General features: G+C 44.3%; 2 protein-coding genes and 1 long non-coding RNA gene across 4 annotated transcripts; 2 read left to right on the top strand and 1 right to left on the bottom strand.

Moving 5' to 3' along the window:
- Window positions 1–2,559: 2,559 nt before the first annotated feature.
- LOC127045203 (coiled-coil domain-containing protein 18-like) lies at window positions 2,560–64,339 on the top strand. Its single transcript, XM_050941045.1, has 11 exons — window positions 2,560–2,701; window positions 4,104–4,167; window positions 18,831–18,921; window positions 28,014–28,091; window positions 38,835–38,949; window positions 40,187–40,371; window positions 44,166–44,320; window positions 45,496–45,658; window positions 54,631–54,789; window positions 57,027–57,194; window positions 58,533–64,339. Exons 1-11 carry the CDS (start codon window positions 2,683–2,685, stop codon window positions 58,698–58,700), a joined length of 1,365 nt encoding a protein of 454 aa, XP_050797002.1. The 5' UTR covers window positions 2,560–2,682; the 3' UTR covers window positions 58,701–64,339.
- A 15,900-nt stretch (window positions 64,340–80,239) lies between these two features.
- ZBTB10 (zinc finger and BTB domain containing 10) lies at window positions 80,240–112,298 on the bottom strand. 2 transcript variants are annotated; one of them, XM_050940798.1, is made up of 5 exons: window positions 111,296–112,298; window positions 99,934–100,831; window positions 88,792–88,929; window positions 85,272–85,447; window positions 80,240–82,979 (listed from the first exon to the last, which is right to left on the bottom strand). In XM_050940798.1, the coding sequence occupies exons 1-5, from the start codon at window positions 112,280–112,282 to the stop codon at window positions 82,674–82,676; spliced, it is 2,505 nt and encodes an 834-aa protein (XP_050796755.1). In that variant the 5' UTR covers window positions 112,283–112,298; the 3' UTR covers window positions 80,240–82,673. The 2 variants fall into 2 exon arrangements, with proteins under 2 accessions (XP_050796755.1, XP_050796756.1); XM_050940799.1 differs by lacking the exon at window positions 80,240–82,979 and adding an exon at window positions 82,986–84,969.
- Window positions 112,299–112,603: 305 nt separating this feature from the next.
- Window positions 112,604–136,777, top strand: LOC127045471 (uncharacterized). Its single transcript, XR_007772745.1, has 2 exons — window positions 112,604–112,633; window positions 136,358–136,777. It is a non-coding gene; the product is annotated as an uncharacterized LOC127045471 (long non-coding RNA).
- Window positions 136,778–243,793: the final 107,016 nt, after the last annotated feature.

The following is a 243,793-nucleotide window of genomic DNA, read 5'->3' as shown; positions in this document are numbered from 1 at the left end:
TGGAATGAAGTGCATAGGAATATTGGCTCAGAAGGGCTGTTGCATATTCCTCTCCACATTGAAGGGGAGGCAAACTAGATAATAAATTCATACTGGCTGGGATTTGGACCAGGACAGGATGGTACGGCTCTGGGGTCCTAGGCTGGGAAGCTGGTGGTGACCTTGGCTTTAGTCTTTCTACTATTGGTTCACATGCAGTGGCTGGTCAGAAAGCCTACATGTAACTGCAGCTTGGTGAGTGGGAGCTGGTTCACATCAGTTCGCACAAACCAGTTGTTAAATTTTGAAGCAGTTTTAGAACGGTTGTTAACCCGCTTCCCAGTGAGGGGGAGCTGCGGCTTTGATGGGCTCCAGCCGGGAAGTGATGTAATTCCTCCTCCAGCCGCTGGGGCATTGCGCTGCAGGAGCCATGGGGGCTGCCACCTGGCCCTGGGCACAGGCCATGTTGCTGCTGCTGCTCTTCTGACCTCTGGCCCTTGGGCTCCTGCTGCTGCCTGATGGGTCCCCAGCTGCTCTGCTGCCCATGGGCTGCGTCCTGCTGCACAGGCTGCTCCAAGCCACTCTCCTCGTGAGTACCCTGCCTGCAGCCAGCCCCTGTCTCCAGCCAGCCCTGCACCCCCTGCCCACAGCCAGCCCCTGCCGCACCCCCTGCCCTGCCCTAGGGTGACCAGATTACATGAACAAAATATTGGGACACATGGGGGGGGGCAGGTCCAGAGCGCCACCAAAGCAAAAAAAAACAACAGCCGAGCCGGAGTGCCATCTATGGAAAAAAAAAACAGAGCTGGAGCGCCGCACCCCACTGCCCTGCCTGCACCAGCCCTGCACCCCCTGCCCGCAGCCAGCCCCTGCCACACCCACTGCCTTATCTCCAGCCACCCCTGCCGCAGCCCCCTGCCTGAAACCAGCCAGCCCTGCACTCCTCTGTCTTCAGCCAACCCCTGCCGCACCCCCCTGTGGCCCTGCCCGAAGCCAGCAAGCCCCGCACCTCCCTGCCCTGCCTGCAGCCAGCCCCTACCTCCACTCAGCCCCTGCCCTGCCTCCAGCCAGCCCATTCTGCACACCCCCCTACGGCCCTGCCTGAAGCCAGCCAGCCCCACACCCACTGCCCTCAGTCAATCTCTGCCGCACCCCCTGCCCTGGCTCCAGCCAACCCCTGTCGCACCCCCCTGTGGCCCTGCCCAAAGCCAGCCAGCCCCACATCCCTCCTGTCTCCAGCCAGCTCCGCACCCCCTGCCCTGCCCACAGCCAGCCCTGTACTCACTGCTTCCAGCTAGCCCTGCCCAAGCCCCTGTCTGCAGCCGGCCCCATGTCCACTGGTGCCCTGCAGTTCCCAGGGCAGTAACCCTGCACACCTGCTTCAATGAGGGAGGCAGAGACCAGCTGGGACCCACACATGTGCACACCCTAGGGTGACCAGACAGCAGGTGTGAAAAATTGGGACGGGGATGGGAGGTAATAGGAGCCTATAGAAGAAAAAGACCTAAAATCGGGACTGTCCCTATAAAATTGGGACATCTCGTCACCCTAGCACACCCCCAGGGAGTGGCGGGGACCCACACATGTGAAACGGAGCTCATTTCTAGTTCAGGCCCATCTTTTTAAAAAAGAACTTTAGGTAGGGTTAACATACAGCCATATTTTCCTGGACATGTCGGACTTTTTGGTTGTTAAATTGCCGTCCGGGAGGATTTTTTAAAATTTAAATTTTCCTCCCAGGAAAATATGGACATATGGTAACCCTGTTGGCACAAAAAATACATACTGTGGCACACCCCTTAAATCAGAACTTTTTATAGGGAACCAGTTGTTAAGATATTGGCAGCTCGTCACTGGGTGTGTCCCTATCTGTATGTATGTTGGTTGAAATGTAAGGCCGGGAGCACGTCTGCAGCTTTTCATAGCAGCACGGTATGAGAGGGAGCCCAGGCTGGTGGGTCAGAGGGCTCAGTGGTACCCCAGTTCCAGGTGGCACCCCAGCAGGGGGAAACCATCACACTGTAATTCCAGGAGAATTTCAGCTTTCATTTACAACATTTCTAGCCCTCATGGTTGCAGACAACCCTAGAGACTCAAAAACCAGGAGGCAAATGAAAAGCCCCCCAACATGTTTTTAAAATGTCATGAGTTTAAAGCCAAATCTGTGATTTTGGGTGTCTGATTATTTTTGAATACTTGGTACTGGCAATAGTGCAGTAGCCTCATTGGGCTGCCAAGCTTTAGTCAGTTTACCACACAGCTTCCCCACTCAAAGACAAGCACAGATGGAAAGGAGCATAAAACTCTGTGATGTAGGAGTTTGGATACTCCTTTGGTGGTTGATTTTCTCCACAATTTTGCTATTTGTAATTTTCTTATTAATTCTATTTTACTATCCCAGCTGATCAATTGCACCCACTGTTAAAGGGGAACAATAATATTTTTTTCTGCCCCAATCCATCACAGCAGCCACCTATACCCTTCAAAAATCTTAGGGCCCTTTAAATCGAGTAAACTGAGCCCCCAGTGGCCAGTGTAGTGCAGCATCAGCCCTCTCTGCACAAAGGCTTCTGCACTGGTAAATGGTTTCTATAGCAGCAGCAAGGTTGGCAAACAGGGCTGGGCAGAGACAGCAAGAGTTTCCAATCTCCCAAGGCATTTAAGCTGTTACGCTTCTGCACTGCTCCTTCCTCTGAACGATACATGCAGGAGATGCAGCCTGGTAAGTCTTGAAGCCCAGCAATGCTGGCTGCTTGTGTGTGAATGACCAGTGTGCTGTCAGTGCTGGGGGGAACTGGGAGAGGATTGCCCTTCGGACTAGTTTATAACAAAGATCCTGGAGGCAAGTTGCGAAGGAGACCAGAGGGTCCTTTTACTTTATTTTGAGACAAAAAAAGCTGTGGTATAAAATAAAAATGCCTCCAACTGAATCAGACCTGAAGCCCGAGATGCCTAGAATCTATGTTATTAGTAAAGAAGCAGGAAGGACAGTGTGGGAGAGGGGAGGAAGGAGGAATGGCAATAATCACCTATATTTATATTGTACCTTTCATCTGGAAGGATCCCAAAGCACTTTCTTGACTGATGGCCAATTCAGCAGTAACATTCATCCTGCCCAACCCAACTGAATTCATCGGGGTCTCACAATGTGTAAGTTAGGACCAAATTCAGCCCTGAGGATCAAATCCTGAAATCCTTCCCCCCACAGGGAGATTTGTCCCAGTAAGGACTAAGGACAGCCATAACTTACCCTTAAATTAATTAACTTCAACACAGGGATCACTCAGCCTAAGGCTGCCATCTGTCCTGTTCTTTCAACATTAAATTGATTTCCTCAGGGAGACTCCATGCGTCACCCGCAGTATTTGTGAGACCAGCTCTGGAATCAGCTCTAAAGCCTGAAAAACATAATCATGTGGGAAAATTGGGTTGTGATGTGCTAAAACGAAATCCACATCACCCCACTGAGTGGCAGGATTTTACTGCATTGCACAAACTTCCAAAAGTGGAAACTCAAGCATGACTACTTAACGTTTCACTTTACTATGTATGTGAATTGGAGCAAGCATTAGCAATATTTAGGCTGCTTGATTTTTAGAATATTTTTATCTCTAAATGCAAATTGGTACTCAAAGCCACCTCAAACTCTGTCTCTTTTTTAAATAAAATATGTGAATTTCATGTAAAACATTTAGTGCTTTGTATTAATCACAATTAAAGATCTTATTTCTAAACATCTGTGACAGAGAGACAATAGAGTGCGTCGAAACTGTCATCGAGGTAAAAAAAGAGTTTAGGAACCTAAAGATGTATATTATTTTAATATAACACAACATAGCCCATAGTCAAATATAAGACCAAAAAAACCCACAGGGTGAGGAGGGAGAATGTTAGCCCAATTCTGCTCACTTTGTTCATGTGCATAATCCTATCACACTATTGAAATCAGTAGGATAAAACAAGATGAGTAGAATTTAACACTTTAAGATGTATCTAAACATTACGAAAGTTGAAAATGTGCATCAAACCTTTGAATTTTAAAGATCATGTCAATTAAATATCTGCATCAATGATATTTCCTAGTGTGTGCATAACAGAGTGTACTGTGTCATTTCTAATTCCAGAAAAGTCAAAGAAATTCTCTGCTTCAAAAATGACTCATACACGCAACCTGGCACCTAGTTTCAAGTGAGTAGAACAGCAGTATAACACCCCTTAAGGATTTTCTGTGATTTTGTTTCAAAAAGATATTTAGGCAATATTGGGATGGACAGTACTGTATTATAATCTGACTATATATGCACATTACCTACCGCTGGAGCCCAATTGGCTCTTTACTTGTATAGATTTGTCAGACCGTTTGCTTACTATAAAGCTACTAGCAACTCTTCCTCCAAATTAAACTACCTTTTAAAATTGCTTTCCTGGCATAAGTGAAGATTAGAATCCCTTTGGTGTTCCTTGTTTAACAGAAAAGTTATTATTTATATAGTCTCAAAAGTGTGCTAAGTGCCTTGGAGTGTAGACAAATGTCACAGAGTCCTTGTCTCAAAGAACTTACAGTCTAAGACAATGTGGAGGAGGAGGAGGAGGTGGTATACCGATTAGGAAACAAACTACAGATTAACAGTTTGATTTTAGCAACATGCTGATCACTCTGGTCCTGATCTAACAAGGCATTTAAGCGTATGCTTAATTTTAATTATTATTAATTCCAGTTGATTCAGTAGGATTATTCACTTGCTTAAGTATCTGACATGCATCTGACGAAGTGGGTATCACCCACGAAAGCTCATGCTCCAAAACGTCTGTTAGTCTATAAGGTGCCACAGGACTCTTTGCTGCTTTCACTTGCTTAAGTGCTTTGGTGGATCGGGGCCAGAGTAAGGAAGTTAAGCTTTCTTTTTCTCCCTCTTTTTCTAAGACCAGGTCTACACTATAAACTTACATTGGTATAACTATGTCGCTCAGGGTGTGAAAAATCCACCCCCCCCCACCCAAGCAATGCAGTTATACTGACCTAACCCCCAGTGTAGACAGCACTATGTTGGCAGGAGAGCTTCTCCCATCCAATAGCTACTGCCTCTCACGGAGGTGGATTAACTACCCCGACAGGAAAAGCTGCTCCCATTGGCACAATAGCATCTTCACTGAAGTGCTACAGCAGTGCAGCTGTAGGACTTTTAAATGTGCCAAAGGGAAAGTTAATGGAAGTTTGGTGCTTAAGGGTATGTCTACTCTTGCAGAGTTTTTGAGCTGTAAGTTTCACCAGTGATACGGAACTGGTAAAAGTAAAGCACTGGTTTGTGTAGTCATTTAATTCCTTGGATGGCAGAGTGTGTTTACATTAGCAGCACTTCCCTCTCCGATGAGAGCAGTGCTCTAGGGCAGCTATCCCATAGTGCAGCTCTCTCCAGTTTGATGATGGGTCTTGTGGGAAGGGAGGGAGGTGATCACGGGGCATCTTGGGTTCCTGCACAGCCTCCTCTCCCCAGATACTGATCAGCTCCAGTAGCTCAACGTTGCTCCAAGCAGGGGATTGAGAGCAGGAATTGTCACCCGGTCAGATAAGTGAGCACTTGCCAAGAAAACAGAAAGGAGAGTTTCAAAGTTCCCAGAGCTTTACAGGGGGAGGGATGGATGTCTGTTTACCTGGCAACAGAGCAGCAGAGCTGCTGGCTAGAGTGGTCACCTTGGCACTGTGGGGATATCCTCAGGAGGCTAAAAGCTGTGTAAACAGGAAGAATGTGTCTTCACTTGCAGATCACCACAAAAGCATCACCTGTAAGAGCTGTACACCTCTCATGGAGGGAGTTTTCTTTTTGCAGTGAAACTTCTGAGTTTCACTACAAATAGTCATTGGCAAGTGTAGACGCTCCCATGGTTTTTGCACCAAAAAAGGGACTTTTTCTGCTTTAAAGGGCAAGTGTAGACATGCCCTAACTCTCTTAGGCTTTGTCTACACTGGCACTTTACAGCCCTGAAACTCTCTCACGCAGGGGTGTGAAGAAACACCCCTCCTGAGCGCTGCAAGTTTCAGCACTGTAAAGTGGCAGTGTAGACAGTGGACCAGCGCTGGGAGCTACTCCTCTCGTGGGGGTGGTTCTTTTACAGGGAGAGAGCTCTCCCAGCGCTGGTGCTGCAACTACACACCCAAGTTAAAGTGCTGCCGTGGCAGCACTTTAATGTTGGTAATGAAGACGCTTTTGAAAAACTCCACCTTTGCTCAGAATGAGATTTCCAGCATTTTTCCCTTTCCTCCCTATGACTGGAAAGGTCTTAATGGGCTATTTCACCTTGAATGGTCCCTTAAAATGTGTTAACTCCTTATGCTAAACAATCGGTTCCACCTTGTATTTAGCTGTGACGTTCTGAGGCCTGGTCTACACTGGGGGAGGGGAAGAGAAATTGATCTAAGTTACGCAACTTCAGCTACTTGAATAATGTAGCTGAAGTCGATGTACTTAGATCGACTTACCGTGGTGTCTTCACCGTGGTGAGTCGCCTGCTGCAGCTTCCCCATCAACTCCGCCTGGGCCTCTCGTGGCAGCGGAGTACAGGAGTTGACAGGAGAGCACTTGGGGATCAATTTATCGCGTCTAAACACAATAAATCAACCCCCACTGGATCAATCACTGCCTGCTGATCCAGTGGGTAGTGTAGACATACCCTGAGTACATTTCCCAGACCTGAACAAAAGCTCTTTGTAAGCTAGAAAGCTCGTCTCTCTCACCAACAGAAGTTGGTCCAATAAAACTGATTTTCAAACTTTTTAGGCTTCTTGCCCCTTTCCAAATAATGTAGTCTACCACATATCCCCAGCTGAGATAGGGGCATAGTATACCTATGATTAGATTGCCAAGTCTTACTAAATAAAGTGCATTGTCCATCATTACAGGATTTTTCTCACGTACCCCTTGATGAGAGCTTGTGTAGCCCTAGGGCTACACATACCCCAGTTTGAAAACCACTGAAATAAAAGATATTACCTCACCCACCTGGTCTCTCTAATTTCCAGCCATAGGGAAGCCAGCATAAGAAAGCGTAGGAGGGGAAGGCATATCTCATGCAGCAGAGTCATTAGGAAAATGATATTGCGTTGTGAGCATTGATGATGTGTTTGTCTGCAAATGTGAGAGACTCCGCAGGGGTACCCAGGCTTGTGAGGTGTGTATGTTTTTTAAATGAATCACTTCTCCCCATAGCCTAATAGCACAAAACTAGAATTTTTCTTTTTAAGGAAGCTTGAAATTCACTATTTCTGGGTAACTTGAATTATTATAGTTAACATTGCTAACACCTTTTCCCTCATTAAAAGGGGGATAAAAGAGAAGAGCTTCATTTAAAGGCCTCAAATTTCACTTTTGTGTGACAAGTATTTGTTTTGAGCAGGGGGTTGGACTAGATGATCTCTTGAGGTCCCTTCCAACCCTAATAATCTATGATACAATACTTCAGAGCAGTAGAAATGTTTCCATGATTTAAAATCCAAGGGAAATAGTGTTTCTTTAAGCTAATCCATTCCCTGCAGTGTTTGCAGCCCATCCCAGCCATCAGAACATTGCGATAGTGTATAAATATGAAAACTGGCTAGAAACAATACCGAGATGGATTCATTCCTTTTCAGTGTCCAACATAAGCATAATGCTGAATGATTTTTAATATTCTTTCATTTTTAATAATACAGTGTAGTTAACAAAATGAGTCAGGAATATTTTTAATGCTCTATTGGACTACTTCACTCCCTCCACTGGAGAACCATGCAAGAGGGAGCCTGAGAAGCTCTGGCAGAACCTCCTGTTGAATATCTTCTCACAAGGAAGGAGTTGAGCCTCTCTGAAGTTTGGGGGAGCCATGTACACAAAGCCTTCCCACTACTCTGCAGCACTCCAGTCTCTCCCACCCCTTGCTTGCCTGGCTCTTCTAGAAACTTTTACACCCTGCCACACCTGCAGCTGCATGTTTATATCCCCTTCACTCACAGGACTGGAGCCTAGGGCCCTCAGCTATTTAGCAAATAAAGTTTTAGGGCCAGATTATGGAAGCTTCAGGGCCATAAAGGAACCACAACTGTCCTGGGGAGAATTTCCCTATGTCGGCAGCTATGCAGGGCTGTCATAAATGGCCCCCCTGTTGCAGTGTAGGGAAGATGCAGGGGTGTGTCTGCGTAGTGCTGAATGTTACAGGGATTTCTGGGCTGCTTTGCAGCCCTGCTGTAAATAAGAGCAGCTGCTAAAACACATGCTTGTGCCTATACCAGCCACCACAGCAGCCCAGAATCCAAGGGGAAGGAGGGTACAAAAGATACATGAAGTGTCCTTCCCCCAGTCCCACCCCAAGGCTGTGCGTGTAGTGCTATGGTGCAGCTGTAAAGTGGTGTCTCGTTCAAGCTGCAGATGTGGTGGCTGGATAGACACAGGGGCCATCAATAGTGTGAAATAGTAGGTGGAGAAGTCCCAAGAGGTTGAGAGACAGCTGCAGAACAACCCTTGTGGGCGGGGAAGGGGGAGGGTAAGGAGATGAGACCAGACTGGAGTGATTCAGAAGAATGAACACAGCTGAGAGAACACCCTGTCCTGGAGATCACAACTTGCAAATAGCATTGACTGCTTAGCACAGCATTCGAACTGTTAACGCCCGACATGGCACATGACTCTGTCATAGCTTTTGAAAGGCATGAAATAAGAGACCTACAAAAACCCAGCAGAGGAAGCAGCTTGGCATATATCATGAATTTTATTTTCTTCAAACCAACCCCACCCCCCTCCCATCTATGTCATTGATTGATTGAGCTCCTGCTGTCTGCACACTGCCATCTGAGAAGTGTGAGAACTCCAGGTTGCTGAAGGATGGTGTAGGAGAAAAACTCAGTTCTCACTTTTTGTTTGGGTGCAGCAGAGTCAGATACTTTATTCTGTTTAGCAGCTACAGCAGGGAGAGCGTGCACTAGGACATAGGGTCTCCACTTCCTAGATAGGTCTCTCAACAGGTAAACAATTACAGCAGCATTTATACTTTTGTTACAGACAATAATAAGCAACAGCTGCATTTTGTTTATACATAGGTCATCCTGATATCTTGCTTTTCTCACTTAAGCGACTCCAGTCTACGTTTCGTATTATCTACACAAGGTCGAAAAACAACTTCTCACACAGTTCTTTTCCACTCACCTCACACAATCCTCGCTTCTACAAATCTCGCGTTATTAGGGTTACAGTTAACCTAACTCTTGCTAACAAAGACGGTCATGTATTAACATCCCCTACAAATCCCTGTCAGTTCTTTCTGTACTTCCACACTCCCCACTTTTATACTTCTAGTACAACAAATATTTTCAAACCTCTATTTGCATTAAGCCATGGATTTCAGATTCTACATCAGATGTTTCAACCTTAGAAGTTTTGATTGGATGTAATGACAATGTGTGATTAGCATGGACGTGAAAGGTATTACTATCATTACGTCTTTTACAACAACAACATAATCCTAAGATAACTAACAGCAATACAAGCAATAACATTCCCATAATGATAATATGATGGGGTTGTTGTACAGTTTTGGTCACAAAGCACAAAACAGCATACTTAGTACACAAAGTAGACATTCTACAAGCTGTATGAAAGGCATACTTTTCAACTTGATATATATTTTGAAGCATGTGAATTTGCCCTTGTGTTTCAAAGATTCTTTGAACCTCTGGTAACAATGAAAGCAAATTTTGAAATCGATCAGGTACTAAGCTGGTCCAATTAAAGGGTATCTGGAAACTAAGGGCTACTTGCAAAATTCTATCTGCAGGCCAGTAAACAATATGATTGCCTGCAGTGGTAATGAGATTTAAATGTATATCTTGCAATGTGGTAGTTTTAACATACACACAGCTATCATTAGCTTGAAAAAGTAGGTGTCCTGTCAGGATAGTTCCTTGTCCTATACCTCCCAGATAACGCAGTCATGAACAGTGACAATTTCTCCTGGCTTCAGGTACGGATACACTGAAGCTGTGGGGGTTCTAACAGTCAAAATGTCCATTAACTCCCTATTCCTATCCAAAATGTCAGATGTTATTCTAGGGGCACTGACTATAAATTAGTTAGGTATACCAGGTGGTCTAATCTCCCAGATGTCACGGTGAATAATCCAGTCCCACATGCATCCTCCCCATGGACCCGGCAGGATTCGGTATGTGGGAGCCCACACCCCCCTAACCGGTCCATACACTTGGAAGGAGCACTGTGAATGTCCACACTTCCACCCAGAAAGTCTCCAGTATGTCTCCATGACCACAGATCAGATGGTACTCCCGATGTGTCTGTAAGGGCAGTGGGCCAAGCCTGGTGCTCAACATCATTCTGAATGGCCATCAGCTGGTCATTCAGGAAACCCTGAATTTCTAAACATACTAGATCCCACTGCAATGCCTTCCCAGCCTCAGTGATATTCAACACCATCTCTGTCAGCAACTTCTGGGTCATTGAACTAAGGGTGGAAATAACATGTAACTCACCAACTCCAGCCTGTACTTGGGTTAGCTGAGCTCCAGAAATAAGGCTAGTGGCCTTTTCTAGTTGGCCCAATTTCTCATCATGTTCTTGGTTTTTAAGAATATTCCAAATGGCTGCTGCACTATTGGCCCCATCCCATAATGATCCGGTCAAGTCCCTCTTCTTCCAGAGGAAATAACCCAGGCCCTCTGTTGCGCTGATCTAATGGCAGCCCCTTGTGAGCAATTTGGGTATGTAGAGGTGATCTGGAAACTGAATAAGGGCAATGTAAATTTGACAGTCCCTAGTGTTGTATTAATCACAGTCCATTGATATCCTAATACATCACTCTTTGGTGTAGTACTACATCACATCTGTTATTTAACTATTCTCAGGTACTTTCAAAAGGCATTAACATTAATTGCATAGGAGGGGGTGTATTGCAATAAGGTACAGGTTACATTATTAGTCACTGGAATGGTTTCAATACAAGTAAAATTTCCAGTGGCAGAACAAACTCTTTGGGTATTCGTTTGATTAATCACTAATTGGGTGACCAAATAACAATAAGGGCCTCTTTCATGTAACACAGTAGAAATTCCAGGAATAGCCAGCATATCTACTTCACTATAGAACCCATCAATTTCAATTACAGATTCTTGGGGTTCATTTGTAATGATATCATAGATTTCTATTTCCACTGATCCATTTATTCTCCACTCAATTGTTTGCTTATATGGGATATTCTGAACTTTAAACATTTTTTTTCCAAACAATCTTTAAATAGATCACTAAAGTGTGAGGGCCATGACCATTGGTTTTATGAAATAGATGGCATTGTCTGTATTTGGATGTATTACAGGAGTAATAGTATAATGGAGGAGATGGCAGGGGCAGTGGCAACTGTCATAGTATAATCCCCAAATCTGGACCTTAGCGTCCAAAATATGGGTACTAGCATGAATTCCCCTAAGCTTAATTACCAGCTTAGATCTGATAGGCTGCCACCAATCAGGATTCTGAGTACCTGATAACTCTGGTCTCCCCAAACCTTCCCTGGGGACCCCAAGACCCAAATTCCTTGAGTCTCACAACAAAGGGAAATAAACCATTCCCTCCCCCCTCTTTACCTCTTCCCAGATCTTTCCCGCCCTGGGTACACTAGGAGATCATCGTGATTCAATTCCTTGAATCATCACATAGAGAGGAATGATACGTTCCCCCAGAGGCAATCCAGATTCAAGCTCCATGAATCTAAAACAAAGGGATTCCATCCTCCCCCCCACTTCTCCTTCCCTGTTAAGTACAGACTCAATTCCCTTGAGCCTCAACAAGGGGGAAAAATCAGGCAGGTCTTAAAAGCAAAACTTTTAATAAAAAGAAAGAAAAAATAAAAAAAAAGTCTATCTCTGCAATTTAGATGGTAAAAAGTTACAGGGTCTTTCAGTTTAGAGATAATAGAAAGAAAGCTTTCTCCAGCAAAAATACAATTTAAAATACTTTCACCCAAATACACATTAAACTCTACCAGCCAGATACACAGTTGCAAATACAGAAAACAATTAAAAAGATTAAACTGTCTTTCTACTTTTGTACTTACAAAATTGGAACAGAAGATTAGAGAGCCTGTAGGTATGTGTAGTCACTCTCAGAGCCTAGAGAGAACAAAGCAAAACCCAAAAACTACCAAAGGCTTCCCTCCACCGGGATTTGAAAGTATCTTGTCTCCTGATTGGTCCTCTGGTTAGGTGTTTGGGTCCCTGTTTGTTAAGCCTTTACAGGTAAAAGAGACATTAACCCTTAACTATCTGTTTATGACAGCAACAAAGTGCCTTTGGTACTTGTCATTTAAAATCCAATTAGAGAGAGCAATACATGCTGAAGGATTTATCCAAAACACAGGGCGCAGCCTGAAGAATAAATGCCAAAATCCAATCAATATCACATTCCCAAGCTTGGGTCCCACAAATTCCTTCCTGCCAGTGTATAATTCTTTATTTCTTCACCAGGATCAGTTTTTAATGTCCTTTCTAGTCAGGAATTCCTGAACTTTGGCAATTTCCGTGGAGTGAGTGTTCCTTCTTTCCCGAAACAGTCGTGGTTCAGCATCCTATAGGGGAGAGGTTACCAGCACATCACCCTGTAATGGTTTTGCTTCTTCTAGAAAAATTCAAAGGTATAGTAGGTCTGTTAGTGGACGAGGGAGAGGTTACTAGCGCTTCACCTTGTCCTTTTTCCCTGCTGTCCAGAAGACACAGCAGAGCTAGAAGGAGAAATAGGCTAATCATCAGTAGGAGAATCCTCCCAAGGTGGAGGGATCTTTTTTGCAGTGAGAATCATGAGTCCAGGCAGTCAGTCTTTGGCACTTCACAGCAGTGTTGGTAGTCAGCAGGACTTGATAAGGACCTTTCCAGCACGGAGCCAAAGCAGTCTTTCGTTGGTGGACCTTTACATAGATCCAGTCTCCTGGTTCCAAGGAGTGGCAGGGCTGCTAGGGTCTTTGGGTAGCGCTTCTTCACCTGTGAGAAAAGAAACCTAACACGCTTCATTAGTGCCTGGCAGTGTTTTGCAGATCTCATAGCTGCTTGGGCACATTCAAGCCCCCCCGCTTTTCGTGGTTGTCTGCCAAGTCTTAGCTGTGAGCAGTGTCCTTGAATGGGGCCAGTGTCTTATCTTTAGCATGAGCTTGCTAGCTATTTTTTCCAGTTAATTCATTCTGTTCTTTTTCCTTCTTCCATTCTCGGCTTCTTTTAACCTACAAAGGAAACTTCCACTCTTCACTCATACACTTTTTCCCAACAACGAACACATAAACATTGCCATTATACAGTACATTAGTCTTATTATTCAATGTATGCCACATATACGCTTCCACTAAAATAACCTTATTACAGAGCTTTGGAGCAACAAGCCAGGACAAGAACACCCACTTTGAGGAGTTCACTCAATACAACCTCTCGTGTCCAATAGCTTCCCACCATCCCCAGCCCTCTGGCTAGAAATATGAGGTAGCCAGAAGGATCCCATGTACAATATGGGGAGAGGGTTAACTTTTCATGTCCTTGCTTCCAAAGACTGTTGGTATGCAAATTTTAATAACAATTTTCAATTAAAAGATTTGGCCAATGAAGTTTCTTTTTCTTACTTAAGGAAATGTATTAGACTTTAGTATATCACATTTTCCTGATTTATCCAAACACTTTGTAATCCAAGTTGAATAAAACAAGTATCTGCATTTTAATTTAGCCCTTCTGTTTGATTTTAAACTAGACTATCCTATAAAAATATTAAACACAACAATTCTGGCCACAAGACAAACACCACAAGAGAAGACATAGAACACAAAACATAATTCATATTGTGCCAGTAAATGCATGGTATGTTAAATGCTGTTCAGCTGGCATCAGTTTTCTCTGATTATCTGAAAGACAAAAAACAGAGGTCTACCCTTCTGGGCAGTCAATCATCGCTTAAATATACAAATACCCTTGTTGATTTCAGGCAAAACAGAGGGATTACCCCATGTTTTCTTGTATTTGTTTCATAGGCAGCCCAGGTTTCAGTGGCTCCTACCTTATCAGTTAGATAATTTGCATTAATACAGATGCTCTCTGGCTTGCTTCTGGATCCAAAGCTATTCACAGCTTAAAGATTCTTACCTTAAAAGGGACATAATTAACTTTACCAGAATTTTGATGGCCTTTTTACTTCTAACTCCTGCTTTCAAACACACAGTGATCTGAAAGAAAAAAAACACTTCTTATAGTGCCCCTTAGAGACACAATAGGATTTCAATTACATAGCACTGTATACATTCTTTAGCTAATTCGACTAAATTGTTCATAGCCAAATGATTGCAATCTAATAATCTTTTCCTGAATTTATTTACAAACATTTAGAGACACCAAAAACTTTCCTCTTTAGCATTTTTACAAAGTTCAACTGCTGTTCCCTCCAGCAACTACAGAGTTAACTTCTCACTTCTTCCTTAAATCGCTTGCTTGTCTCCCAACAGCCACTTTTATCAACTCAAATCACCATTTCAAGTACTGTCCTGGGTATTTGAAATCCCCATGCTTATACTTACTTACTCCTTCCTTCCACTACACCTCAAAATTTTCCAACTTGTTTTCCAATCTCTCTGTCTGTTGCCTGCCTGCCTGGGCCCGATCCTGCTTTTCTTGCTGAACCGTCCCTTCCATGGGCACCGGCTTGTCTCACTACCAGTTTAGCTAGGAGGGTGGGCTTCTCAACTAGCCCCCATCCTTCCTGGTCTCTTCCCTTAAACATTCTTACTCACAGGACTACCCGAGTCCTCCCTCGTGAGGCTTGCCACTTGGGCAAAAATGCACAGCCCATTGGGCTGTGCATTCAATTTCTTCTTGTGGCAAACACACTGCTGTTACAGCATATGCTGAGCACAAATGGTTAAATTTTGATAAGTCCATGAAGGACCGGTACTTGCTTAGCCAGTGCTTCCTTTTCGAACTGGAAGTCCTGTCTCAAGGCCTGCAACTTGCCTTGGGCATAGGTTTGAGTTGCTGCCTGGTTCATGATCTATGCTCTTAATTGCTCAATTCTAGTTATCAAGTACACATCTCTTCCCTTTTCTCCAACTACTCTATTGCCCAGTCCTGCTATGACTGGGGTAGATCACCTGCCACCCTTCCTGGTCAACCAGGGTGGAGAGAGGAATGCTAAACCCCTCTCCAGTTCTCAGACTTACTGCGGCTGAGAGTGGGCACATCTTTAATCATGCAGTCCTCAACACATAACACCAACAGTACCAAGCAAAGCAAACAAAGCAACAAGGGTAAAACAAATAGATGATGTAAATTCTGCAGGGCTCCCCCCTTCCCAATTGCTCACCAAACTGTGACAAATTTCTGTTATCAATCTATCCCTTGTGTCAGGTGATCAGGCTGACACTACAGGAGCGTTGGGGGAAGATAAAGAAAACACACCATATAACTGAATTTTAAAGCTTCATTAATAAAATAATAAAACAAACAACAGAGAGTGTTGGGAATGCTCCCACATCACTCAGAAAAAACATTAATGCCACAGGCCCTAAGCCATTTTCATACTCACACATGTACATCCAGACTGGCCATGTCTGTGTATAATGTTCAGAGAAGGGGAAGAGGTGGATGGGAGATTATCCTGTATGCAGCTTGTCCAGAATTTACAACATGTTTCTGCTCTTGGGAGGGCTGTTCTTTTATACCCTGGAATCTCCTTCAGTGTCTCTTTCAGAGATTTCAGTCCAGGTCAGCTGCCTGTGGCTTCTCCAGTGTCACCAAGCCACACTGGCTCTGGGGTCACAAAGGCACACTGTTGGATCTCACTGGACAGTTAAGCTTTGCAAATGTAATTTCAGTTCTGTAACTTGTATTGCCTTTGGTTTGCCTCTGTCTATATTTTTTTTTCCACAGCCAGCTGGGGCCGAAAGCAGTTTTTCTTTGTGCTTAGCATAGTCTGCAATGATTCTTGACCTTGAACGCAGAGCAACTCTCTCTTTATCCCTGGGCCAAGCTGAATTTCAAATTCACCCGTTCCTTTCCACAATAGACAAATTACTCACACTGTGTCAGAGGCTTTTTTTGGTGATTAAGAGCTCCTCTGAGATGTATGATCTTATCTAGATTGAAGGTACCTTCTAGTGGGCATTGTTTAGATGGATTTTCACGCGTGTAAAGAGTCCAATTCCCTAAATACCTGCAGGTTGTTGGACCATAATGTACGTACATGAAATAAGATGGGGTACCCTTAGGGAGTGAGGTGGAATGTTTAGACTGTCCTCCACCCATTTTCCACTCACACACACATGGGGGGGATGACCTGTCCATGCTAGCGGCACATAAACTAAGGGTCTCTCCCTACAGGGTACTCACACAGGAGAGGCTAACGAGGATGGCCACGACCCTCCTACACCTCCCTTCAGCGAAGGGCGTCGGCTAGTCTCAGGGAGACGGCGCCGCTTACTCTGATTGCGTCCAGTGAGATGATCAGACTGTCAGTAGCCCACACGGAAAGGAATGGGGGAGGAAAGATGGGTACACACGCTCCTAGACCCAGGTAGCTTCCTCGCCGGACGATGCCAGGCCGAGTCAGCCCACCGTGGGTCGGATCTTCTAAGATCCTCTAGTTACTGGGCTTGCGTTAGAGTAGTCCTGGTCATGAGCTTTCGCTTCACAGAGTACTCTGGACGTCTTCTGGTAACAGTCACTCACACTGGTGTACATCCCCCCCCCCCCCCCCAAGGCCTTTATTTCCAAATACCATGGTGCATCTGTACCTTACGTCTGGACCCAATACCATGAGGCGGTATAACAACCCCTCAGGGCGGTAAAAAACCCCTCAGTACCGGTGCATTCCTAATGCATTTCCTTATGCATTACCTTTGCCAACCAAGCAGTTCCCCAATAGTGCTTCAACCTAACCCTGTTGGGGGTGGCAAAACCGTTCCCCAATACCACTCTGCATCTGATCTTGCTGCACAGTCAATAAATTCAGATGGCGTAAGCTCAACAGGGACAGAAGGCCTCACGGACAGTCCTCCTCTGATACCCCAATAGAGATTTCAAAAGGTCTCATACCTCTCTTGTGGCTCCATGGGGTTCAAAGGGGAACGATCTGTAGCAGCTGCCTGTGTCTCAGTAGGCATTGCCATCCCGGACGAGCCCCCAGATTGTCAGAGAAAAACTCAGTTCTCACTTTTTGTTTGGGTGCAGCAGAGTCAGATACTTTATTCTGTTTAGCAGCTACAGCAGGGAAAGCGTGCACTAGGACATAGGGTCTCCCCTTCCTAGACAGGTCTCTCAACAGGTAAACAATTACAGCAGCATTTATACTTTTGTTACAGACAATAATAAGCAACAGCTGCATTTTGTTTATACATAGGTCATCCCGATATCTTGTTTTTCTCACTTATGAGACTCCAGTCTATGTTTCGTATTATCTACGCAAGGTCGAAAAACCAACTTCTCACCCAGTTCTTTTCCACTCGCCTCACACAATCCTCACTTCTACAAATCTCACGTTATTAGGTTTACAGTTAGCCTAACTCTTGCTAACAAAGACTGTCATGCATTAACATCCCCTGCAAATCCCTGTCAGTTCTTTCTGTACTTCCACAATGGAGATAAACTTGAATCAGACTTTATTTCTACATTGCAATTAGACACCCTTGACTGGCCCTTGCCTGCTGACTCAGGTTCACAGGGCTCAGGCTCTCAGAGCTATTAATTGTGCTGAAGATGCCCCAGACTCTAGTCTCTGTGAGGTAGGAGCCCAATCTGTTGGCAAAGGCCAACCATGAGTTTTTAATTAGAGTGTAGACATATCCTAAGAGGAAACATCATTCTCAGCCTGAGACAGAGGTGAATGGCCTGCATGCTGGTTCCAATCAGCTCTTGAATTTGGGTAGTGGAGAAGGTGGAGGGTTTAATTTGTTTGTTTTTTAATCCAAGGTGGGAAAATGCTTATTTGAAAATAAATCAGTAAAGATGGATCTCAGAAGTACATGTTCAATTTATGCTATAAATATTGAAGTGTCATAAAAAAGTTTACTAAGACTGGAAGTTGCAGTCAGTATAGAACCTGAAGCTCTAATTACATCTATATCTATAGATATATATCTATATCTATTTTGAAGTGAGAACTAAAAGGCAGAAAATATAGACTTTCATACAGATCCCATCACAAGTTTTTTTGTCCTGACCACTGCAACCTTGTGTATTAAGGTTAAGATAAAATAGACTATTGCTTTGCTGAAACCAAAAGGTAAGATCTGTTCCATCTAGTGGCTCAAGAATTATTAAAGAACTAAATCAAAACAAGACATAGGCATGTAGGAGTCTTTGGCGTTGATTGTATTGCCATCTGAGGGCCCATTACTCAGTAATAGGAACCAGTAGCACAAAAGCAGATTAGACACTTCTCCTTCTTCCTGTTTTTTGTAACAGATTTATTTGCCAGCTTCCATACATGAGACAGTTACTTTCATAGGGGTGAAGGCTGATTTTCAAAAGGAGCAACGACAAACAGATGCCACTGTGGGTATAGCCTCTAGACCACTGATGGGCAACCTGCAGCTTGCCAACAGTGGCCGCTTCCTGCAGCTCCCATTGGCCAGGAATGCCAAACTGCGGCCACTGGGAGCTGCGGGGGTCTATGCCTGCAGACGGCCAATGTAAACAAACGATCTTGCAGCCCGCCAGTGGATTACCCTGACCAACTGCATGCAGGCCACAGGTTGCCCACCACTGCTCTAGAGCATATTGGAATATACTTTGTAACAAAAAACAACAAAACAAACAAACAAAAAAAACCACCTCAACTTTGCTTTTCTTTCTCTCTCTGCAGACAAATGGACACACTGAGTTCAATTGAGGCAGAGTACATAAAGAATCTACAGAAAGAAGTCTACCTACTGGAACTTGAGACATCATTTCTATATCCTTTAACAAAACCAGAACTTTATTATTTAAAAAGCTATTTATTTTCTCTGACAGAATACCATATTGCACCTGATAAAGAATTACAGAATGTTACAGCATTCATTTGGGGAACTGCACTTAATTCTCCTGCTAGAAAAAAACCCAGAGTTGAATCATTTCATTTACTGTAGGACACGAAGAGGATTCCTTTTGTGTGGTGCTCCAGGGATGATTCTTCCTTGTTTGGAATGTGTGTGAGAGTCCCCTTATTTGGGAGGATATCCAGGAGACCTGCAGGGATCAAATGTATGTTCTAATTCTCAAACTAAGATAGACTGAATTCTATAGGGAAAGGACTTTCTCATCACTGGGGACGGAGTATAGCAGAGACTTTAACAACCTCTGTGTCAGATTGAACTTTTGCCTTGGATGCAAAGTTCAGTTGCCTGTTTGGAGACTATGGCTTGGTCTACACTACAAAGTTAGGCTGAGGCAAGACAGCTTACATCGACCTAGCTGTGCATGTCTCTACATTTAAATTGGTCTCTTACCACTGTAAGCTCCCTGTTACGCCAACATAGTAACACCACCACCCCAAGCAGCATAGAGCCATAGTTGATGTATTTAGGTGAATACCGTGCCTGTGTAGACACTGCATTACTTATGTCAACCCTAACTGTCCTCCAGCAGCTGTCCCACAATGCCCCTGTTCTGGTCACCATAGTGAATTGCACTGTCAGGGGGCCACAGAGACCAGAAGCCGCCCCCCCTCCGCTTTAAAACCCTGCAAACTTTTTAAATTCTTTTTCCCGGTTGCCTGGCATGGTGAGCACATCTAGCAGCTTTCCATTGTTGAGTGCAACTGGCCAACTGATCATGTCAGCACATGCTCCAGCCGCACTCCTGCATGAAATAGTCAGGAGATATTGGATGGATCTCCTGCACATATGGGGAGAAGAAGCTGTGCCCGCACAGCCATGAACCAGCTGTAGAAATGTCGACAAGACATCTAGGAGAAGATTGCTCAGGGGCTGCAGGAGAAGGAGTATGACAGGGATCAGCAGCAGTGCCACATGAAAGCTGAGGACCTGCATCAGGCATACTCAAAGGCCAGGGAGACCAACAATCGATCCACTGCTGAGCCACAGATGTGCCACTTTTACAAAAAGCTGCAAGTCAGGGAGTCTGCAGTCCTCTGCCAAAAGTTTCTGCCTTATTTCTTCCTCCACAGTAGGACACTTTCCCATGTCACTTAGCAGTTACTTCAGCAGGCACAATTGCAGTACACAGATGATCAGCATATGGGCATGGGCAGCAGATGAACCCTTGCCTTGAGGAGGTTCTGCCCAAGGCCCCGCCCCCCTCACACTGGATCCCTGAACCCCTCCCCAAAAAGGAAAAGCCCTGAGGGCCCCCACCTGACTGTAGGAGCCTGGGCCTGCTGGCCCCAATGCTGAGCCACCGCCCCACCCCCTGATGGCCAGCCCCAGTGGTGCCAGAGTCAGGCCAGCCTCAGCACCGGGCCGAGCTGGCAGCCTCCCTGAGCGCCAGCTCCTCCCACCGCCAAACCGCCAGCCCCAGCGTCTGGCTGAGCATCCTCAGTTAGCTGGCCGCTGGCTCTCTGCATCGCTCCTCACTCCCCCGTCCCAAGGAAGAGGGATGAGGTGAGCAGTGGGGAGCTTCATGGGAGGTGGAGTGGAGGAGGCTGTGGGGGGCTTGGGGTACGGGCGGGGCCACCTCAGCCCAGTTGTCTGGCAGCGGGTCAGCGGCAGCACCTTGGCCTATTATACCTGCTACCCACGCATATGGGTCTGGGTGGCTCAGGATGCCAACAGCAACTGTGCTCTCTCAGCCTCTGTTACCCTCAGGAGTGAGATGTCAGCTAAAATCCCCACTTCCTGAGGAAAAGGGTGCCAGAATTCAGTCCCATTGCCCTGTACTATTAGAATCATTCAACTGAGAAATTCCCTCTTCATTTCCCCAAGCCCTGAAAGGTCACACTCACCATGGCAGGTGCTGTGGCACCAAGCACAAGCAATCCCAAGCAGAAGTAAGACTGTAGTGCTGTTGAGCTGGTTGGCATACAGCTTCATGAGTCAGGGGAGCAAGGGATAGGCTGGGTCCCCCAGGATTACTATTAGCATTTCCCACGGGAGAAAGTAATAAACACTTACCAGTACGGGGGCCTGGCTCCAGGTCCCCAGAAGGGGCTGGACCTTGGGCCTCCGTGCTGTCTGGCTCATGCCACCTGGGGCTCCAACAGCAATTTAAAGGCCCGGCTCTCCGGCCACTGCTGCTACTGTGGCAGTGGTGGCCAGGACCCCTGGGCACTTTTAAATTGCTAGCCCAGGGGCAGCTGCCCCTTTTGCCCCCCCTCCACCTTCCGTCGGTGACCCGGGGGGGGGGGGACAGGCAACAATGATAAAATGCTGCTACAGTGCTTTAAGTCATTGCCCCTTCTGCACCCTCTCTGCCCCATCAGCGGCCCTGCTGGTAGGGTCCCTACCGGCAGGGCAGCAGACGGGGAGCAAAAGGAACAGCGACGGTCAAGTGTTGTTGTGGCAGCACTAACTTCGGCTGCATAAGGGCCAGTACCAGCTTCTTAGCGGTACGCCGTACCAACCTACTTTCACCTCTGGCATTTCCACATCCCCAATGGTAATGTGCCAATTGGGAAAGAAAGTCCTTGCTTGTACCCATCATGCATTGCCAAAACTTCCCAAAAGACAGTGCACTGGGGACAGTTGCAAGTTGCACAGTGGGATGCCTACATATGTTGCACCATACTCTGCACCAATCCAAGTACTCCTGGTGACAACACACACCATCGACACAAGGAGCCAAGTACACATGCACACTAGCAACATGCTAACTGCGGTGGCTGCATGCCGATGTAACTTGAGTTGACAGAAGTTCGTAGTGCAGACAGCCTACGAAATGAATGACTGCATCACTTCTTCCTACTCCCTAATAGGATTCTGAAATCAAATCAATCAGGGATCTAAGAAAACTTTATCTATTCATCTTACACAACATGAGGGGCCGGTCTACACTGAAAAGTTACATCAGCATAAAAATCCACACCCTTTAGAGACAGAGCTAAGCCAACATAATACTGATGTAGACAGTGCTAGGTTAACAGAAGAATTCTTCTGTTGATCTACCTACCACCTCTTCAGGGTGGTAAATTACCTAGAGATGAGAGAACCCCACCCGTCAGTGTAGATAGTGTCCGAATGAAGCACTACATCAGTGCAGTTATAGCATTTTAAGTAAAAGCAGCAAAGGGTCCTGTGGCACCTTATAGACTAACAGACGTTTTGGAGCATGAGCTTTCGTGGGTGAATACCCACTTTGTCAGATGCATGCAGGACATGCATCTGACAAAGTGGGTATTCACCCACGAAAGCTCATGCTCCAAAACATCTGTTAGTCTATAAGGTGCCACAGGACCCTTTGCTGCTTTTACAGATCCAGACTAACACGGCTACCTCTCTGATACTTGACAGCGTTTTAAGTGTAGACATAGCCAAGGTTTGATTGGGCAAAATTACACACACCCACAAGTGAAGAATAATTAAGCTGGTTTAAATCAAGAGTGTGGACCTGATCTTGCATTCCATGCTCATCCAATTGATTTAAATGGGTGTTTTAGATGCATGAAGTTACAAGAGTCAGTCCCTACCTAAGAATCTAGACTAAGGAATCAGGTTTTTACATATGATAACTAAAGAAAAGTTATCAAAAACTGGCTGAAAAATAAAATTATTTCTTGGGGTTTGTGTTTTGGCCGAACATTTAATTAGACTTGCAGAAGAAATAGCAGTCAGCTTAGACACAAGGTCCTTATTGTAAGAAGGGATAGTGTTACTGTACACTTGTTAAGGTCTTTGTTTTTAAAGTAGAAATGCACTCTTGGCTGGAATTTATTGTAACTGGAGTCTTGCAGGAAAAATAATTTCTGGAGGCTCATTTGCTCCCTTCTGCTGCATATTGAGAGGGGAGGGGAAAAAAAATCAGAGCGCATGTAGAAAATGGGTAGGAGCACTATACAGAGGGTAAAAGCCTGAAGTGTTTGTCCCTCACCACAGGGGCTGACTTTCAGCTTTCTCTGGGGGTGCTCCAACCCCCTCTCCACCACAAGGCCTCACCTCACTCCACCCCTTCCCCCTTGCTCTGCCTCTTCCTGTCCCTACTCCACCATCTCCCCCAAGGCTCTATCCCTACCCTGCCTCTTCTCACCCCCCACACCGCCCCCTCCCCTGAGCACCCTGCCTTCGCTCCACCTCTTCCCACCCCCGCTCCTCCCTCTACATCCCAGTGCTTCCTGCCCACTGCTGAACAGCTGATCTGTAGTGGACAGGAGGCACAAGGAGGGAGGGGGAGAGCTAATTGGCAGAGCCCACCAAACAGCTGTTTGGCCGGTGGCTGCTGAGCACTCACTATTATTTTTCTGTAGGTGCTCCAGAACTGGAGCACCCACAAAGCTGGCACCTGTGGTCCCCACTACCACATAGATACTTTCAACCTCTCAGCACCGACTCCAGCTTTATTGCTGCCCCAAGCAATGAAGTGGGGAAAAAAGATAAATCCACAATCAGCGGCACTTTGGTGGCAGCTTTGCCACGCCGCTTCATTCTTCTGCGGCAATTTGGCGGCTGGTCCTTCCCTCCGAGAGGGTCTGAGGGATCCACCGCCAAATTGCCACCGAAGACCTCAATGTGCCGCCCCCTTCCATGGGCTGCCCCGAGCACTTGCTTCCTTCACTGGTGCCTGGAGCTGGCCCTGCAACCTCTGTTCCACCACAACACAAGAGCTCATCTGCACCTGACTGCTCACCAGAGAGGGAGGAGAAGTCAGGAAACAGCTGTTCTACTTGGCACATTTCCCTTGAAAACAGGCATATTATTTGCTCTGGGCATCAGAAAGTTCCCTTTTTTGGCTTTGCTACACCCTCAAGGGGATCTGCACGCCCAGGCGGCCAGCTAGTGGGAGGAGGGCAGATGTGGGGGTGGGGATAGGTGCAGATTGCTGCAGGGTTTTCCCCTGCTAAGGCAATGATCCCCAACCACACCCGCTCCCTGATCTGCAGAGTCGATGTGGCAAAACAAAAGCCACACAGCTGTTTTAGCAGGTCCTCCTTCCTGCACCTTTACCTGCACAAGGGAGGCTGTACACATTCTGAATAAAGTCAGCATAGCGAGTATTTGTTAAAGTTAGAGGGGGGACTATACCATAGGGAGTGCTGATGCACCTACAAGGCTCTTTTTAAAAACACACTATTTAAGATCACATGAAGGGGTAAAATACACCCCTATATGCCAAAGGCCTAATGCACCTCCTCAATGCCACTTAAGGTCTCAAAACAGCCTCTGAAGGACTCATGAGGTGCATAGATCTTGTGCTGGCCCTTCTCCATAGGGGTGAACTTCCTCCTTGCAAAATAAAGTGCATGTCTGAAACAGTTTAAAACAAGGCACTGCACTCTGTGCTCCACTGTGGAGCTTTAGCTTCTAACAATGACTTAAGGGAAACTAGGAATCTCAAATGAGGTGTGCGGGGCAGATCAGGGAAAGCAAAACATTTTCCGCAAGTGTGAAAGACACCAAGCTGCAAAGGGTCTGTCCAGGCCTCCCACACTCTCATTTCCCTTTGTGGGACATGGGGGAACAGGTGGTGCCTCTGTACTCCTTACGTGCGTGCCACAAAAGCAGGCACCGGTGCTGAATAGGTGGCTCAGCGTCAACCATTTCGGGTAAGCATGCCATTAACAGCTGAAACTGGATGTGACAGACCTAAGCCAGTGTGGTGCAGGAGTCTGGTAGAGGGCAAATATACTAGTCACTGGCTGAGAAGTTTTCTGTTCCCTGAGTGACTAGAGCAGGGGCTGCACTGGAGTAATCAGGAACCTGCTAGAACCAATTAAGGCAGACAGGCTGATTAGAACACCTGAAGCCAATCAAGGCAGGCTAATCAGGGCACCTGGGTTTAAAAAGGAGCTCACTCCAGTCAGGGAGGGAGGAGCCAGAGGAGAGGAAGTGCATGTGAGGAGCTAGGAGCAAGAGGCACAAGGAGCTGAGAGTGAGAGGGCGTGCTGCTGGAGGACTACGGAGTACAAGTGTTATCAGACACCAGGAGGAAGGTCCTGTGGTGAGGATAAAGGAGGTGTTTGGAGGAGGCCATGGGGAAGTAGCCCAGGGAGTTGTAACTGTTGTACAGCTGTTACAAGAGGTACTATAGACAGCTGCAATCCACAGGGCCCTGGGCTGGAACCCAGAGTAGAGCGTGGGCCCGGGTTCCCCCCAAACCTCCCAACTCCTGATCAGACACAGGAGGAGTTGATCCAGACTGCGGGGAAGATCATTGAGATGAGCAAATCTGCCAATAAGCGTAGGACCCACCAAGGTAGAGGAGGAACTTTGTCACATGGAGTAATGCCACAGTGTAGCTAAGACCTCCAAGCTTAGTTCCACTTTGATCCAGCCCCTCCAAGAAAAATAAGAAGACCAAGTTTAGCTCTGGAGATAAGAACTCCTCAGCTGGAACAGCTTTATTTGACAATGTTGCCATCTCTCACAATACTTGATGTTTTATTGGAAGCTTCCGTTCCAGGGAAGAAGTGATTACATCAGAATCTCAGCTTTCCTAAACAAAGGCAACTTTCTAGCCTCATGGTTGTGGAAATGAGATTGAAAATCTGACCTGAGTGCACTATAAAGGCTCAAAACCCAGAAGTCAAATAAACTCTTCTTCCACACCCCCCGCAACCCCTGATTTAAAAAAAAAAACCCACTCATGATGAAGCCATTCTCTGAATTTTTAAACACTTGGGTTTGGCAGTAGTGGTGACTTCTTAGCAGAGATCAAATAGTTTTCTAGTCCTTGATATAAAACCTGCTTGGATTCTAAATTCAGATTTGCTATGCACACTATTTAGAACACAACGTCTCTTTGTCAAGATTGCCCAGCCATCAAATAAACCTACTTTGTCTCAAACAGCAGCTCTTACCTTAAATTCCAGCAACTTAAAAAAAAATCTTCACTGCAACTGCACATTTAAAAGAACAAACCCATCCTGTTGTGAACAAATCAGTGCGTGCACAGTCTGCATCTCTCACTGAATGGGGAGTGGAGGATTTGCTTTTTAAGTTTAGCACTTCACCAAAAATCAGTTTTTAAAAATTGATTATTGTAAATCCTTGAGGTAAGAGACTTGGGATAACTATTAAGGTGGATGAATTATGAAGATCATCATCCTGTCATTGTCCCCTTAAACACTCAAGTTCTGAGGCCAACTGTACACTACATACCTACAATCAGTATAATGAAGTCAGTCTGGGGTGTGAAAAATCCACACCCTGGGTTACAAAGTTGTATCAACCTAAATCCCACGTAGACAGCACTATGTCGATGGGAGACCTTATCTCATCAACATAGCTACCGCTTCTCGGGGAGGTGGATTAACTATGCAGATGGAAGCGTTGTCACTTAAGCACTACAGCTGCGCAGATGTAGCATTTTAAGTGTAGACCTGCCTTCAGTGTCATTTCAGATACATCCCCATATTAGTGTCATCTTTTAGGCCCCAGTCCTGCCAAACCTAATCAATTGACTTAAGTGTATGTACAGTTATGATGTCCTTAATGGTTAATAGAAGCAGGTCAGTAAATTAGATATCTGTTTAATACTTTCCTCAGTTGTGTGATATTGTCTGGCCTAACTTACCATTGTGAATTTATTTGAAATGGTACATATAATGCTAAAATAAGAAATACACATAAGGTAATACTGTGAAATTTCATGACTAGCTTTGCTAAAGTCTGCTTTCAAAGTTGCTTAAGATGGTTAAAAAAAACTTAGGGTCAGAGAATTTACTAGTGTTAGTAACTCACAGTTTTATCACAAGTCTGTTGCAATATTTGGTCTTTTTTATATTTTTCGTTAAAGCCCCAGTTCCTGGAATCATTATCTGAGAGTCTCAGATGGGGTTTGTTTGCTTGTTTGTTTTAAAAAAGGTTTCTAGCACTCATGGTTGTGGAGGAAAGCTGAAAATATGTCTCTTAAATGCTCAGTAAAAAGTTTGGCTTAAAAAAAATCACAAGATTTAAAAAATACTTTCTCAATTTTGGGGAGCCTGCCTCATTTTGAATGCTTCAGGTTGGCAATACTGTAGATGGCACAGGAGTGGACCCAAACACTAAAAATGGCAGATGATGTTACACACAAAAAAGGAAGAGTACAGCTTTAAAACACAATCTGCAGTTTTTATATTTTTATGTTCAAGAATTTATCAGAGTAGCTAATGCCGAATCTTGGATGTATAAAATGTTCGGATAAATATTCTCAAATAGGAGTTCCAGTAACCATGCAAAATGATGCTTTCAAGTCGCTATAATGCGGCACTACACAAACAAGCAACCACCTGCAACCAAGATCACTATGACTACTAATTTATATTAACAACCTGTCTCTGCATTAGCTTGTCCTCCATGACTCCCTCCCTCCACCCTCATTTGTTTATTCACTTGTTGCAGTATTTCCAACTCCAAACAGAGTTTAAAAAAAAAAAAGAAGAAAAAAAGTCTTTTTGGCCATAGATTTGCTATGCACACTATTTAGGTTCTTTTTATTTGCCTTCTGCTCTAAGCCTTCAGGGTGATCCCGGGTCATATTTTCAAGATTCGTCCGCAATTGAGAGAGCTAGAATTTTTTTTTTTTTTAAAAGGAAAGGTGAGAGTCATGAGATCGGTTGATTCTAGCAGCTGCAGCTTCAAGAAAAAACACACCATCTGTAACGAAACCTGCAATAAAACTCCTGGGAGTTGGCCATACTCTCGTTGCATATTATCTAAAAATCTGAGCTCCCAGGGGGCAGGCAGAGTGTGTGTGTGTGTGTGTGTGTGTGTGTGTGTGTGTAGTGGTAGGCCAGTGGGCTGGCACACTAGAATTACAATACATATTCTGAATGTAGTAATTTTAGCAACAAATGAGAAGGTCACTCCTAATATGCTCCCAGTTACCACATGAATGTTGGAAACATTAAAACTGTACTACTGTCTAGTTTTCTGCCCATCTAAGCAAATTGTTCCTTAACCATACATTGTAAACAAGAGAGCAGGCTAAAAAGGCTACCAGTATTCAGCCAAAAATCAGCACTCAAGCGGAAAAAGTGTTGCAGAAGATAAAGGTAGTTTTCTAATGTTGTCTAGACTTAACTCCCAGAGTAAATCCCCTTTTTAAATACAACCCGAATGCAGCTCACTAATCTGCTTCTTCATTCCTGCTGGCATCTTGCTGTCTCAAGCTCTCCTTCTCCTTTTCTTTCAAATGTACTTTCCCTAGCTAGATCTCGCCTCACCCCTCCACCCAGACTCCCTCACACACAACCAGTTTGACCAGGCAGTACAGTCACCTCAAGTCACACATCTTACATCTCTCCAGCTTAACAGGCCTTCCTTACTCTGGAACTGTTAGCAGTTATTGCTCCTACAGGTCTGGTTACAAAGGTTCTAATCTATAAAGAATTTGAAAATAAAGATACTGACCAGTGTGCACATGCTGAATATCCTCTCCCTTAGACCAAACACTAGGAAAATTCACTCCCTCCTCGCCTCTGAAGTGCAAAGGGGAAAAATTATGTACCACATTTTTGGGTAATTTTTCCAAGACCAATCCACCCCTGGAATACTTTGTAACACTGAAACAAACATGCAGAATTAAGGACTCACCTTCCTCCTAACACGTTATATAATTCATAGATGGCCCCTTACAGCAACTCACTCCATTCAGGAACGTTGTTACAGCATGATTCCATTTTAGAGTGCAAATGGGCCCCTAACTATGTTTTGACAATGGCTCTGACTTGTGCAATGCTTTGGCATGATTCAGGAATGGAATGGAGAGGTCTTGTTTATATTACAAAATGGAAGCGTGTTACCACCAGCCAGGGGACAATCTTGTATATTGGCTCTGCTTCAGAAGTCTGTAGTATTCAAGATTCAGTATAGGACATCCACAGAGAACAGAAAAGGGGGTGGAATCAGGAGCCAAGTAATGATGAGTGTGGCTCATGCAAGAGCTGTATCAACTACAGCTAAAAACCTAGCATCACCTAGCACCTAAACAGCTGTAACTTGGGTACATTGGTCCCCATACCTTCATCTGTGGCTTTTAAATAGGGGCAGACATTTCTGGAGCACCTAAGGAGCAGCTTTTGTCCTTGTCTTCATATGCAGACATATAAAGTACCAGTGCAGGATTCAGGAACTTGCTGAAAAATACCTAGGCCCAGATTCTCTGTTACTGTGGTACCTGAGCTAGGGTTGCCAGGCATCTGGTTTTCCACCAGAACACCCGGGGGGCGGGGGGGGAATAAAGCAGGCTCCCTGCCTCTGCATGGCTCCCAGAAGCAGCTGCCAGGTCCTTGCAGTTCCTAGGTGCAAGGTGACTTGAAGACCTCTAACTTGGCTAAGTAATTTTTAACTTCTTTCCCTATTTTAGCATCTGATTCTACCTCATTTTCACTGGCATTTGCTCTATTAGATGCCCAATCACTGTTGACCTTTTTGGTGAAAAACAAACAAAAAAGTAATTTCCACATTTTCTGTTAATGTTTTTCTCCTCTCATTGAATAATGGGCCTATCCTGTCCTTCGTCTTCCTCTTGTTTCTAATATATTTGTAGAATGTTTCCTTGTTACCTTTTATGTCTCTTGCTAGTTTGATCTCATTTTGTCCCGGCACACTTGAAGCATTTCTTTATATTCATCTTTTGTACTTTGATCAGGTTTCCACTTTTTGTAGGACTCAGTTTCAGATCATTGAAGATCTCTTGGTTAAGCCAGAGCGATTTTACAATAAAGATAGATTTTAAGTTAGTACAAGTAATGAACCATTAAACTCAGAAATGGTTACAGGAAAAATAAAGATTAAATATTTTCTTAACTAGACTTAGTTCAAGGTGGAGTCCCTCACCACATGTTTTCAGTACATTGCTGACCAAACCCTCCGGCCAGGATCTATTCCCAAAGTCCATATGCTTTTTTTTTTTTTTGGGGGGGGGGAGAAGGGGCACGCGAGGGAGGCTTGTTTTCTTAGCTGGAAAAAAAGTGATGGATAGAGAGAAAGAACTGCTGGTGGTTTTGCCCCTCACTTTTATAGTTCAGTCACCCTTTGAAATGCATTTTCCTGAGAGTTACCCCTAGATAAAGTGCTTTCCAGGTGAGAGCAAGGAGACACGGAGGTTGGTGAGGGAGAGGTTTTATGCTGTTTGCCAAGATGCTGATCTGTTTGTTCCTTCTCCCTTTCCTTACCAAAGGATGGCCACTTGATAGGTGATAGACCATCAGTGTTGATGACACCTGGCTAGAGGCATCAACTTGGCTTTTGTCTTTGAGAAATAGGTTTACCCAATCTCCAGCTGTGTCTGGTAAACAAACTGAAATCATGACTGAAGTATATGTTCATAACTTTGCACATAATGCCGCTACGTTCATTTCACCATGTTACTGACCAGCAAATTATTAGTTTTCAAACAATACCTTAAGGCATATTTTGTCCAGTGATTATCACAATAGTGTATAAGGTGCAAGTGCAGGGATGCATTCCGTCACACAATCATTTTGTGCTCTTTCTGCCTGCTTCATATATATTTGCTTAGACATCTGCTCGTACTAGACATTTCTGCAAAAGGGTAGCAGGTGCCCCTTTGGGCCTATCCCAGTTAAAGTTATAGTCTGTGTTGCAAGACTGATTCCCAGCAGTCAGTCAGTTTGCTTTTTAGTCTGAAGCATCAACTTTATACTTGCATGCAGCTCATCTTCCCTGCAAATTAGATGGAGAGCATGAAGATAAACGGGGAAGTGTACAGTAAACGGCTGATGCTGACACTGACAAGAACTGTCCATAACTTTCAGTGGCAGAATCTCTTTCCAGCCTCTTATCAAAATAATTAGATTACATGAAGATATTAAATATGGATTTTCCTAAGGAACTCCCATAAACATGTCACTGATGGCTATTTCAATGTTCGGTCAAGCCTATTTAGAAAAAAGATCCTGAGAGATTAGACTAGCTTCCAATACAGTACTGATGTAGTTATAATTACCTATAGAAACAACTAGTTGCAATGGTATCAGATTTTTCTCAGACTGAAAAGTAATATAAAAAAATATTGAGTCTGAAAAAACTGAAAAGGCAATTTAGAGGTCTTAGGAAAAGAATGGGGAGAAAGTGGAGAGAAGTAGAACATGGAACCATCACTAAAGTAAACAAATAAAGAACTTAATGCCAAAGCGTTAGAGAATTTTGAGGGGTTGTTTTTAAAAGCAGAAGGGTTTTTTGTTTTGTTTCTGTTTTTAAAATGCGTGAATGAATATCATGAAAGTGAAAAAAGAAAAGCCACTGATTTGAGCCAGGCATAGTCTAGGTAGGCACTGTGCAAACTTCCCCATGCAGGACTATCTGCTCCTTACTTGCTGGTGCTAGAACACACCTTCACAGAGAGCTAGCAGATGCTAGTTACTCTTCACAACAACAGACCTGTGAGGTAGATGATTGTAAGTATTACTAGCCCCACTTTACAGAAGGAGAGAGTTTAAGTGACTTTCTGAAGGCCACACAGTGAGCCCATGCCAGAGACAAGGTTAGAACTCAGGGGCTCCTGACTTCTAGCCTTGTCTTACTTGCAACAATCCTGATATTCCAGACCTGCATCTTGCGCCATCATTTCTGCCAGTTGTGCCGAACTGTGTGGTGAACATGAATTTATGATATAAATGAGGACCTAGCAGGAGACTACTACTGTTTCTCTTGTAACCCATCCGAGGATTTGGATTACCTCAGGCACCACCACACTGCATCATTTAATCTCTTTACATTAGCAGTTTTTATTATAATACTTGATCCATGTACAGAGCCTTCCATTGCAGGGTCTCAAAGCACTTTACAATCATCAATTAAGCCTCAATACACCTGTCAAAGTATGTATTATGCCTGTTCTACATTTGAGAAAACTGCAGTAGAGAGATCAAAGGTGCAGATTGGCCAAATTTATGGATTCCCTACTGTGGGCCCTTGGGCTTGGATCCACCAAGGTATTTAGGCACCTGAGTCTCAGGCTTAAATACCTATGACCTAGTTTTGGCTCTGCTGCCATCCACAAAACTCCGACCAAACTGTAGGTGCCTCAACTCACACAGTGCCTAAGTTTTCAGTCTAAGGGCATGTCTACACTATAAAATTAAGTTGACCTAACTTACATCAGCATACAGCCGTCACACTAATTACATTGCTTGGCTGTGTCTACACTTTGCTCTTTGTCAGTGGTGAGTGTCCTCATCAGGAGCACTTGTACTGATTGTACTATCAGTGAGGGACTGCTTCTGAAAGCCAGAAACAGTCAATGTAAGCAACAGTGTCTCTACACCAGGGGTTGGCAACCTCTCAGAAGTGGCGTGTCAAGTCTTCATTTATTCACTCTAATTTTAAGGTTTCAAGTGCCAGTAATTCATTTTAACGTTTTTAGATCTTTCCATAAGTCTATAATGTAACTAAACTATTGTTGTATGTAAAGTAAAAAGTTTTTAAAATGTTTAAGAAGCTTCAATTAAATTAAAATGCAGAGCCCCTCAGAGCAGTGGCCAGGACCTCGGCAGCGTGAGCGCCACTGAAAATTAGCTCACGTGCCATAGGTTGCCTACCCTGGTCTACACTGACACTACGTTGACCTAACTAACATTGACTCTATGCCTGATCCCAGGTGAGTACGCTAATCACTGGGCTAAGAGTGATAAAATGGGTGGCAGTACCAACTGGCGCCACCACCACTGCTATTTTCTGTGGTGTCAGGCAGATGCTGAACTAATTCCCACAAAAAAAGTGCTTAGGTATCTAAGGGATCTAACTCCAGACAGTGGGTTTCCATTCATGGGTCACTAGCAGAGAAAGGCACCTCCCTGAAGCCTGAACTTATGGTCACCTGGGGAGGGCAGGGAAGAAGGCATGCGAAAAAGCAGTTTGCCCTAAGCCCCATGTTTGAGAGGGGTCCCAAACTGAGTAGCATTGCAACCTGATGTACAGGGTTGTAGTGCCACTCAAGTCTGGCCCAGCCACTCCCTCCACAGCACATATCCTAGCACAGCATCTCCCTTCAATACCAGATTTACAATGGCATCTCTTCCCTCCAAGACCCTGACTGTTGCTTGGCCCCTGCTTGCTCTTCACCTCCTCCCTCTTGTGTGAGTAGTAGGCTGTGCCGGGGGGGTGGGGGTGGGAAGGGGCTGAGAAAGAGGCCGAGATGGGACCTGGCCTCAGGGAAAGGGCCTTGGGGCAAAGCACAGGTGGAACAGGGGCAGGGTCATAGTCCAGGTGCTGGGGCCCACAAAAGATTAATCCAGCCCTATCTTCCTCTGGCTAGCTTGAGCCGTTTACCACTAGGTGTGCTAGCTGTCGTTGATCTCATTCTAAGGTGCCTTTCTCTCCCGGTTCACTGCATAGGGAGCCTAGGTGCCTAACCAGGCTTTGTGGATTACAGTATACTCCTGCGATTTTCTAGGCATCTAAAAGTTAGGCTCCACCACTCAGCATTGCAATGCCGAAGTCCTTTAGTGGCGCTGAGCCTTAAGGGACAAAGACCCACACTCTTGTTATTTCTTGATTTTGTTAAAGTGATACATCTTGAGTTTTATGATTAAGTAGTACAGTACTTCAAAAATTCTTTAAATCTCCTATTTTGAAATGCATCTGTTTCATTTCATGAACATTGACATTTTTGTTTGAGGTTGGGGCAGGATACTTAGCAGGAAATACTAGCTGACACAAGTACTCTAAACATCTCTGCAATAGATTTAACTTACCCTACTAAATTTAACTACAACAAAAACTGGAATTGAAACTTGAACTGTCATTATCATGAGCTCTTAGAACACGGTAGCACTGACATCATCAGTCCTTTCCCCTAAGAAAAGTACACTTTAAACCATGCATAAAATTAAGCACGTGAGGCAAATCAATAGGACTGCACCTGCGTAAGTGGAGGCCTTAGTCTGAATTTAATCACATTGTTGACCTTTGTCTTTATTGATAAAGATGTTTCTTTATAACCTGAACAGGAAAAAGGGAAGATAGTGATATTTAAGTATCAGAGGGGTAGCCGTGTTAGTCTGGATCTGTAAAAGCAGCAAAGAATCCGGTGGCACCTTATAGACTAACAGACGTTTTGGAGCATGAGCTTTCGTGGGTGAATACTTACGTCCTCAGATGCATGTAGTGGAAATTTCCAGGGGCAGGTATATATATGCTAGCAAGCAAGCTAGAGATAACAAGGTCAGTTCAATCAGGGAGGATGAGGCCTTGTTCTAGCAGTTGAGGTGTGAAAACCAAGAGAGGAGAAACTGGTTCTGTAGTTGGCAAGCCATTCACAGTCTTGGTTCAATCCTGAGCTGATGGTGTCAAATTTGCAGATGAACTGAAACTCAGCAGTTTCTCTTTGAAGTCTGGTCCTGAAGTTTTTTTGCTGCAGGATGGCCACCTTAAGGTCTGCTATAGTGTGGCCAGGGAGGTTGAAGTGCTCTCCTACAGGTTTTTGTATATTGCCATTCCTAATGTCTGATTTGTGTCCATTTATCCTTTTCCGTAGAGACTGTCCAGTTTGGCCGATGTACATAGCAGCGGGGCATTGCTGGCATATGATGGCGTATATTACATTGGTGGATGTGCCGGTGAATGAACCAGTGATGGTGTGGCTGATCTGGTTAGGTCCTGTGATGGTGTCGCTGGTGTAGATATGTGGGCAGAGTTGGCATCGAGGTTTGTTGCATGGATTGGTTCCTGAGCTAGAGTTACTATGGTGCGGTGTGCAGTTACTGGTGAGAATATGTTTCTGGTTGGCAGGTTGTCTGTGGGCAAGGACTGGCCTGCCACCCAAGGCCTGTGAAAGTGTGGGATCATTGTCCAGGATGGGTTGTAGTTCCTTGATGATGTGTTGGAGGGGTTTTAGCTGGGGGCTGTATGTGATGGCCAGTGGACTGTGAATGGCTTGCCAACTACAGAACCAGTTTCTCCTCTCTTGGTTTTCACACCTCAACTGCTAGAACAGGGCCTCATCCTCCCTGATTGAACTGACCTCGTTATCTCTAGCTTGCTTGCTAGCATATATATACCTGCCGCTGGAAATTTCCACTACATGCATCTGAGGAAGTGGGTATTCACCCACGAAAGCTCATGCTCCAAAACATCTGTTAGTCTATAAGGTGCCACAGGATTCTTTGCTGCTTTTACAGATCCAGACTAACACGGCTACCCCTCTGATACTTGACACCATGCAAGGCACTGCATTTAGCCGTATGGAGTGGAAATCCATCAACCTCATGAAGAAACTTGCACAAATACAGACAGATATCATCTTCCTTTCCAAATGCAAACGGATGGACATCGTACCATATGGACTAAAGGTAAAAAATCCACTGCTATCTACATACTACACAGACCACAGTGAGAGATTATGCCATACTCTATCAAAAAAACTGAGGAACCACCTGATCACCAGCGACACCATCACAGGACCTAACCAGATCAGCCACACCATCACTGGTTCATTCACCTGCACATCCACCAATGTAATATACGCCATCATATGCCAGCAATGCCCCTCTGCTATGTACATCGGCCAAACTGGACAGTCTCTACGGAAAAGGATAAATGGACACAAATCAGACATTAGGAATGGCAATATATACAAAAACCTGTAGGAGAGCACTTCAACCTCCCTGGCCACACTAGAGCAGACCTTAAGGTGGCCATCCTGCAGCAAAAAAACTTCAGGACCAGACTTCAAAGAGAAACTGCTGAGCTTCAGTTCATCTGCAAATTTGACACCATCAGCTCAGGATTGAACAAAGACTGTGAATGGCTTGCCAACTACAAAACCTCTCCTCTCTTGGTTTTCACACCTCAGCTGCTAGAACAGGGCCTCATCCTCCCTGATTGAACTGACCTTGTTATCTCTAGCTTGCTTGCTAGCATATATATACCTGCCCCTGGAAATTTCCACTACATGCATCTGAGGAAGTGGGTATTCACCCACGAAAGCTCATGCTCCAAAACATCTGTTAGTCTATAAGGTGCCACAGGATTCTTTGCTGCTTTTAGTGATATTTAAGTTTACACTGCATTTTTTAGTACCACTCAGAAGTTGCTGAGTACCCCAATTAGCGTAATCAAGCTGATTTTCTCCAATAACGAATACAGTATTAATAAGAGAAAGTCACTGTTTTTCCCTGGTAAGAGCTTGGCAGCTCATAAATAAAGCATGAGAAAAACAAAGGGAGTAAAACTGTGCCAGTCCCCAAGGTACCTTAAGGTTCATTTACTTGTCAGAAGGATTTTCTCAGTGAAGGAATCTGCTTGCTCATGTGAAACAAGAAGTGAGGCAATTTACATGTGCATCATTCATTCTTTCCCATGTAATTTTTCCATTGGGCTATATTTTACTATGTCACAAGGCTTGAAGGTCAACAGCCGCATACTAAGTAGGTTCTGATTACATCAGTAACTGAACAAGTCTTTAACAATTCTTTGTTCTTCACTGCTAGAAAGTAAAAAGACATGGTAGATAAACTGTTGAAATCAAAGGTTTGTCACTTAACAGAGGGGAAGGCCTGGGTGCTGTATGATTCTAAGACCAGGTCTACACTACAATCTTATATCAGTATAACTACGTCACTCAGGAGTGTGAAAAGCCCACACCCTAGAGCAACCAGTTATACCAACCTAAGCCCTGGTGTAGACAATGTTATATTGAGGGGAGGGCTTTTCCTGTCTACATAGCTACTGCTTCTTGAGGAAGTGGATTTCTACTCTGACAGAAGCTCTCCCATTGGCAGAGTAGCATCTTCACTGAAGCACTACAGTGGCACAGCTGCACCGGTGCAACTGCATTGCTGCAGCTTTTTAAGAGTAGACCTGCCCTAAGCAACTTGCTACTGCTACGTGAAGAACAGTTCAACTTAAAGGTAACATTAAAGGAAAGTTTCATGCTTCCAGCTATGTATACAAAAATATCATTCAGGTATTTCTGCTTAACCAGTTATACCACCTTTCTGGTTCCATCCAGAAGAGAAAAAAAATATTACAAATGCCACATGGATTTTTCCCATTTAGTTTGTTGGTTATTAGTGAGAAATACAATTTTCAATAGAGGCTAACGTTTGCAGAAGCCTGCCACTGCCATCCCTCCCCTCCCCCCCTTCTTCTATATTCCACTTACAACTTGATCCTACAAGGTGCTGGCAACCTATGAGGACTTCAACTCCAACTGAAGCTAATGAGAGAGAAAAGGATCAGGATTCAGGGCATTGGGCCCTTAAGAGTGCAAAAAGATTTTAGTAGTTTAGGACGAGTATTTATAGACAACTTGTTTTGACCCCAATTTCCTTACAGTGACAAGTGGGAATTTATCTAGGAAAACAAGCTCTGGCCTCCATTACCCCCATGCAATTCCACTGCTTTTCAAGTGCAACTGAGGACAGAACTAAAATGCTTAGGTTAAAGTCTGTGTTGTATGCCCTGCTGTTCCACACAGTTCAAGCTGTAAACCATTTAAAATATGCACTGGCTCATCAATAGCTTCTCCTTTTGACTTGTCATTAGGCATTCATCTGTCAAGTACAATATCTGTTTATCACCAAAACAAAAAGACAAATTACACTTAGATTTACTGTATGAAAACCAAGGAGCAATAACCACTGTCTTCCGTTTTTCCTACCAATCACAAAGCAGTTTTATCTGACCATGCAAGATCAAGTTCCTGGAGACATTTGAACAAAGCATCCCAGTGACCATCAGTTTCAATCTCCACTCCAGCAAAGAGCCACACAAACAGCCGCTAATGCCCCAGAATTGTCCCAGTGAAGTCACTGGGACTCCAGGTAGACAAGTGTGTCTGGCTACATAGGTCCTTTGTGGGACTGAGGCCCTGTGACTGCAACTTCAGTTTGCAGAGGTTGTGTACTATGAAAGGCACTGGATACTCTTTTCAAAAATTTTAATGTAATGGACTGGTGCAACAAAATCATCATCACTGGACAATCTCACTGTTACGGTCTATCCCAGCTTCTGGAAGAAACTTACGGAAGGACTTTATGTGTATAGGTGGAGTTTTCTTTATGAAGCATTTTACAGGCAGAAGTGACATCAGTGATTTGACAGGAGATTAAAAGGTATATGGACTCATACAGCTACATATATAGCGTAGATATTTCTATAGTTTCCTGGAAGAAAGCTGGCATTTGTACAGACTTGTTTTCATTACAAAACAGGAAGGCTGATTGGTATTGTGGCCAGCTGCTGACTGTGTGTGGTTAAGTGATTTAAGTGTCTTGTTAGCTTCAGTTTTGTTGAGTTTGTGGGCACTTAAATGGGACCTTGTTTTTATACTATACAGTATAAACCCAACAGCAGTGAATACACAAGCTTTCCTCAAACTTAACAGGTACCATGATGGACATACACAGAAGAAGAACTCAATTATAAGGGAAGTACCCACATAAGTCTGAAGGAATCCTGCTTGAAGGCAAGCATTAAGTGAACATTTCCTGGGAAGCACAAATATTGCCAAACCTGTAGTGGCCCTGCCAGCTAACAGGTGGCTGGTACACTTTGTATTTGGGAATCCTGCTACGAAGTTGTTTGTGGGTGTGGGAGTAAAGAATGGATCCAATGAGAGTGGAGTCTTTAACTGTAATTATTTATTTAAACACTTACCTATTTTTCCTGCCTATGGTCTTTTTCCTTGCTTGGCTTCTCAAGTTTTTAACCCTTGCCTATTTTTCTCAGTGTAAATACAGAACCCTTTCAGCACCCTTAAGATTAGTAAATTTATGTTATCTTCAAACATGAGCACAATTCTTATTCTTAGTTATTCCTGTTTGTAGGAACTACAGTCAGAAATACATACTGCTCAGCTGGAACTTGGAAAGAAAGAGAACAGCACCAAGTTTTTCAAGGCAGAAAATCAAGCCATGCATAAACGTCTGCAAACTCTATCAGGTAGTAAAAGAGGATTCCCATGTGTGCTACTTCTCCAATAGCTCATCCTAGAGAAAAATACATACCTATCCTGAACAAATCATGTATATGAGTGAATGTTAAATAAATTAAAATAGTAAAGTAAGATGAAGTGGAAATACCTAGGGGTTATTTTGGAATATTTAAAAATAATCTGTCATAGAAAAAGCTTACACAGAAACCAAAATTATGCTAGATGCTGTACAGAAGGAAAAAGGCAAGGCATCTAATCAAAACACATGACAGCTAGTGAGCGTAACAAACCATATTGCCTTGGCAATATCAGGAGAACTATCTATCTGTTGCTGATAGCAGGTGCAGTTGAACTGGTGTGGAACATGTAACCACAGATATAGACAATTAACCCATGATTAGCACCATTTTCAAACACCACAGTTAAAAGCAGCAGCTATTTCCATTTCATCATGCTGATTACTTTTATTTAGTAACTGGAAGTTTTAACTACAGTTAACTGTGTTGAGCACAAGCTGAGATCGACCCTTTGCTGACAATGGGTAAGTGTTCTTAGTGCTGACAAGCCCTTTGAGGAAGGGAGTGAAGGATAAGGAACAGAATCTCGTGGTTACTTGGTTTTGGCACATGCATCGCTTGCTGCTTCCATATAAATTATTTACAGTCTTATTAAGTTAGCTCTCTTCTTTTAGGCAATAGGGAAGAGGATTTTTAGAAGGGACTTGAATAAGAAGAGTGGTAGTTTGAGAGTTAATTCCATGTCGAAGAGAAATAATTCATTACAGTTGATTAGTCTTAAGAGTGACTTTAAAAAATAAATAATAATTTAACTACCAACACCATTAACAGTCTACAACGGTGGTTCTCAAACTTTTGTACACATATCAAGTCTAAGCACAACCCCCCCTTATAAATTAAAAACTTTAAAATATATTTAACGCCATTATAAATGCTGGAGGCAAGGCAGGATTTAGGGTAGGGGCTGACAGCTCATGACCCCCCTCATATAATAACCTTGTGACTCTCCCTAAGGGGTCCTGATCCCCAGTTTGAGAACCCCTCGTCTATAGTATGTCAAAGTAAAACAGGCCGATTCTAGATCAAAACGTTAGGGAATCTTTTAGTTTTTAAACCACTAGTCACTTGAGCATCCTACTAAGCAGTTTCAGAAGTCAGTGTGAAGACTAAAAGTCTACTGATTTTAGTTTATGGAACTAGCATCTGAAAGACTGGTGATTTCATCCAGATGCAAATACTAGAGAAAAGCTACTATTAGTGGAGGATGTTACAAAGCTGAAGAAACTTGCTGAGATTGTCGTTCAGGACATTTCACACAAAGAAGCAGAGCTACTAGAAGTCCAGCAAGAGCTACAGAGGGCCACGAATTCCATGAAAGAAAAAGAGCATAATCGCCATCATTTGGAAAATGAAGTAAGTAATCCTAGCCAAATACCCCTTTTCATGATTAAATTTATACATCACACTCAGATGTTTAGACGTTAAAAATGGGGAATATCTGTTAATTCATACAATCCACTCCTGCAGGATGGTCCCCCCTACCCCCAACTGGCCTAGTTTGAAAGTACTTGTAGGAGGGCAGCACGCTTTCACCATTCCCTTTAGAAGGCATCCACACAGTATAAATTGATTTCATTTCTCACTATGATATTTGGGGGAAATACTCAAAGTCTTAGTTGACACCTGAAAGTGTCAAGGAACACCCAAAATTCTGACAATCAGGAGTTGAAATCATCATGAGCATCATCTCAGCAGGACTTGAAAGCCTGCTGGACAGTTCTCCAGAAGAGAGAGAGAGAGAGAGAGAGACACACACACACACACACACACACACACACTCAGAACTTCAATATCCAAGTCTCGGTACACTAAATCCTGCTGAGCTGGTCAACAGTTTTGCATAATCAAGGATATGCTGCTGCTAGTCTTTATGGCCATGATTCAGCAAAGCCCTTCAACCACATGCTTAATTTTAAGCATGCATATAAGGGATTTGAATCGGGGTCCATATGCTTAAGTCAAACTTCACAGGACAGGTCTGCTTTTGGTTAATTAGGACTCAGGTCAGAGAGACTGGATTTTATTGAAGAGTTCTAAAAATTAGGGTGAAGAATCTGGAATGAAATAAGGTCTCGTTTATCTAGCAGTTATTTAGGAATCTTTGGATGCAAAGAGCAACCTATGAGAGCAGTGACTGTGTACTAATACACAAACAAAAGAAAGGAAAGTTTGGCCATGGAGACATGATAGCTAGATAAAGAGCCACATTAGAAACAGATTAGTCACTTAAATAATCAAAGGTAATTTAGACTAAATTAGGGTTAATTCATATGGGAGTTTTAAATAGTCGTTGTTAGGTTTAAGTGTCAAATCACATTAATACAAGCAGACAGCTCACAACTTTTATGCTGTCTTTGCAGACTGCTGAAGTAGTTCATGCTGTGGAAGATTTGTAAAAAAAATTTTAATGTTTACATTTTGAAGCATACGTCTGCATCAGATTCCACAGCTGTAGAAAATGAGTCGCTACCTATACTCCCACACTATACAGATCTGCCAATATAAAAAAGTCACAACATGGACTAACAATCCAGAATATTTATTGACAATTCCCAGAGAGACATCTCTCTCAACCCTTTGAAATTGGTTCAGTTTATTTAAAAAAAAGTAATACTATTCATCCTTCAAGTGAAGTCCTGGGACACTAATAACCACGTACACTACACCAACACTCAAATGCATAGATTTTCAAGTGAGATTCTAGTCTGACTCTTGCATAATACAGGCTATAGAATTTCACCAAGGGTTTTCTATATAACTTCTGGTTCAACTAGAACATACCTTTTAGAAAGATATCCAACCTTGATTTATATCTTCATGTGATGGAGAATCCACCACATCCCTCGGTAAGTTGTTCCAATGGCTAATTACCCTCACTGTAAAAGATTGTGCCTTGTTTCTAGCCTGAATTTGAGCTTCAGCTTCCAGCCATTGGATCTTGTTATGCCTTTGTCTGCCAAATTGAACAGGCCTCTATTCTCTTCCTGCTGAACTGCAGGTCTGTCACTGACAGTCCAGAACACAAAAATCCAATGACTTGCTGTCACTTAGCTAGACTTCAGTGAATTGCTAAATGGGGAAAGTGGTCTGTTAGCTGCTGCCAACCACCAACCCTGGGGGCAGGAGAAGAACAGGAAAAACAATTAAGTCTTTGCAAAAGGATTATTCCAATTCTTATTGAAAAGATCTTTTGAATGCAAACATTAGTATCCTGACACACTTTTTTCAAACATTGCTTATCAGCTAATTGAAAGCACTTTAGAACACCTCATTTGTGGCTGTCTCATGCAGCTGGCTGTTGGCTTCACTTTGCCACAGTTCACTTATGGATTGCTACCTGCAGTTTGGAATATCACAATAATGCATTTCATTTCATAGGACGACATAAAATGCTGTTGCTAAGGAATTACATGAATATATGTGCCATTACATTGTTAGGTAATTTTGGGAAAAATTCATTGTGGCACAATTCCCCATATTACTTGGTTTTCTACTGCAAAAAAAAGTGTTTCATATAGTTAGACAAGAGCTGAGAGAAATGTTTTTGAATTTTTTTACCTATTCTATCAAAGTTCAACAAGTTCAGATCAACATCCACTTGAACTCAGGATAATATTTAATCTATATTCAAGTGTGGGAGGAAACTAAACTATTATTTCTGACTTCTCACTACCAGAGACAACACACCCCACACATACAGATGGCTCTAGTTTTTGCTTGAATAGTATTCTTATACAGGGGAAGCGTGGGTCTGGGAGCATACAATCCTTTCTCAACCACAATCTCAGTAACCAGATACAAAACAGGAAAGGAGATTAAAAATGAGATATTTCACCAAATTCAGTTTTGCTGTAAATACCTGCAGCCTTACTGAAGTCCATAGATATCTACCTATATAAAGCTTATGCCAGAGTGTTAAAATTGATCCCGTCTGTCTAGAGAGCACAGAAATCTCTCAGTGCTTCTTCTCAATTTCACCCTTAGGAGATACAAAGAAGTTGGTGGTTGTAAAACAGCACTCAATTTAAATATATGTTTGAGGAAACTCTGGATAATATGTTGCTTCTGAACACCATGTGCAATACAGAGAGACTTCTTTAGGTAAACAGATTTATCAAAATTGTTGAATGAGCTTGCCCCAGCAGAGGGGGCATAGCTGAGGCTATTTCAAATACCATCTTGATGCAGGATGTTACATATTTGGAGATTGTCTGTGAAGAGACCGCTTGACCCTTCATATGGTCCACATATGACACAAACCAGATAAAGCACAAAATGGTTTAGTCCTATCCAGATAAAAGGCTAGCCATTGTCTGACATTTAAGGTATGGAGATGCTGCTTCTCTGGAGACGAATGTAGCTTAGGAAAAAACACAGGTAAATATACCGCCTGGTTCAAATGAAACAGAGACAATGAGATTTGGGTACCCAACACCCTTAGGCCTCTGAAAATCTCCACTGGAGGCTTCTGTAGAACAGGAGGAAGAGGAAAAATGGGAAATCTAAACTGATAAGGAGGTGATACCATGGTTCTCCAAGATGCTCAGACTTTACAACTACAACAGAGAGTTCACGGTCAGCACGCAGCAGTGGAGAATAAACATTTACAGTAGCATCAAAACCAGTCTCTGCTAGGTCAAGCCCTTTCTGATTAGAGGCCCCACTTCTGTCAGGCATTCAGCACCCTATCTAGAACACTTCGAGTAGGGAATACTGTTTTTGCACTTAGTGTGATTTCCATAAGGGAATCTCAAAGTACTTTGATGAATACGAGCCTCACAATACCCTGCGAAGTAGAATAGTTAAGTATTATCCCCATTGGAGAAATGAAAATTGTCTAGCAAACCCTAGAGCAGTGATTCTCAGCCTTTACCATACCATGACCCCCATGTTAGTATAGAAAAGTGTTGGGTGACCCTCTTGCATCTAATGATTAAAAGAAAAGGATAGCTCACCATAAGACCTGTCCATGATCCGCAGAACCTGTGGCCTACAGAATGCTCACAGTTGGAGCTAATAGAACTATTCAGAGGGCCCCTTTTGCTTCCCAGAAATAGTGCCTGTGCTTCCAACATTACATTAAAACAAAATTGGAAAAGGCAGTTTTACATGCTCACGGTGTCTAATCTCTACATTGTTGTGTTCAGCTCCACCAGCAGATTCAACACCACCAGGATATGGAAGCAAAGCTTGTGGAAAATAGATCAGAATGTGTAAGAGTGCAGGCGTTGCTCCACCAGCTAGAGGAGAAATACCTTACTAGCTCCCAGTCCATGCAGCAGCATATTGCTAAAGAACTTCGGTAGGGACATCTGCAATTCTACATCAGAGCTTGTGATTTACTTATTTCAGTAGCTAATTGTTTGGAGGTGCTGAGCATCTGCAACTTCTAGTGGCAACAGGACCCTTGGTGCCAGTAAAATTGACATAATGGCACATGTGGCGAGCATGTTATATTTGGAGAAAATTTTTAATAAAAAGTGAATTTGGCATTCAAGAAAATTTTATAGTACTGTCAATAAAAAACTTCTATTTATCCAGGCATAGCATCAGCCAGAACAGTTTAAGCTTCCCCACACTGACTTCATAGGAGTGTGAGGAAAGTTCATTGTCTTGCCTATTCTTTACAGTGAGACTCTCATGAAATTGTAAATTATTGGGGTTTTTGGGCAATATGGACAAAAGCTATATCTCTGAGGCATGAGATGGAGACTATCCATGTGTCTGCCTGACCTACTCTCAGAAGAGCTAGGCTTTCATCATGTAGAGAGTAACTGCCCGATTTATGTTTATGGAGCTGATGTTATGACCATCTCTATAGTGGGACGACTGAGGTTCGTATACAAGGGAGAGATAGGAAGCTCACTCTTCTCTATTGTGTCTTCACATGTTGGATTTGTTTGGAGTGAATCAGATTAAGAATCTTGGTATCACTTGTTCTTATTCTGTTGTTCAACTCCAAAATGCTTTGGCTAGAGGATTCATGAGGGTGGTGTGCTGATATTTCACATGGTAAATTATCTTATTTTATGGCCAGAGACATTATGTTAATTCTTGACCACCACCAGGCTGGTTCAAATTGAGAAAGTAAAAAAGGTTCTTCTTTTTAATCTAATTTTGTAATCAAGTTCAGAATTGGACCCAGTATGTCTGAGAACAGCAGCACAGAGGCAGGACAGCCCAGGAATCAGTATAAATGGATTAGAGAAACAAGCTGGTCTTTCTACAAGCATTACCAAAGCATCAAACCAACCCATGACACACAAGTTAGTCTTACAAAATTGTAGTCGTACACACACACACACACAAGAAAAGTCTATGAACTGCAAACTGCCTATCCTTTCCCACAGAAAATGGGATCACTGCAATTTAGATCAAACTTGAAAGTCAGTAAAAATACTACAGTAAAATTGCTTCTTATAAAATGTCATCAGCAATATTGGATTTGGGGCTAAAGTTGGAACTATTTTTATTTAGTGAAGAAGCTGAAAAACTAAGACAGCAGCTCAAAGAAAAAGAACTTTCCGCTGATGAGGATAAATATTTACGCAACAAAATGGCAGAAGATTGTGGATATCTGACAAAAGAAAATGGCTTTTTACAGTCTCAGGTTCTGGAAGCCACCAGGCAACTAGATAGAGTAAGTTTTGTTTCTTTTTTTTTTTTTTAAAAAATAAGGCCATGGGGGGCATGGATCAGCATTCACATTGCACTCCCTATCAGTACCTGGGCCAAACCGGGGAAGGTAAAGAGCCAACCAGTGCACCAAATTCATGATGCATCCTTGTCACATGCCACCTGAGGCACATTACACATACACTAGAAGGAGGAGGGCATTCAACAGCAAGTAGAAGAAAATGATTAACCTTACAGTGGGTAAGAACTGTTTTTAAAAAGTCTGGTTTTTTAAAAATCTCTTTGTACATCTTGTGGCTTTTAAGTCAGCTGGACCCAGTAAGTCTACCACTCCTTCCTGGAATTGCACAATGTGTATTTGTAGTGAGAAAGTACACCTGCAGTGTAGCTACGCTGTACTATGCTCACTAGTACTAAAGTTGTGCATAAAGGCCTCATTTGGGACTGGGGTGTTGGGATTCTCTGCAAGTCCTCTTTCCACAAGGCTTCCCAAAAACTGAGTTCGACTCCAGCTTTCCTTACTTAGGTATCTTTTAGGTGGTATACAGCAAAACTACAAAGTTGATCAGACTAAACTGTAGGGAGTAGATATAGTGTGTACCACACATCCAAAGTTACAAAGGAAAAGGTTTTGTGTGTATACATTTACACATTACATTGCATCACACATTTTGGGATTGGCTTGGTTACTTTGTAGGAACCAATCCCTGTAGAGCAGTGGTTCTCAACCTGCAGCCCAATCAGCACAGAGCTGCAGCCTATGTGAAATCCTCAGGGCTATAAGGGTAGTATTGGATGCGGCCCACATAACACATTATGGGCCACATAACACACATGCAGCCCACAACAGTAAATAGGTTAAGAAGGGAAAGTTACTCACCTCATGCAATAACTGAGGTTCTATCCACATGGGGAATAATTAGTTAAATTGGAAAAGAGGGGGATCAATATGAAAATTGAAAGGTCGATAAGGAACTGGTTAAAGGGGAGACTACAACGGGTCATACTGAAAGGTGAACTGTCAGGTTGGAAGGAGGTTACTAGTGGAGTTCCTCAGGGATCAGTTTTGGGACCAATCTTTTTATTACTGACCTTGGCACAAAAAGTGGGAATGTTTACTTTATTAATGTGTAATAAAGTTTGCAGCTGACACAAAGTTGGGAGGTATTGCTAACACAGAGAAGGACCGGGATATCCTACAGGAAGATCCGGATGACCTTGTAAACTGGAGTAATAGTAATAGGATGAAATTTAATAGTGAAAAGTGCAAGGTCATGCACTTAGGGATTAATAACAAGAATTTGTTATAAATTGGGGACACATCAGCTGGAAGTAAAGGAGGAGGAGAAGGACCTAGGAGTATTGGTTGATCACAGAATGACTATGAGCCGCCAATGTGATATGGCTGTTAAAAAAGCTAATGGAGTTTTAGGATGCATTGGGCGAGGTATTTCCAGCAAAGATAAGAGGTGTTAGTACCGTTATACAAGGCACTGGTGAGACCTCATCTGGAATACTGTGTGCAGTTCTAGTCTCCCATGTTCAAGAAGGATGAATTCAAATTGGAACAGGTTCAGAGACAGGATACTACGATGATCCAAGGAATGGAAAACCTGTCTTATGAAAGGAAACTCAAAGAGCTTGGCTTGTTTAGCCTAACCAAAAGAAGGTTGAGGGGGGATATGCTTGCTCTTTATAAATATATCAGATGGATAAATATTAGGGAGGGAGAGGAATTAATTAAGCTTAGTACCAATGTGGACACAAGAACAAATGGATATAAACTGGACACTAGGACATTTAGACTTGAAATTAGATGAAGGTTTCTAACCATTAGAGGAGTGAAGTTCTGGAACAGCCTTCCAAGGGGAGTAGTGGGGGCAAAAGACCTATCTGGCTTTAAGACTAAGCTTGATAAGTTTATGGAGGGGATGGTATGATGGGATAGCCTAATTTTGGTAATTAATATTTGATTATCAGCAGGTAAGTATGTCCAGTGGTCTGTGATGAGATGGGATCTGAGTTACTACAGAGAATTCTTTCCTGGGTGCTGGCTGGTGAGTCTTGCTCACATGCTCAGGGTTTAACTGATTGCCATATTTGGGGTCAGGAAGGAATTTTCCTCCAGGGCAGATTGGCAGAGGCCTTGGAGGTTTTTCGCCTTCCTCTGCAGCATGGGGCATGGGTCACTTGCTGGAGGATTCTCTGCAGCTTGAGGTCTTCAAACCACAATTTGAGGACTTCAATAACTCAGACATAGGTTAGGGATTTGTTATTCAAGTGGATGGGTGAGATTGTGTGGCCTGCATTGTGCAGGAGGTCAGACTAGATGATCATAATGGTCCCTTCTGACCTTAAAGTCTATGAGATGTGTCCTCCTGTGGGTGCTTCACTCCAGGTGATGGTGCATCCCTGTGCCTTCGCTCAGAGAGTTTTGCAGCCGTTGGTGCTTGAAGTATAGCACCTGCGACTCAGAGCCCTCAGTTCCTTCTCGACCATCCCCAGGCTGAGACAGAGCTCAGCAGTCCTGCTGAAAACCTTCTGTTTGTTAGGTAAGTCTTTGATAGAAAGTTTAGTGTCATTAGATAATTTAGGCCTCAGTTTAGCTTTCCTCTTTAGAATTCCCCCCCCCACCTTTGCTTTCCCCATAGCAAATTTACTTGGGAATGCCTGGTTTTAAAAGATTTTCAACATGCAGAGAGGTGATCCTCGTCTCTGAGGGACACATTCAATGTGTACAAGAGAATCTCATATTCCCCTGAAATGTGCCAATTGCTCTAAATTAAAAGCTAGGGCATGAAGAAATAGGGACCAGAGGCAGAAACTTATATTAATGGAAAAATTGTTGAGACCAGCCTCTGACCCAGGACCAGAAGGATGTCCTAACAAAGGTTTCCAAAGAAACAGCCAAAATAAATAAATAAATAAAAAGCCAACTTCATCACCTTGATGAAAGCAGACCAAAAAAAGCAAAACGAAAGAACAAAGAAGGTCACCTGCTAGATTGCTCTCAGCAGCACCAACCGCACAGACACTGAGCGCTTACGATGCTCTGGGCAGCTCTGGTAAAGAGTAAATAGATTGAAAACAACTGCTGTACAGCATGCTCTATCCATGCATTCTTCATGTATAACCTGATCTTCACAATTGGGTTCATCTCATCCATTGTCCAAAGCACCAGGGTGGGTCCTCCTTCCCTTAGCTAGCACAGACATCCTGACTCCAGCACAAGCCTTGTTAAGCCCCTATTTACTACATAACCTTCCATTCATCTTCCCAATCATGACCACTAAGAAATGAGGCCAGTTACTTATGGCAAGCCAGGCCTACATTTCCACTCCTATTTTCTTGGTTTTTATGTTAGTATTTGTTTCATTCATATCTTATTCCAGTCTTTCTGTGCTCTTTTTCAAGTTTACCAACTAGCAACACATCTGCAAGACCACAGTAGTTGTGATCATTTGTCCCACCACACAATACTGGTCATCACCAGCATAGGCAGTTTTTACTTTACCAACATCCTTGTGTGTCTACCATACTGTGCAGTTCGGAGGCTGTTTCCTCTGAAGTGAACCCACGTGCGGCAACTCTAAGATGTTGCACCTGCACATATAAGTGTCCCCCATGTGCAAACAGGGGTACAAGTCTGGGGCTATCCAGACCTTGCATTGTCTTGCAGCAGTACTTGAGAAGAGAAGAACTTCTTCTACACCATAGGAGTTGTAGTGCTTTCCAATACTTTCATTGGAAATGCTCTGACCAAGGTTCCATCCACCCCCAAACTTCACGGTATTGGACCTTTGTTAGTTTTCTTAACCTGTACCAATTAGTATTGCCTCCCTTGTACTAAATTTTTAACTTTTCTGTGGTGATATAGAACAAAGAAGCTTGTCTCTTGTCACTTAAAGTCTTTACTACTTTACATAGCGTACATTTCTCGATATACTGCATGTCATTGGTTTTGATTTTTACCTTTCATAAGTTAATTTCCTCTCGTATATTAAAAAACATTTTAACTATTTAATATGTATGATGTTGTAAAACTTAATAAATTCTTTGCTTTGTTGATTTTCAAAACACAATACTTTAAATGCTAATTCTGGCTGAAACACTTGCTCATGTAATGGCTGCAGTACATCTGTGGCTGACTTCTGCGGAAATGTTTGGTTCCCACAGCATCTCTGCCAGCTTGGTTTCAGAGCGACATACCAGTCCCAAACAGACCAGCTTCCATGTCAAGCTTCCTCTAGTTTCACTGTTGCCCCACCTTGGCAGGCTTATGCATTTGAAAAGTTTACATTTTTTGTCCATAAAGTCCTTTCAGTAGTTTTTAAATCATTTTGACCAAACCCCAGTGACTGCAGATTGGTGAAATTCAGTAACACTTTGTACATTAATAAACTGATCATTGAACAATATCTCTAATAGATTTTATGCTAAGCTGTTAGTTGACTGTTTCAAATCTAGGGCATTTCAATCTTTTATATAATTGATTAGTTTTAATACAATTCTTTTTCCATTTACAACACATCACATAGATTTTTACTTCCTAATAACATTTACATTATACAGCAGTTAACCATTAACACAGTATGAAAAAGTTCTGTTTAAGCTTCATTTCTTATATGCACTGATCTTGGTGCTGGGTTTGATTCTGCTTCCAAAGCGCACAGCCATCTGAAAAAGAAAAAACACAACCTTTTGTGGCTCCTCTTTGGAGCCTCCATAGGATTTTAATCAAATAGAATGTTTTTACATTTGTTTTACCCCTTTTATGATATACACTACATGTTCCAAGGGAATGCACCTTCCTTCCATAGTGCAACCCTTTGCCTTTATTTGCCATGATATCATAGAATCATAGGACTGGAAGGGACCTTGGGAGGTCATCTAGTCCAGTTGCCTGCACTCATAGTAGGACTAAGTATTATGTAGACCACGATGGAGATTTCACAACCTCCTTAAGCAATTTATTCCAGTGATTAACCACCCTGAGAGTTAGGAAGTTTTTCCTAATGTCCAACCTAAACCTCCCTTGCTGCAATGTAAGCCCATTGCTTCTTGGGCTATCCTCAGAGATTAAAAAGAATTCTTCTCCCTCCTCCTTGTAACAACCTTTTATGTACTTGAAATCTTATGTCCTGTTCTCTCCCCCGCCCAATCTTCTTTTCCAGAAGAAACAAACCCAATTTTTGCCAATCTTCTCTCCTAGGTCATGTTTTCTAGACCTTTCATCATTTCTATTGCTCTTCTCTGGACTTTTTCCAAATTTGTCTCATGTTAGCCATATTAATTTTCACATGAAGTATAACTGTTTTGGGGCTTAAAGAGTTTCCATTATCTAATTACTCAGAGCCACCTTAAGGCTCAGTGCCCCTAACATTGCTACTCTTATGACCACCACCTCATCTTACTATTACTCCAGAGGTGCACACTAATTTTTCATTCTTGTCCTGCAGCTCTTTCAGCTGCTATTTCATTACTACAAAAGGATCTAGAGTCTGGTTCTAGTCATCCCTACCATAGCCACAAGCATGTCCTCTAGTGACTAGTCCTTATTTAAAAAGATGTTGATTTTCATAAAAACATTGAGGTAACAAAGCCAGATAACATCAGTTACTTGTGTTTGGCTTGAGGGGGAAAAATGAATTTAGCAAAGCCTGCCAGGAAACCTTGGCAGCTGCTCAAAGGGTCAGTTTTGCAACTCTGAACACAAGATTCAAATGGACTTTTAGTGGAATCTTTTAAAATGCCAATTATTTTTTGACACACAAAATGGGGATTTACAAGCCAAGAGTGTGTGTTTAAAACCTTGGCTAATTACACAAATATCTTTAATTTCTAATAAATATTTTGCTCAACACTCCTTGTGTTGCTCTAATTTTTATTTATTTATTTATTTTTATAAACTACAAATGTACCCAGATTACATTCCCAAATTGTACATTTGGAGGCAGCCAAGTTCAAATGGGAACTCATTTCTTTTTAATCATTTTGACTAAATTGTCCATAGGCCAATGATTCAAATCAGATTGTGTCTCTGCCTACAGCAGTAATTTACAACTGATTTACTAGGGTGACCAGATGTCCCCATTTTATAGGAATAGTCCCAATTTTGGGGTCTTTTTCTTATATAGATTCCTATTACCTCCCACCCCCGTCCCAATTTTTCATACTTGCTGTCTGGTCACCCTATTATTTACAAACTATTCCTTTGTGAAAAAGGCCCATTTTCCTTCAGAATGGCTGTAAGGGATTCTGGGGACAAAAGCATATTGACGGTAGTTGTTACCACCTTAGCTCCTGTTGCACAATATGTTTGACCACCAGCAAGACTGCATTGAGTTGTACTGCCATAACCAGGTTGTATCAAACAAGCATTTTTAACTTCTTATTTAATATTACATCCAATATAGGATTTACTGGAGTTCCTTTTCCATCTGGTTCTAGTCTCCCCCTATCATAGAATATCAGGGTTGGAAGGGACCTCAGGAGGTCATCTAGTCCAACACCCTGCTCAAAGCAGGACCAATTCCCAACTAAATCATCCCAGCCAAGGCTTTGTCAAGCCTGACTTTAAAAACCTCCAGGGAAGGAGATTCCACCACCTCCCTAGGTAACCCATTCCAGTGCTTCACCACCTTCCTAGTGAAAAAGTTTTTCCTAATATCCAACCTAAACCTCCCCCACTGCAACTTGAGACCATTACTCCTTGTTCTGTCATCTGCTACCACTGAGAACAGTATAGATCCATCCTCTTTGGAACCCCCTTTCAGGTAGTTGAAAGCAAGAATCAAATCCCCCCTCATTCTTCTCTTCTGCAGACTAAACAACCCAGTTCCCTCAGCCTCTCCTCATAAGTCATGTGCTCCAGCCCCCTAATCATTTTTGTTGCCCTCCACTGGACTCTTTCCAATTTTTCCACATCCTTCTTGTAGTGTGGGGCCCAAAACTGGACACAGTACTCCAGATGAGGCCTCACCCATGTTGAATAGAGGGGAATGATCACATCCCTCAATCTGCTGGCCATGCCCCTACTTATACAGCCCAAAATGCCATTAGCCTTCTTGGCAACAAGGGCACACTGACGACTCATATCCAGCTTCTTGTCCACTGTAACCCCTAGGTCGTTTTCTGCAGAACTGCTTCCTAGCCATTCGATACCTAGTCTGTAACAGTGCATGGGATTCTTCCTTCCTCAGTGCAGGACTCTGCACTTGTCCTTGTTGAACGTCATCAGGTTTATTTTGGCCCAATCCTCTAATTTGTCTAGGTTCCTCTGTATCCTATCCCTACCCTCCAGCGTATCTACCACTCCTCCCAGTTTAGTGTCATCTGTAAACTTGCTGAGAGTGCAGTCCACGCCATCCTCCAGATCATTAATGAAGATATTGAACAAAACCGGCCCCAGAACTGACCCTTGGGGCACTCCACTTGAAACCGGCTGCCAACTAGACATGGAGCCGTTGATCACTACCCGTTGAGCCCAACGATCTAGCCAGCTTTCTATCCACCTTATAGTCCATTCATCCAGCCCATACTACTTTAACTTGCTGGCAAGAATACTGTGGGAGACCGTGTCAAAAGCTTTGCTAAAGTCAAGGAATAACACATCCACTGCTTTCCCCTCGTCCACAGAGGGAGTTATCTCCTCATAGAAGGCAACTAGGTTAGTCAGGCATGACTTGCCCTTGGTGAATCCATGCTGACTGTTCCTGATCACTTTCCTCTCCTCTAAGTGTTTCAGAATTGATTCCTTGAGGACCTGCTCCATGATTTTTCCAGGGACTGAGGTGAGGCTGACTGGCCTGTAGTTCCCCGGATCCTCCTCCTTCCCTTTTTTAAAGATGGGCACTACATTAGCCTTTTTCCAGTCATCCGGGACCTCCCCCGTTTGCCATGAGTTTTCAAAGATAATCACCAATGGCTCTGCAATCACTTCCGCCAACTCCTTTAGCACCGTCAGATGCAGCGAATCCGGCCCCATGGACTTGTGCTCATCCAGTTTTTCTAAGTAGTCTCTCCCTATGGAGATCATAGAAAGATCCTTTAGATCTAACCCATTCCTCCAGTGCCCTGGAAACCTCCTCAAATTTAAACCCTTCCAACACCATTGCTAAACTGTTGGGGTGCAATCCTTGATAATAAAGCTATGCATATCAGCTATGTATTACCTGCTCCAGATGAATTAATCTGAGTCACAGTACCACTATGTTGAGATTCCCTCCGAGACCTCTTTCCACTTGGCTTCCCAAAAAACTCAGTTCAACTCCAAATTTCCCCACTCAGTTATCTTAATTTGGCATACAGCAAAGCTATGCTGAGTTGATCAGACTCAAGTGTACAGAGTAGATATAGGTGTACCACACATCCAAATTTACACGGAAAACCTTTTTATATACATTTACAATAAATGCAATGCAATGTGTAAATTGCATCACGCATTTTGGGATTGGCTTGGTTACTTTGTGACATCCCTGTACAGCATGCTCCCTTCATATATAACCTGATCTTTACATTGCAGGTTTCTCTTGTCCATTGTTCCAAGCACTGGGTGTTCCTGCCTATCTTGGCTAGCACAGCATCCTGACTCCAGCATACTGCTTGTTAAATTGCTATTTACAACTCAATCTTCTATGCACCTTCCCCATCACGCCCACCAAGAAATGAGGCCAGTTACTTATGTTAGGGTAGGCCTACATTTGGCCCCTTTCAAGATTCATCTCTGCTTCAAAGCAAAGTGTCCTCAACATTGACAAATATCAATAAGATGTTACTCTTACCATCTTGACTGTAAAAAGGCCAAACTCCCCAGAAGTGTCCTCCATTTGCGTACATGCAAAATGTTTTCATGAAGTTTTCAAGCATTATCTACAAGCACATCTGTAAAAATGGGTTTTGTGAGTAAGTTCTAACTTCTGCACAAGTCATCCAAGATAGACTAGGTATAAAAGTCTTATGCACGATTTGCTACAGGAGAGGCAGCTGAGAGAGGAGGAAAGCACCTGCCGTACAAGGAGGATTTCTGAGCTAGCCTGTGAAAAGGAGAAAGAACGACAACTTGAGATGGAGCTCACTTACCTGAAGAGACTATTGCAGGATGAAAGACAGAAGGCTCTTACTGCACAAGAGCAGGTATTACATATTTGTTTTGAGTTTTTCAAATTAATTGCACTAAATATAATACTCATCCAATTGCATCTGAACACCTTTAAAGAGCTGAAGTTCAAGTAAAAGATTAAACTTCCTCCCTTACTAGATTTCTAATTAATATTTCCAAATAAAATTCTAAGCTCAAAAAGGAACTTCAAAAAAAATCAAAACCTAACTTATGCAATTGATAACAGGTTGCCAGTTTAGGGTTACATTGCATTAAAATAGCTCTTGTATGTTAGAACGGGTGGTGGAGTTGTACAGCGCTCACGTTTGAAATATCTAAACTCAAGCACAAAAGTTCAAATTCCAACAAGACTGACTCAGTCCCTTAGCCTTCCAAAGTAGATAATCTATGTGCACATTCTGCAAATACTTTGGGATCCTTTGATATGAAAGAAAGTTGCAAATGAAATTTTGTATTTCTTGTACAATTATAGCATATGAAATTAGTGCAACTGTACTACAAAAATATATGAATGTATGGAAAAATACTATAGACCCACTGTTTGAGAGAGCTGTTCCAAAACAGAATTCAAACCAAAAATTCTATCAAGGTAGGTATTTTTTGGGTTGCCATTCTGAGCTCTGTGAATTAATTTGGCACTCAAAACTATTCACTGAATAATTTGCAAAACAACCTGCAACTTGTTCCCTGAAAGTTTAGTCCAAAAACTGTCTCAAGCTATTCACTAGTATTTGCTATGAGTGATTGTAACAGTCTGAATACAAATGAGAAACCAGGACAAATATTTTCATGAATATCAGCAGTGTCTTCAAGTTAAGAGCAAGTCAAATAAGAGCAATATATACTCAAAAATATTTACAAGTCTGTCTTCAGTTATTTGACTAACTCTAGATTAGTCTAATCATATTTGTATGCTCATTAGTATAAGTTTCGCCACTATCAGCTCAGTTTGAATATTATGGAGCTAATTTTCATAACTGCACCTGCACAAATGTGTATGCAGTTGTCTTCAGTTACTGCAATTGGATACAAATCAGAACTCACTGTGCATGCAAACATCTTTATTTGGACATGTAATCATACTAATGTATGAATTAGACATCTACAATTATGAGAATGTCATTTTGAAAATCATTTGAATTGCAGGTAAAGTCAAAGGTATAAGTCTTCCCCCCTCTCCATGTGTGGGAGAAAAGACATTCAGAAACAGCACAGAAACACTAATACATCATACAAAACTGAATTTTTGTGGGGAAGTTATTTAATAAGGATTGCACTATGTCTAGCTTCTGACAATTCTGCTGTCTATCAAGCACCTTTAAATAGCTTATTTTATACATCTAAATTTAAAAAAACCCAAGGTAATGCAAAGGTGACTGGACAGTACAAGATAGCACTCCAATCTCCCTAAAAAAGAAAGCTTATTTGTTGAGCACAGACCAGTGGTTCTCAACCAGGGGTCAGGAGGACCCTGGGGGGGGCCACCAAGAAGTGCCGGTGTTAATCTCGCTGGGGCCCAGGGCAAAAAGCTGAAGTCCCACCATATGGGGCTGGGCCCTGGGCCCTTCCACCTGAGACTGAAGCCAAAGCCTGAGAAACTTAGCTTCCTGGGGGCCCCTGTAGCATGGGGCCCCAGACAATTGCCCTGCTTGCTACCCTCTAATGCCGGCCCTGGCTTTTATATGCAGAAAACTAGTTGATGTGGCACAGGTGGGCTGTGGAGTTTTTAATAGCATGTTGGATGGGGGAGGGCCTCAGAAAGAAGAGATTCTTTCAGGGAATTTCTTTGGTATATAGCAATAATGCTTTTTCCCCCCACTGGCTGTTGACTTTCTACCCTATACGTTTTAAATTCTTGCATTGATTGTAGATGTTATTACATTATTCCAAATGCAAAATATTAAGATTGCTTCTACCCTCCTACAGAAAGAAGGTGATGGCCACCATTAAGTTAAATTGCTGAGCAATCTGAAGCCACAGGAAATGAAATATCAGTTTGTTAGTGCTTCTATAGCTCATCTTAATTACTCTAATTACAGTTGGTGTGGCAACACCCATTTTTTCATGTTCTCTGTGGATATATCTCTTCCTACTGTATTTTCCACTGCATGCATCTGATGAAATGGGTTTTAGCCCACGAAAGCTTATGCTCAAATAAATTTGTTAGTCTAAGGTGCCACAAGTACTCCTGTTCTTCTTACAATGCTTTGGAAATTTAAATGCAAAGTAAGTCCATTCATTGCATTAATAGGTACTACGTCTCCAGCAAGAAAGGAAATCTGTAAATCTAAATGGACAGTCACTTCAGAGCCAGCTAAAAGATTTAGAAAGGAGATGGTCAAGAGCTCAACTGGAAAATTCAAAACTGCAAACAGAAAAAACGCATTTAGTAGAACATATTTCTCAGTTACATAAACAGGTAAATAAATTCACTGCTTCTTAAAAAAAGAAGCGGTAGGAATATTACCCTCCTTATTGTGATGAAATTATAGAAAAATATGAAGTGGCAATTTAAACCACACTTAGTTACAGACAGCCAAAATTCTTTTTCCCAGGCTTTTGTCAAAGTAAAGTAAAGTAACTTCCAGCATTTCTTATTTACACTGGTGTAAATCTGGAGTATTGAGTCCATGGTCTCTTATTGTAAGCAATGCAGGTAGCAACACCTGTAGTTACAAGACAGGGTATTATGGAAAACTCCAGGTTGTTTTCAGTTGCTTATAATTTCACCAAACTAACATTTTGAGGTTTCTGATGGCATCTACTCAAGCTGAATTTTTTGGGGAAATTTTCAGCAAAACCAGCCCAAATGCTTTTCTGAATGAGGTTGGGAAACACCGCTGTAAAAATTTAACGTGGGAAAAACAATTGTTTAGTTGAGAAGCTTTAGTGCCTCCATGCTTTGCAGTAGGGACATGCAACCTGGCAAGGGCCGTGTGTCACACTTAACCAGGGATGTACCTGAGATGGTTTTGAAGACTGTCTATAAAGTTTAAATAAGGTTAGTTGTTCCTTGTGATAATAGGACACCTGCTTTCATTTGAACCAAGCCACTAACCAAAGCCAAAAAATCTGATTTATAAATGCAACTTATCCCTTATGGTTGCTGGGTTATCAGTCTGTCACAACATGTACACTATGCAGCATACCAACAGTAATTGCCATTACCAAATCAGACCAGTGATTAGTCTAGTCCAGTATTTTTTCTCTAGCTTTGAGATACTTAGAAAAGTACAAGAAATCCAAGGAAGAAAGTCTGCTTCTAACAGGATTTATGGTTCACAGACTTACTGATAAGGAAGGCTCTAGTTTTCATATCCCATATACATTCCATGCCCTTTTATCTCATTCAAAATAAAGATCAAATTCAAGGAAGAAGCTGGGCAAAGTGATACCTTTTATTGTGTAGTTCTGTACATAACTCCTTTACTTGTCATTGGAGTGTTGTCTTACTCTATATCCTCTTTGCATAAGCATGTGAACCAAAAGGCCAATATACAAAATAAGGGATCCATTATAGATAAGTCCCTTTCAGCAACTTGAAAGGAAAAATTACTCAAAGTTTGACACAAGTAGGATTAAGTGTTATGGCTTAGTTGATGTAATTTTAGGAACCAGTAACATTTACAAGAATACATAAACTCAACTAGTGTAAATCAAATTTCACCCTAGAATAAAGTTTTAGGGCAAGATGTCTTCCTAGGCCTTAAATTGTATTATATAGAATTAAACCCTAACGTCTTTTTCCTTTACCTAGATTTCTGAGAAAGAAGATGAAATCAATCGCATGCTTGGACATGTTAATACTATGTCCTATGACCTGACTACTCAGAAATCTCAAGTGGAAACAGAACATAGCTTGCAGAGAGAAAGATGGAAAGAGTTCTCCAATATTCTAACAGCATACAAGTCACCTGCTAAATGAGCTCTATTTAGGGAGGTAGTTACTGAAAGTGAGCTAACCTAATCATTTTAAAAATGAAACTGATACTAACAATTAGTTCCTTAAATTCCCATTGTATAAAAAAAAAAAGTAAAGTGTCCTGATGCACCTATATAAGGCATACTGCTCTTCAAGAATAGCATTCTGCATTTCTACATAGCAAATGAAACTAGATCCTATCAGAATCACTTGGAACCTGGGGAGATTGGCTAAGAACATTGAATGGAGGCAGCATGCTCAGCCCTTGTGAAGCCGGCTTCAAATTAATTAAAAAGCAATCCATTTTGCCACTTCAAAGAGTGGTATTTTTGTAATTGCACAAGTAGTCCCATGCAGTCATCATTCTTGTCCTAACCAGGGTGACAGGCTCTGTCATGAGCAGTCAAGGCTGATTACCCACTCCGGCACTTCGAGTGCAAAAGGTGGGGACCCGCAAGGAACCTAAAAATTAATATTGGCCACTCCAGGCTTGTATTAAACTCCCAAGGTTACAGCTTTTCCCTGACCTTGGATGGGTAGATGCTGCCACCATCCAAATGCAAAACCCCTTGGAACCCAGGAAGGCACACTTTGGAATTCCTTCCTGTGGGGCACCCTCAATCCCTTTCCCCCTGCTCCAGGGAAAAGCTGAGAAAGAAAAAGGAAATTAGCTGTTACCCCCAGCTAAACAAACAACATATGCACAAACCTCTTAGGATTCCAAAAACCCAATCTTGTTCTTTAAAATGGTAAAAGTTATTAAAAACAACAAAGAATGAAAATACACCTGGAACATAGGCTTTTGCTAGATTAAAAAAAAAAAAAACAAAAATTCAACATCAAGAATAACCTTCTGAGGTCCATCTTAAAGGTTACAAGCAAAACAAAAAGTATTTGGGGTTAGCACAGAGGAGTCCCACAAGCCAGTAGGAAATAAACAGAAATAAACCTAATCACGTCTTTCTAAACACTGTTGATCTATTTGCATGTTAAGTAAGTAGTTGTAGATACGATCTGATGATTTTCACATCTGGCCTTCAGTTTCTCCTATCCTAACTGTACCCTATTCTCCTTTTTCCGGGAAAATAGAAGCAGGACACAAAGGGAAAGCTTTCCCCTCCCCCCCAGTTTAAAAAAGTTCTAGTCTTCCCATTGGCTCTTTTGGTCAGGTGCCCACTTCCTTCCTTTTACCTGGACTTTAACCCTTTACAGGTAAAGCAAGTAGAGAACAGCTACCAAGAGGGACTTTATAGCTAACTGGCTGGCGGCTGTCCATAAAAGGGAGCTACTCTCCTCCCCCTTTTATCACATGAACCCTTGAAGGGACAAACATGCTTCCTGAATTTAACATCAACAGTAATGGAGTTTCCATTTAATTTTTAATTATATGAAGAGAGCTTTAGAAAGTAATTGTTTAAATGAATGTTCTTGGCACACAAACACTAACATCCTCTACCAAAAGCAAATGCATCAATACTTATAAAACTCTACTAAATTTCTGAAGTTCATTGTAGCAACCTTCTTGAAAGCCTGAGAATTACAAGTTAGTGAGCTTTTGGCATTCAAGATCAACAGGAAAAATTTTGATATAATACTAGATTAGTTCAACACCTATATTAACTCAGAAATTAAGAAATGTCAAGTCCATTCTTAACTTTCTTAAAAAAATTCTTTTTGGCTCAAAGCAAATTAAACTGTCTCAAAATGAAGGTGACCATTTTGGAAGTTTTGAACAAAATCCATTTAGCCCTTTTCAGATGAGTAGAAAAGTTTCCGTAAGAAAAACAAAACATGTTTGCACTTAATTTGAAAACTGCTTCAGTTTAAAGCATCAGACTCTCAGCTCTACTCAGTTATAGATCTGTCCTTTTGAAAAGGCAGCGAAATTCAAAAAAGTTAACGGTTTCTACAGCAGTATTGGTTCAGCCAAACTGCAGTTAAGAATGTACAACTCTGGCCTCAGATACAATGCTGCTCTGCATAGATCCATTCAGAATGCTGCTGCAAATATTTTCCTAGCCCTTCACTTTGACCCTCCCACGCATCACCTCTCTGCATGGCTCCTCTGCCCCGCTTCTCTAACGCATCAATCACCACCTATTTATCTTAATTTTCAAGGCCCTTCAGAGCCTATCCCCACTCTACCCATCATCTCTCATTCACTAGCAAGATGCCAGCTCCTGCTTCTGATGAGTCCATGCTGCCAGCCTCCATTAGCTACTTGTTAAAATTCTCAAACTCAAATTATGTGTTCTCTCCCATACTGCCCCACATGTTTGGAAGGAGCTCCAAGTAAACGCCTGCAAAACTCACTCACTACCCTTCTTCAAATCCCTCACTAAACAACTCCTTCTCCATACACTCTACCCAGATATAACACGACCTGATATAACACAAATTTGAATATAATGCGGTAAAGCAGTGCTCCGGGGAGCGAGGCTGCGCAGTCCAGTGGATCAAAGCAAGTTCAATTTAATGCAGTTTCACCTATAACATGGTAAGATTTTTTGGCTCCCCAAGGACAGTGTTATATCGGGGTATAGGTGTACTTACAAAAAAAACTTGACAGCAATTAGGCAGCTGGTGTGCTGAGACCACTGTGCATCATGCCAACCTCTGATGTCTCACTGTTTCCTCGTAATCCTCATCTGCAGGTATTTGTTGGCTCTTATCTTCTATATTCAGCCACTATTTGCTTGGCATTAGCTGGTAATCTTAAGACTGTAAGCTCTTTGGGGCAGGATCAGTCTGTTCTGTGTTTGTACAGCACCGAGCACAATGGGGTCCTGGTCCATGACTGGTGCTCCTAGGTGTTAGAGCGATACAAATAATTAGCAGCAACAACATTTAACAGCATGAATACTATGTGGCACTTAACTCACATATTTAAAGCACAGTGCAAACCTTAAAACTCTCTCAAAATCAACTGTAAGATTACCTGTGCAGCTAAATTTCTAACTCAATGCTACATTAATGTAGAGGTCTGCATTTAGAATTTTTACTTACTAATGTTACGAACCTTAAAGTTTTACATTTTTATACTACAAGTGTGCTAGTGATTGTTTGCTGCTTGAATTTCGAGAGATATAAAACAAATTCATAACAGGAAAAATGTTTCACATAGCTGGAAATCTTAGTGAAAGCAAATGCCAAGCAAATATTGGGTTCAAATTGCTATAAAACACAATGTACCTAAAATCAAGTAAATTTATTTATTCACTACTGTACATTTTATTCTCCAACCTGCATGACAGTAAAAAGTATATTGGAAGATTTTGTTCTGCTACTACTTTCCCACATATAAAAATTATTTTAATATTCTCTGCTGGGCCCTATCAAAGGGTACATCTACACTACCTGCCAGATCGGGGGGTAGTGATCGGTCTATTGGAGATGGATTTATCACATCTAGTGTGGACGCGGATAAATCAATCCCCAATCGCTCTGTTGTCGACTCCAGAACTCCACCATGGTGAGAGGCGGAAGTGGAGTTGACGGGGGAGCAGTGGCTGTCAATCCGGCGCCGCAAAGATGCAAAGTAAGTGATTCTAAGTCGATCTAAGATATGTCGACTTCATCTACGCTATTCTCCCAGCTGAAGTTGTGCATCTTCAATCAATTCCCCCCCCCCCCCCAGTGTAGACCAGGCCAAAGAGTGCTACTGTGGTCTTCAAAAGTACTCCTCTCTTCATATGAGTGCCAAGTTTTTTTCTACCTTGAACTTATCAGGACCCCAGACTTCTGTCAAACTCCTATTGCCTTTATTACAAAGACAGGTTTGGAAACAAAATTCTGTATGCTAGAGCCAAACGCCTTAACTATTTTTATTTAGTACATTGATATCTAATCTTGATCAAGTTTTCTGTAGCACCAAACGTACAGAAGACCATCTCAGTCTCAAACAGCATATAATCTTGTTAAAAAGGAGGCAATAGAAAGAAATTATAATGTAGTAAAGGAAAAAGTGCTGGTTTTTTTAAATGAGCTAATAGGATACCATGAGAGACTACAATACATAGTAACTAACAAAACACAATTGACACTGCACTTCAACAAAGTTTGAGCCCACCTCCCAGGGATTGAAAAAATGTAGTAGATTTTTTGGGTTTTCCAGAGTGGTAGCACCAAGTTGTTAGTCTTAAACCCAGTAAACCGGCCAATATATTCAAGAGGAGAGCATCCAACACAAAAAGGTCTTCATCACAAGAGGTATTCAACTATTCCACAAATCCAGCTGCTTTTTCACCATACCATTACTGCCTCCATTGGTTGATTTATCAGGTTCTCTTCTCTTCATTTCTTCATAGGACAAGAAAGCTCTCAAAGAAGATAACCAGTTTATCCCATATTTATTTCTCATCAGATTTCCAATGTCAAACTTCCCAAGCCTTTTAAAAATAATAAAATGATTAACCAAAAACCGACTATTCTTACAAAATGAGAAATGCTACTTGTTCGCAAAGTGCTCAATACCATGAGGCCTTAACTCCCTCTCTGAGGTCCCTAGGCACCACACTAGAACATATTTAGGTAAGATGGGAGACTGGTTTTGCTAACCAACGTACCCCTTACACTAACAAGGTAGGACAAACCCATAAGTTTAACTACTTCAGAAGTTTTAAGATTTTGGTTAAAAGGTTTCTTAAAACCTCAACTATGGGATGTCTTTACTATTAGTCACTGTCAGGGGTAATACAGAGGCCATATCTACTCTACAAACCATGGTCAATGCAAATTCCATTAGCATACAGAGGTCAAAGTTTGTAGATCACTTGGGCATGTACAGACCTGGCTGCTTGCATTGGTGCTGAAGACACTCAACAGGAGCAGTTGTGTCTACATAGAAGTGCTGTGCACTGGGGTAGATGCACCAGACAATGGTATGTGGCAATTCTTTTTGGGAAGTTCTTGAATGTGTTGGATAAAAAAAAAAAAAAAATAGTTGCCCAGTGATCTCTGGGAGCTAGGCATCAAGTTCCTAGCATGCAACTTTCTCCATCCCATAAATCCATCCATATCCCATAAATTTTCATGCCTTTAAAAAAAAAATTCCACAAACCCATGCAGCACTTTTCCATCTCCACTATCTCTGACAGAAGCATGGAACTTGCAGAGCTCTGCACTATTCTTATGAACGTTGCAAATACAGGACACGTGATCCTTCTGCATTTGCAGACCTGCAGGAAATACTACAACCATGGAGAACATGACAATTTCTTCAAGGACAGTCTGCCAAGGAATATAGCCAAAAAAAAATTAAGGCTATTGGGGGCATTGCCAGGGCAGCTGCAAATGGTGCATTGCTGCTTCTGAGACCAAGAAAGTAGCATGGATTGGTGGACTTGCATTGTAATGCAGGATTAGGACAAGTAGTGGCTGCAGAACTTTTGGATGCAAAAAGCCACATTCCTCCATCTGTGCGCCGAGGTTTCCCTAGAGCTCCAGCATAGGGTCAGCAGAATGAGAGCTGTGTTGACAGTGGAGAAATGAGTGGGCAATCACACTGTGGAAGCTTGCAACACCAAATTGCTACTGGCCAGCAGGAAATAATTTTGGAGCTCAAAAATCTGCAGTGGGGGCAGTTGTCATGCAAGTGTATAGGGCTATGCAGGACTGACTCAGGAACGTGCAAGAATACCGGATGGATTTGCAATAATGGGGTTCCTGAACTGCAGTGGGGCAATAGATAAGCATGCACATCCGTCTTTTGGAACCAACTCATCTTGCCACAGAGTACATCAACAGAAAGGGATACTTTTCCATGCTTATGCAAAGCATTGGATCATGCAACCTTTTTCCCATCCTCTTTTCCTTAGGCATGCATTCTGTAATATTTGTTCTGAATAAAGATAAATTTGGATTCTCCAAAAATAGAATTTTGACTAGCAAAAACAGTGCAGAAAAACAATATGCAAAATAACCTTAGGCAATATTATTCCAGTTTTAAAGTGTACCCCCTTTCTGGTTTAATAAATTAACAGGGTGAAATATTTATGTTGATTTGAGTGCACAAAAGTAGTCTGTTGTGGCTACACATGCATCAACTGTGGTACACACAGGTCAGTATGTGAAACTGGTTTTTCTTCTGTCATAAAAGATAGTTAAGGGTTAATGTCTCTTTTACTTGTAAAGGGCTAAGAAGCTCAGTAAACCTGGCTGACACCTGACCAGAGGACAAACAGGCAGGGCCGGCACTTCCATTTAGGTGGCCTAGGCAATCACCTAGGGCGCCAGGATTATTGTGGGGCGGCAGGCGGCTCCGGTGGACCTGCCGCAGGCATGCCTGCAGAGGGTCTCCTGGTCCCGTGACTCCAGTGGACCTCCTGCAGGTCCACCGGAGCCGTGGGACCAGCACGTGGGGCGGCGAAATGGCCGTGCGCCTAGGGTGCTAAAAACACTAGTGCCGGTCCTGCCAATGGGGGGGACAAGATACTTTCAAATCTTGGTGGAGGGAAGTCTTTGTTTGTGCTCTTTGTTTTGGGTGTTGTTCACTCTTGGGACTAAGAGGGACCAGACGTCAAATCCAGGCTCTCCAAATCTTTCTGAATCAGTCTCTCATGTTTCAAAATTTTAAGTAACAGCCAGGCAAGGCGGATTAGTTCTATTTTTGTTTTCTCAACTTGTAGACGTTCCTTTTTTGCTGAGAGGATTTTACCTCTGCTTGCTGTAAGTTTGAGTCTAAGGCAAGAGGGGGTTCCTCTGGGCTATATGAATCTGAGTACCCTGTAAAGTATTTTTCTATCCTGATTTTACAGAGATGATTTTTTTACTTTTTTTTCTTTAATTAAAAGCTTTCAGAACCTGATTGATTTTTCCTTGTTATACGATCCAAGGGGATTGGAGCTGGACTCACCAGGGATTGGTGGGGGAAAAAGGAAGGGTGATGGTTAATTTCTCCGTGTTTTAAGATCCAAGGGGTTTGAATCTGTGTTCACCAGGGAATTGGTGAAGCCTCTCAAGGCTGCCCAGGGAGGGGAAGGTTTTTGGTGGGGACAAGAAGTGATCCAGACACTGAAATTTCTGGATGGCGGCAGAGTTACCAGATCTAAGTTAGTAATTAACTTAGAAGTGTCCATGCAGTTCTCCACATTTGTACCCTAAAGTTCTGAGTAGGGGAGGAACCTTGACATGGTGAGCAGCGGTGTGTGATTTTTCTCTCTTTCTAGCTGCTTGGAAAGCAGCCTGAAGGCAGCGGTGTTAAGTTTTTTACCAAGGGTCTTTGTCAAGAGGAGGCTTCAAGCTGTGAGCAAGCAGCCAGCAAAAGGAATTTACAAGCTGAATAGTTTTCTTTCTACCTCTCGGGTATCGCTAGTTAGAAAGTCTCCATTAACCAAGCAGCCCTGAGCTGAGTATATCCCAGCTTCAGTGAACTGCAGAGGGGTGTGGCCAGCACCAGAAAGCAGGAAAATGAGTACCAGTGGAGCAGCTAACAAACTAGAACTGGCTAAGCTGGAAGCAGAGAAAGACAACAAACATAAGACAGATGGAAGTAAAACAATTAGAAATAGCCAGAGAAAAGGCTGCCCACAAAAGAGCTATAGAGGAGAAAGAAAAAGAAAGAGAAAGAGAAAGAAGAGAAAGCCAAAGAGGCTGACAACCAGAGAGCTATAGAGATGAAAGAAAAAGAGATGGAGATCCAGAGGGAGGCCCACCAGCAGGCCCTGGAATTAGCAAGGGCAAAGCCAGATGCACCAGCCAACCCTAACAACCTTCTCCAGGTACTATTTCCCATCCCAGAAAATTCCCCATCTACAAGGCAGGTGATGATACTGAGGCCTTCTTAGAAAATTTGGAAAGGGCCTGCCTTGGGTACAGCATCTCTGCAGACCAGTACATGATTGAGCTGTGGCCACAGCTCAGTGGACCCTTAGCAGAGGTGGCAGCTGAAATGCCTAAGGAACACATGAATGATTATAAACTTTTCCAAACCAAGGCCAGAATCAGAATGGGGCTAACACCTGAGCATGCCTGTCGGCGGTTCAGAGCCCTAAGGTGGAAATCAGATGTGTCATTTACCCGACACGCCTACCACATTGGAAAGAATTGGGAGGCCTGGATATCAGGAGTAAGTGCTAACTCTCTGGAAGAGCTGTCCTTCCTAATGCAAATCGAACAGTTCTTAGAGGGTGCTCCTGAGGAAATAGAAAGGTACATCCTAGATGGGAAGCCCAAAACTGTAACTGAGGCGGGGGAGATTGGAGCCAGATGGGTGGAAGTGGCAGAAAAGAAAAAAACTACTAGCAAGGGGAGCAAATATCAGAGGGGGCAAGCTGAAAATAAACCCCATCACCGGGGGCAACCCAAGACCCCACTACAACCCAAGGAAAGCCCCAGACATCCTATTGTCCCACCTCACCAGTCTCCAGCAACCTACCTCGACCCAGTGACCAGTCAGCTGGGCGATGTTTTAAATATAATGAACTGGGACATATAAAGGCCAACTGCCCCAAGAACCCCAACCAAGTACAGTTCATTACACCACAATCACACCAAAGATCCCCAGGCACAGATGCCTCTCAAATACCCTCGGAGCGAAGGGAAACCTTGAGAGTGGGCGGAAAGAAGGTTATTGCATGGAGAGACATGGGGGCACAAGTGTCAGCTATCCACCAATCCTTGGTGGACCCCAAATTCATCAACCCAGAGGCCCAAGTGACAATTCACCCATTCATGTCAAAATCTTTAAACTTGCCTACAGGTGAATTGCCTGTCCAGTACAAAGGCTGGTCAGGAATGTGGACTTTTGCAGTCTATGACAATTATCCCATCCCCATGCTACTGGGGGAAGACTTGGCCAACCATGTGAAGCTGGCCAAGAGGGTGGGAATGGTCACATGCAGCCAGGCCAAGCAAGCTTCCACACCCATCCCTGTTCCTGAGCCGTCCACAAGGGCCCAGTCTGCGTTACCAGAGACCCAGACAGAGGTGGAGCAACCAGATTCCCTGCCAACGAGTGCAACAGCCATAGCACCTCCAGTCCCAGAACCGGAACTGGAAAAGCAACCAGCACTCGAACCGTTGCCAACACTGACTCCAGGGCTTGCAAACCCATCTACCACTCCAACACCAGAGGGCACCAACGGGCCTGAACTGGCAGAAGCAGCAGACAACCCTACCCAAGAGGCTCAGCCAGAGCCTGAAATATCACATAGTGCACCAGCGGAAAGCGGTTCACAATCAACGAAAACAACCCCATCACCTACATTGCTTCCAGAGGGACCAAGCCCAAGTCGACAATGTAAGGAGGAACTGGTGTCTCCAGCCTCAAGGGAACAGTTCCAGGCTGAGCAGGAGGCAGATGACAGCCTTCAGAAAGCTTGAGTGGTGGTCCGGAGCACCCCACCGCCTCTCAGCTCTTCTAACCGATCCCGGTTTGTTGTAGAACAAGGACTTTTATAAAAGGAGATTCTTTCTGGTGGACACCAGGAAGACTGGCATCCTCAAAAACAGTTGGTAGTTCCAACTAAGTACCGGGGAAAGCTCTTGAGTTTAGCTCATGATCATCCCAGTGACCATTCTGGGGTGAATAGAACCAAAGACCGATTGGGGAAGTCTTTCCACTGGGAGGGGATGGGCAAGGACGTTGCTAATTATGTCCGGTCTTGTGAGGCGTGCCAATGAGTGGGAAAGCCCCAAGACCAGGTCAAAGCCCCTCTCCAGTCACTCCCCATAATTGAGGTCCCATTTCAGCGAGTAGCTGTGGATATTCTGGGTCCTTTCCCAAAAAAGACCCCCAGAGGAAAGCAGTACATACTGACTTTCATGGACTTTGCTACCCCATGGCCAGAAGCAGTAGCTCTAAACAACACCAGGGCTAAAACTGTGGGCCAGGCCTTAGCAGACATTTTTGCCAGGGTAGGTTGGCCCTCCGACATCCTTACAGATTCAGGAACTAATTTCCTGGTAGGGACCATGAAAAATCTGTGGTAAGCTCATGGGGTGAATCACTGGGTTGCCACCCCTTACCACCATCAAACCAATGGCCTGGTGGAGAGGTTTAATGGAACTTTGATGGACATATGTAAATTCGTAAATGAACACTCCAATGATTGTGACCTAGTGTTGCAGCAGTTGCTTTTTGCCTACAAAGCTGTACCACATCCCAGTTTAGGTTTTCACCATTCGAAAATGTGTATGGCCACGAGGTTAAGGGGCCATTGCAGTTGGTAAAGCAGCAATGGGAGGGGTTTATGCCTTCTCCAGGAACTAACATTCTAGACTTTGTAAGCAACCTACAAAGCACCCTCTAACGCTCTTTAGCCCTTGCTAAAGAAAACCTAAAGGATGCTCAGGAAGAGCAAAAGGCCTAGTATGATAAACATACCAGAGATCGTTCCGTCAAAGTAAGGGACCAGGTTATGGTCTTGAAGGTGCAACAGGCCCATAAGATGGAAGCATCATGGGAAGGGCCCTTCATGGTACAAGAGCACCTAGAAGCTGTTAACTATCTCATAGCATTCCCCATCTCAACCCTAAAGCGTACCATGTTAATTCTCTCAAGCCTTTTTATTCCAGAGAATTAAATGTTTGTCAGTTTACAACCCAGGGAGGAGATGACGCTGAGTGGCCTGAAGGTGTCTACTACAAAGGAAAAAGTGACGGTGGCGTGGAAGAGGTGAACCTCTCCACAACCCTGGAACGTCTGCAGCGGCAACAGATCAACGAGCTGTGCACTAGCTTCGCCCCAATGTTCTCAGCCACCCCAGGATGGATTGAACGGGCATACCACTCCATGGACACAGGTAATGCTCACCCAATTAGAACCCCACCCTACCAGGTGTCTCCTCATGCCCAAGCTGCTATAGAATGGGAGATCCAAAGCATGCTACAGATGGGTATAATCTGCCACTCTAACAGTGCATGGGCATCTCCAGTGGTTCTAGTTCCCAAACCAGATGGGGAAATACGCTTGTGTGGACTACCGTAAGCTAAATGCTGTCACTCATCCCAACAACTATCCAATGCCACGCACCGATGACCTATTGAAGAAATTGGGATGTGCCTAGTTCATCTCTACCTTAGATGTAACCAAGAGGTACTGGAAAGTACCGTTAGATGAACCCGCCAAAGAAAGGTCCACCTTCATCGCCCATGCAGGGGTGTATGAATTTAATGTGCTTCCTTTCAGGCTGCGAAATGCAGCTGCCACCTTCCAAAGACTTGAAGATGGTCTCCTATCAGGATTGGGAGAATATGCAGTTGCCTACCTCGATGTGGATACTTTTTCTGATTCATGGGCAGAACACCTGGAGCACCTGGAAAAAGTCTTCAAGCGCATCAGGCAGGCAGGACTAACTTAAGGCTAAAAAGTGTCAAATAGGCCAAAACAGAGTGACTTACCTTGGACACCAGGCGGGTCAAGGAACAATAACTCCCCTACAGGCCAAGGTGGATGCTATCCAAAAGTGGCCTGTCCCAAAGTCAAAAAAACAGGTCCAATCCTTCTTAGGCTTGGCCAGATATTACAGGCGATTTGTACCACACTACAGCCAAATCACTGCTCCACTAAACAGACCTGACCAGAAAGACCCAGCCAAATGCAGGTAAGTGGACTGACGAGTGTCAGAAGGCCTTTAACCAGCTTAAGGCAACACTCATGTCTGACCCTGTGCTAAGGGCCCCAGACTTTGACAAACCATTCCTTTTAACTACAGATGCATCTGAATGTGGTGTAGGAGCAGTTTTAATGCAGGAAGGACTGGATCAAGAATTTCATCCTGTCGTGTTTCTCAGCAAGAAACTGTCCGAGAGGGAAAGCCACTGGTCAATCAGTGAAAAAGAATGCTACGCCATTGTGTATGCCCTGGAAAAGCTATGCCCATAAGTTTGGGTATGGCGTTTCCAGCTACATACTGACCATGCTGTGCTGAAGTGGCTTCATACTGCCAAGGGAAACAACAAAAAACTGCTTTGATGGAGTTCAGCTCTCCAAGATTTTGATTTCAAAATTCAGCACATTTCAGGAGCTTCTAACAAAGTAGCTGATGCACTCTCATGTGAAAGTTTCCCAGAATCAACTGGTTAAAAATTGTCCTTGAAATGTAGAAAATCTTGTAGTTTTACATAATTAGTAGTATATGTAAAGGTGCATGTGTTTTATTTGTCTGTTCATTCTAAAGTTCTAGGAAGAAATCACAGCCAGTGTGGTTCCACACTGTCTGAGATTTGGGGGGCGTGTCATAAACAGTTAAGGGTTAATGTCTCTTACCTGTAAAGGGTTAAGAAGCTCAGTAAACCTGGCTGACACCTGATCAGAGGACCAATGGGGGGACAAGATACTTTCAGATCTTGGTGGAGGGAAGTCTTTGTTTGTGCTCTTTGTTTTAGGTGTTGTTCGCTCTTGGGACTAAGAGGGACCAGACGTCAATCTAGGCTCTCCAAATCTTTCTGAATCAGTCTCTCATGTTTCAAAATTTTAAGTAACAGCCAGGCAAGGTGGATTAGTTCTTTTTGTTTTCTCAACTTGTAAATGTCCTTTTTTTGCTGAGAGGATTTTACCTCTGCTTGCTGTAAGTTTGAACCTAAGGCAAGAGGGGGTTCCTCTGGGCTATATGAATCTGAGTACCCTGTAAAGTATTTTTCCATCCTGATTTTACAGAGATGATTTTTTTTTACTTTTCTTTCTTTAATTAAAAGCTTTCTTTTTAAGAACCTGATTGATTTTTCCTTGTTTTAAGATCCAAGGGGATTGGAGCTGGACTCACCAGGGATTGGTGGGGGGAAAGGAAGGGGGATGGTTAATTTCTCCGTGTTTTAAGATCCAAGGGGTTTGAATCTGTGTTCACCAGGGAATTGGTGAAGCCTCTCAAGGCTGCCCAGGGAGGGGAAGGTTTTTGGTGGGGACAAGTGATCCAGACACTGAAAATTTCTGGATGGCGGCAGAGTTACCAGATCTAAGCTAGTAATTAAACTTAGACGTGTCCATGCAGGTCCCCACCTTTGTACCCTCAAGTTCAGAGTGGGGAAGGAACCTTGACACCTTCCCTTCTCCCACCATGGAGTGCTCAAGGTAAGAATGCAGCCCACAATGCCACTAGGAATGTTGCAGGGAGTGTAGTAAGCAGCAACCATAGAGCTCTCCAAGGACTGCAAAGGGTCAAGGGTTTGGACCCAATCAAGGTTTGCAGCATTTGGGTATGCTGTCTGATAAGGTGTTGCATTTACCTCTCCTGGGATTTTTGGGCCTTTTTCCTGTCCTCTTTCCTTATCCATGCTGTTGGGCATATTAGCTCTTCAAGCCTTTTGTTCATGGTCCAATGCAGCACTGGCATGCAGGATCTCACAGAACGTGTCCTGCCTAGTCCTCTTTCTCATCCTCATCAGGGTCAGATGTTCTGTGGATATCAAGGGGGCAGAAGACAGCCACCCCAAGGGCTGCTGATAAAAACAGACGTGCCATTGGATTTATAGTCACAATGGAAAAGGTAAGATACATTTCAAGACTCCACTCCCTTATTCCCATAGGCAATTTTAATAAAAAAAGCTTGACACTTCAGCTTTGATGTGCCTTGGCTCAGCACTGCCCTCCAGCTCCAACCATGGAGAGTGTGGCCCAACAGTGGCAAGGGCAGGATTTTCGGTTGCACAAAGCTATACGATTTCAGTTGCTGTTCCATGGGAAAGAACATAGGGCAATGATGCTGAATACTGCCACTATTTTCACAGAGTGGTGACTTTATGATCCTCCTGGAAGAGAGATCAGCTAAAGGCACAAAGAATACAGCTGCTACCAGCAACCTAAAGCTGCCTGGGCCTGTATATCACTAATCTGTTTACAGGAATGGTGCAAGCCGAACTCACCATAGAATGGTATGGGAAAGTGTCCTATTGTGGAGGAAGAAATAAGGCAGTCATCCCCAGAAACCCTTGTGAGAGGATTTATGCCTGGGGGAATTGTGCGTTACTGAGCACATGCTGAATTCACGTGTCCTGCAGTGACAGATGGGGGGTGGGCTGCAGCTGAATTGGGGTGCAAGGACACATGGGGACAGTAGATGTGCCTGACTAATTGGGAGTCTAGGGGTCAGCATGGGGGAGGCTCCCTAACAATCCCTCCCCTCCACCTGTCTTCCCCCCTCCTCCCCGCAAACCCGTTCATACTTTTCCCACCCACACCCAACCTTCCAGGTTCACTCCCATGCTTCTTCCCAGCAATTACTTCCCTCTCACTCAGCTCCTCCTTTACTCCAACTCCCCCCAAGCCTTCGAACTGCTTCTGAGGGGTGTGGGAAATACAGTTCCGTACTGTAGGTTGAGTAATCATTCATTTAAAGTTCTGTATTAATATGCCTAGTAAGGAATCTGTCAAAAACACATTTCCTGAATCTCTTTTGTTGTCTGAATTGTTAGAGACATACTGACTTGTTGTCTGAATTGTTAGAGACATACTGACATGTATTTTGAAATAAGTTACCAAAATAATTGAAACTGGCTTGATTATACTGTGTTATTTTAACAAATAAAATATGCAAAATTTTAAAATATTGTGCACAGATTTAATTATTGGCGCAAAATTCCCCCAGGAGTAAGGATTGCAGAGTATCTCTCAGGATAAGAGGGACATCCCAATGTACATTAAAGTGCTCCACATGCCTCCATCCCCACAACTCAACAAGGGAATGAAAAGCAAATGCCAATCTACCTCTACCTCTTCTCATATGAGTAAAATCATGAAGTTTACACCTGTGTCTTGTTAATTTGGGGACGGGATGGGTATCATATTTAAATATTGTAAGAAAAAAATGCATGCACACACTTACCCAAGTTCCCTTCCCCTTCACTGGGCTTCTCTGCGCTTGTCGGGGGCAAGGGGGGGTAAAGAGGGAGAGAGACAGGCTAGACTGTGGCAAAAAGTCTCAGATCTTGACTGGCAGCACGGAATCCCCTGCTACATCCCACTCCTGTCCCCATTCAGAGGAGGGGTGTCTTGGGCTCATCAGTTGTCTGTGGGGGCACTGATGGGGTCCCCATCACATATGACAAGAAGTTAGTTGCAAAACGAGATCTGCAGGGCAGCACTAGATCTATTGTTGGCCTTCCTGACCTTGTGGTATCCCCGGCTAAGTTCTTCTGCTTTCAGGCAGCACTGCTGCTGATCCCACCATATCCCTTTTCCTTCTTCCCCCCTGCAAACTGCTTGTGGGTGTCCACATTCCTACAGCTAGTCCATAGCTGTGCTTGCACAGCCTTTTTGCCCACAAGCCCAGGAGATCCAATACCTTCCATCTTTTCCCGGCAGTACATGGAGCTGGCATTGTTGAGCACTTGCCCACAAGGATAAGCTGCAAGATGTGCTAGCCAAAGCGGACAATTAAGGAAAGGCATTTCAAAAACACAAGGGGGGAGGTGGTTTCTGCTCTGTGATCTCTGCGCAATGTGACTTTACAATTGTGACTGTGACTGTCACAGGGAATGGGACAGCTACTGGATGACTGTTTGGGCTGACAAAGGTCATGCACTGTCTACACTCTCACTCCGTTAACTTCAGTAGGTCGACCATGACTCTACACTGTTCAAGGAGGTGGGAGTGTTACCTCGTAAGAGGGCGCTTATGTCAGCCTGAGACAAATCTGAGCATAATCTGAGGACAGACCATGCACAAATAGGTTGACTTAAGGTAATTTATGTCAACTTAACTCTATAGTAGCAGCAAAGAATCCTGTGGCACCTTATAGATCAGACGTTTTGGATCATGAGCTTTCGTGAATACCCACTTCATCAGATGCATTCTTTGCTGCTTTTACAGATCCAGACTAACACAGCTACCCCTCTGATACTTAGCTCTATAGTGTAGACAAGGCCCTAGACTGGCCCAGTTAGACACTTGATGAATATACTTTCTAATTGCCAGTTTTCCTCCTATCACTCCTAGTCAGTCTGAATAGAAGTTCCAGAACACCACCGGGTGCTATGATAAATCTTATTGCTATCAAATCACCACACACAAATTCCACCTCCTAAAGATAAGCTAAATGTACAGACAAATGTTTTGTTGTAGCAGCAAGAATGTATGATGGGATGTCTTTGTTGCAGATCTGCAAGCCCTGGTAGATGTATGAGCGCTTCCCAGGATGTAGTCAGGTCTCTAGTGGAATACACTTGAGTGCTGTGGGAAAGAGGGAAATTGCCTCGCTGTCATATAGGCAACAACCTTCATCCATCTCTAAATAGACTTCTGATTACAGGGTAAGCAGGTTGGTCACAAGTTGTTATCTAGATTAATGTAGAGTCTAAGCACAGATGCAGAAGCTTTTCTTTATGTTTCAAGGAATTATAAGAACCTTAGATGACAGACATTTTAGAAGTGCCAAGTATTCTGGTCTCATTCTTTTGGAGGCAGTTCTTCCATCAAAATGTCCCGAGCCAAGTTGTTGAGGAAGGAATCTTAGGCCTTGGCTACACTTGCGAGTTGGAGAGCATTAAATCAGCCCCTAACTCATGACACATCCACAAAGGCAATGCACATAGAGTGCCCGGACTCTGCAGCTGGAGAGCTCCTGGTAATCCACCTCTACGAGAGGCATAATGTTTGCTGCGCCCTGGCTCCAGCACCGTGGTGCCAGTGTGGACACCTTGGTCTATTAATGCGCTCTGATTGGCAGCCATGCAGTGTCCCACAATGCCTGTTCTAGCCACTCTAGTCATCACTTTGAACTCTACTGCCCTGCCCTCAGGTGATGTCAGACCTTCCCTTTAAATTCTCCTTCCTGTTTGCTCAGCAAGGCGTGTAGTGCTCTCAGCGCATCTTTCCAGGTGACCATTCCTCCATGTGCCAGGCAATCCCCAGTATGGAGCAATGGCGGGGTGCCGGACCTCAGTGTTTGGGGGGAGGAGGCTGTCCAGTCCTAGCTGCACTCCAGCCATAGGAATTATGATACCTATGGGCAGATATCAAGGGCCATGATAAAAAGGGGCCATGACCAGGATGCAGTACAGTGCAGGGTTAAAATGAAGGAGTTGCAGAATGCCTACCACAAAGCGCAGGAGGCGAACCGCCACTTCGGTGCTGCGCCAATGACCTGCCATTTCTACAAAGAGCTGGATGAGATGCTTGGGGGCAACCCCACCACCACTCTGAAGTGCACCATGGACATTTCAGAGGCAGTGGCAGCCCAGATTCAATAAGGCAGGAGGAAGAAAGTGGGAGCAAGGGTGCTGAGGAGAGGGGCCCAGAGCCAGAGGACAGCCCAGCATCCCTAGATGCATGCAGCCAGGAGCTGTTTTTGAGCCAGGAGGAAGGCAGCCAGTCGCAGTGGACAATGCTTGTGGAAGGACAAACAGCAGAGGAGGTGCCTGGTAAGTGGCTTTTATTTTGGGAAGGAAGTTGTTTGGTGCAGGCTCTTGGTGCGAGGGTTGCAGAAAGAAGGGGTAGGGCTGCATGCATGACTAGATGCAGAATAGGGCACTAATGTGCCCTCTCACATTGCAGTAATCGGCCTCAGTGATCTCATCCAAGGTCTCATGCAGAAACTGGGCAATCTGCTTGTGCAGGTTCCTTAGCAAAGCTACTGTGCTCCTTGTCCCGGTAAGGCTAACATGTCCATGCCACTGTGCAGTGATGGGCAAGGGGACCATTGCTGCACACAGGCAAGCTGCATATGAGCCAGGACAGGAGACACATTGTAGTAGAAGACCCTCCCTTGCTTCCCAGGTCACCCTCACCAACGAGATATCTTCCAGGATGAACTCATCCTGTGGAAAATGTGGGAACAGTTCAGTACAGGGGCCCCCTGCAGCTGTTGGCTCTCCCCAAGGCATAGAACCCCAGAGGACAGTACAGCCCTGAAATAATTATTCCTCCTTGCCCCTGTGGTTACTCCCCATTTTGGGGCTCTTGTGGGTTATGTGCGCTTGCTATGGGATGGGCACTTTCTCCTATTGTGTGCACTGTGTTTGTCTAAATTCGGCTGAATCACTGCTCTGTCTAGTATGAACAATGCTGCCTCTTAAATGTTGCATTTTGACTTTACAGATACAACCTGGAGATCCCAGCCGTCCTGGTTATCAACAGCTGAAAGGCTGCAAAGAAGCAGGAAGCATCCACAAAGAAGCAAGAAGGACCTTCTGCATGAGATCATGCAGCAGCCCCTTACTGAAAATCAAAAAGTACAGTAGTAGTGGGAGACCGAAAGGAAGCTCAGCCAGGAGAATGCAGATCACCGGCAACAAACCACACAGAGCAGCTCCTAAGCATTATGGAACACCAAATGGACTCTATGCAGGTACTTACAGCACTGCAGATGGAGCAGATCTATGCCTGCTCCCAGCCCCACCCCCCACCCCTTGTCCCAAAGCTCTTTCCCTTGTATCCCATGTCACCGACAACCCACTTTCCCCAACATCTGGTTTCTTATTGGCACCAGCTGCCTCCAACACCTGCAGCTTCACCACTCAGCCCTGCAAACTATGACCCTTACCTACTGCACTCAACCCCCATCACCATGCCTTTTAGCCAGCCTGAAGTGCAGCACTCATTACATGGCACTCCAGACAGGAAGGCTGACTATAACAGGACATATTCAAATCTGTGATTGTCCCGTTCCCCACCCCACCCCTTTCCCTCCTCCCACACAGCAGATGCATCATGCCATGTGTGTCCCCAGAAGTTCCATTTCTTTTCAATTAAAATTAAAATTTTCAGGCTTTGAAAACTTTTTATTGCATTAAGTAAAAGACAGCATAGCCCAGGAAAAGAAAAGGCACTGAAAGTTAGTGCATCATAAGCAACAAACATATGTCTACTAGCACTGGAACCACTGCACTTCACTCCTGTGCAGGGCACCAAACATTACTGGTGCCTCTCAGCATCAAAATTTCTCCCTCAAGGCATCCCTAATTCTTACAGCCCTGCGCTGGGCCCCACTAATAGCCCTGGTTTCTGGCTGTTCAAATTCAGCCTCCAGGTGTTGAAACTCCATGATCCATGCCTGAGTGAAGCTTTCACCCTTCCCTTCACAAATGTTATAGTGGGTAGAGCATTTGGCTACAACCATGGGGATGTCGTCATCGGCCAGGTCCAGCTTCCCATACAGACAACGCCAGCATCCCTTTAAATGGCCAAAAAGCACACACCACAGTCATTCTGCACTGACTCACCCTGTTGAACCGCTCCTTGCTCACATCAAGGCTCCCTGTGTAGGGTTTTATGAGCCACGGCATTAAAAGATAAGTGGTATCTCAAGGATCACAATGGACATTTCAACTTCCCCTATGGTGATCTGGTCTGGGAAGAAAGTCCCGGCTTGCAGCTTTCTGAATAGGCCTGTGTTCCGAAAGCTGCGTGCATCAGCCTTCATGTTCATGAAATGCCCACAGTGATCCACAAGCGTCTCGAGAAACATCAAGAAATACCCCTTTTGGTTTATGTACTCTGAGGCTAGGTGATCTGGTGCCAGAATTGAAATGTGTCCCCCATCTATCGCCCCTTCGCAGTTAGGGAAACCCATTTGTGCAAAGCCAGCCATAATGTCATGCATATTGCCCAGAGTCACGGTTCTTCTGAGCAGGATGCAATTAACGGCCCTGCACACTTGCAGCAACACGATTCCAATGGTTGATTTTCCCACTCCGAACTGGTTAGTGACCGATCAGTAGCTGTCTGGAGTTGCAAGCTTCCACACTGCAATAGCCACACACTTCTCCACCAGCACGGCAACTCTCAATCTCGTGTCCTTGTGCCGCAGGATAGGGATGAGTTCAGCACACACAGTCCCATGAAAGTGGCTTTCCTCATCCAAAAGTTCCGCAGCCACCACTAGTCATCCAAGACTTGCATGACAATGTGATCCCACCACTCAGTGCTTGTTTCCCAAGCCCAAAAGCAGCATTCCACTGTTGTGAGCATATCTGTGAATGCCACAAGCAATCTCATGTCATATGCGTTATGCATGTCATCATCGTTGGACTCCTCATTGTCACTTCGTAGCTTAAGGAGTAACTTGACTGCAATTTGTGATGTGCTGGCAAGACCCATCAGCAAATTCCTCACAAGTTCAAGATCCATTCCCACAGACCAAAAGGTAAGACAGAATGTGCAGTACAAAAACTGTTGCAAGATTGTGCCAGGTGGGGACAGAAGCACAGGGATTGCTGGGATGCGAAGCGATGCATCATGGGGCACTGGGACAGGATCCAGGATTTGGCACTGCGCTCCCCCTCCTCCCTAAGCCACAGTGCCAGAATGGGAAGAGGAGCTCTGTGGGATAGCTGCCCATAACATACTGCTCCCAACGCTGCTGCAAGTGCCGCAAATGTGGCCACGCTACTGCGCTTGCAGCCGACAGTGTGAACACACAGCAGCGCTTTCCCTGCTGCTGTCTGAGGGCTGGTTTCACTTCCAGAGCTCTCTACATCTGCAAGCATAGCCATGCCCTTAGAGAAGCAAGAAGTTTCAACACCAGTACTTTGGAGGCATATTAAATAGTAAAGCACCTCCCCCAACTCTGGCTGACCAGAATTAAGAATCTGAAAGACAAGTGAAAAAAAATAAGCCATCTCTACTCTATTAAGGAGAGCTCTACTTACCAATTTAAAGCCAATGTCAAACAACAAACAAAGCTTTTCTCAGGTGGACAGATTTAAGCCAGCTGTTGGGAGACACGAAGTTCATTGGAGGCTGGAGTCCAGGACTTAAAGAAAAAAGTTATCGGCTGGTAACCATTCTTCTCAAAATGGAAATAAAAGGTTCAGGTAGTATCAAGCTATAAAAACAGAGCTGTGATGTATGGTATTCATTTAGAGAGGAAAAAAAGTGTTACTATTGTGACTGGTAGCAAACTCCTGCTGCCTGTGCTATATCTATTGAGGATCATGTATATCCGTCTCCAGAACTCAGACAAAGACTAAGTTCACTTAAGGGAAAAAATGATGGATTAACTCCTACAACAGATTAACCGTGAATTTCTTGTGTGACGGAAAAATCAGACCTTTAACATTACAGTTAAGATGCTCCTGGGGCACTGTATGCCATTAATGTGTGTGTGTACATAGATGTTTAAGCAATTTATGACAAGTTTTAATCTATTTTAGCTGTAGCTAAAAGTTTGATGAGAATGAAATTACTAATCAAAATTGTGTCTGCATCCTATGTTATCACCCTGCCTCACAAGGGGTTAAAAAGAAATGCCCTACATGAGTTTCTAAAGAGCAGTCATCACAGCTTTACTAAATAAAAAATCCATTCTGCACTATAGGAAGCCTGCAAAAGGAAAGGTATGTGTCCTTCTTTACTTCTTTAGAATATATAAAGGTGGCTAAACAAACCCACTGTGTCACTTTTCTACTCACTGTTCTACTAAATCACAGCCCCCAATTACTTTATCATTTATTTAAAATGAAAAATATTCAACGACAACCAACTCAGAGTATTCAGGTTTTAAACCATGTTCTGAAGCAGCGCATCTCCAGTACTTACCTATTTCACACCAGATGACTAAAGAGCTTCTCACATTACATTAAGAAAACAGAATTTCTGACAAACAGTTAAATGTTACTAAGCATATAAAGATTGTCACAATATAACAGAAGAGTCTAAGGCCAATCAATTATAAGAATGTTTGAATATTTATAAGTTACACTCAATCTATATTAAACCCTGTTTTTCAAACTATAACCAGAACAAAAGCACAACAATTCTGTAGTGTACCAAGTGTATATTTCAATTTACTGTATGCAATCTAACAACAAATTTGGTCATAATTTACCAGATATACATAAATGATTTAAGTAGTAAAAGAAGATTCAGTTTCAAGAGAATAAGTTCATACCTTGAGAAAAAAGTAAAATACATTAAGAATGTAAAGCCAGGTCCAGTTTCTAAGCATTAAGTGAGCTGTATTCTAATAAAGCAGATTTAGGTGAATTTCATATGTATATATATTATATATATATATAGACAGATCTACCAATTGTAAACTATGGTTTTAAAGGGGATAAATGGGATGAAAAAAGTCTTTATGCTATACTTACATATTCACAAAGCAGAACATTACTTTTAACGTTTAAAATACTTTTTCATAGGATCTTTGCCCAACTAATTTCTACTTTGGACCCCACCAGAATTACACATTTCAGTCTAGAATGAGAATAAGATGGATTCTTCAGTTTAAAAAAAAAAACCTAGTCATCTGTCAGGTTTATAGTGCTGTGGAAACTACCCATGAAACAACTGGATGATAAAAAAGATGCCTTTTTTAATACCCATATAACTGTAGTTCAACTTATCTCAGTTTCATCCAGCAATGTCTAACATTAATTCACTGTTCTACTGAAATAGAAGGACAACAGTAAAGCTTGTCTCTTTAAATACATACCAACTTTGATCAGATGGAGCACCATTAAGATTCTGTCCATCAAAGCATAGTTCAAAGTTTTCCACACAACTAGCATAATTTAATTTAGTTACCTGATATAAAATAGGAAAATATACTCATTTTAAAATTAAAACAAAAGCTGAAAATATGGGGACCCTCAATTTTTTTAATACAGTACAGTCACACTGGCCTAGCTATGTGTTATGATAAATGCTGTGCATATTTATTCATTGTGACATAGTATTACATCAAATGCAGTGTCCAATGATCAGCTAATTCATTAGGCTAGATGAAGCGAAGGAGTTTAACCTAAAGGTGCAATACCCTCCCCTCCCTCAGAAAGAGGTCTGAAATCATTTGGTACAGTATCACAAGTTTAGAAAAAAAGTCCATGGCTACAAAAATTCAAGTTTCAATGCCTCCTCAAAAACTGAAGTAAAGAGTGTTGAGAGCGGAGCATTCTAAATGGTGAACTCAAATGAATATCACTTTGCTTTTGGTTTTGTTTTGTTTTTTAAAAATGTTCCATCAAATTAAGCCGCCAGGTTAAACATAATTGAACATTAAACACTAGAAACACCCCAGAAAAATACAAAAGAATTAAAAAAATTAGATCACTTGTGTTCATTTTAATGAATAACAATGGGCACAACAGCCTAGTGTCCAATTCATACTGCATAACAAAACTAGCCAAAAGCAGGCATTTATTGTAAATTAACAAAGTCAGATGTCATATACTATTTCTATGACACTCTCTCCCCCCATTTTGGGGATTCGTTAAGCTTTAAGTTGGACTGAGGTATACGCTGGAGGAAAAAAGATGGTCAACAGGGAATGCTGCCGACAAAGATACACCTAAAACAGGCAGCAATGCCAGAAAGAATTTAATACACTAAAATTTGCTAAGTGGCAAGGAAAAAAAGTTACTCATAATTGAATCACAATCCCCCCAGTATTATTAATCATTTTTTCCTCGTGTGATTATTCTGCATTTGTAGAAGGAGAAATAGCTTTCCTGCAAATTCAAAATTGTCAAGAAATCAAGTCAGTAAATTAATGCCAATATCTTCTCCAGTGCTTGTCACCTATACCACAGGCTGGCTTAAGCCAACCGATATAAGTCAATTTCATTAGCATGTTGGTACTACCTATACTGCATATTTCAGTTACTGAGGAGTTTAGACCATTAAGGGTAATGGGGATGCAAGAATGGTGTGGAAAAGCCCTATTCTTGGAAATAAGAGCCACTTCTATGGCTGAAACTATGATTGGATTTGGGGAAGCTGTCACGTATTTCCCTAACAAGATTGTAATTTTCTTCATTCATGTTGAAGGATACATGAATGTGTAACATAATAAGTACAGTTACCATGTCTGAATAGGACCCAAGTAGCTATATCCTATAAATAATAAAAAATACATTTTCTTTTGATAACTGACTAGATGTGAGGACTCTGTATAATTCAACCAAATGGTTGTATGCTGTACAGTCCTGTGCAAATATCATAAAAAATTTAATAATCCTTTTTTGCTATAAGGCTTTGACCCTACAGTTTTCACAGCAACATAACTACCATCCAGCCTGTACCATATTTTGCAAGCCTTCAGTCCATGAACTCAAATTGTCAATCCACAGTATCCAACTGCAGCATCCTTAAACACACCCTCAGTCATCTAAAGGCATACAGACTTCCCCAGATTCATCCCATCGAGATTGGTCATTTTGTTCTTCTACATCATCAACTAACTCTTCATCCGCTTCTCCGACTTCATTTTCCTCATACTCTTCATCCCTAGGGAAGTCTGTGTCCTGCACCTGGTCTACTCCCTCTTGCCCTCCTGGTTGAGATTTATCTGCACAGTCTACACAAACTCCATAGCGTCGAGATCCATGTCTTATTCCAACACTGGCTGCAAGCATGAAGATCTTCTTACACACCATACACTTGTACTTTTTATCCTTTTTATGCACCTGAACAGGAAAAGAAAGTGTTATTTAGAAGAAACTCACATTTGCAACGTTTGGAAAAACTTGCTGAATTTGCATGAATTGTTTGAGGTCAGTTCATGTTTTGAGGTCCTCAAAAGAGTTTTTGACGCAAACTTTGCTAGCCAAAAGCTGAGAAGTGAGACGAAAGGGCCTCTGAAGGTTGAGAGGCAATATTTTCACTGCCTTAGCTGTTGCCTGCCTAGAGATTTTGCAGCTGGTTGGGATACGACTGGCTTGATTATTGTCCGTTTCACTGCTGTACAGTTTTGTACAGACACTTGAAAACAAAGACGCTATAAAGTTACACCGAGTCCTCTTTTCGAAGACTGTTATTCTAAGGGCTAGAAACTAAAAATAAATTAGCTTAATCTTGCGTAAATTAATGGCGTAGGCCCCTTCTTTCCTTAGGAAAGCTTCCCACTTCTTTATTTTCAAGACCTGTATATGGCACTGAACTCCTTATGCATACAAACTGAATTAATATGCGTTGTAACCATTCCATTATTGTTTAAGGATACAATATGAAAATATAGTTTTTCAAACAAGTCACTGAAACACAATTTAAAACCAGATGGAAATTTGTCGGAGGGGAGGTATTTCACCATGTAACATTTAGGCCTTGATTACAGGGGAATATGTTAACAGTTACAGTGCTGTAAATATACCAGCATAACCACTGTGCGATATTTATAAGAAGAATGTTTTGTTTAGCTTAAATGCCTTCCCATGCAACACAATATAAACAAAAAACCCAATCTTATACTGGAATACAAGTGTGCCCACAAGAGGTTATACTGGTATAACTATCTGTTTAAATTCTTAGATTATACTGAAAAAGTTTCCTCTGTAGACAAGAATGAAATTGGTACTCAGTCTAAGACAGAGGATGAAGAAAAATAAAAATCCATGCAGATGATACAGTTTCAACTCATGCATAGAATCAGTATAGTTATAAGCACTACTGGATTTTGTTGTTTTCATAGTTCAGACTCACTAGGCTCTTGTCCCATACCTAGGGCAACAAACCCATTCCTCAAATGAAAATTTTCTTACTGACTAATAGAAACAGCTGTTGACTGCAGTTAAAGTCTAGAGTGGTACTGAAACTACACCACGCCGAAGTCAAGAAGCCGAATAGGGCTTGAGCTTCCTCTCAATGAGGCCCAAACAACCTAGTGGAGCTTGTGGATCTATTCGGATCACACAGAGGGAGCCAAGCCCAAGTCACCCAGAGAAGTTGTAGATGTTCAAAATGCAACCACACAATCTTCCACAAGTGGTGTCTTATGAGGGTAGTACTTTGAAAAATAGCACCATCTTTTTTGCTACCAGTTTGACCCCTGCTTTTATTGCTTCCCTAAAGCTGAAATGTTAGTGCACCTAGGGTTTATACAACCCAAGAATTAAAATGAAACTTCATCTGTCTCATTCCTTGTAAACTACATAGAAAATACCAATCAAAACGCCTAGAATATAAACATCTCTGGTTTCTCACATAAGAGCTCATCTTGAAGGACTGTGATTATCGCCATTTAGATACTCACTAACTTGCCATGTGAGTGTAACTGTTCAATGGCATTTTACACGGAATCAGTGTCAAAGGCAAGTTTTCATTTTCAGCATCAGGTTGAAAACACTGGTCACCGCACCTTGGATTTTTAAAGTGCATAATACATCATCCCATCAGGTATCAGAGGGATAGCTATGTTAGTCTGGATCAGTAAAAGCAAAGAAAGAGTCCTGTGGCCCTTACAGACTAACAGACGTTTTGGAGCACGAGCTTTCGTGGGTGAATACTCACTTCATCGGATGGCCTTTGGATGAACATTCCTTCAACTTCAACAAGACACTTGGGAGAAATTGACTAGTGGATTGTCAGTTTGGGCAGAAAATGGTGAAGTAGTAGTACAGAATGAAAGGATGTCATATTCAACTGCTGTCCCATCAAGGGAAGGCTTCTTGTCTACTAAGCCTGTAAAAGGATGCATTTCTGCTCTTATTTTCTGTCACTTCCTCAATCCTCCTAGAACATCTGCCCCAAAATACTCATGCCATCAACATGGAAGACCTTGGAAACAAATTTCATGGACAATAGTGCGATTTTCAGATGGGAATTTAAAGAGACAGTTGCCCTGGAATCAAGTAGACTCAAACTTGGTTACTTCACGGTAAAACAGACACTATTCACATGTCAAATCTCTTACGAAACCATTTCTACCAAAGATTAAGAAACATCTGAGAGTTTTAAAGATGTATACAGAAAATGTTACTTACCAAGGAATGTCTTTTTACATGCTCTCTTCGAGTAAACAGCTTCCCACAGATGTCACAGCTAAAAGATCTCACCCCTGTATGAATGAGCAAGTGTCTCTTTAGTGTTCTTCTGTACTTGGCTACATAATTACAGTGTGGACACTTCAGTTTGTTCATGATTAGAGCAGATGAATCACCTAAAAAAAAAAGTCCCAGCGTTCAGTAATGGAACAAAATAAAACATCATCATCCTCGGACACATTCTGGTACAGCTGAAACCGCAAAAGGCTTTTGCACCATACAGATGTCAAAGTTACTCAGGTCAAAACAATGTTGCCCTAGGGTCCACTGACATGGTAGGCCCAGTAAGCAGGATTTGACTGCAGGTGCCTATCTAGTAAAATATGGACACCCCATGAAGTCTCATTTCTCCTACAAAAGATTCCAGAACCCAAGACCAAGTCTTTGAAGCTGAGAGAAAAAACCCTGTTATTGGATTTCCTTATGTATTGTCTCCATAGAACCTAATTTACCCTCCTCTTCTTTCACTCTAATTCAGAGCTCAGATACAGCTTCTAGAGGTAGAGACAGCAAAGAGTCCTGTGGCACCTTATAGACTAACAGATGTTTTGGAGCATGAGGTAGAGAAGAACTGAGGTATCATTAGGAGGTAAGACAGCTAGCTAGTTATACCCATGGGCCAGGGATGGTAGAGCTCAAAGGCCATGCACAAACCCAAATTACAAGAAATGTTAAGATACTACACTACTACATCTCTATCCTGATAACTCTGTCCTCAGAAGCCAAAAAATCTTACCGTGTTATAGGTGAAACTGCATTATATCGAACTTGCTTTGATCCACTGGAGTGCGCAGCCCCGCCCCCCAGGAGTGCTACTATACCACGTTATAGCCAAATTCGTGTTATATCGGGTCAAGTTATATCAGGGTAGAAGTGTATATGACAAAAGGAAAAGAATGGGTCCAATGACTATGGTACAGTTGGACAGAGTAGAACTCAGGAACCATGAAGGGGGATGGCTATTCACCCAGGGAAGACAGGAACACAAGATAAATCCATGTGCATGTAACTGCCACCAAAACTTTTAAAACAGGTTTTCTAGGGGCATGTGGCTATGCACAAGATGGATTCTGTGGCATTGGTGTCAGGAAGGAGAAAGCAAAGACTTATATGTGTCTGAACAGAAGGTACAACTACTCCCTGGGGCAAAGCCTTAATTCATTTGTACGATGGATTTTAAGTATTTCTAGTCTTCAAAAATTTGGCTTTCAATAGCTGAGCACTCACATTTGCTGCATCTTATAGACTCGTAATGTTAACTATTTGAATTCTAGTCACCTTTAAGAAATCTTATTCCAGAACTGACTGAACCTGTACTCTTATGCATCCTGGCAGAGGTAATCAGTAGGCAGACTGCAGACCAAATTCAGACCTTCAGACACTTAAATGGACTGCAAAATCTTTTTATTTACTTATTACCATTATTATTGTTGTAGTGTAACAAATTTTTTTTGGTTAAGGTCCTGACTCCAGAGAAACAACTGATTACTCCTGCATCAAGGTATTACATGTTTAAAAGGCAAAACGACAGCCTCTTAGAAAAAAGAGTACCATGATAATTTTTGTTGGGGGTATTTTTAATTTAAAAAAGTCTAATACTAATGTATATGGCTATGATTTAGTCACGGAGGACCTCTGCAACAGCTTCTGCTGAAGCAGGGGCTGGAGGCAGGATTGTGCACCCCTGCCCAGCTGCAACAGCTCGTAACGACAAGCTGGATATCTGGAATCAAGACCCTGCAGCCCCTGCCCTGTAGTTTGCAGGGGTTGGAGGGACTGCAGTTGGGGCTGTGCACCCCTATCCCCCAACCAGCTCTGGAGCGGGTGCTGTGCCCCACAGCTTCCACTGGGGTTGCTCATACCCAGCCCCATGGCAGGAGCTGCAGCGGGGGCTGTGTGTCCCTGTCCCGCAGCATCTCAGGGCCCTGCCCACTGCGGCCTCCTCCACGGCTAGCTTCAGAACTGGGGCTGCGCTTCTGCCAGGGGCTGCAGCTGGGAGCTGCGCGCCCTTGTCCCGCAGCATCCCAGGACCGTACACAACCCCCGACTGCGGCAGATCCAGGGCTGGGGCTGCGCATCCCTTGCTGCCCTCCAGCCCCACGGCTTCCACCAGGGTTGCATGCCCCAGCCCCATAGCAGGAGCTGCATACCCCTGCCCCACAGTGTCCCTGGGCCATGCACCCCCTCCTGGATGCGGCCGAGGCTTGGGCGGGCACCTGCAGCTGGAGCCATCCACACATCCCACAGCTGTATCTATCTGGAGCAGGAGCTGTACACACACCCCTGAGGCTGCACCCCCCGCTGAAGCAGCTTTGGCATGTCATTCTCCCCCCCCAATGGGACTCCATTTCTCCTCAAGATTTAGCCCTGCCCCCGGCTATTTTTAGTAAAGTCACAGATAGGTTACAAGCTCCATGAATTATTGTTTATTGCTTGTGACCTGCCCATGACTTTTACAAAAAATAACCTTGACAAAATCTTAGCCTTACTTATGTACGCCCACAAGGATCGGAGTGTGTGTGTGTGGAGGGGGGAGGCTGATACAAAACTGAAGCGTAACATTAAGACTCTGCATGAACTATTATGTTGAGGAAGTTTCTCCTAGTAGATAAAATATTGGACTGGGACTTAAGGGACCTGGGTTCTTTTTCCAGTTCTGCCACTGGCATGTGACCGTGGGCATGTCATTTCACCTCCTTTTGCCTCAGTTCCCCACCTATAAAAGTGTCAGTGCTTTATGAAGAAAGGATATTATCCTGAGTTCCGATAAGAGACCCAAGGGCTAGATATTACTACCCATTCCTGTATGTTCCTAAAACAGCTGCTTTATTGAGAAGTGGTATGTTTTATCATTAATATGTTTGTTACATGACAGTGCTTCTTTGTATATTCTCAAAATCTTCAGAGAATGTCTACAACTAACCCCCTAGCTAGATCTTATACAGTGGGAGCGATGGGGGGGGGGGGGGGGGGGGGGGGAGGGAAAGAGGTTACTCCCAGAAGGGCAAGACCACCCAACATGGGTCTCAAGAGAAGATGCTTTTAGTCATGCTGAAAGGAAATATGAATTGCACTAACCAAAACTTAGTATGTTGCGTGACAATTTTCAGCGTTAAGTATTACATATTTGAAGATCAAATCTATTTTATCTGTATGCTAATCCATCTATCCTAAATTGATAGTAAGAGCCTAATCTTAAAAAACAAAAAACAAAAAAAAAACACACCCCCCGAACTGGCTATAGTTTGCTTTGGGAAAAGCTACTGTGACATTGTCAAAGAGAAAGTTTGCTATAACCCAGGATTTAAAAACTTTCATATAACAAGAATAAATTCAAGGAAGTCAGACTAGATGACCACAGCAGTCCCTTCGGCCTTATAATCTATACGATCATTAAATAGTACAAGAAATTGAACCCCCAAAAAAAGAGGGCTATGAAGGGGGAAAAAAATTTACTTGCCATTTTCCCAAGCTTCTTTTGGCCAAGATTCCGGCAACAGTCCATACTTGAAATCATTTGAAGTACCCGGCAACAGTCCATACTTGAAATCATTTGAAGTACCCGGCAACAGTCCATACTTGAAATCATTTGAAGTACCTGTTACAAGTAATGTTCTTTTAACTTGATTCAGACAAAATTCTACAGAAGAGAATTCTCTAAACAGTTATTTTTAAACAAACTTTTCAAAAGCTTTATGACTAACTTGTGATATTCGGCAAATTGCAGATTCTGCAATATTAGGCTTCCACTGCAATTTTGACTACAAGCACCCCCATTCTCAGCTCCGAGTGGCTGACAGCAGAAAACTGCTGAAAAGTAATGACTTTATTACTGTGAATAATAAGGTCCATTACTACTTTTCCACAGTTTTCCCTGGCTTGTCTGCAACTCAGCCACAATTTTTTTTTTTGACCATCTCGCAATTCAAGTAGGGCCTTATTTATGAATTGATTACTCTGATAGTCCCTTATAAGTAAGCATTAACTAATTTCACCAAAATGTGGGATTTTTAGACTACAGCCTTGGGAAATTTCATCCTCTCCATGCTGACAGATTCTCCCTCAATAACATTAGCTATGCTGATAAATACTGACAGCACAGTTGCATCTACACAAGCACTTTTGCCAGCACCGATGTTGAGCAGAAAGCACAATTTTTTCCTCATTCCCAGTCAACATAGCTTTGCTGGCAAGACTGTGTAATGCACACCATGCCTTATATGAGTAGAAAGGTGATTTAAACAGGTGTAACTTATTTCTGTAAGTCTACTGTGATAAGTGCCTTTATTTGCACTATAACTACATGCATACTAGGGGTTGTACACTCTTAATTATACCCAGTTTCAAACTAACATACTTAAAGCAGTACAAAAAAACCTGATCAGCCCTTTGTTCCATCCAGTCTCTAAATTTGTATGTTTGTGAAAAGTTTTTTATAAAACTTCCTTATGCAAGTCAAATTTAAAGGAATATGGTCTACTTAACACACTTTGAATTTTGTCCTATTCTCATACTACTTTTTCTTATGTCTATTATATAGCAACAGATTTTTTTTATTTTTATTTATTTATTTTTTTAAAAAGCTGATTAAATCCATCCATCCACCAAACAAGAGATCCAGGATTAAGTGTAGAATCTGAAGACTGTAGTCATTAAGAAGGGTTAAAAGTTTTAAAGTTGAATCTCCCTTTAAAAATATTATAAATAAAGAGCAGTTCTGTTGAACCTCAAATGAGGATTGCAATTCTATTTTTGGTTTCTAAATCTAAACCCGAGTTCACACATACACACAAAAAAAGCCATACACTCAGTATTTACAGAATGTAGAAGAGAAAGCCTTGAAATACAGGCTCCATCACAAAACAAAATTTTATGCACTTGGTATCATTCTTCTCTTCCCCCATTCAACTCATGTTGTCGCTCCTTCCTCTCCCTCCTGGCTTGACTTTAGTTTGTTTTATTCTTCTTCTAGCTACCAATGATTGAAAAAAACTACACTTAGAAACCATCATGCCTAGAAGCCATATATTGTGGTGATCCTCTAGCAACTAACTGGGTACAGGCTCCTTATCTATATGTTTCTTTAGTCAGGCATAAAGGGAACAAATATTTTACTAAGGGCACATCATGCTGGCATTGGCAGCATTGTACACCATTCTGATACACCAAAATATAGATATGTTTTAGACTGAATTCTGATGGGCAGCCACATCATTCCTACCCTTCTCCTGTGCCTGTTCTTCACTGGTGATGGGTGTTTTAAATCTGGAGGCTTGTAATCCTGTCCTACCCTCTTTTGTCGGGTGTTAAGTCTTGAGCAGAATGGGAATAGCTATGTCTGCACTTTTGTAAATTCCGGCTAACAAATCCATTTGCAGGTAGGGGGTGCACACGATATAAGAAGTTCTGCCATTCTTTGACAGTGCTACAGCAGCAGAGGAGTGACAGTATACTTTCTTTCTGCTGGGCAAGATGTGTACAAGTATCCAACGTACATCAATTTTTCACTACTACTGTACAGTGAAAATCTCCTCACCATCAGATTGTATGCATCAGTTCTACCCTGCTGCTTAAACAGCATTCTAGATTATGGCTGGCAGTGGTAACTGCATGGGAAGACAGCTCAAAGGGAGCCCAAATGAAGTTTACAGGTGTCTGGAAAAACTGTCACCCTGCTGGGTAGCCAGCTGCCAGCTATAATCCATGTAGGATCATTCATGCAACTGACCCTCAGCAGCTCAGTCTCAGTGATCACAAAGCCTCAGATCCCAATGAGTAAAACAGGAAATTGTTCTCCCTCTGCCCACAGGATTTGTTCCAAGGTTGTTGAGGGTATGTTTGGGGGCTTTTTTTGGGGGGCGGTGGGGGGGAAGAAGAGGAGAATTCCAATATTTTAGCTCTCATGCCTGGTTGTTGGAGGGGAAGAAGTGACAACCTAACTTTCCTTTGATTCCTGGGAGCTGAGTGGAGAAAGAATGAGGGGGGAAAGTTACTGTAAGGAAGTTGTTCTTTGAAGTTACTTGCTCATACCAGATCATTCTTATGTCCATGCTCCCACACACACAAAAAAAAAAAAAAAACTAGTGAGAACTCCCTCAGCTTGAAGATTATATTGTTGATTCCAGTATAGGCATTTCACAATAGCTCATGTAATGAAACAAGAGACACACATAGGGTATCTAACTGCCTATTCCTTTTGAATAGGTCCAATTCCCATATACACACAAAGTCCTCCCTTTGTGGTGAAGAGGATGGATGAATGATGATCTGTTATACCCCACTCTTGGGAATTAAAAATCTCCAGGTCTCTATTTAAATAAATAATTAAAAAAATAAAAGAACAGGAATGGACAGTGAGGACAGGTAAGCACTTTAAACAGAGAGGATGAGAATTATTATAATGCTCTTAGTCTTAAAGAAAAAACTAAAGAAAACCAACAGTGGCATCCAAAAAGGAGACAGATTAAGCACCAAACAAAGCTTTGTGATCAAAAATTTTAGCAACCCTATGCAAAAGAACCCCATATCTTCAATGCTGACAATCAAACCCTGTCTTTTGATGTAGTGTAAACACTACAACAACTGCCTTGCAAAGAGATGAGAACAGACTAAAGTTGTGTTGCAGCAGATTAAAGGTTTATGATGGACACGATTCTATCTCAAAAAAATGCGGCAGATAGGGTAACTTGAAATCAGATGAAAACTGATACGTCTTCTATATAGACAGACATCCTCAGTTGTGTTAGAGAACCATTAAAACTTTCGATATCGTCAGATATGGAGAGACTTTTGGAAGATATAGTGGGCAACCAGAACACTGAAAGGACAGAGAACTACATTTGCCTCAGCCAATAAGCGGCAATTAGGATTCTTACTGCTAACACAGTAGCGCCCAGACTCCTACACAACAAGGAACAGGGTCACTTGGTACAGCGTGTTCCACAAAGTATTTAGTAGGAGATAACTGCCCAAAGATTTTACAGTCATGTTTAACACAAGAGGAAATAAGTGGGTAGTAGAGAAGAAAGGCGAGACAGGCAACATTATGCACCCAGAGCAGTCACTATTCAGGTTAAAATGAACTATGCAAACAGCAAATGAGTTAAATGAAGAGGCAACTTACCTAGCAGCTATCAGTTACAGTTTACTGTAGGTATCATGGAGGTGGCTTTTTGAAAGTGACTTAGAAGTAGTTTAATGAGAGGGTCAGTAACAATATTATATGCATTAAAGCCATTTGGAGAGGGGAGACAGAGGCTAACTTTGTTGATGGAACAACACAGTAAAGATACAAGAAAGGATAGAACAATGGGGAGTCCTTGTAGCACCTTGGAGACTAATAAATTTATTTGGGCATAAGCTTTCGTGGACTTTAACTCACTTCATCAGATGTATGGAGTGGAGAACACAGCAAGCAGGTATAAATATACAGCACGTGCAAAGATGGGAGTTGCCTTACCAAGTGTGTGGGGAGGGGGGCAGGGAGGGGTGGGCAGTGCTAATGAGGCCAATTCAATTAGGGTGGATGTGGCCCATTCCCAACAGTTGACAAGAAGGGGGTGAATATTAACAGGGGGAAAAATTATTTTGTGGTGCTAATGAGGCCAATTCAATACTCCCATCTTTTCATGTGCTGTATATTTATACCTGCTACCCCTTTGAAAGAAAGGATAGGACAGCGAAACTGGACGGCCTAAACAGCATAAAAGACCAGAAGTTTGATACAGTGGAGAAGGGGAGAGTCAGAGATACTGGAGGGAAAAAAAAAAAAAGCGGTGACAAGGTCAGGAAAGCTACTTTTAATCAACAGCTTTTTTAATAGACCTAAGGAGGAGAGATGGATGTCAGGAAAGCCAGAGAGAAGGAGTTTGCTGCAGTTAAAATAAGAGATAAATTCCTAGATGATGAATGCCAGAAAGGGTCAAAACTTTGGAGTGTTGTGAAGGAACAAAGGGCAAGCTATGATGCAGACTTAGTGTCAAGCATAGAGTTGAACACATCCCAGTTATGTGCTCTAGTGGCAGATAAAATGGCATTGTCAGGGAAAGAGATCTGGATGGAGGGTAGGGGGGAGAAGAAAAGAGGAAAGAATGGAGGTCACATTGGTGTTTGGTTGGAACATTCCTTCTGTCCACTAGAGATGGGTTACTATGGGTTCCTTTGCTAAACTACCTCTATACAAAAATCCTGACCAACCTCTGAGACAAAGGCTTAATGATCAGAATTAATCTTGCCAGTCCAATCTTTCTGGTGTCATGTGTAGAGCAATTTTAGGTTGTTATAAACCAGCAGTAGGCAACCTGTGGCATGCAAGCTGATTTGCAGTAGCACCTCAGACTGCCCAGGTCTTGGCCACCAGTCCAGAGGGCTCTGCATTTTAATTTCATTTCAAATGACTCCTCTTAAACATTTTTAAAATCTTATTTACTTTACAAGAGACCTCCTAAAAACGTTAAAATGTATTACTGGCACATGAAACCTAAATAAATGAAAAGTGGGCACACCACTTCTGAAAGGTGGCCGACCTATTATAAACAATTTTTTTTTAAGCGAATGGGGACACAGTAAACACCACCCCCCCCACACACACAAAACTGATTCACTACCCCAAATAAGAGTTCATGTAGTTTTGTCACAAATTGGCTTCAGTCAGTGATCAAGTTTTGCTGTCAAGCAAACTAAGAAAATCTATAGAATACTGCTTAGTCTCAAGATTTCCTGGCACAGTTAGTCTGTTTATTTACAAGACTGTGACCTTACCATCCACCTGAATCAGGACCACCTTGAGATTACCTGAAGCTCCTCAGTGCATTCAGAACCACCCAGAATATGCAGTGGCAAATCAAATGTCCTAGCCATCTTTTAGACCATAAAGTTTCCCTAGTCCAGAGTTATAGGTCAGTGTAGCTTTTGACAGAAATGATTTCTTTTAAAGCATGTAAACCCAGGAAGACGAGAAATGCCAAAAAGCCATTTTGGAGGCAATTCAAGAGAAGAATTTCTATGAAGCAAAGATTCCATATCCCAACAATGCAGAGCCTTTTGATGCACAAGACTCTTAATATCCCTTTAAGAGATAGGTCCTCTAAGGCACACACCACAGACTTGCTAGTCTTTCTGAAACCTTTAGAAGACCAAGAAGCTTTTGCTGTTTGTATTTAGGAGGCTTGCGCCTCTTGACCCTTGTGTGAAGAGCAAGACCAAACACCCAGATTCTGGATATATTAAGTACTATTTAACCTCTTTGGTCAAAGATAACTGGACAACAACCCCAAGGAAACAATGGGTGGCTTTCATTTTCTTAGTCTTTGAGGGACACTGCCTTTTTTCTTTTGGGAGAAAAATGGTCTCATAACATGGCAAATCGCCATGCTTTTACTGAGCCCCTAAGAAGGGCTTGTGAACAGTGCAGTCAAGTGTCTTCCAGCATCACAGCCAGAGAAGAGATGTTGTTGCTACTATTTTACTAACAAACTAATACCAATGCCCAACATCTGGCAGCCTCAGTACCCTCATGTGTTACTTTTTGAATTAACCTGGGCTCCCCATGGAAACTATCATCCACACAAGTGTCTTTCTACAGTTGAATTGGTCTTAATCCATGAATAGGAATGTGACAGATAAAGATTGGTATAACCTTTTGGCCAAACAGTGGATTTACGTTGAAACAAACAGTGCATTGGAACTGGGCCCCCCGAATGACAAGTCCCCGCCCCCCAAAATGCAGAACAAATGTATGACAACCTGTCCCCAAGTCTGGGCTGGCAGCACAGCAGGGCTCAGGCAGGTAGGCTGCCTGCATGCCGTGGCCGGTGGCCCCACACCACTCCCAGAGGTGTCCAGCTGCTGGCATGTCTCTGCATGCCCCTGGAGGGGGGGAAGGCAGCTCTGCATGCTGCTCCTCCCTGGGCAGCACACAGAGACCTGATGCCCCCCTCCCCTCAAGGGGCATGCAGAAATGTGCCAGCAGCAGGGCTAAGGTGGCTTCCTGCCCCACCCTCCCTCTGCACCACTCTCAGAAGCAGCTGGCATGTCCATGTGGCCCCTGGGGGGCTGCGCCTCCAGGCGCTGCCCCTGCCCCCAGTGCCAACTCTACAGCTCCCATTGGCCAGGAGCTGCAGCCAATGAGAGCTTGGGGGGGGGGGTTGCGCCTGCGGGCAGCAGTGCACGGAGATCCTCTGCCCCTGAGCCACTGCCATAGGGGTGTGCGCACTGGTTGCTTTGGGAGCCACGTAACCTGAGGTAAGTACAACACCCCGTGCCCTCCCACATCCCAACCCCAAGGCTGCACCCTGCACTCAAACTTCCTCCCATAGCCTGAACGCCTCACTCCTTCCACCCCAACCCATCCCAGAGCAAGCATCCCAACTTCCTCCCAGAGCCTGCCCCCTGCACCCCAATGCCTTGCCCCAATCAAGGGACCTCACTATTTTCATTTACATCCCATTACTTATAATATAGAAGGAGGATGAAGAAAAACAGAGGGATGGGGAATAATGCTCTTTTTCTTGGCTAGGTCCTGAGGAGGGGCCCCAAAAAATGAAGCTGTGCACAGGGCCCCGCTAACTTTAAAATCCGCCACTGCTTTTGGCTGACAATATATTAGCATATTAAGTCAGAAGTGTGGCTGGCCAATATTGCCTCTGGTCACGGCAACATTCACCACCAGGCTCTCTTACACAAGGTACAGCTGATGGATTTCCTAAGCAGAAGATAATTTCATCTACTCCTTTAAACAATTAGATCAATGGATAGTGCATGAGGTTATGGGTCATCTGTGCTACCTTTCATTCCAAGCCTGTCATGTACTATATCAGCTCTAGGGCCAGCGAGCATAAAGCTGCCAAAGCACATTATTTCATACAAGTTTTTATACCAGGCTCATTAGCACAATATCTGAGAACCTTTCAGTAGTGCACTAAGCAACATGACTATCATGTTTGTTCGCTAATTCTCCCCAGGAAGAAGTGTAAGCAGTGGAGTGTTTTGTTCACATGCACAAGCCATTTTCTCTGGTGCACATTCCCTCTATGTACCCGTTTACCGAGCAAGATCAAAATCAAACTTTTTAAATATTTATCTTCCAACTTAGAACTCAGTTGCTGCACACTAGCTCAAGTGGCTCTATTTGGTGAACAGTGTCGGTTTTAAATCAGAAGGGTGCACACAAGTTAAAAACAGTCCAAGTCTATTCACCAGCCCTTTTTTCCTGAGAACTCTCTGGGCCAGGACCAGATGATCCCAAAATTTGCACCACCGAAGCCTACTTTGCACCCCAATGAAGCATACCACTTTTCAAGACAACTGAGTATGCATATGGAGTTCAGACCACTTTGAAATGGGTGGCTTTCATTATTTCAAGCTCTTAATATGGGAGCTTGGCCATGAGCTGCATCCCACAATGCTTTGGACCAGACTGTCCCATGCCACTCAAGCAGCATAAAGGGGACAGAAGTCATCCTAAAGTTCCCTGCTGGGTACATCCCCAGAGGAGATGTGGCAGTAGTGCCAGCATGTGGAAAGTTAAGGGCAAGGAAAAAGTATTTTAAATGCATTACACTGCACTTATTTTCAGCTCAAATATGACATCCATGGGACCACTGCAGCTAGCACAGGGAACATTTTCAACTCACAACCAAGCACAAATACACCGACCCCCGCTAGAACGCACGTCTATAAAGGGTGAATTTGCATATAATGCAGTTGCAGCCATGGATCCCAAATTTCTTTAATTGCAATTCATTTTAACGTGGCCCCACAAATTTCTCACAAAAAGCTATTACAGGAAGTTAAGCACTCACTGGGGTAAGGAGCAAAATGCTAAAGTGAACTGAAAACTAGCTGGGAGAACAATAGGATAAGATGATGGTTTGTTTTCAACATGGCAAGAGGTTAACTGCAATATTCAACCTTGAGGCATCTTAAGACTGGTACTGTTTAAAATATTTATTGATTATCTATAGGAGGAGTGAACAATGAGGTAGAAACATTTAAAGATGACCAAGTTATTTTGGTTAGTGCAGTTAAGACTAGTGACGGCTTTAGAGGGACTTAGAAGGGCTGAATAAGTAGTATAATGGCAGATCAAATTCAATGTTTTTCCAGTGCACATTACCTCACATTTGTGGAATAATTTGAATTCTCAAACTAACTACTCAGGGCAGGGTGGGGGTGAAGAGAGGGGGAAAAAAAAAAGAAAAAAGACATCTTTGTGGGCAGCTGAAATAAAAAAAGTCTGCTCATTCTGCAGCAGCAGTTGATAAAGCAAATAAAATATGTATTAGTATTACACATAAAAATGGGATGAAAGATACTGAACACTTATGCCAGGAAATACTTTTAATAAAACCCACTCAAACTTCCTTCAGTAGCATGGGTTCTACTGCTCTTTCTGGAAAAATCATTTCTAGCAAACTCTTTATTGGTTACTAGCTGGAAACTTTGACACAAGAGTCCATTCTCATTCTGAGTGAAGTCACTAAGCATGGTCTACCTGAAGGTGACACTACAAAGCAGACTCAGCAGGATCTGAGAATCAAGAATAAAAATGTGCTTGTTGAATTCCCTAATATTAATCAAGCAATGTTGCTGTTCTCCCTCATTCTGGAAATGGAAGTCGTTAACAGCTGGGCATTTGCGTGTATCCCAGGCCTGCACAACATGCGGCCTGTGGAGGCTCACTGTGCGACCTGTGACACGGAATCAAAGGGCTCTGAGCTGCCCACAGCAGCAGGGAGCCCAGAGCCCTTTAAATCCCAGCCGTGGCCGGGATTCAAAGGGCTCTGGGCTGCTGGCAGAGATTCCTTGCAGCGGCTGAGATTTAAAGGGCTCAGGGCTCCCCGGCGGCTGCAGGCAGCCCAGAGCCCTTTGAATCCCGGCCCGTGCCTCCAGCGGATGGGCTAGGGCTGAGATTTAAAGGGCTTGGGCTCCCCTCCACAGCAGGAGCTCTGGTCCCTTTAAATCCCTGCCCCAGCCCCACAAAGCTCTGATTTCCCCCAGCTGCCAGAGCCCCAGGCCCTCTAATTTGCCCCTGACAGCTCCCAGCCACCTCTTCAGCTGGGAGCCCCGATTGATTTAAAATCGAGTATCACCTCCCCACCCCCAACCTTCCTTTTTGGCCCACAGCTGTTCTGGTGGGGCAGCACTGGGGAAGTTGGATTTGTTTCTGCAGGGCTGGAGTGTTTCCGTGGGCTGGGAAGTCCTGCAGGGGGTGTTTCTGTGAGGCTAGGGGGTTTTGGCCCTCAGCTGTTTTGTTCGGAGTAATGTGGCCCTTGCCGGTTTATGAGTTTTGCGGGCCTGGGGTATCCTCATATGTGGAAAGCCCATAACAGCACAGATCCAGCATAACTGCTCCTACACACCCCAAATGCAGTGCTCTCAACAGTGGATAAGTTGGAGCAAGGAGAGGAATAGTTTGAGTATGCTGTGCTCCAGCTATCCCCATCTGGCATATGGTTGCTTAGGGACCATTACTAGCTGAAACTAATTGGAGGGGCCATGGGCTGGACAGACAATTTGAGACCTATAGCTCACTGATTCTCAGCTTCTTTATCCTTTTCTTAGGCTGCCCTATCTGGCTGCATGAGGAAGAAGCAGCTCTTTTTTTGCAAGTCAATCCCTTAAATTTAGGCAGGGTCAGTCAAGTTCCTAGTCTGTTCACCACAAAGCACCTGCAGCTCACCAAGGAAGCAGACAACAGAGCATCCAGAGCAACTCTACTCCCTCATGTAATACAGCAGGCAGCCACCTGGGGAACTACTAAGGAGCCGTTCAGAACACTACTGGCTCACATTACAACTACTCCTGAGAAATGGCATGCAGCTGGAGGTGATCCCATCCAACACTAGCCCATACCAATGCGACTGGCACACCACACCACCCATGCACCACACTGCAAGTGTGGCTCAAAGAACACACTTTCAATTCCTAATAAAAAAGTGAAACATCTCTTCAAGGGCCATAGGTTGAACATCACTGGTGTGAAGTCAAAATGCAGCTTCTCTATACACTGAACAAAGGGATGATCATTCAAAAGATAAGTCACTAGCAGATATCAACCTTCCCACTGCAGGAGAGCATCTGGCTAGGCAATTAAACTCAGTTATTTTCAAGTTAAAAGCCAACTGCTGATTTTAAAGCATCATACAGACTAAGTTACACATGGTGGATAGTTGAAATGTGCTAGCCAAGAGAATATACAACTAAACATTTATATAAGCAAAATAATTTTTTGAAAGTTTTCACCAGCTGACATTACATTGTTTGGTTTATTTGATAACTGGCTCTTGAGGATTATAGAAAGTAGGTATTCACCAATGTGAATCGTAAGTTTTAATACAGCATCTACAAGTATTTTGACAGTAGTGTACATCTGCACACAAAACAGACAATCAGCCTTTTTTTTTACTAATCAAAACAGAGTAAGCATGTTTACATTAGATAAGACTCACTGCAACACTGTCAGATATTTGCAATTCATTTTGTCTACTGATTTACTGCTTGTTGCAGGATCTTAGCTAATAAGCATTTATAGAAGTGAGGTTATTCTAGAATGGATACAACAGTAACACTTGGATAATCCAATATATTAGTGAAAATTTACCTGGTTCTTCCTTAATAAACTGCAAATCTTCTGGATATGAGACTGACGGCTGCATCACAGAGCAATCTTCTGAATTCTCTTCATTATTAGGTGGTATATTATAAATAAATCTCTTCGTAGTTTGGTTTTTCCTTCTTGCTTTTCCTGGTTCTTGAACTGATTGTCCCTGTGAGGCCATGTCATTCCACACAAACACTTTTCCTTCACCTTGAGATTCATTTTCAGCCATTTCAGGTGAGCTGTCCTGGACCCAACTACAGTCATTCATTTGATAGTTTTCTATTTGGCCCTCATCAATACAGTAACCATCATTTTCAGTTTTTATACTGCTTGCCAAGTTAGTAAGATTCCGTGTTGCCCAGAAACTGGCAACTTTCTGATCCCTTGATGAAGGCAGACCATCCCGACTAACCGATCTTCTGTTATAATCCACTACTACAGCCTCTGGAGCTTCTGATTTAATGCTTATATTTAAGGCATCTTTAATGAAATTGCGACAGGACTGGACAACCTCAGTCATTTGAAGATAGCTGGCCACTGACATCACTTCAATGGCATTTTGGCTTGTAAGGACAAGGTTACCAGAATATAAGAAGTCCAATATGACAGAAAAACCTTGAACAGCAACAACATCTAAATAGGTAACAGTGGTTTGGTTACGGCTTTCTTTGTTTGTAAAGCAGTACAGAGTCTTAAAGAAACGGCTGCCGGCAACCAGGATATTCTTATGAGCTCTGAAGACCCTCCCACTCACCACAATATTGACATCACAAAGAATGCCTTTCTTCCTCTGTTCATTTAGTTCTTGCAGCAGCTGATAGCAATAAGAGTTCTCATTTGGCCTACTGCTGTAGTCGCAGTAACCCTCATTAGTCAATTCCGATGGTATTTCTGACTCCTGCAATTAGAGGGAAAAAAAGTTAACTCTTAGTTTCCTTCTTAGTTTTCCCACTGCTGCCAACAGGATATGAAAATTAACTTACTTTAAATATGTAAACACAGAGGAAAATGGGGTTTATATTCTTTGTTTCTTTATGTCATAAAGGCAACAAAATACAATTTTCCAGAAAGTTTCCTTGTGTATTAGAAACTCAGGCCAGTTCTGTTTTTTCAGTTTCAGGAAAAAGGGGGCAGATGAGCTTTATGTATCACAGAAGTTAAATGCAAGCCACTGATGGTGTTTACATGGATGTTTAAAGTGTTCATTTTTGTTAAAACAAATGCCTGAACTAGAAGATAGAAGAGATTTGCATTAAAGATTCAACTACCAATTGTTCAGATAAGAGCTATGAAAACTACCTCACACCATTTGTCTGGTCTTACATGGAGGCCTCAAATAAAAATGGGGAGACAGGACTAACATTCCCAGTATATCCTTCCTCCCTCCTTATAAGCCTTCCACAAACACATGGAAGCAAAATGAATACAAATGCCACCCTGCTTCCTTTGCAGATCACATTTAGTAATAAACTATATTCTAATGACAATTTATAAAAGCTAGAGCACTACTGGGCATATTTTTTAACTCTCAAGATATTTTAACAAGTACTTAATTTTCCAACTATGACAGTTCACATGAGAGAGACTCGGTGGGGTAATACACATGACTGGAATATTGGTATAGAAGGTTTCGGCTTGCTCCGGAAGGACAGGCAGGGAAAAAAGGGAAGAGGTGTTGCTTTGTATCTTAAAAATTAGGTTGACATGGAATTAGGACACAGACTTGTTGAAAGTCTCTGGGTAAGGATAAAAGGGGTAAAAAGCAAGGGTGATGTCATGCTAGGGGTCTACTACAGACCACCTAACCAGGAAGAGGAGACGGATGAGGTTTGTTTATAAAAAGAGCTAACAAAATCATCCAAAGCAAGACTTGACGGTGATGGGAAAGCAATACAGCAGGGCACAGATTAGCCAACAAATTCTTGAAATATATTGGAGACAACTTTTTATTTGGAAAGTTGAGAAAGCTATCAGGGGAGAAGCTGTTCTAGACTAGATTTTGATAAATAGAAAGGAACTGGTTGAGAATTTGAAAGTAGAAGGCAGCTTGGGTGAAAGAGATCATGATATGACAGAGTTCATGATTCTACAGAATGGTAAGAAGGAAAACAGCACAATAAAGATAAAAGATTTCAAGAAGACAGACTTCAGCAAACTCAGAGGTGGTAGGTAAGAACCTATAGGAAGCAAGTCTAAGGGGAAAAAACAGTTCAAGAGCTGGCAGTTTTTCAAAGAGACATTATTAAGGGCACAAGAGCAAACTATCCAACTGTGTAGGAAAGATAGGAAGTATGGCCAGAAACCTTGTCTTAACAAGGAGCTCTTCAATTATTTGAAACTCAAAAGAATCCTAAAAGAACCCAGAAACTAGGTCAAACTGCAAAGGATTAATATAAACAAGTATGCAGGGACAAAACTGGAATGGCCAAGGCACAAAATTAGATTAAACCAGCTAGAGACATAAAAGGTAACAAGAAACATCCTACAAAATTAGAAATAAGGAAGACCAAAGACAGGATAAGCATGTTACTCAAGGAGGGGTGGGGGACGACACAGGACAACAACAGAAAATGACAGAGTGAATGCCAGTGAAAATGAAGTAAGACCAGATGCTAAAACAAGGAAAGAACAAGTTACTAATTAGACAGGTTAGAGGTTTTCAAGTTACCAGGCCCTGGTGAAACATCCTAGAATACTCAAGGAGCTGACTGAAGAGATATGAGCCATTAGTGATTATCTTAAAAAAAATAATAAAAATAAATAAATAAAAAATCATGGAAGACGGGTGAGACTCCAAAAGACTGGAGAGACTCCAGAAGACTGGAAAATGGCAAATACGGTGCCAATCTACTAAAAGGGGAATAAGGGCAACCCAAGAAATTACAGATCAGTCACCTTAACTTCAGTACCTGGAAAGACAATGGAGCAATCAATTTGCAGACACTTCAAAGATAAGGTGATAAGTAACAGTCAGCATGGAGTTGTCAACAACAAATGATGGCAAACCAACCTAATGCCTTTCTTTGACAGGGTAACTAGCTTTGTGGACAGGGAAAGGCAGTAGATGTGGCATATCTTGACTTTAGTTAGGTATCTGATAATGTCTTACGTGACCTTCTCCTAAACAAACTATGGAAATACAACCTAGATAGAGGTACTATAACATGGGTGCATAACTGGTTGGAAAAAAACTATTCCCAAACAGTAATCACCAGTGGATCACAGTCAGGCTGGAAGGGCATATCAACATGGGGTCCCGCAGGGATCAGTTCTGGGACTGGTTCTATTCAATTTCTTCATCAATTATTTAGATAATGGAGCAGAGTGTACATGGTAACAGATGTTCAAGTACATAAACGGTTGTTACAAGGAAGAGGAAGGTAAATTATTCTCTTTAACACAGAGATGGGCAAACTTTTTAGCCTGAGGGCCTCATCGGGAAATAGAAATTATATGGCGAGCCATGGATGCTCACAAAATTGGGCTTGGGGTGCAGGCTCTGGGATGGGGTGGAGGATGAGGAGTTTGGGGTGTAGGAGGGTGCTCTGGGCTGGGACTGAGGGGTTCAGAGAGCAGGAGTGGGGGATCAGAGCTGGGGCAGGAGTGTGGAGAGAGACCATGCAGTGCAGTCTCCAAGCGGCACTTCTCTCAAGCGGCTCCCAGAAGAGTGGCATGTCCCTTCTCCGACTCCTACATGAAGGTGCGGCCAGGTGGCTCTGCACACGGCCCTATCTGCAGGCACAACTGCTGCAGCTCCCATTGGAGCACTGGAGGGGGCCATTGGAGCATGTAGGACCTGAGCATCAGAGCAGGGCCCAGTTGCGTGGTGCAGCCCCTGACCCAGTGCCCCAGCCAAAGTGGAGCCAAGCCACAAGGTGCAGCTCGCGAGCCAGCTTAAAACAGCCCATAGGCCAGTTTGCCCACTCCAGCTTTAACCTCTGAAGCTAGGACAAGCAGCAATGGGCTTAAACTGTAGCAAGGGTGGTTTAGTTTGGACATTAGGACAGACTTCCTGTCAAGGTGATTAAGCACTGGAATAAACTGCCTAGGGAGGTTGAGGAATCTCCATCATTGGAGATTCTTAAGAGGTTAGACAAACACCTGTCAGGGATAGTCTAGATAATACTTAGTCCCACTCTGAGTGTGAGAGATTGGATTAGAAGACCTCTACAGGTCCCTTCCAGTCCTATGATTCTATGGTTGTACAGTGGCAGCTTTCACCATTAGACATTAATTCAGAAAAACAAGTGGAAAGAGTACTGAAGGTGATTTCCGCAAGTGTTAAAATACCACAAAAGCTTGAATTACTAAACCAGGAAACATCTTAAAAATGTTGCACAAGGATTTGCCATTATAGTAGTGTTTAAATGTGTAAATAAGTGTTAACAAGGGAATTACTACAACCTTTGCATTTATATAGCATTTTTGATAAGGGTATCTCAAAGTGGCTTGTAACAATTCCTGAAGAATAACGACAAAGAGGCACCAGGCAGTGAATTATTACTACTATAGGTCAATGCAGACAGTGGAAACCTGTAAGTAGCACACCAGAGAGTTTTGAGCTCAAATTTTCTAAAAGGGATAGTGAAGTCAACAGATGATGTGGCAAGAGCAAAGAAGTATGCGCTGAACAAGGAGGAACTGGAGAGAAAATTGGAAAGGGAAGAGTTGGCAGATTGGGATATACAGGGTGGCCCTAATTTAGATGGAATATTGCCAAGAAGAATACTAAGGCAGCAGCAGAAATTTTGTAGCAAAATCAGGCAGAGATGGTCTTTCAGGACATCATTAATGCAACTCTATTTCTATTTATCAGTTAGGAAAAGGCCACAGATGTTTCAGAACAGGCTGGACTCTGGCTAAGTGATTTAGGAGGCCACAGGCTAGAATTTCAGTAATCAAAGTGTGAAGAGAAAAACATGCTATCATTGCCAACTATAATTCACACTTTTTAATACCAGAAGGAACATTTATATCATCTAGACTGACTTGTGTGACACATACCAAATTTCACCCAGTTACCCTTGCACTGAACCCAATAACTTGTGTTTGATTAAAACAGATCTTCAAATCAAAACTGATGTCTTCCAGAAAGGCCTCAAGAGATATAGTTGGTTAGCACCATAAACTAAGAAATCATTTTCCACAACACTAAAATAACGTGTGTATTTTGTTAGTAGCTCTCAAAACTCAATCTAATGTGGATCATGAAGAGGATGGCTGCAAGACTGATCAAATCTTCTCAAATCACGTTTCAGCTGCTTCTGTTTAGGTAGCAGCTATTACTCCAGTGGGGCAGAAATGGAAGAAAGATTTATCTGCAGCAGTGGTCAGGACTGTCTCCCTGGTGGCTGGAGCACTCAATCAACTCTATACTTTCCTACATCACTACCCTCCTCACAGCTGACCTCATGCAAGATGTGTAAAGAAAAGCAGAATAGTGAAATATAGATGGGTAACTGGAAATGGATGTTGTTTTCTCAGCCACACCTTACAATACCCTTGGTACATCCACTCAATAATATCCCCAAAACCTTCTATCAGAACCATGTCAGACTCCCCACTCAGAGTACCCAACTTCTTGTAACTCTAGTCTCAAAATCCTTTGAGGACTTAGTTGCTGCAGCAAAGGAATGGTGGTCAAGAAACCATTTGTCACAATGTATACCCACACCATACTTGTGCTTAATGTGGTCTCTCCTAAAGGAGCTCTAGTCATCTATTAGTTTATAGAAAAAAAAAGCAGGAAGGAAGATGCAAAGGCATTTCAGATTAATTCAGAAGAAGATATGATGAACTAACATATAGCAATTCCTCAAAGTGCAGATGACTGCAATTCCAAAGAAACGTTTTTAAAATGCAATAAGTTAGTGAGAGATCTTGAACTAACACAGAGATCCTTGTTTGGCATCAGTGTCTGCTGTCTCCTGGGAGCAGGAAAGGACCAAAGACTCTTGCACCACCTCTTGCATGTGTGGATGAAGAATAATGGAGAAGTAGTTATCCTTTCAGAATCCTTATATGTTGCTTCATTTGCCTTGCAGCATCTTTCCTCCTCTATCCAATTAGTTAGTTCTTTCCCCATCAGGTAAAGACCACCCGCAAACAAGCCCTTTCAGAAGAGAGAGTGTAGTAATTCCTGGCCAGCGTTTTCTAGAAAACATTTCAGAAGGTTTTGCTGTCAGCTGCCATAGAGTTGGAGCATCACCTACACACAGACCTTGCCTTATTATTTACCATTTATACTGCAGTAGCGCTGAACAGACAATCAGATTGGGCCCCACAGTGGCAAACGCCATAGAAGATATAAGAAAATCCCTACTTCAAAGAGCTCACTTTTAAATCAGCAAGTAAAGGTGAGGAAGTAATCCTTAAAACAGGAATACGCAAACATTTATGAATGAAACACCGCCTCCTATTCGTGACATCCAAGGCAATTATGGTTCACGTGCAAGAGTGATACTACATCAACTGTTCTTCTGCTTTCAGAGAACTTCTGCCTTTAACCAAAAATGTATTTGAGACTGAGAGGGAGATTTTGTGGTGTTACCTGCGAAGTCCTAACTTTAAAAAGTGTTAGGTGGAGGGGAAAGAAAACTGGCACCCCTACCACATGCATTTACTGACAGCAGCAAAAGGAACACAGACCACAGTAAAGCATTTCTGCAAAACTTATTAACTAAATAAATCTGTCCTAGTGCAAGAGTCCAAATTTTCAAAACTTGAAGGCAGACAGTCTATCCCAGGGCAGATAAAAATCAGTGATTTTTTTTAAAATTTCATTTCAGACTTGTTTCATTATTTAAATTATAGTACATTTTTCTTTCTAAAAATTAGTCTGTTGAAAATGAAATCTGAAATCAATACAAAATATTTTAAGGGCTAAACTTATAATTTCTTAAAACATTTAAATGGAAAAAACAATGCTGACTCCATCAGCCTCTATTAAAAAATAGAGTTAAAGACCGCTTTTCTATATAAAGATAATTTCCACCAATTCTAACTTTTTTCTTTATAAAGATGGCACAATAGTGTCAAGTATCAGAGGGGTAGCCGTGTTAGTCTGGATCTGTAAAAGCAGCAAAGAGTCCTGTGGCATCTTATAGACTAACAGACGTATTGGAGCATGAGCTTTCGTGGGTGAATACCCACTTCATTGGATGCATGTCACAATAGGTCATGTATTTTATTAAGGGTTTGTTTTAATGAATTTAATTAAATTTCAGTTTCCATCCTAACGTAGCTTGACACAGATCATGAGTAAACACGTAATTATCTAGTAAACAAGCAATCTCATTCACTATTTTCTAACATACTTAAAGGTACAATTAAGAATCTAAAAATATTAAGCTACATAATTGCTTAAATAAATGTATACAGTTACAGCCTATCCTCCTAAATAGCAAAAAAGATATCAAATCTAGTGTAAAAACTCTATTTAGTTGTAAATCAACATATTTTAATGCTAATATGAGAACGCACTCTTCTGAAGAAAATTGCAATATAAAAAGGAAAAGCTGATCAAAATCAATTATTTAATTTGAGGCTTTCCACTTAGTGATTTAAATTGCTTTGATTTAGATCAATCCACCCAGGTCTACCACATACTGTAACTGATTTAAAGGCAGGCCGCAGTTTTGGCCTACAGTAATTGTCTATTTAAAACTAGTTTACAAAGGGGGGGCAGGACTTAGGATTGGTGCCTCACTAAAAGGCATGGAAGCACAATACCGTTGAATTTATAACTGCGGTAACCACTTGTGATGTATTTTGGCATTCCGAGTGAACTGTATATCTCTTAAAAAAAATTGAAATCACTGCTCTCATTTTTGCTACTCTATTGCCCAACAGATCTATAGATGTTTCCACTGCTTTAGTGTCTGATACCCACAATTTCCTTTTCTCACTTGAACAATGGCATTATGCCATGTGTGTCTTATTAGCAGCTGTTAAACATGTCCTGCAGTTGAAGCTTGTCAAGTGAAGAATACACATGTACTTTCTCCAGGACAATGACTGAAAGATCTCTCCTAGCTTTTAACTAAGGTTTTGGCTAAACTGGCGCTTTACAGCGCTGCAACTTTCTAGCTCAGGGATATCAAAAAACACCCTCCCCCCCCGCCGAGCGCAGCAAGTCACAGCGCTGTAAGCTAATCCCCTCGGGGAAGAGGAGTACCTGCAGGGCTGGGGGCACTACCACACTCGAAACTCCAAAGCGCTGCCGCGGGAGCGCTCCTGCGGCAGCACTTTGGAGTTTCGAGTGTAGCCAAGCCCTAACTCTTAAAAGGCTTCCTCTCCCACATGATGTTTCCTCAAAATTTTAGGAAAAACATGCTAAGGAACACAAATTACCTACTTAATATTCCAATGTTCTAAAAATGTGGTATCAGGGAATTTTTTAAAGGCCTATTATTTTAGTATTACCAGATTAAATTTAGAGGTGGAGAGAAATCGCATCCCTTTTGTGTTTGCTTAACACATGGGAATGGAAACATAACAGAACCCCCCCTCTCCCAGTTTGTTAAAGTTTGGAATTAATGGCAAATGCGATTTAAGAGATTTGACTACCCAGTAAAACTATTTATTCTTTTGAACATTCATACAAGTCAAAAACTTGCAGCAGAAAAAAGGGAGAGAATCACACAACAATGGTTCAAGGAAAGAGAGCTCAGTACCTTCCATTTGAAAATTCAACCCTCTAAAGCTACCCTGCAGGGGTGGTTCCCTACTTACTCAGCAATAGTACAAAAGAAAAATCTGATGTTACACCATAATGCAAGTGTTTTCCTTTGAGTGAGCAGGTATGGAATGTGGAAAATTTCAAATGTATTAAGCAATATACTTTTATTTTAGGTCTTGTTATATTTAGAAGTGTTTGAAAGATCAGTTTGCTCTCTCTATTTAGAATACTGAAGTGTTACTGTATCCACAAACTCTAAACACAGAGTAGATGGGACAAGCACTGACTGACAGTTTACAGAAGAAACAGATAAGGTTGATTCATGTTATGAAAATCCCCAGCACAATGAAGTGCAGGTCTCTGGCTGGTGTAAATGGCTTGAAAGAACTTCAACAGAAGCTGTGACAGTCTACAACAATTGAGGATCTGGCCTTAGTTTTAAAGGTTTTTTTTTTTGTTTTGGTTTTTTTTTTTTTTTTAAACACAGAATACAAAAAAATAAGTTCAAATCTGAAGGAAAGCAGTAAGAAGTCTTTAAGATAGATGACCACTTAAAATACACTTTACATGCACCTGGGTAAGGCGATAGCAGAAACATTTTCCTTCATATGAAAAATTTGAAAAGCCTAACATATTAAAGCAGCAAAATCCATTAATGTATCAAGAATGGAGAGATACCACTTCCATAAATTACACCAGACTTACCATTACAAAATAATCATCCAAAAACAATTTTAAAATATAACAAGAAGGGATAGGAATTGTAGGATGGCTAAAAAGGTTAACACAAGGAGTAAGGAAATAAAACAAAGGAAACTGTCAGAATAGAAATTTTAGTTATTTAACACACATCAGTACAAGACAATGGAGACAGAGGAACAAGCCTCAAATTACAGGACAAGGAACAAAGTATGTTTGAGAATTAAATGACAGATCACATTAGCAATATCAAAGCATCAAGGTTCTGAGAATGCTTTTACTAGGAAGATAGACAAATATATTAACTAAAGGTGAAGTTTAGAGTATATAATTCAAAAATGTTCAGATAACTGAAGTCAGTTTACTCACTTCTGAAGTGAGCTGCAACACAACAGCAAGGCATAGGAAGTTCATGTGAAGTGAAACTTGTATATCCTATCCAATTGAAACTGCAGGGGCATCTAGATTTGCTTACCATACCTGTCTTTACCTTTTGCTTTACCATACCTGACATCCTGCTCAAATTTAGAACACCAGGTCTTGCCAGAAGTGCCACAGGCTCTTTAAAGAGCCTAAGTAGTCAGCTCAATTTTAAATTATCAAACCAGTTCAGCTCTAACTCAAGTAGAAAAGTAGTACTGCAGAGAGGTTAGTGATTCACAACAGGATTAGGCATTCCTTTAGTGTCTCATTCACCTCTGGACCAGAGTTAGCCCTGCCTAGCTTTGAGAGCTCTAATCAAGATCAAAAGGCAAAAACAATACAGCTGACGGCTTTCCATTTTTTCAGATGTGCCTTTAGAGAAGTTTATATAATAGAAACTACTTTCCTTATGCTTGACTTACATTTTGTGATCAATTTACTCCACTATCTTGTTAATTTAGCCACAGTGTAAGATACTGTCAGAAACCAACAGTGACAAAGGAAATTAAGTTCTCATTGTAGACAGTTAAGTACCTGGTCCAATAAAAATACAGCTTTTATGTCAAGCACATGTATTCGTTGACATTTCAAACTTGGTAGATATAGTAAAAGAGTAATGTCAGTGGCCTTGCCAATAAGAGATATAACAGCTTTTGCTTTCAGGGTGGTTGGGGATCCACACAGTTCACCAGTTTCAAAGCATTAAAGAGGTCAGATGGCATATTAACTAGGCTTTCAAGAAACCACATGTTTATCTTGATGCAATTGCAAACTCTTTATGCAAAGTAGCAGATGAAATCTAAGTCACCTATGTTGGGGAAAAAATTACATACAAAAGCAGATATGAGCACCCTACACACCCCCGAGATACTAAAAACAAATATTCCCTCAGATTTCATGCTAGTGTCTAGAGGATTTTGCACATAGCTGGTTTTGGGACACTGTTATAGTTTTCCCCCAGAGAAGAAGAAAGCTGTAAGTAGTTTTAAATATCAGTGTATTAACACATTTAAGTGCATACAATTTTCTTCTCCTAAGGACATCAATCATAACAAAATTAACAAATGAAAATAGTCACCCATCCCTGAGCACTTAAGTTATGTTAACCAGGTATAACCACAACTAAAACTATTATGTATACCCCCCCAGCTAATGTGTCTGGACCACAGGTGCTGGAACTAGGGGCCTTGACTTGAAGTGGATTCCATTACATACAGGGTTTCCAGTTTGATTCAATGGCTCGTCACACCCCCACTATAAAAACTGTTCCAGCACCCCTGACCTAGAAAGGCCTATTAGATACTTCAACCCGAAGCAGAAAGCAGGGTAATCTGCATACTGGAGACAGAAGATGTGGGAACTGGAGCAGAATGTGCCCCGCACCCCTATCGGACAGTGAGAGACGGAGGAAACCATTTAAACTACACACGCGGACACGCAGACATGTGAAACAGTCTCCACCAGGGAACTGCGATACCCCCACTCAACACTACCCTGGCCGGGAGGATGCCATCACCCTCAATCACGAATACACACTCCCTAACCCCTGTGGCACCGTACCTGCTCTGCAGTGACCGGTTCGTTGAGGCGGTGCTCGGCGGAGAGGTGGTGTCTGAGAAGCAGGGCTCGTTTGTAGTTGCGGGTGCCCTTGCAGAGCTCGTCGTGCCCCCCCACGCCGCCTCCCCCAGCCATGCTGATGTCGGTAGGGGCGGAGGCGGCGGCGGTGCACCAGGCGCAGGACATGAGGCCGGTCTCCTGGCAGTAGTGCAGCCATGGGAACTCCTTGAGCCAGGAGCCCTGGAAGGAGACGTGCAGCTTCTGCAGCAGAGACTTGGGCCTGGCCGCTAGCGGGAAATGTTTGATGCTCTCCCCCTCCCCCGCGCCCACGCTGCTGCCCTCCGCCTCGTCCCCCCCATCGCCTCCAGACCGCCTGCTGCTGCTACAGCTGCCGCCCTCGGCGCCGCTGCCATCGCCCAGGCTGCCCCCCTCGCCGTCCTCTTCGTCGTCACTGCTGTCGCTCAGGGAGCCCCCGTCCTGGACCAGCTCCTTGCCCTCCAGCAGGCCCTCGGGCTCCAGGCCTTCGGCACCCTCCAGCTCCAACTCCTCGTCCGCCCCCCGCCCATTGAAGTGCCTCCGCGGCCAGGCAGGGGCCTCGCAGCCATTGTTAGCGGCGGAGGGGCCGGAGAGGAGCCCTCCGCCGCCCCCCCGAAAGGCCAGAGTCCTGCGGTTCCTCTCGGCGAACATGGGGCCGCTGGCGGCCGCAGGGGAGACTGCGTCCTGGGGCGGGGGCAACAGCAACAACTCCTTCCCCTCGGCGGCGGCCTCCAGCTCCTCGGCCTCCAGCCCCTCGAGCTCCACGTCCTCGTCCGCCCCCCGCCCATTCAGCTGCTCGGGCTCTTGCCGGGCCCAGGCCTCGGCCGGGTTACCCCCCGTGTTATTGTTCGAGGAGCCGCCTCCGGCGGCTCCCCCGCCCGCCGCTGCGGCCGCCGCGGTGACCAGGCCGCCAGCCCGGAACGCCAGCGTCCTGCGGTTCATCTCCGCGAACATGGCGCGCGCGCCCCCCCGCCCGCCTCGCGCCCCCCGCCTCGCGCTCTGACTCGCGACCGCCGCTCCCCGCCCGCCCGACTGTTCTGCCCGCTAACGGGGAAACTGGGACCCGGCCTGCCCAGGGAACAAAGAGAGACAAAGGGGCGAGTCCGACCCCGGGTCTGGCCTGTACCGCCGCAGGCTCCCCACAATGGATCCGGCTCGGCAGCGCTTCCGTCCCGACAGGCCCCGGCCCAGGTCGAATGGCAAATGAACAACGGACTACTCCCACAATGCACCGGGGCAGCCACCGAAGGGGGAGGGGGGTTGAGCGGGCGGGGGAGGGAGGGAGAGCGGGAGGCCGAACAGCTGGTGAGTGTCAGGTTCTAGTCAGCGCTCCCTGCACCTCCTTCCCCCCTCCCCGCGCGGCGCACCCCGCCCCCCCGAGCACAGCGCAAGTCTCTGCCTCCCCCCCACCTCCGGTAGCGCAACTCTCTCTTTTTCCTTATGCTGCCATTACTGGCCACGAGCTGCAGCCCACCAAGGGTGGCCTATGCATGCCGAGCCCCATGTTGTGTCTCAGAAAGGGTGCCTGCAGGGCCCTGATTTCTCATTGTGGGTGATGGTGGCGACACACCGCCCGCCTTCGCGGTACAGTGTGCCAGGCGCGGGTAATTGCTCCGAAAAGCACTGCCCCGAGTGCCTAAGCTACTTGCGCTTGTTGTGAAATGGGAATTCAAAGAAAAGGTCACACGTGCTGAACTGAGTAGGGATGATTGCCATGGGTCTTACATCATGCACCGCCAATTACAGAGCGCCCTGCGTGTTTATACCTGCGCAGCCATACTCTCTAATAGCATAGATTACCTGGGTTCCATAATTCAGTTCAGGGGAAGGGAGGGGTGGGCAGGTCAATGGTCTCAGTGTGCATTACAAGCAGTAATCATTAACCAATCTGAAAACACAGGTTATATTGGTTATAATAATGGTCTTGTAGCATTCATAGCAGTCCCTGCTGCATTTGTTTTCTAACCTCACCCAAAACTGAGCTAGCATTTCTTAATTCCTTTCCATTTGGGTGCTATATTTATGAATACAGACCTAAAGTTCATGCTGTAAAATAGTTAGGGCCCTATCCTACAATACTATAGTCACCAAATTTGTAGCAGATTCTGTTTTTTGCTCAGAATTTAAACACTTTTACAGGGAAAACTCATTTCTAGATTTCATAATTGTGGGAAAAAACCTTGAAAATAACCCAAAATAAGACGATATCGTGAAATATGCTTGATACAGCATGTGACCTGAAAGTGTTGCCAATGCTCCCGGATTGTCCTGGAGTCTCCAGGAATTAAAGATTAATTTTATTATGTCAAGTGATGAAATGTCCAGGAATAGGTCCCAACCAAAATCGGCATCTGTACCTGAAACAATAGTTCTGAAAAGCCCAGTTCATTGCAGTAGGGTGTTAACTTTGCTTAATCATGGGCAAGTCTACACTTCAGACCTGTATCAATATAACTACATCACAGGGTGATGTAGTTATACCAGCCTAACATCCCCATATGGACATAACTATTTCCTCTTGGGGAGAAGGATTAACTACGCTAACGGGTGGTGATCAATGGTTCCATGTCTAGTTGGCAGCCGGTATCAAGCGGAGTGCCCCAAGGGTCAGTCCTGGGGCCAGTTTTGTTCAATATCTTCCTTAATGATCTGGAGGATGGTGTGGACTGTACCCTCAGCAAGTTTGCAGATGACACTAAACTGGGAGGAATGGTAGATACGCTGGAGAGTAGGGATAGGATACAGAGGGACCTAGACAAATTGGAGGATTGGGCCAAAAGAAATCTGATGAAGTTCAACAAGGACAAGTGTAGAGTCCTGCAGTTAGGACAGAAGAATCCTATGTGCTGTTACAGACTAGGGACCGAATGGCTAGGCAGCAGTTCTGCAGAAAAGACCTAAGGGTTACAGTGGACAAGAAGCTGGATATGAGTCAACAGTGTGCCCTTGTTGCCAAGAAGTCTAACAGTATTTTGGGCTGTATAAGTAGGGGCATTGCCAGCAGACCGAAGGACGTGATCATTCCCCTCTATTTGACATTGCCCAGGTCTTATCTGGAGTACTGTGTCCAGTTTTGGGCCCCACATTACAAGAAGGATGTGAAAAATTGGAAAGAGTCCAGCGGAGGGCAATAAAAATGATTAGGAGGATGGAGCACATGATTTAAGAGGAGAGGCTGAAAGGCCTGGGATTGTTTAGTCTGCAGAAGAGAAGAATGAGGGGGGATTTGATAGCTGCTTTCAACTACCTGAAAGGAGGTTCCAAAGGGGATGGATCTAGACTGTTCTCAGTAGTACCAGATGACAGAACAAGGAGTAATGGTCTCAAGTTGCAGTGGGGGAGGTTTGGGTTGGATATTAGAAAAAACTTTTTCACTAGGAGGGTGGTGAAGCACTGGAATGGATTATCTAGGGAGGTGGTGGAATCTCCTTCCTTAGAGGTTTTTAAGGTCAGGCTTGACAAAGCTCTGGCTGGGATGATTTAGTTGGGGAGTGATTCTGCTTTGAGCAGGGGGTTGGACTACATGACCTCCTGAGGTCCCTTCCAACCCTGATATTCTATGTTTCTATTCTATGACAGGAAAGCTCTCTCCTTTCGGCTTAGAGCATCTTTATTAAAGAGCTGTAGCGGCACAGCCACTACAGTGTTTTAAGTGTAGATGTGCCCTTAAAATGCTGCATCAGTGCAGCTGCAGCGCTTTAAAAAAAGATGCTCTAAGCCAGGGGTCTCAAACATGCGGGCCATGGGGTTATTTTCTGCTGCCCGCCCACTCCCAGTGTTTACCTAGAATGGCTCTGGCCTGACGCCCGGGGGTAGGGCAGGCTCCCTGCCTACTTCCTACCCCCGTGCTGCTCCAGGACGCGGACAGAACCTGGGGGAGGAGAGGCGCAGGAGTGTGTGTTGCTGCTGCTTCAGGCACCGCCCCCAGCAGCTCACATTGGCCGCGATTCCCTGTTCCCGGCCAATGGGAGATGCTGGGGGCGGTGCCTGAAGCAACAGCAACACACACACCCCTGTGCCCTTGCTCCCCCATGTTCCAGCTGCTCCCCCGAGCTGTGCAGGGGCAAGACAGACAGGCAGGCGGGCAGGCAGGGAGCCCGCCCCCTGAACTCCTCCCGCAGCCAAACCCCTAGCCCTGAGCCCCTTGCCACACCCTGCACCCAGACCCCCTGCCACACCCCTCCTGCACCCCAACCCACTGCCGTATCCTGCACCATGACCCCCTGCCCTGAGCCCCCGCTGCACCCCGCAGCCTTTCTGCACCCCAACCTCCTTCCCTGAGCCACCTGCCGCACCCTGCACCCGACCCCCTGCCTTGAACCCCCTGCTGCACCCCACATCCAAACCCACTGCCCTGAGCCCCTGCTCCACACCTCCTGCACCCTGAGCCCCTGCCACACCCCTCACTCATTCTGCACCCCACACCCCAACTCCCTGCCCTGAGCCCCTGCCACACCCCACACCCCTCCTGCACCCCCTGGGGGTAGGGAAGGGGCAGAGTTGGGTTGGGGATTTCAGGGAAGGGGTTGGAATGGAGGCAGGGAAGGGGTGGGAAGAGGCAGGGCAGGGATGGGGCCGCATGGAAGGGGTGGAGTGGGAGGCGGGGCAGAGGGCAGCGGTTGGGAGGTGTCAGTAATGCAGCCCGCGGGCCAATGTACTAGTCCTCATGTGGCCCTTGTGATCATTTGAGTTTGAGACTCCTGCTCTAAGCTGTTGGGAGAGAGTTTTCCTGTCAGTGTAGTTAATCTACCTCCCCAAGAGATGGTAGCTACGTTGCCAGGAGAAGCTCTGCTGCTGACATAGCATCTACATGGTGTGGTTCGGTCAGTATAACGACATCATTCAGTGGTGTGGATTTTTCACATCCATAGCAACATAGTTACACTGATATAGGTCTGTAGTGTAGATAGCACCTATGACAATCCAAATATCACATTAAAGGTGATCATTTTAGCAGAAACATCCAACTAATGTGCTTGTTCCAAACTGACTTCAAGACCTTCCCGGGTGCTGGAAACCCAATTGTCTTCTCCCCAGCTGCAAAAACCTCCCATTCCCCCTCCACCACACACACACACACACACTTTCTATAATGCAATCATGTTTTTAGCACAAAATTCTGCAACACATGGTACAGTGTTCTAGAACAGAGTTTTTGCTTCAAGTCTTTGCTTATAGGGCGCTATCACAAGACATTTTAGTATTAAACCTTTTATACTAAAAGGTTAAATACTTAAATAAGCAATTAATTAAAATTAAAGAGGCAAAATAATTAAAATTCAGTCTAAAAGAATCAATTTGGCTAAATTATGCAAACTCAAACAGCACCAAGGAATGTGGTATAAAAGACAATTCAGTGGCCCTCAAATCAGATCTCCCAGCCAACAAAATGGATCAGTTCACAAATGATAGGGTTGAAAAAGGGTAGCATTAAGTATGGAAACTAAGGAAAAGGTTCCAGCATAGGCAAATCAAAATAAGTGGGAGTTGTATTTTAATTAGTTGATGAATGGGAAGCAGAGCACTGCCCAAATTCTAAATGTAATAGTTACCTAAATAATATTCGTATGCTAAGGTGAGATCATGAGAAAAATCAGTAATTGGAAATACTAACTCCCCATCCCAACTGAGAGGCTTCAAGTAGAAAATTAGTTTAACACAGTCCTCAAAAGTATTAGTAGTAGAATTGAGTTCAGAAAGGCACTGCATTGACTGTATTCTTAGTATTGGAGGTTAAAAGCTTAAGGAGTCTCACTATAAGTCCATAGATTCTCTGGAGAAACAAAGAAATCATACAATGCATGTCATACATCCATGAGAATTGTGGAGACTACTTGAATCTATAAGAGGAGATAGGAGAGTGGTGGAAAATATTGAACAGGTGACAAACAAACAGAGAGGGGCAATGCAGGGCCACATATGGACCCCAGGATGGAGAAACATAAGGGTTGTATTGCAAGACAGATACATAGAAGACAATAACCTCCATGTATACTAATTAGAATGTTTTTCTGTCAGAAAATACTGTTTAATTGAATTCAAAACTTTCCATGGGAACATGTCAGTCTTGACAACATTTTGTTTTGGAAAAAAAAAATCAAAATGAAACATTTTGATAATGAGAAAACATCCCATTTTCACATTTTCAGAATGGAATGTTCAGGTTTTAATTTTGAAACAAATTCCAGATTTATTTTATATTACTTTATAACTTATAATATATAATAAAAAGTCAACATTGACATTAAACATTTTGTTTGACCCCCCAAAAAAATTCAAAAATTTAATTTTGCAGGAAATTTCAGAATTCAATCTGTCATTCTGATTCAAAACAAAAACAATGTTTGAAATTGTGGAATTTCCCATGAAATCGAAATTCTGGTTCCCACATAGCTCTAATTGTACCATATAGGCCAAGTCCCAACACAATTCAAAAAATGATTCAAATATAAGTTACAATGTGGAAACAATTCTCAGTACCCCCAGGGCCAAGATGGAAGAGCTATCAAAAGGACACTGTGTGCTTCATGGCATAATGGGTCCAAATTCCGCTGCAAGCACCCTATAATTCTGCAGGACACCTAAATTCTGTGATAATGTTAAATGATTATTTCTTCATTAAATGTCTCCATGAAATACCCTTCATTTCCATCCTTCCCACGTGAGACATACACGCAACTATGGTTCATAGTTGAAAACACTTATTGATGTAAAATCGGTCAATGATTATTTTCAGCAAAGATTATTTCTGATTATGTCTGTTTTTCTATGTGTTCTCTAGACAGCCAAGCTAGTTGGGCTTCTGGAGTTAAACCACTGTCTGGGTGATACAGCTCAGAATCTCCTTCCTTCATCCCATACGTACCAGAGAAGGCTGGAGGATGTAAGTTTCAGTGGTTCATCTTCTCAGCAACTCAGGCCTCAGATGCTACTTCTACTCTCTAGGCAACCTAGCTGCCAAGGGTTAACATCCATCTCCCCTTGCTCCCTGCAAAGTGGACTCTAGCTTTCTAATTCATCTTTGGCCAGGTTCTATACAACAGAACTCTAGAGACAGCATCCACTTTAAACCAATTAATTTCCATTTGTGGGAAAATTGCAGGCAGGTCTCAGCAGAGCAGGGAGACAGAAAAAAAAATGCTGGATATCTGTCTGCTGCAAAATAATGAATTCTGCAGCAAAAATGCTCAGTTCTGTGGTGTCTTGGAAAAATGACAGATTCTAAGGCAGGGATTGGCAACCTTTCGCCCGCAGCCTGTCAGAAATCTGCCAGCGGGCCAGGACGGTTAATTTACCTACAGCGTCCGCAGGTTCAGCTGATCGCAACTCCCACTGGCCATGTGTTCACCGTTCCAGGCCAATGGAGACTGCGGGAAGCAGTGCGGGCCAAGGGATGTGCTGGCCACTCTTTTCCTAATGGAAATGGAAATTAGGACCCTAAATACCTTTGTGGATCTGGGCCATTTTGTTCATTATTGAATCCAATAACACAGCTTAACTGTAACTATCTCTGTTCTGCAGAAGCATTAACATTTCTTAAAATAACTGTATTTTAACAATATATTTTACTGTCACTCAGAAAATCAAAACAGGTTTAACAAATCCCTTGTTTGTTGGGTGAAGTATGTTACCAGAGAGGCATATGCCTGGCCAATAAGGAGCTATGTCAGTACTCACCCATGTATATGATAGATAGCACAATGATGTCCTTCTCATAGCTTCTGCTGCTGCCACCTCATGTGTGGCTCAGCCATGGCAGCTGTAGTTCTTTTCTCCACTTTCATTCTCAAAATCCTCTGCAGGTGATGCCTTTTACCAAATCTCCCCTTCCTAGGGATATCTGGTCAAATCCATATTGTAGAAAAGACCCACGTTGTCAGATAGCACATTTCAAACTTGGCTTTCTCCTGCCCCGGTTTGGAAGCTGGTTTGGTTGTTGACATACATAAGGCCAAACTGGGTTCAAAACAGTTGTCAAAATCCATCTGTGGTGTTTGGAAACATGTCCTCTCTCCCCACATCCCACTTACCTCATATCTCATGTAGCCAGAGCTAATGATATTCCTCTTTACTACTCCTATGTCTGAAGCTGTCTTATTCCAAAGGCTCCTCTCATTTCCCTTTCCACTACCCTTGAGCAGGGAACCAAATTCTGTTTCCAAGTTACAATAATTTTGTTGAATAGCTTTGTTTCTCTCTGGGCAAACTTGTCCTCACCTAATGTCTCTACCCACTTCACTTTCTTTTCCTCCCCTGTTAATCCTCAAACAAGGCTCATTCATCCTGGAAGAGGAGCCAAAACGAAGCCTGGTTCCTTGGACCTTGGCCTAGTCTACACCTAAAACATAGGTAAACTTAGCTAAATCGCGCAGGGCTGTGAAAAGTTTCATGCCCTGTGCAATGCAGTTAGGTCGACCTAACCCCCACTATAGATGCAGGTAGGCCGACGGAAGAACTTTTCCATTAACCTAGCGACTGCCTCTTGGGGGTGTGAATTTACTACAATGATGGAAAAACCCCTTCCATCACTGTAGTAAGTGTCTATGCTACAGCGACATAGCTGCAGCTTTGTCACTGGAGCACTTGTAGTGCAGACATACCCTGATACAATCCCTCTCCCCAACTGCCATTTCCTAACTGTCATGGAACTCTCCAAGTTAGTTACTGTGTCCTTGCCCAACATGGAATGCCAACAGGGATTCCCAGCCCGGAGTCACAAGTTAAAGGGCTCCATACTTGCTGCATTAGAGTAATACTATAATCATAATTAATTTATAAACAATCCATGATCCTATTCAGACGAAAATATTTATGGCCTTGGGAATTGCTGGCTGGCTGAAGTGGGCTGACGTACTTGGGGAAAAGGCTCACTAGCTGTGTGAAATGGCTAAATAAATAGGACTAGATTCACTCATACATTCTGGCTAAGCCAGGTTTATGGCTGCTTTGCATCATTGTAGTGGCACAAAGCAACCAGAACATACCAGCGAACCTGGCCCGTAAATTCCAACTTGAGTGCGAGGAAAGTTCATGTCTCCCATGCACAATAACTGTCTTTGCTGAATCTGTGCATGTGCCCCAACTGAGGCCACACTTTCCACAGCGGCTATCAGGTCTACAATAACTCTTGACTGCATATACCCCTAGTGGGACAGATGAACAGGTCCCAGGCTTAGCTTCCATTTCATTAATTAAAAAAGAAAATACCAGCCTTCAGTTGCAGTGGCATCCCTAGTCTCTGGAGAAGGGCAATTGGGAAAGGCTTCTGTGTCCGTTCTATGGAGGTTGTGGAGTGCCCTCACGCTATTACTGACTAACTTCTCAATCAGTGAAGTATGTGTGTATGTCTTAGCGTGATTATATTTAAAATTTCTGCAAAGAAGAACCTAGACCTTGGTTTAGTCATTTTGAATAAGATATTTGGGGGGGGGAATAAAAATTGAAATAAATAGATAAATAAAAATGACCATTTTACTTGGAGAGAGTGGCAAATTCTTCCACCTAATAGATCTCTTTCTTCTCCATAGCTGAGCTCAAACAGAGCTGTCAGGCAGGGCAACACCATCTTCAGGGTATATAGTTCTTTTAAGTGTCTAAAATCTTCTGTTGTTTGCTTTTTTTGCTACAATCTTGAACTTCCTCTCCCTCAGAATGTAGGTTACACCAACCTACATTCACTTTTGCAGATTTAGTTGGCCTGTTTTACCACTACATTGCTTCTTTTTTAAGCTGGTACAACTATATTGAAATCAATTGATGTATTCCAGCATAAAACTGGAATTACGGAGTAGTGAATCTAGACCAATGGTATTTCACTTGCACCACCATTGATGTCACCACTGATTTGAGCCCTGGGAGTTCAAGAAGTTGCAGAAAAAGTATCAACGGGACTTTGAGTTCCATTTGCATGGATTCTCATTTAACAGTAATGAGAATTTAACAGTCTTACGATTTGTTCCTCGACGCAGTTCAGCTTGTTGGCCTTGACCTAATAAATCCTTTCTTGCTTGAACATAGAAACCACTTCTCTTCTAATATGTTAATCTTGTAGTTGAGGTCAGCTGAGAGTGTTCAGAGTGACAGTTCTTAGGTCATATTTACTCTAGACAAATGGGTGTATTTTTACAAGATAGCTCACACTTTGTAAAATCCTAGACAGGGCAGTTGTAGTTTAACTTGGACATAGCTGGTCCAGGTGAACACTAGGATTTTACGTGTTAGCTATCTCATTAGAAAAACACACCTATTTGTCCTAATGTAGACATAGCCTTAGAGTTGTACTTTGAGGGCAATAGCAGGACATTCTCAATGGAAGGAACTGACTTTTGGGCACCACAAAGCTTCTCCACTTCAGTTTGAGGGAAGTGGAAATATAAATGAGAATCCCAACATACACAGAGGCACAATTTTTTTGTAAAATGAGTTACTTGAGTTTGGGGTGTATCCCAAAGAATAATGAGACTAATCCTTTCCAAAGCCTCCTATAGTGGTGTGATCATGAAAGACATGAATCAGTTATGTTTTGGGAAGAAGCAGCAAAAATTTGTTTCACAGACCTGGCCAAAAATACTCAGGCTGGTCCTGTCAGAGGAGGGCCCTTGAATAAAATTTGTTTCCCGACTCAGTCCAACAGAGTCCAAACTTGTTGAGCTACACGGCATATTTCAAATCTTATCTATTTAATCAACTCTGAGGAGGGGGTTCTTTTCCTTTGTTTGTATAAGCAGGGACAATACTTTTTAGTACTGTTGACATCAAATCAGTGTAGATACTTGACTTTTTTGTGAGTGTGCCTAGAAATTACGATAGAGACCCAACATAAATCGAAATAAATAATTTAACAAACATATTTACAGCCAGTACTGATAGCTCTAAAATGGAATACAGAAAAAAATCAACAAAAAGCTCTCATATATAGTCTTTTATTTTACAAAATGACATCTCGTGCCACAGCAACCACTTTAGTTAATCTGTGGAGGCTGAATTTTTTCAAAATTAGGTGCCAAATGTAAACGCAATTAAATCTGTAGTGAGCTGTCTAACTACATGTTTTAGGCACCTCAGGGTACATCTACACTGCAAAAATAAAAAACCCATGACAGTGAATTGTGGAGCCTAGGTCAAATGACTCAGGCTCATGCTACAAAGCTAAAAATATAGACATTCCAACTTGGGCTGGAGCTCAGGCTCTGAAACCCAGCGAGAGAAGAGAGTCTCAGAACCTGAGCTCCAGTCTGAGTGAGAATGTCTACATAGCTATTTTTAGCCCCATCGCATGAGCCCTGCAAGCCCAAGTCAGTTGACCCAGGCTCTGAAACCTCACCGCCGTGTTTTTTTCCTAGTGTAGATGTACCCTATGTGTTGATTTAGGCACTTAAACAAGGATTTAAGTGTCTAAAACTGATTCAGCAAAGCACTTAACATATGCTTGACTTTAAGCATATGTCTCTGTTCAGCAAAGCACTTAAACGTGTTTAACTTGAAGTGAATGAGATTTAAAAGCAGGTGTTTTAAGTTAACTATATGTTTAAGTGCTTTGCTGACTTGGAGCCTAATACAAATTTGGGTGCCGGGCTTTGTAATGTGAAATGTATATGCAGTTTTAGTCAATATATTTATCAGTAAAAGGAGTTCTATCACTTTTCAGCCTTATTATAAATATATAGACCCCTGAGGAAAAAAGCTATATACATTAATGGTTTGGGAATGTCGATATAATAGTGTGGACAAATATATGCCTCCAAAAGCTTGAAGTTAGGAGAAAAGTTTATAGACCTACAAATGCTCAGCAGAATTTTTTTTAAAAAAGCTTATGAAAATAATTTCTTATTAATGTAATGTCTGTTAGTTGCTGATGTTTTCAACAAGTTATTTCCCATTTTCAATCAAAGTGAAAGTATTTGTGTCATCTGAAGGATTTATTAGGCAATTTAACATGACTGTTATGGTAGATTATTCAACTATTCTCATATATTGGGGCTCTTTCGATTACTTTCCTTTGAACTTACAAGTACCATTTCCTACAAAATGGAAAGCTACGCCAAGAAAAAAATTATAAAAAGTGGGTTGGCTGAAAATCTAATATTCTAGACTCTGCACAATCTAGATTCAGGCCAGGATATGGAACTGAAGCAACTTTAATAGAGTTGATTGATTATCTCCTCCTGTCAGTGGATAGAGAGGAGACATCCATTCTCATCCTCCTGGATCTCTCTGCGGCATTCAACATTGTCAACCATGAAATACTGCTATCTCACCTGAGAGAGGTGCAGAGGTCAAGGGTAATGCACTAAAATGCTTCCTGGAGGGATGCACCCAAAAAGTAGTGAGGGGAAGCTGTACCTCCATGTGACACTCTGTACCTCAAAAGTAGTACTCTGGAACCCCCATATTCACCATTGTCATGTGATTATGAGATGTTTTGTACAAAGTGTGCCTGGTGAGGTATCATATTAAAAGTCTTGATCTGTTGAACATTAATATCCTGTTGGACTGTATGTGCTATAATTGTATGTGAATTTACGAAGTATTGCTATATGTGCTACTGAAATATGTTGTGAGGTTGGGAAATGCCCACAGCCAGCCTTTCAGTTGCAACAAAGGAGGGTCAGACAGGCATTGATGGCCCATCAAGAAAAGAAACCACTATCCCAGACAGGGCCGGTGCAAGGATGTTTCATGCCCTAGGCGAAACTTCCACCTTGCGCCCTCCCCGATCCCCGAGCCCCTGCCCTGAGGCGCTCCCCCTCACCTCGGCAGCTCCCCCTCTCCACCCTGAGGCGCCCCCCTTGCAGCAGCTCCCCACCCCCCACCCTGCGCCCTGAAGCACCCCCCCACCCCAGCTCACCCCTGCTCCTCCTCCATCCCAAACATACCGTCACTGCTTCACTTCTCCCACCTCCCAGGCTTGCAGCGCCTAAGCTAACTGGCACCGCAAGCCTGGGAGGCAGGAGAAGTGAAGCAGCTCACCCCTGCTCCGCCTCCTTCCCGAGTACACCATCGCTGCTTCACTTCTCCCGCCTCCCAGGCTTGTGATACCAATCAGCTTAGGCGCCACAAGCCTGGGAGGCGAGAGAAGTGAACCAGCCACAGCATGCTCGGGGAGGAGGTGGGGCAGAGGTGAGCTGGGGCGGAGAGTTCCCCTGCATGCGGCCCCACCCCGCTTACTTGCTGCAGGCAGCCGTCCCCGCACTCCCCTGCCCCAGCTCCCTCCTCCTAAATGCCGGCGGCAACCAAGGTGGCTGAAGATCCAGATGCTGCGGGCGCTGCCCAAGAAAATGCCGCCCCCCCAAATCCTAGCCCCCTAGCCCCCTAACTGGTTGCACCGGCCCTGATCCCAGAGACTCCTTAGAGAAGGCACGCAAGGGAAACGGCTTGACCAATGGGGACTGCCTGATCCTCACATCACAGCAAAGATTTTTCTAGGAGCTGGAAGAAAGTATAAAAGAGGGAGAGTGACAGCATCACTTGACCTCTTTCTCCCCGTCCCCCATCTCAACATCTGGAAGAACCTCTGCAAGAAAAAGACTTTGAATAGGAGAAGTTTGGTCCCAAGCTGGAAAGTGGTCCAGTGTGTGTATTGAGGAACTGTAACCTGCTTGTACCTTCTGTTAGGGTGAGACTTTGGTTGATTCAAATCTTGCTTAGTCTGTTTAAGTTAGAATTTAGGCTGCAGATTTATTTTTGTTTCTTAGGTAACCAACTTTGATCTCTATGCCTGCTACTTCTAATCACTAAAAATCTATCTTTCTGTAGTTAATAAATCTGTTTTATATTTTACTAAAACTGTGTGTTTTAGATGAAGTGCTTGTGAAATCTCATCTCAGACTACAAAGCCTAGCGTATGCCTATTTCACACTGAGGGAGTTGCAAACTAGGTAATGAGTTTTCACTGGTCAGGCTTCCTTATTGATGGTTCATGAGTGGCTGAGAGATCATTCATGTAACTCATTTGGGTGTGTCATTGCCTGTGGATGTCTGTGTAAATGCAGTATCTGTCAGAGGCTCGTAGCTTGACATCAGCATCACAGTGTGAGAGTTGGTGGGTTTGGAGGACTCAGTGGTCCCACAGTCCAGGACCCCGCCACACTCCACTATTAGCCTCCTCACTTGTGAAGTCCCCCAAAGATAAATTCTCTCTCAGGTACTTTTCAACACCTATATGGAGCCAGTAGGTGAAATGGTCAGATGAAACAAATTCAAGGGCAAGCAATATGCAGATACCACTCAGCTGTAGCTATCCATCACCAAATATGACCATACAATTACCACCAAGATACTTCAGTGCTTGGAGATCAGCTTGTGGATGAAGAACAGCTGGCTGAAGCTGAACCCAAGCAAGACAGAGGTCATGCTGGTGGGTAGAGGAAAGCATTCTGAAGCCAAAGTACAGCATCTTTGTTTGAAGGCACACAACCACAATTGGTCAGATCAGTCTGAAGTTAGGAGTATTCTTGGATTCCTTGCTGACACAAAACTCTCACACAGCAGCATCTGCAAGTACACTTTCTATCATCTCAAGTTGGCTAGGAAATTCCACCACATTCTGGCAGATGATGATCTGGCCTCAGATATTCTCATCTTCATCATGTCTTGACTGGACTACAGCAATTTGATGCACTTGGGCATAAAGCCTTCAGCGCTTTGGAAACTCCTGCTAACACAGAAAACTGCAGTAGATCTCTACAGCAACACAGGCTACTGCAAGCACATCAAGCCTGTAGTATGCTTATTATGCTGCTTCCTAAAGAATATCAAATCAAGTCCAAGGTCTTGGAGTGCTTTGAAGATAAGGACCAAGGCCTGGGCCTAGGATATCTCAAAGATTGCCAAAAGCCCTGGGAAGAAGAACATGGTCAACAACTTTGCTCCTCTGGATCTACAATAAGGTATTCTGAGGAAATTCTGCACCAAAAAATTAAATATTATGCACACAATATTTTAAAATTCTGCAAATTTTGTCAATAAATAAATGTGGCTCCAGCTTGGCAGTGGGGAGCACAGGACACTGGATGCATTGAGGTGGGAGCTCACCCTGAAGCCCCCACAACCCCCGGTACAGTGACTCGTGAGGCTGCACCTGACCCTGACACAGTGCAAGGGCTGGGCCTGCCCCAACAGAAACACCCCCGAGTCCTGCCCCTCTGTGGTAGGTGCACCATGTGTGAGTGGGCAGGCTCTGCCCAGCAGGATCCAAATGTGGAGGGGCTTACTGTGGGGGGATCCAGGTGTGGGGTGAGAGGTTTCTGTGTGGGGCAATCTGGGTGCAGGTGGCCCAGTGGTAGATCTGGATGTACAGGGGCTTGTTGATGGGTTCTGGATGCAGGGATAATGGGACTCTGCAGAGGATCCAGGTGAAGGTGTTTGGAACTCAACAGGGGGGTCTGGGTGTGGGAATATCAGGCTTAGCAGGGGGTCTGGGTGTGGGGGGCTCAGTGGGGAGGTCCAGGTGCCAGGGGAGTGAGACTTGATGGGATGGGGTTCCAAGTGCAGCTGGTTGGGGATCAGTGGGGGCGGGGTCCAAGTGTAGGGGGGTAGGGCTTGTCAGGGTGAGGGTTCAATGGGCCTGCTTAACTGGGGAGCCCCAGCTGCTGCCGAGGGGAAGCTGCATGCTTGGCTCCCACTTCCCACTGCGATTCCCCTATCCCCTTTTCTTCTTCATCCTCCTCCCCTCATTCCCATCTTCCCTTCCCCTGCCCTATTCCACGCCCCTCCTTACCCACTGCCTCTTCCCCTACCTTCTCAATTCCCTTCCCTCATTTCCCCCACCCTCCCTTACCCAGCCGCACTGCGGGCACTCACTGTTGCACAAAATAGAAAACAGGAAGGTTCCCACCACACAGAAGGAAGAATGGCTGGCACTAGGACCCAGGAGAAGACGTTCAGATGCAGAGTCAGTGGAGCCGAGGCACAGCCTTCTTTGGCTGGGCAGCTCTACACTTGCAGAATTAGTGGGAGCAGTGGCATGTAACGCAATGTGCCCCCCATACCTTGCCTATGTTTGGAGGAGGGAAATCCCCCTCCCCCTGCAAAAAAACCTGTGCCCATTGTCGCCCCCTTCCCCACACGGCTTCCATTTGCTTCTCTGCTGTTTTCTGCAGGGAAGCACAGGAATTCTGCGGGGGCAGGGAGTGTTTTCCCCTCAGGAGTAAATAAGGGTAGAGGACAAATGTGTGGGAGATAGGACCTTCACCAGGGCAATCCGAGACTATGGACAACCCTGGGAACTAAGGACCATCAAAAACCTCACCACCTTCTGCTCAAAGTGCAAGGCACATTTCTTTGATTTAGCTTTTTCTGACATAAATGCAGAGTAACATACATATTATACATATATAAAACCTACCAATACAAAACATTCCTCCGTGTACACCTCTCCCCCAGGGAGAAGATGAGAGAACAAACAACACATGACAAATATTAGTCGCATCATTTAATGCATAACTGGAAGGTGCCCAGATACTACAGTGATGAACACGGTATAGGAACCTGAATGGACTAGAATAGTATATAATGGGCAAGTTGATTTGTTTATATTCCTCTATTAGATGAAATGTTGGCATGCAGAGGGTAAATAAGGGCCTGATACTGAAATCTGTCAAGGGCCCTTAGCGCCTATTGACTTCTATGAGAAAGTACAGCGCTCAGTACTTTCAGGATCAGGCTTGACGATTGTCCCATAGAAGGCAGAATATTGTTCAAATAATACATTTTCACTCTGCCAAACCAAAATATACTGAAACAGAGAGAGAGAGAGAGAGAGTTAAAATAAATGTTTAATTCCACAGAACAAGGCTTAAATACTCCTCACCTTACTCATGAGGTTAATCCCCTTGGACTGGATTCTTGGGTTCATTAAGCCAGCTTTGTGCGGTACCAGTGGAGCTAAACTGCCTTAAGGTAGGCAACTGGTCAATTGAGCATCCCCTCTGCATAGTAACTGTCCAGTGGAACTTCCCCCATGCATAAGACCACTGTAGTAATTGCTATGTCACACCTCACCTGGTCTCCCCAGACCCAGGAAAATAGGGGTATGACCAGGACACCCCAGTACTGAGCTGATCACCAGCTGCTAGAGCTGCAGCTGAGTGTATTGGTAATTGGTATACAATAGAGCAGCCTTCAGGCTTCTTTGTTTTAGGCATAGGACTGGGCTTGTGACAGCAACATAGTACACTTGCCAGGTCAGGAGAATTTGGGTTATTGACTTCAACAGACTACAGTACTCACATTAGTAACAAAATCAGAGATCTATAACTCACTCTACTATGCCTGGGATTCACAGCACATTTAGTTTGTTCTTATCTGGATTTTGTAAGGCATGCATATACAACGATTGTGATCATGGCAGGAGTATCTAGATAAAGAAATAAATAGATATGATCATTGATTAGTGAATTATGCAACCTCTGACCACAATATTAGAACTAAATGTGAAATGGAATCTGTAATATTTATGACACCAGCAAAAAACTATCTTGCTGGTCATCGATCTTTATTCCATCCTCTTCATCTTCTCCTTCATTACACAAACCTTGTTTCAAAGATAGTTACAGCAAAGTGAGTTTTCCATACAAACAGTGTAAATTTCCTTCCTGTGAGGAAACCACTTTTGCAAACAGAATATTTCAGACTGCACAAAACCGTGTATAGTCAGCTTCACTCTTGTTTTTTGTTAAATAGTATATTATTATTATTTATTCAGGATTCCTGTGTTATTCTTGCTGTCACTGACTAACTGTGTGATCCTAAGCAAGTTATTAAATCTTTCTGTATGTCAGTTTACCTGTCTATAAAATGGGGCTACTTACTGTGCCCACCCCAGAAGAGTTTTATGAGGCATATTTAATTAGAGGTAGATTGTTTCTTTAGGCACTGGGTGATGTGCAAGCTGCATCATCTCAAGAGTAGCCCCAGGAGGTACTGCTCTGTCTCAGGGACATTCCCCTGAAATACAGTTTCTCTCTGGGTCCCTTCTTTCTCCTGGGGAAGATATGTTACTTCAGGACAAAGTTTATTTCCTCCCTTGTGCCTGACTAGTTGTTTTGGTCAGTGAGCAGGCAGGGTGGGCTTGGAGTCAAGGCTGTAACCACTGCCCATCCATCTCTGCTGCCACTTGCTCACAGAGGGGAGAACAAGGGCTGTACTCCACCTCAGACCTAGATCTTGACCCAGACTCAGTATCTGGATAGATCTTATTGAGCTGAACATACTTAGGCTTGGGCAGGGGAAACCAAGTCACAAAGTTCCATGAAAATGCCAACCATTTGAATTCTGGGTTGAGCTCTCAATGCCTGATGGGTCAAAACCAAAAAAGATTACAAGAAGTGGAATATTGGACAAATGACCAGGGAGGAGTATAAAAATATTGCTCAGGCATGCAGGAGTGAAATCAGGAAGGCCAAATCACACTTGGAGTTGCAGCTAGCAAGAGATGTTAAGAGTAACAAGAAGGGTTTCTTCAGGTATGTTAGCAACAAGAAGGTGGTCAAGGAAAGTGTGGGCCCCTTACTGAATGAGGGAGGCAACCTTGTGACAGAGGATGTGGAAAAAGCTAATGTACTCAATGCTTTTTTTGCCTCTGTCTTCATGAACAAGGTCATAAGAACATAAGAATGGCCGTACCGGGTCAGACCAAAGGTCCATGTAGCCCAGTATACTGTCTACCGACAGTGCCAATGCCAGGTGCCCCAGAGGGAGTGGACCTAACAGGCAATGATCAAGTGATCTCTGTCCTGCCATCAATCTCCATCCTCTGACAAACAGAGGCTAGGGACACCATTCCTTACCCATCCTGGCTAATAGCCATTAATGGACTTAACCACCATGAATTTATCCAGTTCTCTTTTAAACGCTGTTATAGTCCTAGCCTTCACAACCTCCTCAGGTAAGGAGTTCCACAAGTTGACCATGCGCTGCGTGAAGAAGAATTTTCTTGTATTTGTTTTAAATCTGCTGCCTATTAATTTCATTTGGTGACCCCTAGTTCTTGTATTATGGGAATAAGTAAATAACTTTTTCTTATCCACTTTCTCTACATCACTCATGATTTTATATACCTCTATCATATCCCTCCTTAGTCTCCTCTTTTCCAAGCCGAAGAGTCCTAGCCTCTTTAATCTCTCCTCATATGGGACCCTCTCCAAACCCCTAATCGTTTTAGTTGCCCAGGTCAGCTCCCAGACTACTGCACTGGGCAGTACAGCATGGGCAGAAGATGACCAGCCCTCTGTGGAGAAAGAAGTGGTTCAGGATTATTTAGAAAAGCTGGACGAGCACAAGTCCATGGGACCAAATGCACTGCGTCTGAGGGTGCTAAAGGAGTTAGGGGATGTGATAGCAGAGCCATTGGTCATTATCTTTGAAAACTCATGGCGATCGGGGGAGGTCCCAGATGACTGAAAAAAGGCTAATGTAGTGCCCATCTTTAAAAAAGGGAAGAAGGAGGATCTGGGAAACTACAGGCCAGTCAACCTCACCTCCGTCCCTGGAAAAATCATGGAGCAGGTCCTCAAGGAATCAATTCTGATGCACTTAGAGGAGAGGAAAGTGACCAGAAACAGTCAGCATGTATTGACCAAGCGTAAGTCATGCCTGACTAACCTAATTGCCTTCTATGATGAGATAACTGGCTCTGTGGATGAGGGGAAAGCAGTGAATGTGTTATTCCTTGACTTTAGCAAAGCTTTTGATAAGGTCTCCCACAGTATTCTTGCTGGCAAGTTAAAGTAATATAGGCTGGATGAATGGACTATAAGGTGGATAGAAAGCTGGCTAGATCGTCAGGCTCAATGGGTAGTGATCAATGGCTCCATGTCTAGTTGGCAGCCAGTATCAAGCGGAGTGCACCAAGGGTCAGTCCTGGGGCTGGTTTTTTTCAATATCTTCCTTAATGATCTGGAGGATGGCGTGGACTGCACCCTCAGCAGTTTGAAGATGACACTAAACTGGGAGGAGTGGTAGATATGCTGGAGGGTAGGGATAAGATACAAAGGGACCTAGACAAATTAGAGGATTGGGCCAAAAGAAACCTGATGACGTTCAACAACGACAAGTGCAGAGTCCTGCACTTAGGATGGAAGAATCCTATGCCCTGCTACAGACTAGGAACCGAGTGGCTAGGAAGCTGTTCTGCAGAAAAGGACCTGAGAGTGACAGTGGACGTGAAGCTGGATATGAGTCAACAGTGTGCCCTTGTTGCCAAGAAGGCTAACGGCATTTTGGACTGTATAAGTAGGGGCATGGCCAGCAGATCGAGGGATGGGATCATTCCCCCTATTCGACATGGGTGAGGCCTCATCTGGAGTACTCTGTCCAGGTTTGGGCCTCACACTACAAGAAGGATGTGAAAAATTGGAAAAAGTCCAGCGGAGGGCAACAAAAATGATTAGGGGGCTGGAGCACATGACTTATGAGGAGAGGCTGACAGAATTGGGATTGTTTAGTCTGCAGAAGAGAAGGATGAGTGGGGATTTGATAGCTGCTTTCAACTACCCGAAAGGGGGTTCCAAAGAGGATCGATCTAGACTGTTCTCAATGGTACCAGATGACAGAACAAGGAGTAATGGTCTCAAGTTGCAGTGGGGGAGGTTTAGGTTGCATATTAGGAGAAACTTTTTTCACTAGGAGGGTGGTGAAGCACTGGATGGATTACCTAGGGAGGTGGTGGAATCTCCTTCCTTATTTAGAGGTTTTTAAGGTCAGGCTTGATGAAGCCCTGGCTGGGATGATTTAGTTGGGGATTGGTCCGGATTTGAGCAGGGGGTTGGACTAGATGACCTCCTGAGGTCCCTTCTAACCCTGATAGTCTATGATTCTATTTTTCTATGATTCTTTGCAGACTGGGTTGGCAACAGGGTTTGTTGCGGGATTGGTTCCTGGGTTAATGTTTTTGTTGTGTGGTGTGTAGTTGCTGGTAAGTATTTACTTCAGGTTAGGGGGCTGTCTGTAAGTGAGGACTGGCCTGTCTCCCAAGGTCTGTGAAAGTGAGGGATCATCCTTCAGGATAGGTTGTAGATCCTTGATGATGCTGGAGAGGTTTTAGTAGGGAGCTGTAGGTGACGGCTAGTGGTGTTCTGTTACTTTCTTTGTTGGGCCTGTCCTGTAGTAGGTGATGTCGGGGTACCCTTCTAGCTTTGTCAATCTGTTTCTTCACATCACCAGGTGAGTATTGTAGTTTTAAGAATGCTTGATAGAGACCCTGTAGGTGTTTGTCTCTGTCTGAGGGATTGGAGCAAATGCGGTTGTATCTTAGAGCTTGGCTGTAGACAATGGATTGTGTGATGGGGTCTGGATGAAAGATGGAGACATTGCTGCTGACTTGAAGGTATAAATTGTCCCCAAATCCGAAATAGTTGTGGGTGAGGAAAAGTCACAAAGTTTGTGCCACCAGGTTTGCAGTGACATTATTGGGGATACTGTTCCTGACGGCTTGTAGTCCATCTTTGTGTGGAAAATTGGCATAGAGAGCTTCTACATTCTTAGTGGCTAGGATGTTGTTTTCTGGAAGATCACCAAAGGATTGTAGTTTTCTCAGGAAGTCAGTTGTATCTTGAAGATAGCTGGGAGTGCTGGTTTTCAAGGGGCTGGGCAAATGCGGAGTGGCTGGGATCTCCGGGGCCCCCCATCATCTGTGGGGGCTCAGAGCTCTAGGGTCCCCCTGCCCTGGTGGTGGGGAGCTGTGGGAATCCCCCTGCTGCTGGCCGGGTGCTGCAGGGGTCCCCTTGCCCTGCCATGATGGCTGGGGAGCTGCGGGGGTCCCCCTGCCCTGCCGCAGCAGCTGGGGGGCTGCGAGGATCCCCCTGCCCCTCTGTGGTGCCCAGGGAGCTTTGCCGATCCCCCTAGCCCCTCACGGCAGCAGGGAGCTACGGGGTTAGGGTTGCTAACCCCCCAGAATTGTCCACGAGTCTCCAGGAATTAAAGATTAATCACTAATTAAAGAATATGCCATGTGATGAAATCTCCAGGAATATGTCCAACCACAAGCTGGCAACCCTAGCGGGGGTCCCCTTGCCCTGCCACGGCTGATGTGGAGCTGCAGGGATCCCCCTGCCCCACTGTGGCTGATGGGGAGCTGTGGGGATCTCCCTGATGTCACAGGGGCCAGGGAGCTGCGGGGGTCCCCCTGTCGCCTGCAGCTGCCGTGAGCTGGGGGGTGCCCGCTGACCATGGTGGCTGGGAGCTGTAGGGTACCACCGCTGTTCATGGTGGCTTGGAGTTTGGGGGCCTGCTGCCTGAGACACCGGGGGTACCTCACCGCTCCGCTTTGCTCTGGGAGGCAGCGAGACCCTTCCAGCTACCAGGGCTGAAGTCATGGAGGTCTTTGGAAGTCACAGATTCCATGACCTCTATGGCAAAATCGTAGCCTTATTCCTAATCTTGGGTTCATGAATCTATATTATTGTTGTCACTAACTTTCAATGATAAAAATAAGGGGACATCAAATTTGTGTGGAATGTAGATAGATAACTTTAGGACTAAAATGAGTGCCATCTCCAGAAATGAGATATGCTTCTCAGGTAAGAAATAATGGATGTCTTTTAGATTCAACATATTCTTTCTCGCCAAATAATCCTGTCTAAAATATCACCTCCGGTGCTCACTGTTTATGGTTCTCAATTCACAAGTTCATTTAAACATTAGTGAATGAATTCATTAGCTCATGTTTGTACAGTACTTTGAAGACATAAAGAGCTGTATAAAAGCTAGGTGTTACAACTTGTGAGTTTTCCTGAAAGTTTAATCAAAATGATATTTGGCATAATTCATTTGCAAATGATGTTCAACTGCAAATATGCTTCTTTTACAGTGGAAATTCTGCTTTATGTTGCAAAAACTGTATGGAATTGCTATATGTTCCTTAAAATATCCACTGCAAATCAGTTCTACTCAGAAGAATTTTTTAAATTAGATGAATAGGTTTCTACACCATATAACGCCTCAGAATTATACACTGCTTTACAAACATGGTGCTCGATTCACGCCCACAATGGTGACTTGTTATTGCAGAGGGCCCATAGCTAGTCAGTGCAACCGCCGGAATGTAGATACATATATAGTCTTTTGAATTAAGTTGAAGTGAAAGCACAATCTGGAGGAATAAAAATAAGGTTGAATGTCAGAGTGTCCTGTTCCATTATGATTGGGTTAGTGATTTAATGTGTGGCCTTGGGTCAGTCACTGATACTGTGCCTCAATTTCCCCATCTATATAGTGGAAGAATAATTTGGGGAACTGGTATAAACTATATCAGGAAAAGAACTCTTGCCAGTACAAACTGTGCATGTCTCCTCTTGGAGAGTTTGCTGATATAGCTATACTAGCACACTGTTTCTAGTGTAGATATGGCCTTGACTGGGGGAGAAAATAAATGGTGGTATCTCCTCAACACCATCCAGTCCTGGCACTATAATGAAACATAATTCACAGTAAATTGTGCAGATCTGTGAATGACGTTCCAGACACTGGCTGTCAAAAGTGTTTGGCCTTCAGTTGGCCAAATGCACATTCTGCAACTGTTCAGTGTTTAATTAAACCTTCTCCTACCAGGTTCTTTGAAATCAGTCTGTTGCATTATGAGCCAGGGCTGTAGAGAACAGGCTGGGTACCCTAAAATAACAGTTGGCACGAACACCTCATGTACACCCATATAACTGTCAGGGAATAAAGTTCCATCTTGTCCAAACAGATAAATGCCAGATCTTGTGAGCACCCTGGCATCATGCACCCTGCAAGTGTATTGGTGTTCATGAACCTGCCTTTATGGTCAACCAAGGCCTGCATGATGATCAGTAGTGTCCTTTCTGGCTGACATGTTCATATGCTCCTTGTGGCATGCAGACAATGGGCACACATGTCATTGATGGCACCAGCACAGTTGGGGAACTCTGTTCTCTCAAAGCCAGGTATTATTTAGGGCAGGGGTGAGCAAACTTCTTGGCCTGAGAGCCGCATCGGGTTTTGTAAATTGTTTGGAAAGCTGGTTAGTGGAGGGGGTTGTGGCCCGGCCCCCACCTTCTATCTGCCCCCCTGGGACTCCTGCCCCATCCAACCACACCCGTTCCCTGACGGCCCCCACCTTCTCTCTGCCCCCCTGGGACTCCTGCCCCATCCAACCACCCCCGTTCCCTGACAGCCCCCCCCCCGGGACCCCTGCCTCATCCACACACCCCTGCTCCCTGTCTCCTGACTGCCCCTGGACCCCTGCCGCCCCATCCAACCCCTCCTCTCATTCCTGACAGCCCCCAACTGCCCCAACCCCTATCCACACCCCCGCCCCCGACCACCACCCCAAACTCCCCTGCCCTCTATCCAACCCCGCCTGCTCCATGCCCCCTTACCGTACTGCCTGGAGCACTGGTGGATGGCAGTGCTACAGCTGTGCCACCCGGTTGGAGCTGGGCCACGCCGCCACTGCTACCGTGCAGTACAGAGGCTGGGTCAGGCCAGGCTTTGGAGCTGCGCTGCCCCAGGAGCTCAAAGCCTCGCCGCCCAGAACATTGCGCTGGCGGCAGAGCGAGCGAGCTGAAGCTGCTGGGGAGAGGGAATAGCGGGGGAGGGGCTGGGGCTAGCATCCTGGGCCAGGAGCTCGGGGTCTGGGCAGGATGGTCCCGTGGTCCAGATGTGGCCCGCAGGCCATAGTTTGCCCACCTCTGATTTAGGGACATTAGCAATGTTCACCACCCATGGTTAAACTGCAGCAATAGTTGACTTACCAATACTAAACTGGTTAACAATGGACCTGGTATGGTTCTGGACTGGTAGGCCTCCCTCACGTATGTGTCCTGGTGCTATGGGTCAGGACAAGCGTCTCACACAGCACCATGAAGATGACCTTCCACATGTGAAAGTTCTGGGGCCACTGCTGGTCATCCCAGGTCTACGTGCTGATGTAGTCCCACCACTCTATGCTTCTGGTCCTGTGATAGAAACACTGGTCAGCATAGGGGAAATCCTTCGCTATTAAAACCAATATCAGCTGTCTCCACTCCATCATGTCAGCATGAAATCTGCATGATTGTTGTATCATAGGACTCAGGGCCGGCTCTACCTTTTTTTGCCGCCTCAAGCGGCGAAGGAAAAAAAAAGCTGCCACTGTCATGCCACCACCGAGGGAAGCAGAGGAGGAGCTGCCACCGTCATGCCGCTGCTGAGGGAATTGCCGGAGGAGCTGCCGCCAGCATACCATCGAAGAGGGAACCACCAGAGGAGCTGCTGCTGGTGTGCTGCCGAAAGCCGCCGCAGTGCCATCCTAAGACTGCCCGGGAAGCCGCCCTTTCCTGTTTGCCACCCCAGGCACACACTTGCTAGGCTGCTGCCTAGAGCCAGCCCTGCTGGGGATTCAGGAAGTTATTTTAGGATAGTCCCTAAACATGTATTCTGGGGAGGGGACTTTTGCTTGGTCCCTGAGGGCCATGTTGTAAATTAATAAAGAAGCAGTTATTGAGTCCAGACTGTTGTGTTGTGCTCCCTACCTGCACTGAGGAGCTGTAACATATTGGTGACTAGGTGCACTAACTGGTGCATGCAAAGCCTTGTATATGGATGCAGTGCTTCTGTAGCTGAGGTGCCCCTGAGGAGCTGCTTACCTGGCTGAAACTGGCTGGTTTCCTGAGAGGGAAGAAGGGGACTAGCCTCCCTGAAAAGTCTGAGGCTATGTCTACACTACCACTTATGTTGTTATAACTTATGTCACTCAGGGGTGTGTAAGTAAGCCACCCCCCGAGCGATACAAGTTACACCAACCTAAGTGCCGGTGTGGACAGCACTATGTATATAGCTATATATAGCTACCGATATAGCTACTGCCCCTCGCAGGGAGTGGACTATTAAATCAATACGAAAGCTCTCTCTCATCAGCTTAGAGTGGCTACACTAGAGAGCTTACAGCGGCACAGCTGCATTGGAACAGCTGCACTGCAGTAAGCTCTCTAGTGTAGCCATAGCCTGCGTGATTACCAGGCGAAATGTGGAGGTGCAGACTCTGTGTTCTTCAGCCACACAAGAGAATGGCACACTACAGCAGGGTGCATGAATTCAAGCCTCCGAAGGAAACATGGACACACTGTGTAGAACACATTCACTGTTACCTATTGGCTAATGATGTAATGGATGAGACAAAACGGAAGTTATCATACTCAGTGTTGTGGGTTGTGACACCTATGGGCTGATTTGTGATCTCCTGGAGCCAAAAACTCCTGGACTGGTGACATTTGATGCAATAATTAAAGCAATGATGTCCAACCTCCAGACCTGTTAGTGCTAGAGGGAATAAGAAGTGCTACCAATGTGTGGGGATCATTCTCACATGTAGTACAGGCATGGAGAGTGTCATTATTGTAAAAAGAAAGGACATTTGGTTAGGTTTTGAAGAACTAGAGACAGGCAATGCAGGGATACCCAGAAGAAGAGGGGGAATAGGATGCACTATGTGGAAAGATGATCAGCTGGGGACCCTGAACAGGAGGATGAGGAGCCAGATGAAGTGTATGGTCTCTTGACTCGGATGGGTTCTTGTAAGGAACCTATTCTACAAAACCTACAGTTGAATGGACAGAATGTAAAAATGGAGCTTGATACAGGGGCAGTAGGTATGGTGTTGAGTCAAGAGACCTAGAAAATTATCACTGATGTGTGCTCCAGCTTGACTTTGTCCCCTACCTGAGCTATACTCAAGTCTTTCACTGGGAGAAAATTCCTATAGTGGAGACGTTGGAAGTCGAAGTGAGGTATGGGCTCCACAAGGCTCCTCTCCCTCTTTTTGTAGTAGCTAAGGCAAGGCCAAACTTTTTTTGATTGAATTGACTATCAACCTTGAATATGGGCTTGAAAAGACTTCAGGGACCTTTGTATCACATAAGTGTAGGATCGATCAATGACCTTTTGGAAAAACATCAACAAGTATTTAGAGAGGAGCTGGGAGAATTCCAGAATCTCAAGGTGAAAATACATGTAGATCCCAAGGTATGTCCTGAAATTTGCAAGGTCTTCCCCATTCCTTATATTCTACAAGCCAGAATAGAAGGGCGTGACATTCCCTTGGTGTTAACTGGACTGGTGATCTGCTAGGTCACTGCAACCCTCGACACTGGGAGCCAGCCTTCCCCTGCTCTGCTGTGAGAACCCCACTCCTGGGCTGTTCACGCACAGCCTCTGGCATGGTAAGCTGCTTGGATTGTGCAACCAAATGACACTATCCAATATCCCCCGGTTCACAGCACAACCCTTGGAATCTCCATCTTGCAGTGTCTAGTTATGCCTGCTGAACGCGGCAAGCTTATGAGTTCATCAATTTAACAAAGAAATTGATATGCACCAGGCTTGTTATCCTAAGCGGGGGAGGGGGGCCTCTGACATGCTTCAAATCAAACACACCACTTCAGGTAGAATAAACAAACAATTTATTAACTACAAAAGATAGATTTTAAGTGATTATAAGTCAAAGCACAATAATTCAGATTTGGTCAAATGAAATAAAAGCAGAATGCATTCTAAGCTCATCTTAACACTTTCAGTGCCCTTACAAACTTAGATGCTTCTCACACAGGCTGGCTGGTTGTCCTTCAGCCAGGTTCTCCTCTTTGATCAGTGCTTCAGTTGCTTGATCTGTAGATGGAGGTGGAAAAGAGAGCCAGCATGGCAAATGTCTCTCCCTTTTATCATGTCCTTTCTTCCCTCTTGGCTTTGCCCCTCCCCCTTCAGAGTCAGATGAGCATTACCTCATCGTAGGCCCAAACTGACCAATGGAAGGGAGGTGGCTCACTCAAGAGTCCAAAAGATCCTCCGTTGCTGCCTAGGCCAGTGTCCTTTATTCCTGTGAGACTGGGCTGAGGTTGTCCCATACATGCCCTGATGAGGTGTGAACTGCCCCTTTGCTCTTGGAGAGTTTTTGCATGGGCTTGTTTTAAGCCCCGAGGACACATTTTCAGCCTCATAACTATATACATGAAATTACAACTTATAACATTACTATAATAACAATGCTCAGTGCATCATGAGCCTTCCGAAAACACCGTACATGATAAATTTTGCATTGGATACCACACAATCATATTATAAGGATAAACATGGGGGTGCAGGGTGTTCCCCCGAGATACAGAGTGTCATAAAGGGTAACTGTGGTGCTTAGAGACAGAGGGGAATAATCTGGTCAGTGAAGGGACTGCTCCAGTAGTGCCTGTAATAGGAGCTGACCACTCCATATGTATATGTGGTGATTATAAACAACCTGCAAACTAGGATACCCACTGGAGCACTATCCCATTCCTCGTATAGAAGAGCTTTATAACAAACAGGGAGGTGGAGTCTTGTTTACCAAGCTAGATATGTTGCATGCTTACCAGTAGTTAGTCCAGGATGAATACTCACAGGCTGTGGTCACTGTCAATGCACATAAAGGACTCTACAGGTACACCTGCTTACCACTGAGGATTTGCTCTGCTTGTGCTATCTTCCAAGGGGCCATGGATGGTTCATTGGCTGAATTGCTCCATGTTTTGGTATACCTAGACAATGTTCTCATGACAGAAGAGACAGAAGTGGAGCATCTACAAAACCTAGACAAAGTCCTACAAAGGTTAAGGGAAGCCAGGTTGTGACTCAAGCACTCAAAGTGTGTTTTTGTGGACAAAGAGGTGGTTTATTTAGAATATCATGTTTCAGGAAAAGGACTGCAACCACTAGAAGAGAAGGTTAAAGTTATTAAAGAAGCTCCAGCTCTGAAAAATGTGAGTGAGCTCAAGGCATACCTTGGGCTTTTAAATTATTGTGGATGATTCCTGCCAAATCTGTCAATGCAGCTTCATGTATTGCTCAAAAACTAGGCAGAATGGCTCTGGGATAAGGATCAGGAGATAACCTTCTGAAGTCATCAAATGCATGGTGCATTTTGACCCCAAGCATGCCCTGTTATTTACTTGCAACGCTTCTCCCTATGGCATAGATGTAGTACTTTCTCACTGAATGGAAGATGGGACTGTCAGGCCAGTCTGCTATGCCTCATGTTCCTTACTGTCAGCAAAACAATGATATTACCAGTTAGATAAGGAAAGCTTTGCTGTTGTCTTTGCTTTGAGGAAGTTCCATCAATATCTTTGTGGGTGAAAACTCACTATAGTAACTGATCATAATATACTTTTAGGACTCCTGAGGGAGGCCAAAGCTATTTCCCCTTTGGCTTCTGTAAGCCTGTGTCATGGTATAATCCCCACTCTGAACCTTAAGATCCAAAAGATGGGGTACCAGCATGAATTCCTCTAAGCTCAATTACCAGCTCAGTACTTGTAGCGCTGCCACCAACCAGGAATTACAGTGCCTGGTACACTCTGGTCCCCACAAAACCTTGCCCGGGGACCCCCAAGACCCAGACCCTCTGGATCTTAACACAAGGAAAGTAAACCCTTTCCCTCACCGTTGCCTCTCCCAGGCTTCCCCTCCCTGGGTTACCCTGGAAGATCACTGTGATTCAAACTCCTTGAATCTTAAAACAGAGAGGAAAATCCACCTTCCCCCCTTCTTCTCTTTCCCCCTCTCAGACTCTCTCTGAGAGAGAAAGTAATCCTAACACAGAGAGAAAATTTAACCTTTCTCTCCCCCTTCCCTCCTTTCTCCCCACCAATTCCCTAGTGGATCCAGACCCAGTCCCCTGGGGTCTCACCAGAATAAAAAAACAATCAGGTTCTTAAACAAGAAAAGCTTTTAATTAAAGAAAGAAAAAACAGTAAAAATTATTAAATTTAAGATGGAATACGTTACAGGGTCTTTCAGCTATAGACACTGGGAATACCCTCCCTGCCTAAGTATACAAGTACAAATTAAAATCCTTTCAGCAAAATACCAATTTGAACTCCTTCCAGCCAAATACACATTTGAACTCCTCCCAGCCAAATACACATTTGCAAATAAAGAAAACAAACATAAGCCTAACTCGCCTTATCACCTAGTACTTACTATTTTGAATCTATAAGAACCTGTATCAGGGAGATTGGAGAGAAACCTGGTTGCATGTCTGGTCACTCTCAGAACCAGAGAGAACAACAACCAAACACTAACAGCACACACAAAAACTTCCCTCCCTCAAGATTTGAAAGTATCCTGTCCCCTGATTGGTCCTCTGGTCAGGTGACAGTCAGGCTCACTGATCTTGTTAACCCTTTACAGGCAAAAGAGATATGAAGTACTTCTGTTCTATTAACTCTTACTTATTTGTTTACGACAGCCTGCAATGTTGGGCATTATTGCTAATAGCTTACCAATATCAATTCATCTATAAGCCTGGAACTTGCCAGCAACTGGTCATGTGGACAGCAGGAGTCAGCTGCTGTTGGGTAGAGCACCAGAAGACACTCATGTATCTCAAAAAGTGATGTTAGCTTTAGCCAGAATACAAGAAGCTCCACTAACAGCTAAGGAGATCACTCAGTCTTCTAACTGAGACCCTGTCCTTTCCCAGGTCTCTTATTTTGTACAGAATGGATGACCTGAGTTGAAGGTATCTTAGGACATTAGGTATCATATTTTCACTACTTTGGGAACTGAGTCTCCAGAGCAGAGTTTTTCTCTGGAGATCACAAGTCATAATACCTCCCCAGTCAAGAAAGTTAATACTGGAGGAACTGCACAGAACTCACCCTGGGATGGCCCAAATTAAAACTCTGGCTAGAAGTTATGTCTAGTGGCCAAGCTTAGATAGAGAGATAGAGCCAGCGGTACTGGGCTGTGCCACATGCCCACAGTTAAGAAAATAGCCTTAGCCGACTTATTACCCTGGGAATGGCCAGGGAGACCTTGGATTAGACTATACATGGACTATGCTGGTCCCTTCCTTGGGTCAATATTCTTTTGTTGTGGTGGATGCATGTTCTATGTGGATGGAAGTCATTCCGGTCAGAGTAGCTACCTCATCTATAACTATTGAGGAGCTTCATTTCTAGTTTAACACACGAGGACTGTCTGAGACATGGTCTCCAACAAAGATAGTGTCTATACCAGGGAGGAATTCTTGCCTTTCTTATGGGCTAATGGGATCAAATATATAACATCTGCTCCTTACCACCCATCCATGAATGGGCTGGTAGAGAGGGCAGTTCAGTCCTTTAAGAATGGACTCAGAAAGGGTTGCTGCTGACCTGACTGCTTTAGTTCTTGAGTAATTATAGAATGACCCCTCTACTCAGGACAGCGGTATCACCTGCAGAACTACTGATGAGGCAGCTGATAAGTACCCACTAAAGTTTCTTGAAACCTTGCCTAGAAAAGCAAGTGCATCCGCATCAATAAAATATTAAACACAATCGTGACCATTAATAGGGCACTCTTTTTTTTGTCTCCTGGATACTCGTTTGCATTGCAGTTTGGTGGGAATACCCAAGTGGTTACCTGGAATGATTGTAAAAGCTACAGGACCAACTTTCCTATCAGGTTTCTGTAGGAGATTCCATCATCAGATGTCATATAGATCATCTGCTTGCCTGAAGAGTAGGGTTGCCACATTTCTACTGGCTGGTAACCGGACCCTTGAGGCCCTGCCCCTGCTCCACCTCTTCCCTCAAGGCCACACCCCTGCTCAGCCTCTTCCTGCAGACGTCTCCCACTCTTTCCTCAAGATGCTGCCACTATTCTACCTCTTCCCTCAAGACCTCACCCCCTTCTCTGCCTCTTCCCCCAGTCCCCACACCCTTCTCTGCCTCTTTCTCCCAGATTAAAAAAAACCCAGGGCTTCTCAAGTGGCACCCAGACACACAAGCCAAAACCCTGACTCTCCAGGTGAAAATCAGATGGGTCTCAACCCTACCAAAAAGGAAGTGAGGAACCTGAGTCAGGTTCATAGGACTCATCATCTTCCCTTGGTGGTGGTGGATCAGCAAAAGCTACTGTTCCTGTGATTCACCCAAGTTCAGAGTTGGGAGAGGTAGAGTATGCTTCTTTTGGAGCAGGTACTGGAGTGGACCTCTGAAGGGACTCTCAGTTTCTTAGTACTGGGGTGGAATTTCCACCTGTCTTGGCTACACCGGGAACATCTGTTTCAGTCTGCCACCGCTCCATGAGACGACACAACCTGCCTCCCATCTGCTTCAATCTGTGGATAGAGAGTGTGCGTGTGCGTGTGCGTGTGCATGTGTGTGTGTGTGTGTGTAGGGTGGTGTCTTGGGGCAAAATAATCTCCTTTCTCCCCCTTTTTTACTGCATGAGAGCAGGTAATCTACCCTGCACCTCTAGTTAAGAGTTCCAGTTACTATACTGAGCAGTTGATTTTCCTATCAAGGAACTTTCGTTGAACTTTGAGGGAGAGGGTTGTTGTATCCTGGGAGTTCAGGACAGTTTATTTAGGATAGTCCCTAAAGATGTATTCAGGAATGGAGAGTTTTGCTACGTGCCGGGGGCCATTTGCAATTTAATAAAGAAGCAGTTATTGAGTTCAGACCTGGTGTGTTGTGCTCCCTACTTACCCTGAAAACAGCTGTAACAATGATCTCACCAAGACCCAGCACTGCCTTCTTAGGGCAACAAGCTAATGCTGTAATGCCCTCCACCATGCACCATATCCTCTATCTCAGTGGTTCTCTTGCAGCCCAGGCAGCACACAGCTGCGCACCTTGTGACATCCTCAGGGCCTTACAGTTAGTATATATACTGTGCCGCTGCGGTCCACATAACACAAAGAGAGCTGCATATGTAAATAGGTTGAGAACCACTGCTTTCTCTGCATCCTGATGTATTAGAAGGAAGAGGTCATCGTCTTGTGCTGGATCCATGCCTGGGCACTAGCTGGATAGACAGGTGGGAGGAGGGTACAGAGCCAGAAGTGCTTTTGCTTACTTGTGTTGGTAGATAAGTACACTTCTGCACAGGAGCTTGGGAGTTGGGAAGGACATACAAGTTCTCCCACAATGCACCACAAAAAATTCCCTAGAGCAGCTTATCTCGGTTAAGTGCTTAGACCCATGGGCTATGCCCTCTGGAAATCCTTGGGCCTAATGCAGGTTACTGTAGTGCCAATGTGGATGTGCCTACACCAGTATAACTCTAGTGTGACTCAGCAGCGTGGACATTCACAGGCTACATTTACATTACACACCACTGGCACTGGCGTGTAGTGTACACGTAGCTACACATCACAGTGCAAAGCACACTGTCCACAATGTGATGTGTAGCAACACATGTCAGTAAAAGGCTGTGGTAGGGGAAGGGCTCCAGCAGTGGAGAGTAGCCAGTGTCTTTCCCTGTGACAGAGAAGGATCCCAGCAGTGGGGAGGCAGCGGGACACTACATTGCTGAAAAAGGCAGCGTAGATGGGGAGGCATGGCTTGGGCGAGTAGAAAGCTGTGTAGGGTATGTGCTTGTGTATATACCCACACCCTTCAGGCACATCTATACTGTATTTGCCGAAGCCATGTCTCTCTGTCTACATTGCTATTTCTATCTGTGGTCAGGGACTGCACATGTACATATGCTACACCCCACCAAAACAAGAATATAGACACACGCTTTACAGTTAGTTAACTGGGTACCTAGACCTGGGCAAACACTGCAGAGAAGACATACGCTGAGTGGTGCCTTCCTCAGAGCTGAGAGAAAAATGAGTAATTGCCGTGTAGATGGGGAATCAGGAGCTGGAGAACAGGCTTGAGAAAAAGTGATCTTCTCTTTCTCTACTCTCCTTTTTGTGGGCTCTCACAACTGCCTTCCAAGAATAGCAGGCAAAATTTTTTTTTATTTTAGTCAATTCCGGCCATGATCCTGGGGAAACCATCTCTATGATGGTGATCTATGTTAGGGTTGTGAGCCCAATGTGCTTGATTATTCTGCCAGCTTTGTGCACTGATTGTCTGAAACCATATTCTAGTTAGGCCTTTTTGGTGATATCATACCCATGGTTTGAATCCCACATGAGATAACATCATCAGTCTCATTGCCATATCACCACATTTACTGTAAATAATAGATATCTATAATATCATGCTCTTCCTCTGATCTGAGCGCTGATTCTACTTTCTTGTCTCTCTTTAATTCACTGTCTTCACTCTCTTGTTTCATATTCTGTCTTCCTTAACACGCCTCAGCACTGGTTTCTGCTTTTCATCTCACTCACACCTTTTCCTACTGAACAGTGCTGGAAAAAGGCCAAACTCCTCTCTGATTTCTAACTCTTCAAATACATTTTCACATGTTTTATCTCATATCTTGTTTGCTGCTAAGCAGCATAGTAATACCAACTTCATTCACTCTAACACTTCTAAATTTTGCAAATTGTATTTACTCCTAGGTCACTCCACTCCACTCTTTCCTTCATCTCCACCCTCCTTCTGTGCAGGATTCTTTAGATATTATTCATCCCTCACTTTCTCACCTCGTGTCTTCCCATGGCTTCTTCCAGCTGCTTTTTTCTTTTCTTTCACTTTGTTCTCTCAGTCCCTGATTCATCAGGGCTGCAGAGTTCTGAGTAAAGTAGCCATAAAATAGTTGCAGCTCCCCGAGGAACTCTCCTGACAGGAAAGTCCCTGACAGGAGAAAAGTTCCAGCAGGTGCAGTTGGCATAACCACCATTATGCCACATTCTCTTCCTGGCAGGAGATCTTGGCACAAGGACACATCAGGAAGGGATTCCTGTGACCCAGCTATTTCCAGCCACAACAACCCATAGGGCCCCTAACTACCTCCTGATCTCTGTGCCAGGGTCATTAATTTGCATGGATGAATTTGTCACTCAGTCCTTTGGTCATTTTCCTTCACCAGACAATAACAAACATGCTTAATTCTCTTCCTCCTTTCATACCCGTTCACTTTCTAAAATTATTTTCATTACACATACATTCATTCCTTTGCTGCTGTCTTTTACCTTCCTCATTTATTTAATCAAGCTGTGGTCTCTCATGTTCTCAAAAAAAACCCACCCATTGACTCCCTGCAAATGAATAACTGTTGCCTAATCTTACTTCCTTTTCTCTTCTATTTTGGAGCTTGCTGTTCATTTGCAACTTTCAGTCTTCCTTTCACATCATTCCCTTGAGATTCCCTTCAGTCTTGCTTTTACCCAAAACATTCCACTGAAATTGCTGTTCTGTCTGTGTACTGTTCTCTGTTAAACCTATTTCTCTCTCATTTATCTGTGTTCTTCTAAACATTTCTGCTGCTTTCATACTGTCACAGGCTTCTTTTGTCCTTGTGTCAGACAGGGTTCTGTTTTCTTATCGTTCCAGTCTTATCTTTCTAACCAGCGCCTGCTCCAGCTTTTTTGCCGCCCCAAATGGCAAAGTGGGGAAAAAAAATAAGCCATGATCAGCAGCACTTCGGCAGCAGCTCTACTGTCACCTCTTCATTCTTAGGCAGCAATTCGGCAGCAGGTCCTTCACTCCAAGAGGGACCGAGGGACCTGCTGCCGAATTGCTGCCAAAGACCCAGACGTGCCGCCCCTTTCCATGGGCTGCCCCACCTGCTTCCTTTGCTGGTGCCTGGAGCCAGTCCTGTTTCTAATCTCTCGTTGTTGGTGGCTTAGGCTCGTCTACACTAGAGACCTTACAGCGGCACAGCTATACCGATGCAGCTGCGCTGCTGTAAGATCTCTCATGTATCTGCTCTATGTCGATGGGAGAGAACTCTCCCATTGACATAGCTATCGCCACTCGTTAGGGGTGGTTTAATTATGTCACCAGGAGAAGCTGTCCTGCTGATATAGTGCTGGGCACACTACCACTTATGCCAGCAAAACTGGTGTCATTCAGGGGAGTGTTATAGAGCCTAGAGTAAATGGGAAGTTTTCTGATTCATTGTTTCCTCTCATCAGCTCCTGGTGGCAAAGCTCAGAAGCAGAGCCAGTTGAAGGGTCCCGTTACTGGGGTGAGAGATGGATATTTTGGGGACTCTGGATGTCACTAGTTAAAAAACAAACAGCCTTTGAGGAGCCCAAAGGCTAGTTAGAGCCTGGAAAATCTTGGATTTTAAGAGCTTAAAAAAGTAAAATTTGGCTTATGTCAGTACTTTGATGTGATATATAAAGGATGAAGACTGTACACATTGTACATGTTTTGGCTTTTCTGACAATAATTTAAGGCTGTTTGAAGATCATTCTTCCCCTTTCCTTCCCCTGGTAGCACCGAGCCTACTCATATGGAGTTCAGATGGAAGTTAAAATGGTCTTTTCTGCAGGGGTGAAAGTAACTCAAAAGACTTACCAGTACGCCCGGAGTCCTGAGCAGGGGGTGGGGCCTCAACTGGAAGAGGGGGGGCCTCAACTGGATGAGACGGGACCTTTAAATCCCCAGGCCCTTTAAATCATGGGGTTCTGGCTGCGGTAGCGGCGGTGGGAGCCTCAGGCCCTTTAAATCAACACTGGAGCCCCATGGTAGTGGTAGGTGCAGCCGGGAGCCCCGGGCCCTTTAAATAACCATTAGTGCCCCCTGGGCTCCCAGCTGCCTCTGCTACCCTGGGGGTCTGGCGGCAATGTAAAGGTCCTGCGGCTCCGGCTGCTGCCGGGAGCCCTGGACCCTTTAAATCATGGGCCGGGGGAAGCTGCCCCCTACCAGTATGGTTGGCTGTGTACCATCTCTTTCCAGTATGCTGTACCAGCCCGTACCAGCTTACTTTCACCTCTGTCTCTCTCCCGCACAGCAGGGCCCCAGAAGATGGTATAGCAGAAACATCACCTGCCCTACACTGGGGTGCGTGTGGTATAAAATACACCGTCTGAACTATCGTTTCAAATCTGGCCTGAAATCTCTCTTCTCCATTATCAAGCAGGGATCGTGAGGCAGGAGAGGAGCAGGATGAAAAGAAACCAATAAATGGCAGTATAGAAAAAGAGCAAAAATATTCAGGGCTGGACCCTCAGCTCATGTAAGCTGACGTAGCTCCATTGAAGTCAAATGGTAAATTGGCATCATTTCATTGAGTCTGGAGATACACAGCATCTAGGAATCCCTGAGTCTGTTACCTGAGAAATTTTAGCCCTGCATTATTATTTATAAAGCCCCATAGGAGTACATGGCATTGTAAAGACATTTAAGATTGCATGGTCCCTGTGTCATAGAGTTTACAGGTGAAATCACTGTAGAATGGGAGCTGACAAATTGCTACGTCCAGTGGGCAGTGAAACAACAATGGGGTGGTAAGATGAGCAGGTAAACAACTATGCAACAATGGAGTGGGAAAATGGGGAGGCGGCTGCACCTTTTTCTTTATTTCTATTTTTAAAAATGTAGTTAGTGCTCCCAGTCTAATGTAAAGATTAATAATCACTCAGAATAGCCATGTCACCAAGAGCAATGGAAAGGGCTTGTTCTCTTGATCTCCTTCTTGTTGGTTGAAGGTTACGTTACAGCAGTATTTCACTGGAATAGTTGATTATCAGAACATACCGTATCATTTCACTGGTCTGAGAGGGACTGGCTTGATAGGAACCAGTTAACACAGACTGAGTAAACTAATTTGAGGCTTTTAGCATAATTCAACTAATCTAGAGGCTTTAGCATAACTTAAGCCTGAAAGGGATTTATAACTTGATCAAAAGAGCAAAAGAAACACCTGCCCTAGCCAACTTCCCCTTCTGTGAGTAGAATGGGGAACCCTGGTTGTTCAATCAGAGCTAAGGAGAGGATGTCTGTTGGCATAGGCAAAGCAATGTGTCAGAGGAAAATAATACATGTTTAGACCAAATTTCTATTTACAAGGGCAAAACTAAGGTTACAGAAGCTCACAGGGTTTTCATGACTGAACGAATGAGGATAAATAGAACACAGAAAATTTTTAATCACAAATAGGCAAAAACAAATAAATGTTTTTTGGGTACAGGATACGTGTCTCCTAGTGCTGCTGTAAATAATAAGGTCAGAAATATAGATTTTTCTGACATTTCCATAAGCAAAGATTGAAAAGTTCTATGCAAAAGTCATATTAAAAGCCCCTTGGATTTGATATTCTTCTTACACCAGTTTTATACTAGGGTACTCTATTGACTTCAGTGGAGTTATCCCTGATTTACACCTGAATAGATGGGAGGAGAATCAGACCCACAATTTCCAGGTTTAACACTACAGGCCTTAACATTTCAGGATAGGCTCAGAAGGACGCTACCTACCACAGACAGTAGGCCAAAATCATTCCTGCAGTAAATTCATTGATGGCAATAGCCTCTTACCTGCTTCAGTGAGTTATAATTTGAGAGATTGTATCTCACATCACACTCCTACCCTGTGAGAATTTGTGGGACTTGAACCCAGGTCTGTAGGCACATGCTGCTTCCACACTGCTACCAGGTAGCCTTAGCAGAGCCATGGCCTATGCATCAGGCATCTCTGAGAGATCAATCACTTTGGGAAGTGACACCCATGGTAGAGATGACCAGCAGTCCCTCCCATGACCTCTGATTGGCCCAGACCTATTAGTTAAGCCTGGAGAGAATACTAGGAAGTTGCCTATACAACAAGGCAGATCGCTGAGCTGCTGCTGAAACAGGCCCTGCCCTGCTCCCTGGTTCCTGACTGTTGACTCTGGCTCAACCTTAGGCTTTGATCCTTGGCAGAACTCTTGACTCTGGATCTCAGCTATCAACTCTGTCTCAATGCCTGAGCAACTCCAGCTTTAACCACCTAACTGACCACCCACATCCTTGTTCCTGATGCCCTCACCATGTTGTCCTCTCCCCATCTTGGAAACAAAGAAAGGGCCAGCACAGAGATTCAAGCACACATTCTGTGGTCACAGCATCCTGCCCCATGTTCATGATGTAGGCAGCTGCAGCCCACACCGGCTGAAACTTCTGGACAATTTTCAAGTATAGCACCTCTAAGCACAATGCATTACACTTGTCAGTATGTAGATGACAGCAGCGTGGATGACCATTACAATGTCTGTATGAAATGAGAATGGTCACAATCTTCTAGTCAGTGGTATATTATTAAAGGCAATATATCCTATTACTGCTACCCAAGAATTCAGGGGCAATGCTGGATTTAATACAACACCAAGCCTACAACCATTCTGGCAAAGGTAAGTGCCTACACCCTCAGTCACTGGCACAGAAACAAACCCATCCATTTCTCTACATGGTTTCCCGTTCAGACAAATATCACTTCTGTTTTGTTGAGATTGGGATAGCAGTTCACCCTGATGCAGGTACCTGTCTAAGCCAAGCACCAGGAAAGACGTGAAACTCTAGATTCTGTGTCTGATGAAAAGATAATGTAGAGGTCAGCATTATCAGCACCTTTATGTGATGACAGTGGAACCTGGAACACAGTTCTCTCCTAGTGGCCTTACGTATATATTGAATGATGTGTGGATGTGTGAGACAAAATGGACTTTACTTGGGAGAGTCTTACAGAAAGATGGGCAATTGCCCAGCACCACAGCACTATCTTGTGAGATCTCCAGTGAAGAACACCAACCCCACCAACCTCTGAAAAATGCTGCAAGAAAGTCAATGCTATCTGATGGCCAATGCTATCTGACTTTCCATATAGATCTACATCAGAATGAGCAGTAGAATAATAATAATCAGTGTTAATTCATATTTTCTTGGGCAGATGTAGTCACAATTCGTGTTTAATATGTAAAACTAGAAGAGGTTAGCAGTTCATTTACTTCCTGTAACTAAGTAGCCTGGGGAGAGGAAGGAGGGTTAGGGCTTCTGTTTACTTTAACAGGAGTCCAAGGCTATATATAGGAACATGGTCTAGCTCTTGAGATATGATGGAGTTCAAGATTCTGCAAATTAACATTCTGAGAGATGTAACACAGAAGGCAGAGCTTAGGGAGGAAGGGGCCAATGTGACTTTAAGCACAGATTCTGAGTTGCTGTGGGGGCCAAATGAAATGGCGATCAATTTATGGCAGCATCCACATAGTTGTCTCTAGGCTGCACTGCAGCCCAGAATCCCCATTCAATATCAACTTCCTACTTGCCAATGATCCGCTGTCTCCCATCCCCAGCATGACTGTTCTATGGAGATCTGCAAAGAGGGAAAGTGCAGGGCCATGGTTACTTTTTTATACTTTCCCCAAGGCCACTGCTGACGTGTTATCGGCTATCTACACCTCCCGAAAACCATATAAAAGCAGGAACCAGAAACCGATCCAGAGCATTCAAAATAGATAAAGTTTGTTTAAAAACCTACACATTTTCAGCCTTTCCATAGGATAAATATGAAATTAAAGAATTAGAACTATCTTAAGTTTGGTTAAGGAAATATATTTGTGTTGTAAAGAAAGGCCTTGACTAGCAAGTAGAAGGGAGGCCTTGAAAATAATAAGTTTTAAGGCCAGAAGAAATAAACTAGGGATGATGTCTGGTACAAAGAATAACTAATGAGATAAGGAGAAGTTTCTAAGAAGGCCTTTGTCCGATAGGGGTGATTGCAGATGGTTTTAAATAAGACAAAATAAATCTGTCTTAAAATGAGCCAGCAAGGCCCTTCCCAACACACACACCAGCGTTATCTCAAAATTTAGGGCTTAGAAGAACTCAGCTGCAAAAACTGTTGGTCAGCAAGAAGGAAGAGAGAAAAGGCCTTGGGAAGAAAGAAGAGGCCTGGAAATAAGGGTAAATTGTCTCAAATTAGTTTTAGCTGAAGTCAGTAATGACAGCACTTATTTGTTTAAAGGGTATAAGGGGTTATACATTTGAAGAGTTTTTGTCAGACCCTGCCTGAGTATGCTGGAGTGGAGTACGCCAGAATGAGATGGTCATCCCTAGGTTTGGCCTTTGTAAGTATACTGGTCACATGTTTATGAATACTTTGTTACTGTCAGGACAGGCTCCAGCATTTTTGCCACTCCCCGCCTCCTTCCTGCCCCCCCTAAAGCCACAATCAGTAGCAGCTCTACCGCCGCCACTTAATTCTTCGGTGGCAGGTCCTGACTGAGAGACCCGCCGCCGAATGGCCGCAGAAGAACCAGACATGCTGCCCCTTTCCGTTGGCCGCCCCAAGCACCTGCTTGCTGCGCTAGTGCCTGGAGCCAGCCCTGGTTACTGTAATGCAGGGGTAGGCAACCTATGGCACAGATGCCGAAGGCGGCACACCAGCTGATTTTCAATGGCACTCACACTGCCTGGGTACTGGCTACCGGTCCAGGGAGCTCTGCATTTTAATTTAATTTTAAATGAAGTTCCTTAAACATTTTAAAAACCTTATTTACTTTACATACAACAATAGTTTAGTTATATATTATAGACTTATAGAAAGAGACCATCTAAAAAGGTTAAAATGTATTACCGGCACACTCAACCTTAAATTAGAGTGAATAAATGAAGACTCTGCACAGCACTTCTGAAAGGCTGGTGACCCCTGCTGTAATGCGTGCAGTGACTGCTTATTTTTAGGCTATTAAACATGTTTAGAGCAACTGCATGAAGTACCATTTAGCCTTTTGATTTAATAAAGAAATGTATGGTTAAATTGGTGTTTGGTGATTTCCCATATTAATACTAATTATTTCAACATATTATTAATAATTCCAACACCATCCTCCAAAACAGGGACATTTTTAATTGGACTCCAAGTTTGGCTGGAAGCCAATGAAGGTGGCAGAGGATGAAATGGCTTTACACAATGAGGTAGAATTCCAATACAAATATTTCCTCTATATTTGGAATATATTTGTAGTATAATAACTAAACTACTCTGGATCTTAATGCTGTGCTCATAGTCTTCGGTGGGCTGGCATGAAATATACTGTACATGAGATTCAACCATTTTTCACTAATATGCTTCTGTTTCCTGAAGCGAAGCAGCTTAGCTACAGCACACTGTGGTTCTCTGGACGTTTAGAAACTGAGGGTAAGTCTACTCTACAGGATTACTCCAATTTTAAAGAATTCGATTTTTGTCAACAGATTGTATAAAGTCGAGTGCACGTGGCCACACTAAGCACATTAATTCGGCGTGTGCATCCACAGTACCGAGGCTAGCATCGACTTCTGGAGTGTTGCACTGTGGGTAGCTATCTCATAGTTCCTGCAGTCTCCCCCACCCATTGGAATTCTGGGTTGAGATCCCAATGCCTGATGGGGAAGAAAACATTGTCTCGGGCAGTTCTGGGTACATGGCGTCAGGCCGCCCCTCTCCCTCCCTCCCTCCCTCCATGAAAGCAATGGCAGACAACCGTTTCACGCCTTTTTTCCTGGGTTACCTGTGCAGACGCCATACCACGGCAAGCATGGAGCCCGCACAGCTGACCATCACTGTAAGTCTCCTGGGTGCTGGCAGATGTGAGACTGCATTGCTACACAGAAGCAGCTCATTGCCTCTTGGCAGCAGATGGTGCATTAGGACTGAAAGCCATCGTCATGATACAGATATGGGAGTGACTCAGCCATGTCATCTTCCATCTTCTGCCGAGCACCCAGGAGATGATGAGGGCTAGCAGTCATAATGCAGCATTTTCTGGTGAGCAGCCAGGAGATGATGATGGCTTGCAGTCTTAATGCAGCATCTTCTGCTAAGCACCCAGGAGATGACGATGGCTAGCAGTCATACTGCACCGTCTGCTGCCAGCCTAAGATGTAAAAGATAGATGGAGTGGATCAAAACAAAAAATAGACCAGATATGTTTTGTATTCATTTGCTCCCCCCTGCTGAAATCAACAGCCTGCTGAACCCAGGCTTTTGAGTTCAATCCTTGAGGGGGCCATTCTGTGTGACAGTTGTTCGTGTTTCTCCTTGATGCAAAGCCTTCGCCTTTGTGGATTTTAATTCCCTGTAAGCCGTGTCATCAGTCACCCCCTCTCTGTCAGAGCAAGGGCAGACAATCATTTCGCTCCTTTTTCAGTGCAGACGCCATACCACAGCAACATGGAGCCCCCTCAGCTCAACTCAGCAGTTGTGAACATTGTAAACACCTCGCACATTAACATGCAGTTTATGCTGAACCAGAATGTGGAAAACCAGGTGAGGAGGAGGCAACAGCAGCGCGGCGACGAGAATGATGAGGACATGGGCACAGAATTCTCTCAAACTGCGGGCCCCGGCACTTTGGAGATCATGGTGTTAATGGGGCAGGTTCTGGGCCAGGGAAACAAGCACAGGTGTGGGATGATTCCCAGCAACTGCGAAACTTTTGCATGTGTAAGGGCACTTTCATGGAACATTGTGACTTGCTTTCTCCTGCCCCGAAGGGCAAGATGAGAGCAGCCCTTGCAGTTGAGAAGCTAGTGGCGATAGCCCTATGGAAGCTTGCAATGCCAGTTAGCTACCAGTCAGTCGGGAATCAATTTGGAGTGGGAAAACCTACTGTGGGGGCTGCTGTGATGCAAGTAGCCAAAACAATCACTGAGCTGCTGCTACCAAAGGTAGTGACTCTGGGAAATGTGCAGGTAATAGTAGATGGCTTTGCTGCAATGGGATTACCTAATGGTGGTGGGGCGATAGATGGAACACATATCCCTATCTTGGCATCGGACCACCAAGGAAGCCAGTACATAAACCGCAAGGGATACTTTTCAGTGGTGCTGCAAGCACTGGTGGATCAAAAGGGACGTTTCACCAACATCCATGTGGGATGGTTGTGAAGGGTTCATGACGCTCGCGTCTTCAGGAACACTAGTCTGTTTAAACAGCTGCAGCAAGGGATTTACTTCCCAGACCCGAAAATAACTGTTAGGGATGTTGACATGCCTATAGTTATCCTTGGGGACCCAGCCTACCCCTTAATGTCATGGCTCATGAAGCCACACACAGGCAGCCTGGACAGTAGTCAGGAGCTGTTCAATTATAGGCTGAGCAAGTGCAGAATGGTGGTAGAATGTGCATTTGGATGTTTAAAGGGTCGCTGGTGGACTTTACTGACTGGCTCAGACCTCAGCCAAACCAATATTCCCATTGTTATTGCTGCTTGCTGTGTGCTCCACCATCTCTGTGAGAGTAAGGGGGAGATGTTTATGGCGGAGTGGGTGATTGACGTAAATTGCCTGGCTGCTGATTATGCACAGCCAGACACCAGGGTGATTAGAAGAGCACACCAGGAAGCGCTGTGCATCAGAGAAGCTTTGAAAACTAGTTTCATGACTGGCCAGGCTATGGTGTGACAGTTCTCTTTGTTTCTCCTTGATGAAAACCCGCCCCCTTGGTTGACTCATTCCCTGTAAGCCACCCACCTCCCCCCTTCGATCACAGCTATATTCTTTATTAATTGATTATAAAAATAAGGAGAGAACTGACAAGGTAGCCCGGGTGGGGTGTGGGAGGAGGGGAGGCAGGAAGGAAAAGGCCACTTCAAAACTTGTTGAATGACAGCCTTCTGTTGCTTGGGCTGTCCATTGAGGTGGAGTGGCAGGGTGCACAGAGCCTCCCCCCACACACCCTCACGTCCTTGGGCGTCTGGGTGAGGAGGTTATGGAACTTGGGGAGGTGGGAGGGCAGTTAAAAGGGGCTGCAGCAGCACTCTGATCCTGCTGCCGTTCCTGAAGCTCCACCAGACACCCAAGTATGTCCATTTGATCCCACAGTAGCCCCAGTGTTGCATCCTGCCTCCTCTGATCTTCCTGCCACCACTTCTCATCTCGATCGTCCCTCCTGTCCTCACATTCATTGGCCACTTTCCTGTACTGTGACACTGTGTCCTTCCACTCATTCAGATGAGTTCTTTCATTGCAGGCCAACTGCATGATCTCAGAGAACATTTCATTGTGCGTGCGTTTTTTTCGCCACCTTATCTGAAATAGCCTTTGGGATGGAGGAGGGATGCTTGAAAAATTTGCAGCTGCGGGAAGGAAAAAAGGGAGAGAAGTATTTAAAAAGATACATTTTACAGAACAATGTGTGTACTTTTTCATGGTGAACAGCACTATTCATATGACATAGCACATGTGATTTCGGTACAAGGTCGCATTTTTCATCTTAATATTGAGTGCCTGCGGCTTTGGTGTTAGAGATCACAGGGGCAGGTCCAGGCAACAGAATTCAGCTTGCATGCAGCCATGGTAAGCCATTGTCTTTTGGCTTCTGCAACCTTCATAAAAGCAGCACCCTCCTTTCCCGTACCAAGCAAAGCCTGTTGAGTGCCGTGGTTTTTGTGTTAACGTGCAGCAGCAGAAACCAAACTATGCCCTGCCCCAATCCTTTTCTCTGGGATGACCGCTTGAACCCTCCCCCCACCGTGTGGCTAGTATCAGGGAAGATCCCTGCTAGCCAAATGTGAACAGCTCTGCGCCAATGTCCCTCCTCCCCACCGCTTGGCTAACGGCGGGGAGGATTTCTTTTCAGCCACAGGCAAACAGCCCAGTAGGAACGGACACCTATGAATGTCCCTTTACTTAAATTCCCGAATTTCAACCAGGTTACCATGAACGATATCACTCTTCTGAGGATAACACAGAGAGATAAAGATGTTGCTTGAATGCCAGCAAACACTAGGACCATACACTGCCAGGCTTTGTCATGCAGTGATACCAGATTACTTGCTACTAGCATGGCATGGTAAAGTGTCCTACAATGGAGGACAGAATAAGGCTGCTTTCCCCAGAAACCTTCTGCGAAGGCTTTTAGAGTACCTCCAGGAAAGCTTCATGGAGATGTCCCTGGAGGATTTCCGCTCCATCCCCAGACACATTAACAGACTTTTCCAGTAGCTGTACTGGCCGCGAATGCAGCCCAAGTCCTCAGAGCAAATTAATCATTAAAAACACTTGCTTTTAAACCATATTTTATATTTACAAAGGTACACTTACCAGAGGTCCCTTCTCTGGCTTCATTGTCCGGGATACCACCTTGCGAGAGTTGGGAAGGTATTTCAGTCAGGGTGAGAAAAAGATCTGGCTGTTGGAGAGAACGGTGTGCTGTGTGCTCTCCACAAGCTCATCCTTCTTCTCCTCCTCCTCATCTTCCCCGTCCGCAAAATCCTCAGGCATGGCTGAGAGTACCCCCTCCTCGGAATCCACGGTCAGGGGTGGGGTAGTGGTGGCGGCCCCCTCTAGAATTGCCTTAGGCTCAGTATAGAAGCGGCATGTCTGCGGCTCTGCCCCGGCCCTTCCATTTGCTTCTTTGATTTTCTGGTAGGCTTGTCTGAGCTCCTTAACTTTCATGCGGCACTATATTGAGTCCCTATTGTGGCCTCTCTCCATCATGCCCTTAGAGATTTCATCTTTTGGAATGTAGTTCTGCTATCACAGAATGATCTCCCCACACAGCAATCAGATCTAGTACCTCCCGTGAGGTCCATGCTGGAGCTCTTTTTCAATTCTCAAACTGCATGGTTACCTGTGTTGATGAGCCCTTCATGGTCACCTGTGCTGATCAGCTCTCCATGCTGGGCAAACAGGACATTAAATTCAAAAGTTTGTGGGGCTTTTCCTGTCTACCTGGCCAGTGCATCCGACTCCAGACTGCTGTCCAGAGCGGTCACAATGGTGCACTGGGGCATAGCTCCCAGAGGCCGATACCATTGAATTGTGTCCACACTAACCTTAATTGGAACTGGCAATGTCGATTTCAGCACTACTCCCCTCGTTGGTACAGAAATAGATTTTAAGAGCCCTTTATGTCAAAGTAAATGGCTCTGTTGTGTGGACAGGTGCAGGGTTAATTCGATTTAACGCTGCTAAGTTCGACCTAAACTCATAGTGTAGACCAGGCCTGAGAGCCTGATAATTGACTTCATTGGGCGCAGGATCAGACTCTAAAGGTCACACTCTCTCCCACTCATGGAAGGGATAAATGTGCAGCAAAACTGTATTTTGAATCAACAGAGAAGGGCTATGTGGACGGGAAAGACCCCTACAGAGGGTGTGAATAGTCTACCACAGTCACCAACAACCCCTTTGACAAATTCCATGCTATTCAATAAAGGTTCTGAGGAGCAGATACTGATGGACAAGAGATTTGATACAATTCAGCCTACTTTGGATAAGAACTTTAAAGCTTTATGTTGCCAAACTGCAAGAGACTGATAAGAGAAAATGAAAACCTGAAGGTAATGATTGATGACTTCACTGTTATTCTAGTCAAGGATATAAAGAGCTGAAAAAACAAACTGGTGACCCGGAAAACAAGATCAGATTAAGAAATGTCACGTCTGGGGGGGATTCCTGAAGGAGTGAAGATAGTTGAAATGGAGATATTTTGGTCACAGTGGATTACAGTGGTGTTAGGGATTAACAGAAAATTTTCAGCTTCCACTATAATGTGTCTGGGACATTGCCTCTCTCAGGAACACAATCAGGCAATGCTGCAATGGCCTGATTCCGCACTCCCTCTGAGTAGTTTTACAGTTGCTGTAAGTCCCTTGACTTCAGTGGTGTTGTTCCTGAATTACACCAGCAGACCTGACAGCAGAATGAAGCCCACGGCACTTTCGGAATTTACAGATCTTGGAATGAGCTACTCCCTTTTAAACAGCTTAATAAATCTGCATCTAGGTTCAGGGAATAGGGGATTATACATACACACTTTGTATTTGTCATTAGTAACTCTAAATGTTTTACAAAGAAAGGCAAGAATGATTATTCCCATGTTACAGATAAAGAAACGGGGGGAACAGAGCATGTAAATGACTTGACATAGGCAATACAGCAAGTCAATGACAGAGCTGGGAATAGAACCCCGCCTCCCTTCTCCTGATTTCCAGTCTGATGCTCTCTTTAAACACTCAAAAACACTATGCTGTGTATCAGATAAGGCTGCTACAAGGAAATGAAAAACAAAGCATAGAATTTTACTTACTCACAGCTCCTGCAGCCAGAGAGATACACCTCACTGCTAGAATCCAAACTATGCATCGCATACAATGCATTGCATCCTCACCTTTATCCAAGAAGGTGTCAGCCTTCCAGCAACCTCTGCCTCAAACTCCCCACAAGGACAAAGCCTCCTGCTGTATACCATGGTGGGATTGAATTTTGGAGAAGACACAAGCTGACTGAGGCAGGTTGGTTCCAGTGGGAAGGTCATTATCCTAGGACTTAAAAGACCTGAATTCACTCCTCTGCTCATCCACTGACTATGTGACCTTGGGCAAGCCACTTTGCCTTTCTGTGCCTCAGTCTCCTGTCTGTAAAATGGGGATAATAGTACTTCCCTACCTCACAGGGCACTTGTGAGGCTAAATACATTAAATATGGTGAGGTGTTCAGATTTTAATGTTTATTAGTGAATATTTGAAAATAAACGATACAGAGAGTTTAAAGCATCAGTTATTGTTTCATCGGGGATAGCATACAGACTACGGGGGGGGTTCAGTATTTTGGTATTGGGCAGCATATACCATATACAGTCTGTCATGTCCCCAATGCGGGGTGAACGGTGGGTGAGATCAAGATACAGTCGAGAGGCAGTGAGGGTACATCGCTCATACAAACAGGTTACAGATAGTCGTGGGAATAAAGGAGTGAGCTGGGTGATGAGGATAGGGCGACCCTCACATAGTGGAGTTTGGTTTGGTGGGTTCAGGGCTCAGGGGATAGAGTCCAACGGGGGAGTGTGAAGATCTCCTCCCCCCTTCGGGTGCACGGAGTCACGCCCGCTTACTCCTGGTATTGGCGGTGACCGGTGACGTGCTCCGTGTAGATGTCTCTGGACCATCTGATAGTGTCCGAGACCATCAGGCGTCTCATGAGCTGCGCGTAGTGACGGCCTACCCCGCAAGCCCGAAGCACCTGTTCATTACAAGGGTCCCAGGCGCCCAGGGCCCCAACGATCAGGGCGTCGGTATAGACCTCGTAGCCCTTTGACCTCAGAGTGTCCGCCAAGGGGGTGTATTTTTCGAGCTTTCGGGCTCGGGCCTCGCAGAAGGCCAGGGTCCTGTTCTCGAAAGGAACCGTCATGTCAACGAGGATGATCTTTTTTCGAGCCTCGTCCGTGACGACGATGTCCGGGCGCAGTGGGCTGTCGGTGCCAGGGACGGTGCGGTTGGTGGCTTTTTCTCCCAGGTGCGGAGCGATGGCCTTTACCAGACGGTCCTGGATGGCGTTGTGACGCAGCTGCCAGGCTTTGGCGTGGGGCTTGCAGCTGCACAGGACGTGGGGCAGGGTCTCCATGGCGTACCCACACTTCCTGCAGCGCTTGTCTCAGTTCCCGTGGCGGACGGCTCCGTTGAGCGGGACGCAGTTTAGTCGGGCGCGGTGTATGAAGCGCCAGTCAGTGAAGCGGGTGAAGCTGCCTGAGTGGGGGAAGTGGTTGCTGGAGTCCCACTTGCTGATGACCTCGAAAACCTTGCCCTGGTCTGGTTTTTTCTTCAGCGTGCCCAAGTAGAGCGCACGTACGGCGGCCTTCAGCGACCTCTCCAGCGTGCCTCTGGCTCCAGGGCTGATGACGGTGTAGTCCTCCGTCTCGGTCCGCGGTATCAGGATTCCCAGCTCCCGTCGGTCCTCGCTCCATACCCAGCGACAGCCTAGTCGTTTCCCCAGTCGGCGCGTGGCATTGCGGGCACGGGTCCACAGTGAGGCTATGTCGCCTCTGTCTCGGGCGAAGTCACCGTCCATGGAGCCGCTCAGGAAGTTGGCTATATCTTGGCCAGAGGCAGCTCTGTCAATTCGCTTTGCGGTGGCGGAGCGCAGGGCGGTCGTCGCGACGTTCTTTACCACGGCGTCCGGGCACGTCAGGAGGCGAAAGGCTACACATAGAGAAGCACTTTCAGAAAGACCCAGTTCTACATGAAAGTTGATTTGCTGAAGAATCTCCTCCAAATGCTGCTGGACTGGATAAACTCTTCCTTCTCACCCATGGTAGTCTCAATTTTGGATAGAGGGGACATATGTCAAAAGGCAGTGTTATTTTGCTGTCCGAAAATGTTCAAAAATTCTTCTGAATGCTACAGAGGCAGCAGTTGTTAAACACATATATATATTGCTTACCTGACATGTCAAAGTTTTCAATTGTGACACAAAATGCCAATTTTTTTCTTTTAAATTAATTTAAAAACTAGCTACTCAACAGACTAAATCTCATTGTATACACATTTCTGACTTTCTGCAGAGCTGGTTGTTGTATGAGAGACACAACATACATGTGTGAACCCCTTATGCTTAACAATGTGTATCATTTTGTCAGCTTGGACATGCTAGTTAACCTTCTCCAGACCTGAAGAAGAACTCTGTGAAAGAAGCTTGAAAGCATCTCCCTTCCACAAGAAGTTGGTCTAATAACAGATATTAGCGCACCTACCTAGTCTCTTTCTACAGGCCATAATTTTTTAATCTAATAGAGTCAAAAGACTCATGACACACAAAATGTAAACTTTCTTAAAGGGCTCAATTTTACTTAATTATAACCTGAAAAAATATTTATGAATATTCTAAGGATATATTAAACTATATCCTCAGAAATGTCAGTCTTTACAACAAAACATGCCCTTTAAATTTGGGGCAGATATACTAAATTTATTCATTCAAACTAAAGAGGTTGAATCTCTACTTTGAGTGCCAAAACAGAACCCTGTCATACCGATGGTGTCACTACTATTTCTTCATAGTTCCCTGGATCATGCTGCCTCTCTAGGTCTCTGACCAGACCTCGATGCTCAGATATTATGGCTACGAGTATGGTATAAGAATTAACATGGATAAGATAGTTTGTTGTCTCTCCTTTGTGTCATAGAGGTATTTAATTATTAAACTGGTTAAAGCAAGAATGTACCAAACCTTAAAATGTTGAAGCCAACAGGCTGTCCGATGGCCAGAAATACATCTTTTTTCTATGCTGATCTGATGTTTCTGGACAAGAAGGAGTCAAGCTTGTCTCAAATAGTGGAAGAAGTTATTTCAGAGATCAGGAAGGGGGATGGGAGTGCACATTTTTTTAGCTTCTTTGCAGACATTCACTGTTTCTGGTCTAGATGTGAACAGCAGTGTATGACTGAAATCCTTGGGATAGTCAAGAGACATGTTTTGAGTGTATGATTTAAGTTTGTGATCCTGTTTTCCAGGGGGAAAGATAGGCAACATACTGTAACAAACCAATAGGCTCCCAGATATCTATTTTTATATTTAGGTTGCCTAAGCCTTTCCTCTATAAAGGAGCCTTTCTGCCTTTAGTCTGGGAAGCTCTCACATCTCCCTTGTTTGCAGCAGGGCAAATCCTGTCAGGCTACAGAAGTGTCTTTTCTCTGTCTCATGAAATTCCATGTAGATTTGACTGAGATATAAAGCGTTATAAGTTGCCATTTCCCTTCTCTCACATAGGCTGCTCAGACATATTTTGGCAGCACACATTACACAGGGAACACCAGGGAGCTGCCAGAGCAGCAGAAGGTGGAGGCAGGTCAGGCTCTTTCCACACACACACCCCTGCCCCGCCATGAACCCCTAGATCCACAACATGGCCCACTACCCCTGACTCCACCCTTGGAAGCAACACGAGGGGCTGGAGCTCCCCCTCCTCCCAAGCAGGGAGAAAAAAAAGTTCCCCCAGCTACCTCTGGACCCAGCACATGGCACCAGTGAAGTTCCCTCCCTTTCTCAGGAGTAACACATGGGGCATGAACTCTCTAAGAGCACCAGGCCAGGCAGGGCTTCCCCTCCACCACTTCTCCAACCCAGCACCTGGATGTGGCAACTCATTTTCTGCTCTGGGAAAACAGCTTTCTTCGGTTACCAGCTAGCATTGTTAGTCCTGTAACTCAAGTAAATGCAGTCTGTGCTGCAATGCTAAAGGTTCAGCCCTCAGATCCTGCAGATAATTCATAATGGAGAGGAAAGTCACATTTGTTTTTACCTTTTTCTTAAAAAAAGAAAAACCTAGGAAATTACCTATACAAAAATCTACATTTAAATTGTATTATTTATATTGCAGTCAAGCACTCAAAAGATAGGAAATACCGGACTCGCAGCTCCTGTTCCACCTTAATTTAGCCTCCTTGTGCATATGCATTATAAGACAATCTTTAATTATGTGATAACATGGTATTTTTCCATAGGCCCCCTGCCTCATTCAGTGCACAGGATGAACGCGCAAGTGGGCAGAAGTAAGGTTACACGAGCAATCATAAATCTGACATTTTCTAACTTTTGAGTGCTTGACTTTGCAACCTAAATAATGGTGTTTAATTTCTTGTGTGTATAAAATAGGTTAGAACAACTCTTTGGATTCCATCCAGTAGCTACTTGGCAGCCAGTGCAGATCATGGCATTCTCAGGAGTAGCAGAAGGCCGGGAAGCTCTGGAAGCACAGCTAGAGCGACATGGGGGCTGGGCCTACTCACACTGGTCTGTAGTCTACAGCAGATTTCAGGAGATCAGTGGGTTTGGGGATGGGAGAAGGGCAACATCCAACTCATCCCAACTCATTGGAGGAGATGGGCACAGGTTTGGCAAAGTTCAGCTCCTCATTTAGAATGACTGAAAAGGCTGCTTGTTCCCACAAAACCTCTCCTACAGGATTGCCATGGAAGGGGTGATCCCCTTTCATGTAATTAAAAGGCAGTTTGAGTAGAAACCAGGTACAAAGTCAATATGACATATTCTTACTTAACACCTCTTTCCCTTGGACTTGAGCCTGCAGGGTGCCAGAGCACTCTGGCCCTGATCCACCACGCACTAAAACCCATGTATGACATTAAAGTTAAGCACCTGTTTCCATGCTTTGCTCGAGTCAGGTCCAGAGTGCTGAGCTCCAAAAGGGTAAAGCCAAGTTCCCAAAAGACAAGAGACCATGAACATGGTGTAAAAATTCACTGCATCGAGTGAACAAGCTGCTATAATGTAGAAAGTTCTAAAGATAGAAATATAATGTATTAAACATAAACAAAGCCACAATGAATGCACCATCTCCAACAACAGTCTGAAAATGTTAAAAATGACAAACCATAGACACTACGCTCTCAGACAAGGATCCACGGAAATATTTAGCTGCTTAACTCCCATCGATTTCAATGGAAGTTAGGCATCTAAAATACCTTTGGGGATCTAGCCCTCAGACACTATGTTCACAAGCGCTATATAAATGCTCAGATGCGATTACATATTGTAGGAATGGAGGCCTAATTAATTTTTAATCAGAACCTACTGATCAAAAAGATCCACCTTTCCCCCTGGCATGCTGCAAGACTTTGACACAAATAAGTGTGACAAGAAAACAGGCCTGTTGTACTGGTGAAATGAGGAAGAAAATGGTGTGATAGAATTTAAGGATACAACTGAAATTCTGCAGAACTAAGTCTATGACTTTATCACTGTTCTGGGCTTCAATATTTGCCCACGCAGCTATGTTCCGTACTCACCCATTCAGCAAAGAAAATTGCTGTTAACAGCAGAAATTTAAAAATACATTAAGTTACAGAGTATCATATTTAAAGATTTATATGTAGATTAGCCAAATAACTACTTGGCCAGAGCTGAATAAAAGTTGAGCAATGTCTACATTTTATTAGACAGGCACTTCATCATTTAAGAAGTCCTCAAGGTCATTTTTTAATTAACCATTTTTTCTGCAAAAAAGAGAGAGACTCCATACAAGATTTACAGTGTGTTGACCAGTTTTCACACTGTGCAGTCTCAGCTTTGCAGGCTGAATATCTATTTCTCCTTGTCATTCTTCAATCGGGCTTCACCCCTAGCTTTCTGATTTCATTTCTGTGCTTCCCTCCTCCTGACATCAGTGCTTTGCATGCCATAGGACACTGTACAATGCAAATCTGTGTGACTCAGTGCCTCTGACTCTTTCCAGAATGGAATAGTAGGACACTAGCGTGGCCTGTGGTGCCTGGGCAGCCCTCACTGGAAATGCCAAGGTCAGGGCAGGCTGCAAAAGGGAGAGCAGATACTCCCAAGACTGGTGGGTAACACTGAAGTTAATCTTCTCAACCAATCACAAACTGTGCTTCTGATCCCCCACACTGGTTATCAAGAAGCAAAAAACAAATTACACAGCCCCCTTTATTTCATTCCAGTTCTCTGGCTCCCAATCAGCGCATAGGTACAGCACAGTCAGAAGTTATTTAAAAAACTCTGCTTATATATACAAAATGTTCTTCTGACCCCAAAGGGTCAGCCACATCCCCAGGTCAATATAGGTTTGGATCTTACCCAAAATACCATGCTGCCTGCCAGTCCTGTCTAAAACTAAAGGTGTATTGTAAAGAAAAAAGAAAGAACAAGAAGAGAGATATTAAATGATAAAGCATTCACATACATACGACTTCAACGTCCATATATCAGGTTCCTAATTACTCCAGAGGTAAGAAGCAGGAATGAAGAAAAAATGGAGAAAATGCAGCTGCCTTTTATAGTCTTTTGCCATGTGGCCTGTGCTTCCTTTGTTTCAAACACAAGCTGCCCAGCACATGGCTTGGAAGCCTTTTCTGTCCATAGGCATGCCCCTGCATGCCTTGCTGAGTCATAAGGTGTGTCTGCCTTCTCTCAATGGGTCAGTTGCATGGCTGATGGTCCTTAATGGGCCATCAAGCAGGTTATGCAGTGCTGATGCCAAACTGTCTGGGGGTGTCACCCAGAAGCATAGCACAAGTTTTGTAATTCAGACCTACATACATATCTATAACCCATAATATACAAAGATAATGCAAACACATAAATGAGATTATCATATTTGGCAAATTATAACGTTTTTGCAGATATCTTACATGGCATATCTAGCATAACTTGTTGCAATTTTACAATATTAATATTCATAATATCCTCAAGTGTCCCCCAGATTCCATACAGCGTGACAACTGGCTTCATCCCTTGTGTTCCCAACTGTTCAGGTTTTTGTTGCACTCTTACCCACTTTTGCATGAGAAGCATTCATAGGATTAACATGTAAAGTCCTAAATTTTATTGGGTTTAATTACTTAAAGCCTGAAATTGCAAGGGGCCTGATTGCTGCCCCTGCATAGTCAGATAGGAATATTTAAAACACCCTATTTATTTACAACAAAACAATTCTAGCCTTGGAGCAAATAGCCTCCTGTAAAACCCCTTGGGGCCTCCATTCTGAACAAATCTGTCTCAACCTTTCATTTCCTCTTGGATGTAAATCCAGCACAACTGTCAGAAACCAATCGTATAGTGTTAAATTAAATTACTGAGAAAAGCCTATCAAAATAATCAGCATTTGATCTTAAGGAGAATCACCTCCAGCTGTAAGCCTTTATACTTGGGGAGGATCTATTCACTGAATGCAGCCTCATATTTTTATTGTATCGTTAACATACATGCATTCATATTTTTGCAGGAAGGGCCTAATTCAGTTCTCACTTACACCAATGCAAATCTGGAGTAATTCCAGTGAAAAGTAGTTATGGCAGGGTAGCATTGCTAAGGGAAGAAGGATGGTCCTCTAGTTAAGACATTAGACTGTGACTCAGAAAATCTGAGTTCAGTTTCCCCTTCTACCACAGATTTCCTCTGTGACTTTGGACAATCACTGAATCTCTCTGTGCCTCAGATCCCCCCGTCTGTCTTTTTCTCTTAAAACTGGGTATGTCTATACTCGAGTGGGGAGGCATGATTTCCAGCTTGTGTAGATGTACGGCTCCTCGCTTTGGTCGAGTTAGCATGCTGAAAATTGCAGTTTAGTAGCACGGGCGGTGGCTTGGGCTAGCCACTCAAGTACATACCCATCTGGAGCTCCTGAGTACATGCACAAGTACCTGCCCTGGCTACACTGCTACTTGTAGCACCCTAGCTCTCACATAGCTAGGGAGTATGTCTACACGAGCTGGGAATTGCACCTCCCCACTCAAATGCAGACATAGCCTGTAAGCTCGTTAGCAGAAGGACTGTCTCTACTGTGTGTTTGTACAGTGCCTAGTACAATGAGGATCCAGTCTCCCTGGGGCCTCTAGATTCTGCTGAAATACAGATCATTAATAATAATCAAGCCCTGTGTCTCAAAGCATTTTATTTTTCCATGCAAAAACATTCTATGAATAAAGTGTGAACATCTGACATGGTGAAATGATTTAAAGATGAACCTTTAGTAAATGAAAACATTTTTGCATTAAAATTGCATAATACTTTATCCTCCAGACTCTGTCTCTCTGTCTCAGATCATTGAAAGAATTGTCCGAGGAGAACTTTCTGAGTATAGGACTCATCTCTACATTTAGGTATTCTTCCTTTTGGTCCCATAACACAGCCATGGTGAAGAGGTTTCAATCATCTATAGCATGGATATATAGAAGTGGTTTAGCTGCAGTTAAGTGGATATGGAGGATGTGTGTCGTATTTGGCTCGATCATTAGCGAAACTAATACTTTTTATGTTTTTTTAAAAAAGATGTGGGGGAGGACTGGGGCTACACCACTGCCTATAACTTTCGTTAGGCAGAGCTTTGTTCCCAGCCATTGTCCCCTGGCCCTTATGGTCATGGAGAATGGCCAGTCAGTTGAGAGACAGGCATTCAGAGGGCAACCACTAATCAAGAGGCTGGAAAGCCATGACATCAGTGCTGCAAACCCCTGTCAGTCACACAAGTCTAAGGGGTGGAGAGCCAGTCTCAATTTTCCATGAGCATGGTGGAAAAGGACACACACAGATTTAGGAAAATTTGCTTAAATTAACTGCAACTTTATTAATAAAAGAACAACTAACTATTAATGATCATGGACACGTAAACCTGGCAAGCTAATTCTTGGGGATGGAAGCTTGCCCTAAACTCCTCCTCCCCAACAACAGATGGGGCAGAAGCAAACTGGGCACTGCAGGTTAACCATTCTGTATGACAAAGGGTAAACTCACTCTTGCAAGCAAGCCGCCTTCCCCTCTCTCAGCCCCTTCTCACCCCCCTCATCAGCCTTCAGTAGTCAGCTTTTCAAAATCCTTGGGAGGAATTACTCCTCCTGTCTCCTGCAGCAGGATTGGCAGGCATTGAAGTCTACCCACCTGTGACTTATGTTTCTGGATGTTTATTCAAAAAATCATGCAAGAATTATTCATCACTAGATGCCACTAGCAAATTGCTGAGCTAGCATCCAACATTCCAAACCACACACAAAATAATTCAGTCCATGAGAGCAAGGCCAGAATAAACAAGCCCTCATGAGCACTGGAATGGATGGCTGAAAGCGGTCCAGACAATCTTAATTAATATTTGTGTGTCTGATGGTTTCCCCTGCTGAAGTCCTAAATAAAGTTCCTCATTTCCCTGTTGAAGACTTCTAAGCTCAGTCAGTCCTTGATCTGCAAGGTACATTGTATGGTCCTTCCTCCAGCCCCTGTTGCTTTCTTACTTACCCAAAATGTCTGGAAAGTGGTGGTGAAGGCAGCCTCGAAGAGCAGTAATTTATGGAGAGAATTTGTGGAAAACCAAGTTCAGCAAGGCTGAATTAAGGCAAACCAGGTGACCCAGGGCACACCCTCCATAGCTCCACTCCTACACTATGGCCCCACTCCTACACCATGGCCCTATCCTTCCTTGAGGAGGAAGCAGATTTCAGAGTTGAATGAATGGGGCAGTTCTCTTGAAGCTATTGTTTCAGGCTCTCTGCAAACTCTGACTGACATTTGTTACCATAGCTGCTAAGTTTTGCATAACTCCATGTGTGATATTTTATGTACATTATTTAATGAACTAATTTGTATAGTTGAAAATAATTTGCATATGACCATAAACTTCATTTTATGGTTAATCTACCCTTCCTCAAAGCAGTGGCAGGGATAGGATACGAAGCTGCACAAAACTTGGCAGCTATGAGGCTGGGGCTAGTAGCAAGTCCGTGGGTGGCTACTTGGGTTGGGGTAGGTGAGGAAGTGTTCTGCTGGGTGACTGGAAGTACTAGATAGATGCTGGGGATGCTTGGGATGGTGGGTGCTGGAGGATGTCTGGGGTCACCAGCTAGAGCAGGGGTGGGTAGATGTTTTGGCCTGATGGCCACATCTGGGTGGTGAAATTGTCTGCAGAGCCAATCGGGGGGTGGGGGGCAGGGCAGGAGGACCATGGCCTGGACCTCAAGCTTAGAGCTGCAAATTTAAGCAAATAAGAGATGTGATTTGGTAAAATTCATAAATTTTTTGTTAACTTTTGTTAATAAAGATTTTGTCATATTAAAGAGTTTAAAATGTTCATAAATATTAATAAAAATATATCAGTTCTGATGGTACAAGATTATACCATGATGAACCTGTCCTCTCAGATCTGCTGATTATATAAACAGACCACTACTAGTCTCTGGTGCTGGATCAAATGCTTGTTGAAAGGTAGAGAATTGTTACGTTTTAGTGTCTTTATAGTTTTACATCTAGTTGACTAAGGAATTATTTATGTGTGAGAAATCCTCATTATTATCTTCATATGGTAGCTAAAAGAGGTGACTGGTTGTTTGAGCCCTAGCTTGGTCATCATCACGGGCTTTCGTAGTCTATAGGCCTAGATTCAAGGTAAAAATTTCTGAGGACAATCTTGTACAGTGAGTTTCATGAGGACACACGTTTGAAATTTTTGGACATTATCCCTCTTTCTGAACTGTGTCTCTTTACTATATATATGTCATCCCTTTATCTTCAGCTCAGCTTGTTATATTATACCTTGCATGCTTCAGTTTTGATTCAATGATAAGGATAATAACCTGTCTGACTGTTTCATTCAGTGTTTTTAATTAATATTCCTTCGTTTTAAGTCTTTTCAGTGTACCATTCAGCATTTGTGTACATGTTTACATTAGAAGATTTCAAGTGTAGATAACCTACTTATTTACAGCAGAATATTTCAAGTGTGGATAGGCTACATATTTACTTTAGAATATTTCAGGTGTAAATAGATCAGACAGATCACTATGAAGAGGAGATTTGAAAGTGGTGCAAGCAAGAGGCAGCAAAAACAACTGAGTGAAGCAACAGATAAGAGCTCAAAGCCAATAACTTCATTTCTCAAACCACAGGAAAACACACCTTACCCAACAAACAATGCTACAGATCATGAAAACTTAGCAACTGCAACTGGTGATATTTGAGTGCCAATACAAGAGGAGAACAGTAGTCAAGAAGGAGATGTGCCAACAGTAACCGATGCAACAGAAGATCCTATGTACGATCAAGAAACTCAATAGTAACAGGAAGATGTAGATCTTATGTAGCAAGAGAAATTCATGAGTACTACAAGTTTGACTGTGACTGACATTGGAATTATTGACAAGAGCAATGCTGCCCAAAAGCAGTCTTCAAATTCAGAAGCACATGTCCAAATATGAATGCATTCTGATGTCATCTTTGTGGATGAAGCTACTTACAATGATTCACCAAACTGATCTGGTAATTGAAGCACACAATGCTACACTTGATGTTGAGAGGGATAACACTGAAAGTCTTATCAATGACATTCAACAGATTTGTGAACAATGGGATGTGATCCTGACTTGAGTCCAAATTAGTAGCACAGAATATTGGCATTTCATCTGAGTTCCCCACCAATCGCAATTTACCTACTGAATCCAATGTCGAGCAGCATTATAGGGTCAATGTCTTCCCTGTCATCATTGACTCTATTCAATCAAGTCTTACATGTCAATTTGAGTCACTGCGAGTAATTTGTACCCTTTTTGGGTTTCTTTGACAGTTCAACAGACTGAGTAATGAAGATCTACTTTCTGCAGCTGAACAATTTCAGCAACAGTACAACAAAGAAATCTCAAAAGATCTCAGTGACAAGGTCATCTTCCTCAAACAAATATATTCCAGGAACTTTAAATTGGATTGCAAGCCAAAGGAATTGCTTCAAGAAATACTCAAACTTGGACTCTCTGGGGTGTTTCCTAATATCACAATTGTATTGTGTATTTTGTTCGGTTTCCTGCATCAGTGGCTTCAGGTAAAGAACTATCACCATTCAACTTTGGGACAAGAGCATTTGAATGGGCTCGCCATGCTTAATATCAACTGTGACTTTGCATGAAAGCTAGATTTTTTCCTCAATAATTAGTGCATTTGCAAAGAAAAAGGCTAGAAAAGCATTTGTTAAATAATAAAAATTCAAATTATGTTTCACTTTTTTTTTGGTTCCTTATTTTGTTTTCATGTGTCGTCATTTTTTATTTTTATTATGGCTAGGGGCCTCAAAAGCTGGAAGTGACCCGGGCCTCTCTGGACCTCTGAGAGGGCCTGGGGCTGGGGTAGAGGGGTGCAGTGTGTAGGAAGGGGCTCAGGACATGGGGTTGGGGTGCAGGAGGGGTGTGGGGTGCATCAGGGGGCTCAGGGCAGGGGGTTGGGGTGCAGGAGGGGGTGAAGGGTGTGGGAGGGGGCTCAGAGCAGGGAGTTGGGGTGCAGGAGGGGTGTGGCAATGACTCAAGGCGGGGGTTCGGGGTGTGGGCTCTGGCTCGGTGCTGCTTACCTCGAGAGGCTAAGGGGTGGCAGTGGCACGCAGCAGGGCTAAGGCAGGCTCCCTGCCTGCCCTAGCCCTACACCGCTCCCAGAATTGGCCAGCATGTCCAGCAGTGGCTCCTGGGGATGGAGTGGGACAGGTGGCTCTGCTGCGTGCTGCCCTTGCCTGCGGGTACCACCTCTGAAGCTCCCATTGGCCGCAGTTCCCCTTCCCAGCCAATAGGAGCTGCGGGGGGCGGTGCCTGCAGGCGAGAGCAGTGCACGGAGCCCTCTGCTCCCTCCTTGCTCTACAGGCTGCAGGGACGTTGTGCCAGTCACTTCCAGGAGTGCAGGGCCAGGGCAGGCAAGAAGCCTGTCCTAGCCCCTCTGCACCAGGGGGCTATCAATCCCATGGGCCGAATTGAAAGCCCTGATGAGCCAGATTTGGCTCATGGGCCATAGTTTGCCCTCCCCTGAGCTAGGGGGTAGTTTGGTGCTATCAGGGATAGCTGAGTCATATGTGTGAGTGCTAGGCTGTGTGCAGTATGTGGGATATTGGGGTGGGACTGCAGGGTGCTATCACTGCAGGGTGGTGGATGCTGCAATATCTGGGCATGCTATGTAGTGGGTATCATCTGGGAGGAGAACTGCAGTCTCTCTGAGGCCCAATAGTCTGCGGTACTGATGGCTGGGGTTTCTCTATAGAGCAGGATCTGGGATCTTCCGGAGGGTCTCTTTAGAAGTTAATGGTCCGTATGGAATCTGATTCAGGGGAAGGGGACTCTCTGGGTGGGCTGGAGGGTGTGATCTGGGAGCTGGCTGGGGTCTCTCTGGGAGGCAGGGGTCTCTGGGGTCTCACTGGGAAGCAGAGGCCTAGAATCTCTCTGGGGGGTTGGCTGGCAGTTAGAGGGTCTGACTGGGGGAGCCTGGTGCTAGTACTGGGCACCTTCACCTCCCCCCTGCTGCTGCCACCACTTCTTTTGCTTCTGGCTGTTCTGTCCCCTCTAGGGTAGAGGAGAAGCAGCCAGACAGGAGGGAGGCAGATGTGTGACCTGGCTCCTGTCCCCAACTCAGCCAGATAGGAGATATCCATGCTGAGATGGAGGGAGGTGAGAGGGCTGCCAGATGTGTGTGTCAAGATGCCAACACTTATCAGCCCTGAGTTATACTCACATCACCTTTCCAAGTTTTTCTTTGCCTCCATGAGAGGCATAAACAATTTTAAAGGAACATTGACTTTGTGATCTCAACATGGCTCTTGTTAGCTCACTCCACAATCTCTGCAACATGTGCAAACTGAACCCATATCTTTCACCCACTGTGGGATTAGGCTGCCCAGCCAAAACACCTCCACTCCATCACTATTTTCAGGTTACAAGCCTGCCCTGAACATGTTTGGGTACCTGGCTGTCTACAAGATAAAGGAATAGCTATTAGGTTGGTGATGCTAGTAGAATATGTAAATTCATGCTTCCTCATTGCTACAATAATCTTCACAATGTCTGTGTGTACATGATCCTTATAATGGTAAAAGTCCAGTGCAGACATGGTTTTAGAAAGCTGAATGACACAAGAGTCTGAGAAGCCATGCCAGGTAGAACTGGTTTTACAATGGACTCAAAGCCCTCAGGGCTGGCAAAAGCTGTACATTTTGCAGCTGTGTGATTTTTAACTATTTGGCATTGCTTTACCTATCCTTCCAGCCTCAGTAAAAATATCAAAGTGATAGAGGCCCTGAACATAGTGAAAATAATGATTAAAAATCTTCCATTTACAGATAGTGCCTTTGATGTTGAAAGATCCAAAAGTATTTAACTAGAGCTGGTGATGAACCAGAATTTCTGTTCTGCAAGAAATGCTGACATTTTCAATTTTGTGTGTGTGGAATCTGAACAAAATTTTGTGAAACAAAAATTCCAAAAAATTCTATTTGGAATGAGTGAAATGTTTTGTTTTAACAGTGTAGGACATATAGTCATGTAGACTATAGTCATGTATTCATTGCTTATATTTGGTGGAGTGAAGTAACCTTTCACCCAGTATCCCAGAAGTGGTGACAGTTCCACAAAATCTTATTTTATTAATGGGATCTGGCCTGTCTTAAAGTGCAAGCAAGAGATGTGTGAATCAGTAAGGAACTACTTTTGTGGTTTTGTACTTCTGTAAGTCAAGGGACAATGGGTCGTAAGTTATGATCAGGAAGACAAGAGGCCCAATGTTGCAAAGTCTCAGCTATTCACCTAAACACAAGGAGTTGAGATCATCTTAACAGTCATCAGCTCCTGTGATGACTCATGGACTAAGAAACAGTACCCTAAAGGAGAACACCAAAAGTGGGCCAAAAGTCACAATGACATCTGCTAATTGGGACTGGACAATGCAGTTGGGGTGAGAAAACTGTAATCTCCTGATTCCATCAGAAGATGACTAGGGAGGTTCTGTGAAACAATACCATCCTGAGTTTCACCCACAAAAGGCCAGATAAACAAGGAAGAATTGTACTTCTCTCAAGGTCACATGATGAGAACCTGATGAATGATGTGCATACTTCCTTTTCCAAGGAAAGCAGAGACAAAGACATTGAAGACCAGCCAAGCTGACTCACATGATGGGATCTGAGTCAGATATAATGCCTGGTACCCCAAACTAGTTCCTGACTGAGTCTGAAGGTCCACAAGTCAAGCAAACTAAAGAGCAGGCACTTTTTCTTTTTCTAAGTGACGTACTTCTTTTTGTCTCTTTAACAGGAAATTTGAATACCTGTGCAGAGAAACCTGCCAGGAAAGACCTGCCCCAAACTTTTTTTCATTTTGGCAAGGGTGGCATAATAGCACATACATGTAAAACTATAATGAAAATTACTTTTGGGTATTGATGAACCTAGGTTCAAAGCAAATCTTATCATAGCTCTCTAAGGCCAGGTCCAGACTAGAGCTTTAAATCGATTTTAAGAGCTCTAAATCGATTTAAAGCTGTAACCGTCCACACTACAGAGTGCATAAAATCGATTTTAAGGGTCCCTAAAATCGATTTTGGAACTCCATCAAAACGAGAGGAGTAACCCCAAAATCGATTTTTTAAAATCGATTTTATGATAGTGTGGACGGCCATCGAAGTTAATGGCCTCCGGGACGTATCCCACAGTGCTCTAGTGGCCGCTCTACACAGGTAAAGGTACTCTTCTGCTGGCCAGGTAAACAGGAAAAGCCCCGGGAAGTTTGAAATTCCATTTCCTGCTTGCACAGCGTGGAGCTCTCAGCAGCAGAGAGAAGAATGCAGTCTCCTGAAAATAGGAAAAGAGCTCCAGCATGGAGCACACAGGAGTTACTCGATCTGATAGCTGTATGGGGAGAAGAGTCAGTGCTTTCAGAACTGCGCTCGAGCAGACGAAATGAGAAAACCTTTGAAAAAATTTCTAATGCCATGCGGGAGAGGGGACATACCAGGGACTCGTTACAGTGCCGAGTGAAAGTGAAAGAGCTCAGACAGGCGTATCAGAAGACCAAAGCAGCAAAGGGCAGGTCAGGCTCTGCCCCCAAAACATGCCGGTTCTACGACGAGCTTAACGCAATATTGGGGAACAGCGCAACGATGAACCCCCCCTTGTCTGTTGATTCAGAGGTGGGTGTCGTGATTCCTGCAACTACGGAAGATTTATTTGATGGCGATGATCAGTATGATGAGGACCAAGAGGAGGAGGCTCCAGCAGAGAGCACAGAGCATTTTATCCCCCCAAACAGCCAGGATCTTTTCCTCACCCTTACTGAGGTTCCCTGCCAGCCATCTCAAGGCAGTACTCCAGAAAATGAAGCTGAGGGACCGTCCTCTGGTGAGTGTAATTTTTTTTACTAAAAGCTTTGGTTTAATGTAAGCCTTTTTTACTGGGTGCTTCAAATCAGTACCTGTACTTAGAGTCACTGACCAAGTAGATTAAAAACCCTTCCTAAAACAGTGACCCATGAGGTGGTTTTTAGAAAAGTCTCCATTGTAACAGGGCGGATTCATCCTGCTTGTTCGGGGACCGCGAGAGCAAACCGGGGAAGGAGAGTAGCTTCGCCGCGGTTTGCTCTCCCGTTCCCCGAACCACCGAGCAAACCGCAGGCAAGGAGACCTGCTTGTTCGGGGAACGCGAGAGCAAAGCAGGGAAGGAGAGTAGCTTGATTACCAGTACAATCTACTACAGGGATTACTAGCCATTATTAACTTACCATTTTCTCCGGGCACGGTCTGTGTGCTCCCCTGACCTGCGTCTGAGCAGAACTCTCTGTCCTCAGCCACAAGCAATAAGTATTAAAGGAATCCTAAGGTGACCTTGTGGTAAAGTAAAATGTTCAAGGTTCGGTAACAGGCACAGGTCAGTGAGGAGAAAGACTGTATGCATGGTTGTGTGAAATGTGTCTCTTATGATTCTTTTATCACTCTTTCCAAACCCCACCCCCCCACACACAGCTGCACATTTCTCCAGCCTCCCTCTCGCTTCTCATCTACGTGGGGGGGGGGGGTATCATAAGAAGACTGAGGAAAAGGAGGACGCGTGAGGACATGTTCACCGAAATTATGGCAGTAACCCGTACAGAGAGAGCTCTGCAGGGAGACTGGAAGCAACTGGTCGCAAAGTACAGGGAGGCTGCCAGTCAACGCGAAGACAGGAGGGACCAACGCGAAGACAGGAGGGACGCCAAAAATGATGTCAGGTGGCAGGAAGATCAGCGCTGGCGAGCAGCAACTCTGGATCTTCTTCGTGATCAGACTGACATCCTCCGCGATATGCTGCAAGAGCTCCGTGGTTTCAGAATGCCCCTACAGCCCGTGTATAACCTCCCTCAGTACTCACCCTGTCCCACACCTTCCAGAGCCAGGCGTGTAAGAACGCGTGGGGGAAGGCTCTCTGCACCAGCCCCCTCCACTGCTGCGGACACTCCAACCAGAAGGCTTTCATTAGATTGAAAAGCCCTTTGTGTCCTGTTTTTTCCCTCCTCTAATGATCCAAACTTCTCCCATGGCACCTTTGCCTATTTTTACTCTCAGGTCATGCTATTAAGGCAGTGTGACTGTAGTTTGGTAATGAACTAAAGCAAGCAGCTTTGGAAAGCTGCACGGAAGCTAGTTATCAGCATCAGGATTTGACAATTGGGGATATGGGTAATAAAGGGAAAACAAAGAAAGCAGCCATACCGTAACCTGGTCCATGAGAATTCTTGTTCTGTCTTCTCTGATGCACCTTCTTCTTTCAAACCTCCCTCCCCCTTCCTCCAAACCTCCCTCGCTCCGTCCCCCATAGAACGCTGAGTTATGAAATTTCATGCACAGTATTGTAACAACAAGCATGATGCTTGATTGATGAAAGGGTCTGATTTTAAATAAAGAACACAATTCTTGTAACAAATAGTAGTAACTTTATTTTCAATAAAAAAGCAGTTAAGGAAGGTTGCAGGTACTGTGCCTAGCAGCAGACGGAAGCAGCTAATGGTGGAGGTAGGTAATAATTGGGAAATACAGAATTATATGTTTTCCAATGGACAGCTCTCGCAAGTAACCTAAGCAAGCAATTGAGGAATGCTGCAGGCAAAGTATCTTGCAGCAGCAACACCGCATAGACGGGGAGGGCAGCAATCAATTGAAAGGAAAATCAGCATTCAAACTGTACCCTGGCCCATGAGGAAGCTACTTTTCAGTGCTTCTCTGATGCGCACAGCATCCTGGTGAGATCTTCTAATTGCCCTGGTGTCCGGCTGCGCATAATCAGCGGCCAGGTGGTTTACCTCAGTCTCCCACCCCGCTATAAAGGCCTCCCCCTTGCTCTCACAGAGATTGTGGAGCACACAGCAAGCAGCAATGACAAAGGGGATATTGGTTTGGCTAAGATCTGAGCGAGTAAGAAGCGTTCGCCATCTCGCCTTAAGCCTGCCAAATGCACATTCTACCACCATTCTGCACTTGCTCAGCCTGTAATTAAACAACTCCTGAGCACTGTCAAGGCTGCCTGTGTATGGCTTCATTAGCCAGGGCATCAAGGGGTAGGCTGGGTCCCCAAGGATAACTATAGGCATTTGGACATCTCCAACTGTTATTCTCTGATCAGGGAAGTAGGTCCCTTGCTGCAGCCGTTTAAACAGTGTAGTGCTCCTGAAGACACGTGCGTCGTGAACCCTTCCTGGCCATCCCACGTGGATGTTGGTGAAACGTCCCTTGTGATCCACCAGGGCTTGCAGAACCATCGAAAAGTACCCCTTGCGGTTAATGTACTGGGCACCCTGGTGTTCCGGTGCCAAAATAGGGATGTGGGTTCCATCTATGGCCCCCCCACAGTTAGGGAATCCCATTGCAGCAAAGCCATCCACAATGGCCTGCACGTTTCCCAGAGTCACAACCTTTCGAAGCAGCAGCTTAATGATTGCTTTGGATACTTCCAGCACAGCAGCCCCCACAGTAGATTTGCCCACTCCAAATTGATTCCCGACTGACCGGTAGCTGTCTGGCGTTGCAAGCTTCCATATGGCTATTGCCACTCGCTTTTCCACTGTGAGGGCTGGTCTCATCCTGGTATTATGCCGCTTCAGGACAGGAGAAAGCGAGTCACAAAGTTCAAAGAAAGTGCTCTTACGCATGCGAAAGTTCCGCAGCCACTGCGAATCGTCCCACACCTGCAGGACTATGCGGTCCCACCAGTCAGTGCTTGTTTCCCGTGCCCAAAAGCGGCGCGGAACGGGTAGAACCTCACCCATAACCGTCAGGAGCTCCAACGTGCAGGGGCCCGGGGAGTCAGAAAACTCGTTCTCCAGTTCGTCATCGCTGTCTTCCCCGCATTCAAGCATTCTCTCTTGCATTTCTGCATCATGGGTCAGCAGTGATAGAATGAGAATGCGTGAATTATTTACAGCGTTCGCGATCAAGGACAAGAGCAGACCTGGATCCATGCTTGCTGCAAAATGGCGTTTCCCTCACTGCAGCCAGTAAAAACAGCGCGAACTGACTGTGTGCCGTTTACAGGAAGGGGGGGGGGCTGTACCCAGAACCACCCAGGACGGGGACTTTGATCCCATCATGCACTGGGCTAGTAACCCATAATTCCAAAGGGCAGGGACCCGTGCAGGAACTGTGGGATAGGTACCCAGAGTGCAACGCTCAGGGAAAAGATGGACGCCAGGGAACATGGACGCTCAACATCGATGTAAGTAGCCCTAGTGTGGACGCGCAAAATCGATTTTATAAAGCCTGCTTTATAAAATCGATTTTAATAACATCGATTTTACCCTGTAGTGTGGACGTGGGCTAAGAGTCATCTGGGATGCCTAAAGATGTAAGCCTTAACTTATGGCTTTCTACAAGGGAAAATATAAACTGCCAAATAAACTACATAGGAGTAAGAAGATTAAATAGATCATTTTATCACCGGTGTTATTTAACTTTCTGATTGGACTGCTGGATGTGCTCATGTAATAACTGGACCATTTGTTGTTCTTAAATTGTGCTTTTTGTAGTTATTCAGTGCTAAGTTATATTATTGCGAACTCCTTGATTTGACTAACTCAATCTATATTGTAATATCCATATTAATTATTATATTGTTTAATACTTTAAAAAGTATACAAAATTATATAACTATGTAGTGTTTAATGCTTATGAATAAAAATTGTAATACACCAAATTGGTTTTCTCTAATCAACTTCTGACCAGGTAAAAACAACCCTAAATTAAAGGGATTTTAAATATTCATGGTGCATTGGACTCAGGTCCTCAAAGACAACCTTTATGATTACAATAGCATCAAGATGGTTCGTTTTGATTTCAATGACAATGCATTTTTCAATGAAAAACTGTGCCATTGACAATTTTTTTAGCCGCTCTACATTTAACACACTTTGCCCAGCACTGGTATGCAATCAGCTGTGCAGCTAACAACCTGTAAAAGCACTGCACAGTAGTAGAAGGCAGGAACAGAAGAAGAATTCTGAATCCAAATGAACCTGCAGGAAGAATCTCAGACAAAATATAATAATTACACAGTATAGTATGTGTAGATAATGGCTGTGCAAATTTAGGAAAACCCTCCTCACACAAAGTTCACTTAAGAAAATAAATCTGTTTGTTAGTCAAGCTCACTGATCTCCTGAGGTCAGGTTGCCTATGATTAAGAGATATCAGTGTCACATGATAATGGCCTATTACTGCTGGCAACCTGTAATGGCAAGCACTCATTCCTACAACCCCCTCTATGGCCCAGTGTGAAACTGCAACTATTTCTGCTTCAATTTCCCCTAGTGGGCTTTCAATAAGTTCAGTGACATTTGTATACAGTGAACAGTATCTCTTCAGGAGTCTAGTTTATTAATCAAGCAACAAACATGGTATGTAAATAACCCTTCTTCTGCTGTGAGTCCCCAGGCTTCTCTAGTGTCTGGAACTCTGGAGTCTCTCTCTGCTGACTCAGGGTATCTCTCAAGCCCTATATCATGTACAGCTGGTGCATGGTAGATTGTACGGCTGTTACTAGGAGGGCAGGCTTCTGTACCAGATATGGACTGACCATAGAGCTTACTTCTCAGAGAAATACATATCAGGGCTTGTCTACACTACCCACCAGATTGGCAGGCAATGATCGATCCAGCGGGGGTTGATTTATCACGTCTAGTATAGATAAATCGACTGCTGAGCACTCTCCCTGTACTCCACCAGAATGAGAAGTGCAAGCGGAGTTGACAGGAGAGCGTCAGCTGTTGACTTACCACAGTGAAGACACCGCGATAAGTAGATCAAAGTACATCAACTTCAGCTATGCTATTCACATAGCTGAAGTTTCGTATCTTAGATCGACCCTGCATGGTAGTGTAGACAAGCCGTCAGACTTATTCACTGTAAGGTCCTTTAATGTTCTGCCAGGTATGACTGAGGTTTGCGTACATAAGGTAAGTTACACACATCACCACCTAGTGACTGAACAGTATAATACTATCTAGCATTCTGTTCTATCTCCCCCCATAAGTTCTGTATTCCTACCACTTACAAAATTTACACTATCATATTATCTTTGAAGTTCAGTATGTATCAGTTTGTTAAGTGTCTCTGAATCATACTGTTTTTCTAATTACGTGACCTGAACACATAACAACTTGGTCATCTGGCTGTCTATTAGTTGCAACACCTGACTATATAGCTGGTTTGGAATCTTTGAGTCGTCTTCTTGTTCTGCATCTGCCATTTGTAGAATTAACTCTAATGATTGTTTCCTGAGGTGCAAACTGTAGATGTCTACATTTGGCTACTCTTTTCATGTCTGGCCACTTTGGAGATAGATTCTGTTCCAAAGTTAGAATAGTAGATTGTGGGCTGCCAGTAATATGATCAAAACTGTCGATAATTTCTGTTGAACTCTCTACTGTCAGTCTCAATCACATATGATCTGAGCAAAATAAATTCTTTTTCTTTACAACAGCTGGAGTTGTCCATCCTTTTTCTCTATCCAGTTCAACATAAACAGGGTTATCAGGTTCTAGACCCAGTAGTGTGTCTAGTCTCTTCCAAGGTCTATCTGGTAGAGGTGTTGTTATTAAAAGTTCTTGGGCTTTGTTGGGCTGTTAGCTCTGCAGTGTTCACATTCAGAGACGTTACTGTTTATGTTCTTGATAGTGCCTGGGCTCCCACACTGATTGGTTGGCTGATTTGTGGCACTTAGTTAATCCTTGATGTCTTTCAGAGATGAGGTTTAGGATCTCTCCTTTCATTTCATTTGATATTATGATGCAATTGCCTTTAACCTTGAGTCCATTTGACATATGATTGCAATTGCCTTTAATCATGAGTCCACATACTACAAAGTAGTTTCTTGTCACCTCCTTAGTGTCCTTTAGATACTTGGGCCAGCCAGCCCTAATGTAACTTAAAACTGCTCAAAGTTCCATGTCTGTTGAAGTTGCCTTTTGTATGTCATCTTCTAGCTCACAGATAGTTGAGTGTGCTGCTAGGCTCCATGACAGAGTGTCTGCTACTATCCGATTCTTCCCAGGACTATATTTAGCAATTGGGTTAAATCGAATTAACTTCATCGATAGATACTGGCATCTCAGTGGTGTTTGAAACACATCTTTTATGCAGATGAAAGTTACAAGCAGTTTATGGTCTGTTATCAGTGTAAACAAATCCAGTCCACACAGATACCTGTAAAAGTTCTCACATGCCAATATGCTTGCCAGGCACTCCTTTTCCAACTGTGTACATCATTTTTCTGCTTCTGGGAGTGTGTGAGAGCAAAATGTAACTGACTTCCACTCAAAGCCACGTTGTTGCAACAATATACCACTTAGGCCATAGCTGCTTGCATCAGCACTGACCATTGTAGGTTTGTTCACATCATAGTATCTGAGAACTGGAGTAGTTGAGATCATTTCTTTTACCTTTTTGATGGCAATATCTTGCTTTTGCCCCTATCGCCAACATATGTTGGACAGGGGTTCTCCGGAGAAATGCATTGGTGGTGTCAGAGTGTGGTTACCACCTATTGCTGGTGGCCCCTCTCGCACTTTTTCCTAAAATACTTAATAAGCTTTAGGAAAAACAAATAAATATGCACATATACACATCCAAATCATTGCAACGTATTTATTGCTAGCTAGTAAGTCTGTTGTGAAAAGTGATTTTAACCTTACTCAGCTCTGCCAAGCCTGAGGACAAATTAAATCCTGGATTGGGGGCCAGCGGAGGCAGCAGACAGCTAGAGCCTGAAGCCCCATGGACAGAGTCTGGGGCTGCCACCACACTGCTGAAGCCCAAGGTTGGAGCCCACAGCCTCGTGGCTAGAGCCTGCTGCTCCACCACCCTTGGGCTGCAGCCCAAAGCCTAAGCCTCATCACCCTGGGAAGGTGGGAAACTCACCAGATGCCAGCTCCTCCAGCATTGTGTCCCAGATATCTCCAGAAGGGACAGGGCAGGGCCCAACCCCTGCTGAAAGCCTCAGCAACCAACACCAAGCTGGTGCATCCAAGAGCACCAAGGAGGAGGAGGGGCTACTCCTTTGGCCCCCCACAATCACAGCCCAGGAGGCTGTGGCTGCAAGAAAAGCCACTGGTGGGATGCTTTTGAGAAACGTTGCATTGGACTTTAACAGTTCATTCAGTGGATTTGTCACTGCTGATATCAACTAAAGTAATTTACCATCCCCAGTACACATCTCAGTTCTGGTATATTCGTTGGTCCATTCAACTTTGAATTGCTTTTACTTTCTCCGGGCTAGAACTGATTCCGTCTTTGTTTATTGTCTGTCCTAAAAACTTGATATGGGATAGGTAGAAAACACGCTTTTCCATGTTTAGCTTCATCCAAACTGATTAGGCTTTAGGACTTCATTGAGAGTTTTGTTATGTTCTTCCATCGAAGACCCATATATGAAAATATAATCCATGAAAACTACCACTCCATTTGTGTTCGTTAATAGTTCTGACATTTTTCTTTGGAAATGTTTAGGTGCATTGGTAATCTCAAAAGGTAATCTTTGAAAGCAAAATCTCACAAAGGATGTGATAAATGGTCAGTTTAGCACTTTGGCTAAAGGAATTTGCCAGAATCCACTCCAGGCATCCAGCTTGAAGAATACTATAGCTTCTTTCATTCTGGGGAGGAAGTCATCCAGTGTTGGGAGGATATGTTTTTCTCTAACAACTGCTTCATTAAGTCTTTTAAGAGCCACCCAGATTTGTATTTTTTCATTTTTCTTTATAACCAGTACCACTGGGGCACACCATGCTGTTCAGAGATTTTTCTCGACTATGACAAACTGTTCATTCTCTTTTACACTGCTTCCTCTTTATGAAATAATGGGATCGGAATCCTGCCCAGGGTATGTAGACTATATGGTTCAGCATTATCTCTTAAGGTTATTTGTACTGGATCTCCTTTCAAAAGTCCAATATCATCAAATATTCCATTGAGTTCTTCCACCTTTCTTACTAGGCCTATCATGGCTGCCATGCTGCAGCTGAGAAGGTTTGTTGGTTATGATTCTTTGATCACATATAAAGACAAAAGGTTTGCATTTAGAGTGTAAGTTGTTTCTGTGATGAACTGGCCTATGCAGTTCAGAGCACCTCCCAGGCTAGTCAGAGCCATGTCAGGTGACTTCAGCTCTGGGAGGATATTATAAGTCCCTTCTGAGGTTAATGTTCTGAGGTCTGGCTGAGGTTAGTTTAAATAAGGTATGGCACACACAATGCTATCTTGTGGCTGAACGGTTACAGTTTAGTATTCCATCAGACCCTCCCTGCCTGGAGAGCTCATCTCTCCCCTGCTAATGCAGGGCATCTCCCGGCCTCCGTGCCTGGGCTTCGTAGTCTTTTTCCTTTATCTTTGTCTTCCTGGGAGCCTCTGCCCCCATGGAAGCACCACTGGGAATAACTTCCTACTCAGCTTTCCTGAGGAGCTCTCTCCCAAGGAACTTCCTCTCTCTGTGCTGGGCTCCTGCCTGAGCCCTCATAATCCTTTATAGGATGTGTCTACACTGCAGCTGAGAGCGAGCCTCCCAGCCCAGGTAGACAGACTTGCACTAGCGGGGCTCAAGCTAGTGCTCTAAAACTAGCCCACCCCACTCCCTATGCTTGAGAGCCTGAGCTCTAGCCCAAGATGTAACATCCATATTAGTCTTTTAAGTTCACTGATTCAAGCCCCGCTGACACAAATCTCTCTACCTGTGTTGGGAGGCCTGCTCCCAGCTGCAGTGCAGACACACCCTGGAAGGCCCAGGTGTTCCTTGACTAATTAACTACTGCTCAGCTACTTATCCAATTAACCATCCACCAGGCTCATTCTTCTTAGTAGAACCTGTCACAAGGAGTCTGGGTGCCTGACCCCTCAGAGGGCCAGCCCCATGACAGCAGTCAGTTCAAAAGCTGCATTAACTCAATGGCCATTGTTCAAATTAATTTTCAAAGTAGGAGTTCTGATCCTGAGGCAGTGTTCCTTTATCATACAATGACTTCATTGCTGTTAACTGATGTAGCTATAATCATTTTCTCTGATGGATGTTGGTGCAGTGGAGGACAGTGGCTTAATGTTGAATAACCACATTCTGAGTGGCTTTGAGAACAGGTTGAATGCTTGGAAGAATGTTTAAAGGAAGTGAATTCTGAATTTGTATCTGAAAATACTTGCACTGGAGACATGGTTCTGAGCGTTACACTCATCCAGTTGGAGAACAATAACACAACCTGTGACATATTTGGCCAATTACACCATCACAATTCAGATTCTGAATACTGTCAACAAACTTCTCATGAATGAACAAAGACCAAGAATTATTTGCAGAATGTGTATGATGATTTATTTCAGATAACAAATTGACATAATTGTAAGATGTTCTCAGACAATTCGCAAGCAGAAAAAATGACAAAAAAAATCATCAAGTAAAATATTCACTAAGAATTATTAGCTAAACTCTAAATGGATTTCTTTTGCTGTAAGAGGGTCAGGGATGAAGTTAGCCTTGGGCAAGACTCATGTCGATATCTGTGAAACAGAAATAGGAGGAGGCTTGGGGAAAAGAATAGCATCCTAAAACCAGTACTTTTCACTGATTTTTATTTCTCTAAGAAGAGTAAAAGAAAAGAAAAAAAGCTGGAGGAGGGACAGCAAAGTTAAACTTGAGGCCCTGATCAACACAGTGAACGTTTATTTCTTTTTTAAAAAAATTGCCCCTGAAAGAGGAATAATAATACTTAGCCCTTGGAACTTTCATCTAAGAATGATAAAAATTGCTTTACAAACATTGATGAAATAAGCTTTATAACAACCCTGTGAGATGGACAGCAAGCTTACAGGCTTAAAGGGCCCATTTCAGTAACGTTTGTGGTCAAATGAACAGTTTAGTGCATCTCATGTGTATATGTGGAAGAAAAAGAATATTCACAAGCCGATGAGGGAGAATGGTTAAAAGAGAGAAGTCTTGAGCACAGAGAAGGAATTTAGAAGAAAAAGCATTTGAGAAATGGTAACTTTTGTGTTTCACTTTTTGCCAGCCAAACCAATCTATATGAAATTAATAAGGTAAGAAAGTGCTTCAGGGCTGCTATGGCTTGATATTCTCGTAAGTGGAAAATTAAAAACAAACAGCAGGAGTCTTAGCTGAAAAGGTTAACAAAACATAATATTAATTCTGGCTGTAATGTAATTTCCTTTTATGTGAAAATGCTCTTTTAAATCCTGTCACAGGTAAAGATGGGGCCTGAACTAATACTTCGGGTCTGACTGCCCCTGAACTTTGGGGAAGCTAGGATTCAACTTTTGCAATATTATACCAAGCTGAACACCAAGGTTGGCTTGGAACTTTGTGAAAATTCAGAACCAGTTCTGGATCCAAACTGAGACGTTTGGGCTAATCTCTAGCTATGGGTCTAATATTAGAATTTCTAGCCAAAGAGCTTGTCTGCACAGTGCATTAGTTCGTACCAGAGAGGTGCAAATTCTTGTGTGCACTATCATGCCATGCACTAATTAGTCTGAGTGGACCCTGCTGGCGTGCACTAAAAGTTCCCTAGTGCAGTGCTTCTCAAAGCCAGTCCGTCGCTTGGGCAGAGAAAGCCCCTGATGGGCCGGGTTGGTTTGTTTACCTGCCGTGTCTGCAGGTTTGGCCGATCGTGGCTCCCACTGGCCGTGGTTCGCTCCTCCAGGCCATTGGGGGCTGCAGGAAGGATGGCCATCCCATACCTTGGCCCGCGACGCTTCCTGCAGCCCCCATTGGTCTGGAACGGTGAATCGCGGCCAGTGGGAGCCGTGATCGGCTGAACCTGAGGGCGCGGCAGGTAAACAAACTGGCCGGGACCATCAGGGGCTTTCCCTGAACAAGCGGCGGCCTGACTTTGAGAAGCACTTAATTGTTTTGACTGAAATTATCCATGCCAGGTGCCTGCCTCAAGCTGAACGGTTCAGCCATTTCTGAGAATGAGGGTAGGGAAAAATGTGGTTTTTTGCTATGTTAAAAAAAATCTGCTAACCTTTTCTTTGAGAAGCTCTAGGCACTCACATTGCCTCAGAGCAGAATGCCTTGGAGCAGGGGCTTCAAATTTGGCAGGGGTTGGCCTTTGGGTCAGACATATGCCTTATGTTGTCCTTGTGAAAATCCACTCAAATCTGGCCAAGAAGCCAAGGAGATGACTGGGGGCTGGGGAACAGGGGAAAGACATATCAGAGGAGGAGCAAGGAAGTGGGAATGGATAGGCAAGGAGAGTGAGACAGGGACAAGGATCCAGGGAAGAGACAGGACTGTGACAGGTTGCAGGGGATAAAGCAGAAAGGGTTAGGGAGAAACTGGCAGAAGGATCCATTCCCACTTGAGTATACTCCCTTCCAGGGCCTGGAATGGAACCCAAGACTTCTGAGTCTCACAATTCCTCTGCTGTCAGCAAAGTGTCTGTCTCACCCCCCTCTAGTGTTGGCCCACACAGAGGATGACAACCTACTACTGTTATCAGTTACTCCATTAGCTCAAGTAGCAAGAGTTATGGGTAGTGGATCTAAAGGTTCCAGTCCTCCTAGTGACCTATGTGGATGTTAATCTGATGCCACATGCTGGAATTCTTTTTTCAGTTTGCTTTATTAAAAATTAAGATGTTACACATAAACAACAGAGTTAGAAAATGCCAGAATTAAGATTGCCTGTGCAGCCTTATTTGCCCCCCTTGTGTGTGTGCATTATGAGAGTCTTTAATTACATGATCATATACTAGTTTTTCTACAAGCAACCTTAATTCTGTCATTTGCTAACTTTGGGGTGCTTGATTTTGCAACTTGAATGTTCTTTTATTGTAGAGTTTTTATTTAATAAATATCAGAGGGGTAGCCGTGTTAGTCTGGATCTGTAAAAGCAGCAAAGAATCCTGTGGCACCTTATAGACTAACAGACATTCTGGAGCATGAGCTTCATAGGTAAATACCCACTTCATCGGATGCATGCGATGAAGTGAGTATTCACCCACGAAAGCTCATGCTCCAAAATGTCTGGTAGTCTATAAGGTGCCACAGGATTCTTTGCTGCTTTTATTTAATAAATGTTAAGAATTATATTAAAATGCTGTATCAGTGTATAATGTGGTACCTGCAGGTCAGGTATAAAGTCTGTTTATAAAATAGTTTTAAATTTATCCATGTTTTAGGAAGTAAAGAAGTGCTGGGTTTGAAGACGGCATATACCATGTGTAACCCTTCTGTCCAGTGGAGCCAGCAGCAACCAAGGCTGGGTTCAGTATCTAGGGGTTCCTTTTCAACAATACTAAACAGAAGCAGCTCGAGCCCCCTCCCTCACCAGTAACCTGGGAAAATTGCATACCACTCCTGGGTGCCTCTGAGTGGCAATACTTCCCCTCTCACAAGCACGGAGTCTGAGTGTAGAAAAGAAACTTTTAATGAAAGGAGGGAATTCACCTGCCACTAATTAGGGAAAATGCCACAAGCAGGATTCATAATCATAAAACTGTGAGCAGGCCACCCACCCCAGAGTGCGTGGGACTGTGCCTTCCGCCTCATGTCCTTGAGTTTTACAACTAAAAGTTCCTTTTCTGTGCCTCCTGCTCCCTCACCATACCCCACTCACAGTGGTTGTCCTTGGGCAGTGAGGACCCAGGGTTCAGAGGTGCATCTGTGTGAGTTCACCTCTCACCCAGGGAAGAAGACACCTGGCTTGCTTCACCACCTGAGCACTTACTCTGGCTGGCCACCCTGCCTGCCAAGGTTCTTCTCCTCTGGCCGCCCTGCCAGCTGCTCGTTCTGCTCCTGCTGGCTGACTTTCGCCGCTCTCACTGGCTGATTGCTCACTGCTCCTGCTGGCTGACTGTCAATTACCTTCTGCTGCCACTTGCTTCTCATGGTGAAAACAGAGTAGGCTGAGTTTAAAACAAATCCATGGAGAACAAAAGAAGGAACAAAGGGAAGACCGAAATTCTGATGAAAAAGTAAATTGAATATGTCCCAGTTTAGCTTTTGGCAGTTTTGCTATTCCTAGTACACAGCCCAGGTTTCCCAGTTGCTTGAAAATAGTTTTGCAAGCTCAAAAATATAGATGGGGCAGGAGCTTGACATACCTTCACATTCTACATGTTTTCATATTTTACGAGGTACTCTTAAGGTGAGCTGTCTTTGATGAAGACTTTTCTTCACTGGGCTGCCATATGTATTCCGTAAAATGTCTGTGCTGCTGGAGATGTTCTCTGATAAATCTTGTAAGTTCAAGACAGATATAGGCTTTGCAGAATTCAATTTTTATAATTTTGAAAGAAAATACCTGTTTCTTTTTAAGCGTTTTTTCTATTTTTATCTATTTACATTTTCACAGTTGTGCAAAATTGTGGATTTTTTTTTATTGACTTAAATGTTCAGTGTTGCAGGAAATTATGGGGGTCACACAATTATTTAAAGACAACAGGTGTTAAGATTCAAAAAGTTAAAGCTTTATGCTGTTAAAACACAAATAATCAGTGTCACATCAAAGTATATAAAGTAAATGTTGTTAAATCAAACTCTAATAAGTTCTCAAGTAGCATTTTTCTTACTTTGCTTATCTGTAAATTTCAATTGTTATCGATGGGTCATAAACAGATAGTCAAGTGTTAATGTCTCTTTTACCTGTAAAGGGTTAAGAAGCTCAGTAAACCTGGCTGACACCTGACCTAGTCTGGGGGGGCGGGACAGAGAGTGCGCCAGACACTGAATTTCGGGCTGGTGGCAGCGTTACCAGATCTAAGCTAGTAATTAAGCTTAGAAGTGTTCATGCAGGTCCCCACTTTTGTACTCTAAAGTTCAAAGTGGGGAAAGAAACCTTGACATGGTGAGCAGCGGTGTGGGATTTTTAGGAACCAAAAGCCAGTAGGATTTTTTTTTCTCTCCTTTTTAGCTGCTTGGAAAGCAGCCTGAGGGCAGAGGTGTTAAGTTTTTTAATAAGGGTCTTTGTTAAGAGGAGGCTTCAAGCTGTGAGCAAGCAGACAGCAAAAAGGAATTTACAAGCTGAATTGTTTTCTTTCTTTCTACCTCTCGGGTATAGCTAGTTAGAAAATCTCTGTTAACCAAGCAGCCCTGAGCGGAGTGCATCCTAGGTTTCAGTGAGCTGCAGAAGGGGGTGTGGCCAGCACAAGAAAGCAGGAAAATGAGTACCAGTGAAACAGTTAACAAACTAGAAATGGCTAGGCTGGACGCAGAAGAGAAAGCCAAAGAGGCTGACCACAGAAGAACTACGGAGATGAAACAAAAAGAGATAGAGATGAAAGAAAAAGAGATGGAGATGAGAGAAAGAGAGAGAGAAAGAGAAGAAAAAGCCAGAGAGGCTGACCACCGGAGGGCTTTGGAACTCCAGAGGGAGGCCCACCAGCAGGCCCTGGAATTAGAAAAGGCTAAGCAGGATGGAACAGCCAACCCTAACAAATCTTCTCCAGGTACTGTTCCCCTTCCCAGGAAATTCCCCACCTACAAGGCAGGTGATGGTACTGAGGCCTTCTTAGAAAATTTGGAATGGGCCTGCCTTGGGTACAACATCTCTACAGACCAGTACATGATAGAGCTGAGGCCACAGCTCAGTGGACCCTTGGCAGAAGTGGCGGCTGAAATGCCTAAGGAACGCATGAACGATTATGATCTTTTCCAAACCAAGGCCAGAATCAGAATGGGGCTAACACCTGAGCATGCCCTTCGGCTGTTCAGAGCCCTAAGGTGGAAACCAGATGTGTCATTTACCCAACACGCCTACCACATTGGAAAGAATTGGGAGGCCTGGATATCAGGAGCAAATGCTAAATTTCTTCCTTCCTAATGCAAATGGAACAGTTCTTAGAGGGTGTTCCTGAGGAAATAGAAAGGTACATCCTAGATGGGAAGCCCAAAACTGTAACCGAGGCGGGGGAGATTGGAGCCAGATGGGTGGAAGTGGCAGAAAAGAAAAAACTACTAGCAAGGGGAGCGAATATCAGAGGGGGCAAACCGAAAATAAACCCTATCACCGGGGGCAACCCAAGACCCCACCTACAACCCAAGGAAAGTCCCAGACACCCTATTGTCCCACCTCACCAGTCTCCAGCAACCCGCCTCAGCCCAGTGACCAGTCAGCTGGGCAATGTTTTTAATGTAATGAACTGGGACATATAAAGGTCAACTGCCCTAAGAATCCCAACCGAGTACAGTTCATTACATCACCATCACATCAAAGATCCCCAGGCCCAGATGCCTCTCAAATACCCTTGGACAGAAGGGAAACCTTGAGAGTGGGTGGAAAGAAGGTAATCGCGTGGAGAGACACGGGGGCACAAGTGTCAGCTATCCACCAATCCTTAGTGAACCCCAAATTCATCAACCCAGAGGCCCAAGTGACAATTCACCCATTCATGTCAAAATCTTTAAACTTGCCTAGAGCTGAATTGCCTGTCCAGTACAAGGGCTGGTCAGGAATGTGGACTTTTGCAGTCTATGACAATTATCCCATCCCCATGCTACTGGGGGAAGACTTGGCCAACCAGGTGAAGCTGGCCAAGAGGGTGGGGATGGTCACACGCAGCCAAGCCAGGCAAGCTTCCCCCCCATCCCTGTTCCTGAGCCATCCACAAGGGCCCTGTCTGTGTTATCAGAGACCCAGACAGAGGTGGTGGAACCGGATCCACTGCCAACGACTGCAACAGCCATAGTGCCTCCAGTCCCAGAACCGGAACTGGAAAAGCAACCAGCACCAGTACCGTTGCCAGAACTGACGCCAGCGCTTGCAAACCCATCTCCAACCCCAACGCCAGAGGGCACCAGCAGGCCTGAACTGGCAGAAGCAGCAGACAACCCTACCCAAGAGGCTCAGCCAGAGCCTGAAATATCACCAAGTGCACCAGTGGACAGCGGTTCACAATCAACGAAAACAAACCCATCACCTACATCGCTTCCAGAGGGACCAAGCCCAAGTCCACAGTCTAAGGAGGAACTGACGTCTCCAGCCTCAAGGGAACAGTTCCAGGCTGAGCAGGAAGCAGATGACAGCCTTCAGAAAGCTTGGTTGGCAGCACGGAGCACCCTACCGCCTCTCAGCTCGATCCCAGTTTGTTGTAGAACAAGGACTTTTATATAAGGAGACTCTTTCTGGTGGACACCAGGAAGACTGGCATCCTCAAAAACAGTTGGTAGTTCCAACTAAGTACCGGGGAAAGCTCTTAAGCTTAGCCCATGATCATCCCAGTGGCCATTCTGGGGTGAGCAGAACCAAAAACAGATTGGGGAAGTCCTTCCACTGGGAGGGCATGGGCAAGGACATTGCTAATTATGTCCGGTCTTGTGAGGTGTGTCAAAGAGTAGGAAAGCCCCAAGACCAGGTGAAAGCCCCTCTCCAGCCACTCCCCATAATTAAGGTCCCATTTCAGCGAGTAGCTGTGGATATTCTGGGTCCTTTCCCAAAAAAGACCCCCAGAGGAAAGCAGTACATACTGACTTACGTGGACTTTGCTACCCGATGGCCGGAAGCAGTAGCTCTAAGCAACACCAGGGCTAAAACTGTGGGCCAGGCCTTAGCAGACATTTTTGCCAGGGTAGGTTGGCCCTCCGACATCCTTACAGATTCGGGAACTAATTTCCTGGCAGGGACCATGAAAAATCTGTGGTTAGCTCATGGGGTGAATCACTTGGTTGCCACCCCTTACCACCATCAAACCAATGGCCTGGTGGAAAGGTTTAATGGAACTTTGGGGGCATGATACGTAAATTCGTAAATGTACACTCCAATGATTGAGATCTAGTGTTGCAGCAGTTGCTTTTTGCCTACAGGGCTGTACCACATCCCAGTTTAGGGTTTTCACCATTCGAACTTGTGTATGGCCATGAGGTTAAGGGGCCATTACAGTTGGTGAAGCAGCAATGGGAGGGGTTTACGCCTTCTCCAGAAACTAACATTCTAGACTTTGTAAGCAACCTACAAAGCACCCTCTAACGCTCTTTAGCCCTTGCTAAAGAAAACCTAAAGGATGTTCAGGAAGAGCAAAAGGCCTGGTATGATAAACATACCAGGGAGCTTTCCTTCAAAATAGGGGACCAGGTTATGGTCTTGAAGGAGCAACAGGCCCATAAGATGGAAGCATCATCGGAAGGGCCATTCACGGTCCAAGAGCGCCTAGGAGCTGTTAACTATCTCATAACCTTTCCCACCTCAACCCTAAAGCCTAAAGTGTACCATGTTAATTCTCTCAAGTCCTTTTATTCCAGAGACTTAAAGGTTTGTCAGTTTACAGCCCAGGAAGGAGATGACACTGAGTGGCCTGAAGGTGTCTATTACGAAGGAAAAAGTGACAGTGGCTGGAAGAGGTGGAAGAGGTGAACCTCTCCACAGTCCTGGAAAGTCTGCAGCAGCAACAGATCAAGGAGCTGTGCACTAGCTTCTCCCCAATGTTCTCAGCCACCCCAGGACAGACTGAACGGGCATATCACTCCTTTGATACAGGTAATGCTCACCCAATTAGAACCCCACCCTACCGGGTGTCTCCTCATGCCCAAGCTGCTATAGAACAGGAGATCCAAAACATGCTACAGATGGATAGAATCCACCCTTCTACCAGTGCATGGGCATCTCCAGTGGTTCTAGTTCCCAAACCAGATGGGGAAATACGCTTTTGCGTGGACTACCATAAGCTAAATGTTGTAACTCGTCCCGACAACAATCCAATGCCACGCACCGATGAGCTATTGGAGAAATTGGGACGTGCCCAGTTCATCTCTACAATAGACTTAACCAAGGGATACTGGCACCGCTAGATGAACCCGCCAAAGAAAGGTCAGCCTTCATCACCCATGCAGGGGTGTATGAATTTAATGTGCTTCCTTTCGGGCTGCGAAATGCACCCGCCACCTTCCAAAGACTTGTAGATGGTGTCCTAGCAGGATTGGGAGAATATGCAGTTGCCTACCTCAGTGATGTGGCCATTTTTTCTGATTCATGGGTGGAACACCTGGAAAAAGTCTTCGAGCACATCAGGCAGGCAGGACTAACTGTTAAGGCTAAAAAGTGTCAAATAAGCCAAAACAGAGTGACTTACCTTGGACACCAGGTGGATCAAGGAACAATAACCCCCATACAGGCCAAGGTGGATGCTATCCAAAAGTGGCCTGTCCCAAAGTCAAAGAAACAGGTCCAATCCTTCTTAGGCTTGGCCAGGTACTACAGGCGATTTGTACCACACTACAGCCAAACCGCTGCCCCACTGACCGACCTGACCAAAAAGACCCAGCCAAATGCAGTTAAGTGGACTGATGAGTGTCAAAAGGCCTTTACCCAACTTAAGGCAACGCTCATGTCTGACCCTGTGCTAAGGGCCCCAGACTTTGACAAACCATTCCTAGTAACCACTGATGCGTCTGAGCGTGGTGTAGGAGCAGTTCTAATGCAGGAAGGACCGGATCAAAACTTCCATCCTGTCGTGTTTCTGAGCAAGAAACTGTCTGAGAGGGAAAGCCACTGGTCAATCAGTGAAAAAGAATGCTACGCCATTGTGTATGCCCTGGAAAAGCTACGCCCATACGTTTGGGGACGGTGGTTCCAGTTACAAACCGACCATGCTGCGCTAAAGTGGCTTCATACTGCCAAGGGAAACAACAAAAAACTTCTTCGATGAAATTTAGCTCTCCAAGATTTTGATTTTGAAATTCAACACATTTCAGGAGCTTCTAACATAGTAGCTTATGCACTCTCCCGTGAAAGTTTCCCAGAATCAACTGGTTAAAAAATTGTCCTTGAAATGTGGAAAATCTTGTTGTTTTACATAATTAGTAGTATATGTAAAGGTGCATGTGTTTTATTTATCTGTTTATTCTAAAGTTCTAGGAAGAAATCACCGCCAGTGTGGTTCCACACTGTCTGAGATTTGGGGGGCGTGTCATAAACTGATAGTCAAGGGTTAATGTCTCTTTTACCTGTAAAGGGTTAAGAAGCTCAGTAAACCTGGCTGACACCTGACCAGAGGACCAATAGGGGGACAAGATACTTTCAAATCTTGGTGGAGGGAAGTCTTTGTTTGTGCTCTTTGTTTTGGGTGTTGTTCGCTCTTGGGACTAAGAGGGACCAGACGTACCTCCAGGCTCTCCAAATCTTTCTGAATCAGTCTTTCATGTTTCAAAATTGTAAGTAATAGCCAGGCAAGGCGGATTAGTTTTATGTTTGTTTTCTCAACTTGTAAATGTTTCTTTTTGCTGGAAGGATTTTTACCTCTGTTTGCTGTACCTTTGAATCAGGCTAGCGGGGGTTTCCTCTGGACTATATAAATCTGAGTACCCTGTAAAGTATTTTCCATCCTGATTTTACAGAGATGATTTTTACCTTTTCTTTCTTTAGTTAAAAGCTTTCTTTTTTAAGAACCTGACTGATTCTTCCTTGTTTAAGATCCAAGGGGATTGGGTCTGAACTCACCAGGGATTGGTGGGAGGGGAAAGGAAGGGGGATGGTTAATTCTTCCTTGTTTTAAGATCCAAGGAGTTTAAATCTGTGTTCACCAGGGAATTGGTGAAGCCTCTCAAGGCAACCCAGGGAGGGGAAAGTCTGGGAGCGGGGACAGGGAGTGCTCCAGACACTGAAATTCTGGCTGGTGGCAGCGTTACCAGATCTGAGCTAGTAATTAAGCTTAGAAGTGTTCATGCAGGTCCCCACTTTTGTACTCTAAAGTTCAAAGTGGGGAAAGAAACCTTGAGAGATGGAAATATGTTTTCATCAGTTTCTGTGTGCACAGTGAAATCAACATCTACCAATAAAAATCTAATCCTAACCCAATCCTTCCCACACTCATTTCAAGGAAGCAGATATGGTGCCTTAACTGGAAGAAGCATTTCAGGTTGAAGTTAGGGACACATTCTAGGGAAAGTGTGAAAGATTAAACTCCTGTAAGGCAAAATGTTCAAAGGCATCTTTCCTAGCTGCTCCCTGGTGTTAACTGAGATGGGAAGTAAAGATGACATCCAATACCAGTCACAGGGAAGCACTCAACACACAGTTCCTAAGGCCCAGGTCCTCAAACATGTTTAGGTGCCTAACTCCCTCCTTCCTTTGAGGATCTGGGCCTAAAACCTTAGCAATAGGAAATGTCCTGTTACAAATTGGACTCTACAGCCCTTTAAGGAAATAACAATATCACTAATTCTAAGTAAGAAGAATGAAAAGGGAATGGAAAAGTACAGGCTTTTCCATGTTCACCTTTGGTATTAGTTTTTTCTTAATGTCTTCTGCAAATAGAGAACTACTGCTTTTGGATTGTAGGAAATTCTGACTCGTCTCGTTTCCCTGATATATAAATAGCCAGTATATAATAGCACAGAGAAGAAGGAAGTGAAGTAGGATGGCATAGTTTACAGCACTTGATGATGGTAACTGTGATGCGGTGGTGGTCCCCATCCAGTGAGGAGTGAGTCCACCCTATCCCTCGAGTGCCCATTTCTTCACGGTAGGACTTACACTGATAAGATTGTCCTGCATCACAGGGCAATAAGGCAGGAGTCTCTGAGGCGGCCCTGAGTCGCAGGGGAGGCAGGCCTGGGGCCAGAGTCTCTGAGGCATCCCTGGGTGATGGGGGAGGTAAGCCTGGTGGCCGAAGTCAATGAGGCACCCCTGATTCACAGGGTAGTGGGCTGCCCCCTGGGGGAGGGTAGCGGTCTATGGTAGGAGGACCCAGGCCCTCCCTACTCCACTGTGTGCTAACCCAGACCCTAGTAGTGGCAGAGGGTTCTGCCACTGAGGTCAGCATGGATCCAACTGCAACAAGTGGCCTATGTCCAGGACTATGGCTTGTCCCCCCTTGGGCTACTTCCAACCTCTGTTCTGACGGCAGTAGTTGGGGCATGTTTGAGTTGCTCAGCTGGGGTTGTTCCCAGTGTCTACAACCCATTCTGCGTATCAGCAGGTGCCTGGGCATCGGTTGGGGCCTCAGCACTTTGGGCTTCTATGGGGTGGGTTGATAGCTGCTCCCCAGCAAGAGCCTCAAATGTTACATCCTTCCCCTTCGGCAGTCAGCCCCAACTAAACTGGGCTGCCTGCCTTTATACAGCCAGTGCACCCGTCGCATGCCCAGTAGGGCCATAGCTTTCTCAGCCACTAAGGAAGAGTTAACCTCTTCCAGTGCAGGGTGAGTACACCCCACCATAGTAACTTTTTAAGAAAGTTCTTGATCTCAAGTGAGTGAAACACTTTAACATGCATTTTGCCCTTGTCGTTTTTCTTACATGTGTAGAAGGCTTATGGGGATGTCTAACTGCAAGTTTTACTGCAAGCAAGTTTCATATGTTTTCCCTTTGTTGAAGCAGGATGTGGAGTTATCCAGTAAGTGGCAGCAAATGGCTTAAAGATTCATCGCCAGTCACTTACTGAGTCTGTCTATCCAGTCAATGAAGCAGAGTACTCAAATTCACTGTATGATTCTATTTAGTGGGAAATGAAAGCATCAGCTGTAAGTATTGTGTATTTACTAACACAGAACATACATGCATCTAACTTCCTGTTGCTATAGGAGCCTCTCAAGGGTACAATCATGTACCAAGAAACAACACCTTTTTAATTCAAAAGATGCTTTAGCAACACTTTAATTCCACATTTTTCTTTGATCCCATTCAGCCAGGGTTTAGAGCTGGCATAGGCAACCTAAGCCACGCGAGCCAAAGGTGGCACGCCAGTTGATTTTCAGTGGCACTCACACTGCCCGGGTCCTGACCACCAGTCCAGGGGGCTCTGCATTTTAATTTAATTTTAAATGAAGCTTCTTAAACATTTTTAAAACCTTATTTATTTTACATACAACAATAGTTTAGTTATATATTATAGACGTGTTGAAAGAGACCTTCTAAAAACGTTAAAATGTATTACTGGCACGCGAAACCTTAAATTAGAGTGAATAAATGAAGACTTGGCACACCACTTCTGAAAGGTTGCTGACTCCTGGTTTAGAGCTTGTGATGGGTTCCCCCCAGGGTGCCACTTGGAACTGAGGTACCACTGAGCCCCTTGACCCACCAGCCTGGGCTCCCTCTCACACTGTACTGCTGTGACAAGCTGTAAAGCCCTCAAGCCTGCACTTTCACCAGTATTCATGCAGGTAGGGACACACCCAGCTGCAGTTACACGCAGGCTGTCTAACCACCAGCTTCCTAGCCTGGGACCCCAGAGCAGTACCATCCTGCCCTGGGCAAATCTGGCCAGTATAAGGGTTTAATACCCAGTCCGCCTCTCCCTCAATGTGAAGAGAACAATGCACTCTTGTGGTAACCAAGCAGAAATTTTCCCTAAGCACTCCAGTCAAAGCTCACTGGTTTAGATTAAAATATAAAATAAGTTTATTAACTACAAAAGGATAGATTTTAAGTGATTATAAGTGATGGCAAGCAGATCAAAGCAGATCACCTAGTAAATAAACAAAACTGCAAACTAGGTTTACCACACTACATAAGTAGGATATGAATTAGCAAATTCCCACCCTGAGTGATAAACAGGCTGGCAGATTCTTAAGGCACAAGCTTAAGTTTAGGTTTCCCAGGTTTTCATACACAGGCAAGAAATCCCTGTAGCTAGCCTGGGACTACCACTTCCCACAGTTCAGTCTCTGTTCCTCAAGTGTTTCCAGGTATGCTGTTGCTGGGAGAGTGAGGTCACACATGATGTCACTTCCCCCCTTTTATATCTTCTTCCCACTTGCTGGAAAGCTCTTTTGCTGTAACCTGGGTCAAACAGTTCCCATTGTGTAGTGCTATCTATGAGAAGTTTCTGTTGTACACAGTTCCTGGGGTAATCCTTCTGGTTGTGTGTGCATTTCCTCCATAAGCCATTAACATTGTTTGACCTTTTTACTGTTGTACCTGAAAGGCTGCTTGTGGGTGTTTCAGTAACACATACATAGCCAAACTTCATAATTTCATATAGCACATACCATCCAATGAGATATTACTGTCTAGCAGATCAAGACTTTTAGAATGATACCTTACAAGGCATACTTTGTGTAATATGTATCCTAATTACATGCCAGTGGTGAATATTGGGGTGCCAGGGTGTCACAGAGCTGTACGTGGAATTGAGACTGCATAGATAGGAATGATTTCTAGCAACAGACAATGATAAAGAGTCCAAACTAATTCTGTTGAATATATTAGCAACAGTTTAGACCATTAGAAACACTTTATACTATTAGACGCCAGTTTTCCGATTTCAAATTTTGATTGGTCTGTTAGGCCTTTTTCATGTCTCATATGTGCTGTTAAAGGAGCTCATTACTGAAAAACAAATAATCAAATAATATACAAATAAGCTTTGTACAAATTATGTTGATTGATTGGGAAGGAGAGTAAATTGTAGGGGTGAATGATTAGGAGGAGAGAAAGTGATAGTTTAACCACAAAGAGCCAACTTACCTTTTCAGTACCATTTGCGGGACCTCCAGATACTTTTAAGTATGTTGTAAAAACGAAACTGCTTGATATTCTCACTTTAGTATTTTTAAAAGAAAGGGAATTGAAAACAGAAAACACTGAAATTGGGTTTTTTGTCACAACCTATTGCTGAAATGTCAGCTGAGCTTCTGAGGAGGGTGGAAAGGAATTGTGAAAGGTGTTTTAAAAAGAGGGGAAAATGAAGCCATTAGAATAATAGCAGAAATGTGTTTCTAACCATTTTCTCTTAGCCTTCTGCTAGAGACTCTTTTTCAGAGTGGAAGGAGGCATTAAATATCTCTATCCCCATTTTCTTTTTTGAAGAAAGTTAAAGGTAGCAAGTCTTAGTTTAAAAGCAATAAGCCATGCCAAGGTGTGCATGAGGCTACTGATTCATTTCATGGGTGGCTGAACACTCTCAAGGAAAGCAGGAATAGCCTACAAATGTATGCCATGCTGTTTTGATTTGCTATAGTGACTCACCTGTTTGACCTTGCAGCAGTGGAGAGTGAGTTTTCGTGGTTCTTTCCTTCCTTTCAAAGAGGTCCAGGAATATCCAGTGAAACAATTGTTCATTTGCTGAGAGGCCTATAGAGTCATCAGTGGTTCTTTGTTGTCACCACTCCTATTTGATGTACACAGTAAGCCAATAGAGGAAATGAAAGACATTTGAAGCTGTATCATCATTAATATATTGAAGGTACTCAGCTTGGCACTGCCTTGCCATCCAACCTACATTTTCACTATTCCTGTAATAAGAGACTTAATTTAAAACAGGCCACATGCTTTATTTTTAGAATTCTAGAGCTAAATTTACAGCTGGATATAGCTGAAAGGGGGAGCAGGAAGGAGAGGCCAGAAGGGAATTGGCAACAATTCCCAAATGATAGGGTCACTCTATGCGGCCCTGCCCCCAGTGTAGATTAGAGCAGCCTTGGAGCAGCTCTAAACTATACCAGTTGGCTAGAGCTCCCAAGAGGCCACCCATCAACCAAGGAAGCAGCATGCTCTGGCTATACTCCCTCCCCAACCTTCTCTTCCCCTAAAAAACCTCTCGCACTTAGGACTAGGAGAGGGTGTGACTGGATGCACCCTGTATTCACTCCCTTCACACTATTATAATAATCTTCCTACAAAATATGTCTTGTGAGGTATCATTTGAAAACTAATAACTCACTGATCAATAATATCATGGTAAAATATATGAAGCAACATTCTGTGTAAAGTTATGAATACCCCTTGTCTCCGTCCTCAGAGTGGGAAGGAACTTTCCTAGGGGTAACCTGCAGGAAAATGCATTTCAGAGGGTGACTAGACTATGACAGTGAGGGCCAAAACCACCCTAGCTTCTCTCTCTTACCTAAGAAGAGAAAGGAACCAGTCTTTTGACTTTGGGAGGGATCCTGACATGAACATTTGGTCTGCCATGTTGCTGGGACCCTATGATCAGGATTTTACCTTGAACCAAGCCTAGCTTGTTAAATGTTAACTGCTAGATAGCATTTTATCTTTATTTCTCTTGTAAGCATTTCTGACTTTATTACCTTATACCTGTAGTCACTTAAAACCCAACTTTTTGTAGTTAAATAAACTTATTTTATTTTTTAATCAAAACTAATCCAGTGATGTGTTTAAAGTGAACTGTTTGGTAATATCAGTAAAAGTAGCAACTTGTTGTATATTGACCTCTTACTGGGGCATCAGACCTCAAATGTCTGAACTGTCTAGGAGAGGGCTGGACAGTACAGAAAACACTTTTGGGGGGGGAAATCCAGGACTGGGAGTGTGTTAGGATCACCCTGCAGGTAGTAACCAACACTGCTGGAAGCCAGAATCTGGCTGGTGTGTTACTGACAGGCTGCTGTGGTCAGAATTGCTGGACCAGTGCTGTGGCTATACCCAGGCACTCAGGGTGTGACCGGCATGCTGTTAGGCTGTCTGTGAGGAGCCCAAGTTGGGAACTACAGAAGCAAATCATTGTGAGGCACCCAGGTTGCAAGGCAGAAGTGACATAGCCCCTCACTGGTCCGGATGGCACCCTGAAATGTGACAGAGAGAGTATAACGAGTGGGGGGAGAAAATATGCTAGCTTGATGCCTGCTGGGGACTCGATGTCAGGGGAACCCCCAATATGGAAAATACATGGCTCTTTGATCCCTTCATAACTCTGGAGTGAAGCAAAGGGAGCAGAGCACGTTGGTGGATCTGGGCCCCATTCCATATTCTACATATATTACATTAAGATCCCTGTCTGAACCTGTAAGCAGCTGTGCCCAAAAAGTGAAAAAGAATTTTTAAAATTAACAAGCCATATTGTAATAGCTACAAGGCGGTGTTACATCTTTTCTTCAGTGCTTTTACTGCAATGCAGCTTTTTATAATACACCAACATATTTTCCCTTATTATGAATTCTGAGGATAAGCAGAAGAAAAACTAGAAAACTGTCCAAGCATATATGCTGAGAGGGAATCATAATTCACAATTTGGCCACTGCTCCATGAGTTCATGGTGTTGCAAAGGCACTCCTGGGCCTTTATGAAGTCATGTGTTCTGTAAAGAGCTAGAGCATTTCTGAAGAACATCCAAGAAGGAGCACTGTAATGTAGGTCAATTTGTGCTGCAATTTCCTGGAAACGAAACAAAAACAGCACAATTAATTTACATACTATTTCCAAAATGCCCTGGTTACAAGGAACAGGAAAACTTGCACTCCTTTCAGTTTTAATTCCATAGCTTTAGGTAGTGACAGAACCCTTCTGGTAAAGAGTAGAGGTGTGTGTGTTTTATTTTTAATTACAGAACTCTGTCACTGGGGACTGAATTATTGTCAGACAGAGGCAGGTCATTCTTTAGAGACTGTGTGACCCACCTGATATGAGTGTGGGACCAGGAGCCAGAAAACTGTGGCTCTGTTCCAAGATCTGACACTAATTTACTGTGTAATTTGGACAAGTCACTTAAATCATCCATGTCTCAGTTGCCTTATCTGTAAAATGGGGATAAAGATACTCATTATTGTGACCTGCCTCAAGACCAATAGCTGAAAAGTGCTAAATGAGTATTACTGGAAATGCTTTTGATTTAAAATGCTTCCCACACTCCACCCAAATTAGTTTCAAATATCTATTTTTAAAAAGTCATTTCACTCCACATAGAGACATTTAAAAACATGTCTCAGAGCATTGTACACTGCTGTGCTTAGGGTAAATAACATTTCAGAGTCCAGAGGAACAACAACTGCTTTACTGAGAAAGATTAATTCAAACTCTGTGACTAAAGCCAGGTCTCATCTTTGCTTCCGAGGGCATTCCAACCCCAATAGGATACTGATAACATACTTAACCAATGAAACATAAGATTGGTTCTGATTATACGTTTCCTTCTCATTCACTGAGCATACCCTGAGAATACAGGACATTTAGCTAGCAACTGTTGAGAGCTGATTGACCCCTTTCATGGGCATCATATGCTCATCACACACCTCCCACCAGACTTATGAGATTTGCCCCAGCAATGATATAAGCCCTTCCTTTACCTCTCAATTCTGCACTTTTTCTGCACTGTTTTACTTTACAGTCATAGTGCTGTATGGTAATTTTAGAATAGCTATATTTTGTACCTCATGTTCAGTACAGCATAAGTGACTAGCAGATCACAACTCATTCTGAGGAAGTGGGGGAACTATTGTGAGGCAAGGCAATTTCTCTACTGTTCATTAATGTGGCATATTGGGAGACTGGACTCTATGTCATTTATTCATTTCCCTCGGAGTTACAGGCTGTCATGCAATGATAAGATACCTGCTTTCAAAATTAAAAACTTTGCACATCCAGGGGGTCCTTTTCAGTGCTCCTCCTGCACTGCTGCCCACATGCTCCCCTTCTCTCCACTAATTTTCAGATAACTTACAAAAATCAACTCCCTCCCAGCCAGAGAATGATAATGACTCATATTTATAAACCGAATCAGTTCAGACTAATCTTGCCACCAGCTACAGTCTGCCTGCATCTGCAAGGCCACAATTATTCAGCAAGTGACCTTTCTTCCCATGCTCCAAACACCTACACCAGGGATGGGCAACCTTTCAGAAGTGGTGTGCCGAGTCTTCATTTATTCACTTTAATTTAAGGTTTCACGTGCCGGAAAGACATTTTAATGTTCTTTAGAAAGTCTCTCGCTATAAGTCTATATATTATATAACTAAACTATTGTTGTATTGTAAAATAAACAAGATTTTCAAAATGTTTAAGAAGCTTCATTTAAAATTAAATTAAAATGTTGATCTTATGCCACCGGCCCACTCAGCCCGCTGCTGGTCTGGTGTTCCATTCACCTAGGCTGGCAGCAGGCTGAGCAGGGCCTGCATCCGGGACCACAGCTGGCAAGGGGCTGGCAGCCAGAACCCCAGACCAGCAGTGGGCTGTGTGGGGCCGGCAGCTGGGACCTCAGACTGGCAGTGGCCTGAGCAGCTCAACCCGCTGCCGCTCAAGGGTTCCATCCGCTGGCTTCCGGCTGCCGGACTCGCTCAGCCCACTGCCGGTCTGCGGTCCCAGCCCTGCCCACATACAGTGGCTTCCTATCTTCTCCCTGGTTCTGGCCCATTCTCTTCCTTTCTCTCTGCACTGAGCTGAGGGTGGGAGAGCACTGAGCACAGGGCTGGGGGTGAAGGAACAGGCTGGGGGTTGGGATGTAGGGTCTGGCCAGGAACTAGAATGAGGGAGGGGGCTCAGGGTTTGAGCAGGAGGTTTGGGTGTGGGGCACTTACCTGGGCAGCTCCCATTTGGTGCGAGAGGCGCAGGTGGGAATGTGGTTGGGGGGGGTGCAGCAGTTCCTGTTTGGTGTTCAGGGTGGGAGTGGGGATGTGGGGGGTGCAAGAGTCAGGATATGGGAGGTGCATGGGGTGTGGGGAGGTGCAAGAGTCAGGGCAGAGGGCTGGGGACATGTGAGGGGGTGCAGGTGTCAGGGCATGGAGCATGGGGGGCCTGGGTATGTGTGGGGGTGCCAGAGTCAGGGCTGGGGTCATGGGGGTGTGTGTGAAGGAGTCAAGCAGAGGGCTGGGTGTGTGTGAGGGGGGTACAGGGCTCAGGGCAGGGGTCTGGGGGTATGCAGGGCTCAGGGGCTGCAGGGCTCAGGGCACGGGCCTGGGCTGTGTGCGGGGCTGCAGGGCTCAGGGCAGAGGGCTGGGTGTGTGTGGTGGTGGGGGTCAGGGCAGAGGGCTGCGGGTGTGGGCTGCAGTCATGGGGTGCTCATGGCTGAGGGTTGGAGGGGATATGTTCCGCTTCCACTCTCCCCCTTCCCCAAGGCCTTGTCCCGCTTCTTCACTGCCTCCACCAGGAGCAGCGAGCATGCTGCGGCTCTGCCCCTCCCTCACAAGGACCATCAGCTGATCGGTCGGCAGGGAGGAAGGGATGGAGAGGAAGAGAAGGGGAAGGAATCCAACACACTGTGGGAAGAGGCAGGGGGGCCGGCAGGACCAAGCTTCTGTCCCCTGCCCCTTGCTCCTTGCCAGGGCAGGGGGGGTGGGCGGAGAAGAGGAGGCTGGGCAGGATTTTTAATGGCATGTTGCAGGCAGCAACATACCATTAAAAATCAACTCACGTGCCGTCTTTGACCTGCGTGCCATAGGTTGCCGACCCCTGACCTACACCACGCAAACTGTTGGCTGAGTCTCATGCAGAGGACAGAATAAGTAATGTGTCTAGAATGGATGCCTGCATTTGTGGAGAAAACTAGGGGGACAGTGGATGAAGGTCTCTTGTTTAAACAGGACAGGGTAATTTACATCACTCCTTAGCCAGAGCAGTAAAGGGGAGATGCCTTTTCCCAGAGGGTTCGGGTTATTAATTAATCCCTCCTCAGAGTTTTCAGACAACTATAAAGTAGCATATACTCAGCACCCAGAGCATGACTTGTAAACATCCAACTAACCCTAGTGAGGTCTCCTAAACTGCAGCTTTGGCAGCACTTTTGAAACAGCCCTGTTTACTTTTCATAAAGCTGGATTATCTCCTTGTCCTAGGTCTTGATTCCCCAAGGGTGAGGCTTTTGGCTCTTTCAGACAATTTCACTACTTCCTGCCTGGCATCCCTTCAGGGCTTTCTGGCCCTGCTCCACCAGGCTCCAACACAAAGTATGAAAAAATACCTGCTTGGAACAGGACAGGAGAATGAGATTCTCAACAACGTTCAGGCTGGGATGGGGCAGGGATTAATAAATACTCCCAACCTCTCTCTGACCCTGAACCAGTCACCTTCCTGGCACTGGCTTCCGTCATCCAAGAGGAAGCAGTAATTATGATATGGTAGACCAGTAGGTTCTCAAACTTTTGTACTGGTGACCCCTTTCACATAGCAAGCCTCAGACTGCAACCCCTCTTACACATTAAAAACACTTTTTAATATATTTAACACCGTTATAAATGCTGGAGGCAAAGCCAAGTTTGGGGAGGAGGCTGACAGCTTGTGACCTCTCATGAAATAACCTTGCAACCCCCTGAGGGGTCCCGACCCCCAGTTTGAGAACTCCTGTGCTAAAACTTGGGTCAGCGGGGTGTTGGTACCCTGATCTCTCTGAAGAGGGCTTCTGGGATGACATAGTTTGAGTTTTGTTTTCATTTCTTAATTTACTGCGTAACACTGACACACAAATATGCTTCTGATTTTTTTCAGTTGCTCTCATAGAATATTTGAATAAACTGTAGCATTAAGTTTATAAATGATCAAGGCCCACTAAGCCCTCTATAAATGAAGCAGCCAACTGTTATTTATGCAGAGGATTAACAGATACCTCAGATATGAACCTGTTTGTTTTGATCTTTTATCTTCATTGAGGGAAAACAACCTATCCTGTTTGGCAGTCTTATCATATCAGGAACCCAGCAGCAAACTAATATCCCTATGAAGAGTCAATCTTTAGCATCTGTTGAATACATTACATATCATGTCATATATAGTAATTTACCATTTTCTTACTAAGCTCTCATTTTCCTCTCAAGAATTGGCTGATGATATTTTTTTTCATTTCCACTTATTTAATTTTAGCTGCTAATTCCTTTAATCAAACAGAGGTATGGGCTCTCATTAGTGCCAATGACCTTCAGTTTAAAATCTGGGATGTAGAACAAATGAATGTATTTAGCGTTAGTTCTGACATCCTGCTTTAATCACACTGTGGTAAGTCTGAAAGAATTGTATTTTTGTATACTTTTAAATTGATAAAACTTCAGCATCATTCATATGAATAGTATGCTTTGTACTTTGCAGGGAGGGATAGCTCAGTGGTTTGAGCATTGGCCTGCTAAACCCAGGATTATGAGTTCAATCCTTCAGAGGGCTACTTAGGGAACTAGGGTTAAAATCTGCCTGGGGATCAGTTCTGCTTTGAGCAGTGAGTTGGACTAGGTGACCTCCTGAGATCCCTTCTACCCTTGGTATTCTATGATTTTAAACAATGTTTAATATGTTTTGCAGCTAACAATTTATAAAGCAATAAAATCTGTTTAAAGGTAATGATTAGTTAGATAATGACTACATACAAATGTTAAAGCCTAAGGCAAGGATGAGGGCTTTAACTCATGTATTCAGTCACTCTTTCATAGGTCAGAGGTGAAACATTAAACATTGCTTTTGTTAACAAATCTGAGGAGTCCTAAGGCTTTACAGTTTTCACTGTGCTGTACAAAGAAAGCCCTGATGACAACAGGAATAGAATTCATGCGCATACTCCCTAAACTGAAGAACTTTTGGCTACCTGTTAGCAATGTAGGGCCTCCAATACACAGCTCAGCCATTCTGATTCTATCCAGTAGAGGGTAGAGGTGCATATACTCATCAGGCAGTTCTTTACATTATTATGAAAACTAATTAGAATGAAAAATTCCATTGATATATTTTGTTTTCAATGGATAGACAGAGCAGCAGGATACTAATAATGAAGAGAATGTCTGCTTGTGTGCCTACCATACAGGAATCTGTGTGTACATGCTGTAATTGATATAGCATGGTCCTTTCCTTAATATGTTGCTTGATCTTTCAAATAATCTTGCTCAGTTGTATTGTCTATTTTCCTCCTTCTTTCCCTTGGGAGGGAGGTCTGATCTAGTAGATATAGGAGTCAAGCACTGGTGAGTTCCAGTCCCATTTGACACTGACTGCCTCTGGCTCCCTTAAGCAATTCACTGGAGATACCTGCCTCAGTTTCCCCATGTGTAAAGTGGGAAAAATACTACTTAACTACCCATTTCCCATTATAAACCTGATTTTCTTTTTAAACTCTTCCCTCCAAAGAAACCAATTTCTGAAATTTTGCATGTTGCATCTCATCCAAAGGCAGAATTTTTTCTGGATAGTTTGATTAAAAATCAGAAAACAATATTAAGTGATGGTGTTTAGAAAAAAAATTAAAAGTTAATTTCAGGTAAAATTTTCAAATCTGAAAAATGACTTGGCCTAGAACTCTTAAGTTTATTTTTGTTGTTTGTCTAACTGAGAAATGCCTTTCACTATATGTGTGGTTGAGGGGCGGATGTAGTAGTAGGAATATTACATAGATATATAATAAAAACAGCTTGTGATAACCCAAACTAAAATAAGCAGTGCAGCAGCTAACTAGGGGGCTCATTAAAGCAGGTTTATACAAGGGAATTGGATGACTGCTGAGCAAGGAGGCCGGAGTGGAAAAGAGAGTGCTTGCTTTACAAAAGAGTAAGTGAGATGCATAGGTGGGCTGGGAGATAGATAGTCCCAGGAACAGAAAGCAAACTGCTTTCCCCTAACTCTGATGCATTTTCCAGTAGGGTAATGATACTGTTATCTTTCCAACAGGGAAGCCCTGGCAGTGTTAGCATAGGTGCCGACTCCATGGGTGGTCCAGAAGTGGAGCACCCACAGGGGAAAAAATGGTGGGTGCTGAGCACCCACTGGCAGCCTCCCATCAGCTCCCCCCCCACCCAGCGGTGCAAGTAAAATCCATTTCTTACCGGTACGAGGAGGGGAGGGGGACCAGATCAGGGGGGAGCACGGGGCCCCCATGCTCTCCCCATCTCCTCCCCATGATCCATCCCACATTACGGGGGTGGGGAGGGCTCTGTCCTCCTCCTGCTGCGCCAGAGAGTTTGGAACTGCAGCAGGGAAAGGAGAACACTGGCAGCTCCTCCGACAGCTGTACCGCCCCCAGCCCTGTCCTCCGGAGAGGCTGCTATTGTACAGATGGAGGAGACACAGCTCCGTGAAAGTGCAAGGGGCAGGGCTGGGGGTGGTACAGCCTCACCAGAGAAGCTGCCGGCGTGGAGCCACTGGCTCCTCCTGTGTCTTTCCGGTACAGTGTACTGGCTATAAATATCTTGCTGGCACGGTGTACCGTGCTGTGCCGCCATACTTGCACTGCTGCTGCCCCTCCAGCAGCAGGCCCCCATGGATCAGCGCCTCCCCATCTCTCCCTGTGCCTCCCCCTTCCTGCAAACAGCTGTTTCGCAGTGATCCGGAGGCTCTAGGGGGCATGGGAGAGGAGCAAGGACACAGCACTTGGGAGGGGAGCGGAACAGGGCAGTAAGAGGCAGGACGGGAGCGGTAAGAGGCAGGACGGGGTGGAGTCTTTGCAGAGGGGGTGGAGTGGGGGCAGGGTCTGGGGCAGAGCCAGAGGTTGAGCACCCCTGGCACATTCTAAAGTTGGCACCAGTGAGTGTTAGTAATAGAAAAGAGAAATTGAGAGGGAAAATATTTTTTCATTTTAATTGTATATCTTGAATATTATTTGATTTTAGCCAAATTGCCTTAACCAGTCTGGTTCACCAACTCTTTTCTTGTTTAAATGTGATGGTGGAGAAAGCATCGTTTATATTGTGCTATTCTCAGTTTTGTTATAAGAGGGGTCTTCACTTATATAACTAATACTGATTACTTGGTTAAGTAGTTTGTTCAGCTGGGGAATCACTCAATTAGCTAGTCAGCTGAGGAGGAGAAAGTCTGCCTGGATTCTAGCTGGAGACTTTTGCAAGCAAGAGGAGGGAAGATATGACTGTAGTGCTTCTGACTCAACAGACAGCATAGAGTGGATGAACAAAGACTCTGGTCTACACTACAGCTGTAAGTCGACCTATGTCATGCTACATCGGTTGCGTAACTGAAGTTGACGTAACTGAGGTAGACTCTCCGCAGTGTCTAAGCCGTGTTGTGTCAACGGGTGATGCTCACCCACCGACTTACCTTACGCTTCTCGGGAGCTGGACTGCAGAAGTCAAGGAGAGAGTGCTCTGCCATTGACTTATCACAGTGCTCTTCACTATTTTTGAAGTGGGGGCCACTTTGGCAATAAACCTTCAATGTGAGAGCCACATGGTGTGGGGCCGAAGGGTTCGGAGTGTGGGAGGTGGCCCAGGGTAGGGTGGAGAGTGGGGTACAGGGTGAGGGCTCTGGCTGGGGGTGAGGGCTCTAAGATGGAGCTGGAGATGAGGGGTTCAGGGTGCAGGAGGGGGCTCAGGGCTGGGGCAGAGGGTTGGGGTGTGGGCTCTGGGGTGGGATTGGGGATGTGGAGTTTAGGGTGCAGGCAGGCTGCCCTAGGGCTGGGGCAAGAGGACTCCCCGCAGCCCTCTCTCTGCTGGCAGCAGCTAGCTCCCGCGAAGTGGCCTGTCTCTTCCCTGCCAACAGTCAGCAGGAGCTCTAGGGGAAGGGGCCCTCTCTCCCCCCTGCTGGCAGCAGGGAGCTCCAGGGCCAGGGGAGAGGCCCACAGCAGCCCTGCAAGCCCCAATTTGCTCCCCTCCCCAGTTCCCACCTACCCCCTACCTCTCCCCTCTTCAGGTCCCTGTTGCATGGCCCTTTAGAGCTGCTGCGTGGCTATTTATAGTCTGCTGTGGGGCTGCGCAGCTCAGAGGGAAGTTTGGGAGCTACACTTAGGGTCGATGGGAGCTGCCATTGGCTCACGGGCCTTGCAATGGAGAACACTGACTTAGCGGCAGCAATGCCGATCTAGCCATAAGTATAGACATGGCCTACGTGAGACTCAGGTGAACTCAATCGAAGCTTTTGGAACTCTGAGTTGCTTCGCACTGTGTTTCTATGGGGACTGACTTGTTTAGATTCACTTTGTTTCGTCTGTGTATACACAAAGACAATTTATGTGTATTGTGAAGTAGCCTTATGTAACAGAAATTAAGCTTAGTTTATTTGTCTTTTGTAAAGTTGGTATGTAAAATTAAGTGCATTCCTTTTGGGGGGGTTTTGGACTTCCTTATGGGGAGGTTGACCCTGTGCAATCCTTGCTGAGTATCCTCAATGACTGAATTCTGGATCTCCATGTGCTTTGCTACAGAACAGGGGTCCACAACCTCTGACACGCAGCTCTCCAGGGTAAGCACCCTGGCGGGCCGGGCCAATTTGTTTATCTGCTGTGTCAGTGGATTCGGCCAATCACGGCTTCCACTGGCTGCGGTTCGCCATCCCAGGCGAAAGGAGGAGGCGGGAAGCTGTGGCCAGCACATACCTCACCCATGCCGCTTCCCACCGCCCCCACTGGCCTGGAGCAGTGAACCTTGGCCAGTGGGAGCCGCGATCAGCTAAACTTGCTGATGCGGCAGATAAACAAACTGGCCTGGCCCACCAGGGTGCTTACCCTGGCAAGCTGTGTGCCAGAGGTTGTCGACCCCTGCTACAGAAGGTGTGTTAGAGCACTAGGAGAAGGGCAGTAAAGTAAACTCTAGCCCACTCAAAGGTTAAAATAGCACTGGGAATTTATCTACAGGAGACTTAGATGTGGCTGTCAAACTCAATTCCGTTTGTGAACAGAGTAGGCCTTTCCAACAAATATGGTATATCCACCTACAACAATCAAGTGAAAAAAGCAGACTGAGGGAATTGTCATCTTCCTATCTGCTTAAAGAAAGTAAAAGTCTGGGCCACATGTGGTTGATAGTACTCCTGTATCTCTTTCTTTTTCTTTTTTTCAGTTAATTGTAAACAACTTAAAGCGAGAAATCTCTCTGTGTTTGCATGTCATTGGTTTTTAAATTCAGGACTCGCCATAAACAGAAAGTTCAGAGACTTGTTTCACTTCCTATATTTTCCCCTTTGTGGCTGAGACAAATCAGTGTTGGAGGCTGTAGCTGCTTCCAGGCTCATTTGCTCAGCCTTCTTGTCATCTAAATGAAAAAAGTTGTTTGATGATTTGATTTTTGTCTCCAGGGCAAATGGGGAGAAACACAACTGCTGGCTTAGCTTTCCATCCGAGCGAGCAGGCTCTTACCAGTTCATTAAGGCTTAAGTTTTGTCCATTCAAAGCAGTGAACTTCTAGTACACTACCAGAGTGGGCTTAATAAAGTATAATCTGTTTATTCTATTAATTTAAGGCCATATTATGACCTTATTCATGCTGACATAAATGTAAAGTAACTCCATTGCAGCCTATGCAGACACTCAATTTACACCATTCACAAAGGGCTAAACTACAATAAGGAAATTTGCACTGGTGTAAATACAACAATGTAGCACAAAGCAGGGATTGCCCTGGTGCAGTCTCCAACGCTTACAAAATGGTACATTGCATGTTTATTTATGTCTCATCTACACTAGAAACTTTTGCCAGTTTAGAAATTGTGTTTAGGGGTGTGCTTTTTATTTATGTATACACACACACTGGAAAAAGCCTTGGTGTAGAAGCAGTTATATTGGGGTGTATCTACACGACAGGGTTTTGACAGCAAAACCTTTCTCGTGAAGACAAGGCCTTGGGTGTAAACTGTTTAAGGCAGGAACTGTATCGTCTTCCAGCCCATAGTACAATAGGATCTGATTCTTTTCTGAGTGTGGTTTAGAAGGGAGGAGTCCTCAAGCTGATAGCACATGCCACAACTTGTATGTCTTCAATCTGGGCACTATCTTGAGCTATGCTCATTTAAGAGAAGAAAGGGTAAGGTTACACCAATTCAATGTATCTGCTGTAATTATCTTTTATCCATGGTGTAACAACAGCCTAGATCCTCAAAGTATTTAGAGGCATTTGAAATAATGGAAGTTAGGAGCTGAAACACCTTTTGAGGATCTGGGCTAGAGTGACAGGATTCTCCCCTCTTTCAGTTAGCAGGTGTTAACATGCAGCTACCTGCAAGGTTCTAACTACTGCTGACTTACCGAGGCAGGTATGGCTCATTAGACTTCACTGTGAATATAAGGAAAATGGGAGGAGACCTCTGGCAGAGCATGTGTTCTGCACAAAGCAAACAAATCTTTAGGAGAATCCTTATATAGGGTCAAGTACTAGTGGCTGGTGTGTGCTTTTAGAGTTGCTTTTCTGCTAATTAATCAGTGCTTGAGGTTTCTTCACTCTGACTTTGTAGTACTGTTTGGAGCTAGGTAAGGATTTCATGGCTTTGCCAATGGTCATATTTTGTGCACATACAATCTAAATAATCTGAATTTTGCTTCACCTTTATAATGTAGAGTACATGTAAGTAAGGCTGCATGTCTGTCATGGAGGTCACAGAAGTCACAGATTCTGTGACTTTCTGTGACTGCTGCAATGGTCTGTGTGGCTGGCTCTGGGGCTGCCCAAGCAGCTCAGGCAGCCCCTGGACCAGCAACAGCAGTTTGGGTGCAGGAGGAGGCTCAAGGCTGGGGCAGGAGGTTGGGATGTGGGGCAATGCTTACCTCAGGGAGGGTTCCCCGGAAGCAGCCAGCATGTCCCTGCAGCTCCTAGGCAGAGGGGCCTAGGAGCTGCAGGGACATGCTGCATGCAGGCTCTGCATGCTGCCTCTGCCTACAGGCACCACACCTGTTGCTCCCACTGACTGTGGTTCCCAGCCAATGGGAGCTGCAGAACTGACACTCACGGTGGGGGCAGCACTTGGAGCCCCCCTGACCTTCCCTCCCCCTAGGAGCTGCAGGGACATGCTGGCTGCTTCCAGGGAGCTGCGAGGACCCCGGTAGGGAGACTGCCAGTCCTGCCAACCCCCCAGCCCCCCAAAGCATCAGCAGGGGTCCTGGCCCATGCACTGCTGCCTGCCTCCCTCCTAGCACCAGCAGGGGTCCTGGGCCATGCCCCACCAGCATTCACGGGCCCCGGGCCCAAGTTTTAGTTAAATGTGTATAGTAAAAGTCACGACCAGGTCACAGGCTGTGAATTTTTGTTTATGGCCTGTGACCTGTCCATGACTTTTATTAAAAAATATCTGTGACTAAACCATAGCCTTACATTTAAGTAATCTGATACAAACTATAATTATTGCAGAATTACTATGAAACAGGTCTTAAATGACCACTCAGGGGACTTGTAAGGAACTGTTTAGTGGAGGTGGCCTTCCAGTAATAACAGAAGAACAGAATTTATTGGATATGTTTGGGATAGTCTCAAAACAGCTGTGTATACAAAGGTGATCCCTTGCATAAGTTTCACAGTAATGACAGATATAGTTGTTTGATTTGAAAGTCTTGTTAGCTACAGTATTGGCAACCCCATATGCTCAAAAATAATGAATCACCTCAACTCCACCCTGCCCCCCTCAATCATTAATTTGGCTTAAAAAATGCAAGGGGAGAATATTGGATTTGGGATTTATTTGCTCTGTCTCTTTGAGCCTCGGGCTGCATTTGGGCCACATTTTCAAACTCTTCTCTAGCACCAGGAGGGTAAGATTTTTTTTATTATTTTTATTGAAAGCTGAGATTTTTCATCTAATCGCTTAGCTTTAAGCTAAAACTTCAAATATAGTAACACTTGTGATTTAAAATCATGAGTTGGTAACACTGTAGCTGTGTCTTTCATACAAGTGATTAAAATGCTGGACCAGTTTTCAAAGCTAGGAACATTTAAATGTGCACAAGTCTCCAATATGCTGCCTAACCTTCTATGTGTAAAAGCCATACATGATTTTCATATGCGTATTGGATGTTAAGGTACACACTGCTGTTCTCTCCTTGCTTTGAAAATATGACCTTCTGGGTAGAAGTTAGGCCGATTGTACTTCCTGTCTGATGACCAGGCAGTTGCTCTTAGACTTGGGCCTGGTTGACGCTACAAGTTTATGTCAAATTTAGCAGCGTTAAATCGAATTAACCCTGCACCTGTCCACACAAAGAAGCCCTCTACTTTGATATAAAGGGCCCTTAAAATCGATTTCTGTAGTCCTCCCCGACAAGGGGAGTAGCGCTGAAATCAACATTGCCATTTCGAATTAGGGTTAGTGTGGTCGCAATTCGACGCTATTGGCCTCCGGGAGCTATCCCATAGTGCACCATTGTGACTGCTCTGGATAGCGATCTGAACTTGGATGCACTGGCCAGGTAGACAGGAAAAGCCACGCAAACTTTTGAATTTTATTTCCTGTTTGCCCAGCTTGGAGTGCTGATCAGCACAGGTGACCATGCAGTCTCAGAATCAAAAAAGAGCTCCAGCATAGACTGTACGGGAGATGCTGAAGCTGATCTCTGTATGGGGAGAGGAATCTGTTCTATCAGAACTCCGTTCCAAAAGATGACATCCTAAAACATTTGGAAAAAATCTCCAAGGCCATGATGGACACAGGCCACAACAGGGACTCAATACAGAGCTGCGTGAAACTTAAGGAGCTGAAACAAGAGTACCAGAAAGCCAAAGAATCAAATGGACACTCACAGAGGGAGGGGCTACTGACAACTGTAGCTATCCCACAGTTCCCGCACTCTCTGAAAACCATTTGAATTCTGGGCTGAGCTCCCAAAGCCTGAAGGGTCAAAAACATTGTCGTGGGTGGTTCAGGGTATATGTCATCAGCCCCCCTCCCCGTGAAAGCAAAGGGAAAAAATTGTCTCTCACCTTTTTTCAATGTCACTGTATGTCTACTGGATGCTGCTGGCAGACGTGGTGTTGCAACACTACACAGCAGCATCCCCTTGCCTTGCCTTGCCGACGGCAGATGGTACAGTATGACTGGTATCCGTCATCATCGTCCCGTGGATGCTTCTGGCCGGCCTCGGTGAGGTCGGTCGGGGGTGCCTGGGCAAAAATGGGAATGACTCCAGGTCATTCTCTTCTTTAAGTTTTGTCTAATGGAAATTCAGTCCTGCCTGGAGTATCATGGCAGCTGGAGCTTTCTGCCTCAGGCTGCTCTCCCAGTCAGCAGCACCGAGCGATCACGCCTACCCCAGCCTACCCCTTGCTACCAGGGACCATAATCAGATACTTAGACCTCTACATTTTGCTGCAAATAAAAAAATTGAAGCTGCCGTTTAGAACTGTTCCCCAACACACATATCCTGGGACATTTTGTATTTTACCAGTGTCAACCAAAGGCCCACACACAAATGGAGATTCAGTCCTGCCTGTGCTTCTATCCTAGGGCTTGTCACAGATTCCCATTTTCAGCTGTAGGCTGAGCAAGTGCAGAATGGTGGTTCACTCTACTTCGCTGTAAGCCAACCAACCTCCCCTCCCCTCTTTGATCTCTGCTTGCAGAGGCAATAAAGTCCATGTTGTTTCTTATTCCTGCATTCTTTATTACTTCATCACACAAATGTGGGGACACTGCCACGGTAGCCCAGGAGGGGTGGAGGGGGAGGGAAGCAACAGGTGGTGTTGTTGCAGGGGAACCCCCTAGAATAGCATGCAGCTCATCATTTCTGTGGGATGTCTCGGGCTCTGACCTGGAGCGGATGTTTGCCTCTCTGGTTCTTTGGTAGGCCTGCCTGATATTCCAGGCAGGGCTGAATCTCCATTAAACAAAACTTAAAGAAGAGAATGACCTGGAGAGTCATTCCCATTTTTGTGCAGGCGCCCCCGATCAACCTCACCGAGGCTGGCCAGGAGCACCCATGACAGCAGCAGATGGTACAGTATGACTAGTAACCATCTTTGCTAACTTGCAAAGGCAAGGGGAGGCTGCTGTGTAGCACTGCAGTACCGCGTCTGTCAGCAGCGTCCAGTAGACATACGGTGACAGTGAAAAAAGGCTGAACAGGCTCCATGGTTGCCGTGCTATGGGGTCTGCCCGGGCAATCCAGGGAAAAAGGGTGCGAAATGATTGTCTGACATTGCTTTCATGGAGGGAGGACTGACTGATGACATTTACCCATAACCACCCGCAACAATTTTTTGGCCCCATCAGGCATTGAGATCTCAACCCAGAATTCCATTGGGCGGGGGAGACTGCGGGAACTATGGGATAGCTACCCATAGTGCAAGGCTCTGGAAGTCGACATTAGCCTCAGTACATGGATGCACACCGCTGAATTAATGCGCTTAGTGTGGCCGTGTGCACTCAACTTTATACAATCTGTTTCCAAAAATCAATTTCTGTAAAATCAGAATAATTCCATAGTGTAACATGCCCTTAGATAAGTGAGCTGGTGGCAGGGCAGTAAGCTGTTGTCTTTGGCTGAAACCTGATGGATTGAATCAGCAATTTAAATTTCTACTGAAGATTTCAGGTAGAAGCCTGTAGAGCAGGTTTTCCTGACCAGTGTCAGGTAAACAGGACACCATATCACTTCTGGCTGCTTGGATAAATGTTCCAGCAGCCTTAAGCAATAAAGGCAAATCATAAGTACTTTTGACTACAATAAGTTGTTTGATCTTGCCCTATATGGGCTAAGATGCATTGTACTGAAACAGGCAACTCACTGTTAAAGGGGGTGAATAGTGCAAAACATTCTCCACAACTAACTGTTTGCATTTTTTAAAAAGAACTGATTTCAGCCATGTCGTGCTCATGGTTATTCTGCACCAGCAGAAAAGAAACATTTTCTCAGACCCATTTAATAGAGTGTGTGGGAGGGGAACAGACAACATGGATGAAAGAAAATTTAAGTGTGCTCACTTTTTCAGCAGAGAAGCCAAGGATCAATGGATATTGAGACTAAACTAATATCACTGCTAGAAGTGGCCCCGCCAGATCAAGACTGAGGCAGTGGTAAGGTAATGTAGGTAAATAGTACATAGTCTATTGCATTGGGGGTGGGGAGGGTCCTGTCATGGATCAGGGTCTTACTGTGGTAGGTGCTGAATAAACAGAACAAAAATACAGTCCTACCCTGAAGAACTTACAGTGCAAATATAATGCAACTGTGCTAGGAGAGAGTTGTTCAGTTTCCAAGGCTGCTTATCTAGCATGTTTCAAAAGCATTACATTTATTTCAATGACTTTTTTTTTTTTAAAGGAATAGCTCAAATTATTCCTTTCAATCTACCACCATGATCCCATCCTCCCAGCTTTGTTAGGCCATTCTGAGTTAGTCTTTTACTGTTGACTAAGATACTGAATTTAACAAATTTTGCAATCTCATTGTTCTCCCAGCTTTTTACATATCACTAATGAGTATATTAAACAGGAACCCCATAGCAGCCCACTGTTAACGTTTTTGACATGCTGCAAACTGATCACTTATTCCTGCTCCTTTCTGTTTGTTAGTTTCTAATCCGGGGTGGGCAAACTTTTTGGCCCAAGGACCACATCTGGGTATGGAAATTGTGGGGTGGGTCATGAATGCTCACAAAATTGAGGTTTGGGATGTGGGAGGGAGTGAGGGCTCTAGCTGAGGGTGTGGGCTCTGGGGTGGAGCCAGAAATGAGAAGTTCAGGGGGTCTGGGTTGGGGTGCAATGGGATATATGGCTCCAGCTGGGGGTGCAGGCTCTGGGGCTGGGGATGAGGGGTTGGAGGTGCAGGACAGTGCTCTGGGCTAGGACCGAAGGGTTTGGAGGGTGGGAGAGGGGATCAGAGCTGGGGCACGGGAGGAGTCGGAGTGCAGGCTCCTGGTGGTGCTTACTTCAAGCAGCTCCCGGAAGCAGTGGCATGTCCACTCTTTGGCTCCTATGTGGAAGCATGGCCAGGCAGCTTTACATGCTGCCCCGTCCACAGGCGCTGCCCCTGCAGCTCCCATTGGCTGCAGTTCCTGGCCAATGGGAGCTGCGGAGGTGGTGCTTGGGGCAGGGGCAGTTTGTGGAGGCCCCTGGCTGCCCCTACATGTAGGAGCTGGAAGGGGGATATGCCGCTGCTTCCAGGAGTCGCATGGAGCAGGGCAAGTCTCCAGTCCTGCTCCACGGCTAGAGCGGGGCAAATCCTGGACCCTGCTCCCCGGTGGGAGCTCAAGTGTCCAATTAAAACATCTGATGGCCCAAATGCGGCCCCCGGGCTGTAGTTTGCCCACCTCTGTTCTAATCTGTTATAGAACTTTACTTCTTCATCCACGATAACACAACTTCCTTCATGGTCTCTTGAGGGACTTAAAAGGTTTTTCTGAAAGCCCAATAAAATCAAAGCATTGGTTCTACTGCATCTGCTGTTTTGCTGACATTCTCTAAAAAGTTTCATAGCTTGCGGGCAGGAGGTTCTTTATATATTCTCCTGTAGAAGTGTGCTGTTTTGTCTCTATTGTATCACTGATCTAGGTGTTTCATAATTCTCTTCTTAATTATTGTTTCAACCATCTTGCCTGCTACTGAGGTTGTTCTGGTAGATATGATTGACTTTCTGTAATATAAAACTGTCTTCTGTAACATTGCAAATATAGTGTTGAAATACTTGCTTTTTCACATATTAGATGAAGTTTGGAGTTAGACCATAGAATTTTCCAGTTAGTTTATTGCTTATCCATTTTTAGTTGCCTCATTTAATTTAAAGATTACTTTCAGTTACACTAGATAGAAAATAAAACTTCAGTGAAGCTACATATATATTTGTTATTCTCCAAAACTGTGGCTGCATTGACAGTTTATTCTCTTTAATTGTATGTGTTGAGTACAGTGGTCATATTAAGTGTACTCATTACTTATTGCTCCTTTTTATCAGATTTTTTTTATAAAATTCTCATCTTTAAACTGGTTAGTGTGTATGCTTTTATTTAAAAAAACCTTAATTTAAGAAAAATTGGGCCATTAATACTCAAACCATAGTTGTTAGGCTTACCATTTTCCATCTAACATAGTCACGCTGAGCAAAACATCCTCGTACATGACAAAGTACTCTGACTAGGATTTAACTATGTGTGCTAAAATATGCCACCTGGTCTATGAATTGGCCAAAAGTTATAACTGTCTTCTGGGGTACCAGGGACTGGATCAATAAAAGTGCAGCTGAAAAATAGACACTATTAAGATTGACATTCATCCTACACTAGCGATCATCCTCAGTTTGGTCTTGGAGGCAAAATAGAGTTTTAATTTAGAGAATGCTTTAAATTTAAAAACCAATGTCAACCAAAGCTAATACATCACTTTCCCAAACTTCCTTCAACTCTTCTCCTTTGAAAATAATCAGCCCTGGATTGTAGCAGGCTGTGATGCCTTGAGCATTCCCTAGAAACTTTATGTACATGCAGCAACATGATATCCTAAGAACAAATATTCAAATAATCTGAAAGTGCTGAGACAGCTGGAAGACAAATGAAAACAACCAGTAACTAATACAAATGCTCAGTAACAGAGCAGCAATATGACACCCCTCCTTAAGCCACAATAATTATGTACTCACTACCACCATGAACATGTCCAGCGATTTTCACTGAAATATCACACAGGGCGGCATTTAATTATGAAGATTTAACATAATAGCTTAAAGGTTTGCTTGGGCTGAACTTTTTTGGGCTGAACTGGACCCAAGAATACTTGACCTGAGCCCAGGAGGGTCAAGTAGTTTTCCAACCTGACTCTTCCCCTGAATTTGAGCCAGTGTTTCCTGCCTGTGGAGTTGGCTGCATGCCCCGCTCCTGCCATGCCCTGTGATACTGTGTGTGCTACAGAGGGAGAGGTACTGAACTTCTCTGCACATGAACTCTGCAGCACACATAGTGCAGCAAGGTGGCAGTGGCCAGCAGGAGTGGGGCACATAGCTCCATCCAGGCCAACCTCATAGACAGGAGAAGGTATCAGAGGTGACTTGACTCCAAGAGAGGGTTGGATTGCAGAGCTCTACAGTGGCTATCAGAGCATAGTCTGCATTAGGATCCTTATGAATGGTTTAAGGCTGGGCATTTAATCAACATTGTACAAAATAAATCTCAAACTCAGTTATGAATCCTTTAGTCCCTGTTGACAATACCATGTTATGTCTCAAACCTGTCTGAACATCCTGCTAGAGAAAAGGCACCATAGGTTCAAGGCTGGCCAGGTCATAGGGATGCCAACTGTCTAATTGTACAAACCCAAACACACTTCCCCTTCCCCCAAGGCCACACCCCTTCTGAGACCTCACCCCCACTCACTCCATTCCCCCTCCCTTTTTCACTTGCTCTCCTCCACCCTTTCTCACTTTCACCAGGCTGGGGCAGGGAGTTGGGGTATGAGAGGGGGTTCAGAGTGTGGGAGTGGGCTCCGGGCTGAGCCTGGCACAGGGGGTTGGGGTGCAGGAGGGAATGCAAGGTGTGGGCTCTGGGAGGTGGCTCAGGGCTGGGACAGTGGGTTGGGGTGTGGGAGGTAGGCAGCCTGCCTTAGCCCTGCTGTGCCACCAACTAGACTTTGGCCCATTAAAATCTCCTGGATTGCCTTTAACAGTCATCAGGAGATTGAAGCCAATTCCTGGAGACTCCTGCTCAATTCAGGAAGGTTGGCAATCCTATTGGATCACAAGTTTGCATCCAAAATATTTCCCTCCGTCATAAAAATAAGTTTATAAAAGATGAACAATGACCTCACCCCAAACAATGTTGTTCCACATTAGAACACTGCATTGTTAAAGAGATGGGACTTGTCTGATACAGAAAAGACTCATTATTTATAATCTGGTTGGGCCTAGTAACCCCAATCAAGGATCAGGACCTTGTGCTGGTAGATGCTGTATAATTTTAGAACAAAAAAAAACATCCCTGTCCCCACAAGTGCTCAGATGAAGTCAGTGAAGTTACACCAGAGCTACATTTGGCCATTTGTATCTTGGAAGTGTTCAGAGAGTAGCTCTGAAAATATCAAATTCAATTGCTCAAAGATGCACTTACCCTTTTGTCAGGTTGTGAAAATGGACCTGACAGCAGTGAGACAAGGAATAAGCATCAGTTCACTAAAAATATCAGAGAAGGGAAGAAAAAATTCCTCCATAACAATGAAGCTGCACAGAGAGAGATTGAAGCCACATTCATGCCCATCTTATTCAAAATAGAACTGCACTTATATTGTGGGGTTTGAGGTAAGGCAGATGACAGTCATCAGGTATGAGTCATCCTTTTACAGGACTGGAGGAGTGAGCAACGTGTTCCCAGCAATGTGCTTACTGGAGTAAAAAATATTCAGTCATCATAACCTATTTACATCAAACCTAATATTACCATGGCTAGGGCCTCAGGGAAAATATAGCTGAATCCATAATGGCACTTTCATATAGCAAATATGGTAAAACACACAGCAATGGGAACAAAAGTGTCTGTATGCATGTTTCTTTAAATATTTGAGAGATTTTGCTCTTGCATAAATCCAGACTGAGAGCGGAGCTGGCTCTTATCTTTTTTAAAATAAGAGACATGTTACACTTTAAATTAACCAAGAATGTTTTATAGAGATTTAATCATTCATGTGACTAGATTTGGAAAAAACTGTGACTGGAGTAAAAGCTTACTGGAAACCTGGTTCCTATTGTACCAGACTCACAATGTGTCTAAATTAAATCTCACAACCGGTGCTTCAGTGGGCAGAAATCCAGATAAAGCTGGGAACCACAGCAGAGACGTGGCAAGTGCCCATGCCAGCTATGATCAGCATGTTAATGCTGGAACTGGCTCAAGAGGGCAAGCTGCTTATGAACGTGCAAGTCCAGCTATGGTGTCAACAATCACCACTGTGAAGCAACAGCTGAGATATCTGTAGCACACTATGCTGCAATTCAGTCAACCAGTGATTACTCTGCCTCCAGGTTCTTACAATGTCAGCTGAATTGCAAGACTTCTAATATGTCAGATATGGGATGAGGCACTCAGATAATCCTAGTGCATATTTGTCTTGTGTGTCATTGACCTGAGTGAAGATTTAGGACTCAGCTTGCTTCTGATGCCTTGGAGAGAAGCCAAGAGGGTGGCTTTCAACATCTGCAGCTTCTGAAGAATGCCTTGCATAGAAATATCCTCTACCTAAGTGGGCAGTGGATTTGCTGGAGATGCAGTTCATCTGAATGTGACATTCAGTAGACACCTGGGGACACAAAAAAACAAAAGGTAAATTACTGAACAGGTGGGAGTGGTCTTGTTTGTACAATGCCAGCATGTGACATCCAAGAGTACTATTGGTTATCAGGCCAGAGGTTCCACTTTAGAGCCCTATTCCATTTGGGACTGCAAGATGCCTTGGGGCTGCTTGCATGAGTAATGCTTTCAGGATCAGGCCCTATAAAAGTACAGTATTGGAGTTCAAGGACTTCTGGCTCAACATTTTCTGAATAACTTTGCCTAAAAATTACTATTTGTGGATGAAATCCTGATGGTTTTACACTGCAAAACTTCCAAGTGAAGTTAAGGTCTCAGAATTCAGCATTATGATTTTTTTAATTGTTTTTTTAATCTAGACAAAATTTTAAACTTTTTTAAAATATGGCCGCAACTGCTATAAACTCTAGATAATCAATTTGTTTATGAGCAATCTGGGTTTCAGAGGTCTCAATGCCAATAACTTTCTTGGCAATAGCTATTTTGACAAATCCTGCCTACATACTTATAAGTATCCAAGGAAACGGGACATTTTAGTCTTTGATTCAATTAGTGACATAATTCAGCCTTTGTTTCACTGTGTGGTGGGGTGCATCAACCATGCACTAGCAATACAGGGGCCCAAGAGAGGCCACGCACCCTCACCCTTGCTGGGCATGTTCCTAGTGAAGGGAGCATATAAAAGGAAGCAGATTAGTTCAGTCTGGGCTGGCTGAGGAGAACCGCCATGTGCTGCAGGCTCCTGCTGAGACTCCAGACTGCTAAGGCTGAATACCCAGACTATTCCATGGGAACCCAGTTGACCGTGGGGACCAAAGGGGACATTGAGCCACTGCCAGCAGCAGAGTAAGGATAGGAAGTGACCCAGGGGATGGGTTTGGAGACAGAGACCTGAACCTGCACAGGGTAACTGGTTTCTTAGGGTTCTGGGTCAGAACCTGATGGAGTAGGGTGGGCCAGTGTTTCCCTACCCTTCCCACACTTGCTGCTAGGCACCACTGCCACTAGAGGGGGCGGGTCGCTGGACTCGCACCATTGCTGATAGAGGGTGTACTCTTATCACTAGGTGCTACTGCTGCCCGACAGAAGGTGGCACCTTGGACCCTTACTACTAGGTGCTACCGCTACTAGAGAGAGTGACTCCTCAGACCCCCCACTGACCCCTTAACACACTGACTTCAGAGTTGCCCCCTTACAAGCCCCTCCTCCCACCAGATATAGCCCTTGCACTTGGTCAAGATAAAGTAACCAACTTTTAGAAATTCATCCCAAGTGTAACACCACTAATACTATATTTATAACAGTAATGAATTTAGCCCCCTAATCAGACCACAGAGGTGTTTTTATGCTCTGTATTCTACCTGTCCTGCAGGTGTCAGCTAAACAGTAAGGAACTTCATGGTAAATCCTCTAGGGCTAGCGTGTGACTGAACAAGGGTACACTCCAAAAAAGAAAAAGAGCTTCTGGCTGTGGTAGTTGGAGTGCACACACAGTAATAGTGCAATCAGACCACAAACCCATAGAGATAGGCATGGTAAAGCCCCTTCTTAGACCTCCAAAGATCTTGCAGTGCATGTCAGTGCACCTCCACTGCTACCAAGTTGCAGTAACACCAACTAGGCAGGCCCAACGGGACGAATGTCCCATCCCCAGGTGTTTGCACCTGCTCAAATTTCCATGGGTTGCAGAGCCGTGGGGAGGACCTGGTCTGACTACTTTTAAGCAAGTGATCCACACTAAATCAGTACAACAGTTTCTTGAACAGTCCAGCACATTGCTCCAGCTGCATGGTCACAGCACTGCTGAAATTGGACCTGGCCTCCCCTTTGTGCAGAAACAGGGGCATCCACCAAGAACTCAGCTCCTGGCAACACTGGCTTGTGCACTGTGTGGGTAAAAGATATGGGAGAGACCTCGGGTCCCTGTGGGAATGTGAGAGGATGAGTGGGGTTCAGAATAGGAGTCTTACTGTGGGGGGGGAAACCAGAATATACCCCTTCCAGAAAATATCTGAATTGGTGCCACTGCCAGGCAGAGATCAGATACTGGTGTTAGCTGACATGCTGAGCGGAACTAGGGTGACCAGATAGCAACTGTGAAAAAACAGGATGGAGGTGGGGGGTAATAGGCACCTATAAGAAAATAATCCCCCAAAATGGGACTGTCCCTATAAAAACAGGACATCAGGTCACCCTAAGCGGACCATATATACCCAGCATAAGTGAGTTTGGGGAAGGAAGATCAGGACATTGAATCCATTACCATGCTGCACTGTCTCCCAGTTTTAAGAGCAAAGCTGATGGAAATCAAAGAAATTACAGACATCCAACTACGAGCAGTCAAGAGGCCAATACTAGCAGAGTGGCCGAAAGACAACAGCCAAGTGCTGTAGGAGCAGAACCATATTTTCAAATTATAGATGAACTGAGTGTGCAGGATGGAATCCTATTCAAAGGACAGAGGGCTGTGGTCCCTGCCTTATTACATACATGCAAAAAAATACATGCCTCACACTGGGCATTGACAGCTGTCTTAGGTGGCCTCAGGAATGCATTACTGGCTGGGAATGAATACACAACCCCACTCCTTGAGAGAAGGTGTGATGCCTGCAGGTTGGGTGATGGCCATCTGCAGAAAGACTTACTGCATGAGCTGACCATGGCAAAAGGTGAGAGCTGACTTATTTACTTTCAGTGAAAATCAGTACTTGATCACATGAGACTCCTATTAAAATTTGAGAGGTCAATGCCCTGCCTGATATAAGAAGCAAGTCAGTGATTGGGAAAACTGAAGGACTGCTTTGTGAGATCTAGCATTCCAGACATTGTCTTCACTGACAGACCCCAGTTTCCTTCAGAAGAATTCAAGCAATTTGCATGTGAATGGAAGTTTGACCACCACACTTCCTCCCCAGCATACCCACAGAATAACGGTATGGTGGAATCAGCTGAGGCTGTTGCAAAGGACTGTTTCTTCTGGTTCAGACTCCTTGTTAAGGTATTCTTGTGTGCCAAAAATGTTATCACAGGGGTTTCAGAACAGTCCAAAAAAGGCATTGATGGGACAAAGGACCAAAATCCTGCAACCAATGAGGGGAGACATGTTGCAGCAAGAAATATAGGGACACCATCAAGAAGAGATGGTCAGCTAAGATTTCTCCCAGCTGGAGAAAGCAGGTACTTGAGCATGACAGGTCAGCCTATGACCTGCTGACCCTGGAGACAGGCATTCCTGTGAGGATCCAGCCATTAGGGAGACTAGAAAGTGTGGACTAAAGGAGTCACAAGGGGTGCAGACGTGCAGTGACTCCCTGGTCATATGAGGCAAAAGGGATAATCAATACAAAGGAACAGAAAACACTTATGATTCAGTATGATCCAGAATCAGCCTCCAAAACGGAGAGACAGAAATATCAGGAGGCCAGCACCACCGGGAGAGAGAAGACTATACAAAGAGTGAGTTCACTAGACTTGGAGACTAGTGGCAGGGAGAAAGAGAGGGGTCATTCCTGGTGTGGTCACCGGTTGAGGAGACCAAACTATCTCAAAGATATTTGATATTAGGCTCAGTCCTTTTTACTGAGGGGATTTAAGTCTCAAACGCCCTGTGTCCACTCTCTTGCTCTCAAGAGATCAAAATAAAACAACGTGGGCAATAAAAAAAAATGGGCACATCTGAGGAGACATGGGCATATGAGTCATTTAGCTATGATGTTAGTGGGCAGCACAGTCCCAGAGTCCTGAGGTACACTTAGGCACACCTGTTTCTATTCACTGTTCTCCAACACCTCACCTAGCTATTGTGATTTCAGCATTATTTAGTAGTTGCTTTGGAGGGAGGGACCTTACCAGAATTCACTTGTCTGCAGTTGCTATTGCTTCCGTGTCTTCTGCAGCTTCAGTGGAGATCCACTTCTGCATCACTTCCCAGTGGATTCTCAGTGGAGGGGAACTAGTAGCACACAGGTCCCTTGTGCAGAGTCCTTGCCCCTGGGCATACTTTATGACAAAGAGCGTAAAAGCCCCTTTCCCTCACTCAGTTCAGGTCAAGTTCTAACCATTTCTTAGATTCTGTAGTTATGGTGACTCCCAAAGTCTGACTTAAGGAATGCAGGGTAGAAGCTTATGCAAATGAAGCTCTGTAGCTGTACTTTCCCTTGTTCACCAACAGATAGGGTAGAGAGTTCCTTTGCAGATGGAGTTTCTGTCCAGCTGGAGTTCTGGTAAATACTTTATACAAATGCAACATTTCTATGGTCATTTATCAACAGATGGAACAGAGCTCCTTACCCTCTAAAGCTTCAAGCCGCAGGGATTACATGTGTGAAATATTATGAAAGTGGAAACACTGAGCTTTGAATAACCAAATAAATATGAGAAATACAGCATAGGACATTAGAAAGACAAGGTGAGTGAGATAATATCTTTTATTGGACCAACTTCTCTTGGTGAGAGAGACAGGCTTTCAAACTGAAGTTGGTCCAATAAGAGATATTAACTCACCCACCTTGTCTCTCTAATATCCAGGGACTAATATAGCTACAACTACACTGCATACAACATAGTGTGATAAAGTTCCTCCTCTGCCTTGGTGGGTTTTGCGCTTTCTGGTGGATTTGCTTGCCTCAGAGGTTCACGGCAGTCCTCATTTTGGCTCCTTTTGTTAGTGGCACAAACCTGCCATTCACTTGGCCAACCTCACCACTGGCCAGCATAGGGAAAAGGAGGAGAACGATACCTGTAGTCTCTGCTGGTCCACCTAATGGGTGAGGGGATAGGCCAGAGACCTTCCCCTCTGGTGGGACGCACAGTCCAGATCAACTCCTTTTATATCATATAGGGAGTTGAGGGGAACCCAGGCCCACCCTCTACTCTGGGTTCCAGCCCAGGGGCCTGTGGATTGCAGCTGTCTATAGTGTCTCCTGTAACAGCTGCATGACAGCTACAACTCCCTGGGCTACTTCCCCATGGCCTCCTCCAAACACCTGCTTTGTCCTCACCACAGGACCTTCCTCCTGATATCTGATAATGCTTGTACTCCTTAGTCCGCCAGCAGTACTCCTTCTCCCTCTCAGCTTCTTGAGCACCTCTTGCTCCTAGCTCCTCACACACACCTCACTAACCGAAGTGAGGTCCTTTTAAAACCAGGTGCCCTGATTATCCTGCCTGTCCTAATTGAGTCTGGTAGCTTCCTAATTGGCTCCAGGTGTCCTAATTAGCCTGCCATAATTGGTTCCAGCAACTTCCTGATTGTTCTGGAACAGCCCATTATCTTACTCAGGGAAAAGGGACATGCTTAATCTTGGGCTAACATGTCTACCTTCTATCACTCTCCTGTAGCCATCTGGCCTGATGCTGTCACAATAGGATATATCAGTCAAAAGTCACTTGGCTCTCTTACCACTGTTGCAGGTGTAATTCTGAGTTAGCCTTTAAAAACTGAGAAACATTGAAGCGAGAAATATATGAGCAGTGAATAATAACATTTCTATTGAAAAAATTCTGACACACATGTCCCATGTGTCAGCCAAGTAGCATATCATGATGCAGAGATGTAAATTGACAGTCAGGCTTGGAAATTAAGTACAAATCAAACTACCATCAACCTAGGAAGCATATGCAAACCTTTGTCACCTTAATAGACTCAGCAATGGGATTAAAGCACAGAACACCTAACAGGGAACTCTGAGGGGGAACCACAAATGAGATGAGGCAAATTCTTCTGGCACAGAATGTCAGATGAATCAGACAAATTAAAAAAAAACATGAATGGATAACAAGGTCCTGAAAACCAAAGATCAAGGAGAATCTTGGCACAATATCATGATCAGTAATGTAAAAGCAGCCAATCAATCAAAAAGTATTGAAACCAATGACAAACCAGGGGAACAACTGTTGATTACCAATAACCAAGTCATTTAAAAATGTTACAGGCATTTGCTGTGAAGCAATAATCTCCTGCAGGGTTTGGGACTATCACAGCAAGTGACCAGCACTATTGACCTTTATAATGCTTTGGGCATGTGGATTCTGTTAATGCATCACTAGCAAGTACTGCCATGGAATTCTGGTCAAAGCAATAACACAGCATTAACATGTGCTAGGGTCAATGTTAATATAATGCAGTTGTTATACTGTACCATTAATGACCAAAACACTTTGAAATATGCTGATACCAACGTTTAGTTTATTTCCTGTTGTTTCTTCCTTTCTTCATTCTAAGGCCCTGGATTATATTCTCCAATTGAGTTATTGTCTCCAGATCACTTTTTGGTGAAAATTTTGGAGGGAATCTTTCTGGTCCTGAATTCGTCTGGTTGTTAAGCAGGTGAATGAAATCTTAATGAATGCTATGAACAGTTACTAAATGATTTAGCCTTCTTGTAAGAAACCTGAATTCTGAAATGGTTTGCCAAAGAGGAAAAGTCAGTCCTTGAATGGAATTCAAAACTTGAGTTAGCAACATCCTAGAAAAATGCATTAAAGCAGTTGATTGTTCGGTAGAATTAACTATTTGCCTTTAGCACAATGAGGTACTAACTTTGTTTCCTCACTATGCCTGGCTCATTTCATTCTTGTTTTTAGTCGGCTGTGACCTACCTTATGTAATGGGTAAATTCAGAAATATGATCCTTGTTTCAAGGAGATATTCTAGGAACCATATAGAAAGTGTTTTGAGCAGGCTGTCTTCAATAGCACACATTTTGTTGTCTGGGCAAAATAGTGAGATATTGTGTGCCTGATCTCTACAGAACAAAAGACAATAAAAACAAATGTCCTTTGAATAATGAGGCTGAGCATTCAACCAGAAAACTCAAATGTTCAGGTTTCTGGTGCAATGCTAACTCACCCACATGCTTTATGGGATCCAATATAGCTAACAACACAGAGACAAATCCTAATCTATTTACATGGGCCCAAATTTTGCCCTCAGATATCACGCCTGCTGCAGTCAAAAGAAGCGTCTAATGGCAAATTTAGAGAGACAAAATGGGTGAGGTAATATCTTTTATTGGATCAACTTCTGTTGGTGAGAGAGACAAACTTTCAAACCACACAAAGTCATCTTCAGGTCTGGGAAAGGAACTCCCAGTGTCACAGCAAAATATTACCTCACCCACCTTGTTTCTCTAATATCCTGGGACCGACATGGCTACAACTACATTGCATACAAGAAGGGAAAATTTGGCAGGTTACCTTTTGATTTCAGTGGGACTTGCCTAAGTGAGGACAGAGCTAGGCTTGTGAGGAGAGGATGGGGGAAACACTCAAATGATCTCTTCAGGGTTCCTCCAAATCTTTCTTGGCCAGGCCCTCTTTGCATACTGGTTCATTCTGGATTCCCACTCCCTCAATTCAGCACTCCCTGGCAGGATGGGAGATGTGCTATTAGGACCTTTCCAGGCCAGAGCTGCCACCAGGACTCTGTTTAAAGGCAGACGTCCCAGCTTTCTACCGATAGGCTATTACAGTCTGGAGCTATATTATGTTTTCCTACTAATCTTCACCAGGCCTGTGGGGGAACAGTACAGATCCCTTGTCCTGTACCTGGTCCAACATCTTCCCTCTGTAGAACCTGACGCAGTTGATAGGTTAGGAAAGATGACATGATGATATAGTTGTGAACCCTTTACACTCAATACAGAGTTGGCCTGTATGTGAACGCAGCTATCTTGGCTGACACTGGAGATGAAAACATGAGTCTTGAGCTAAAAAGCCAGCTTCTGTAGCTGGGGGCTCTAACAGAGTCTCATCCTCTATGCCTCAAGCATCAATGGGGACGTGTAGCACACATTGACTGAGGGGTTACATGTTCATGGAGGGCCTCATCCACACAGGATCTGAAAGACCCAGTTTGATCCCAAGCAAGGAGAGATTTTGTTATGTCCTGTATAGCATAAAATACAATGGCCACACATTTTAGCTGCTAGCACCATAGATAGCCAGTTGGAAATGTTTGAATTAAAAACAAAACAGGCCCAGCTTTCTAATAAAATGTTATTGGGCCCATCTGCAATATCATTCTAGGCACCTACAAACAACAAAGGCAAAACTATTAAAGCATTGAATAAACAATCAGAAGATATAAACCCACACAGCCACATAAAACTAAATCATTGTGCCATGCCAAACTCCTCTGAAAAGGTTACCTCTTAAAATGGGTCAGATTCATTATAGTTTGAGAAAGTCAGAGGGAGCTGAAAAAGTAATGGGGTTAGACTAGAAAATGCACTTCACCCTTAACTATGGCTTTTGCTGCTCTGGGACCCGTAGGCCATATCATGCCAGCTTTTAAGCAGAAATACATTTTAAATGGCACAATAACATGAGGATGACTTTCTTGAGCCATCCTTGCCAAAATGCTGCCTGTATGGAAATCTACTGCTCTGTTTCTGTGACTAGCCTGTCACTTATCAAGATTTGTCTTTCAAAGAGAGCAATATGGGAGATGGACGGGCCTGTTGGCAGGGAAAAGATGATTGAAGTGTATAAACATTAATATTTGTAAAACTTGAGACTACTAGCACTAGCTACAGCCAAGCATGGTGAAGAATTTAATCTTGAGCTGAACCAATAACCTGGTAAGCTAATAAACAGGTAAGCTGAGTGAATTTCTTGGCTAACCACTGACTAAGGAAGGAGATGATGATCATGTAAAAAAACATCTGAAGGGAGAGGAGTTGCTTTGGGTGGCTCCAAAGAGCTACAGCTAGGATTAAAATGATGAAAATAGACATGGACTATATAAGCCAGATAACAAGAATAGTTTTCTAACAACGATGGTTCACAGGCTTTGGAATGGTTTCCCAAGGGAATTGGTAGAAGCCCTTTCATTTGTGTAATTCAGAATTAGATTGGACAAAAAACTTGAGAGTATACCTTAGAGAACAATCAAGTGGATGGGCAAGGTAAAATGGTTTTCCTCCATCTCTATAATTCTTGGCAGGCACTGTGCAAACTGCCCTACGCAGCTGTGCGAAGATAGCCATTCAGAATAAAATTACTGGTGCCCAGAAAATATTTGAAGGTCCTGGGTCATTATCTCTCACATTCTGTGGGGTCTCGCTCCCTTTTCCTCTTTCTCCTCCCATCCCTCTGCTTCTCTCCTCCTGCCTTTTCTCCTTCACTCACAAACAGCAAATTTTAATAAAATGATCAGACTACCTTGTGCCCTGTTACATCTACAATCACAGTGTTATCCCAGTTTGTGCATACCAGCTCTGTAGCCTGTAATCTGCAAAGGGGCATGTGCTGTACATGCGAAGTGGGGAGAGCAGCACAGGACAGAAAGAACAAGCCAGGCCTGGCAATGTCAGATGAATCCTACATAGTGATCTCAGCAGCTTGGTTAGCATTGTGGTGCAGATGTGGAACAGCCATGCCCCACTCTAGCACTAGGTTTTTTCTTGTCTTCTTCGCAGTGTGTTTCATTCAGGTTTTGGTTTATGCAGTAGCCAAAGGCATTAGTAGCATAATACTCACATATGGTATTAAAGTGATGGTAATTTTTATTATAGGTGTTAGTATTGCCTCTAATTATGGCTGCCTGACTCCATCCATTGTCATAGATTCCTAGAAATGTGGGGCTGAAAGGGATCCTGAGAGATCATCTAGTGGTCCATCCCCCAATGCCAAGGCAGGGACAAGTAAATCTAGACCATCCCTGACAGGTGTTTGTCTAACCTGTTCTTAAAAACATCCAGTGGTGGGGATTCCACAACCTCCCTTCGTAACCTATTCCAGTATTTAACTATTCTTATAATTAGAAATCTAATAGCTAATCTAAATCTTTTGCTCCAGATTAAGCTCATTACTTCTTGCCCTACCTTCTGTGGCCATGGAGAACAATTGATCTCCATCCTCTTCGTAATAGCCCTTAACATACATGAAGACTCTTATCAGATCCTCCACTTAGTCTTCTTTCCTCAAGTTTAAACATGCTCAGTTTTTTTAACCTTTCCTCTATCATTTTTGTTGCTCTCCTCTGGCCTCTTTCCACTTTGTTCACATCCTTCCTGAAGTGTGGCTCCCAGCCCTGTATACAGTACTCCAGTTGAGACCTCCCCAGTGCTGACTAAAGAGGGACAATTATCTCATGCGTCTTGCATGCAAGACTCCTCTTAATACAACTATAATGGGGTAGTCTGCCCCCTAAGGCTAGTAATGCCTAATGGTCAGCCAATCCTAATGGGCATGGTCCTATAAGAGTTTGAATGGTCTCATTAGCTATACAAGGACTGGGGAGATAGTGGGAGAGAGGAAGTGGTCCCAGGAGTAAGAAATGTTTGGGAGAAAATCATGGTACTGTTTATTTAAGGACCTGGGCCCAGAAACCTTGCAGAGAGGGATGGGCAAGGCTCCCCTCCTATCCAACCAATTGGGGATAAACTCGAAAAAGAGGACCAGATAAGGACAGGGCAGACATGAGGCGACATCAGCAGAGAAAAGCTAGCCAGCTAAGCATCCTGAAGGCTAATCTGGGAAAAGGGTGAAGCTAGTGAAGGCGCACCGCTGGCTAACCACCCAGAACACAACTCCAGAGGGGAAAGCTGGTGAGACTCCTGTTTAAGTTGAGAGTGAGGGAAGAAATAATACAACTCAGTTCCAAAGAGGAGAGCTGGGGACCCCTGGTTAAGGAAGGACTGAAAAGGAGTGACCCAGAGAAGGAACTGGGAAGGTTCTGGAAATAGAGGCTATGTACAGGTGAATCTCTCGAAGGAAGAAAGGAGCCAGAGATTTGTAGCTGGACTGAGCCTGAGATGATGGGTCCCCCTGGATGCCCCGAAGAGGGAGTCTCTTCTCTTGGGGCACAGCCCCTTTGCGAAGAGGAATGGGGAACTCTGTCCATAAATGAGACTCTTTGAAGGGGGGGCTGTTTGGTAAAAAGGTCGATCTGGACTTTTTTATAACCCAAGTGAAGGAAAGTGAGTCAGGGCTCACCTCTGCTACCCTGCTTGACTGAAATGGATTCCCTGGCTGACTTCCACACCATCACAATACCCCAGAATGAGACTAGGCTTCTTTGCAACTGCATGACATTGTTGGCTCATAATCAATTTGTGATCCACTATAACCCCCAAGATCTTTGTCAGCAGTACTCCTGTCTGGCCAGTTATTCCCCATTCTGTAGTTGTGCATTTGATTTTTCTTTGATAAGTGAAGTACTTTGAACTTGTCTTTCATTGAGTTTCATCTTGTTGAATTCAGACCAATTCTCCAGTTTATCAACGGGAGCTGCAGGAGTGGCGCCTGTGGACAGGGCAGCGCGCAGAGCCGTGTGGCCATGCCTCAGAGCCAGAGGGAGGACATGTTTCCGGGAGCTGCTTGTGGTAAGCACCACCCAGAGCCTGCACCCCTGAGCGCCCCCCCACTCTAACCCCTGCCCCAGCCCTGATCCCCCTTTTGCACTCAGAACCCCCCGATACCAGCCCAGAGCCCTCCCTTGTACCCCAAGACCCTCATTACCAGCCCCCCAGAGCCCGCACCCTAGCCAGAGCCCTCACCCCCCCAAGTCCCAACAGCCTGCCCCATCCTTAATCCCCCTCCCACCCACTGAACCCATTGGTCCCAGCCTGGAGCACCCTCCTGCACCCCAAATCCCTCATCCCTGGCCCCACTCCAGAGTCCTTACTCCCATCCCCCGCACTCCAACCCAGAGTCCCCTCCTGCACCCCAAACCCCTGATCCCCAGCCCCACCGCAGAGTTCACATCCCTCTCCCATGCCCAAACCCCCTGCCCCAGCCCTGATACCTCTCCCACCCTCCGAACTCCTTGGTCCCAGCCTGGAGTCCCCTCCTGCACCTCAGACCCCTCATCCCCAACCCCACCCCAGAGCCCTTACCCCCTCACTCCAACCCAGAGTCCCCTCTCACACCCCTCAGCCCTCCCACACCCCTACCCCTGTGGTTGAATGCTTTTTTTTCAGAAAGTGGTCACTCTGTATCTGACCTTTTAGTTCTTGTCCTCAAAGGAAACGTGCACAACACATTCAAAAGATGAGCTTGGGAACTTAAATTAATAACTCTGCTGGGCATTAAAAACTAACCACAGACTTAACAGAATACTGGTTTTATGGCTCATTACAACAATTTGCAACACACCTTACAGCCTACTAACCCTTACTAAGTGGTCTCCTGATCTGTAGCATGTGCAAAATCCTTATGCTTAACAATCTGTCCCTCCAGGGCCGGCTCTTCGATTTAGGCCAGCTAGGCGGTCGCCTAGGGCGCCAGGATTTAGGAGGGTGGCATTTTGCGACTCTCGGCGGCAATTCTGCGGCGGGTCCTTCGCTCGCTCCGGGACCCGCCGCTGAAGTGCCCAGAAGACTGGGAGTGCGGAAGGACCCCCCCGCCGCAGAATTGCTGATGACGACCGGGAGCTCAGAAGGACCACTGCCTAGGGCGCCAAAAACCCTGGCGCCACTCCTGTGTCCCTCCTTGTATTTAGCTCAGACCAAGGTTGGTTCAATAAAAGACATTACTTCACCCCCTTGTCTCTCTTGCAATAAACTATAAGATTTGGTAACACTGCAACTATTGTTGTTTTTCAAAGAATGATAGGACTAAAACATTGCTTTTAAGTGTGATGTTTCTGTTGTGAAGATACTGTAGTACTGGAAGAAATAATCTCAGGCTTGCCATGGAATTCTGGAACTTGTCGATTATGGCTGTTGATCTGCGAAGGAGTTCCAAATGTCCATGGGAATTATATTTCTGAATGCCTTAAGTACTTTTGAACATCTTCCTCTGGAGTTTATCACACACATAGATTGTCATTTACAATGGTACTGTTATTAACCTTGCAATGTTCTTTGTTTTCTTATCTTTTTCTTATTTCAGTTATTTGTACCAAAAGTCTGTGTGCAAACTAGGTTTAAAAAGTACCTGATTGTGTAAAGTTAGCTATCTGCAGAGTTCTGTAGATTTGGGGATAAAATTCTTAGCAGAACTTGCTAGACTTCCCTGTTGTATATTTGGAATTTAAAAAAAAGTATGTAGGAGTATGATGGAAATGTAAGTACTGAGCCAAATTCTGCCCACAGTTACATCTGTGTGTCTGGAGCTGCATGAGTGCACCTGAGGGCAGTGTAGTGAATTGAATAGTATTTGACAATGGAGTCCTGAGAAAACCATCAGGATTTGGGGGTGGGTTTGTTAGATCTATGTACAGACATAAGGAGAGCAGATAGCCTTCATTTGACAGCTTAAAGACTGTAACTATTAGACAAACAGACCAGTCTCTGCCTCTACACTGAGGGGGAGAGGCTGTGGAATGAAGTTGGAACAGGGAGGAACTCTATGGTTGAGAAGAATCTCTGATCACATTGAAAACACTTCTGTGAGATATGAGAACTCTTGAAGCAAAGAGAGAGCCTTTTATGTTCAGCAGCTACAAGACAGGAGCTAAAATTGCTACTCTGAAGGAACTGATAAAATATAAAATAGCTTCTGCCCAGTCAGCTTGAACTAAACATGCAGGGGTCAAGTGTTAATGAAAGAGATGCTATTTCACGTAGATGGTTTGAACATTCAAGGACAAAATTTGCTCTTGGGTGAACCTAGAAGTCTCTGATTTATGACAATAATAGAACAAATGCTGTCTCCTTACTTAGATTGCAAGTTCTTTGGCGTAGGGACTTTGTTTGCACAGTGCCTAATTCAATGACTCCTTGTTCTTGTTTGGCCCTCGTGGCACTTGTGCAATATGAGAATAAACAGGATAATACTGCTGTGTAATCTTTCTTAAGCAACACATTCAACCTCTACTGCTACATAGTCCAACTATTTCTGTGGAATGAGTTATGATCAGGATTTGAAATAGGTTAGGGCCAAGAATCTATGGCAGTAGTTCTACAGATTTCCTGAATTACTTTCTCATTTGTTAGTAGAGGAATAAATCGTGTTGTATTTGCTATATGTTACAATAGAAAATCATGGATTATATCAAGTCTTGGGTGAGATGTAACAATTTTTTTTTGCTCCAAGTTTCAGTGGACACAATAGCTGTCTGGGAAAGCGTATACTGGCTGTCAAGGTGGACTATTTTCTTTGTATGATACATTGACACTCTCCACCCCCAAAATAAAAATCTGGAGCCGTAACTTGCATAGTTCAGGACTCTGAACTGAGAAATTAAATGGAGAATGAAAATGAAAGTACAATTAACAGCAGTTGTCATCTGCTGTAAGCCACCAAGTTAGGAGAAAGATGAAGTTCCTGGGAGATATATCATTGAGAGCAAAGCTTCAATACCTGGTCCTCATGGGAGTCTTTGGCCTGGTCTACACTAAGCGTTTATACCAATTTTAGCAGCGTTAAACCGATTTAACCCTGCACCCGTCCACACAACGAGGCTCTTTATATCGATATAAAGGGCTCGTTAAACTGGCTTCTGTACTCCTCCTCAATGATAGGAGTAGCGCTGAAATCAGTATTACCATATCGGATTAGGGTTAGCGTGGCTGCAAATCAATGGTATTGGCCTCCGGGCGGTATCCCACAGTGCACCACTGTGACCGCTCTGGAAAGCAACCTGAACTCGGATGCACTGGCCAGGTAGACAGGAAAAGCCCCGCGAACTTTTGAATTGCATTTCCTGTTTGCCCAGCGTGGAGCTCTGATCAGCACAGGTGGCGATGCAGTCCCAAATGCAAAAAGAGCTCCAGCATGGACTGTACGGGAGATACTGGATCTGATCGCTGTGTGGGGAGACAAATCTGTTCTATCAGAGCTCTGTTACAGAAGACGAAATGCCAAAGCATTTGAAAAAAATCTCCAGGCTATGATGTAGAGTCCACAGCACAGTGCTGTGTGACAAGCGTAACGGAAAGCCAAAGAATCAAATGGACTCTCATGGAGGAAGGGAGGGGGGACTGAGGACTCCAGCTATCCCACAGTCCCTGCAGTCTCCGAAAAGCATTTGCATTCTTGGCTGAGCTCCCAATGCCTGTAGGGTCAAACACGTTGTCCGGGGTGGTTCAGGATATATCTCATCAATTTACTCCCCCTCCCCACCCTGAAAGAAAAGGGAAAAAAATCGTTTGTTGACTTTTTTCAATGTCACCGTATGTCTACTGCATGCTGCTGGTAGACACGGTGCTGGGGCAATGAACAGCAGCATCCTCTCCCTTCCCTTCCCCGGTGGCAGACGGTACAGAGAAGTAGGACTGGTAACCATCCTTGTCATCAGCCCGTGAGTGCTCCTGGCTGGCCTCAGGTGAGGTCAGCCGGGGGCGCCTGGGTAAAAATAGGAATGACTTCCGGTTATTCCTGGCAGATGGTACAGAATGGCTGGTAACCATCCTCATCATAGCAACTGGGGGCTGAACTCCATGACCCCCCCCCTTCATGTCTAAAGAAAAGATTCTGTACTGCCTGGACTATCATAGCAGCAGGAGGCTGCGCTCCTCTCCCCTCCACCGTTTAATGTCCTGCCTGGACTGTCATAGCAGCTGAAGGCTGCCTCCCCCTCATTTTATCTCACTAAAAAGTCAGTGATGCTTATTCCTGCATTCTTTATTACTTCATCACAGAAATGGGGGGACCCTGCAATGGTAGCCCAGAAGGGTTGGGGGAGGAGGGAAGCAACGGGTGGAGTTGTTGCATGGACACCCCCTAGAATGGCATGCAGCTCATCATTTCTGTGGGATCTGACACAGAGCGGCTGTGGTCTCTGGTTCTCTGATACACTGGGTCTCTAGTACACTTGCCCTATATTCTAGGCAGGACTGACTCTATTTTTAGATACAACATAAAGGAGCAAATGACCCGGGGGGTCATTCCCATTTTTATCTTTGCGCCCCTGGCCGACCTCAGCGAAGGTCAGCCAGGAGCACCCATGACAGCAGCAGACGGTACAGAACGACTGATAACCAACATTTCATCGCCAATTTACAATGGCACAGCAGACTGTACAGAACAACTGGTAACTGTCTCTGCTACCTTGCAAAGGCAAATGAATGCTGCTGTGTAGCGCTGCAGTACCGCCCCGTCAGCAGCATCCAGTACACATACAGTGACAGCGACAAAAGGCAAAACGGGCTGCATGATTGCCATGCTATGGCGTCTGCCAGGGCAATCCAGGGAAAAAGGGCGCAAAATGATTGTCTGCCATTGCTTTCATGGAGGAAGGAATGAGTGACAACATTTACCCACAATCACTCGCGACACTGTTTTTGCACCATCATGCATTGGGATCTCAGAATTCCAATGGGCAGCGGCTACTGCAGGAACTATGGGATAGCTACGGGATAGCTACCCACAGTGCAACGCTCCAGAAATCGAAGCTAGCCTCGGTACATGGATGCACACCACCGAATAATTGTGCTTTGTAAAGTTATAAACATATGCTGAAACATGTTTTCTAGATAAGTCTGGGCAGTGGCCAAACCAGTTCCTCAGAGACAAAGTGCAAGCAGAGATGGGGCATGCTTGGGGGACTGGCTGGAACTGGCTGGGAAGAAGCAGGGCAGGGGTGGGTGCTTGGAGGAAGGGTTTGGATGGGGACGGGGCCTGGAATGGAGTGGGAGGGGTTTTCCACCTCGGAGGCCTGAAGGAAGTTAGCACCTGTGCCCCCGACACACACACTCTGTCTTTCTCACATACACAATCCACCGACTCTCTCACACACTCTCCCAACACACACTCTGCCTCTCCCCCCTCCCGACATATGCATGCTCCCTGTCACACACACTCCCCTCACCACTTCAGTTGAAAAGTGGCGGGCAATCTAATAGGATGCCCATGGAATAATGGGATTGAGAAACCTGCATCATATGACATTGTACCTGTCCCATGAGGCACTGCAAACTCTTCCCAATGCACCCTGCAGCCATTGCAGTGGGATGTGTCATAAGCAGATAGTTAAGGGTTAATGTCTCTCTTACCTGTGAAGGGTTAACAAACAGAGACCCCAAACACCTGACCAGAGGACCAATCAGAAGACAAGAAACTTTCAAATTTCATGGGAGGGAAGCCTTTGTTTGTGGGTTTTGGGTTTGGTTTTGTTCTCTCTGGGTCCTGGACGGGACTAGAGGTGCAACCAGGTTTCTGCCAATCTCCCTGCTACAGTCTCTTATCTATTCAGAATTGTAAGTGAGAAAAGGCGGTCATAGTCTTTTAATTTGTTTTTTTTTTCCATTTGCATATGTGTACTTGCTGGAAGTAGTTTAAATTGTGTTTCTGCTGGAGAAAGTTTCTTTCTATTGTTTATAGTTGAAAGACCCTGTAACTTTTTACCATCTAAAGTGCAGAGATAAACCTTTTACTTTTTTTCTTTCTTTCTTATTAAAAGTTTTGCTTTTAAAACCTGTTTAATTTTTTTCTCCTAGTTAAGGTTCAAGGGAATTGGTGGGGAGAAGGGAAGGATAAATTTTCTCTTTGTGTTATATTCACACAGTTTGTATTGCCTCTGGGTGAGGGGGAAGGTAACACATACGCCTCTCGGTGTGGTGATTCAAAAAGTTGAATCAGGCGATCTCCTAGTGTTCCCAGGGCGGGAAGGAGCTGGGAGGAAGAAGGAAGGGGGGAGGGAATGGCTTACTTCCCTTTGTCGTGAGACTCAAGGAATCTGGGTCTTGGGGTCCCCTGGGAAGGTTTTTGGGGGACCAGAGGGTATCAGGCCCTAAAAATTCCTGATTGGTGGCAGCCTATCAGATCTAAGCTGGTAATTAAGCTTAGGGGAATTCATGCTAGTACCCATATTTTGGACGCTAAGGTCCAGAATTGGGAATTATACTTGACAGATAGCTACCCACAGTGCACTGCTCTCTGTGCGGATGAAAGAGCGCTAGTATGGATGAAAAAAACACCCCCCTGACCAACATAAATTTCACTGATAGAAGTGCCAGTATGGACAGTGTTATGTTGGTGGGAGACATTCTCCCACTGACATAGCTACCGCTGCTCATTGGGTGTGGTTTAATTATGCTGTTTTATTGTTTTATCCAATCCAGTGTGTTTGAGTTGAAGTGAAACTAACGTACTATTCCAGGGGCGGCCAAACTTACTGATCCACAGAGCCGCATTCAACAATCTTCAGAAGTTCGAGAGCTGGGGCACACCTGCCAGGAGTCAGAGCTCGGGGCTTCAGCCCTGCTCCTGCTGAAGCCCTGAGACCTCCCGACCCACAGGGCAGAAGCCCCTACCTCACCACCCTTCTGCAAGGCGGAGGTCTGGAGCCCCCTCCCTCCTCCTCCACAAATCTGGTAGGTGAAGAAGGCGACATAGTGCATTCTGGAAGTTTTAAACAAAGACAGAAACTATCTGTGATATCCATAGGCACCAACTTTCCCTGGTGCTAGTGGGTGGTCATGCCCCCCCACCCCTGGCCCTGCCCTGATCCCACCCTTTCCCTGCCTCTGCCCTCCCCCCATTCCATCCCCTTCCCCAAAGTCACGTCCCCAACTCCACCGCCCCCAGCCCCCTGGTCCCTCTGCCTAGGAGCTGCAGGGACATGTGGGTGGAAGCTGGGGAGTCCCCTTGAGGTAAGTACCGCCCTGCACCCTAGCCTTCTCCTACACCCAAACTGCTGCTGCTACTGGCCCAGGCCCCTGAACCAGCTGCTGCAGAAGTCTCAGAGGTAACAGACATGTAACCTTACCTATGACCTATTGTTAATAAATCTGCTTTATTTTCAGTATAAACCAACTCAGTGCTGTGTTTGCAGGGAAGGGTGTATTCACCTCAGCTAATTTAATAAGCTGTGATGTGCTCTTGTGTCTTTAGAGGAACAAACTCAACTTATTTCTCTGAAATGTCCAGCCCTCTCCTGAACAGCGCAGAGCACACTGTTTTGGGAAAACTGGGGACTGGGAGTGTGTTAGGATAACTTTGCTGGTTGTAACCAAGGCTAGTGGAAGCCAGAGTGGGGCTGTAGACAGGTTGCTGAGGGCAGAGCTGCTGAACCAGAGCTATCTAGCACACACACACACACAAGGTGTGACCTGCATCCTGGTAGGCTGGTTGTGAGTGTCTCAGGCTGGGGGCTACAGCAGCAAAGCATTGTGAGGTACCCAGCATTATAGGGCAAGTGGTGATTCAACCGCCTACTGGTCTGGATTGAACCCAAATACCATCACACCTTTATTGCAGGAAATGGTGCTGGTGATTCAGCAGCAGACACACTCCCTTCTGAGTCAATGCTTATGTAATCAGTGCTCCGTGCAGGGAGATATAAGCTCCTTTTTCTTTTTTCATGTATTAGGAAGTTTAATGCTGAAATGTTACAATAAATCATAATAATGGTTCAATATGTATGATTCGGTACCACTGATGTAATGACAACACTGAAATTTGATCCAGCCTAAACTCTTGTAAAATTGATTTTAGTAGACAACACTTTTGGTAATCAATGTGCCACTATAATACACTGCAAAACTGTATGTAATTGATAAGGAAACAAAATACTCTTTCTCCTATACTAAAAGCTCTGCAGATATTAAGAAAATACAATGTCTATGGAGGCTCAAGGGACGATATGAAAAAAAATTTTTTACCACTTATGTGAACACTTAATAGAGGATAAAACAAAGAAATATTTTCAAGGTTTTTTAGGTTTAAACAAATACTCAAGAAGCATTTTTGTTGCATCATTTCCTAGTTTTTTCTTGGCTTCAGTACATCTAATTCTTGGTTTTTTGATTGGGCCACATTTTCCAAGAGGTCTCAGGTTAGTCTCAGCTTAGTGGGCACAGCTTTTCATTTGCAGTTAATTGTGGGCACAAAACTGCAAATACCTATGGGGGTGGGGTGGGGGAGGTATCTGCACAGGACTCCCTTCTCCGCCTGCATGTATACCCACAATTGCCCTCCAGCAAAAACTCAGCATGAGGAACTTCCTGTGCAAAGGAACCCTCTGGATTTCGTGACTTCATGCTGCATTGGAGGGGTCACAAACAAAGCCATGGCCTGGAAGGCAATGGAAGTATGGCAAAAGTGAGCTTGCTGCCTTTGGAGACATGGCACAACCCAAGCATTAGCGTACTTAAGGTATATTGTGTGCAATCCATGCAAGATCCTGACTTTTATGCCCTGTTCCCCATTACTTCATTATTATTGTTTGCAGTGTTGTTGTAGCTACGTTGGTCCCAGGATATTAGAAACAGCATGCAGGTGAGGTGAAGAAGAGCTCTCTTCTCTTTCACCAACTACATAGCCTTCCCCCACTCACTAATCCATCTCCCTCAGGAAGATCCAATCTAAACCTCTAAGTAGCTTTAAACAGGTGCCATTAAAAAATTTCTGTCAACCAGAAAAATATTTCCTCCCTTCTGTCCAAAAGTGGAATTCACCACCATGTTACACGGGGTAGAGTTTCAAGTTGGGCACTATTCTGTCCTGGAGCAGCAAAAAATGTATGGTCTAAAATCCTCTGTCCTTTACAGTGAAATAATTCCTAATTTTCCATTGGGTTCTAGCCCCAGAAGGTCTTAATATATATCAGACTTTAAAAATATGGTGCATTTATGTGTCAAAAAGCTATTTTTTCTATTTCTTAGAGGTTTTTAAATTGTGTTTCTTATATTTTTGAATCTCTCCCACATGGATCTGAATAGCTGGACTCATAGGGCCAGGTTCTCAATTTGTACAAATCCGTATATTTACAAAGTCTGATTTACACCAGATAAGGATCTGGCCCTATAATACTAAGGCAACTGGCTTTACAGATAGAAGATCACAAAAAAAACCAAAAACCCAGCCCCCCCTAAACCAAGTCCCATTAAAAAATTAAAATTCAAATATCTAAGTTTTCCAGACTACATGATGGTTTGGTATAGCTATTTTTATCAGCATGCATTTGGAATAAAATACATAATTTGCCCATCTCGAGCTCATGCTGATCAAATCTTTACATTGCACTTTACCCATGTGTATTACAGAATACATGCCGCACAGTGACTGTAAGATTCAAGGTGTTGCACATCTATCTATCTTAGAAAGATATTACTGTTGTGCCCATCACAGTGGTACCTAACCATTGAGCAAGTACATTAGATCAGCATGGTCGTATCCTTAATGAATTTCATAAAAGATTCTACTCTACATCCTGTGCAAATTCTAAGCTGTCTTGTGTACATTTTTCATAACGTTGATTTTAGACCATATGGTCCCAGGATATTAGAGACAGTATGCAGGTGAGGTGAAGAAGAGCTCTATTCTCTTTCACCAACTACATAGCCATGATTTTAGACCATGTTGCAATACCCACCCATTTGCTGAAGCATTCCTACCATAACCAATCACATTTTGGGTTAGCTTAATCTCCTCATTCCACAAATGACCTCCCTTTACTCCCATGAATGAATCCCAAAATATGTGTCCCGCTATTCAAATTTCCTAGTATTTTTTGTATAATTAGTTGATCTGCTGCTCCCTTTGGATTTTCCCACCTGTTTTTCTAATAGTTCATTTCTGCAGCTATCTCTCCAGACCTTCTCTTTTGCTCTCTACCAAAGGCTTCCTTTCAAGGCAAAATTCTCCTTTGATATGGGTCCAAGAAAATATAGATTCACAGTATGGATCTTTGTGACATATTCTGCAGTCTGGGTGTGAGGGTCGGGGGTGGCTTCCACTGATTTCCCTTCAGGCAGAATCTTCCTGTTAGATGGCCACAGTTGCAACAACTGTAATGCACCTGTAACAATTTATCATTTATTTCTTGGGCTTGCTATGGAAATTTTCCTCAGTGTATCAAGTTAAAGAAGTTCTCCAGGTTAACCTCCTTTACAAACTAAGCCAAGAGTTTACAGAAGTGTACTCTCATCCTATCACATACAATAGATAGGCATATACACAATCTACTGAACACAGCACAGGTTCAATACATGGGGGACATGCAATGTGCAAAACAAGACTCTGCAATGG

The sequence above is a fragment of the Gopherus flavomarginatus genome, chromosome 2, assembly GCF_025201925.1.
Source record: "Gopherus flavomarginatus isolate rGopFla2 chromosome 2, rGopFla2.mat.asm, whole genome shotgun sequence".
Lineage (NCBI taxonomy): Eukaryota > Metazoa > Chordata > Testudines > Testudinidae > Gopherus > Gopherus flavomarginatus.
This window is presented reverse-complemented; position numbering and strand designations above follow the sequence as displayed.

Bases quoted from the DNA above. Each gene is read 5' to 3' on its own strand.
- LOC127045203 (XM_050941045.1), top strand. The intron at 28,092-38,834 runs GTAGTTTTCTAA...TCCTGTTTGTAG, and splicing joins AAGTGTTGCAGAAGATAAAG to GAACTACAGTCAGAAATACA. The intron at 44,321-45,495 runs GTAGGGACATCT...ATTTTTATTTAG, and splicing joins CATATTGCTAAAGAACTTCG to TGAAGAAGCTGAAAAACTAA.
- ZBTB10 (XM_050940798.1), bottom strand. From the start codon at position 112,282: ATGTTCGCGGAGATGAACCGCAGGACGCTGGCGTTCCGGGCTGGCGGC. The intron at 88,930-99,933 runs GTAAATTTTCAC...TACTTGTAACAG, and splicing joins GTTTATTAAGGAAGAACCAG to GTACTTCAAATGATTTCAAG. The intron at 82,980-85,271 runs GTAAGTAACATT...TTTCCTGTTCAG, and splicing joins ATGTAAAAAGACATTCCTTG to GTGCATAAAAAGGATAAAAA.